This window comes from Lithobates pipiens, unplaced genomic scaffold (genome assembly GCF_037356315.1).
Source record: "Lithobates pipiens isolate NorthernLeopardFrog02 unplaced genomic scaffold, aLitPip1_a1.2 Scaffold_23, whole genome shotgun sequence".
In the NCBI taxonomy this organism is placed as follows: domain Eukaryota; kingdom Metazoa; phylum Chordata; class Amphibia; order Anura; family Ranidae; genus Lithobates; species Lithobates pipiens.
In genome coordinates, this window is record NW_027507785.1 from 283319530 (window position 1) to 283607887 (window position 288358).

At 40.8% G+C, this 288358-nt stretch overlaps 1 protein-coding gene across 7 annotated transcripts; it reads right to left on the minus strand.

Moving 5' to 3' along the window:
• Positions 1–54043: 54043 nt before the first annotated feature.
• ELAVL4 (ELAV like RNA binding protein 4) lies at positions 54044–205914 on the minus strand. Of its 7 annotated transcripts, none has more exons than XM_077450271.1 (8): positions 205624–205914; positions 130973–131213; positions 96164–96250; positions 74628–74731; positions 67210–67363; positions 65133–65358; positions 59391–59429; positions 54044–56619 (listed from the first exon to the last, which is right to left on the minus strand). In XM_077450271.1, the coding sequence occupies exons 1-8, from the start codon at positions 205669–205671 to the stop codon at positions 56292–56294; spliced, it is 1227 nt and encodes a 408-aa protein (XP_077306397.1). In that variant the 5' UTR covers positions 205672–205914; the 3' UTR covers positions 54044–56291. The 7 variants fall into 7 exon arrangements, with proteins under 7 accessions (XP_077306397.1, XP_077306395.1, XP_077306400.1 ...); XM_077450269.1 differs by lacking the exon at positions 205624–205914 and adding an exon at positions 205054–205442; XM_077450274.1 differs by lacking the exon at positions 205624–205914 and adding an exon at positions 197484–197894.
• Positions 205915–288358: the final 82444 nt, after the last annotated feature.

Sequence of the window (288358 nt, forward strand, 5' to 3'; positions counted from 1 at the left end):
CCGCCTCCACTAGGAAGCCGAGATAGTTCTTTTTTATTTTTTTATTTCAGGCTTCCCAGCCTAGAGGTGAGATGTGGGGTTTTATTGACCCCATATCTCACTGCAAAGAGGACCGATCATGCCATATTCCTATTACAAGGCATGTTTACATCCCTGTCCCCATGTGCTCGCACGCAGAAGCGAACGCATATGTAAGTCCCGCCCACATATGAAAATGGTGTTCAAACCACACATGTGAGGTATCGCCGCGAACGTTAGAGTGAGAGCTCTAGACCTTCTCTTTTACTCAAAAAATGTAACCAGTAAAAAATCTTAAACTGTCGCCTATGGGGATTTTTAGGTACCAAAGTTTGGCACCATTCCACGAGTGTGTGCAATATTGAAGCGTGGCATGTTAGGTATCTATTTACTTGGCGTAACTTCATCTTTCACATTATGTAAAAAAATTGGGATAACTTACTTTTTTTTTTAAAGCATAAACATTTTTTCCCCAAAAAAATGTTTTCAAAAAAATTGCTGCACAAATATCATGCAAGATAAAAAAGTTGCTACAATCGCCATTGTATTCTCTAGGGTCTTTGCTAAAAAAAAAGTATATAATGTTTGGGGGTTCTATGTAATGTTCTATCAAAAAAAATGATGAATTTTACATGTAGGAGAGAAATGACAGAATTGGCCTGGATGACAAATGGTTAAAAGAAAAGGCATCTAGATCTCAAAAGCTGCGGACATCCACAGCGGAGGGTTTTTCACCGAAAGCTGACCCGTAGGCTGGGCAGAGAGGAGCAGGGGCAAAACCCCCACTGTAGAACCCCTAAGAAAAAATAAGACCTTTGGTAAGATTCTAAGAAAAAGTGATAAATAGGAATAAGTTAACATGCAAGGTGGATTGTGGGGGAAGGGAGAAGCCATAAGTGTTCCAATATATTTATAGCCAGATGGTAGTATCAAGTGAGCAAGGGGGGGCTCTTGTTGTATGTCTAACAGATTTAGGACTTACGCCTACATGCTTTGAGTGGCATCTCTTTAAAGAATTTTTCACGGAAGCAGTGTTTAGTATTCAGGGATGGACATGCACTATGAGGAATATTTAAGTGATTCAAAGGTATATTCACCAGTCTGCTGTTCTGTTAACCATTTATGTATTAGGACTCAATAATCATTCACATTGAATTATTTTCACACACGCATGGGTATCTTTATTTAAAATCGATGGAGACGTCTATCATGGATCAGTAGCCTTTGAGAAAGTTTAGACAGTGCAATGTGTGAGGCTAATGGTGAGGTCGTCACCAGTAGGAATGGACCGAACGTGAAAAGTTTGGACCCAAATAACAAACCCCATTAAAGTCAATGGGACCCTAACATCAAAAATCAAAAGTGCCATTTTGAAGGCCTATATACGAGTAATTAGGCATACAATGATTATAGGGGTCCGGGCCAAGCCCTGGGGGACATGTATCAATAAAAAAAGTTTGTGAAAAACATCATTTTTAAATGAGCAGTGATTGTTTGATTTTTAAAGTTAAAGCCTAAAAATGAACAAATCCTTACAATATAGTGCCTGGGAAATCCCCTTAGTCTACCTGTAAAGTGGCAGATCTGTACTATGTCTAGAATCTGCTGCAGCAATAATTGGATTTATAAAGCCAAAAAAAGTGAAATTTTCCCTGCAAGCTGCCTTTATTTTGCTCAGCAACAGCTGGGGCGCCCGTGTGTATGATGAGGCCACAATTTAATGCACTGGGAACAAGATTAGAGATTTTTTTGGATACATTCTGGTGTCACTTTGACTTTGTATAGAAGTAACGGGTGCATAAAAATTGGTCTTTGGGTGTCGGTGATGCCTTCCCACTGTAACCCTATAAAGGTAATCTTGATGAAAGCAAGAATTGGCTTTGTTGTAAAAAATTTAAATGATATGCACCTGTCAAACAGGCACAGAAAAATGAATCTTTGGGTGTCGGGGGTGCCTTCCCACCGTAACCCTATAGAGGTGCTCTTGATTAAGGCAAAAAAATTGCAATGATATGCACCTGTCAAACAGGTGCAGAAAAATTACTCTTTGGGTGTCGGGGGTGCCTTCCCACCGTAACCCTATAGAGGTGTTCTTAATGAAGGCACAAAAAAATTGCAATGATATGCACCTGACAAACAGGTGCTGAAAAATTGGTCTTTGGGTGTTAACTGTGCCCATGGAAACCTATACCAAAAACATTCTTCTAGATGAAATGATTGAACACGCTCAAAGCTAGGTAGCCTCGAAGTCCTGCAGAAATTCCACATCCCAAAAAGACTTAATCAGTGACATTGGCAAAAGGGGCTTCATAGCTGGTAATCCAGGACAGGATTCATTTTTAAAAAAGTCAAACGGTCCACAGAGTCTGTGGACAGATGCGTTCTATGATCAGTAACGAAACCCCTTGCAGCAATGAATGCCCATTCTGAAAGCATGCTGGATGCAGGGCTGCCCAACAACTCTATATTCTCATGACCCAGTAAGTCAGTACCATTGCTTACAGATTAATGCATGTCTTCCTCTTCTTCGAAGCCTATGAAAGTGCCAGAATCCTCCTCTCCTCTCTCCTTCTGTGTGTTCTGTGACATAGAAATGATGGTGTCTGGATAAAGTGGGCCTTGAGAGGAAAGGAAGTCCTCCTCTTCCTCCTGCTGTTCTGTCTCCAGTGCCCTGTCCATAATGCCACGCAGAGTCTGCTCCAGCAGGAACACAACAGGGATTGTGTCACTGATGCATGCGCTGTCACTGCTCACCATCCTTGTGGCTTCCTCAAATGGTGACAATACAGTGCATGCATCCTTAATGATCAGCCATTGGCATGGGGAAAAAAGCTGAGGCGGCCTGAGCCTGTTGTTGTGCTGTAATTCGCACAGGTACGCGTTGACGGCCCTCTGCTCCATGTATAGCCACTGCAGCACAAAGTCAAGTTCCACCTGGTGGACAGGTCACAAATCAGGCAGTATGCGGGCAGTTGAATTTCCCGCTGAATTTCAGCCAAACAAGCACTGGCTGTGTAGCACATTTTGCAACCATGGGTATGTATTTAGGAAACACTGCACCACCAAATTGAAGACATGTGCCAGGCATGGCACATGTGTCAACTTTCCCTGTCTAAGGGCAGACAGGAGGTTTGAGCCATTATCGCACACCACCATTCCTGGCTCCAGCTGGCATGGTGTGAACCTCCTCTGGGCCTGTCTCTGCAGATCTGCAAGAATCTCTGCTCTGGTGTAGTTCCTGTCCCCTAACAACAGCTGAAGCACTGCATGGCACCTTTTAGGCTGACTCTGGGAATAGCCCTTTGAATGCTTAGGGGGTACCTGATGTTCATAGGACAATTCTGCAGAGGAGGGCATGGAGGTGGCGGAAGAGGAGGAGGGGGTAGAGCTCACAGGTCTGGCATCATCACCATCAGCTATATGGAGACGTGGGGGTACGGCAAGCTGAAAAACTGAGCCCTGTCCTGCACCCTTTCGAGTTGCAAGCAGCATTACCCAGTGTGCTGTGAACAAAATATATTGTTCCTGTCCATGCTTGCTGGACCACGTGTCAGCAGTAAGGTAGATTTTATGGATAACTGCCTTGCCCAACAATGCCATAACATTGCCTTCCATGTGATGGTAGAGAGATGGAACGGCCTTACATGAAAAGTAGTAGCTACTGGGAACCTGCCATTGTGGTACAGCACATTGTGCAAATTCACGGAAGGGGGCAGAATCCACCAGGCTGAAAGGCAGAAGATGGAGAGCCGACAGCTTTGACAAGATTGCATTTAGACTCTGGGCATGTGGGTGGCAGGGACTGTATTTTTTTTTCCTTTGCAGCAGATGGGACAGAGAAATATGCCGGCTTCAGTCTACAGCTGGTGGTGTGCTGCTGGCAGATGTGCTGCTAGGACCTGGGACACCCTGTGCTATACCATCATCCCTGTCAGTGAAGGCTTCTGAGAGGTAATGACTTGGTATAGCAGGGGCAGACTGAAGTGGGTAAGGAGGAGGAGGGACATATTTGTGCCCCTTTTGTGTGGCTTTTAGGTGATCTCACCAACGGGCTGAGTGGTTGGACATCAAATGCCTTGTTAAGCATGTGGTACCCAAATGGTTGGTGTTTTTGCCACGTTTGATGTGCCTGAGACACAGTTTGCAGATAGTAACAGTGCGATCTGCTGCAGATGTGCTGAAAAAGGCCCAGACAACTGAGCTTTGGGGAGTGGGCTGGGAGATAACAGCTGCAGAATGTGATGGAATAGGGTGGCTGCTCACTACTCTTTCTTGATGTCGGCCTCCTTGGGGTTGTGTCGCCGCACCTTCAGTTTCCTCCTTTGCTTTATCTGGCACCCAAGTCACATCAGTGATCTCATCATCATCATCTCCATCTCCTCCATCTTCATCATTACCACTGGAGACAACTTGGCAATACGCTGCGGCATGAGAAACATAAATGCTAATTTGTCTACCAGTGTTCCTCCCTCTCTTTAGGCTCATGTTCCTGTCATCCTCAATCTCAGAACCAACATCTGATTCCAGAAATGGCTGGGCATCATCAAGGGGCAAGTGGCTGATACTGTGGTCAAATAACTCAGCTGACTCCTCAATGGCTGATGTTGGGGCTATGGCAGGAATAGATGTGGACAAGGGAGCAGGTTTATCTACTCTGGCAACTGCAGGGGACTGCACACTAAGCCAGTCCACCACCTCCTCTGGATGCTGTGGCTGGATAGCTGTATTGAGGTTTGATTTACTCACTGATTTATCAGATCTTGCTGGACAGTGGAACAGCAGTTTTTTGTTTTTTTTTAACCCCCCCCGCAATGTGTTGTATCCAGGGGTCAAGTCCTGGGGAAAAAAGTGTGGGAACACCCAAGATCCACTCGCCCACCAAAAAAAAAAAAAGATGATACGCTCATATGCACGAACGCTTCAAAAGTGTTATTTTTCATCCAATTTTCATATTGTGTGTATGAAGCTTAACTGTTAGTACATAAAAAAAACAATCCTCAATAAACATAAATACGGTAATTCTCTGAATAATCAGCATTCATTCAATTGTGCTTCCATGCAAATGTGAAAATCATGTTCTGATCTTTATTGGGGAATTTTATTTTGTATATAGAGTGTTTATGTGGTGAGTTTAACCCTGTGGTGTCCAAACTCTGTTCAATGAAAAGTGTAAACGGAAAGGTCATATATTAACTGCACATTATCTGGACAGAATGCTTGGGGAGATAGTGCTTAAGAGATGTATGTTAGTTTGGGGGGCTGCAAACTCTGCAGGGCTCCAACACACACTCGCTGCTATTCCAACCCTTCACATATTTCCACATAAACTTCCCTCCTGGCATTAAACATTCCCAGGTATTGTGCTCAGCTTACCACCCCAAACTGATGTTTCTCCCTCAGCTCACCTCTCTCCCTGCATGTCCTGTGAGCAGAATAGCTGTGCTCCTCCTCTGGGTTCTCTCATCATATGGAACTGAAGATAGAGGAGGGGGTGATTCAGCGAGACACACAGAGCATGTATGCAGGAGACTGGGGGGGGGGGGTGAGGAGACAGAAAATCAGGAGGGGCCGGCGGGGAGGAGCGCATCACGAGAGGTCTGACTAAATACAATCTCTTAGCAGCAGGGACCTGATCTACCCATCAGCTAGCTGTGATTGACAGGTAGATCAAAGCGGAAGCTGTCATGGACCCCCTACTGGCAGTGCCTGAATGGTCAGTCCACCCCTGGTGTGCGGCACTTACTATTGCGAGCTGTGTACCTACCACACAGCTCGTATACTTCAAAGTCTTGCAGGACACGGCTGCTAATGGGAACTGAGTTCCTGTTGTGGAAAAAGTACAGGAACTCCGTTCCTGTGCGTTCCCGCAGGACTTGAGCCCTGGTTGTATCACAAATCCCTGTACTGTTGCCAATCATTTTAATTTAAAATTGCATTTGTTCTCCTTACTCTCTGACTGGAGGTGGTAATACAGTAATACACAGTCTCACCCGGCTCTGCACATGCTCAGTTGCTCTACATTTTTAGGCACTGCTGAGTTTGTAGAGGCTGATCTGTTGACAGCCTTAAAGTGGAATTAAACCCTCCTATCCTTTACAGCCAAGGAAGTTGCTTCTGTTTGATCTGCAACAGCCATGGTGCTGCAAATGTGATCAGTTATGACACCAGCCATTTGATGGTTTGACAGTTTGGTTGAGGACATAAGCAAATGTGACAGTTAGCATTTCCAGCATTCCAAGAATGTAACCGTTTTTTTTAAATCGATTGGTTTAGTTCCATTATATGATTTACTGCTGTTCAGGGGCTCTGGGCTTTAGCAAAATTCCAGCCTCCAGCAAGAGGAAACAGGAGCAATGCTGGAGGCAAATTACAGCACATACTAATTTTGGTAGCATAATTATTAATGTGGAATGTATGTTCCTTGCTAAAGAACATTAATTTTTATCAAGTTGTTATGGGTAAAGTTCCGCTTTAAGTTGATGCCATGACCACTGCCCCAGGTTTCCTATTTCAGGGTGGCTCCTGTCTATTGCTTTGTCCTATGGAACCACCCTTGCATGCAGAGACTAGAGTTGTGTCTCCCTACACCATGGGTGCACAACCTGTGGTCCTCCAGTTGCTGTGGATCTACAAGTCTCATGAGCATTGCAAGCTGCTGATAGTTACAAGCATGACTTCCAAAGGCAGAGGCATGATGGGACTTGTAGTAGTTCCGCAAAAGCTGGAGGTCCACAGGTTGAGCACCTATGCCCTACACTGTGTGCATCAGTAGAAAAACACAGCCTCATAGCCTAGGATATCAAGGCTCTTTCCTGTTCCTACCCACTCGCTTCTCAAAGTTAACAGACTGACCTGAGACTTCACTGTCCACTGTTAACTCTTTTCCTGGGAAGGCCAGAAGATGAGGGAAGCAGTGCCAAAAGAGCAAGGAGTTAACATCACTGAAATTTGTTAATTGTAACACATTTGTGCAATGGCAAAAAGGTGGGCTTTAAAGCCCACACACTGCTCACAGGCGTTGCTGGGCGGCCAATGTTTCTGTGCTGAGAGCACGCTCACTGAATGCTCTCAGCTCAGAGGCTGCCCCAGTATAACTTTGTTTTGGATGAAACGCATCAACCGAGGTACTCTATTCCCCATATTGCTTTTATCAAATGTGATTGTTTTTATACTTTTATCAAATGTGATATGTTTCTTTTTTTTTTTATCAAATAACTTTTTTATTGTTTCCAACAATGCATTACACATCATACTGTATTGCGTCACATTTAGCTCAACAAGAAAGAAAATGAGCAATCGTTAGGGGCCTCTCGCCCGTTGACCCACCACAGGGAGCCTTCCGGAACAGGTACAGACCAGTCCAAAAAGACTCCTCCGTGATCAACTGGGCCAGCACTGGATATAGATATAAAGTGCCACCCATCATAGTGTCCAGTGAGGTAGCCCAATAGCTAGGTACAGATATCTACAAATGTTACTAACTGCTCACTCTAGTCGTTGTTTTCAAAGCAATTTTCTGAAGGAACGATAAGGCACATGGAAACAAGAGCAAAGGAGATTAGAGAATCAAGAAGATAAAGAAAAGGAAAGAGATACTAAGCGATAAAGAAAAGAAAAGGGAGAACAAAGGCGAGAGAATAGGAGATATAAGGGATAAGAGAAGTGGGAGAGAACGTTAAGAAATAAAAGAGGGGTGAGGGGTGGGAGGGAGAGCGGGGGAAGGAAGGGGGAGGGAAGAGAGGGTAAGCACCGCGTGTGGTCCCCGCGCCAGATCACATCCGGTCTTCCCGAAGACTCCATGGGCTCCAGACCACATCATGAGCCTCAATCTGGTCCTGTATCCTGGCAGTCATCCTCTCCATCAATTCCACATCCCTAATTCTAGTATGGAGCGCACCGAGGGTGGGGGGCTGTACTTTTTTCCAATGTAGGGCAATTAGACACCTCGCCGCTGTCAGGATATGTCTTGACAGTTTCTTTTGGGGCTTCGTCAATTTAGGAAAGGGGATGCCCAACAGGAAGGTCTTGGGGCCACCCGCTGATCTAGGATAGTTGTCAAGAGGCGCTGGACCTCTTCCCAAAAGGGAACTATAAGGGGGCATTGCCAGAAAATGTGGAACAGTGTACCCCTGTGGGCCAGGCACCTCCAGCATCTGTCGGAGGAGGTGGGGTAGATTGCGTGTAGAACGTCCAGGGTCATGTACCAGAAAAATAAAATTTTATATGCATTCTCCCTGTAGAGCGTGCACAGGGAGCTTTTCGAGGCCTGGGACCACATCATCTGCCACTGCTCCTCCATGATCTCCCCACCCAATGCCTCCTCCCACTTGAGCATATAGGCATGCTTGCCTTTCAAAGGTTTAGGGGGAGCGTTGATTATTTTATAAATGACAGATATCAATCCCCTTTGGGCTATGCCCGCTAGGATTACAGTCTCAAAAGCGGAGGGCGGGGAGAAGCGCAGGTCAGAATGTGATATGTTTCATTTACCTCTATGTGGACTTTTCTCACTTATTTTTTGTTTGATTAATTGCACTCACAAGTTTGCACTTTTTATATGTTTGGTTTAGCGCTACATATTCACCACTACATCTCAGAGGCTGAGCTGGTAAAGAAACCTCTTGGTAACGATCGACCGACTAATGATGTATGACCACTGTAACAGCCAATCACAGTGATTAGGTTATTGGCTGATATTTCTTGCGCCCCCCCCTCCAGCGTTCAGAGCTTTTTAACCACTTTACGACCGATGCACGATGATGTATTTTTTGAAGAGGGATATCTCGGTAACAGCAGCAACTGCTGCCACAACTGAGATATCCATCTCTCCAGGTGCCGGTCGTGTGTACGATAATGGTGGTCTCTGCGGCAGTTTCGCCGTGAGATCACCGTTATCGGAGGTGGGAGAGGTGCCACCGCCGCTTACCGGAGCCGTTGGTAGCGGCGGAGGCGAATGGGACCTGCCTTCTCTGTGGTATGGAGACGAGGGAGGCTAAGATGGCCCCCATTCGTTTCTATACCATAGCAGGGCAGAAGCAACATCAAAACGTCACTTCCGCCCATACCTCTTAAAGGCACATTTTTTCAATGTAATTTTTTCAAATTACTTTTTTTTTTTATATGATATAAGATCTGAGGACTTTTTGACCCCAGATCTCATATTTAAGAGGACCTGTCATGCTTTTTTCTATTACATGGGATGTTTACATTCCTTGTAATAGGAATAAAAGTGATCAATTTTTTTAAAAAACTGTGTAAAAATAAATAAAATCAAGTAAAATAAATAAGAAAATATTTTTTTTAAAACCCCCCTGTCCCAACGAGCTCGCGTGCAGAAGCGAACACATATGTGAGTAGCGCCCGCATATGAAAACGGTAGTCAAACCACACATGTGAGGTATCTCCGCGGTCGGTAGAGCGAGAGCAATAATTCTAGCCCTAGAACACCTCTGTAACGCAAAACATACAACCTGTAGAATTTTTTAAATGACGCTTATGGAGATTTTCGAGGGTAAAAGTTTGATGCCATTCCACGAGCGGGCGCAATTTTGAAGCGTGACATGTTGGGTATCAATTTACTCAGCGTAATATTATCTTTCACAATATAAAAACAAAATTGGGTTAATTTCACTGTTGTCTTATTTTTTTATTCAATAAAGTGCATTTTTTTTTTTAAAAAGTGCCTTTGTAAGACCGCTGCGCAAATACGGTGTGAAAAAAGTATTGCAATGACCGCCGTTTTATTCTCTAGGGTGTTAGGAAAAAAACAATATATAATGTTTGGGGGTTCTAAGTAATTTTCTAGCAAAAAAAAAAAAACAGTTTTAAACATGTAAACACCGAATCTGAAAAAGAGGCTCGGTCCTTAAGTGGTTAAAGGAACACAGGGGCGGGTGGGAAGGGGTTAAAAAAGTATTTATTGGGGAATGTTTATTTTGTTAGGCTCACCATGTTAAGCTAAAAACCATGGAGAGTTTAATATTACTTTAAGCTTTTATGAATATTTGAGTATTCTGGAATTCTCCCAGATGCAGATTTAATCTTTACTTTTTACTACTTCTCCCCATTCTTTTGACGTTACCTCCCGCCAAGCTGTCCCCCATCTGTATCATTGTCGTGCGCGGCTTTTCTTTGTATTGTATTATCTACATTTCTGCTATTTACCTGATGTACCAAGCTTCTATCTTTGTCTATTCTTTTTATGAGTGTCCCATGAAGCAATGAATATACAATAAGTTCCACATTAGAATGAAATGGGAATAACTCTAATTTTAGCCCACCAATGCCAGCTTTTATTCGGTAAGGGGAGAAGATGTAATTTTCTCATATTTTCCTTGTGATCATTCGTTACAAGAACAAAACCACATAACTGAACATAAAATATTAATGTCCGAATGGTACAGAACCTATTAGAAAAAAAGGAAAAAGGGAAAAAAAGTATGAGTCAAGAAAATCTGTCTCTTGGTGATCACAAAAAGGAAAACTTTCCAGATTAGATTTAATGGCGATACAAATAAGTCCGGAAGAATCTCCTATGGGGACAATGGTGCAATCAATATTTATATGCTTTTACTTTTGCAATATGCTGAAGATCAACAGTAACCGGTCTGGTTGTTGGTGTGAGATTTCACTGTGTAATAAAATATAACTGAACTACAAATGTCATGCAGTATTCCAGTCTCGGAGGTAGCTCTATTATGCTGAACGTAGTGCATAATTGTCGGTGTAAATACAGTGCAAATAGCTAGCATTGTAATTCCTTTGTAGATCACACACTAAATGCAGTCCGAACCAACTTCAAGTATTATGGGGCTGGGTGGGGAATGGGAGCTTTGTCTACAGTCACAGTTTCTGCAAAAGAATAAAATAAGAATAACTCCGTTCAAGTTTTTATTATTTCCTATAGTTTATTACAGATGCTTTATTAAGAATTTTGTATTTTGGATCCAAGAAGGGGAGCTTGCAAGGATAATGAACTGAAATCAGCAGGTATTGCCCAACGTTTAAGATCTTGGGTGAATGCGCCCTGAAAATAATAGAAACAGTGAAGAGTGACATAAGAAATAGGTTTTATTGAAAAAAAAAAAAAAAAAGAGGATCCAGAGTTTTTACCCACTGCTGAGCAATAGCCACTGATGGTTTACAACCATTCGGATCCCAGGGATATCCAGATAAGAGGGATACCATCTCCAGGATAAGGAGTTTTTACGCCTGTTACCCCAGCAGGGGTAAGGCGCTCTGGTGAGTGCATACACAAGAGGGGGAAGTGGACGAAGGAGGGGAGCACTGAACAGTCACTTTTTTCCATTTTTGCATTTGCACAGCGTTTCACTTATGGACTGTGGCTGTTGTTGCTTATGGTTTTGAACCAACCTTTCTTGGCCAGTGTCACACTTTGGACATTTCTATTTTGGACATTTCATTTATATTTTAGACATTATATTTATTCATTTTCTATGTTTTATTTATTTCACTTTTTGCACTATATTATATATACAGGAGAAGATTATGTGGCCCCCAGACAATAGGAGATTATGGTGCCCCCAGGCAATAGATTACAGGGCCACACAGTATACACACACATACAGTATACACACATAGACACACAATATACACACACAGTATACACACACAGAATACACATACACACACTGAAAAGGTACTGGAAAAGCGGGGCAGCTATAATCTTTTTTTTTTTAAAACACAGATTACATTCTGTCCCTGGTTTTATTCAGGCTGGCAACCCTGATGGGGCCCCTTAGTGGCATGGGGCCCTCGGGCAGTGCCCGAGTGCCCCAATGGTTGCTGCTTATGGTTTTGAACCAACTTTCTTGGCCAGTGTCACACTTTGGACATTTCTATTTTGGACATTTCATTTATATTGTGGACATTATATTTATTCATTTTCTATGTTTTATTTATTTCACTTTTTGCACTATATTTATATATATATATATATATATATATATATATATATATATATATATATATATATATATACATCAGTTTTCAGATATACATTTTTTGGAGACTCTAATTTTGTGCTATTTATCACTTTACACGGGATTATTTTGCATTTTTTCACTTTATATTTCTGATTCACTTTATATGTTTGATGCACTTTATTATTCTTATGCACATTGCACTCAGGGGCGGACTGACAACTCATGGGGCCCCCGGGCAACAGGAGAAGATTATGGGACCCCCCGGGCAACAGGAGAAGATTATGGGGCCCCCCTGGCAACAGGAGAAGATTATGTGGCCCCCGGGCAATAGGAGATTATGGTGCCCCCAGGCAATAGATTATGAGACCACACAGTATATACACACATACAGTATACACACACAGACACACAATATACACACAGTATACACACACAGAATACACACACTGAAAAGGTACTGGAGAAGCGGGGCAGCTATAATCTTTTTTTTGAAAAACACAGATTTTTACATTCTGTCCCTGGTTTTACTGAGGCTGGCAAACCTGATGGGGCACCTTAGTGGCATGAAGCCCTCGGGCAGTGCCCGAGTGCCCCAATAGTCAGTCCGCCCCTGGTTGCACTTTACATTTAGTGCTGTTTACATACACACACTTTTTCTCAGAGGTGTGTATAGACATACACACTTCCTAGTGCTTATGTAGTGCACCTACTATTTTTTAAAACAGCGCCACCATCTCTTTGTAGATTTTTCTACATTTTTTGGCTTCACATAGGTGTAGTTTTATAGGGAGGCTGCAGTTCACCATCCTGAGAAATCAAGTATGTGTTTGAGCGGGTGTTCGATACCAACGACTTTGGAGTTTATACCCATTTTCTTGGGTCGAGGCATTCAATGTACCCTTGTGAATGTTGAGAAATATATTTTCCCAGTCTTCCCTGGACAATGAAATTTGCAAGTCTCTTTCCCAAGCTTTGCACGCTAAAGAATTTTCTGGACTATATTTGAGAAATAGGAGTGAGTGTGTCTGGGATATGAGATGAGTCTGGGGCGTCGTGGAGGAGCATAGTTTTTCAAAGGGAGTCAGTTGCCTAGAACAGTCAGTACGGTTATTAATGTATGTTAGGTAATGTCGTATCTGTTGATAGGTCCACATAGGTATGGGAGGTTTACGCAGTTCCACCGCTAATTGGTTTGCTGATTCAACCATTTTATGTGATTAAGGTAATTTACTCATCACAGTCCCTTTTGGGGTTATTGTTTAATGGGATTTTCTTACCTCTACTCTCTAAATTGATGCCCACTAGACATATATATATATATTTGCTTTCCCATAGGAATGTATGCTTTAGGTCATTTTTCTTCTGCCAACACTGGAGAACATTTCTAAAATGGGACATCTCGTGCACATATGGGATACTTATCTTTTTATCTAAAATTCAAAATTGTTTATTGATCTTCAGCAGTTTTGGTAAGGTTCACTCTTCTTCATATCCTAATACTTTAAATGTCCTTTAATGTTATTGTCTCTACTGTCTAAATTTTGAATATATGCATATTTACTATATGCCAACATAGTTGATGTTGATTGTTTTGTTTTGTTTTTCAAAACTAATTGACATGAGTACTTATTCCCATCTTTCTGTTGTCTTAGCATATAATACGCCACACCGGAATCTCCTGATGAAGCTTTGTAAAACGAAACATGATGAGCGGTAGTGTCAATTTGTATGCCCTTCTGTAGACCAGACAATTTTTGATGTGGATGATTTATTGTTCTCATGTTTTTTTTATCTTTGTAATAAATATAGAATTTTATCTATTTTGTATATTTTCTATTTCCCCTACCCAACATCTTAAAAGTCCCAAGGTTAGTTACCTCTTTTCTCCCCTTCTATTGATCAGCACAAGTGTGCCTAACAAAGAAAATAAGCAAGTGTTCCACTCCACACATTACTGCACTTGAGTATACATAAATAATACAATTACTGACCGGTGTTTAGAACCATAAGGGCCTCACAGCAATATACACCTTGAATGTGAGGAAAAACATGAAATGGATTATCCTGCAATAGCATAAGGGGATGTAATAAAACAAGTCAAGCGGAAAAAGGAACGTCATATGGAGTGACCTTCAATCAGGTTATAGGGACAGCTATATTTGCCCATTACATCTGAAGGCTCTGCTTCCTGCTTGATCCTTGTTTATCCTCTTATCACAAAGCAAGGCCATCAGAAGGGCCTGTGTGATTGAAAACATTAACTTTGTGCAGTTTCCAATGATGTGCAAAACACCCTCAGTGATCTGCCAAGACAGAGGTACTTTTCTTTCTCGTTATTATTTTGTTAATTCAGACTATTAATTATTCTGATCAAATTGTGTTATTGATCCATGGGAACCTTGAATGTTCTTGATAGGTCCACTCCAGCATGGTCTCATTTTATAATTCCCAGGCTCTGTTTGTGATGCTTAAAAAGTAGAAAATAACTACGCTCGTGTTGAAACATCATTATAGGTATGTAGCCTTCTCTATTATGCTGATGTTTCTAGCAAGCCAGGAGAGTGTATCTTCAACGTGAAACTTGAAGAGCAACATCAATTATTCCTATAGCAGTGAAGAAGGGGAGGGGGAGCCAGAGAGAAAGAGAGATTAAAAAATAAAATTCTGTCACCTACAACGTTTCCTCTACCTCTGCTGCACCCTGTATTGTTCCTTACCATACATACATCTACAGGTTACATACAACATCAAGCTTCAGAACTGTCGATAAGGTGGACATATCATATTAAGCAGCAGATGGCTATGTGTGGGAGTCAAACTGCTGATTTTCAAACAGATTTCTTAGCTTAAAAAGTTAATTATGTACCTCCTGCATTGATTTCAACATACGAATCATTCTACGGAGGCGAAATTTTATACCTTGTCTAGGAAGAAAAAAAAAAAGGTTTTTCAAGGAAATGTTTGGATATTTTTAATTGGTTTTGGAAAGTGCAGTGCATGCCTTCGAGTTGTGTCTGATTAACTCCATTTGTACTGAAAAGATACCTTAAAACATACACTATATTACCAAAAGTATTGGAACGCCTGCCTTTACACTCACGTGAACTTTAATTGCACCCCAGTCTGTAGAGTTCAATATTGAGTTGTCCACCCTTTGCAGCTATAACAGCTTCAACTCTTCTGGCAAGGCTGTCCACAAGGTTTAGGAGTGTGTCTATGAGTATGTTTTACCATTCTTCCAGGTTTAATTCATCCCAAAGGTGTTCTATTGGGTTGAGGTCAGAACTCATGTTCCTCCACCCCGAACTCACTCATCCATGTCTTTATGGAACTTGTTTTGTGCTGTGGCGCACAGTTATGTTGGAACAGGAAGGGGTCATGCCCAAACTGTTCCCACAAAGTTGGGACCATGAAATTGTCCAAAATGTCTTGATAGGCTGACGCTTTAAGAGTTCCCTTCACTGGAACTAGGGGGCCAAGCCCAACCCTTGAAAAACAACCCCACACCATATTCCCCCTCCGCTAAATGATTTAGACCAGTGCACAAAGCAAGGTCCAAAAAGACATGTATGAGCGAGTTTGGGATGGAGGAACTTGACTGGCCTGCGCAGAGTGTTTGACCATTCTTCCAGAAGCACATTTGTAAGATCAGGCACTGATGTGGACAAGAAGGCCTCAATTGCAGTCTCTGCTCTAATTCACCCCAAAGGTGTTCCATCGGGTTGAGGCCAGGACTCTGTGCGGAGCACATGGATGATTGTGTGTTGAGTGTAGTGTGGTAGAGAACTGAATTCTAAACTTAGTAATATTAGGCCTGTGAAAGAGGGGATGTGGACTTGTGATATTGTCAATAGAAGGGAGAATATATCACGCCAAAAAAGTATAAATTTGGGACAGTTCCAGAATATGTGGAATATGTACCCTCTTTGGTGGCAATTTCCCCAACAGTGATCTGAGGGTTTTCCTTTGAAGTGGGAGATCTTATCTGGCATTAAGTACCATCTTAAGAGGAGTTTTTGGGAAAGTTCCCATGATGTGGAACATCGTGTTGCTTTGTAAGTTGCCCTGCATGCCTTAACCGCTTGCCGACTGCTGCACACACATATACATCGGCAGAATAGCTCGTACAGGCAAATGGATATACCTGTATGTCCCTTTGCATTTGCCACCTTGCGTGCCCGTGGGTCCCACGAACTCAATATTCGCCAGTGGCCTGCGATTGTGAGATGGAGAGGCAGAACGGGGAGATGTAAACAAGAAATTTTCCTGTTCTGCCTAGTGGCATGACAGGCATCTACTGCTCCCTGTCATTGGGAGCAGTGATCACTGTCATGTCAGTGGTAGCCCATCCCCCCCACAGTTAGAATTACTCCCTAGGACACACTTAACCCCTTGGTCGCCCGCTAGTATTTAAGCCCTTCCCTGCCAGTGTCATTTATACAATAATCAGTGGCTATTTATAGCACTGATCACTGTATAAATGACAATGGTCTCAAAATAGTGTCAAAAGTGCCCGATGTGTCCGCCATAATGTCGGAATCACAATAAAAATCGCAGATCGCCACCATTACTAGTAAAAAAAAATGAATAATAAGAATGCAATAAATCTATCCCCTATTCTGTAGATGCTATAACTTTTGCGCAAACCAATCAATATACGAAGAATACATATCGGCCTAAATTGAGGTAAAAATTTGTTTTTTTATATATTTTTGAGGGATATTTATTAGAGCAAAAAGTAAAAAATATTCCTTTTTTCGAAATTGCCGCTCTTTTTTTGTTTATAGCGCAAAAAATAAAAACTGCAGAGGTGATCAAATACCACCAAAAGAAAGCTCTATTTGTGGGGAAAAAAATGACGTTGATTTTGTTTAAGTACAACGTCGCATGACCGCACAATTGTCAGCTAAGTGGGTAAATCCTTCTGGGGCTGAAGTGGTTAATCCATTGGGAGTTAGTAAATGTATAGCCTAGGTCCTTTTCCCAGCGGTTAATGTCATAGTTTTTCACAAAGTCAGTTTTATTTTGGAGTAAGTTGTAAAAAAGCGATATGCCTTTACGAGATGTCGGAGGGGAATGGTAGTATGCCCACGCTGGCCAGGGGAGCTTATGAGGCCACATGGGATGTTTAGGCAGTGAGTTGTGCAAAGGTACAAGTGTCAAGCTCAACTAGACTAATGTTTAATTGCCTTGTTGACCCATGTTTGTCAGATGAAGGTAAATTGTTAAAAAGTCTTCCTTATTTGTATGTTATCTTAAACATTACATTGACATTAAATCCCTAAATGGTTATTTGATTTCTTTACTGTGATTTGAGTAAGGCTGTAATCGCGTCTTCTGTATAGGGTTAATCTTGGCATTACACTGAAGGATTACATAGTGCTTCCCTCAACGTTCTGGCAAGGTTCCTCCGCTGAAAGCTTTGACGATGAAGAACTGCCATATGATGCTGGAAACAATTGTCTTATAAGATATTTATGGTTTACCGTACACTGCGCTCCACACAGCAAGCCTCATACAAGATTTTAAGAAGCCGCTGTGTTTCGGCCATATATTTTTTTCTGATAATAGGACACATTTTTAATAGTTGTCCTAGCAGGAGCCAAGTCTGGAACCCCACTGCTGCAGTGGAGAAGTCACATTTGTCCATAGACATGTTAGACCTTGGAAATATCTTGGTCTTCCACGTAATAAATTCCTTGTATTTCTTTATTTAAGATTTTTTATGACCACATTTATGTTCTATTGTATTTAAGTATATATATATATATATATATATATATATATATATATATATATATATATATTTTTTTATTGAATTCTATTGTGGACTCTCAGCTTGTAAAAAATGTAGTCCAACGTGTTCCCAGTACCACCCTCTGATGTTCTTAAAGTGGACTGTGCACTAAAATTTAGGGCACATTTACATGTTGCATTTTAATGCACGCTCTGCAATGAGCCAAAGCACACATGTCTGTTTGCATCTCAATGCTGCAGTGCTGTGACTTTTTTGACTTAAGTTGCTTTTTTTTAAGATTCAACTACAAGAAAAAGATTAAAAATGACTTAGTTATTTGAGCTTAACCTGTTCCCATCCCGCGTATAGTCAAATGACGGCCACAAGGTGTCTCTCTTATCCTGGGCGGCCGTCATATGACATCCTCAGCTTCCCAGCCGATAGGGGGGTGCTCCGTCACGTCATTTGGGAACCGAATCGCGTGCCTGGCAGCTGCGATGTCCACCAGGTACCCACGATTGCCGGTCACAGAGCAGGGATGTGGATCTGTGTGTGTAAACACACAGATCCTCATCCTGTCAGGGGAGAGGAGACTGATCATGTGTTCCCAGTACAAGGGAACACTGATCGGTCCCCTCCCCCCACAGTTAGAATCACTCCCTAGGTAACACATTTAAAGAGGAAGTAAAGGTACTTTAAAAAAATAAATAAAAAATGCAACCTGCAAGGCAATTGCATAATGAGCTAGTATGCATAGCATACTAGCTCATTATGAATAACTTACCTGAGAATGAAGCCCCTGAAGCGGTCCTTCTCCTTTATCTTCACCGCTGCCATGTATCCCAGAGTGACTTCCAGGTCTCGCTGTGATTCGCCGGAGCCGCGATGACGTCACTGCCACACATGCACATGGGAGCTGCCACAAGCAGCATATCCCTGTGATCTGCGGCGCGCTTAGTGCGCCTGCACGCCGCTGTCTACGGCGCATGGGCCGTAGACAGCAGTGCCTGTCTTTTTGTAAATATCTCCTAAACCGTGTAGGTTTAGGAGGTATTTCTTGGACCTACAGGTAAGCCTTAATCTAGGCTTACCTGTAGGTCAAAGTGGTTTGTAAGGGTTTACAACCACTTTAACTCCTTGATCGCCCCCTAGTGTTAACCCCTTCCCTGCCAGTAATATTTATACAGTAATCAGTGGATTTTTTATAGCACCGTTCGTGTATAAATGTGAATGGTCCCAAAATAGTGTCAAAACTGTCCGATCTGTCCGCCGCAATATCACAGTCCTGGCAAAAATCGCAGATCGCTGACATTACTAGTAAAAATAAAAATAAAAAAAGCCATAAATCTATCCCCTATTTTCTAGGTCCTATAACTTTTGCGCAAACCAATCAATATATGTTTATTGTAATTTTTTTTTTTACCAGAAATATGTAAAAGAATACATATCGGCCTAAACTGAGAAAAAAAAATGTTTTTTTTTTTTTTTTTATTATTATTGGGATATTTATTATAGCAAAAAGTAAAAAAATATTGTGTTTTTTTTCAAAATTGTCTGTCTTTTTTTTTTATAGCGCAAACAATAAAAATGATTAAGATGATTAAATGCCACCAAAAGAAAGCTCTATTTGTGGGAAAGAAATGATCAAAATGTCATATGGGTACCGTTATGTATTACCGCGCAATTGTCATTCAAAGTGTGACAGCGCTAAAAGCTGAAAATTGGCCTTGGCAGGAAGGGGTTGAAAATGCCCCATATTGAAGTGGTTAAAGCTTGAGCTCACACTTAAGTTTTAATCACCCTATCCCCATTAGCAGAGACTTCCTTTTCCTTTGTTTCACCACTGCCTTCAGAAAATACTCCATACTTCTGAGTATGGGGGAGCATTCCTATGGCATCACTGGGCCAAATACCAGCAACATCAAGTCCAATGATTACAACGGGGGAGATTTACTTAAACTGGAGCACTCAGAATCTGGTGCAGCTGTGCATGGTAGCCAATCAGCTTCTAACTTCAGATTATTCAAATAAGCTTTGACAATACAACCTGGAAGCTGATTGGTTCCTATACAGAATTGCACCAGATTTTCCACTCTCCAGTTTTAGTAAATTAACCTTAAAGGGATGCTTCTTCTGCTCCCAGCAGTGAATGGAGTGGTGGGAAGTTATAGGAAAAGTGATTGCATGTTGTTATGGAGGGCAGATTCAAAGCCAAACTGCAGGATTTAGAAAAAAATCCACTCTTGAAGTGAAGCATCCTTTATTCATATTGCAAGGATTCAAATCTTGCTTTGTCTAGGTGGTATAGTAACAGGCATTATTACTTACTCTTGTCCTAGCTCCTGCCAGCTCTAGTGCTCTGCTCTTCTTCAGACAGCCCCTGTGTGTGGGTAGTCCCTCAGCATCATCATATACAATGCAAGTCTACTAGTGTTGTATTGTACTGTGAGGAGGCAGGAGTGTGACTACGAGCGGTTAATGGAGGAGTCTGCGGGGGAACTCTTCCAGCACCGCTAGACATAATAAATATTTAACCCTTGTAGTGCAGAGGAGGAGAGTGGCGGTGTTTACTACAGGGGGAAATTGTTTTCTAAATCCAGGAACCGGCCTTTAGGCTGGGTTCACACTAGTGACAGGAGATTGTGACCGCCTCTCTATGGAGTCAGTACACACATTTCCGTGGTGGCTTTGGAATTGCACAGACGTCTTTGGCTCCGTTTCAGGCCCCAATTTAGGCAAAGATTCCCCAATGAAACAGAGAACAGGGACGCCCTGGACCCCTGCTGTGAGTTGCATTGGTATTAGGTGTGAAAGTATAACTAAAGGCAAAACTTTTTTTTTTAGTTTTGGGATAGCATGCAGAAGGATTAGAATGCCTCTCAGTTTTTATTGCTGTCTGTGCCCCCATAAAGGAGGTTCACCCTCTCGATTTGTTCAGTATACCATTTGTAAAAGTAAAAGAAAATCCCAAAATTTGAGTTGTCCTCAGAAAAGTAGTAGAGGGGAAAACTTTCAATGGGGACACTTGTTCTGATGAACTGGGGGTCCCTAAGTAATTCCCTTAATTTGCAGGGATTTCCTCTCACTTCCTGTTTGTCTAGGGGACAGGAAGTGAAGGGAAATCTCCACAATGGGACAGAGATGGAAAAAATTATTGGAATTATTGGAAAAAGTCCGATCTAATTTTTTTGTTGGAAAATTTGAGATCCTGCTCTCAAATTTTTTCTGTCGAAGGGCCCACACACACGATCGGATTTTCCGACAATATAATCCGATCGGACCTTTTCTGTCGGAATTTCCGACTGTGTGTACAGGGCATTAAGGTTTGACCTCATATTATATGGTTTTGCTAAATCTGAAGAAAAAAATCTGCAGAAAATGCAATAGTGTGTATGGGTTTACTCTATGCTTTACTTATCCAAAAAAAAAAAGTTTTGCCCATAGTTCTAATTTAAGTCAACCTGTTGGTTTGCCCTATGTTTTCACTCACCTTATCTGCAACACATGGACTTTACTGTTTTGTAAACGATACCACTGTCAACAGGTTCTTAATATCAATGACAAATAGTATAGCAGCCCCATTAACCACCTCAATTCAGTGCACTTACACCCCCTTCCTGACCAGACCAATTTTCAGCTTTCAGCGCTCTCACAGTTTGAATGACAAATACTCAGTCATGCAACACTGTACCCATATGAAACTTGCGTCCTTTTTTCCACACAAATAGAGCTTTATTTTAGTGGTATTTAATCACTAGTGGGTTTTTTATTTTTTGTACTACAAATAAAAAAAAACATAAATTTTATGAAAAAAATGCCTTTGCTTCTGTCATAAAATTTTGCTAATTAGTAATTTTTCTTCATAAATTTTTTGCCAAAATTTATACTGCTACATATCTTTGGTAAAAATAACCCAAATTAGTGTATATTATTTGGTCTTTGTGAAAGTTATAGAGTCTACAAACTATGGTGCCAATCACTGAAAATTGATCACATCTAATCAGGCCTTCAGTACATCAGGTGTACCTCATTTCTTGAGACACTAACAAGTCAGGAAAATATAATGACCCTTTTTTAGAAAGTAGACATTCCAAGGTATTAAGTAGCATGATGAGTTTTTTTTAAGTTGTAATTTTTCCCCACAATTCTTTGCAAAATGAATATTTTTTAATATTATATTTTTTATATTTTTTTACAAAATTGTCCTATTATCATGTTATTTCTCACACACAGCATATGCATACAACAAATTACACCCCAAAATACATGTGTGAGACTTATACACAGCCTGGCCACATACAGAGCACACCAACATTAAAGTAGCACCTTCAGGCGTTCTACAAGCAAAAATGACACATCTCATTTCGCAACCACCTATTACAATTTTGAAGGCCCTGGAGCACCAGGACAATGTAATTGCCCACAAAATGACCCCATTTTGGAAAGCAAACACCCCAACATATAATTTATGAGGCATAATGCGTCTTTTGAACGGTTCATTTTTTTCCAGAAGTTTTTGGGAAAATGTGGGAAAAAAATGAAAACGCATTTTGTTTTACACAAAGTTGTCAATTTATAAGATATTTCTAACACATAGAATGTATATAGCAAAAATTACATTCCAAAACACATTCTACTACTCCTCCCGAGTATGGCAATACCACATCTGTAACACTTTTACGCAGCCTGGTCACATAGACAGGCCGAACATTGAAGTAGTACCTTCAGACGTTCTAGGAACATAAATGACACATCTCATTTCATTCCTACCCATCACACTTTTGAAGGTCCTGGAGCACCAGGACAGTGGAATTACCCACAAAATGACCCTATTTTGGAAAGCAAACACCCCAACGTTTATTCTATGAGGCATGGGCTGCAAATAGGTACTCGGGTACTCTGATGGGCTGCAGTTAGGTACTCGGGAACTCTGATGGGCTGGTGACAGGTACTCGGGTACTCTGATGGGCTGGTGACAGGTACTTGAGTATGCTGATGGCCTGGTGACAGGTACTCGGGTACTCTGATGGCCTGGTGACAGGTACTCCAGTACTCTGATGGACTGGTGACAGGTACTCGGGTACTCTGATGGCCTGGTGACAGGTACTCGGGTACTCTGAAGGGTGGTGATAGGTACTCAGGTACTCATATGGACTGTGACAGGTACTCGGGTACTCAGATGAACTGTGACAGGTACTCAAGTACTCATATGGATTGTGACAGGTACTCAGGTACTCAGATGGACTGACAGGTACTCATGTACTCATATGGACTTTGGCAGGTACTCAGATGAACTGTGACAGGTACTCGGGTACTCAGATGGACTGGGACAGGTACTCGGGTACTCTGATGGGCTGTGACAGGTACTCAGGTACTCTGATGGGCTGTGACAGGTACTCGGGTACTCAGATGGGCTGTGACAGGTACTCGGGTACTCTGATGGACTGTGACAGGTACTCAGGTACTCAGATGAACTGTGAAACGTATCCAGGCACTCATATGGACTTTGACAAGTACTCAGATGAACTGTAACAGGTACTCGGGTACTCAGATGGACTGGGACAGGTACTCGGGTACTCTGATGGGCTGTGACAGGTACTCAGGTACTCTGATGGGCTGTGACAGGTACTCGGGTACTCAGATGGGCTGTGACAGGTACTCGGGTACTCTGATGGACTGGGACAGGTACTCGGGTACTCTGATGGACTGGGACAGGTACTCGAGCACTCTGATGGGCCGTGACAGGTACTGGGGTACTCAGATGGGCTGTGACAGGTACTTGGGTACTCTGATGGACTTGGAGAGGTACTCGGGTACTCTGATGGACTGTACCAGGTACTCGGGTACTCTGATGGGCTGTGACAGGTACTTGGGTACTCTGATGGGCTGTGATAGGTACTCGGGTACTCTGATGGGCTGTGACAGGTACTCGGGTACTCTGATGGGCTGTGACAGGTACTCGGGTACTCAGATGGACTGTGACAGGTACTCGGGTACTCGGATGGACTGTGACAGGTACTCAGGTACTCAAATGGACTGTGACAGGTACTCTGATGGACTGTGAGTGACAGATACTATGATGGGTGGTGACAGGTCCTCTCTATTGGGGGGGGGCAATCAGTGTGATTAGTGTACACTGTAAGCGGTAACGAGATGTTACCACAATCTCCTCCTCACACACGATCGGTGTGTGAGGAGGAGAACCCGGTAACATCTCGTTACCGTGGTTTGTTTACATTTAGTGATCGGCTGTGAAATGATCACAGTGGATCATGTGGGTAAACAGCCGGCCAATGGCTGTTTACCAGCGTCGGTGATGAGCAGTGTTCCCGGGAACACGTCGCCACTGACATGCACACGCAGCGAGCTTGTGATTGCGCGCACGCGCCGTGCACAGTGGGGGTGTAACCATCTGTGATTGGCCGTGACTTCATCACGGCTGATCACGTGGTAAACAGCAATACCCAATGGGTGTTCACCCCCCTCGGTGGTGAGTGGTGTCTCCGTGACACGTTGCCACCGAAGGAACAGGGATGTGCGCACACGATCGTCATTTGACAGTCGGCAGTCGGCAAGCAGTTAAAGGAGCAGTATAGCCAAACCTTGTTTAGCCAGTTAGTCCTGCACTCTTATGACCCATTTTAAGCAGACACTGTCAGGCTCTGAAAAGATCCCAACCATGTGGTCGGGATCCACTAAGAAGCCTGGACTGACAGTTGGCTCAGCCTCTCAAGGAGCCACAGAGAACCCGAGCCAGCTGCTCCCACCCCAGTGCTCCAGTGAGAGCTGGTGACTGGGAGCAGAGAGCTGGTGACTGGCAGTCAACGGCTCTCTGCTGGCTATGGACAGTGAGCTGAGTGTTCAGCAGTGTTTGATTGCTCAGCTCTTGATCTTAGAGCTAGCAGGGACAGCTGTAGCTGGGATTGATGGTGCAGCTATCTAGGTGAGTATGATTTTTTTGTTTTTCACATTCCTCAAACTTCTCTTTTAAATGTGGTGTAGGATTCACAACATAAATCCAGAAGGGTTTGGTGTAGGCATGGTCTATGCCCTACTAGCAATATCCCTATCAGAGAATAAACTCACAGCATACCTGTCCTATAAAGTTTATTTTAAATTCATGTGAAAGCTGGGTGCTGGCAGAAACTCTAATATATTTTGCACAAATAGATCATAGGATGGATCTCAAACTACTGAATGATAGTCAATTTATTGCGAAGTTCAGATATTTAGACCTTGTATCTTTGACCAAGCTGCTGAAATTCAAGTATTTACAAGAAGTAAATTACCTTTTAAACAAGCCCTTACTGATCAATGTAGCTGCAGGTACTGTGGAGTAATTTATGCTCAAAGTTCACAGCAGAAACACTATATCATTAGAAATAATTATCTCTCATTTCACTGTGCTCCCCTTTTATGGCAGGGAATCAGCAGCTCAGATCCTTGTTCCTGATATTCAACAGTGAATCAACAGCTCACCTCTCAAAAGTGACTAAGCTGCTCAGCTCTCCATCTACTGTTGGGAGTCTCTCACTCAGACAAATATATAGTGAGATCTCCATGTGAAAAAGCTAGCTTATCTTTTCTTTCTTTCTTGGGTATATATATATATATATATATATATATATATATATATATATATATATATATATATATATATATATTTAATATCTTTGAAGAAATTACAGTTTGCTACAATGTAAAGTAGTGCGTGTACAGCTTGTATAACAGTGTAAATTTGCTGTCCCCCTCAAAATAACTCAACACACAGCCATTAATGTCTAAACCACTGGCAACAAAAGTAAATACACCCCTAAGTGAAAATGTCTAAATTGGGCCCAAAGTGTCAATATTTTGTGTGGCCACCATTATTTTCCAGCACTGCCTTAACCCTCTTGGGCATGGAGTTCACCAGAGCTTCACAGGTTGCCACTGGAGCCCTCTTCCACTTCTCATTGATGACATCACGGAGCTGGGGGGTATTAGAGACCTTGCACTTCTCCACCTTCTGTTTGTCTATGCCCCACAAATGCTCAGTAGGGCTTAGGTCTGGAGACATGCTTGGCCAGTCCATCACCTTTACCCTCAGCTTGTTTAGCAAGGCAGTGGTTGCCTTGGAGGTGTGTTTGGGGTCGTTATCATGCTGGAATACTGCCCTGCGGCACAGTCTCCAATGGGAGGGGATCATGCTCTCCTTCAGTGTGTCACAGTACATGTTGGCAGTGTGGGCAAATGGCTCTGCCTTTGCTATCCTTTTGGGGTGTCGTAATTTTGACAGCCACAGTGGATCACAAACAGTGCAATTGCCATGCTGGGAAACTTGCATGGAAAACTGCATTTCCCACACCTGATACATGTAAACCTAGGCTTACAACTAAATACAACTAAGCAGAAAATGTTGCAATAAGTAACAGCTTGTCCACATTTTTTCCAGATCAGAGGATGCATGGATGAGCAGCAATATTGTAACCCCATCAGGTCTCCACTGTCACTCTCTACACCCCCTCCTCCCATATATTCTGTATAATTAAAGTAGTTAAATATACTACAGACTTTTAAAAAAATGTTAATAAGTATGGTTGTGAATGTATATGGGTCTTGGGTTATCGGGTTGCTGCAGTAATATATCGGCTGCTGTTGTCAGAGATAGATGGGTTAAAAAATATATAGCTCACAAGATAAAAATCAACCTACAAAATGGAAGTATTTATTTTCTCCCACTAAGGCTTCTGGGTGACGGATGTATCTGTTGTGTTCACTGGCTGTCACGAGGCAGTTTGAATTTCATTAATCATCCCTGCATAGGTCATACCGCCAGGGCTGGCACAATCTACTGCCTTAATGCGACCAATAAACTGGTCAAGAAGAATGATAAAATGTGTTTTATGTATTCCATCTTATGAAAAGGCAGAAAGATACATACTCATTAACACTTTCAATGTTACCAAGGACAGTTACTTTATACAACCACATGACTGGCCCAGAAGGTAAAGGAAGATAAAACCAAATATACCAATCTTGTGTTTTCTTCTGTATTCGTTGAATATTTTTAGTGTGGGTCAAGCCAAAACCCTTTTCTTTCATTTTGGATAAGTTAGGAAGGGGTTAGAACCACTGTTGCGTTATTATTGCAGTTTGTTTTTTTGATAAAGAGATTTACTGTCTCTGCTTATCCTGGTGACCATTGTTACTGGAACTGGAAGTAAAGAAAAATCCAAAATTTTGAGTTATCACTGGAACAATTATGTTTCAGTGAGAACGGTCTGAACAAGGGATGTTGCCTCACTTCTTGTTGTGTCCACAGCGAAGGTAAATATCTAAAATGGGACACATATGGAAAATATAAAAATACAGACAAGGGTTTTGGCCATTCCATACTTTCATCTATAATAAAAAAATAGTTTTCTCTCTGTAGCACCCTACCCTAGTTAGGCTAAATTTCTTTTTTGGCTCAGTTGTACTCGGTGAAGTAGTGATCTGTTTCCTAGATCTGATCATGTTTCTCTAAGATTGTTGGTTGGTTACTCCTGCCTGCCTCTGGAAGAAGCTTCTATGGAGAGGCCAGCCACCAAAGTCATGAATATTTATTTGCTCTTAGCCAAGAAGGTGGCTGAAGTGGAGGCTAAATGTTTGGGAGGCTTGCACACAGTGCCTTTTTCCTGGGGCTGCTGCCCCTGGGATGCAGCCTGTGTATTGAAGAGCTGATGTTAGACTTCAGTACGTGCTTTCATGAGGGCCTGAAGAAATCTAGGCTGAAAGATACTTGCCGGAGGGCATCACCCATGAAAGCTGACCTAAAGAGGGATTTTTTTCCCAATGACAGAAGAGTGTTACCTAGAAGTTGGTGGGTGACAGCTGTCCTTGGACATTATGACTAGGACCCTTGCTTAAGTCTCTAGGTGTGCATGTGCTATAGGGGCTGAATGCCAGAAGTTGCTGCAAGGACTGGGACTGACCATAAAGAGCCTAAGATTAACTGGCTATACCCTCTACCTCTAACAAAGCTGCTGCTAGAGGATTTGTGATTATGAGACTGCCCTCCTAAATCTGTTTTACACTTTGGAGTATTCTACACCCTCATCCCTCTTTGCTGTTTGAAGCACTTGAATAAATCTATAAAAAGACATCCCCTAAACTGAGCCTGTGCTGTCGGTGTGGGTGGAGCTGGTGTCTGGGCCTGGCAGCCTCTGAACTAGGGGAGACCTGGGTCATATCTAATGGTCCATTCGAGGGTGAGCGCTACATCTCTTTGTCTTGAACTGGAAAAGCTACTTAAACAAATCTTTCTCTGCTGAAACTGCAAAAATATTTTATCTTCATGCATAAAATATGCTTTCCTATTTTCAGGAACAAACTGGATCAGTCCCCTGTGGTACAGAACTCCAGTTGATCCATATCCTTCAACTCCAAGAACTTGTTGGAGATTTCTGAATGGAAAAGGTCCCTGCTTTCACATTTGGTGGGAATGCTGAGCAATAATTCTCTTTTAGTAGAATGTATTTAATGCATCCAAGAAAATGACCATTGCTCTCAGTGATTTCTGGGTCCACGTCTAAGATTAAAGCACCATACACACTATCAGATTTTCTGCTGATTTTTGTCTTCAGATTTACCAAAACCATGTAGTGCAAGGGCCTCAGTGATGGCATACAAATTAAAACTCATATGGTTTGACCTCATATAATATGGTTTTGGTAAATCTGAAGACAAAAATCAGCAGAAAATCTGATAGTGTGTATGGGGCTTAAGAAGGGCATATTGAAATACTGCCTTATTGTTGCCAAAAAAAGCAACCCCAACACATATTTTAGAATGGGCCCAGATTCTCAATGACGTTATGACAATGGAGACACTGGTGGGCGCAGATAGTAATGATCCTGAAGAAATACATACTGTGTGGACATGTTGGCGGGCTCATAGAGATTCTATGAGAGACAGCTTCTGCACTCTTTCATCATCATGAGCATATACTCTTCCTATATAGACTGACTCCTATGTGAAAGCAGGTGTTATTACTTTTTGCCTCTTACAGTATGTCATGTTATTGTAGTGTCTCTTTAATGATATAAAGCTGCTTACTGGAGGGGTTGGGTCATATGTGATTTCTTCCCCTGTAGTTGTATACTGTCTTTTCAGAGGTATAAATGCACCTGCAGAGGACCAGCCCAAGGTCCTTTGCTGTTAACCAATGGGAGTGTGTTGGTCAGGATAGCGTGACGCAGTGATTTCTTCTCTGCTGTTGTTACCACTCAAAAGGGCCCATCTTCAGGGACTATTAAAGAGGAAGTAAACTCTCCCACTCTGGTGCTTCTTTTCATTTAGTCCATTCTAATAAGTAATTATCAAACTATAGCCACTGTAATCCAGCCCAAATTACTTACTGTTTAAAGAAACTTTAAAAAAACTTGTTTCCAGGGGTCCACAGTGGAGTGTATTTCCACCCTTACATTGAACACTTCCTCTACTGTTAACCAAGCCTCCTTCTCAATCCAACATTTCTATGGCAACCCTGCTTCCCTGTTCATAGCTGACTTCTTTTATTTCATAGTATTTACTTGTGCTGATTATCTAGTGTTTGCCTGTGTGAGTCCTATCAGCTTCAGCTGATAAGATTGCATTAAAGCTGTTTCCATGCCCTGCTTTACACTCCATGTGATGTCACATCATAACATGGTGTGTAGAAGGAAGCTCTGAGTGATTATGCAGCCTCCTGGGAGTTCGGTGTTGTGTGCTGTAGGAAGTCTTGATAACAGATAGATAAGCACATAGAGAGTGTGCCGTAAATCAGGGGAGATCTGGGCATGCTCAGTGACATCATTCTAAAGAACAAAAAAGGATTACAACAATACTAAGCAACTAAGGAGATATTTACAAGCAGTGTTCATTAGGGTTTTTTGTGCTGATTTACATGGGACAAAGTTGTGGGGGAGTGTTTACAACCACTTTAACTTTGTTGCTATGGACATTATTCATCACAGCTTTGGGCTGCACTATGTTCCTTATGAACATTATCTTTTGGAAAAAGTGCTAGGGACAGATTTATGTTCAGCAGCATAGCTAATTCTACATCAGCCAAATTGTGTGAACTGATCGCATATGCATATGATGAATTGATGAGAGATGTAGCTGTATTTGCCTCAGTAAAATTAAGTTTATTCAAACAGGCAGTGGTCAGAATCATTTACTAATAGGTGTGTATATAGCGCTGGCATTTTCAATACAGACGCTTTAAAAAAATGTAGTTTGTCAGGAGCTGTAGTTTAGCTCAGACTGCCATTATTGTAAATTATGGTTCTGTTTCAGCTTGGCTGGTTGTTTGGTTTCCCCTTGGCCTAAGGATGGCGCCCTATTATTCGGCCAAGGTTGGAAATTGCAGCAAGCTCGGTGTATTGAGTGCCTCTTTCCCCGGAAACAGTCAGTGGGTGTGGTCTGCCTGCTGTGCATTCTGGGAGAGGGTACTTAAGGATCATGACCCAGTGACAAGGGGAGTTCTGACCTGATGGCCCTCCTGGCCTCAGGTGTGTTGCTGCCGCTAAATTGTCTCAGGGCCGGCTGGCTCGAGGCGTCATTGTTGAAAGTAGGCCCAAAAGAATTGGGGCCTACCGATCCAGGGATGGTCCTGTGCTGTCTTGCCTGCGGGAAGAAGCCGAGCGACTGGATGATTCAGGGGAGGACTTTTCAGGAAATGACCATGCAACAAGAGCAGTGCCTCTACAAAATCCTGGAGACTCAGTTGGAGGATGTATCCCGGGTCACCTACCACACAGTACCGTTGGTTCGGAAGAAGGGGACTGGAACTATGTGATCAAGCCTTGACATTGCAAAAAGTCGCTAATTACCCAATCCTGTGGCAGAGGATTGTGTAACCGTTATACCAAATCTTAAAGTCTGTGGCAGAGATTATGACTGAGCATCGCATTGGCTGCTAGGTCCGTGATAGAGGCCTATCCGGTGGTTGCTGAATCCAGTTGTGGAGCTGTTGCTCTCTGGATAAAAGAAAGTATTCCTGATCTGCAATTCAAAGGTACCTGAATTCCCTTAAACCCTTCATCCCTTTATTGCGTCTTTCTTTCTTATTTACGAAAGGCAAATCCACTTTGCACTGCAAGTGCAATTGGAAGTGCAGTCACTCTAAATCTAAAGGGTAGATCTGAAATGAGTGGAAGCTCTGCTGATGTTATCATCCAATCATGTGCAAGCTAAAATGCTGTTTTTTATTTTCCTTGCATGTCCCCATCGGATCTACAGCGAATTTACTTTCAAGTGCACATGCAGTGCAAAGTGGATTTTCCTTTAGTAAATAACCCCCTATGTGTCGGAGCTAAAATCTGTGGAAAGAAGTCTTTAATTGGTAAGCCCAATCAAATACCAGCAGCTCCTTCGGGGGTTAGTGCTACATGTATATTACCACATAACTATAACCTTGGTGTATCCACAATAATATTAAAATGGGAGTTAAAGCCATTCAGGCATCTGGGTTGAGCAGCCTTTGTTTTGCTGCAGAACATTTGTTCCAGGTAACCCCCATGGTTGAGTACATTTGAAGAGCATGCACTTTAATCTTAAAGGTTGGGCCACAATCTCGAAGGCGGCCAGTCTGAAGAGGAAATTGGTGACTGTGGTGGGAGACCGTGGCCCTGTTGGGTGGGAGGACAGGTGTGCTTTTTGACTTTCATCGAGGACACTCATATTGGGACCCATTGGGGCACAGGGTTAACCTAAGAACTTGCCCTGGGTAGTTGTCAGGAGGAACATTCCAGCAGACAGAATGTCTCTTCTAGATAGCTCCCTGTGCATAGGCACAGGCTAATTCATGTTCCTGTTCATGCTTATAGAAATTGTGCAAGTGGTCACGTAGACACAGACATGCGTATATTCGTGTTGTAGACAAGACAGCACTGAAGCATAGCACAAGCTCAGTTTAAATAGCCCACTTGGCATTGATATGAGCAACAGATGTTTGCGCATGCACACATATGTGCATGTCCCTCCTGACAGTAGTTACAAGAGCAAGGCCTTGTGTTAGTATAAAATGATGGCTTCCTGAGGTGTAAACCTTTATGGCAGAGAGAATCCATAAGATAGAGTTCCTGTATGCGTCAAGTGCTGTGTGCCCAAGGAGGAACCGGGTGCTGGCAGGTTTTTGGGTTTTTTCTGCACTTCCAAACTATAACAGTTTATAGCAGACTCACATAATATATATGACATTAAAGTGAACCTTTGCATTGCCCATGTGGGGCACAAAAGCAGGTTCATGTTGGGGGCGTGGCCTGGTGATGTGCTAGAGCAGACGTGTGCTCTGTGAGCTCTGAGGCCGACACCGAGAAAAGTACCTAAAATCATCCAAAAAACTATATTTTTGCTACCTGGACGATGGGCCGGCGGACGGGCAAGTCTCTGCCCAAGAAAGGTGCCTCGACGGGGTCAATTAAACGATTCCTCTCCGTGGAACCGGACGAGGTGGAAGAGCAGGATGACCTAGGCCGCAAGCCGCGGGGTGGAGTAGATCTCGCCTCCCGCGATGGGCCGGACCGGAGGTCGCGCTCGCCCGAGTCCTCGGCCGGCTCGGGCGATGAAGGGGAGCAACATCCTTCCGCCGGAGCGGCGCCGAGAGTGAGCGGTCTCCCTACCACCTCCGATCTCGCCTCCATGCTACTGAACCTCGAGCGGGTCATTAAGAAGGAGGTCTCCGCAGTTCGTTCGGATCTCTCGCAAGTATTGGTTCGTGTCGAAGAGTCGGAGCAACGTCTAGATCGCCATGCGAACGCTATCCGATCCTTACAGGCGACTACACGACAACTTGCCATTTCGCATCGTACGACCGTTTACAAGATCGAAGATCAAGAGAATCGTAACAGACGTAATAACGTTCGGATTAGGGGACTTCCCAAAGCGACTGGGGACGACGACCTGTTACCGTCCGTTCGGGGCATTTTCAACAGTCTTCTGGGCCGAGCAGCTGACGCCCCCTTGAGGACTGACCGGGTGCACAGGGCACTCCGACCACGCAATCTTGCTACAGACGTCCCACGGGACATCATTTGCCGGGTCCACCATTATCCTGAAAAGGAACTGATTATGCAGAAAGCTAGGGGAGCTACTCCGTTTGATTTTCATGGAGCGATGTTATCCTTTTTCCCGGACCTAGCTAAGGAAACCTTGGATCGACGCAGGGCCCTATGACCCCTCACGGAACTGCTTCGGGCGGCGTCCGTTAAATATAAGTGGGGCTTCCCTGCGGCCTTGATCGCCTCTAGAGATAGCAGAACCGCAAACCGCAATACTGTTAGGGCGGCACAGTGGTGTAGTGGTTAGCACTCTCACCTAGCAGTAAATAGGGTCACTGGTTCAAATCCCAACCACGACACTACCTGCCTGGAGTTTGCATGTTCTCCCTGTGCCTGCGTGGGTTTCCTCCGGGTACTCCGGTTTCCTCCCACACTCCAAAGACATGCAGGTAGGTTAATTGGCTTCTGACCAAAATTGGCCTTAGTATATGAATGGGGACCTTAGATTGTGGGCTCCTTGAGGGTAGGGACCAATGTGAGTGTGCAGTGTACAGGGATAGGGGTAGACACTCACTCGGGTTGAACTGGATGGACTGGTGTCTTTATTCAACCTTACTAACTATGAAACTATGAAACTTCGATTCCCAGAGGAGCTGCCCAAATTCTGCATGGATATGTCCATTCCTATCCCGGAGCTGCCTGGATGGCGGGACGGCATCCCAACCCTGCCCGCTGGGGCCAACCAGGGCTGGCAGAGAGTGAGCCGTGCCCGCCGCACTTCTGCACCTGATTACCGCCCTTGAAATGGCAACCTGCCCTTCAGCTTGTTTACCTGTTCAGGATGTCTACTTGCATTTGTGGGACATACCGCCTGAACGCAATTGGGGGGCTCCCTTACCAAGTTTGTGCGAGGAAGCTGACCGCCTCTGGCGGCAACGAGTTTTTGCAAGGCCTCGGCTGAGTCACCTTTGGCCGTGTGGCCCATACCCCGGTACTTCCTTGGGGGCCTCAGTTTGGAGGTGAACATTGCTGTTCTTTTGCCTTATTTAATGGCGTGTTATTTTTCCCTCTCCCTCTCTGTGCCTTTGGAGAGTGACTGACTCGCGGTACCCCCCCCCCCCCCCCCCCCATTATGTATCTTACCGCCTTAGCTTCATACCCATATTGTTCTTTACAGGCGTTTTACCGTTTTATGTTTTGGATGATGTTATCTCTAGATTTTTATGCCTTGGTGTCGGCACCGGACCGCGGGGCGCTACTTTGGACCTTTATGGTGTGGTTTGCGCCCGGCTGCCCGAGTCCCGTCCCCCCCTTTTTGAGTGGGGGCTGCCCGGCGTGGGGCCCTGGCGCCCGTTCCCCTGTTGGGGTGGCGGGCGTGGGGGCCCTGTGGCGGTCACGCAGCCCGCTCGCGCACGGCATGGAAATGCGTGCACTACTAGCTGTTCTCCGACAGCACCTTTTTTGGTTCATTTTGTTTTTCCCACTAAGGTGGGGTCTTTCATTTTCTTGTCTCCTTTCCTTCTCCTTTCCTTTTCTCTTTCACCTTTCTTGTCTATTGCCTCCACCTCCTCTGATCCCCTCCCCCCTATTTAGCGGCAGACCGCCTCTGTATTGCATCGATAATGTTGTGGTGATCGCGGTTCCTCCTCCTGAGACCCCATGGCTACTGTGAACCTTGTATCTTTTAATGTACGGGGCCTTCACGCCCCGGGGAAGAGACACAACTTATATAGGGAGCTGGACCGTTTGCGGGGGCACGTGGTCTTCCTCCAGGAGACCCACCTCACGCAGACGACTCGAGTTAGACTGCACTCACCGAAGTACCCCACGTGGTACTACAGCCTCTCCGACATTTCTAAAGCAAAAGGTGTGGCCATTGGGATTCGTAGGGGAACCGCGTTCACGTTTGAGGAAATGTTGTGTGATCCTGCGGGACGTTTTCTGTTTCTGCGGGGCACCCTGGGCAGCATGCAGTATACTTTGGCCACCTTATACTCCCCTAACAAAAACCAGGTGCGTTTCCTGGCTTCCACGCTCAACTCCCTACGGAATTTTGCACGTGGATGCATTCTACTAGCGGGCGACTTTAATGTTCCCCTGGAACCTACTTTGGACACCTCTAGAGGTGGTTCCTCGCTCTCCGGCAGGGGAGTGAGGTATATACGTTCTCGACTCCATGACCTACAGTTGATGGATGTCTGGAGAATTAATCACCCGCGGGAAAGGGACTTTACCTACTACTCTCCGGTGCACCAAACATACTCTAGAATTGATTTATGCTTCATTGATCACCAGCACCTCCCGCTCATAGTGAAGTCAAGCATTGACTCATCCCCCATTTCGGACCATGCTCCGATTTCCTTAACCATTAGAGTGGCGTCCGTACCCCTGAAATCCACTAACTGGAAGTTGAACGAGGAACTTATAGCCAAAGAGGCGGATAAAAAGGTGATGGGTGACAGTTTGGAATTTTATTTTAAGACTAATGTCAGTCCTGAAGTTTCGCCGGGAGTGCTATGGGAGGCCCACAAGGTGTATATTAGGGGAAAGTTCATGGAATTGGGTTCTAGGAAAAAGAGAGAGCGCTTACTACAACAGTCCGACTTGTTGCGTGACATTACAGACTTAGAACGCCGGCATAAGCTGACCCAGACTCCGGCCCTTTTCCACGCCTTAACGGAAAAACGGGAGACCCTGAAGTCCCTCCTTCACTTAGATCAAAAGCGACGCTCGCGGATAGTAGCTCACCGATTTTATGAGTGGGGGGATAAGCCCAGTAGGCTGTTGGCCAACTCGGTGCGACAGCGTAAAAATGCGGCGTTCATTGCCAAAGTTAAGACCCCCTCGGGAGACCTGGTGTTCGAGACCCCCCGTATAGCCAAGACATTCAGGGACTTTTATCAGCGTCTGTATCAGGTGCACCAGGGTGTCCATGATAGAAAGGCTCGGGGACGCCTTATTGGGGACTATCTGGCCCGTGCCGCCCTCCCGAAGCTCTCCGAGGAGGTTTTGGCTTCCTTGGAGGGGGAGTTTACGGCTGCGGAGCTTCTGGGCGCCATGAAAGCTATGGCGCGCGGTAAGGCACCGGGACCAGACGGCCTCACGGTATCTTATTATAGAGCGTACGCTGACATACTGTTGCCGTATTTGACCAGATACGCTAACGTGACCTCGGACGGCGGGGACCTTCGCCCGGAGACCACTCATGCCCACATCACGGTATTACCCAAGGAGGGCAAGGACCCTAGTGACTGCGCGAGCTACCGCCCTATTTCGCTCTTGAATATTGATGCGAAGATTTATGCTAAAGCCATAGCGAATAGGCTGCTCCCCTTGGTGCCACAGTGGCTTTCACGGGATCAGACAGGATTCATCCCCGGGAGGGAAGCGCGGGATAATTCTCTCCGCACACTTTCCTTGATGGCTTATGTGCGGCGGACTTCCCAGCCCACCCTGTTACTTTCCACGGATGCTGAGAAGGCGTTTGACAGGGTGGACTGGGACTTCCTTATGGCTACGCTGGCGCACTTGGGTATAGGACCCACTTTGCGCTCCAAAATAGCGGCGCTGTACCACTGCCCCACAGCTCAGATACGGATTAACGGTACCCTTAGTGACCCCTTCACCCTATACAACGGCACTCGCCAGGGTTGCCCGCTCTCGCCGATTTTATTTGCGATCTCCCTGGAACCATTTTTATCCCTTATTAGGCGAAACCCGAATATACATGGCGTGACAATAGGTACGACGGAACACAAATACGCGGCTTACGCGGACGATATTTTGTTTTATGTGCAACAGCCTCTGATCACCCTTCCAAATCTTACGTCCGAGTTTTCGGCCTACGGCGCGGTGTCAAATTTTAAAATCAATATGTCCAAATCGGAAATGTTAAACATCTCTGTCCCCGCCAAACAGGTATCTCACCTGAAAAAGAACTATCCCTTTACCTGGCAGTTGAGCTCCATGAAATATTTGGGCATTCAACTTACGCCCTCCCTATCGTCCCTGTTCCGTGCTAACTTTCTGCCTTTGCTCAACACACTTAGGTCAGATATCCAAAAGTGGTCCCAGCTGCGACATTCTTGGCTGGGCAGAATTGGTCTGGTTAAGATGAACTTGCTGCCCAGGGTGCTCTTCGTGCTTCAGATGGTCCCGTTTGGCATACCGGTGGGGTTTTTTACAATCTTGACATCTTTGGTATACCGGTACATATGGAATAGGAGAAGACCCAGGCTGAATAGATCTCTCCTCATCCGCTCTAAGTGTAGCGGGGGTTTAGCTGTACCAGACTTTAAGCTTTACTACAGGGCCGTTGTGCTGACTAGGCTCTCTGACTTGAAGTACTTCTACGGACCTCTGTGGCGCTGAACCTTCCACACTGATGTGGATCCCGAGGAAGTTCCGGACCCTTTTGCCTACCACGTCACCGCTTACACACTCCTCCTTGATGGTGTGGGACTCTATCTGTAAGATGTATGGCTGGTTGTATAACTCCCCCCTCATGCCCTTGGTGGGTCACAATTTTTTCCCCCCCGGGTAACATGGACCCTCAGATTCACCCGTGGCGGCTGGGCACTAACACATGTCTACATCAGTTCACCGGCCCATCCGGGGTGTTGCCTCTTTCTTCCATCATGGGTGACTCCCCCATATCCTACATGGATCGATGGAAACATCATCAACTATTGAACTTTGTTCGCATGCTCCCAAAGCCCTTGCGCACCTTGGCGGAGCTTACACCTGTGGAAACCGCATTTGCCGAACCTGGCCCGATTGAGCGGCCGGTTTCGTACTTTTATCAGGCATTGTTGTCCCTCACCTCTACGGGTACTCCCTCCTTCCTACGGTACTGGGAAAGGGAACTGCATACGGCTCTGTCTCCGTCCCAGCAGTCACAAATCCTAACCCTGGCTCATACCTCCTCTGGATCCTCTAAGACATCAGAAATGGCGTATAAACTTTTGACCAGATGGCACTACACACCGGTTGTTTTACATAGGTTTTCTCCTCAGTCCTCCCCACTTTGTTGGCGGGAGTGTGGGGAGGTAGCCACTCATGCTCATATTTGGTGGTACTGCCCGAGGATCCGCCCATTCTGGCTGGCGATTTTCTACACGATTAAAGAAATCCAGGGGTGGGAGGTACCTAATGACCCGTGGTATGTTCTGTTCCATTGCACGGGGAGGCCGACGGGCCCCTATAAGAGGTCGATTACACCACACCTCTTAAACACTGCCAAAACCCTCATTCCTCAGTTTTGGAAGCTGAAGACGATCCCCACGCTCCGGCGTTGGTTACTCAACGTGGATACCACATATTACATGGAGGACATGACTCTCTCCCTCCGGGGTAAATCTGAGTTGGCAACGAAGATCTGGGCCTGTTGGGTTGCCTTTAAATATTCATCTAGTTATGCAGCCATAATGTCTCAACCAGTGTGATGTGATCATAACTCTTGTGCTTACTATATCTACTGTAATTTTGCAATTGTTTATCTGAGGGTGGTCTGCCCTCCTTCCCCCCCCCCTCCCCCCCCCATTTCCCGTTTCCCACATCCCCCCCCCCCCTTTCTTTCTCTTTTTCTCTCTCTTTCTGTTTATTTTCCCTTTCCTTTACACTCCCTCTATTTCTGTCCACTATATTCCCTCTTTCATAATAGAAGAGGTGGGTGTATTTGACTGTTCCATTGTAACTAACGATATAATGTTGCTGCCCTTGATATTGGTTTATGTATTGATCGTTATGCTTTGTACACGCTTCTCTTCTTTAATAAACATTAATTATAAAAAAAAAAAAAAGCAGGTTCATGTTAAAGCAGACCACCACAGCATCTCATATTACATTTTCCTTTGTTCTTCCACTAATTGTACATGGCTAGGTGTAAGGAGAAGTAGCCCTTTGTCAACTCAAGTTGCATCCAAGATTTTGGAGTGCTTAACCACTTCTGGACTGCTGTATGCCAATATACGTCCTTAGTTTGAGGACGGATATCGTTGTTATGGCAGCAGCTAGCTGGCATAATCCTGGTATCCTCATGTTCGGCCGGCGGTCCACTACAAGATAAAAATGGTGTCTGCGGTGTTCGCGTGAGATCACTTTTATCGGCGGTGGGCGAGGGCCCCCATCCCGCCGCACTCCGGTGCCCTCCGCCGCTTACCGGAGCCATCAGCAATCCGGTCCTCTCTGTGGCTTGGCATAGAGACCAGTGAGGGGAAGATGGCCCCCACCTGTCTCCAAGACATTGCAGGGTCAAAATGTCACTTTGGCCCATAGCTCTTAAAGGAAAATTTTTTTGAATAATTTTTTTAAAAGACACATTTTTTTAATTTTTTTTTTATTGCATTTTAGTCTAAATATGAGATCTGAGGTCTTTTTGACCCCAGGTCTCATATTTAAGAGGGCCTGTCATGCTTTTTTCTATTACAAGGGATGTTTACATTCCTTGTAATAAGAATAAAAGTGACACAATTTAAAAAAAAAACTGTGTAAAAATAAAAAATAAAAGGTAAAATAAATAAGAAAAAAAAAATGAAATGTGCCCCGTCCCGCCGAGCTCGCGTGCAGAAGCGAACGCATACGTGTAGTGCCCGCATATGAAAACGGTGTTCAAAACACACATTTTTTAAACGTTGCCTATGGAGATTTTTAAGGGTAAAAGTTTGTCGCCATTAAAGCGTGACATGTTGAGTATCAATTTACTCTGTGTAACATTACCTTTCACAATATAAAAAAAAATGGGCAAACTTTACTGTTGTCTTATTTTGTAATTCAAAAAAGTGTATTTTTTTCAAAAAAAGTTTGCTTGTAAGTGCGTGAATATGGTGTGATAGAAAGTATTGCAATTACCGCCATTTTATTCTCTAGGGTGTTAGCAAAAAAAATGTACAATGTTTGGGGGTTCTAAGTAATTTTCTAGCAAAAAAAACAGTTTTTGACTTGTAAACAATACATCTAAAAAAGAAGCTTGGTCCTTAAGTGGTTAAGAATGTCTCCATACCCTCGTGTGACAGCTGTAGGCCAATCACCAAGCACCGTTGCTATGACATGGGAGGAAGGAAGTGTCCTGATACCTGGAAATAGCTGTAATTTATCTTGGCGAACAGAGTGGCATAAAAAAAATTATAAAGGTGAGTTGTATGCAGGTAGGGGAGGCTGGTAGGGTAGGGTGGCTGCATGCAGCACCCGCAGGGGGAAAGGTCGATGACTCTCTGCTAGGGATGAGCTCGGTGTTCGATTTGAATGCATGTTCGACTTGAACATTGGCCGCTCGTATGTTTGGCAAATTCATAACTTTGTGGACCATTCGCACCAAATTCGTGTGGCACCCACAATGCACTACGCCATCGCAGTGCATTGCTGGCTCATGATTGGCCAAGCATGCACTGTGACCCCGCATGCTTGGCCAATCACAGCGCCGGCAGCGAGGAGAGCCATAATTGGCCACAGGCAGGATGCCTGTGGCCAATTATAGCTCAGAGAGTTTAGTACACGCCCCACACTATATAAGGCCGCCAGCGCGGCGGCCTTGTGTAAGGTGTTGGCGTTCAGGGAACGAGCTAGATAGGCAGGGACAGTGTGTTCTTTTCTCAGCCATCTGCAGGAGTTAGTGGGCGTTGTGTGCCAGTGCAGTATACACCTGTATCTACCCTTTATTGCTGGTGTTCTCTAATACAGGCATCTGCAGGAGTTAGTGGGTGTTGTGTGCCTCCAGCACAGCACAATATACACCTGTATCTACCCTTTTTTGCTGGTGTTCTCTAATACAGGCATCTGCAGGAGTTAGTGGGTGTTGTGTGCCTCCAGCACAGTATACACCTGTATCTACCCTTTATTGCTGGTGTTCTCTAATACAGGCATCTGCAGGAGTTAAAGTGGGTGTTGTGTGCCTCCAGCACAGTATACACCTGAAGATACCCCTTATTGCTGGTGTTGTCTGTTGCATAGCTTGCATATTAGCCTTTAAAATTAGCACTTTTGATTTCGAACTTTCGAGTCCCATAGACTTTAATAGGGTTCTAACGTTCGTACGAATTTTCAGTCCGTTCGAATGTTCTGATGCGAACCGAACCGGGGGGTGTTCGGCTCATCCCTACTCTCTGCATTCACAAAATGTGGTTGAATCATTGGATGTTACTCAACCCTATGCTGGGGTTGGGGGTTGCTCAACAAATGCTGGGTCACAGAGTGGGTGAATAAGTGGAGAACAATGCTGGAGAACAGTTGACTATTGCAGCAAGCACTTTGCCAATGTTTTTTCAATGCAAAGTAATGTAAGGCTTTAGCTCCTACCACTTTTTTCAGATTTTACCGGTGGCCCTGGCTGATTTCATTTGAAGGGTCCCTTATGTGTACCGAATGAGCCACTACTGGAATCACAATAACTTGCCGTTTACAGTCAACCAAGCATAGCTAAGCTATGTCCCTGAAGAGAAGCAATGTAACCTAAAGCTTATGACCACGGCTCTCCTAGAAACTAGAAAACTATAGAAATCATAATTATGTAACATATATGTATAATTACACTTACAAAACCCTGGGGTCATTTTGAAATACAGCATATAATCTGGATAAAATTTAAACACAGATGCAAAGGGTCTCTGTTTTTAGTTTAGTCTTATTTTAAAGCTTACATTCGCAGGTTGAGTATTTTACTATATCAGTATTGACTTGAAATCACTGACTTGTAGATGGAACTGTTTCTTTCAAGGTCACCAGTCAACACTGTGCTGTATATCTCAGGCTTGCAGCCAGGCTGACGAGCTGAAAATCTTGGCACTTGTCTGCTATATTGTTGATAGATTAATAATAAGCTGGCAGTTTAGCGCTAACCCAGTTTGATACTGATCTCCAGTAATGTCAATGCTTACATGCTCAGGTACATGGTGTCCGGGTTTTGCTGAACTAAATCACAGATGGAGGTAATTAAGCTACAAATAACGGAGTCTTATGAAAGTGGATGATAAAATTAACTGGACTGACAGCAGATATCTATGTACACAAAGTTCTTAAAGGATAACTCACGGCAGAGAACCATTTATTTGAAACAGAACTATGGTCAAATAGGACCCCACTGCTACCCTGTAAATCCAAGACTAAAATCTCATATAAACTTCAATGGTGATGTCATTTCAGAAGCTATTTTTAATATAAACGATATTATCAAAAGTATTGGGACACCTGCCTTTACACACGCATGAACTTTATTGGTGTCCCAGTCTTAGTCCGTAGGGTTCAATATTGAGCTGGCCCACTCTTTGCTCTTCGGCTTCAACTCTTCTGGGAAGGCTGTCCACAAGGTTTAGGAGTGTGTCTATGGGAATGCTTGACCATTCTTCCAGAAGAGCATTTGTGAGGTCAGGCACTGATGTGGACAAGAAGGCCTGGCTCACAGTCTTCGCTTTAATTCATCCCAAAGGTGTTCTATCGAGTTGAGGTCAGGACTCTGCGCAGGCCAGTCAAGTTCCTCCATCCCAAACTCGCTCATACATGTCTTTTTGGACCTTGCTTTGTGCACTGGTCTAAATCATTTGGTGGAGGGGGGATTATGGTATGGGGTTGTTTTTTAGGGGTTGGGCTTGGCCCCCTAGTTCCAGTGAAGGGAACTCTTAGCCCCTGTACACACGGTCGGACATTCTGCCAATCAAATCTGTTGGATTTTGCCTGTTGGATCTTGTCCGAAACTGTTGCATACACACGGTCGGACTAAGTTGTCAAAAAATCCGATCATTCAGAACGTGATGACGTAATTTCGTTACGATGGGACTAGTAGCCAATAGCTTTGATGTAGGAATTTGATCTGAGCATGCGTGGCACTTGGTCCGATCAAAATTCTCTACACATGATCGGAGTATGTCCGATCGAACCAGTTGGTCGGAAAATATTTCCAACATGTTGGAAAATTGGGTCCGACGGATATTCAGACGGAATCAGACCGATGCATACCACACACAGTCGGATTATCCGACAACACGGTCCGATGGGACACATTCCGACGGATTCTCTGACCGTGTGTACAAGGGCTTAAGGCGTCAGCCTATCAAGACATTTTGGACAATTTCATGCTCCCAACTTTGTGGGAACAGTTTGGAGATGGCCCCTTCCTGTTCCAACATGACTGCGCACCAGAGCACAAAACAAGGTCCATAAAGACATGGATGAATGCGTTCGGGGTGGAGGAACATGAGTTCTGACCTCAACCCAATAGAACACCTTTGGGATGAATTAAAGTTGGAAGAATGGTCAAACATACCCATAGACACACTCCTAAACCTTGTGGACAGCCTTCCCAGAAGACTGGAAGCTGTTATAGCTGCAACGGGTGGGCAAACTCAATATTGAACCCTAGGGATTAAGACTGGGATGCCATTAAATCATGTAGGTCAAGGCAGGTGTCCCAATACTTTTGGTAATATAGTGTATTTTAAAACTTAAACTTTCTTTAAATAATACTTGGCAATCCTACCATGAAGGTCCATGTTAGGCAGTTCCTGTTGTAGGGAAATAATACTCTGTCTCCCAATTTTGCTCTTGCGTTGTCACCCAGACTTTCGATAGAGACATTAAAACCTTTGCAGCGAAGAGTAAAACAAATCAAAATGCCTAAGCACAATTTTGCGACTCTGGCAAGTGTTATTAAAACCATAATTATCAGAACAACTACTTTGTGCATCCAAATGAAAGTCAGATTTGTCCTGAAAAAAACAAGGTGTAATCCCCTTGTTTTTTTTCAGGACAAATCTGGCTTTCATTTGGTGGTAAATGGTAATGGATATCTCCTGATTTGTTTATGATCAAAGAAAAGCTGGCCCAAAATAGTAAAAAAAAATGTATCTTTTTTTTAAATTTAGCTGTATATTTCTTGGTACTAACATAACTACCAAACAACAACCCAAATTGAATTTCCATGCTCCCGACGATCGCAGCTATACCATATACAGGTATGTGTACCTGAGTTGTTGTATATACACATAGTAAAGCCCAAAAATAATAATAAATTCCTTTTTTTTTCCTAACTAAAACACACTGATACTAACTGACACTGATACTAATTAAAAAAAGGAATACAATTCTGCCAAAAAAAAAAATACTGACCTTTGACCCTGACTTTGACCCGAACACTAACCCTGGCACTGACCTAGATCAAACCTTGTTCTACGTATTTTTTTGTATTTTTCATTATTATTATTATTATTATTATTATTATTATTAAAGTTATTTTTTCACACACTTTTTTTTCTCTGCAAGGAGAGAGAGATATAATGTACAGGCATACCCCACTTTTGAGTACACAATGGGGTTTATTTAACAAAGCTGGAAAGTGCAAAATAAGGCTCACTTCTGAATAGAAACCAATCAGCTTCCATGTTTTATTACCAAAGCTTAAATGAACAAGCTGGGGTTAGAAGCTCATTGGTTTCTATGCAGAAGTGAGCCTGATTTTGCACTTTCCAGCTTTAGTAAATAAACTCCATTGTGTACTTAAAAGTGGGGTATGTCTGTATTTACTATGATAATCAGTTCCATCCAGTGGCCATAATAGGATATTTTCCTGATTCATTCTATTCTATATGAAGAATGACATTCGACCTAGAGAGAAAATAGCCTAATCTTCGTTTTATTTCCACAATAACCTTTTTACCCAATTCACACAGAACAAGCCTTATTTACTGTCATCGTCAGTTAAATACTTATACCTGTATCTCTCCCCTCTATTTACAGAGAAAGAAAACACGGAGAAGGGCTTTACAGTAACTGATCATTGTGATAGCCAATCAGAGGCTATCACAGTGATCAGGTGACCCATAATGGGGAGTTCCGGGTCCCAATCATTAGCATGGATACCCAAGTCTTTGTGCTGGGAGTGCGGCAAGCGGCACGCTTTACACCCCGAAGGGAGATACGCAAATATGAAGCCCCATGGAAAAATGGGGTTAAGTTGTTTCAGCACCAATTGTGCAAGCATGGCCCACTGTTGTCACCATTTTGAGAAAACCTATGCAGACATAGTTATAGTGCATGTAGATGGGAAGTGGCCACAAAGAGGCTGCACAGGAGACCAGCAGGAGACAAGGAGATGCAAAAAAAAAGGTAAAAAAATTACCATTGTATTGTAAGAAAAATATATCTGGAGTTTTTAAACTGCCCAGAAAAGACACTTGGGTGACAGTGTGCACTTAAATGGTTGTGATCTGAGCTCTCACTGGACAGCTCAGATCACAGGCATGATGGACAGACCCAATCAGAGAGGCTCCTGTATCTTGTGATTGCTGTGATCCAACCCCAGCCATTACAAGTGTGAACAGTATAGTTTTTTACAAGCATTCAGCCCATTCACAAAAGAAGAAGCACCCCTTTCTCCATTGTGAATAGGGTGAATGTTTGTAAGCACAACAGGAAGGTGGGATAGAGCAGGTTGACTTTAAAAGTTACGTGCCTTTTCACTACAAAATTTGCATTTGTTGTTGACTCTTCTGCTTCTCAAAAGACGGCAGAATGAAGTGGTGCTATGAAGACTAGCAGAAATTCTGCATTAAAATGTTAATAAACCCACAACAGTAAATCCAGTCTATATATACAGTAAAGCATGCTTGTTATACTCACTGTGAGCGCTAAAAGGTTAATCCTCTGCAATGTGTAAAAAGGCTGTTCGATCCTGTCTTCTCTGATCCTCCCCTTCTTCAACTTTCCCCGATATATTGCCTGATATTTACAGGGCCAGGGGACAGTCTACACATGCTCAGTTGGTGTGTATTACTAGAGAGTTTTTTTTTTTTTGGAAGAGTGCATGTGATCAGCATAGGGCCAATCAGCACTGTCCAGACAGAGGGTCAGGGGTCCTGCATTCTCAATGGACAATCGTGGGAGCATGAAAACTTTAACCAGACACTGATAGAAGTCACAAGACTGTTCTAACTGCTGATGAAAAAAAAAGGTATTTAACAGTTTATATTTACTAAAATGATCGCATTTCAATGTTCTGTGTACTGTGGGAGACCAGATATAGTGAATGCAGGGTTATAGGTTTAGTAACATTTTAACTCTTCCCTCCTCCACAAGCAGAATTGCGGGAATTTTTTTGTTTGTTTTTATTTTTCTATCTATTTTTTCTACTTTTTAGTACTGCCCCAACTGCCCTTCTGGACTAGGACAAAATGATATGTACCTGGTCATTAAAAGGTAACATAAACTCAAATGTTTTATCCTCCTAGACATTTAGTCTACTGAACTGGAGGATTTAGACTAGTTGATACATTTTCATGGTTTGTGTTACTGTTACTAAAATATATTCTAAAATGTTGATAAAGTAGAACATCCATATGATGCTGTAAACAGTTGTATTTGAAATGTCAATGTTAATAATTTTACTGTACACATACATAAAACAAGCCTTACTGATAATGGTAGTTTCCTTTATTTTTTATGTATTGGTTCAGCACTTTTGAATTGTGATGTTGTTCCCCTTTTGCAAATAAAATTGCAAACAGTCAGCTGGCTTTAGACACCGAGCGGAGGGATGCATTGTATGTTTAAAGCATATTTAAAGGCAGAAGGTTTTTTTATCTTAATATATTCTATGCATTAAAGTGGTTGTAAACCCTTACAGACCACTTTTACCTACAGGTAAGCCTAGATTAAGGCTTACCCGTAGGTGCAAGAAATATTTCTTAAACCTACACGGTTTAGGAGATATTTCCAAAAGACAGGCACCTCTGTCTACGGCGCATGCGCAGGCGCACTGAGCATGCGGCGATCATGCCGTTAGTGGTGGCTCCCACATGCATGCGTGGGAGTGACGTCATCGCGGCTCTGGCCAGTCACAGCGTCAGAGACGTGATACCCGGAAGTCACTCCAGGATAGATGGTGGCGTCGGAGGAGGACAATGTGGGTCGCTTCGGGGGCTTCCATCTCAGGTAAGTTATTCATAATGCCTATGCAGGGTCTATTTTTTTTTTTTTAGTTTGGCTTTACTTCCTCATTAAGAAAGAAACCTTCTGTGTGTAGCTACCTCCCCAACCCCCCCCCACCCTAATTACTTATCTGAGCCCCATTTCTCTTCAGAGATGTCCATGAGTGTCCTCGTCATCCGGGACTCTCCTCCTGATTGGCTGAAACACAGCAGCTGCGCCATTGGCTCCCACAGATGTCAAAGTCAGTTAGCCAATCACGAGAGATAGGGGGCAGGGCCACGTCTGAATGGACACACGGAGCTGTGACTCGGCTTGGGTGCCCCCATAGCAAACTGCCTGCTGTGGAGGCACTCAACAGGGAAGGAGCACCGAAGAGGAACCCAAGAAGACAAGGATTCGGGCTGCTCTGTGCAAAACCAACTGCACAGAGAAGGTAAATATAACATGTTTGTTATTTCACTTTTTTTTTTTTTATGAGATTTTACAATCACTTTAAACCTTAAATCTATTTTTCAATATGCTTGACATTATGCCTCACTATATTCAGTCTTATTAAGTAGGTTGTTTCTTACCTAGATCCTCTTCTAGTAATAGAACTTGATCAATGCATCAGCATTGTAAATCTGCCATGTGTGCCCCTTTGGTTGGCTACTGGACTGCCTATCTGATAGTAGATACTCTTTAATGAGTGCCCCCTTTACTATGAAACAAATAATATGAAATGCTACATCAAAGGGTCCAAAAACTAATTTTGAGGAGATGGCACCTCCTACTGCCATCCTATGATGTTCACCCTGCCACAATGAAGAACCCCCGCCTTGTCTTGGACTTCTATGTGCTTTTTCCATAAAAAATGAAAAAAATAAAATAAAATAAAAAAATCTTGTAGGCTGGGGACATATTTTCTCCATGTTCTATATCAGTCCGGAAGCTGTTTCAGCCGTTTGGTAACTATAGGGCCTTTCACCTCTTGTTCTGTCCCATTAACAGGGAGCTGAAGAGAAAATAAGTCATGTTAAATCCCTCCATTTGGAACAGAGACAGACACAAAAACAATATATTAGTAAAGTCTGGAAGGATTAAGACTTCTGCTTTTATTCCATATTTGTTCCTGATCACAGATTTAAGTAAATACAGCCAGGAAATTAACATTTTCAACAATGGCAACCTCCATGTTTCCTGTTTTCAATGCAAAAGTAGGTTTACATTTCATGTAACTGTGCAAAGATATGTTATTCTGCCTTTTGCTGTAGTATATACTGTATAGTGATTTGATTAGTACTAATATCATTTGAGCAAATAAGTTAAAAATAATGATATGTTTAATATTAAACTAATAAATGTATTATGGCAATTACTCAGTCTTAAAACGCAATCAAAAGCCTAACAGTAATATTTGTTATTATGATTTTTTTAATTACATACTAATTACAATATAATAGAATAAATGGCATCAATTATAATTTATCAGAAAATAATGCCTTGACATTCTTCTTTAAACTAGAACTCTATAATAAACTTTGTTTTAGGATGTAGTAGGGAAGGACTGGTGCCTCTGTTGGGTGACTTTGATGGGGAGAGTTCCCCTCATTTCCTGTTATGTCACCCAGACATGAACTTCAAAATCCCTCTAATGCTGCGTACACACGACCAGACTTTCCGGCAGAAAAGGCCCGACGGAATAATTTCATCGGATATTCTGATTGTGTGTGGGCTTCATCTTCATCTGACGGACCTAGAAATAGAACATGTTTTAAATCTTTCAGACGGAATCAATTCCTATCGGGAAAACCGTTCGTATGTATGCTATTTCGATGGACCAAAAACGACAGCTATTGGTTACTAGCTATTGAACTTCCTTTTCTAGTCCCGTGGTACATCATCGCGTTCTAAACGAACGGACTTTGGTGTGATTGTGTGTAGGCAAGTCCGTTTCAGCAGGACTCTGTCGGAACTCCGTCGAAAAAAGTGTCAGAGTTTATTCTGATGGAAAGTCCGGTCGTGTGTATGCGGCATAAGAGGTACAAAGACAGTCAAAATCTTTTAGAGAGATATTTTTAAAAAAACCAAACAACTTAGTATGTAACTATTTTGTGAATGTTTATTTTCTTACAATTAATTTTATAATCCCTATACAAAGCATGCTTTAGTTCACCAATGAAATTTAAAAGTTTGCACCTTTTCCAAATGTCCCAATTACTAACCATAATTTCTATACACTATATTGTCAAAAGTATTGGGGCGCCTGCCTTTACACACACATGAACTTTAATGGCATCCCAGTCTTAGTGTGTAGGGTTTAATATTGAGTTGGCCAACACTATAGCTATAACAGCTTCAACTGTTCTGGGAAGGCCGTCCACAAGGTTTAGGAGTGTGTCTATGGGAATGTTTGACCATTCTTCCAGAAGCGTATTTGTGAAGTCAGGCACTGATGTTGGGCAAGAAGGCCTGGCTTGCAGTCTCCGCTCTAATTCAACCCAAAGGTGTTCTACCGATAGAACACTTTTTGGATGAATTAGAACGGAGACTGCAAGCCAGACCTTCTCGTCCAACATCAGTGCCTGCCTTCACAAATGTTTCTGGAAGAATGGTCAAACATTCCCATAGACACACTCCTAAACCTTATGGACAGCATTCCCAGAAGAGTTGAAGCTGTTATAGCTGCAAAGGGTGGTCCAACTCAATAGTGAAACCTACTGACTTATGCCCCGTACACACAATAGGATTTTCCGATGGAAAATGTGCGATAGGACCTTGTTGTCAGAAATTCCGACCGTGTGTAGGCTCCATCACACATTTTCCATAGGAATTCCCGCCACACAAAATTTGAGATCTAGTTCTCAAATCTTCCAACAACAAAATCCATTGTCGGAAATTCAGATCGTGTGAACACAATTCCAACGCACAAAGTGCCATGCATCCTCAGAATCAAGCAGAAGAGCAGCACTGGCTATTGAACTTCATTTTTCTTGGCTCATCATACGTCTTGTAGGTCACCGTGTTCTTGACATTCTGAATTTCCGACCAACTTTGTGTGACCGTGTGTATGCAAGACAAGTTTGAGTCAACATCCATCGGAAAAAAAACCCATGGATTTTGTTGTTGAAAAATCCTATTGCGTGTACGGGGCATAAGAAGATGCCATTAAAGTTCATTTAAAGGTGTCCCAATACTTTTGACAATATTGTGTATTTGTAGCTCATTTATGCTGCCTTATTATTTAAAAAATGCCACATTTATAGAGTAGTGTAGAAGTACTCCGTGAACCAAAACTTTGGATGGGTAGCATAGCGCTATGACAAACATGGCAACCATTAATACTTAAAATATCACTTCTCCCTAGTGTACAAGAAAGTGTACAAATTTTAGTAGTCTCCTTTTTAAAAACAGCCCCCTTTTTAAGAGCCCATTCATACCTGTTCATTCACACAGTGTTTCATAAAATAACATACATGCATTATACTACGGCAGCTGATTCCTTTTAAATGGCTATTGCACCAGAGAGGACAAAAACAGTACCTGCACCAATGCAGCACACTACAATGGAGGATAATGCATTAATCCTGCAGAGCAGTGCACTGCAATACAGGGGCATTAGTATAGTGGCCCTACACAGGAATCTTAAAGCGCTGCTCTATGTGCCACGTCAAAGAAATGTCTGGTGACTTGCTTTTGGGTGCCGGAGTTCAAGGATTTCAGCTCATCTAAGCTCACTCGATCATGCAAACAACAAGTAGGCACACAGTAATGACTAAGCACGGTTGGCAGGGCAAAACCCAGCAGATAGGCATGATCTACAAGAATTTTTAAGGCTTAAAGGGTAACTCCACTTTTGTGGGAGAAAAAATAGCAAATGAAGAAAAAATGATATAGCATATACAATTGTGACACAAGTCATATTGTAATTGAATGTTATAAAAATAACCTTTCCTTTTTAATCTGCAGCCCCTGTAATTTTCTGTAAAATGCAATATGGCTACCCGGTGGTGTTTACAGAACGCCCCCCAGAAACATTATTTCCTGCTTGTGTAATTGGCTCACAAATTTTTCCAGAAGTCTACTCTAATGCCACGTACACATGACCGGACTTTTTGACTGACTTGGTCCGGCTGACAATCCCACGAATTTTGCAGCTGAGGTCCGCCGGACTTTCAAATGAACGGACTTGGCCACACACGTAGAATAAGGAAGTTCATAGCCAGTAGCCAATAGCTGCCCTAGCATCGGTTTCCGTCGAACTAGCACACAGACTTTCAGATTTTTCAATCGGACTCGAGTCCGTTGGAAAGATTTGGAGCAAGTTTTATCTCTAGGTCCGCCGGACTTTTGGGAAGAAAAAATCTGCTGGAGCCCACACACGATCGAATTGTTCGACGGATTCCAGTCCGCCAGACCAAGTCCGTCGAGAAGTCTGGTCATGTCTACACGGCATAAGATACAAGTCTGATTTCCAGCATCCCCGCAACAAAAATGTAATTTTTGGTGAGATACTTCCAATAGGAAATCACATCTAAGGCTGGCCATACATGGTCGAATTTCGAAAGAATTTTATTTTGAAAATCAGAAAATTTGTGCGTTTTGTGATCCAATGGTGCCACCATTAATTTCAAAATTCGGTCAACCAAGCCTTCAATTTCACCTCCTGTTGCTACAGAAAAGACTGGGAATCTTCTTTTCTTTCCGGGAATTTTATTTTCTTGCACATTCTTGCATTTCTTTTTCAATTAAATTTCTCGTATGATTCTCCCATCATTGATTAGAAAATCGTTTGTTTTACAAAAAAAAATCCAACATGTTCGATCACTCAAATTTAATTGCCGTATGGAAATCGGCTGTTGCTGCAGCACACTAATGGTGCGAAATACGAACGAAAATTCTTAGATAAGATTTTCAAAAGAACATTCTTTCAAAATTCGACCCGTATATGGCCAGCTTAAAGGGATGCAGGCCCTGCAGTTTCCCCCATTAGTGCCCTGCAGGTGCTGCAGCTGTTTGCTAATTAACCACTCCCATTAGATTTACACAGTACAGAGGAATAAACAGGGATTTCTTCAGAATGACAAACGGTAGAAATCTGCAACAAAGTTTGTTAAAATCCTTGTAACGTACAGAGATCACCCAGAGGGGAATTGTTTTTTCCTCAACAAAAGTGGAGTTACTTTTTAAGCCGATTTTTCAGTATCTCACAGCCGGACTGTTTCTTGGTGGGTAGTGTCCTACCTGTTGTCGTTTGCATTGAGACGGTAATCCAAATTGATGGCGCCAAAACACACCGACACACAAAAGTGTTTTTTATCACTTGTTGCGAAAATTGTGTAAATTCAGCTTTCAGCCCCCTTTAAAGCTGTGTGTTGTGGTAAAGCATGGTGTGTACTGCATTAAAGTGTCATTCATTTAAAATGCCACCCACTCTGCCTTGTGGTTTGCTGTAACACAACACAAAATACCAGATACCAGACTCACGCTTTTCTGAGTCCTGTTTTTGGTATTTTGTGTTGTGTTGGCAGTCCTTTCAGTGTCTTTTTGGAGTAGATAAAGGCATTTTTTTCTATTTTGTATAGAGTAAGGAAGGGTTATAACCCTTGGCAGGTGTTTTTTTCTATCTGTGTCCAACTGGGGAAATTGCCCTTCACTTCCTGTCTTATAGCAAACACAGGAAGTGAGTGGAAATCCCTCCATAGTGAGAGGATCCTTGGTTGTCACCAGGGTCACCAGAAATAATGCCCCCGCTGATTCTGGTGTCAACCCAAAATTAGGGATTTTCTTTTACTTTCTTTTTTTGATGAGAAAGGGTGACTCTCCCTAACAGAAGCACAGACAGTAATAAAAACCTGACAGGTTTTCTAATCAATCTCTCCTGTGTCCAAAACTTAAAAAAAAAGAAGAAAATATTGCATTTAGTTATACTTTAACCACTTGCTGACCTCCTAACATACTCTTACTGCATTAGGTCTGCTCTATTGTCCTAAATTATGTACCTGTACATCATTTTGTGCAATAGACAGTGGGGGGGGGGGGGCTTGCGCGCATATTGGACAGAGGGGGAGCCAATCAGCTGGTCCGGTGGACTTGGTGTCTGCCAGCCACCCACGATCGTTCCCGAGAGAGGCAGAACAGTGGTCTGCCTATGTAAACAAGGAAGATCGCCGTTCTGACAGGGAAGAAGCCAAGAACACTGATCTCTGTCTTCACCCAGTCAGAGCAACCCCCTCACAGTTAGCAAGCACCAGCTCGGCACACAGCTAACCCTTTGATTTCCCCTGATGTTAACCCCTTCCCTGCCAGTGTCATTAGTACAATAACAGTACATATTATTTAGCACTGTAATAATGTCACTGGTCCCCAAAAAAGTGTCAAAAGTGTCAGTTAGGTGTCCGGTTTGTGCAGCGCAATGTTGCAGTCCCGTTAAAAATGGCTGATTGCCGCCATTACTAGTAAAAAAATAAAGTCAATAAAAATGCCATATCGCATAGTTTGTAGACGCTATAACTTTTGTGCAAACCAATCTATATACACTTTTGGGGATTTGTTTTTACCAAAAATATGTAACAGAATACATATTGCCCTAAACTGGTAAAGAAATGTGATTTTGTAAAAAAAAAATGATTGGATATGTTTTATAGCAGAACGTAAAAAATATTGTTTTGTTTTTTTGAAAATTGACGCTCTTTTTTTCGTTTATAGGGCAAAAAAGAAAAACCACAAAACCACAAAGGTGAAATATCACCAAAAGAAAGCTCTATTTGTGGAAAAAAAAAAGTAAATCAATTTTATTTGAGTAAAGCGTTGCACGACCGTGCAATTGTCAGTTAAATTAACGCAGTGCAAAAAAATGGCCTGGTCATTAAGGGGGTGAAACCTTCCGGGGCTGAAGTGGTTAATGTAGCACCTAAATGTGTGTACAATCGGACTGCAAATGGGGCCTTGGTAAAGCTGGAAGGAGATCAGTCCTCTTTCATGATTTTTCCACTTATTTTCTTTTATCACCTGCTAAAAAAATGGCTTGCGCATCCAATGTTTACTAATTATAAAAAAAATAGCATGTTTCTACAATTTGTCAGTTTTCAGGTTGATATGACAAGGCAACAATCATTTTTTGTATTTGACAGCTATAGTACGCACTCTTGAGTAGTCAAAGCCGAGCCTCTGCAGCTACAGTGCAGATGATTTCACGGTCTGTAAAGGTGATGGACATTTAAATAAAAGGCGCTAAAAGTGCTGGTACTCCTTCCCTAATTGCTTAGCAATGGCAATGAGAATTTGAAAAATAAGAGTTATTTCTAAAGTATCTCAACCTCCCCTGCTCTATAATCTAATGTCAAAGATGATTATTTACTTTTCCTGTCTGTTATAATAGTTTGAACCAGGAAAGGAGAAGTTATTGAGTTAAAAAAAAATAAAAAATACACAAAGTAAGCACGTTATATATAACCATAACAACGTTTTATTACCATTAAGACTAAACTTGTATTGAAAAGATTTGATATAACAAGACAAGAAAAAGCAATAGCAAATTTTAACTATCAACTAGATTATGCATAGCGAGTAACTTTTCCTAGTACTCAGGGAAGAGCAGAACATTTTTTATTATGTTTTATTTTTTTAAAATATAGAACGGTACAGAGCACAAACATACTAAAATTATCAGTGCACTGGATGTGGGAGAGCCGATTCTTCCTTCCATTTTTAGCCCATAGCTCTGTTCTTGTATCCATCAGAAGAACATTAAAATAAAGACCCAGTTTTTTGTTGTGTTGTTGTTGTTTTTTTTTTGTTTTGTTTCTACTGTGCAGTAAGAAAAATTATTCACGACAAACATGACAACATATCAAACAATATTTCTACACAAGATACCTTGATACGCTTGTCAATCAAGTATTATAAGAAAAACATTTTAAGACATATACAAACAGAACTAGCAAAGGATTACAACTTAATAATAAATTAACAGAAAAAAAAAAAAATAACTTTATATATATATATTTATATTATATATACACGTACACACACAAGAAATGACACAATATGCTTCTTCCCATAGTTTAAGTAAACAAATAAATAGGAATAGCCAAACCTGCTATAATTGATATTGGCCAAAATGCATTACATCAGCAATTAAATAAATACGTGTTGCAAGCAACATAAAAACAGTGTTTTAAAATGTGCCAACGCAGCCCAGTTATATTGGATTGGGCCATAAAGTGAACTCGAAAAAACTCTTTAACAAATTTAAAGCAAATGTTTCCTTTTATTATTCTAAACACATTACATTTAACTATGATACTAAGATATGTAAATGATTTTGTAGCACCTACAGCTCAAACTAAGGAAGTTTTTGCCCCACCCAAAAAAAAACAAAAAAAAAAACACAAAAGTTCTCTTTTGTTCTGCTGATACCCTATACTGATGACTTAAAGAAAAAAAATTGTCTTGCAATGCACCTCTTGCTTGATTTGGGTTTTTGACTGTGTGGGTTTGGGGGGGGGGGGAAGGGGGGACCTGTGTACAACACTCTCCCTCGCTCAATAGAATTGTTTGCATTAGGCTATGAAAAGATACGAAGACCAACTGTTTGTAATCCTTCTTTCAAAAAACAATCTACTAATCCAATTTAAAACATATCTTGTTCTCTAAAAAGTTACCAGTGCAGTATGAATGACAAAGTTGTCAATTTTCCCCTAAATTAGCCAGTCAAAATATTATCTTATTTTTTCAAATCCAGATTCTCTTGTAAAAATTCTTTATATTTTATAAAAATAGATTTTTCTGGAAACCCATTTTCAGCAAAGAGACAAACTCTTTGGCAACATTGTTCGCTTATTTAAATTGTTTTGCGTCATCAGGTGATCTGACCTTAGCTGTCCCCTCACGAATCTCCTTCCAATACCAAGTTGAGAAACAATACAATTAAATGCAAAAGTATTTTTTTTTTTGTTCCCTTTTTGCACATACATACCATATTGTTTCTACATATATATATATATATATATATATATATATATATATATATATATATATATATATATATATATATATATATATATATATATACTGTATATATATATATATACATATATACACATGCATACACATACCCTTTGAGTGTCAGAACCTTTGCTACATTCCCACACTAAAAGGGCTTTTGGAAAGGAGGGGGGGAGCAGGTCACCAATCTGAAAAGGTCTCATCTTATGAACAGAAAAGAAAGCTGAGAAAGAAAAGAAAAACATTTTTTTCTTTTCTTTATTGTATTACATTTTGTAAAAATTGTTTTTATTTTTTCAAGTTTTTTTAATTATTTTTTTTTTAATTTTTTAAATTCTTCAAATGAACTCATGGTCATCTTAAAAACAGCCACCTTCAAAGAAGGCGTAAAACTAGCCGGCTGGGTTAAAAAAAGCCCTGCTCATTGTATTCTATGTATATTATATTCAACGACGACAGCTATGAAAGAACATTCAATGCATCAAAGTTTTTTTGTTATTTTTCTTTTTTCTAAGCATTATAAAATCCTTTCTGGTTTATCACAGGATATCCAATGGTAATACTTAGGCAACACTGGCTTATAAAGTCCATGGTTGGTTATAAGCCATTTATAGTCTGTTTTTTATTTTTTTCATTATATTGTTCATGAACAGAATTTTTTTTAGGTCGATGTAGGCTAGAAATTCAAGACTTGTGGGTTTTGTTGGTTTTAAAGGAAACTTGCAGAACTCTGTCTCCCAAGCGATATCCATTAAGGCTGGCGATAGCCATAGCTGCTTCATCATAATTGGTCATTGTGACAAAGCCAAATCCCTTGCACTTGTTGGTGTTAAAATCACGGATGACTTTGACGTTGTTGACTGCCCCAAATGGGCCAAAAAGCTGCCAAAGGACACTCTCATCTGAGTCGGGAGAGAGGTTGTAAACAAAGATACACCAACCGGTACCCGTGTGCCCAGGGATGTTCATTCCAACCAAGCTTGTCATTCCATCAATAGTGATTGGAGAAAACCTAAAAGAAAAGGGAGAAAACAGATATAAATAAAGTCATAACAAACATAGGTGGTAGAAATCGAGAAAGAAAAAAAATGGTTTAAATATACATGAAATGGTTCTACTAATGGAAAAATGTATAGTAAAAGCAACAATATACATAATCCATATTTGATATCAGCCCACCATATGATCAATTTACTTTTATACAATTTTGGATACTATAAGTTTTTTGATAGGTTTCTTATATAAATAAATTATGGCAAATACAATCAATGGATTCAGGCACATAAGCTAGTATTTGTAAGCTAGTATTGGTAACAAATGATTTCAGGTAGTTATCAACAAGACTCACAAAAGGAATATTTGATTGGCCAGCAGTGGGTTACATCTCTGCCCTGGGTATTGTTCTTCCAAACTTTAATTTTAATTAGTATTTTTTCACCCAGGTTCTTGAAATAGTGAAATAATGAAAATACTGGACATAATTATTCAAATGTATTCCTAGCTCAATAAGGTAGCAAAGGCATTTAATATTCAGGGGATAACGAGCCTGATATAAGTCAGGCTTTGACAAAATGTAACTTTCCAGCTGCAATTATTTAACTAATAAATTACCAACTTTCACACAATTAACTTTTCTTTTTTTTTTTAAATTTAGAACATTTCTTATATTTTAATCCATAACTTGTTGGTATGAAGGCTGGATTCCATATTGACCGACATGTATAATAACAGAAAATATCACTTAATTTGTCATTTAATAGAAACACTGGCCTTGTAATAAAGTGCTTGTGAAGGCATAAAAGAAACCAACCAATATATAAAAGGTGAAAGTCATTAAACCTGCAAATGAAAAAAAAGCTTTCAGGCAGTTAAGGCATCCACAGCTATACAGATCATTTGTTTTCATCAGAACCAGATACTGGGGCCATTTGTTATGTTGAGCTGCTGAGATGGACCTTTTATTTTTCAAAAATGCCAAGCATAACTTCAGGCGATAACTGATTTAGTAATGATTTACTGAATGTATTTTTACTCATCCAGGTTATGTGCAGAAGTCTTACTGTGCATGTATTCACTATCGTCATCCAAAACTACTAGGCACATGCCTAAAATTAGGTTAGTTTAATGAATTAATTAATTACAGGATGGCGACACTGACAATAAACTGGTGTCCCACTAAATCGGTTTTTCGAGCATTAGTTGATATCCAACTACTTCCCTTTCATCATTATTAAATGGTGGCACAGAAACCTTTCTATTGCCAGTGCTTCTGGAAAATTTGATAGCTGTGGAGTAGATTTACTAAAACTGGAGAGTACAAAATCTGGTGCTGCTCTGCATAAAAACCGATCAGCTTCCAGGTTTTTTTTTTTTTTTTTTTTTGGCAAAGCTTAATTGAACAAGCTGAAGTTAGAAGTTGATTGGCTACCATGCACAGCTGCACCAGATTTTGTACTCTCGAGTTTTAATAAATTAACCCCACTGCTCCTCTCCATATGCCCTGCTCCTGTAGACCTAAATTTGTTGCAGCATATGTCCCTCCTCATATGCATTGCTTCTGCTCATCTACTTCTTCTAACTGCTGTAAAACTGATGTTTGAGGCTGGGGTTACACCATCGCCACATGCGGCTCCCGACAGGGGTCCGGTGCATCCTGGTTCACCGTTTAAGGTCCGATTTCAGCACAAATTTTTTGCTGGATTCGGGCCTAAATTGGACCAAAATTTGCACAGGGCTCCTGTGCAAATTCTCACCGGAACCGCAGCGGAGAAAAGCGAACCGGCTCCAAAGAGAGCCAGTCAAAATCTTCTGCTATTGCGAATTGGATGCTGGGAACTGGCATCCAATTCCCAATGGTGTGAACCCAGCCTAAAGGTGGATAATATTGCCTATAAAATTCCATAAAACTCAAATAACTGTGTTTAGTTTTAACAGTTTTTAGAAAAATCTTACTTTGCAAGCCTGTTACTGGTTTATCGTGGTGTTGTCCTGCCTCTTAAGATAGTAAATGTCATTTTAGACATTTGCCTAAATTAAAGTGTAATGTGCAAGTGTATTTTGTTTTCTTTTTGGATAGAGTAGAGAAGGGTTTTAAATCACAGTCAGATTTTTTTTTATATGTCTGCGTATCCTTAAGAAATCCTGTGTCCCAGAGAAGCAACAGGAAGTTAAAGGAAATCTCCCACAGTAAATCTAATTCCCCTCTAAAAATAATGGTACCTGAAACAGGTGTCTCCATTGGAAGACTGCCTCTAACTTCTTGGTCTGGGAGCACAATATTCAGCAGTACAAATTGAGAGATGAATCTCCCCAATGGGGATACACACATCAATAAAAACTTTACAGAGGGTCCAACCCTTTCCCATTCTATCCAAAACAAAAGCTTAGTGATACACCTGCATGTATTATACAAAACAGAAAGACCCCCTATTCCATACAAATTAAATTTGGAATAGGTCATTGTTGACTCTTAGAATTATTTTTTAGTCAGTGTAGCTGGTATACCTTAACTGCTGCTGTAGCCCACCTGTGGATAAAAACAAAATGGTGAAAAAAATGGAACCACACAATACACTGACGTCCTTAGAAAAGTAAAAATCAACAGAAGTCCCAACTCAAAAGAACAGAATCTTGCATGCTGGTGGGAAAAAAAGGAGCAATTAAACAAACACAAATAAAGTTAGTGAATTAAAAAAAAAAAAAAAAAACAAACAGAAAAGAAATAAATTATAGCACCAATCTGTGCCAACATGGACATCTGGCATTCTGTAAAATTCTAATTACCTCTTAACGCCATAGGCCATATTAAGCAAATTGTCCAGCCTGAAAGAGAAGGAGTGTCTTTGGGTTAATGTCTTACAGATGGTAAGAGAGCTCAATGGAGCCTTTATTAATGACGTCCCTTTTCAATAGAAAGACAAATCTTCTAACACTTGATTAGCTGCTGGGCGGTTTAGCCTGTAGGAGTCAATCAAGCAGCATTTCATACATTGAAAAACCTCCAGAAATGTAACAGCCTGCCTTTTAACTTCTCTACTGAAATACTGTGGACAGGAACAGATGCTGTATGTAGGGCTTAAAGTGCACCTGTAGCTCTGGAGAGCAAAATACACTGCACACTAGGCAGGTATAATTTTTTTAAATACAATTTCAATCATACTTGGAAGGGCAAAATGTAGCCCTCATATATCAAGTCCTCATATACCATATCTTACCCCTCACACCATTATTAGAAAGCTAGGGTGATGCAATGACACCCGGTAATAGCAGGTGCCTGCTACACAATGCAAATACCACTCTACTTAGTATGTAATGCACACAGGTACACCTTAAACACTGTTAGGGTTGGAGGACACACTGAATACAAAGCCTGATGCCAAAAGTATTGCCAGGCAGCAAAGATCTATATATGATATAATGAAAGTTTAAATTTATTTAACAACATAGGAAAAAAAATAATCATGATATCTGAATGACTGAAATGCAGAAGTCCAATGTTGCTCTGAATTTAAAACATCTATAAATATATCTTCCATAAATAGCAAATATTGTATAATGACGAGGCAGGAGGGGTGCTATGTGTTTGCCCATAGCTGGAAGTATTTTCAAGGATCCAGCAGCATATTAAGATTGTGGTCTGCAAAAAAAGTGTAATTGGTCTATGGGCATTCATGATTTGCATATTCTTTAACAGTTAACAGTAAATTCAATTTAAACCACGCTCTATCTGACCTTTGTAGCTACAGGCACTGTGGAGAAGTTAATTCTCAAAGTCCACAACAAAAGCACTGAAGTCATCCAAACTGTTCTCTCAGCAGCTCAGCTCACCCTGCTCTCCCATCCCAGAGCACTTGCTTTGTGTTAACATTAGAGAATAGATGTCTGCTGAGTCACTGCTGGGTTGGGGAGCAAGGAGAACTTGCTGCTGAGAGAATGACACTGATGTCCTCGTTGGTTCTGATGTGAATTTTTGAGTGTTAATTGCTGCAGATAAAGATGTGACGGCCTCTGAGGAAGATTACGAAACGTGTTAGGGCATGTCCATGCAGCTCTCTTATCTACCAGCCTCAACGTGTGTCATCCCAGGTCTCACCAAGTCCAAACGACATCTTAGGAAATGGTGAGAATTGACTAAACACCTCCAATGCTGTTTGATCTGTTCTATCTTGTAAGCATATTTGTATGTTTTGTGGGGATGGTCCCAAATAAAAACAGTGTTATGCTATGAGAATCCCTTCTCTTTTGCATGGTTGTTATGGTGAGCAATCCTAAGCAATTACCGTGGTATATGCAAGAACAGGATTTCTGATCACATCTTAAAGGAGAGGCCAGGTTTACCCACGATAAGATTGCTGTCCTTGGAAGGATGCCAGTCCAGATTAGTGGCATATGCGGTATTCCCTGGAGATTTTAAGGCTCATTATTAGCCCATTTGGGGTAAGTGCATTACTAAAGGGGACCACTCTGAGCACAAGGTTTCTTCTTTGGGTGGTGGTGTATAGTCTTTGAAGCAGACCTACGTTTCTGTGGGGGTTATGGAGCACTACGTTTATCCTATGGACTTTTAATTGGGACTTTGTTATATATGAACGTTTCATGTGTGGTACATTTTGCACTCTAACATCTTTAGCTATATTTTTTTTTAAACGCTATTAATGCTAGAATATTTTATTTATATTTTATCTTTGCATCTTTTTTTATTGATTTATTCATATAACAGCAGCTACAGTGCACTGACATCTTCTATTCATTTTGAGCGCTTAGATAAGCAATACGTTGTGTTTCTGATATTTTTAGATAAAGATGTGAGGTTCATTTATTTGTTAAGGTTGTAAGGATGTAAATATTTAAATGTCCACTGCTTAACCACAGGTTTAATTTAACTTTTGTATCCTCAGGATGTCTTCTTTACAGGGTACTATTAAGAGCAAAGTACAGGCACTCTAAAAGAGTATTACCTTGGGCCTAGCAATATCTTAAAGAATCACTGTACATAACCTTGAATAATATAAGTTTTTAACAACATTCACAAATGAAAATGTAAAGACATTATCAGAACAAGTGATGTTTAAAATGAGTAAAATGAAAAAAAAAAAAAAAAGCTTTTGGTTTGACATACACTTTACCCATTTTTTTAACTTTAGAGTAGCAAAGACCTAAGTTTCCATCAAGTTTTAATTTCTGTGTGTGACCCAATTGAAAAGATTTTACCGAGAACACAAAAACAACCACAATACAGAAGATAACAAAACACTATGTCCCAAGCACCAGCCATGATTAAAACAATTTAGTTTACTATCCACATAGTAAAACCATGAGGCAAAAAGCCAACGATACCACTCAGATGTCCTGGGCATTGATGGGCTAATTAATCCAATCTCACAGTGCACAAAGGAGTGCCAATAACCATGCCTGGGAGAGATGGATAACTGTCGTCAGGGACGTCAAGCCGGGACGTGCCTGGATGTCATCACTATGGGACAGCAGTGGGAAGTGTGGAGTCAAGATGGATGCCTCCAGAAACCAGGCCAGAATGCAGGCTGATCTGTTGCCATGACGACATGTTTCACGTCCATGTGCTTTACCAAAGTCGCTGGCTTTTTTTTACCTTATGGTTTTACTATGTGGATAATAAACTACACTGTTTTAATCATGGCCTGACTTTCCTCTACATGGCTCATCCATCCCCAGTATGTCCAGTCTATCGAGCCCTGGTTAATTGTTTTGTTCAATACACAAGATATAACCCTTCCTCCCTCTTCTAAAAATGTAATTTTATCTGTGTTGCCATTGAAGAAATTTCTGATTACTTTTTTCCCTGAGGGATAATATCCCACTAGGGACAAAAATGGCAAAAAACACCTGAAGTTTTGAAGTTTCCCCATTCTATACATAAAAAATAATGTGATCCAGAGTTGGACTTTAAGACTGTGTGTAAAAAATACTCTGGTCCCATTTTGCAAAAGGGAGCATTCTTCAAGGCATCAGATACTGGACTATATATTGGCTACTCTTCGTTGAAAGTATAATAATGTTTTCATTGGTTATATTTAGTGGTTCCAGCAGCTCTTCATTTTATAACAATATCTTGATTTCCTATCAGACTGGACGTGTTTTTTAATGCAAACTCAGAGCTCATTTAAAATGTAAAGGGAGTGCAAAGACTGACACCCAGTTCTGCCATCAGCTTGTCTATCTCTTCATGTAAGCTCCAAAATGTTAATTCCATGTAATGCTTGGGATGTTCCCTGATCGACAGCAAACAATGCTTCATTCGCCTGGGACCTCACCTGTCAGATTCAAGATGGTTTAGGCAGTAGAATTCTGCTCCAATTTTTGGAACACTATCAGAGTACAGAATGTTACATTTTTGGAAGGTCTAAAGAGGGATTTGTGAGGTGGGGGGGAGTAGAGATGTCACCAAAAATAGTTATGCATTTAGAAGAAGGCAAGCAATAATTAATCTTTTTTTTCCTAGACACTGCACGCACCGATATTAAAAAATGATAGCTCGTAAAAGATTTCAGCTTCCAAGCACTGCCTAGCAGCCCTGTGAAGCACCATGGGAGCATATTGGAAGGAAGCTGATCAATACCTTCTGAAACTTGGCAAAAGATTAGTTCTCAGCCTTGAATAAAATAGGCCTTTGAGCAGTTTTGAGTGAATAATCAATCTATCTTACACAGAGACGAGGAGACATCCTCGCTTACACCATATTACCCCTTTACACTGGAAAAAATGAGCTACTGGCCTATCTGGCATGAGCAGACTTAACACTTGCCTTGCCACTGTGGACAGTCAGTCTAATAAGTCCAGAGAAGAAATTGGCTTTTCCATCATCCGACACCACATGAATATTACCTTTCTATTGTATATGCTGTGCGAATCCAGACATTGCCGTCTCCATTTACATATTTTCTAGCCAGCCGTACAGTAAGCAATTTCTTACCATAAAGATAAGCCAGCTAGCCAACAAATCAATGTCTGAGGATACAGATATCAGCATAAACAAAGCCTTGGTCTGCTTCTGCATGTCTTGCCAGCCCCTGATGTGCACAAACAGGACTTTTCTTATTGTACGCAACAAAATTAAAGGCAGACAAGGACAGAACAAATTCTCTTTGCAATACACAAATATTTGATAGCACCATATGACATTCTTAGCCCTTGTACACACGGTCGGAGAATCCGTCGGAGTGTGTCCTATCGGACTGTGTTGTCGGATAATCCAACTGTGTGTGGTATGCATCGGACTGATTCCGTCGGAATATCCATCGGGCCCAATTTTCCAACAAGTTGGAAATATTTTCCGACCAACTGGTCTGATCGGACATACTCCGATCATGTGTAGAGAATTCAGATCGGACCAAGTGCCACGCATGCTCAGATCAAATTCCTAGACCAAAGCTATTGGCTACTAGCCTGAATGTAGTCCCATCGTAACGAAATAACGTCATCACGTTCTGAATGATCGGATTTTCCAACAACTTGGTCCGACTGTGTGTATGCAACAGTTTCGGACACAATCCGTCGGACACAATCCGTCGGACAAAATCCTACGGATTTGGTTGGCAGAATGTCCGACCGTGTGTACAGGGGCTTAGGGTGTGTGTGTATGGCAATAATTTTACAATTGTAATGAACTTAATAAAAAAAAGGCGCTAACCTGACAAATTGATGTGATTTAAGAGCAAATCAGTGCACAACACAGAAGAATAGCCAAGCTTGAAAAAAAATAGTTTCGCTACAGCAGCAAAAGGTTGAAAAAGGTTGAAAGGATACACATTTAAATTGTGTTGTTGTTTAAGATCAAGAGTGGCAGTGATATCATACCATGCCAGGGCAAGAAAAACATTTTTATTGGTCAGGTGAGTAGTGATGTCTTTGTGGTGTGAACAAGTTATTTAGAAACCTTAGGACCTTCCATATTCCTTTCCGATGGCTAAATAGAGTTTCCAATACCAGGAGCTATAAGAAGTGTCACAAAGCAACTTAATAAAGTATGGAGGTCTTCAACCTCCCTATGGTGACATAGTGTTTATGGTAGCTCCAGCTCCATTCCTACTTATTGGCCTAGAAGCAGCAATTCCTTCCACACACACTGCTACAACACCAGTACCTCTATATTTAATTCCACAAAAAATCATGCAAAATTAACTGAAAGGTTAGCCAATTTTGCTACTAAACATTACAAACGTGTGCTTCTCTAGACTGGCTGTTATGATGAACTGAGTTTTTCCACAACAGTTCTGACCAGCATTCACTAGAGCCACTCATTGCAGTTTTCAAGGAATAGTAAGAATAGTCAGTCTTGGGTTATTTTTAGTTATGCGTTGGTCACATGTACATGTTGGTCACCCATGTAATAATAGTTTGTCTTAAACTGTCCATATGTTTTTATTTCTTAATTGTTAACCAAACGGGTTATTTAATTTAAGACACATTTTTGAGAAGAGGACTTCCATTGTAGTTATTTGACTTGGTTCTACACTTTGACATGATCCCTCAAAATAAATGTATAATTACCTGAACCTCTGTGCCTGGTGGTGAAGAGGACCTGGATAACGTCTGTTGGGGGACTGATAGAGCTGGGAGAGCAATGCTTGGCTAGTTTTCTGACTAGGATTGTTGGCAAATTTCACAGTTATTGGTTCACTTGCTCCACTTGGCTTTTGTCCGTTCAGGCCCTTTATGGCTTCCTCTGCCTCTATTCTCTTGTCAAAGCGGATAAATCCGACTCCCCGAGACACACCTGTAAGAAAGAAATGATGATTTTATTGGTAAAAGCCTAAACGTACAGTGGAAAAGCTGTGTGTGCTGTTATAAGGCAGGCTAGATGAACTGGGAGTAGAAACGTTGGTGCTCATGTTAAACTGCATAATCAATGTTTGTATAATTCATTGCTGTCTTTAGCTACTCTAGATTACTCATAAAAAGTAACTTTTCTAGCACTTGTCTAGAATTTTAATGGGGCTATAAGGTAACCTCCTCCAGAAGAAGTAGCACTCTGGTAGGGCTGGTTGGGAAACAAAAAGGAACCAGCTCAGATCACGCTTCAGAAGCTACTGACAGACGGTGAAGAAGTGATGAGATGCCTCCTCACCACCTGTTTTAACCCCATTTTTGGCAACAAATGCACTGCATCCAGTTGCAGGGCATTTGCCATGTTCCCCATTAGCCTGAGTGTTTCGCTTGCTGCCTGCTGATCACTACATGTTGGGTAAACTTTGCTGCTGGCATGAAGTGAAGCATCATGACCATGGCATGTAAAGACCCCTGTCTATTGCCTATTGCAGGATAAGTGGGGGAGGCTGGGAAGCGGCAAAAAAAACAAAACATTTTTACTGCCCCCCCCCAACCACATGTCTAAATTACATGCCTAAAATTGACATATTAAGGAGAGAGGAAACAGTTCCATAAAAAACTCAGTCCAGGGAGATATAGAACAAAGCTAATGTTATACCTAAATAAATAAAAAATCAGGCCTCGGGCAATTGCCCTTTCAACCTTGCCCTTAAGCTGGCTTGGTTGCCATATGAATACACTTATGCTTCATGAGGAAGATGGTGGTTTCTTGGTATCTACAGAGCAAGGCTTATACCGACAAGCTGGAGTTGAAAGTGAAGTTTATATTCATGGGATTATGTAAAAATATATTGAAAAGTATAGCAATCCTGGCACAAAATGACTTTCTGAACAAATTTTATATTTTTATTTAAATGTACAGTGTATCATAGGTAGAGAACATCACGCTCTTCTTTTTATTAAATTGAAAAAAATGCCTCTCTTTCTAAATAATTTCTACTAAATAGAAATAGTATTTGGATGGCTTGGGGCACCAGGCCCCTGTGAAAAGAACTAGGAGTGGCATATTTTAAAACATTTTAAACCCCATCCCCAGAAGCACATATTTAACTTTTCCTCCCATCCCTGCCAACCCCTTCTGGCACTGGTAAGAAAATACTAGACACTTCAGAATATGGAGAAGCATGTGACTTATTCTATGTGACAGTACCAAGCACCAGCATTTTCACACAGGAAGAGTCTATATCACCAGTGTAAGCCAAAACTTGAGAGACTTGTGGCCTACATAAAAAAAATTTTCCTGCCCCTTGGATTTGAATACAGCTGTATAGGAGTGAAGGGAAACAAAGTATGTGCTGCTGGGCACGGAACATTATAGTAAATTTGTTGCTTTGTTCTTCATGGGCAAAGCACAGCTTCACTTAAAAGAAGACTTGGCTTGGCACCATGACAATATTACGATAGATGTACATAAAGAGGGGAAATTCTGTTTTGAATGTCTTATATTAGTTCATCTCTTCTGATTGTATAACAAAACAACCCCAAACCTGGATTGTCTCATCTAAATGCCCTGAAGTAGGAACTGAAATAGAATTTCACTCCCTGCCACTGAAGCTCTCTTCCCACAGTGCTCCAAGCCAGTTTGAACTTTTTCCAGTTTACTAATGTGCAGACTGATGGAGCTTTGCATTTAAAGAAAAAAACAACTGGAAATCCCTTATTAGGACTGCCACCAATGGCCAAAGGCAAGTGTGCAAGTGTTTTGATATCTGTGGAACCATCTTATAACAGTGTGTACCTGTGACTTGATCAACTAAAATTCTTGAAGTGATAATGCGTCCATACTGTGAAAATAACTGTTCCAGTTCTTTCTGCGTCATCGTTTTTGGAAGGCCGCTAACATACAAGTTAGCATCACGGATTGATGCGGAACTGGGACGGGCATAGGAAACCTGGTCAAGAAGAAAGGAAATGTTTGTAATCAAATGTTTTCTCTAATACAATGTCTCCTATGGAACTAGAAACAAATAAAATAAAAAAAGATTTGGTTGTAAACAATGTTTTTTTAATAGCATAGCTTTTCTGATGTCTAAATATAATATAATGTCTAAATATAACCTACAAGTTTATCTCATTTTCTGAAGCTAGGAGGGGCAGTAATAAGCTAATAATATGAAAATAAGTGTATCTGAAAAACGATTTTTCTAGTAGAAGTGCCTTCGTGATTGGTCAATGGGTTTTAAAGGAACCCGTACTGAGAAAAACATGTGGGCTGCAATTAATGCCCTCCTGAGAATTCTGGTTGACTGAATTTCTCTGAAATCAGAACTTTCTGAGTAACTGACCCTGAAAACTGTGTATCCAGTGAAGGCAGAACTCTGAATGTGTATACTTTTGCCAAGTACCATCTCAGAAATTTTTTAAAGCACATAGTGAGTATGACAACCAAGCAGTTAGCATTTTAAAAATGAGTCCAGCATCTGCAGTCTTAATATTTCCCTTTATACAGGTTTCCTTCAAGGCAGCCATTTTGTGTCTGTGCCTGTCGGTGCCTGTCCCTCTATCATGATGACTACATCATCATAACTGACACATAGGGGTTGATTTACTAAAACCGGAGAGTGAAAAATCTGGTGCAGCTGTGCATGGCAGCCAATCAGCTTGTTTAGTTTAGCTTGTTTAATAATGCTTTGACAAAAGACCTGGAAGCTGATTGGTTGCTCTGCACCAGATTTTTGTACTCTTCAGTTTTAGTAAACTAACCCCATAAACTACAAGTAAAAAAAGAAAAATCTCATATTGGGTTATCACAACAGATTTTAGAAGAGGAGTTGCCACACACAAGGGTAATTTTTGTGAACATTTACGCATGTGCCTGATAGTTGGAGCCGTGGGGCCAAAGCAAAAGGCTTTTTTCCCAAAAACATTTCTGAAATTAAATAGGGGTTATTTTAATATTGCTACATATAGATACGCACAATGCTTAGACAAGCTCTTAATTCATCATTCAACTTGATATAAAAGCCAAAAGCCAAGACCAATGCCAAAGTCAAAATACCAATATATATGGCAGATCTTCAAAAAGTTTCTGCATTTTTTTAAATGAAGATATATATTTATATATATATATATATATATATATATATATATATATATATATATATATATATATATATAAAAGTGTGAAAACTTTTTGAAGACCCCTCGTACATGTACATATAATGAAAGTTAAAATTACAAGTGTCTTACAATTGTTATATGGTGGTCAATAAGCATCCATTCTTTCATATTTCTAACATGTTTTTTCACAGAATTGGGATCATGGAGTCCATTGTATTCTGATATGTTACTGTTAGCTTAAACATTTCTTGGACGTGTTATGTGGCACACCTAGTACAGATGTCCATATCACTTATAAAGTCTTTTGAAATGTTACAGCATCAGACACAACCAACTCACTTTGGGGAAAGGGCTTTGCCCTACTTCAGGGCTTGAACAATGAATGTTAATAAAATCAAGATAGAAAGCACTAGAGGACCTAATTTAAGGCTTATTTGGAACTAACATCTCATAAAAACAATATCAATGGCCATTTGGGTCTAGAAGATTCAGCTAGCCATCCATATTGATCAACACACAACATAATAGTGCAGAGAACAATCCTGACATCATAATATTAGTGTTGCTTTCTGTAGCCATGAGGACTGCCCACAAACACCAATGGAGGAGAAGAGGAAGGATCTGAGGATGTCTCATGGTTGGATAAATGTAAAAAGGTATGCATTGTGATAATTTTCTCAAGCTTTAGGGTAGGGGATTCTTTGGTGGGAAGATCCCCCATAGGTCCATTTTGCATTTCAGGAGGAAAAAGAAAATTGGAAAACATGCTATAAAGAGGTTTTATATATATATATATATATATATATATATATATATATATATATGTGTGTGTGTGTGTGTGTGTGTGTATACACACACACAAGCAAAATATCCACAAGCTTTATTTGTACATGGAGATCTGCAACACCACAACACCAAATGGATACTTATTGTACATGTTATACACTGGGCATGACTTTTTTTGGGTGTTTTTTATAAATAAAGCTTGTAGATATTTTACTTATGTACATATATATTGCATTTAACTATAGAAAGTAGTCAGCTAACTTAGGGGGGTACCTCTACCAACTACCAAAAAACCTTTCCTTGATTACAGACCTTACTGGTACCAGAGAGAGACAGATATTGTAAAATGAATGTATTTATTACAAAAATATATACAAATGCAATAAATACATTAATTGTACAATATCTGAATGACCATCTCTCTGGTACCAGTAAAGTCTGTAATAAAGGAAAGGTTTTTTGGTATATGCAAATATATATGACCTCTTGGTGGCATGTTGAAAGTCTATTAGCATGCTAGGGGGGCCTATTGGCTGTTCTTTACTTAGGGATGGTGACCAAGGAGGGATGCTGCTATTGACAAAAAAGATCCACCATTCATACTTTGTGATACATTTGATAACATACAAAATCCATAACTCATTAATTGATTTGGGACATTCAATGGGCTCTGTTTAATAAATATTTGTCTTATCACGATATAATGATAGGGCATTTCAGTGAGGGCCTATTTTTTATTTTTCATTGTTTTAAAGTTTATAGTTGAGTTCTAGTCTGCTCACTCAGTGGTGCAGTACACCATTTCATTTTTGAATAGTAGACCCTCCCATTGACCATACAATAATTATAGGTACAAATGTTAGAGACCTAAACATCTACTTTAATGGCTACAGATCCGCTGTGATTAGACTGTAGCTATGTCATCCATCAAAAGCTCTATATCATTGTTGTTATTAAATTCTCTTTCTGTGTATTACACTATTAGACATATCTAATAAAATATCAGATATTTTCAATAATCAAAAGCCTTTGTAGCATTCCTGATGTGCAAGAGTCCCCTAAAACACATCTAATCCACCCCCAACTGCAAAACGATCATTTTCCTTCTTTATCTAATCCACGTTTTAAAAATAGATGTTGACTCAACACAGTAAATGTGACTAATGTGAGATTCAGCAGAATGGATAAAGAAAGACAAACTTGCAGTTTTGCGTGATTGGCTGAATGTGGGTCTTCTAGTTCAATGCTCCTAGTAACTGTAAATATTGCTTGTAAGACTCAGTCCTAGAAACATGTATTTCAAATGTCATTTGTAGGTCAAAAAAATGCTTTGCAACCTCAGCTGCCAGTCCACAGGATTTACAGCAAACGTTGGATGGCAACCAAAGCCTCAAGCGTGGATGGGGTTAAATTTATGTGTATAAGCTATTTTGTTAGCCTAAATAATTCTTCCATGCAGTGGAAATGTTTAGCTAATGAGAAGTACATTTTTTGAATGCACTTTCAATCCCATTTCTTCTCCCCAAGAGGCGGATTTGCATTGTAAGTACAGAAGACCAAATTTGGTGCAATTTTTATGGAATTTTCTGAATAATTTCAACACAAATTGCAACCTTTTTATGACATTTTAGTTGCATATTAAAAATGAACTTCAGTCAAAAACAAAAAAAAAGAAATGTCTTTTCGGGAAATGATGCTTAGCATGTATATCTTTTCCTATCTACAAAGCTCTTCCTTTTTTGTGAAGTAGCTCACTGATTTTCACAAGCTATGCTGTTCTTTTTCTCTGACAGCAGTGACTGCATTCTTATTCATCCTACAGTTTTTTTCTCTGAGTGGTCATCCCAGACTTCTAAATTTATCCTGGACTCTTAAGCACCTACCCCAAACTTAAGACTATCAAGCATTGGTCTATTAGCCAAAATCAATAATATATAAAAAAAGAATAAAATATATATTCCACGTATAATAAATATATTTCAGACTGAAAATCCAAAGAAGTATCCTATTGCCTTTGTCACTACGTATGGTATTTGTTTTCTCTGTTAAAGCAAAACTCCACTTTTGTAAAAAAAAAAAAAAATCATAATAATATTAATATAGCATTGAAAAATTGCTACTCAATCCATGTTGCAATTTGATGTGTTAAAAATTATCTTTTCCATTTCAATCTGCAGACACTGCAGTTTCTAAAACTATCACAACATTCAATGCAATTTGGCAACCTGGAGTTATTCTGTATAACGGTGTGACCCAGAATTGTAATTTCCTGCTTCTGTGATTGGCTCATTGATTTCCTCAAAATTCTCCCCTGGAATTTCTTTTTTGGTGAGATATTTACTTTGTATATAGGTTTGTCTACTAAAGAGATGTAGAACACAGAGCTAGCCAGGTGATTAAAATAGAGTCTGACCCTCTCATTCGGGAATCAGTTTGAAAGGAACATGGTGAAACAAAGAGCTATTTCTTTGCAATAGAAAAAAGTAGGAATATGCAACAAAGTTTGTTAAAATCCTTGTCATAACAAAAATTATCCTCGGCAATTACTTTTTCCTCAACAAAAGTGTAATTACACCTAAAGCAATTTGGATCATGCTGTATAAGGTATTTTTTATTTCCTCTGGGTCAGCTAGAGGTTATGGGTTCTGAGGATATTTGTTATTAAAGGTCAACTGAAGGCCTCTATAGATAGCTTGAATTTCCCATTGGTTCCTGCTTATTTAGTTAAAATATATGAGCCGTGGGAGACCTTGGAAAATGATTGTCCAAACAGGGACTGTATCAGATGCAGTTAATGTTTGGATATTTAGGCAGCCACAGATGCCCTGGCTACTTGGCCACAATAGCTTGCAGAAGGATTCCTCCATCCATGCTATCAGCATGGATGGAGGAACCAACAGATTCAGATTCAGCCTTTGGGGGTCAGTTAGTCCTCGGAAAACATATTCTCTTGGAAGAGGCAGGTTTGCTAAGCCAAATAAAATTCAGCTATGTATTGATTTACAACAGCAAACTCTTTTCTCTCATTCCAGCAGCCAAAGACTCCCTCCCTGTGCAAGGCTTGAAATTTCAATTCATATCCTGTGGATGATGAGATAGATAAAAGCATTATGGGTGACTGCACATTTAGATATACTGTATGTTTCAGTAATATCTGTCTGGTATAATTCCATTAAAGACCCTTTTGCACGCAATGTTGGTTTCTGGAGCTGGGAGCTCCCAATGAAGGTCTTTATTAAAAAAGAAACACAAAAAAATACTGTAGGTGTTTCTACAAAAGACCTCTACCTATTCCTAAGCCTTACCATGAGCTTAACACTTAACTCTACCCTCATCTGTACCCTTACACTATACCTCGCCTCTAAACTTTACCCTTAATCTGTACACAAACACTAAGGCTCCATGCACACTGAAGCTGATAAACTGCAGTTTATTGGAGTTTGGGCGTTTTTTGTAAAAGCCCATAAACTCCACTCTATGTTAGCCTATGTGTCCATGCACACATGGACGTTTTTCAGCTTTAATGAGCAGTGGAGTTTATGGGCTTTTTTCTGAACGCCAGAAATTCGCGTTCAAAGTGCCGTTTTTCAGCGGCAAAAAACGACAAACGCTCATTAACGCTCATTAACGCTCATTAACGCTCGTTCATTAGTGTTCGGCATTCTATTTTTCAATGCATTGTGGGATTTTTGGAGTGTCCTCTGTGTATTTTTATAAAAAACGCCCATTAACGCTAACGCTGTAAAACGCTCATTAACGCTCATTAACGCTGGTATAAAACGCTGTTAAAAGCAGGTTTTTCAACCAGCGTTTTCTGCCAGCAATCTGGCGTCCAGAAATAGCTTTTTTGAGCTTCAGTGTGCATGGAGCCTTAGTCTGCCCCTATAAACTTAAAGTGTATCTTAAGCTAAGTTTTGTTTTTCAGTTTTGGATAGAGTAGGGCCTGCCTTTTTTTCTTTTTCACTTTCTCTGCACCTCCTGTTCTAGAGACACAACAGGAATTAAGATAAGTGCTGTCCAAAGCAGGATTGGGGAAGGGGGTTTATTCCCAGTTAGACAATAGTCACCTGAATCAATAGAAACAGTAAAGCTTCATACTGGAGACACAGACAACAATAAAACCAGACAAAGGTTCTACCTCTGTCACATTCTATTTGGCTTTATATACAGTACATTTTATCCCTAACATCTTACTCTAAACTTAACACCTAAATGTAAGTCTTAACACTTTAGCTTTAAAGGCTAAGTTCACCTTTGTTCACTTATTTTTCTCTAAATTCCAGCTTCTCTATGTACCAATATAACATTAATGTATTTCTTTTGCAAAAATAAAATAGCTTTCCATTTATTTTACACACGCTTACCTCACTCTCTTCATAGCTGTTTAAAAACACTGCTCAATTATTTCTGCCTTACTTCCTGGTCAGACTTTAGGTCATGACACAGGAAGGAGTTGACCAGCTGAGGGTAGATGATGCAGGGTGTATGCTAATGAGATCAGCTGGTCAACTCCTTCCTGTGTCATGACCTAAAGTCTGTCCAGGAAGTAAGGCAGAATTAATCAAGCAGTGCTTTTAAACAGCTATGAAGAGAGTATGGTAAGCATGTATAGAATATATGGAAAATTGTTTTATTTTTGCATAATAAGTACATTAATGCTATATTGCTACATAGAAGAGCTGAAATATAGGGGAAAAAAAGGTGAACTTAGCCTTTAAGCTCTCATAGGCCATATATATCAGCACCGTAAAGTCATGTGCTGAGATCTCACGGCACCAACATTTCAGTGCCAAAGCTACTTGTTTTTGTAGTATACATTTTGTAGATAGTAATATGCATAATTTATACACAACAGTATAAATACATTTACTTGTTTTGAATATATTTGAGTTCTAACAAAGATATTTGGTTTTAGGCTGTTGAACATGTTAAGTAAAAAAATAATTACTTTTATACAGAAGTTGATGCTTCTGTGTCCCTAGTTCAGCCCCTCCGAAGAGTTTCATTTCCATCGTTGCCATCAAATGTCACATCAATGTATACTTTAACCAATAAGACATGAGTAAGATTTTGAGTATGTCAACAAGCATATTTCTATACAACTAAGCAAAATGTTTTGGTATTGGTATGAAACATTCTAATTTATGAATGGGTTCCTTACAAAGCTTCTAGCTCACAACCTTGGCAATTCAAAGCAAGCCAAAATATGTCATATGCCAACTTGTTTTGTTTAAAATGCATCACACATGTTACCATCTATTATAACATTTGATGAAAGGCGATGAATGAGGAATAAAAAAACATGCTCACCTTGATGGTTTTGGTTTGTAGTCTGAGTCCATTTAAAGTGTTAATGGCTTTTTCTGCATCCTTTGGATCAATGTAATTAACAAATCCATATCCTAGGCTCTGCCCTAGATGGAAAGAGAAGTAGATAAATTGGGAACTGATCATGTTTTCAGTACATGCAAAATTTACATAAAACGATCTTTGCCAAGGTCACAACTGGTCTGAAGGTCAAGGAACTTTTTTCAATGATCTCAACAAGCACACTAAGACTGGTTTCAGATCTATGAGCTTTCCTTTTCACATGTTCTTCAGTGTATGTTTTTATGTGTCTTTCCAAGTGTAGCTAAGCAAAGTGCTCAGGGTCTATCGCCAGGGATTGATCTCTGTAAATATGCATTTGCAGCACATGAAAACATGTGTATTGAATTCTGTGTATCCGTCAATGGAGAAAAAAAATGTACCTTAACTATTTTCCATGGCACGCAGCAAAAAGACACATGTTTACCAGACCCATTGAAGTTTTGATGCATCGCAACGTATGTGTTATGGCACATAGGTGTGTACAGGGCCTAAAACCTTCGCCTGATTATGGCAGCCTTAATCAAGGAGTTTGTTTAATGATAAAAGGGCGATTTAGGCGAAACATACAATATCCTTCTTGTCCACCTTTCCCATTGGAAAACACATTATGATACTAAAAGCCCAAGTTCCTACAGCAGTTTTGTTTGAAATTCCTCTAGCACAGGGGTAGGGAAACTCGGCTCTCCAGCTGTTTTGAAACTACAAGTCCCATGAGACATTGCAAGACCCTAACAATCACAGGCATGACTCCTAGAGGCAGAGGCATGATGGGATTTGTAGTTTCAAAACAGCTGGAGAACCGAGGTTCCCTACCCCTGCTCTAGCATATTAGTGCTCACATGAATGTACCATGCCAGAGTTGTAGTAAGGAGAATGACGGCAGATGCATCTGTAGGTATTAATGCTGCAAAGCCTCAACCTAGTGCTTGACAGCACTAGGGTCGTTTGAATCCCAACCATGGCACTACCTGCATGCAGTCTGCAAGTTCTCCCTGTGCCTGCATGGATTTCCTCTGGGTACTCCAGTTTTCTCCCACACTCCAAAGATATGCTGGTAGATTAATTGGCTCCTGTCAAAACTGGCCCTAGTATGTGTATGTATGAATGTGAGTTAGGGACCTTAGTAAGCTCCTTAGGGGCAGGGACTGATGTGAATGTATAATATATATGTAAAGCACTGCATAAATAAAATAAAAAATAAAAAATACATTTGTGGGATCAGATATGCATTAAAGTAACCCTGTTGGATTCTTAGAACATAACAGCTAACAGTTTATTCTTACTTGTCCTGCTGTCCTTGCAGCTAACCTCCACTGCACTGAAGAGCAAAACTTGTTGAAGGATTTTCCACGTGTGTCAGATGCCTGTCTCCTCTGCACCCTGTGGTTCCTTCCACTGGTCCCTACATCACTACTACATCCTGTAGTGATGTAGGGGTCAGCAGATGGAACAACAAAGTACAGTGAGGCATGCCAGCATCCAACACTACCAGAAGTATTGAATCTCGAAGATTTTCTGTACAGCGTCGTCCAGTGGCAAGTGGGCAGCGAAATAAGGCTAAACTTTGCAGGGAGATGCTAATTTCAGGTTTTAGAAATCCAGGCTTTAATGCATTGCAGCAGGAATTGTAAACACTGCTTGTCGTAAGTATTGAGGAGAAAGTGGGCTGCAGCCCCAATGTCAATAGAAGTTGCAACTTGTGTTCAGTCTGGTGCAATTGCATTTCTTGTAGGGTGCTCCAGGTCCTGAAGCAGCAACTACTATCATGGCTGTGCTGCCTGTCAGCGCCATATTGCAGAGCTAAGGGAAGTTTAGCTAAACTGCTCTTGAATCTGCTCTGACACAGCTGCAGTTAATCCTGGGAGGACACACCCCTGCAATATGTGCTTTACATACTCCTGACCTCGGTACTCTGTACACTACATATTTGTGATCCCTTAATTCTGTACATTACATTCTCCTGACCCCTGCAAGCATCAGTAATGGAAGGGTTTCATTCAAAAAATGATTGTACTGATTTTTATTTGTGTCTATGTGACTCTCACTTGTGACATACTTAAAGCATAATAACAGACTATGGCAATATGTGTGATATGTATACAGTGAGAACCCTATGTTTTATTTATCCATAACACTTTACAACATTTTTGTGATGTGCAAATGCTAGGACCTAGTGACATGGCTGGTAGGCCCTGGCACTGTCACAACAGAGCGGCTCACATGAGCTACCCTGCCCAGATGTGCTGAGCATTCTTCCCTGCCGCAAAGAAAAAGGAAGCGGCAAGGAAGCGCAGATAAGAGAAACTGAGTGGGTTGGGGGAATATCCATTAAAGCAGTGGTCATCCACCCTGTTTTACGTATTACCTTGGGGAGATGCAGACTAGAATACTGCAATCACTGAGCAGCAAATTATATCACCTGTGATGTAGTTCAGTTATTTCGCAAACCTGGCCTGTTAGTGGGCCCTGAGGACAGGGTTGATGACCACTGCGTTAAAGAGACCCTTTATGGGTAACTTGACAGTATCTCTTTAAGGAGTTCCTTACATTTTGAAAAGCATTTGAGTGCACCTAGCTATAATGCAGATAGCAAAGCCAGAAGTACCATGTACAACATTTATAGAATAGTGGGTTGAGCTGTAAATACAAGATGTATTGTTGGTGAAAATCTAAGACCAATGTATGCATCAAATTTCAATTATGTTTTAAAATTAAACAAATCAACAATTTTGAGCTCGACAATATGCCTTGAAAGAGTTTCCCTTTTTATGGACACAGTTATTAGCTTCATTGCATTGTACAGCTGCTCTTTTCATCCACACCATTCATGCACAGAAACACAATATGACTATAAGGTGCAGAGTTCCTCTTCTCAACTAACACAGCATACAGATGTATTATTTATTGATTTACTTCACAACACTTACCGAGTACACAGAATCATTCATATCAGTGCCTGACTCCAGAAGAGCTTACGGTCTAACAGCCATACCAGCGCATACATGCACACAAGCCAAGCTGATTTTGGCCAGCGCCACTTAAATTACATGTGCGTTTTGGGTTGTCAAAAGAAACCTAAGCTTTGAATTGACCCTAATTTCCAGGGACAGTACTTCTTTAGGAACCAAATGCCTTTTACAACTGCCCCTCCATTTTGATTCATAGTTTTGTATAAATATGAGTATTATACTCCTATCAAAAATGTTTACATTGTTTCAGAATCCACCATGGAAAAGATTGCACAGTTTATTTTCAGTAGTATAACTGAAACAGTAATATACATTTTTATTGGGAAAATGTGGAAGAACAATGGACAATGTGGCAAGCATTTTACACTTAAAGTGTATTTAAAGCCAGCACTTTTTTTTAATTATTTTTGCATCGTGTAGCATACGTTTAGAACCCCTATCAGTTTTTCATTGATTTTTGTGCCCTTGCTGGTGAGATCCACCTTCCCTAAGTGTCTTGATAATGTCACCAGAACTGAAAGTCGCAGGAAAAATAACAATTCTGAGTTGTCCCTGGAACAGGAAATGAGATCAAGATCTTCCAACTAGGACACATGGGATGATTCCTTTACATGTCCTCTCCTTCTTATGACCGAAAATGTGTGCTATGGGAATCAGAAGAACATCTGAAGAGACAGAATTTACAAACTCTGTACTTGATAAGAGCCTAGACCCTGTGTGACACATCCTAAACTCCACAGGTGTGTGCACAGGGTGTGCTGGATGTGCTTGGACACACCCTAATCACCCTGTGTGCCACTGGCTCCAGGGGGCACGGGCAGCATAGGATTTGGATGCAAAAAAAAACACTGATTCACAGTGCAAAAGCCATGAAGCCTCAACACCTCATTCACACACAGAGCTGTGTTTATTAGTTCAATGCATGATTTAGCAGGAATGTTGTCTGTGTATGTATGAATTATGTATGAATTTATATATGTGTGTGTGTGCTTTGGGGTGCACATCTTAATGCAATAGGCTGCACACAACCACAACTATGCGAGACCTTTAGGGCCCATCCTGTGCATTGTGGCAACATACACATTTTAACACCCTGCTATATGTGCGGCATTAATTATGAATGGCACCCCAATGCATTGTACAACACAAAGCATCATAGCCCACTACCACACATATAATATATATTTAAAAAAAAGTCATGCCTGTTTTTTTCCCTTGTAGTGGATTGGTAATCCATTCCTAATGAATGGTCTGCCTTAACACAACATACATTAATGCATACTTTACGTTATTGCACCACACAGATCACTTTAGCATGATGGTCTCCTTAGCCACCATACAAAAGTGAGTTATTTTCAGCTGAGTTGAAAGATTTGAAAAGTACATTCACATGGCTAAAGTTAAGATCATTATCCTGGTGTTAAAAGAGAAGTATGGGCAAAGATTTTTTGGCCATAGGTAAAAGGTCTCATAATAGTTTTGTTTATAGAATTACGCCAGAGCCCATTTAGTTAAAACCTGTGAACATACCTAAAGGAGGGGCAGAGCAGAGTTATGGCCTTATCAGCATGCTGCTGTTCTTTTACTGTCCATTCACAGGCTCCGTGGGTTCTAGATGATGTGTTATCTAAAATGATCCTCTCAGGATATAAATATAGGAGTTGACATTGTTGACCTGTTTTTAAAAGTGCAAGCTCCAGGGCTGTAATCTTCACCTTTGCGTCACTATAAAGTAAGTCACTAAGGTATGCTTGTTATCCTAATGCTGATTTTAGTTCAGAGTAGTTAGGGTAGTGAGTAGATGGCAGCCTGGGAGTGTGTGTCTTAAAAAAACAGCTAGTAGTGGTAGCCTCCATATTTTTACCCTGATAGCCTGCGGAGAGGTCTATGGACTGGCCGTGCTTCCTGCAAGTCTGGATCACAAGACTGGCTGGATATAGTTTCCATCTATGTACAGTATGCCAGCTGTGTATATGTGAGCAAACTAAACCCCTGTTTTTAATGCATACTGTTAGACAGGTCAATTCAGTTGTTTAGCAGGCTGGTCTGTAAGCTGAGCCAGGAATTGCTTTGGTTTTGTTTTGCATGTGGTGCCCTTCCATGTGCTCCTTGCTGCAAAGGCCAGTTATAGGTGGACCATTTGTTTGTACTGTTGAATTATTGGTGAGGGGACATACTGGACACCTTTGCTGCCATGGTGCTATGAGCTGGGTGTCCAGTGAGCCCCTGTGCCTTTGAGAGGTGGGCTCCCTCCAGGCTCCCCTGCCCTCTGCCTATGCCTTATATTGCATGCGCTTCCACTGTTGAGGCTCTCAAAGTTTAGAGTTAGGACTACAGATACTGGGGTGCCATGAAGTGGCTCTGTAGCTTACGTATGTATTTGCAAAAGTGTACAAACTAAACCCCTGTTTTAACACATACTGTTAGGACAATTCAGTTGGTTAGCAGGCCGGTTGGTCTGGGAATTTTCTTTGGGTGTGTTTTGCATGTATTGCCCTTCCATGTGCTCCTTGCTGCAAAGGCCAGTTATGGATGAAGGCAGTGGTCATTTGTTTGTTTCAACGGTGTATTTAGTTGTTTGCCAGAAGTTCAGCTTTAAAGTAAAAGTAAAGTTTCCTGTATGTAAGTTTACAAAAGTACTGAATCCAGCTACTATGTGAAGCACAAGCCCCATAAAGTAAACAAAAATTACCTTTAACTCCACTAACTAAGCCAAATTCTCCTTCATTTGTGTCTCACATGCCCCCCTCCCAAACACCGCATCTCACATTGGAAGGGTTTCTTTAACAGATGCAGTGATGTAAATTTAGTAAACAGTAGGCAGGACTAGGTGTGACCAGGTATTGCTTGACAAGCTACAGGCTTGTGAATCTGCAGTGAAAATGTTGATAGCCACACCCTTGCAAATATTTTTTTTTTATTCAATGGAAGTTGAACCCTACACAACAGAGTCGACTATGCTTTGAATTCAGGATTAGTGCAGAATTGTTACTTTACAGGGAAAATACGTGAAAACTGTAAGATTTACTTATAATTAAAGCGGAACTGTAGTCTGCTCACATAATTTGTAATCATTCTTAAGCTTCCCTCCAACCACTTTTGCATATTATTTTATATATACTGTGATTCTGTATTTGCCAAATATGCTGCAGAAATCTCCTTCTACTAAGTCTGACATCCATTTTAACTGTGGGCAGCTGAAGCTGCTGCCTGTTCACTTCCTGGATCTACACAGAGGCACACCTCCAGCTCTGCAGCCCTGCAGCTTTCATTGGCCATCTTATGACTCATCCTTCCTCCCTTCCTGGCAAACTGAGCTGTACATGATGTCATAAGCCTAGGATTTTTACCAGACAAGAAAGAGGAAGTGGGCTGTATAAGGTATTTAGTGGCAGAAAAAAAAATGTTTTACTATCCAAAGCTAAAACAACAAGGGCGGAAATGTTAATAGATGCAAAGTTGAAAAAATGACTGAAGGTCTGCTTTTAGTTATACAGCAGTTTTTTTTTATGGGAGTCCATAGTTCTACTTTAAGTTAACTCCCAAAAATCTTGCATACTTAAAAAATTTAAAAATTACATTTCATAGAATGGTGCACAAAAATTCAAACTTGGAGAAAAGCTGCATGCAGTGCAAGCGACAAGCATGGGGAATGATGCTCGCTAAAAATACATGTCATTTCCATAAATAAGAGAATCTTGTGACAGTCAGATTGACATAAATCTGAATATTCTTATACATATGACTAATTTAAATTGCACTTATTGTTGTTGACTGCTATGTGCAGCTATAACATTGACTATTTATTAAAAGTAAAGTAAGTAAGAAAAAAAACAAAAAAACACAAAGTAATTTGAATATAATAGAAGTTGCAAGTGGGATTAGGACAGGAAGTAGAAGAAATTAGCAATTAAATGCAATTTCACACTATAAAGTACTATATAAGCCATATAATGGATAGTCTATCTGGAAAGCTGTTATTTGGGAGGGAGGTTTAGATACAAACATATAACTCCAACAAAAAGAGATATCCTATTTAATCTTTTGAAATGATTGTACACTACTATACTAATATCTGGGGTTCCTAAACAAATAATTATTTTAAACCCACTGAACTTCTAGCACACTTCATATAGGTCTGTTATTAAATGAACTATGTTAATGATGAGTGTGATAAAATCTAGTATTCTAGTATACTACACAATCTTGCATGGTTATACTTATCAACACAACACTGGAAATGGCCATAATACAACTGGACACCACTATTATACAATTGCAATAACAAGATAAATCACTATGACCCCTCACATGGGCCAACCATTGGCCATGATCATAAAACAATATCTAATATACAGTATAAAGAGATAAAGCGCTACACCTCTAACCATGACTTGATCACTGGCAATGGTCATATTACAATTGTAATACACAGTAAAAAGACATAGTGGTTATTTACTAAAACTGGAAAGTGCAAAACCTGGTCAAGCTCTGCACAGAAACCAATCAGCTTCCAGATTTATTTGTCGAAGCTTAATTGAACAAGGTGAAGTTAGAAGCTAATTGGTTTAGGTTTGGGTTTTAGGGCCACCTGGAAGATCTTCGCTGTGTCTTTTAATGAACAAAAAGAACATAGATCAACGTAAAGTCCTTTTCTCTGCATTCACCGAAGGCCACAGCAGAGCTCTTGGTGGTACTATAACCTCAGGCCCAGAGATTAAAGATCTCCAGTGTGTTTTTCAATGGACGGAAGAGAAAATACACTGAGCAAAATTATAAACGCAACACTTTTGTGTTTGCCCCCATTTATCATGAGCTGAACACAAAGAGCTAAAACTTTTTCTATGCACACAAAAGGCCTATTTCTCTCAAATATTTTTCACAAATCTGTCTAAATCTGTGTTAGTGAGCACTTCTCCTTTGCCAAGATAATCCATCCACCTGACAGGTGTGACATATCAAGATGCTGATTAGATGCTGATTGCACAGGTGTGCCTTAGGCTGGCCACAATAGAAGGGCACTATAAAATGTGCAGTTTTACTGTATGGGGGGGGTTAGGGGGTCTGAAAACCAGTCAGTATCTGGTGTGACCACCATTTGCCTCATGCAGTGCAGCGCATCTCCTTCACATAGAGTTTATCAGGTTGTTGATTGTGGCCTGTGGAATGTTGGTCTATTCCTCTTCAATGGCTGTGCGAAGTTGCGGGATATTGGCAGGAACTGGATCACACTGTCGGATACGCCAATCCAGAGCATCCCAAACAAGCTCAATGGGTTTTCAGCTTCCAGGAATTGTGTACAGATCCTTGCAACATGGGGCCGTGCAATATTATACTGCAACATGAGGTGATGGCACAACAATGGGCCTCGGGATCTCATCACGATATCTCAAAATATTCAAAATGCCATCAATAAAATGCACCTGTGTTCATTGTCCATAGCATATGCCTGCCCATACCATAACCCCACCACCACCATGGGCCACTCGATCCACAACGTTAACATCAGGAAACCGCTCACCCACACAAGGCCAACACCTCATGTTGCAGCATGATAATGCACGGCCCCATGTTGCAAGGATCTGTACACAATTACTGGAAGCTGAAAACATCCCAGTTCTTGCATGGCCAGCATACTCACCGGACATGTCACCCATTGAACATGTTTGGGATGCTCTGGATCTGCATATAAGACAGTGTGTTCCAGTTCCTGCCAATGTCCAGCAACTTCACACAGCCATTGAAGAGGAATGGACTAACATTCCACAGGCCACAATCAACAAACTGATCAACTTTATGCAAAGGAGATATGCTGCACTGCGTGAGGCAAATGATGGTGGTCACACCAGATAATGACTGTTTTTTGGAACCCCCGACCCCCTCCCCCCAATACAGTAAAACTGCACATTTTAGAGTGCCCTTTTATTGTGGCCAGCCTAAGGCACAGCTGTGCAATAATCATGCTGTCTAATCAGCATCTTGATATGCTACACCTGTGAGGTGGATGGATTATCTCAGCAAAGGAGAAGTGCTCACTAAGGTGTCCATTTCTGAAACTGTGATCAGCGGTGATCACAATGATCACCGCTGATCACAGTCAATTAACGGTTTATGAAACACAGATGATCGGGAGGAAAACATGTTCTTCACCGCTCATCTCCACACACAGAGAAGCTGTCTATGACTGACACAGAAACGGATAGTTTATGAAGCTGTGATCCCAGCACTTCACTGGCGATCTGTGTCAGAATTCACACTCCCTGATTCACCAGCTCAGAGGTGGAGAATTGGGGAGTGAAGAGAGAATCTGGGGGAAGGAGGAACATTTTTGACCTCCTTCCTCGGTCAGACCACCCCTAACCATGTCCCCCTGCCATGTCTATGTATATATTTATATATATAATATGTGTGTGTGTGTATATATATATATATATATATATATATATATATATATATATATAATGTATGTGTATGTATATATAGTGTAGGGGGAGACAAGTATTTTATTACTAGGTGGGCAGACTCCTCTGGGAATATCTGTGTACTTAGCAGTGATAATTTATCACTGATTAATAAACGGACATCTCAGTGTTTCAGTGAATTTCTGGTAGTGTAATCTCATAAAGTCTCATGAGATTCCAGTATCAGGGGCCGTTCTCCACTGTTCAAAGCGTTTGTAGATCGCTTCACTCCTCCAAAGGAGAAGAGATCTACGGTACAAAGCTTCATAAACTGGCATCCAGAGGAGAACGACCTCCTCTGTGAATGCAGGAGAATAAAGCAGTGACATTTTTTCACTGCTTCATAAACAGACACCTGACACAGATTTAGACAGATTTGTGAACAATATTTGAGAGAAATTGGCCTTTTGTTTACATAGAAAAAGTTGTAGATCTTTGCGTTCAGCTCATAATAAATAGAGGCAAACACAAAATTATTGCGTTTATAATTTTGCTCAGTGTATAATCCTGGCATACTCTAAGATATAAAATAACTCTAAGATCTAAAGATATAAAACACTACAGAAAGACTATGATGTCATCACAGAACCCAAACATGACCTCACAACATGACCTGACCACTGGATATGATTATGATTCAATTATAATTCTATTATGATATATAGCATAAAGAAAAGTACTGCACCTCCCAACATGACCTGGCCACTGGCTATGGTCCTAACAAATCCAGCATATTCTTTACAGACCAGAAACACTACGGCCTGATCAAGGGGTCATCAAAGGGTATGGGTATAGTACAATTCTCTTTAATACATTACAGGCATAGCTGTATTTACCTCCTACAAGACCTAGCCACTGGATATCTATTACACATACACAGAATGCTAGAACGTCCAATAATTTAACCATCAGACATGATCTCACAAGGTGTGCACATTTATTATGGCAAATAACCTTCTTCATACTTATCAGCGAATGAATAAATATATTAAAAATAACTCCAATCAGACAGATTCACTCTCGCCACCCTGCCAATAGCTAGGAAGCATTTTGCTGTGCCACAGAAGTGCTGTAGTATTGTGCATGCCCTGTACCTACTCAGCAAAGGCACTGGCTATACCAGTGATGGCGAACCTTGACACCCCAGATGTTTTGGAACTACATTTCCCTTGATGCTCCACTACACTGCAGAGTGCATGAGAATCATGGGAAATGTTGTTCCAAAACATCTGGGGTGCCAAGGTTCGCCATCACTGGGCTATACCATTATTATCTATATTATGCAGAGCCTGTGAGTTCATGACACTATTTAGTTCTGGGCAAGCCAGATAGCGTGGAAATGAAAATCCAAGGTCCAATATTAGCATTTTTAATTGGCTAGAAGCCATTTTACATGTTGCAAAAAAAATGCAGTTGTGCTATAAATGTTATTACTCTCCAAAGGGAGAAGGAACAAGATACCTCTGCATAAGATAGGATTATGTAGAGATCTACTACCCTTTAAAGGTATAAAAAAATCAACAAAACCCTTCTTGACCCCCTGGACAATGATTACAAAATCTATTGGCCTCTGTACTCGCATGAAGCACTATAAATTCCAACAAGACGGGACTTCTAGACATGGTCAACATATGGGATGTGTAATTTAAATTAGGCACTATCCAGTACCCTATTAAGCACCACTTAAGGTGCAACACAACAATATTAATTCAGCCTTAAAAAAACGACATGCACCAGCCTAACTTACGAAAGGTGTATCATCTGGCTTATACTGGCAGAGAATGCTGCAACTTTAGTTGCCTAAAGTAGATGTGAAAAAACCTAACTGGATGACATTTAGTTGTATAAACAACTACCTTTATTTTAAAGGAAATTATTTTTATTATTTATTTAGCACTCCAAAAATGGCTGAATGGCATTATGCAGGGCAGGTATCCTGATGCTGCAAGCAGTAGAACATGCCTGTTGTGGTTTAAAATGGTCACTTGTAGTCTCAAATGGAAGCAAAGAGTGACAACACAGGAGAACAGCCTGGAAACGGGGGGGAGAATATACTTCATGTCACCAGTTATTATTTTAATGAAAGCTGTGTGTATTAAAAACATTGAAAATGACTTTTGGAACTTACGTTAACGATGTAAAGCTTATATGAGATTTTAGTGATTGGGTTTTATATATGCATTAACTACATATTGGACCCATCGTTTGATCGAGTGTAGTGTCAGCTCTGTAGTGCTTGTCAGCTGTATGTACACAGTGCTGTAAGCATGCAGTGCATATTGCTCATTGGCCATTACTGGATTTGTGCTGCACAAATGGAAGCTGCTCTCATGAATAATTCAAGCTGTATGTGATGCAGGAGGAGGCAGCAGCAGATGTGTATAGAGAAGAGTCAGCAGTGTAATTCTAAGGTTAAAATAATGCAATCCACAGGGATCAAAAGGTAAAAATAACCACACTCTAGTGCAGAGACAGCAGACTCCGTGCCATTCTGCTGCTCCCATGTTTTCTGCTGATAACACACAGTCCTTGCACAATGTCACCAGCAGGCTGGCAGCTCCGAGAGCTCAGCTCATCACACCGATAAAAGCAAATACAAGCAAATGTGACGTGTGCACACTTCAATTATTTTCCTAATCTAGCTGTAAGACGCATTTGTCTCATCCCTGGGGACCACAGGACAAAGATGAAGATGAAGGCTGCTAAAACATGGGATTTATTTAATAACTCAGTGCAAGGGCTGTTTGGTACAATAACCAATGCAGAGGAACAAGATACTTCTAATCACTTTGGTACCCTAGGCTAGACAATTAAATTGCCCCCACCTTTCCCCATGCTGCTACCAAACATAATCAGATCGTCACCACCATTAATACCTTATAGTTTTGCATTTTTGATATAGTATCTGCTTATCTCTTCATGCAGATCTCCTTAGTCCTTTAGCTTCCTCTAACATTGTTTTATATATGTGTATTTTGAGGATCCATTGTCTACCCGCATCTGCTATATCATTATCCATCCTTGTATACTATACCTCCAGCTTCTGCCCACACACCCTACTGCAATTTCAGTCCTGTTCTAAATGCCTCCCACATGTATAAACTATATCTCAGACTCCAATTCTGTCTGTTTTACACTGAACTGCAAATCATTTTTTAAACTGGACAAAACTGTATAATTTGTGGTTACATAATAAAGTGCTTGATCACTTGAGCCACAGTGACTTAATGGTTAACACTTCTACTTGTAGCACTAGGGTCAACAATCTGAATCTCAGTCCTGGATGCTATCTGCATGGAATTTGCATCTTCTCCCTGTGCTTGCATAGATATTCTCCCACACGCCAAAAACATGTTGGTAAGGTGGTAGTAAATTGGTAGGTAAGGTGGTAGTGGCTGGTAGCTAAATTGCCCCTATTATGGGTATGCATGTGGGATAGGGACCTTAGATTATAAGCTCTTTGAGGGCAGGGACTGATATGAATCCACAGTATCTAAAATTGTTGTAGCTATATAAATATCTGTAATAAATAATAATAAAGCACACACATTTTTTTTTATTTGCATTCAAGTCCACTTTACTTTATAAAGTGTCTGCCTTTAATGCCTTCATACATAGACCCAACTTTCATATATATTGTGCTTGGCTGCTTTGTACTTGCCCATGTGAGACATCGCTAAATGTGGATGGATGCATTTCATGCCATGTAAGAGTGAAAGTCCTTAGTACAAAGCAGCTGTATGTCGGAAAGAAAAATCATTCTGTGGGTGGGAAATGAAAGGTGGACAAAGTGAAGGAGACGATTAAAGCACACGATACAAAAAGTTTACAAATGATTTAGTAGAATATTGGCCAGCACGCAAATGGGCTACCATCAATGTCCATCTCTCTTGCGCTACATTTAGTCAAGTTACCACTATAAGAAGGAGTGGCAGTTGGACATATTAGCAGTATTAATGGGCTCCCCAGCTGCAGGGGACCTTCAGTAACCAAGTGGGACTTAATGGGGATCTCAATATACATCTATCTCACACCCCAATTAGTCAAGCTTACCACTATAAGAAAGAGTGGTATGGACATGTTAGAGGAAATAATGAGTTCCCCAGCTCCAGATGCCCTTCAGTTAACCTGGTAGGGATCTCAGTGTCCATCTCTCTTGCACCCCACTTAGTCAAGTTACCACTATAAGAAAGAGTGGACATGTTAGCAGTAATAATGGGCTCCTCTGGTGAACTTCATTAACCCAGTGGAATTCAATGGGGATGTCAATATCTATCTCTCTTGCACCCCTTTTAGTCATGTTTACCACTATAAGAAAGAAGAAAATAGTCTGTGAGTGTGAAATGAAAGATGGATACTTTGTAAAGAACAACAGACTGCTTTAAAGTAAAATACAAGGTGCAAAAAACTTACACACAATTTAGTACATTATTGGCTGGCCCCTGAATGGGTCACCATCAATGTCCATCTCTCTTGCACTCCATTTAGTCAAGTTATCACTATAAGAAAGAGTGGCTGTTGGACATATTAGCAGTATTAATGTGCTCCCCGGCTGCAGGTGACCTTCAGTAACCCAGTGGGACTTAATGGGGATCTCAATATACAGGCATACCCCACTTTTAAGTACACAATGGGAATTATTTACTAAAGTTAGACAATGCAAAATCAGGCTCCCTTTTGCATAGAAACCAATGAGCTTCTAGATTATTACCAAAGCTTAATCGAACAAGCTGGGGTAGAAGCTCATTGGTTTCTATGGAGAAGTGAGCCTGATTTTGCACTTTCCAGCTTTAGTAAATAAACCCCATTGTGTACTTAAAAGTGGGGTATGTCTGTACATCTATCTCACACCCCAATTAATCAAGTTTACCACTATAAGAAAGAGTTTCAGTTGGACATGTTAGAGAAAATAATGGGCTCTCCAGCTCCTGGTGCCCTTCAGTTAACCTATTGGGTTTTAATGGGGATTTCAGTGTACATTTTTCTTGCACCCCACTTAGTCACATTACCACTATAAGCCCTTGTACACACGGTCGGAGAATTCGTCAGAATGTGTCCTATCGGACCGTGTTGTCGGATAATATCCGTCTGACCCAATTTTCCAACTTGTTGGAAATATTTTCCGACCAACTGGTTCGATCGGACATACTCCGATCATGTGTAGAGAATTTTGATCGGACCAAGTGCCACGCATGCTCAGATCAAATTCCTAAAGCAAAGCTATTGGCTACTAGCCTGAACGTAGTCCCATCGTAACGAAATTACGTCATCACGTTCTGAATGATTGGATTTTTCGACAACTTAGTCCGACCGTGTGTATGCAACAATTTCGGACAAGATCCGACGGGCAAAATCCGACGGACAAAATCTGATGGATTTGGTTGTCGAAATCTCCGACCGTGTGTACAGGGGCTAAGAAAGAGTGGCAGTTGGACATGTTATCAGTAATAATGGGCTCCCCTGGTGACCTTTAGTAACCTATTGGAATTCAATGGGGATCTCAACATCTATCTCTCTTGCACCCCTTTTAGTCACGTTTACCACTATAAAGAAAAAAAGCAGTCTGTGGGTGGGAAATGAAAGGGGCATATTTTGTAGAGTAAAGTAGACTGCATCAAGGTAAAATATAAGGTGCAAAAAGCTTACACATGATTTAGTACATTATTGGCTGGCCCCTGAATGGATTACCATCAATGTCCATGTCTCTTGTACTTCATTTAGTCAAGTTACCACAATAAGAAAGAGTGGCAGTTGGACATATTAGCAGTATTAAAGAATATGTAAACCCAACATTTCATATTCCTGATATGTACCATGTACTTGTTTGAAAATGTATCCTGTTCTCTTTGTATTGCTTCCTTTTTGTGAAAGCCCTGGTGTTTCTGCCAGTCCCTTTGCTTTCCTATTAGCCCTTGTACACGCGGTTGGACATTCTGACAACCAAATCCGTTGGATTTTGTCCGAAACTGTTGCATACACATGGTCGGACAAAGTTGTCGGAAAAATCGATTGTACATAACGTGATGACATTATTTCGTTACGACGGCACTACGATCAGGCTAGTAGCCAATAGCTTTGGTCTAGGAATTTTATTCTGAGCATGCATGGCACTTTGTCCATCGGAGTAGGCTACACATGATTGGAGTATGTCCAATCGGAGCATTTTGTCTGAAAATTTTACGGACAAGTTGGAAAACTTGGTCCGTCGGATACTCCGATTGAAACAGTCCGATGGAGACCACACACAGTCGGATTATCCGACAAAACGGCCCGATACGACACATTCCATCGGAATCTCCGACCGTGTGTACAAGGGCTTAAAAACTGACAAAACTAGGCAAGAGAACGCACAATGGTCGGTTAACTAGCTATGCTAGGAATGCAGCCTGCTCTCCTCCAACGATCAGACTTGTCCCCTAGCTGTTATGCAGCTGAAAACAGAGGGTATGTGATAATAAAAAAAAAGGGGAAGCAAAGGTATTTATAATGTTTTTTATATCTATGCACAAATGTTTGGTCTTTCATTTCTATTTTAAACTGAATGGGATTTTAACAAGGTGAGGGTTTACAATCACCTAAATGGGCTCCCCTGCTGCAGATGACCTTCAGTAATCCAGTAGGATTTATTGGGGATCTCAATAACCATCTTTTCCACACCCCAGTTAGTCAAGTTTACCACTATAAGAAAGAGTGGCAGTTATACATGTTAGAATTAATAATGAGCTCTCTGAGCCCAGGTGATCTTCAATGACCTGGTACCATTCAATGGAGATCTTGCTTTTGAGGCTGCTCACCTATGATGTCAGCAACCTAATTAGAGATCAGAATTCTTCTTTATAGGGTACTATCCTTCCTTATAAGGACAGTGATGTCAGTGGGCTAGCCTTATAATTTATTTATTGCAAACTTGAGAATACTACTAACATTACATAGACATTCCAGGCTATTATCAGTGTAATATACTTTGAAAGCATTTATTTGTATTATACTGTATCTTGAAATATCCTTTCTTCGCTGTGTCCATTCGGGGTCTCTCTCAAGTCAAAACAGTACCTACTATGCTGTAGGGAGAGCTAGCAACAACAGAGAAACAGTGATTAATTATTTGAAGGAACAGTGTTCCCATAAGAATGCAGATGTTCGCAGGTCGAATTAATACTGTTTCCTGGTTATTTATGGTTTTGAAAGGAAAATGTGCTCCAAATAAATATGTTATGGTCAATAAATGTCATGGTATATTATTGAAGAATGTATTGAGAATGTAAGAATATGTGTTATATGCACCATCTAATGAAAAGGTCATTAAATGAGATATCAGTTACAAGCCTAGCTAGGAGCTTTTCTTGTCTCAAAGCTTATCGCGTTCAGAGGATCTCAGAATCAAACTACCTAGAGACCTTGCTAGTTCTCATTCTATATCGTACAATTACTGGCTGCAGGCACAGCTTCCGTACCGGTGATTTGAAAAGCTTTAATCTAGAACCCCAGATAACACATTTTTTGTTTAGAGGGGAAGATATAGTGGGGAAAGTTATATCTACTGTTGGGGTTTTATTGTCTGATGTATACCCACTGAGGGGATTTAACCTCATCACTACCCATTCTAGTGACACTAAAGAAACTGTTGTAGGCTGATTCTTATATCTACAATGCATTTGTCCACATATTCTACTGGAGAATCGCCAATTGGCTGGTGACCCATGTCACTGGCTCCTTATTTATTAACTCAAAAGAATATATGGAAAATATATTGTATATGTAGAATCCACAAGACGTTCTGAAATGACCCACTCCATAGGTGTATGACTAAAAATCAGTCAGCCCCATGGCAAAACTCGAGCAACAGAAAATGGGGTTCTTGGCAACTTCTCTCTGCAGCAGTGGCATCTTGCATTGGCGGTCAGTGGTCTATATTGCAGACTTAGTAATTGCCCCATTATCACTGATGGTAATATCAGTGGCCTATGTTGCACCCATATAACAGCAACTATTACCCAAAAATTCCTACAGGTGACTAGTAGCATAAGAATGATGCCATAATACATTCAAGTATAGTACATACCAATAGGTCAACAGATGTAACAGATGAACAGATGTAAACCTCAATAGTACGAAACTCTGATGATTTCAAAGGATATGGGGGGTTATTTATGAAAGGCAAATCCACTTTGCACTGCAAGTGCATTTGAAAGTGCATTCGCTGTAAATCTGAAATGAAGGGAAGCTCTGCTTATTTTTATTATTGATTATTTATCATCCAATCATGTACAAGCAAAAATGCTGTTTTTTATTTTCCTTGCATGTCCCCCTCGGATCTACAGTGACTGCACTTGCAGTGCAAAGTGGATTTGCCTTTCGTAAATAACCCCCACTGTGTTGATTTGTAGACTTTATACATATCTGTGAAATTGTCATATACCAACTGTAAGCTAAACCCACATCATATACATTTGTAGTGTAACAAAAGCAGCAGCAATGATTGTGAATACAGACAGCATAGATTCTGTGCTTGTACAATTGGATATGCCCAACACATACATTGGGTGACCACTAGAAGAAAGTAGATGTCAATACAGAAAGAAAAAAAATTGAATGGTACATTGATAAAATCAATGAAATGTATTATTATATACAACATTATATGTGAGCATGCTTACATGAGGGGAGAGAACAAGGATGACATATACAGTATATAGTACAAAGGAAGTGTTGGTGGGTCCTGGACCAGGCTATTACTCTGAACTGCAGTCTAGTCTTAATTGGGGTTCAGGACTTGGTTGCGCCATCTAGCATGAGTGTCTGGATCACAAGACTGGCTAAGCATAATTGTAAATTCTTTGGCAGATAAAACAGTTTGTCTTAGTTTTTATATATACATACCAAAAGCATTGGGATGCCTGCCTTTACAGGCACATGCACTTTAGTCTTTAAACCGTAGGGTTAAATATTGAGTTGGCCCACATTTTGCAGCTACAATAGCTTCATCTCTTCTGAGAAGACTGTCCACAAGGTTTAGGAGTTTGTCTATGGGAATGTTTGACCATTCTTCCAGAAATGTAATTGTGAGGTCAGGCACTGATGTGGACAAAAAGGCCTGGCTTGCAGTCTTCCCAGAAGAACTGAAGCTGTTATAGCGACAAGGGGTGGGTCAATTCAATATTGAACCCTACGGACTATGACTGGGATGCCATTAAAGTTCATGTGTGTGTGTCCCAATACTTTTGGTAATATAGGGTGTAAATATATATTACATTTAGTCTACTTTAAATTAAGTATTTCTTTTTAGCAGTACTCCCCTCTCTGTCTAGTCAGAATCTGATCTTATGTATAAATTTGCTTGAGGCTAACACAGCTCAAACGAATTATGAGATGTGTGTTCGCATCTGAAGGTGTGCAGGGGATACCCTTTTGCAATCATTCAAACAGAGAAATTAATAGGCCCAGAAGAATCAAAGAGCATGATTTTAAAGCCTAGCTTCCAGCCTTCGTTTATTTCACCCAAACTAGTGAAGGGATCATGTCTATTACCATACATAGACATCTTAGGAAAAATCCTGAATATTTTTTTTGTTCCCACCTAATTAGTTGTTGAATTTGCAATGATGGAGGCTGTCTTAACCCCAATAGCTATTAGGTAGCCTTTTCTATAGATATGAAAATACAGCAATTTTCTGTAATATTATACCGGCTTGGAGTCTCATTCTGGAGTCCACTCAGTAGAAACTGTTATTAATTATTTCCTGTTGCAGTAAGTGTAATTGTGAAATGCAGTTATCTAGCACAGACAGGAAGAGGACCTAACAGGCAAGTGAACCGGTAGATAGTTAAACCAATCAAGGACATCTGCACAGGATATTTTCTAATCATCTGTTCTATCCTGTCTTGAACTATGCTCTTGTGTTGAAGCATCAGCGCCAGACAATTAAAGGAAAAACGCCTCTTTAAAAAAAAAATCTTGTCTTTTTTAAAGGCAGAAGGAGATTTAGCCTCCTGCATGTTGAAAATTGCAGTGTGCTTTCTCCATGCTGGGCTAATAAAGGCTACACCAACCAATGTGAATCATTCTCCCCATGTCGTGAGTGTGGGGTAGAGCAAACATTTTTAGGATGTACTACCAATGTTTTCAAAAAAATTGTTCTCTCCCCTACATAATGGTTACATTTTCATAAGCACATATACATATCATAAAACAACTGTCTTTATTATATAGTTTGCCTACAGTACTAGCACCATAATATTTTTAACGCCAGCATAAAATGTAACCTTTAAAAGTAAGCAGCATGTCTAAGAGCAGACATTACAAGATGCCTGTCTACCTTTATTAATCAGAAAACCCTTTTCTGTGCTCTTCTCTGATTTAGTTTTACTTTGTCAATGGGCCTGACTTTCCTTGACTAAGCTCCATCCATCTTGCCAGTGAGCGTGCCATTGCGGACCACTGAGGCACTGTAATAGTAGCCAGACCCCCGTAACAGCGTGGTGTTAAAACAGCAAAAAACAATTCTTGGGTAATAAATGTGTTATAATGTCTGCTGTTAGTCATGACTGTTACTTTAAACTTTAAAATGGAGCACAGGTTCTCTTTAAGTATTATGCCCAGGAAATCAGTGCTTCAACATATACAATAAGTATGTGGAAACTGCTTTGCTACCTTTGGACCTCCAATCACTGATCTTACTAAGCCATTGGCGGTAAGTGGTTCTCTGCAAAACCACTCCGGATTCATATGACTAATCGCTGCTTTTGAAAACACACCAGTTAGAGGAAAAGTTTAGCAGAGCGATGGCCGCGGCATGTAAACCTGCTATTAGGTATTAAGGCCATTGATTGGGGGTGCACAGGCAGAAGAACAATTTGTACATGGCTATATTTTCAGATGTGGGGGGGCTAAGCCCTTACTGGGTCTATTCTTGAGGGGCTCAAGCACTGGCCCTTAGGATCAAGTCCACTTTAAACTATTTAAAACACACTATAATTTATCAGTAAACTCAAAATTGTGAAAGAGGAAAATGTGGAAGATGAACATGGTCTTCCGCCATCTTAGGCCATCATTTGAACAGCTCAACTTAATTTTGTTATAGCACTTTAAAAGCAAAAGTGGTGATGCTTAACTATAAGAGGTTATAAGGCTTTACGCTATCCTTCAAAATACCCTAAAACAATTGAAATACGCTCACAAACATGGCATTGACCTATGTTGCCTACTCATATTCTGTCCAGGAAATCAATGCTTCAACATATACAATAAATATGTGGAAATTGCTTTGCTGCCTTCGGACCTCCAATCACTGACCTTATTAGCAGTAGGCAGTTCTCTGCAAAATCACTCTGTAGTCATGTGACTAATCAGTGCTTTCGAAAACGCACCAGTTAGAGTAGAAGTTTAGCAGAGCGATGGCCGCCACATGTAAATGTGTTATTAGCTATTAAGCTCAGTGATTGAGGGTGCACAGGCAGAAGAACAATTTGTACATGGCTATAACTTGAAGTGTGTGTTTGCTGGGCCCTAACTGGGTCTATTCTGGAGGGGCTCAAGCACTGGCCCTTAGGATCAAGTCCACTCTAAACTATTTAAAGCACACTATTATTTAGCAGTGAACTCAAAATTGTGAAGGCGTAAAATGTGGAAGATGAGCATGGTCTTCCACCGTTCTAGGCCATCACTGGAAGAACTCAACTTAAATATACAGCACCTTAAAAACAAAAGTGGTGATGCTCAAATATAAGAGGTAGACTTAATTAGTAGGGTAGGTGAAGCTTCATTTTATTCTTCAAAATACCGTATAACAATTGAAATACACACCTAGTATGTCAAGTGAGGCTTTATGTTATCATATGTTATCCTTCAAAATACCTAAAACAATTGAAATACACATACAAACATGGCATTGACCTATGTTCCCCACTCATATCCCTTACAACACATTCCATTCTTTATGGCTACAGGTGCTCTTTAAGTCCCAGGAACCTGCACCGCTTGATAATTTGCAGAAACTTCTAGCATTGACCTTTATTATACTTAAAAGCAGTAACAAACACTACTGACCTTTCCCAAAGATAGGGCCCTCTTCAGTAAGGGGTTTCCATTTTGTGCCAGTGGCAAAATTCTTGAAGTGTTCCTCCAATTGTGTGCCTATGGCAAAAATCCTTAGTGAATAGGGCCCAATAATAGTTATAGTTTCTGTATGTTAATCACATTTCACATATGAACATTCTGAAAAGCGGAGCACAAATATCGTACAGGCACAGGATGCAAAATCTGAGAATAAAAGCCATACAATATGTTGCACAGGTGTGTAATCCTAATGGCATATGTTTATAACCACCACAGCTATTTTAATATTTTAATACATGGGGGAAAAAAGGGGAAACTGCTAATGTACTAACAGAACATGGGAGGCACCAATGGGCATGCAAAATTCTGTGCAAGCATTGACTTTTTCTAAAACTTTCTATCACTCTTCTATCCCACCCACTCATGTGGCAGTTTTTAGTCCTGAAAATTGGCTGTTTGGGTACTGAGTCCTACATTACGGGAAGGTAGAGGAGCAAATACATTTACCAAACCTGGAAATATTGGCATTTTCAGCAGGGCACTAGCAGGCAGCAGGGTTCTACTGTACAGAGAAGTGGGAGAGGTTTATGGTTCATAGGCAGAGGTGGTCTTTTTTTGTACAGCTCATCTCCAGCTGTAAAGCTCGTCTCCAGGCACAGATCTTTTTTTAGTTTTGGATAAGGTGGTAACGAGTTTCAGCTACTGTTGGGTTTGCTGTTGTGTGTCCCCACTGGAGACACTAAAATATTGCTCCCTGTCCTGGTGTCCATCAGAACAACAGAGATGCTGGGAACTTTTAGAATTGCAAGTGTGGTTAGATGAAGGAAAACGTCAAACAAGCTCAATGTCTCTGATAAGGCAGCTCCCACACAGTAAAGCTTCTCTAAATGGCTCCCATTGGTATTTCAAACCACAGAAATACAGAAAAGAGCACCAGACCAAAACCAGACAAAAAAGAGTCCAAAATAATTTTAATTGTTGGTAAAAAAAAAAGTAATCTAAAAACAACCAATGCATTTCAGGGACAACACCAATTCCCCTTAATCAGGGCTCAACACAGGGCCCTGCTGTCAAGTTGTTACTCCATGTGGGAAGTTCAATACTCTGAAGTGGATCTGAAAAGTCACTGTACTCTCCAAGTCCATCCATGTTTTGTCCTGAATGGAACCCTGGTGAAGAGGGGAGGTGGTGTTGCCCCCAAAACACGTTGAATGTTTTAGGACTTTTGTACCAACAATTATAATTATCTTGGATTCTTGGATTATCATGGAATGACCACCAGGTAAGCAAATGACAGGAAAACTTTACAATGAGGTCACAAAATGGCAATAGAACTTGAAAGATGTTTTAATCCTTCCCCATTGTATTTTTTTTTTTTAAAAACATGTTTTGGCTGGAGTTGGGCTTTAATGAGAAAGGCTTTAATCCTTTCAGACAAGCAGCATTTTCTAAGATAGGATCCTCTCACCTGTCAGGAATGAAGGCATGAAATTACTGGCATTAAAGATCTCATTTCATCTTAGCCTTGCTAAAAATAAACTACCAATCAACAGAACACTTTTACCGTAGTTGCCAGGATTTTAATATCATTTTCAGCGATACTTTATTTCTGTACTGGCTTGTCTGACAGCATTGCATGATATTTTGTCTGAAAAGGCTGCATATTTGTTTATGATATAACTAAACTAGAACGGCAATGCTTTTTCCATTTAAATATTTCTCTAAATGTTAACTTAAAAAAAAAAACAAGTGAATATTAGTACAAGTAAGAATGTATATGTGTTGAATCAGTCTGATGATCAGATACTTATTAATATCTATGTGTGAAAATTCTTTCCAGTAAAACTTTATTTCTATGTATTATTATTATTAATATTATGCAACAATATATATATATATATATATATATATATATATATATATATATATATATATATATATATATATATATATATATATAATATATAAATATATTTATAAAATATATAAAATAAGGCGCTGAGCAAACTGTTGGCGCTATATAAAACCTGTATAATAATAATAAAAAATAATATATATATATATATATATATATATATATATATATATATATATATATATACAGTATATATTAGAACACTGTATATTATATATATGTTAGAATATATTACTTTGCTTCTATTTATTATCATTATTTTTGTTATTATTATTATGTATTATTATTATTAATATTATGCAACAATATATATATATATTAGAATACTGTATATTATATATATGTTAGAATATATTACTAATTATAAAAAATGAATGCAAATATAAATTGGGCAACTCATTACATACGAAGACATGATTTCCGGCTTTGCAGTGGTACACAGTAGTTGTGGTCTACTGCTCCTTGTCACAATGCAAATCTATGAATTGGCTGACTCATTGAAATTAATGCATGTCCTGTATGGCTGATATCCCCCCCCCCCCCCCGCCCCCACAGCAGAACATATGCACCTCTACATTACTCGACTTACTCTCTGCTCAGCCACTAGGCAATCCCCATGTTACAGTGCTGATGGTTGGCCAGCGTTGTCACATAGAGGGAGCCATATGTTCCTCTCTGTCAGAGAGAAAGGGAAAGTACTAATTTGTTTTTAAGAGACCATGTCAGTCTGTAAAAAAAATATAATGCAAGTCTCCTGCGATAGAAGAACATTTATACTCACCTCTCCCCGTTCCAGTACGACACCCTTCATCAGTCTCTTTGACATTGAATACTTCCTGTTGTGTTGGATACCTGTATCCCCAGCTCTGGACATTGCAGTGTCATAGGGGTCTGAGAAGGGATGGGCTATTATACAGAGGTGTGAACAAGAGCTCTTTTACTGCAAGATACTTGCGTTACATTTTTTTTTTTTAAAGGACTAACAGAGTCTCTAAGGCTAAGGCTAAAAAAATCTTCCTCTGCTGTAGTGGTCTCCAAACTGCAGCCCTATGCTTGCTTTTATCAGGCCCTTGGGCACTATTTCATCCACTGATACCAACAATGGGTCATGATTCCCCCTACGGACAATAAAGGGGCATAATTCCTGCCAATGACACCAACGATGGGGCACAATTCCTGCCACTGATATCAACAATGGGACATTGTTTTTTCCCACTGTTGTTGGAACCTTTTCTACTACCGATGGCCACAGTCCGGGCCCCCCCTGAAGAACAGTAAACTAGCCCTTTGTTTAGAAAGTTTGGAGAGCCCTGCTCCAGTGGTTAATCTACAATTTTAAAAATAATAAAATATATCAATTTAAGTCATTAAAAAAATTGAAAGTCAAATAAAAAAAATCACTTTAAAGCTGAACTCCAGGCAAATATAAAATACACAAGAGAATGCAGCTCTATATACATGCTTACATCCTTAAATATATTTTTAAAATGCAAACAGTGTAGGCAACTGGATTTGACTTATTATCAGCCTCTTGCAATCCCTGTACATCAGAGCTCAGACTGAGGTGCGGGTGGACGGGGAAGGAGGAGCAACACAAGAAGCCAATCAGTTTTGCTTCAGTGCAAGAAACCTACTGAGAGAGAGACGAGTTTATCAGTCTGTTGCACTGGTTGTTACTGTCCAGTCACAGTGTGGGGGTGGGGAGGGGACCTACCTGTAAGGGCTGGTTTGGATGTGCTTTGAAATTTTAGATACCATGAATGCTTATTGATGCATCTATCATGTTAGGATGAAATCTTGACGCATTTGCCAGACGCCTCCTCTGTGTTGGTTTTCTATTGTAAGGACTCTTGTACTATCACCTTGACTAGTAACGCTTTCTAAATGCATCTCAAACATGCTGTAAACATCAAAGTGGTGTTTGTGAAGGCATCTGCAGAGTGTGGACATTGACATAAATGGAGGCGTTTGGGGAGTAGTAAGTGAGTCAATCACTGCTACATGATGGATATACACTATATGGTCAAAAGTATTGGGATGCTGCCTTTACACGCACATGAATTTTAATAGTAGCCAAGTCTTAGTCCGTAAGGTTTAATATTGAATTGGCTCACCCTTTGCAGCGTTAACAGCTTCAACTCTTCTGGGAAGGCCATCCACAAGGTTTAGGAGTGTGTCTATGGGAATGTTTGACCATTCTTCCAGAAGTGCATTTGTGAGGTCAGGCACAGATGTTGGATGTTCTATCGGATCGAGGTCAGTCAAGTTCCTAAACCTCAAACTCGCTCATCCATGTCTTTATGAACCTTGTTGTGTGCACTGGTGCACAGTCATGTTGGAACAGAAAGGGTCCATCCCCAAACTGTTCCCACAAAGTTGGGAGAATGAAATTGTCTAAAACATCTTGGTATGCTGATGCCTTAAAAGCTACCTTCACTGGATCTAAGGGGCCAAGCCCAACCTCTGAAAAACAACCCCAAACCATAATCCCTCCTCCACCAAATCATTTGGACCAGTACACAAAGCAAGGCCCATAAAGACATGGATGAGTGAGTTTGGAGTGGAGGAACTTGGCTGGCCTGCACAGAATCCTGACCTCAACCCAATAGAACACCTTTGGAATGAATTAAAGTGTAGACTGCGAGCCAGGCTTTTTTGTCCAACATCAGAGCCTAACCTCACAAATGCGCTTCTGGAAGAATGGTCAAACATTCCCATAACCACACCTAAACCTTGTGGACAACCTTCCCAGAAGAGTTGAAGTTGTTATAGCTGTAAAGGGTGGGCCAACTCAATATTGAACCTTATGGACTTAGACTGGGATGCCATTAAAGTTCATGTAAAAGCAGGTGTCCCAATACTTTTGACATTATAGTGTATTTTGATGCAACGCAAATGTGACCACATGAACTGGATTATCAGCTGCAAAGGACATAATTGGTACAGAGCATTGACAGGCGTTCATGAGGCTTTAAAACAGATGAAATGTCTGTTCTTGGCATACATGTACACTTAGCCAAAGTGTTACTGAACAGAGAAAAGGCAGGTCTCCTCCCTTGCCAGGCAGGGCTGTGTTGTGTGGCAGAGCTGGGTAAATCTCAGAACTTGATGGACAGAGATAACAATCCTATGGCAGATAAAACAGCTTTCATCTATGTATTTCATTTGTGTATTTCGCTGTTTGCCTGGAGTTCAGCATTTGAAATAAAAGCTCTAAAAATAGGTACTCGCTAGAAATTTATCATACTTATCCTTATAACATAACACAAGAAAAAGCAAACTATGGTACCAATGCGATACCCCACGGACATTTCCAAGGACAAAGCTTCAAAACCGGGGACAGACTCAGTTGGCAACTGTGATTTACCGATATTTATTTAACCACCAGGATACCAACACATCATCCTAAATGATTTTCTTGTCATCCATCCAGTAGAGATACACTGTTATTTTGTTTGGAATAAAGAGGCCTTTCAGAGTAATTTTAGGAATAAAGGATGCATTTCACAGATCTAATGGGAGATTGTAAGGGAGCAGCTTCTAGACAGCTGCCACTTCCTTTACAAACCCCTTTGTGATTTGTCATGTGCCACACATAGGAACAAAACACATTTGATTGTGATTACAGAAAAAAAAAAAGGGCCAGAATTTTAAATGCAAAAAGAAGGAGGTGTGAGAGCAAGGACGGCAAAGAAAAACAGTCTGGCAATTACAGCTGCCAATGTGGGCTTGAACGGACTATCACAAACAATACACTGGGCCCCGATGGATTCTATTCTGAGCAAGAGATCACATCACTAAAGGGAAAAAATGATAGGGAAAGATGGAGGCTGCATTTTCTGACCTACCTTTTGAAGATTCCAGTTGCCTGGCTGTTATGCTCAGTCCCTAGGTTGAATTACTGACCCTAAACTAGTATGCAGATTATGGGGTTGATTTACTCAATGCAAATAGACTGTTTACTTTGCACAGGAATTTTCCCTTAGTTTAGCGAAAAAGATGAAGGTCTGCTGATCTCCATTATCCAAACGTACAAGAAAGAAAGACATTTTTTTTTCCTTGAATATAATTGGATATTTCTTGCAAAGTGAATGTTCATCCCATTCACTAAGCTAAGAAAAGAATTCCCTTCCAATGTAAACAACCTATTTGCCTTCAGTAAATCAACCCCAATGACTTCAGGCTTTCATAATCTGCATACCAGTTTGGTGTCAGTGACTTTCATTGTGGTAACCAGGGGGCTAGCATTTTCAGGTCAACAATGGTAACTTATATATTGCCCTATGACAGATGTGCTTAAAGCAGGGCTTCACCTAAAAGGGTAAGCTCCACTTGTCTGCCTCCTCCCTCCCTCCCTCCCTCGCTCTGTTGTCACATTTGACACCTTTTGGGAGGGAGCGGTTACCTGGTTTCGACAGGTATCCACTCCCACTTCCAACTCAGTTTGCTGCAGTCACAGAAGATTGCAGCCCTTTCACAAAGCACAAGGCTTCATTGTCGGTTTCCCTTAGTCAAGGTAATCAGCTCAGATGAGGATGCCGCTGGATGTCTAGACAGGTAAGTAGCTAAATATTAAAAGTACAGTATTTCTAGCTGCTAACCTTTAATTTTTTTTGAGGGGGGGGGGGGGCTCCTCTTTAAAGTGACTCTAAGTTATTTTAAAAAAATTTAAAGACCACTTCCTACACTAGAAGAGCTTTTATACCTACCTCTCTGGTGGTCTTTGTCTCCCATTTTCACCATGTTTAGCCTCTATTGGACTCATCTGAGGGTGTCTGGTGCCATTGTCCCCCGATGCACACTCTGATTCCTTCCTCCTAGCCCTCCAACCATGGAATTTTGAAAGTTTATTTACGCTTTAATGTTCCTATTCTTGGCACAGGTGCTCTTTAACTAGAGGAAGTACAAATCTGGCGGTGAATAGTGAGAATCCTTAAAGTAAACCTGTTGTAAGAGAATATAGAGGCTGCTTTTTCTGACCTATTCTTCTGAAAATGCTAGTTGCCTTGCTATTATATAGGTACAATGGCATTGTGCTTCATGAGGCACTGACCTGGAACACGTGTGCATGTCCAGGGCCAATTTATGACATTACAGGGTCAATATTTCAAGTTGAAAAGCCAGAGACAGCCTGACAATTAATAATAATAATAAGAAGGGGTCAGCAATGTTAGCCATTGTATTTCCTTCTCTACGAGTTTTTATTAAATTAAAATTCTTCATCTGGGTGAGTTACTAATGGAAACACTGATCAGCCAGGGGGTTTGCCCCCCCATGTGCCCTAATTATACTTTATTATAGAATAGCACCTGATGAGCATAAAATTCTCTATTAGGGCACACATATCACAGGGAACTGGGATACTCACCTTATAACTCCTTGAAGATCCCATTATAATCTTGCTAGGTGACCAGAAGCATAAGAAGACCATATTCTTCTCCAGGGGTGGAATGTGGGGCAGAGGGGCATTTGCCCCGTGGGCCAATACTGAGAAGAAATGTTGAGGTGGTCATCCTGAATGAAGGCATTTCACCATTCAGACACGGATCACCAAGACACATGCTGGGCATTCTATAGCTATCTGCTTCTAGTGCCAAATGTATTTGTGACCCTAAAACTGAGGGTTCCAAATGAAGTTGGAAGATGTGTACACAGCTGATCACAATAAACCATGTTCTTTAGGAACACCATGCCCACCAACCAAAGCAGCACCAGAGCATGCTTTGTGTGGCACACATTATTTAGAGCACAGACATATCTGCTTGCCATGAAAGGGCTAGTGGCTGTATTTGCCCCCTAGACCAAAGGTTCACAATTCTACCCTACTTACATCTTTGGAGAGAAAGGGGAGAGTCTTTTTCTCTATCCATAGTTCTTATGACCCTTTGACTAGTTAGCTGAGTGAACTGGTCAGGGTAGAATACAGATTGGCATAGTAGGAGAAAACCAGTCCAATCCATCATGAGTTCTGACCCAAACTAACTGGATAGCTCATCGCTAGACCAGGTAAGGTATGAATTACAATATTTACTAGCGTAATACCTTTTCTGATGCTGCTAATTTTCTTCTACATCTAAAAGATTTCCCCAATTGTCTCTTGTGTCCATGAAACTTCTTCTACTTCTGGAAGTCGTTACATTTTTTTTAAAAGAACTTTTCTTTCCCTGTAGCCTGCATCCCATCGTCCACACCGTCTCCCTCTCTTCCCCTCCAGAATGCCACAACCAAGGAATGTGAGACCATCCTAGAAATGCATTGCATGGTTTGATTGTCAAGAATGTCAAATTTGAACATTTGCAACTACTCAGAAGCAACCTAGGCCCTGATACACCTGAGAAAATATCACTTTACAAATGGTCGGACTATAAAAAGGATATTATGGAAATGAAAGTTTAAAGTGGAATTTTCCTTCAAGATTAATCTATGGAATTTCTAAAAAAAAAATATTAAAGAAAGAGCCTCATATATAAAAAAAAAAAATAGAAAGTATAAATAGAAATTGCTTTCGTTACTCACAACAACCAGTCCAATTTTCTTGTTTAAGATATAAAATCGAGAGGAATAAGATGATTAGCTGCTGTTGGTAACAAAAACAATTTCTAAGCCCAAAATATCTAATGGTTTTCTTTGGTTTTTGTACTTTAAGCCAAATCCCACAAGCATGTGAATTTATTAATATTCTAATGCTCTGTGCAGGACTTGCTTGCCTATTATGTAACAGATATGTAGGTTTGCTGGGAGTAATCCCAGGTGAACCTGCTAGTCTGCTCCCTTCCATTATTATAAATTGCCTGTTCACATGGCTTACATAAAGTGTGAGAAGCTGGAAAATTCATCTTACCCCATAAGAATTCTTTAGAAACTGCAGAATCAGACCAGAACAGGCAAACAGCTGCAATAAAGTTACTAGAAAGTGCAGTAAAGCACAGCAACCAATTTGAATTTACATTTCACAGAACTCTGGCTCCTGTGGATCACTGCATGTCTTTACTGAATATTACACCACCTTCCTTAATTCCTACCTCCCAACTTTCTGAAATGATAAGAAGGGACACCTTTAAAAAGTAGAGCTATAGGCAACACTTCTTTTTCTCATTCAGGATGGAGTAAGGGAGGGTTATAACCCCTGTCAGATTTTTTTTTCAGCCATCTGTGTACTTTAGCAGAGATTTCCCTTCACTTCCTGTCCCATAGCCAAAGAGGAAGTGAGAGGAAATCCCTGAAAATTAAAGGAATTCCTTGGGGACCTCCAGGTCACCAGAACTAGTGTCCCCATTGGCAGATTTCTCCTCTATTCCATTTCTGGGGACAGACCAACATTTAGGATTTTCTTTTACTTTCACTTTCCATGATAATGGTAAACAGGACAAATAGAGAGGGTGAATCTCCCTAACGGGGGACACAAACAGCAATAAAAACTGTCAGATGTTCTAATCCATCTACACTCTATCCAAAACTGAAAAAAAAATGTTTTGCCTTTAGATATACTTCAACACACAGTATGTAAGTAAAGAACATGGCCCTGCCATGGCCCCAGTTACAGGACAAGAGAACAAAAGGTTGAACCTCTCCAGGTGGCATACTTAAGAAAACGCCCTCCTCAAAGTAGAAGCCAGGTTCAGGGGCTGACGCGTTTCATAACATCATTGTTGCTTAGTCATAGCTATGATTAAGCAACAATGATGTTGTGAAACACATGTGTTTGCCCTGCTTCTGTTGTTACATGAATGTTGACAATTCATTACAGTAAAGGCTTTTATCAGAGTGCGGCTGTCCAGAATCCATTTCTTCAATATAACCCCAATTACACCAACCACAAAGATCTACTATGCAGAAAATGATTGGCTAAACCACGGTTGTGTTTTTTGACCTCAAGTTGTACATCAAACCAAAAAAGAGGGACAACTAAGGTTGTTGTTGGAGGGACAGAGGGATTTGGTCTCAAAACAGGGACAGTCCCTCTAAATGAGTGACAATTCGAAGCTATGCTAAATTAGCAAAAAACTGTACATCGGCCTTTGGCTGTCATGTAAATGTTTGTCATGCACAACTAAAAGCAGAGATACAACTAAAGCTCTATTCCAGAAAATGTTATTTGTTTTCGTTTTTGATTGTGTGAAGAAGAGTTGGGACTTCTGTTTGATTTGTATGGCTGTTTGTGCCCATTTAGAAGTTTCCCCTTACTTTCGTTTTCTGACCGATAACTGTCACCTGGACAAGAAGTGGAAGGGAAATTTACCCAGTAGGAAAAGCAATAGAAAATTTCCTTTTAAGCCCTTGCCTCAACCCTACCACTATACCATACACTGGTCATATAAATTACTGAATTTCATTTGACATAAACTACAACCCTTAATATAAAAAAAAAAAAAAAAAAAAAAAAAAAGGAAACAGTATACTATTTGAGAAGATCTGAATCAGGGACAAAAAAATGATATTCCCATTAGCCAAAAGAAGCCTTCCGCCCTAATTATTATGGGTCTGTCATGGTTAGTAAGGAAAACATTGATTTACAAATAAGGCAAATTGCTCATTTGTTTTTGTTTTTAATTTCCAGAAAATAGGCATAAAAGATTCATAAATCAGAATTTAGTATTCAGGCCAATCAAAGTTTTGTTAATCAGAAATTCTATTGAGTTCATCAATGCCAATCATAATGATGCAATGTTGAAGAAGACCAAAAACAGAGCATGGATCTCACAGACATTTTTTTGTTATGGTGTTTGCAAGATAATTTAACATATTATGACAACTAGTTTGCTAAAGCACTGTTCCTTAAAGCTGAGTTCCACCCAAAAGTGAAACTTCTGCTTATATGCTTCCTCCCCCCTCCGGTGTCACATTTGGCACCTTCTGGGCGGGGAATGGGTACCCGTTTATGACAGGTCCCCTTCCCCACTTTCGGGAGAGGGGCCGGGGCCCGATCTCCTGGGAAGTTTGGTCCCCCTCCTCCTTCCCCTGCCACCGGGCCAATTGGAAAGTGCAGCATGCTTCGCATATGTGCAGTAGGGAACCAGCACTGAAGCCAAAAGGCTTCACTCCCCGGTACCCTTAGCAGGAATGGTGGCGGCAGCACCCCAGAGTCAATCCGAAGATTCACCGGGGTGCCGACATTGGGTGCTCTCTGGACAGGTAAGTGCCTTAATATTAAAAGTCAGCAGTTGCAGTATTTGTAGCTGCTGAACTTTACTTTTTTTTCTTTGGAATGGGCCCTCCTCTTTAAAGTTTATCCTTTGTTGCATCTTGGTGCTACATCTTCTTTGCAGCTACTAACTGCCTAATCTATATACATGTACTTCATAAATGAGGCCATGACATTTCTCATAGCGGGTTTTCCTAATGGTGACAATTATAAAAGCTGCAGATTTTAAAATATGAAAATTACTTCTGAAATTACATTACAGGTTAAAGCTTCTATGAGATTCAATTTATTGGGTGCACTTAAATATTAAATATATAAAGATTAGATTAACAGAACTAAACAGCTATAATACTAGAAATTCCTAAAGACATATAGGGGTTGATTTACTAAAGGCAAATAGACTGTGCACTTTGCAAAGTTGCTTCAGAACTTAGTAAATTAGGTACAGCTTCACAATACCCAATCACATGCAAGTAAAATACAAAAAAAACACATTTTTACTTGCACGTGATTGGATGATGGAAGTCAGCAGAGCTTCTACTCATTTACTAAGCTCTGGAGCAACTGCATTTTGCAAAGTACTCAGTCTATTTGCCTTTAGTAAATCAAGTCCATTGGCTTGACCAGAATTCCTATTAAGCCTGGGTTCACACTATTGCAATGTGGGAACCAGCGCAATTTCAGTGCAGGTTCACGCTGCTTTCGTGTGAACAGCTGTGGGTGTCAATACAAAGTTAATGACACCCCCAGATCAGTTGGCAGATCGCATTGAAAAACTGTGAATTTGGCCCAAATCAGATCGCATTAGTGTGGAAATCCATGCGATCCGATTCCAGTGCGGGGAAAAAAAAGGTTCCTGCACCTTTTTCGTACAAATCCAATGAAAGTTCAGCCACACAAACTGTATGGCTGAATTCACATTGCACAGACATCGCATGTGATCTGCACAGACAATAGTGTGAACCCAGGCTAAAGGTAATGTTCAATGTTTTTTAATACATTTTTTTTTGATCAGAACTAAAATTAAACTATTTCAAACATTGTAGCGGAATATTTTTATTTACCATTTGCAGCCTGTAATGTGCTTCAAACGTAGGGTTGGTTTACTAAAACTGAAGGGTGCAAAATCTGGTGCAGCTGTGCATGGTAGCCAATCAGCTTCTAACTTAAGCTTGTGCAACTAAGCTGACAACAAAAAATTGCAGAGTAGCAGAGCTACACCAGATTTTGCATGCTCTGGTTTTAGTAAATCCACCCCATAGAGTTTTGAATTATGGGCCTGATTTGCTAAAACTGGTACAGCTCTGCATAGAAACCAATCAGCTTCCAGGTTTAATTGCCAAAGTTAGAAGCTGATTGGCTGTCATGCACAGCTGCACCAGATTCTGATTGCACCAGTTTTAGTACACCCCCCCCCCCCCCCCATTTGTTGTGTTTAAAATGCAAATATCCAGTACTGCAATGCATTTGTGTAAAGTCCATTAAAGGCTAAGTTCAACACTTCCAGAAAATAGCCTCTGAAGTCAAGGGGTCCTGCAGAAGCCTGGCTAATAAACTTCTAGTTAGCAACCCTCACATCCTGACTTGTTGCTAGGACATGAAAACAGTTGGATGCTCACTTCCAACATTGCAGAGCTGAAAACCAATGGATTTTGGTGCCCTAGCAACAAGACAGAACATGGAGGTTACTAACTAGGAGTTTATTTAACAGGCTTCCGATAGGACCAACATGGCCTACAAGTAAAACAATAAAACAAATGATCATTTTACAAAGTGCCATAGATTTTACTATGTACTGGGCCCCTTGACTGCATAGGCTATTTTCTGGAAAGGGTGAACTTAGCCTTTTTATGGAACTGTTTTTGGAACTCCAGGGAATGATTGAAGCTTCGGGCCAATTGGACTGTGCCTACATGTGATGCAAATACACTTGCTGATCACAGTATAACGCTTGAAAACAAATTTTATTGTTATTCCAAACAGTTATAAGCACCTTCAATGCATTTCATAGCTCTTGGACCGCTTCCTCAGGAAGGATTTATAGATACTGTTACCTGTTGCATGCTGGCAAGTTGCCAACCACTGTAAGTCTCTCAGGTTGATTCAGCAAGGCTGACAAACAAAGCAAAAACCATCTTCAGCATCCAATTAATTTCATTTTACTGAAGTAATTTCACTAAATGATCATTTCTCTGCTGTGTTTGTTGGTTTACACGTTCTGTTTCACGCTTGAATGGTAGGGTGTAGGTCCTCGGGCCTGGCCTGAAAGTCTTGAGGGGGTGGACATGGCCTTCTGGCTTGGTTCGCCCTCTCTCATGGGGGCCTACCTTTGGGGAGCACAACCTAGTACTTGGGGGGGTCTGTTTCGGCAGACCTCCCAGAGAACGGGGTCCATCTGGTTTCAGGCCAGATCGACCAGTAAAGTACCACAGTCCCTGTCTGGAGCCTAATGCCCGGGGGGATCAGGGCTAGGGTCCTTTCTCTTCAGAGGAGGACTATGTGTCCACCCTGTGCACGTTTTGTGTTTCACTTTTTTTGTGTTCCCTTTTTTTTGCACCATGTGGAGTTTGAGTGTGTTCACACACCACGGGCTTTAACAAAAGACCACTTCTGATTCTTTTTGCTATGGGTTCCCACCCTCTACACTTTTGCTACTTCATTCTCATCTTGTTTTGAATAAGTCTACTGGAGCATAAGCTATAGGCCAAGAAAACATAACACCAGCTTCAAATGGCCATGACTCACTTTAATAGTCGCTACATTATTAAAATGAAAACACTTTGAAAATTTAAAATCGTATGAGATTTGCACAGCAACCCATCAAAGGCACAATGGTTCTGTCTGGAAAACAGAATATATATTGTTTATATGGAGAGAAGGCAGTATTTATTAGCTGATTGTTAAACGAGTGCAGGATTTGACCTGTCAGTAATAAGGATTTTTTTTTATTATATTTTCTTTTTTTTTTCAGATAGAAAGGTTGACATTTGTTTAAACACATTCATTTTTGCTGCTGTCTGGAAGTGAATCTCGCATCAGGTACACGCAGACTGCTTATTAACATTGATCAGACGTGACTTGCTTTCACTGTCTGTCACTTGAGCTGTTCACAATTTAAAGACTTTTCATCCTCGTTGCAAACCCCGAGCCCTGAAGCAGCTCTCTGTCATGTGTGTTTGTGTGTGTCGAGCGCTTTTTTTTTTTCCTCTTTACAGCAGCTGCCTTCCCTGCCCCCTCCTATGCAAATGATGCCGCCTGGCGTAGCTTGCCTATTGCTTTATCTGCATTGAATCTCCTGTGAGCTCGTGCTGCATGTCTATAGATTTTAATTCCCTTTGGAAAGATGGTTTCATTACAAATACATCACATGACTCTGGGTCACCTGTGAGATAATGAGCCTGAGAGATGTTATTCTGAAAGGTTTAAGGGGGTCTTGTAAAATAGGTGTTTTGTCTGGGAATTCTTTAAAGAAGAGCTCCAGATAAGATCAAACACATCAGATACTACTTATCAGGTTATGTGCACTTGGCTTCCCTTTTTTCCCATTATAGGATACAGCAGGGGGCTGCAATCTTTTTGGAATGAGGGCTATATTATATATTTTACAAAGTATTTGCATGCTGAAAAATCAGTGCCTCCTTTCACTCAGAAGCCCCCCCCCATCACATCAGCGACCCCCCCCTTCATATCAGAAGTCCCCCCATCACATCAAAGTCCCCTTCCCTCACAGCCCTGCTTTCACATCAGATCTGCCTTTCAAATCAGAAGCCCCCCCCATTCCATAGTCTAAGCTTTCACTAAGAAGTCTTTAATTTACAGCAGGAAGCCCTCCGCTTCAAATCAGAGCCCCCCCCTTTTACACCAGAAGCCACGCCACATCATTGTTTATTAAAGCTGGCCATATACAAAGTGTGACAATTTAACTCTTAGAATGGATTGAAAAAAAAAAATGTATGTACAGGAGCATTGTCATAGTTACATAGTAAGTCTGCTTGAAAAAAAAAAAGGCTCCGTCTAGTTCCACCAATGAAAGGGAAAAAAAAAGTGCAATCCTATATACACAATCCTATACCCACAGTTGATCCAGAGGAAGCCAAAAAAGAAATACCAGCAAAGCTTTATCCAAATTGCTGCAGCAGGGGAAAAAAGTCCCCACTGATATTCCCTGAATGGTCCTGCCATCTGCTGGGACCTCTGTGTATCCCAGAAGACAGTGGAGGAGAAGGAGGAGGGGCCATAAATCTTGTAGATCGCCGTGCAGCGATCTTACCCAGAAGTGGGAGCGGGTATTTGTCAAAACCAGGTTCCCGCTCCCCTCTCCCCCCAAAAAGTGGCAAATCCGACAGTGGAGGGGGGAGGAAGGTACGAACACGTGGAACTTCCCCTTTTGGGTGGAGCTCCGCTTTAAGCTTACGATCTTCCAAGAACACTAAGATCCTTCTCCACCATTGATTCCCCCAGTTGTACTCCACCTAGTATGTATGATGCATGAATATTCGTAGCCTCAAAGTGCATAACTTTACATTTATCAACATTAAACCTCTTTTGCCACATAGTTGACCAATTAAACAGTGCATGGAGGTTGACTTGTAAGTTGGAGACATCCTACAAGGTCATGGTGGAGAAATGACTTGTCAGTGAGTTCTGGTCTTCTCCTCTGAACAGTTTCCCATAGCCTTTTCAAAATTTACAAGTAACAATGTTGGTTGACCATTGTACCATGGTCTATGAACTCGCAGTGAACTATTCCCTTGTGATCAAAAAAACACACCAGCACAAGCATATTAGTGTTTGCACTCTGTCCACATTGGCATCTGTCCTTTGCATTTTTTGCCTGTCTCCTTCTTGGGTCACCATGGACATCTTCTTGCCCCTCCTTAAACTGTCTATGCCATTCAAAAACACTTGATTTGGAATGTTCATCATATTTCTTCTACTACTTTGTAAAGACTGAGTCAACTGGTCTGTGACTCAGGCAAGTGTAAGTTAGAACATGTCAGAACACGCTTGAGTGTGAACGGCTGTGTGACTCATCACCATATTGCTACGCCACAGAAAATAATTTGTCAAACCTAATACAGTGCAACCTGAAAAAAGTGCAGTGGCTTAGTGATTGACATTTATATCTTGCATCTCTAAGGTACTCAGTTCAAATCCCAAGCAGAACATTATTTTTATGGGGCTTGCATTCTCCTGCATGGGTTTCTCCTGTGTACTCTGATTTTCTCCTACCCTCTAAAGCAGGTGTAGGCAACCTTGACACTCCAGCTATGGTTAAACTTCAAATCCCATAATGCCCCGGCCTTTTGGAGTCATGTCTGTTGCCGTCAGAGTTTTCAATACCTCATGGAACTTTTAATTCCACAACAGCTGGAGGGTTAAAGTTGCCTACCCATGTTCTAAAGACATGATGGTAGGATAATTGGCTGTAGTCTAAATTGGACCTAGTAAATGCACGCATGTGAGACAAGAACTTTAGATCGTAAGCCCCTTGAGGGTAGGGACTGATGTGAAAGTACAATATTATATTATATATTATACTATATAAATACTTCTAAAAATAAATATCTTATGAATCACCAATTATATATTGGGCCTGTTAACTAAAGCAACTTATGCAATCTGTTTCCAAAAAGTCGGGTCTTTGCACTACATGGTTGTTTGTAGACCTAAAAGAGATTGCATCAGATTGTACAATTTATGGTTGGGCATACACATTTAGTTTAAAATCTCTGGAAAATCACATTTCGGGCCTATTTCGACTGTTTTTTGTTCACTTTAAGTGGGTTTTGTATCCCCATACAGGTCTATAGGAATGCAAAACCCACCTGACAATGGTCAAAAGCAGGTTTGAGGGGTGGTCAACTGTAAGCCAAATGCATCTGTCAATCAGTTCTGAATTATCTCAGAAATGTCACAAACTGATGTCATTAACACAAGCCCAAAGCCTGTTACCCGGCCCTTAGACATGCTAACACTGTGAGCATAGCTAACAAATCCATTCCAATTTTACTGAAATCTGAAAGGCCCTTGTACTACATGATGGCACAATCCGACTGTTACATTTATGGTAGACTTAAAATATAACTAAAGGTAAAACATTTTTAGAGTGGAGAAGGATTATAACACCTGCCAGGTTTGTATTGCTGTTGGTGTCCCTGTTAGGGAGATTAACCCTCTCTATTTGGCCTGTTTACCAATATATTCGAAAGTGGAAGTGAAAGAAAATATAAAATTGTGGGTTAATAGAGGGGAAATCTTCCAATGGAGACACTAGTTCTGGTGACAACCAGGGGTTCTATCACTTTGGAGGGATTTCCTCTCACTTCCTGTTTTGTGATGCAAGAGTGCTGGAACGTATATAGATGCATTATAATGCAATGGGTGGTTTGCAGGCATAGAGGCTGCTCACCAGCAACGGTGGGGTCTTGCTGGACCCCAAGAGGTGTTTACTAAGGACTTGAAAAGGCGGGAGTGTCACACTAGCTTGTATAGTCCTTTAAAAGATTTTGCAATAGCTAACTTGTTTCAGGTGTGCAGTGCTCCCCCTTCATCAGGGCCAAAAAATAGAAAATAGAGAAAATACAGGTTTTTTTATTGTCAAAGCTTAATTGAACAAGCTGAAGTTAGAAGCTGATTGATTTCTATGCAGCACTGCACCAGAGTGTGCACTCTTCAGTTTTAGTAAATTAACCCCATTGCATGTTTTTGAAGTATCCTTTTCAACAAAGGATATGTAACTTACCTTCTCTGTGCAGTTGGTTTTTCACACATCCTCCTCTTCTGGGGTCCTACAGCGGCACTCCTGGCTCCTCCTTTTTTCGAGTGCCCCATAGGAGAGCCGCTTTCCCTGGGGGCACTCATGCGAACGTGCTCCCATGTCCTGCTGCTGCGTCCATTGACACAGACAGCAGGACTCAGCTCATTTGCTGCGCTGCTATCAATCTATCCAATCAGAACCTGAGACACTAATTTGAGCTGGTGTGCTCATCCGGTTGCTGGAAAGGCCAGGTTCAGGTAAGTAAAAGGGGGGGTCTGAGGGACTGCTGCATCACAGGAGCTTCTTACCCTTAATGTATAGAATGCATTAAGGTGAAAAAACTCAAGGGTTTACAACCCCTTTAAATGCAAACATGGGGTAACTCACCACAATGCAGGAATTTGTTCCTGTGAAATACACTCTGTTGGTGGGTCAATGGCTCCTAATGAAGCCAGTTGGCTGAATTTGCTCATGTTATTTGCCATATTTTTATTTTCAGCAATGTGATGGTTATTTTTAGCTTTCAATGGCTGTCATTGCTTAAAATTAGAATTGTTCCGGCAAATAAAAATTGTTCTAGTTTGGCAAATTGAGCCTAAAGTATTTTGTCATGTCCATACATTTTTTCAGTACTGCATAAAAACACTGCCAATGAAATCAAGTTCTATGGGAACTCTTTATACAGAAGGGGGCATCTTAATAAAGCAGGGAATGTGGCTTTCACCATTTATTGGTGGTGAATCATCCATCATTTAACCACTTCTGCCCAGGAAGAATTGGCTGCTCAATGACCAGGTCATTTTTTTCAAATATATTGTTTATTGAGAGAAAACATTTTTTTTCCTTAACAAGCCCCTAGCAGGTACAGTAACAACATAGAAAAAAGGAGGTCGCAGCCTCTGGCACTGCGTCGTTTTAACTGACAATTGTGCAGTCGTGCGACGCTGTACCCAAACAAAATGGACATCCTTTTTTTCCCACAAATAGAGCTTTCTTTTGGTGGTATTTGATCGCCTCTGCAGTTTTTATTTTTTGCGCTATAAACAAAACAATTTTGAACAAAAAAACCCAATATCTTTTACTTTTTGCTATAATAAAAATCCCAAATTTTTTATCAAAAAAACAACAATTTTTTTCCTCTGTTTAGGCCGATATGTATTCTTCTACATATTTTTGGAAAAAATAATAAGAGTATATTGATTGGTTTGGCAAAAGTTATAGTGGATACATTTATGGCATGTTTATTATTATTTTACTTTTACTAGTAATGGCGGCGATCTGCAAACTTTATCAAGACTGCGACATTATGGCGGAAACATCAAACACTTTTGACACATTTTTGAAACCATTGACAATTATACAGTGATTACTGTATAAATGTCACTGGCATTGAATGGGTTAACACGAGGGGGTGATCAAGGGGTTAACTGTGTTACCTATGTGTGTTTTTAACTGTGGGGGGATAGGACTGTTTAGGAGGAGAGAGAGAGATCAGTGTTCATACATAGTATAAACACATGATCTATCTCCTCTCCCCTGAAAGAACCGGGATCTGTGTGTTTACACACACAGATCCAGGTTCTCGTCCTGTCACGAGCGATCGCTGCAGCCCGGAAGTCATCATGCCTGCCGGGCACTTGCATTGGCTCCGTGTACATGCCGTGGGCGCGTGGGCCGCTAGTGGCCAAAAGGCGAAGCAATGTAATATAACGTTGTTTCGCCCAGCCGTGCCATTCTGCCACAGTAAAACTGCGGCGGCTGGTCGGCAAGAGATTAAAACACACGCACCAGTAGATTCCCCTGCAGCACATGTATGGTGAATGTCAGATGTCACTGCTTTATAAAAATATCCCGTTATGTCCAAGAAAATTGATTACTGTCCGTGATACTTTTTTTACTTGCACTAACACACAATTTTTCAGGACAAGCTTTCGGGGTATGTCCCCTTCTTCAAGGTCCAAGCAGTACTGATTTTTGTTTAAGAGTCTTTGGGGCTGATTTACTAAAGGCAAAAAGACTGTGCACTTTGCAAAGTTCAGTTGCTGCAGAGGTTAGGAAATCAGCAGAATCTCTGATGACTTCTATCATCCAATTAAGTGCAAGCAAAAAAGCATTTTTTTTTATTTTTCTTGCACGTGATTGGATATTGGATAACGTGACCCTTCCCTCATTTACTCAGCTCTGTAGCAACTGCACTTTGCACCATGCACAGCCTATTTGCCTTTAGTAAATCAACCCCTTTTTCATGTTGGCAAGCATGAAGATGTGAAAAACAGTCTGGTTGAAATAGCGGGAGTGGATTAGTGGAAGCAAAGAGGCAATTTAGTGCTACAGAAAAAAAAAAAAACTGTAAACAAAATGATAAAGCCGAACAAAATTGGTATAGCAGAACAAAACCAGAGGAAGAGGATTTTCAGCCAGTTTATATGGATGTACTAAGCAAGCAAATCTTTTCTTGTGAAATTCCATTTCTATCACTTCATAAAGGCAGCAAAATCAAAAGAATACATTAAAACAAAATAGTTGATTTTCAAAGTGGCAGATTCTGAAATTAAATTGGCCAACAAAATTCTAGAATAATCTTTAGAGGGAATGTGAAATGCTTTTGTGTCAATTCTTTTTAATAGATTTTTTATTTTATTTTTTACTTTCTCTCAATCAGAGCACTAAGAATATACTGTATCTACACTTTAGAAATAATTTTTGACCTTGTTAGGTAGGGATGAATATAATTTTATTTTTATTGAATTAACTTTTGATTGTTTTTTTTTTCCACAGGGTCACTTGCTCAAAATGGCTAGTTGTAAAAATGATATTTTTGTTTGCAAACTTATAATATGGGCTCATTCATGTTTATGGGGCTTGGTGGTTGGAGCTGCATTGTATGCAATGATTAGTTCCGGGGGGGGGGGGGGGTATTTATTTGGCACAAATGTTGAGGTTCACATATATAACATCTGTTCAGAATTCAAGGGTACACAGAAAACGGCCTGAGGACAAGAAAAGGTCCTTGCAGGTGCCACAGGGTGAAATATAGTTTGTACGCCTTTATTAACCAGTTGTCCTACCCCCCCCCCCCCCCCCCCCCTTCATGACCAGTCAATTTTTTGCGATACGACGCTACGTTACTTTAGCTGACAACTGCGCGGTCGTACGACGCTGTACCCAAATAAAAATGTATATCCTTTTATCCCCCCACAAATAGTACTTTCTTTGTTTCTTTCTTTTTCTTGATGGTATTTGATCACCTCTGTATTTTTTTGCGCTATAAACTATAAAATTAAAATTTTGAAAAAAAAACAATTGGATGCTAACTGACACCGTTGACACTTTTTGAGGACCAGTGACACCATTACAGTGTTCAGTGCTTAAAAATATGCACCATCACTGTACTAATGGCACTGGCAGGGAAGGGGTTAACATCAGAGGCGATCAAAGGGTTAATTGTGTGCCTAGCCTGTGATTCAGTGTAGTGGGGGAGGTGCTTTTACTAGTGGAGGGCATGGATCGGTGTTTCTGCTTTACAGGAACACAGGATCCATGCCTTCTGTACTGACAGAATGGCAATCTGCCTTGTTTACATAGGCAGACTGCTGTTCTGCCTGTGTACCGAAGCATCAGTGGGTGCCGGCGGACATCGAGTCTGCCGTAGCTGCCGATCCGCTCTTGCTGTGTATAATCACAGTGACAGTGGGCTGCCGGAGGCCTGTGCACAAGCTCCAGACCTGGAAGTGTCAGGTCACCTACTAGGTATGTGATCAGACACAGAGCTGCCGCCCTGCCGCAGTATGTATATGGTGGGCGGTCGGCAAGTGGTTAAAGTTGCACTCAAACCAAAACAAAAAACATTCTTGTGATGGGGTTCCCACTTTCCTGTAAGGGTAAATTACTTGCTAAGTCTAATGATAGAGGAAAACATTATAATACTCTGGCAGGCAGGCTTCTAGTGCTCGCCTCTTCTCATTGACAATCTGGGGTGTAGGCTAGCCTTGCTGTCCTCCTATACCAGGGGTCTCAAACTGGTGGCCCTCCAGCTGTTGAAAAACTACAAGTCCCATCATACCTCAGCCTGTAGGAGTCATGCTTGTATCTGTCAGCCTTGCAATGCCTCATGGGACTTGTAGTTTAGCAACAGCTGGATGGCCACCATTTTGAGACCCCTGTCTTATACAATGCTTGTTGGTCATGCATTGTATATGATAATGTGTGACCATTGTCCAGAGCACCTTAGAGAGGAAAACTTCAGGGGATTGGTTGCACAACATCGAGGAAGCCTGCCAAAGCAAGGTATAAGGCAATTATTGAACCTTATTTTTTGCCACCCCTAGACTTCATTAGCATTTAACCTTTGAAGTGCAGGAGACCCAACTGCAAGGGTATTTTTCAAAGGAACCTCCAAATAAAAAATATTAATAACTAGAAAGTCAGTGACATATATCTTGTTAAAAAGCATATTTACTTATGTCTGCTTTTTGGTTCTGAATCCCCATTCAACAGAATAAAACTGTTTTCCAGATCTAAGGATCCCTGACTGATAACAGCAGGAATCGTAGCTCAGGAAGCAATGCGGTACAGTACATCCCCTACCGAATATTTCACTTAAATCTACAATTTTCTTTTTTACCAAAAGTTTAAATATACTTCTCAAATAAACACTACATAAAATGCTGTGCTTTTCAAGTTGAAATTTTAAGGTTGAATATTCTTAATGTTAGTGATAGTACTTACCAAGAAGAAATATATTTGTGAATAAAAATAATAAAAATAACAGAGGATAATATATACAGACTGCTGACCGAGGGAAAGGCATATTTTACTGTTATTTCTGCTACAGTTAGACATAAAAGAAATCATAATCATTTTTTGTGACCAGTAAAGCCACTACTAACTATATTATTGCATAAGGTATTTGTTTTTGCTTCCATTGAAGTCAACTAAATACATTTCAGATGTCCGCAGCCTGAGTATTAAAGCCTGTCCCCTGCCACAACGCTGCAGAAACAAAAATGCTCTTGCTCTCTCTGTGGAAGCAGTGGTCTCTCTGCAGAGGGCTGGCATGCCTCCTGCTGAGCCAGAGCAAGAGCTCTCCAATCAGCAGAGAGCATACTTATTGTAAAGCTATAGATCTGACACAGCTGGGTCATGTTGAACCTTTGCAAAGAGGCAAGCTGGCGGGGGACAAATGTGTTTCTTCTCAGGCTGTGGCTGCTTTCTAACAAATCAGAACTGTAAGGCTCTGCAAATCTTTTGTTTCAATAAGCTAGGGATGTAATTAGCTGATTTAAAGTTGTGATAAAGTCTGCTTTTTTTATTTATACCTACAGGTAAGCCTATAATAAGGCTTACCTGTAGGTACAGTACATATCTCCTAGATGTGTACCGATTAGGAGATATTTACCTTAGTAGCAGCCGCTGATGTCACCAGTGCATGCGCACTACACTTCTGCACGGGAGTGATGTCATCACGGCTCAGCCATTCAAAGACCCGGAGCCCACAAACCTGGACTGGGTGAAGATGGACACCCTGTAAGTGGTGACAGGGTGCCACTGGAGGGTATATTTTAGGGTTGATCTTTCGTAATGTGCTAGTATGCAATGCATACTAACACATAATCTTGCAGAGGTTTACTACTGCTTTAAAATAAAAGTTCAATTGCGCTTTAATACCGCTATGATGGATAGGATAATCATGTATAGAATAGGTAGGTGCTTTGTAAAAAATTGTTTCCGTTAGGCTAAGCAGTCCACAGGAACAAAACCTAGCCTGCATGGACTCCCAGAGACACTGGCCCATATGTTCAATTCCCCAGTTGCCATTCTACTAACCTAGGACTATCCTCTCTCTTTCGACAAAATCAAAAGGCAATGTGCATATGTCTTGCAAAATTTAAATACTCACTAGTAAAGCGACAGAAGAAGTTCTATGTCTTACAAAAGAGACATTAAAAGCTTTAAGATTAACCCATTAGCAAACCCAGTAAGGGCTCATATAGACGGATGTCACAGCCTCAGAAGTCTTATTCACACACCATTGAAATAAATGGAAATCTGTTGACCTGCCTTTCAAATGGACATTAAATGAAGGGATGCAGCAACTGTCTACGTGAGCCTGAATGTTTATAAAGAGCTGTATAGCAGTCAAATGAGTGTATTTCCATTGTTCATGGTTTATAAGATCTTCGGTTCATTCTGGAGCCCCTGAATCTGGGTGCACATCAAATGCAAATTACAGGCCTCTTCCCCACATCTCTCAATGCAAATTATGCCTCTTTATATGCCTATGATGTTCTCTTTGTTGTCATATTTGCCAACATTTTTAAATCACTTCCAGGAACATTTTGTTGCTAAGCTGGTATCTCTAAGCACTTTGTTCACAATACTCTCTTGGAAGATCAAAAATCACTATAAACTCAGTTATAAGATGTTTATTAAAATGGAATATCAATATATTTTTGTATTTTAAATTCTTCTTCTCAGTAAATATTAACTTTCAAAAACCCAGGTAAAGACACCAAGATAATTAGACCTGACTCTAATATTTACAAGAGTGGGATCTTACCATACACCCATGTGGTACTTTGAATCAAGGATATCCCCTATGATAAATGTTTCTGTTGAGCGATCCTTAAATTTGACACTGTCTCTAAATAAATGAGGGACAGCTGACCACTGAAAACATATTCCACTTTAGGACCAATATAATGTACACACATACCCCACGTTTAAGTACACAATGGGGTTTATTTACTAAAACTGGAAAGTGCAAAATCAGGCTCACTTCTGCATAGAAACCAATGAGCTTCTAACCCCAGCTTGTTCAATTAAGCTTTGGTAATAAAACTTGGAAGCTCATTGGTTTCTATGCAGAAGTGAGCCAGCACTCTCCAGCTTTAGTAAATAAACCCCATTGCGTACTTAAAAGTGGGGTATGCCTGTAGTGCTGTCTTCAAGGAAAGTCAGTTTAGTACCCAAAGCCAGCAAGACTCCAATAAGTAAATTCTTTTGGTGTCACTGCTGTTTGTCTAGGGCTTGGAAGTGTTCACATTTTCTATTTTGATCCACAATGGGTTCTCTTTTTCTGTCGCCTTTTGTGGACACTAAAGTGGGTGTCTAGAGGAGCAATGGCTACATTAAATTCGATCAAGTGTCCAAGAATACAGTAATTTCTGAAAATCAATATTTTGCCCAAAATTTCATATTTGCTTTAGTTGTTGCATTCTGGGCATACTGTCCTTTTCCACTGACACAGCATGACCTGCCATAACTTATCATGCCATAAAATAAATGAATAAACTTACCACTGGTTGACCCAGATGGCAAAGGTCCAGGATATGTAGCTATTTTCTTGCTGCCAATCAGCAAGGTACTGCCCCTGTCTCCCTTTATCATAAGCTATCATTTTAAAATCATTTCCAGAAACATTTTTTTCTACTCCATTGATGTTTGTAAAGCATTGCACTCAATTTGGTCACAAAACTTTGCAAACCACCTAATGGAACTAGAGTAGGTCAGAACACTACAGGGAGGTTTCCAAACAAACAAGTTCACTGTTAGTGCTATAAAACAGCACAAGAGCCACAACAATTGCCTACATTTTTAAAGCGCTAGGGGTCCTCCCTACAATAATATTCCCAAAAAAGAAAATACTTAAAAGTCAGCACCTCGCCTCTTGTACAGTAGAAACAAATACCAATAGCAAAAATAATGGTCTGGATAAAATTGGGAGTAAAGAAAGCTGCCTATATTCACCTGCTCCATTCCAAATTTTCCTGTCACCTAATTATTCTGCATAGGTCTTAGTAACACTGCTAGAGTGTCTTCTCATCGGAAGGCACATGATATCACCCTTTCCTAGGCACCATGAGCAGAATCTGGGGTGTGTATGGTAGATACATTTGTATAATTTTCCTAAATTCTGATTATTTCAAATGTTTTATGCAACGTTTTGGGAGACCAAGCAATAAGAAGCCCTTTGAAGCAAGATCAACTTTAAGGGCTTGTGTTGATGTGCTGTTGCTCGCTTCAAGTAGGTTTTGCAATCCATTACAAGTTTCTAAGAATGCAAAATATGCTTGAAGCAGGTCAAATGCAGGTCAGAAGGAGGTCCTACCAGTCAAATGTACTCATCAAAGAATTCTAAAAGATATCAGAAGCATTTTAAACTGATGTCAAACTTGTCATCAACACAAGCCCAAAGCCCATAATTGCAGGTCCTAATAAAGAAATCAATTTTCAACCTCTAGGATAAAGCTTGAAAAAAAAAAAACATTTGCCTATTCTTACTCCAGAGTTAGGATGGAGTTTGACTGCTATGGGCAGTACAACTTTAAAAAACAAAAAGTTTGGTTTTTGCAATATTTTTTGTTTGCTAACAGTAAGACCCCTTTCACACTGGGGCACTTTTCAGGGGTTTTAGCTCTCAAAATAGTGCCTGTAAAGCTCCTAAAAAGTGCCTCTCAAGCCACCCCAGTTTAAAAGCCTGAGTCCTTTCACACTGGGGTGGTGCACTTGCAGGACAGGGAAATAAGTCCTGCAAGCAGCATCTTTGGGTAATTGTGGGAGCGATGCATACACTGCTCCCAAAATGCCCTGCCCATGGAAATGAATGGCGTAACACGTGCGCTATTAACCCTTTCTTCGGTCGCTATCGGGGGGTTAAAAGCTAGCGGCGATTTACCACTAATGTCCACACCGCCCCCGTGTGAAAGGGGCCTAATAGCTAAAGGTGTGTGTGAGTAAAAATAAATATAACGTATAATAGTGACGTTAACTCAAGTAAAGTGCTAAAGTGAACAAAATATATAATCAATATTCTATGAAGTCCATAATACAGTCCATAATAACAGTGAGTTATCAATCCAAAATACGTAGTTGTGCAAAATAAGTATATTTCTTTAAGTGCTTGTGTAATCCAAAATATATTAAATTGACAGTAGATGTGAAATAATCAAGTGCAAACAAACATCAATTCTTAAATTGTGTAGCCACACTTGCTTCCACCATCCGCAATTCACCAATAGTGTGCCCCAGCCTCTCACCTCAAATGAAGACCCCAGCGGGTCTAGTAGTGCTTCTGGTAATAATGATCCTTAGTTGCGATTTCAGTTCCATTCTTCTCTTTAATGCACCAGACCAGGTAAAGTCTCCACACAGAGCTAACTGTGGCAAGCAGATCTCTGTGATTTAAAGAACTGTACTGAGTGCACATTAGTAAAAGGTTGTGCCTTGGTAACCAGCGACAATGTTTTAAAGGGAGGAGAGTGGAGGAGATTAAAGAGGACGTATTGTGCACAGTCGGAGAACACTGTCCCTTTACTTATATCCCCAACCACTGTTTTACCTTTACCTGGTCTGGCGCGTTAAAGAGAAGAGTGGAGCTGAAATTGCCACTAAGGATCATTATTACCAGAAGCACTACTAGACCCATTCTTCATTTAAGAATTGATGTTTGTTTCTGCACTGGGTTATTTCACGTCTACCATCAACTTAATTATATCATTTGGATTACACAAGCACTTTTTGTGAATCTAGGATTTAAAAAATATACTTATTTTGCACATCTATGAATTTTGGATTGACAACTCACTGTTTGAACTTAATTGAATATTAATTATACCTTTTGTTCACTTTGGCAATTTACTTCAGTTAGTGCAACATTTACACTTTATATTTATATTTATTTTACTCTGGTTGTGGGGACACTCCTTTAATGTTGGCTGCCACTCCTTGAGGTTTGGGCTATTTTTGGTTTGCGCATTTGTTTTTCAAAATTACATTGTAAGTAAAAAGTAAATCTGTAGTGAAAAACATGGAAGTTGCCAATACAAAACTCTACCTCTGAAAATGCTACCTGATGGTCATGGTTCTATTGATATTATATATGCAGATAACAAAATCTGATGTCTAGGCACAGTTAACAATCATATATTCAGTTTTCCAATGTTGCAAGTCAGAAAAACACTGTTCATGTGGATCTGTCAGAAATCGAGTTTCTGACTTCCTGTGCACCCTGCCTCTGCTCAGTGTTAACTGGCCTCCCTATTCTACCCTTGAACTATGTTGTCAGCTCAAACAGGAGTCAGGAGCACACTTGATTTCTGTCAGATCAAATGCTATTTTACTGTAAATGCAGGGTTTTTAAAGAGGCAAAGCAAGAGGAAATGTGCATATAGTGTGACTATGTACTACCTGTGTTTGTCTTTATTTTGTTCTGACATGCAATGTAAGCCTAGGTACACACTAGTGCTACTGAATAATCATTAATTTTTCAATACATTTTTGTAGCACATTTTTTGCAAGTTTTTTGCATGCTTTATGAGTTTTATGTAGGAGAATGAGGCTGGATTTCATAAACAAAACTAGGCCTAAAATGCACTAAAAATACATGTACGTTAATTTTACATGCAGTTTACATGTGCTTTCCATGCGCCCCCATTGAAATCTATGGGGCAAAAGAAATGCCTGCACTCTGTCAGAGAACGCACTGCACTGGACTGCATTGATGTCAACAGGCGCCATAGAGTATAATGTGATTTCCATTGTTGTTCACGTCAGAGAGACAGCAAAGGCAGGATAAAACCCAGTAAAGTGAATTGGAGCTAAAAGCCTAAGTTTTGTTGAATTAAAAGGAAAAAAGGATGGAAAGGGCAGGAATAGTTGCTTGATGAGTGCCTATGACAGGTTGAGAGGCTCATATTGACCCACACAGCACTAGAAGATTACCACTGTGGAGGCATGGAGAATGCCAAAGACAGAATATTTAAATTAAGAGGGCAACCATACTGTGCCTTGTGCTGATTTAAAAAAAATCACCCGCTTTAAAGTTTGCGGGCCTGCAAAACAGCCATGCAACTATTTTCACACGATTGACATAATAGCCCTTATATATTCCCAAGGCAGGTTACTTTAAAATGTATTTGTTGTAAAAAAAAGTATTGATAGTCTGTCTGAAATGACCTCCCATGTCAGAAAATTGGCAGGCATGCTACTAGTTATGCATTCTTTAATGCCGCTGATGCCATCTGCATCACATCTATTGACATTGCCAGTGCCAGCTGTCATCATGCCAAGACTCTGGACTTTTAAGCATACCAGCTTGGCTATATTCCCACTACAGAGGGGACCTATCACACAGCACTATGTGCTGATGTGGCCCCATATGGGTTTCTTCATAGGTCCTTTAGCTCATTTGGCTTCCTGTACAGAAGACAATTCGCTCACCCTGAAAAGTCACAAAGCACTGTATTCACATTGCGGCATCCCATCTATTCTTATCACCATGGCCTCATTTAATCATCTAGTTTCTGCTGAACAGGTAAGAAAGTTTATCATTTTCCATCCTGGCCTCTGTACAACTGTGATGGATCAAGAGGGACCCATTTTACTGTTAATTTAAAAAGCCAGAATTAATTAAGTTGTGTAAATGAAAATGTTATAATAAGCTCAGTTTATGGCTACATTGTTCCGTTCGTGTTCCTTGTTTCCATTTCACTGCCTTAACAAAGCAATGTAAGATATGAATCACAGCCGTTGCCTTCAGACTTGTCTCAGTTTTGGATTCGTAGTCTCTTAAAAGACAGAGCGCTTATCACTGTATTGTTATTATAAACATAACTTATACGGCAAGGCTGCTGTTGATGGGCTCAGTTCGCAGCAGGTGAAATCCATTTGTGTGCCTTTTGACAGACATATTGCAAAATAAATAATTTATGGTTCATCCGTATACGAGGTTCACGCACACAGAGTTTCATTTGAAGTGTTACAGATAGCGTATACTGTAACTGTGCTATATTATTCAGAATGTGATTGCAGTTCAAGGACTGCAGACTTAAAGCAAGGTTTGTTTTTCATGGGCTTTGTTCAACCAAATATATACACCCCCCTCCCCCAATTACTACGTAAGTAAGATTTTAGTAAATGTACTCATATCAGTGTCTGTTCTGAACCAGGGCGGGTACCAATAGGCAGATTGTGTGACTGCTATGGGGCCCAGGGGTAGTTTGGCTAAGCTAGGGTTGCCACTTTTTCTTCAAGCTCAACGCAAACACTTTAGCGGCACACTGTAAATTTTGTTGTGTTTTAGTATACGCTAAACTGACCTGAGACACCTTTGGGCACTTCAAAGAGAATAGCAATGCGGCAAACAAAGTGCCCCTCACCTTCCTGTCAAGCCCTGTTCTGAGCCACATTCCTGAACAATGTGTACAGGTTTCAGGTGGGCTGAAACCTGGACACATGATTCAAAACCCGGATTTTCTGGGTGAATCCCAGACAGGTGGAAACTCAAGGCTGAGCAGTGGTTTATACAGCAAGCAATTTTGTGAATACGTACAGATATAAGAAATATATAATGTATGGCAACAACCCCTCTAAGATTTTCTAAATTGTAACTAGAGGGCTTGCTTTTGAGAAGAAGTTCAGAGAGAAAGGGTTCTGTAAAGTGCATGTCCAGCCTAATTTTTTTTTCTGGCTTTGGATATGGTAGGGATTGATTATAACTCCTGTTAGGATTTTACTGCTCTCTGGGGCTTTGTTACCCCCTAGGCGTTGACAGTACGCAAATATGCAACCTCTCGGTGGGTGAGCCTAGGCTCCTAGCAGCCGCATATGTGCATACCACTTAGCAGACTCAGTTGTGCCAAGAGCGCACACCCTGCACACTTCTAGCACAGTTGTCAGGGGCTAACGGAAAGCTCCCCATCGCTTCTTGTGATCTGAGATTTTCGATCATTGGATTGCCGTGACAGCCAATCACGCCGGTCACATGATCATAAACCATGTCCCCGTCTCCCGCCATCTAAAATCCCTAAAGGACCGTGAGATGTCGGAACCAAGGAGTTAAAGTGTTTGTATACCCTTTTTTGTAACTTTTACCTACAGGAAAGCCTATAATAAGGCTTACCTGTAGGTAAAAAAAATATCTCCTAAACCTGTACGGTTTAGGAGATATTCCCCTCGGTATGCGCCGCTGACTGCAGCGGCGCATGCGCACAAGGGGATTCTCGGCCCGAAAATCCGGCAGTGGCCGGAAAGAAATCTCCCGCGCGCATGCACGGGAGTGACGATATCGCGGCTCCGGCCACTCACAGCGCCGAAGCCGCGATACCCGGAAGAAACGCAGAGGGAGCATGTCAGCTCCCTCGGCATGGATCGTGCCAGATGTCGCGGCCTCGTTCTAAGGTAAGTATTTCATAATGAGCTAGTATGCGGTGCATACTAGCTCATTATGCCTTTTGCTTTGCAGGTGTTTAAAAAAAAATAAAAAAATAGCGGGTTTACTACCGCTTTAAGGGGATTGACCTCCCTTTCTGTCCTTCTGCTAACGGTTTCACCTGACAGGAAGTGGGGAGAACTCTGTAACAGATACACAAGCAGAAAGAAAAATCTGTCAGGGGCTTTAGACTTTCATACTCTACTAAAGAAAGGCACTTTTTATCTGTCTGTGCTGCTTTTGGAAAGTTCATCTCATCGCCTGTCTGCCTGTCTGGTATGATATTTGCGGGAGTCCGGATCACCAGCCAGCCGTGTCAGGAAAAGCAAACAGTCTTTTATCTTAAAAAAAGGCAAAACAAAGTGGCTTTCTTCCATAAGCAAAACAAAACAGTCCATCATCTTATGGCTCACCGCCAGCAAAGCTATGTCCCATAACAGGGTTAAAGTCCCCCACCTGCACAGAGCCCAAAGGAAGGTAATTGCATCAGTATTTCAATAGCCCAAATAGTACACAGCATCTCCCATAAGTATTGCTCCACACCAAACCTCTTGGACACCTGCTGACTGCTTCCTGCCCTTTTCAGCCCTCTCTCGCAGGCGGTTTAACCCCGTGAAGACCACAGTACCCGTAGTCAAGGTTGGAGGCTCTTTGCCACCCAAGATCTCTACAAGCCTTCAAATTTCAGGACCCATATCAGGACTTAACAATCCTGGCAAAGCTATGAATCAGTTTTCCCACTTCAGGGGGTGGACTGGGGAGTTATACTTACCAATTAACCTACCTGCAATGTACTGGCAGATCTTATTATCAGTTACAAACTATATTTAACCCTGCATTTAGAAGTTGGGTTCCTGCATTGTATGTTAATGAGAGGATCTCAGTGTCCCCAGTCTACCAGGTGACAGACTGACTTTAAATTAGATTAGAGTATTTTGTAGCCTGCCCAAAGGCCCAAAAAATGATTAAAGGAAGGATTTTAAAAAAAATTGATTTTAGGCATGCTATGTGAATGGGACCACGTAACAAACATATAGTGGGGTTTTTCTTAAATTTGACTGCAAAAGTGGAAATACAATTTAAATCATCCTGCAGCTTGATAAAGCAGGGCTTTTGTCTGTAAACATTACACATACTACCTCCATTTACACTGTTATCTAATAATATGCTTGGACACTCCAGCCTTCTCTAATCTAGAGCAGTGGAGAGCATGCTGACATTAACTCACATACAGGCTTGTTAGTCCATTCAGCCCTTGGGTTGCAAGTTATTAATCAAAATGCTCCTTATAAATCTAATGGGCTCGGCAACAGATCAACTCTGTGCATCTCTTATATTCACTTTGTAGCATATACAGTATATTATCCTAATATGCATTAAAAAAGATGGTTCCAGCCAGCACAGAGCATTCTTGATCATTATGAGTTATCAGAATAAAACTAGCTGCAATGCAAATTGTGTTTTTTACTTGAAGTGCAACAGTTTTTTCCTAAATTCTCCTAAAAGCTTTGCTGCCTTACCATTGTATAGCTTACCCTATTACCTTCTTACAACCAGATCAGTTTCTGGAATTTGGAAATGTCATTTAATTAAAAACTGCAGTTTTAATAGCCTGTTTTTTTGGAATGCCAAAATGTATTTTATTTTTATGATATCCAAACTTTTCTTAATATTGTATATAGAAAGATATCTCATTCCTTTAAGTCTACCATATATAGATAAACATCTCATTATTTTGGTGCTCTCAAAAAAATTGGTTAAACCATTAGAAAAAATCCTAATTTTGTAATCTTTGTTGACATGAAAGTAGGGGCATTCATTTTCTATCACTCTAATGAAAACGCAGGGAATATTTTATTTTTATAGGCTTGATTTCACAAAAAGAGGGGTGAGGCTAACTTAACTATAGGGACATATAGTTATTATGTCCTTGCAAAAAAAAAATGTTTTTACTGTGACCATTTTGATTGGCTGAAACAGTGATTATAAGATGTACATTGACTTGAATTGGCTGGCTTGTGACACCTTCATCACTAGCCACAGGGGCAAAATATGCCCAACAACAACCCCCAATACTCAATGGCTGTAAGCATATTTTTATGACTTACATACAATGTGAGCTGTAATGAGCTAAAGTAGACCTCAATGCTAAAACATTGTCTTGTGATTTTGAATACAGTGGAGAAGGGAAAGAATTTCTGCCATATTGCATTGGTGTCTGTGTCACCGTTGGAGAGATTGCCCTCCATTTTTACAGACAGCAATAGAAGAACTTTTATTAATAGAGTGGGAAAGGATTGGGATGTTTTGGTATTTGTTACTGTCTATGTCTCCATTTGTGAGCTTTACCCTCATTTCCATCTTTCACTGAGACAGAAAAATACAAGAAATCTCCCCAACAAGGACATACATGGGAGAAAATAATCTTTCCCATTCTATCCAAACAAAAATGCTGAAGTTCTACTATGTAAACTTTGGGAAAGTAGGAGATAACTTCTTCAGTAAAATTGCCATGTGAACCAGGTATCACTATGCTTATGGGGGTGTATGAGATGTAGACCTCACTGCATTAAAAGAAGGAACAAAGGAAAGCAGAGGTTTACTTTGTACTTGAGAGGCAAACCTTTTTTTTAATAAATTATTATTAGTTTGAATAGAGTATGGAAGGGTTAGTGCCATGGCACACAAGTGGTCCTGCTGCTGGTGACAACTTTCCATTTACAGAATAGATTTACAGGGCAGAAAAATACCCACCTGTTTTTATTTTTTGCATTGCATCCTTGCTGGTGTATGAGCGAGGTGTTACACCATTGCTGTTGAGTGACATTCTGCAGTGTTACTGTTCACGATGTTGCAATGCCTTGCTCATTCTTCCAGTAAGGGAGCAACACATGTAAACAGGTGATTATTTTCTCTATGTTTCCTAGAAATCTTGTTTTAGGTGACAATTTGCCCACCATAAGCTCCTAAGTTCCAATATGCCTTTAGAACTTTTGTCAATTTTTTATTACTGTCTATGTTCCCACTGCAAAGACTCAGCCTCTCTAGCTGCCCTGATGGCCATGGTCACTGAGACAAAAAAGTTAGGGGAAATTTGAAATGTTACGGTTTTTACCAACAGGAGATGAGAAAAAATCATCCAATAGGGACACCTGTCTAAGCCCTTGTACACACGGTCGGAGATTCCGACAACCAAATCCGTCGGATATTGTCAGTCGGACAAAGTTGTCAGAAAATCCGACGTGATGACGTTATTTCGTTACAAAGGGACTACGTTCACGCTAGTAGCCAATAGCTTTGGTGTAGGAATTTGATCTGAGCATGCGTGGCACTTTGTCCGATCAGAATTCTCTACACATGATCGGAGTATGTCCGATCGGAGCATTTTGTCGGAAAATTTTACCAACGAGTTGGAAAACTTGGTCCGTCGGATACTCCGATGGAAACAGTCTGATGTAGGCCACACACAGTCGGAATATCCGACAAAACTGTCTGATCGGACACATTCCGTCGGAATCCCCGACCCTGTGTACAAGGGCTAAGGAGGGATTTCATCTCACTATGGAGAGATTTTTTATCACTTTCTATTGTGTCTCTAAGACAGGGAGTGGAGAAAAATCTCCCTAATAGGACACAGGCAGCAAAAAATAAACTGCCAAAGGTTTAACCCTTCCCCTACACTAATATTAAAAAAAGGCTATCCATATGCTTAGATGGCATTTCAACTGTGCAGACATCCTTAAGACAGTTATTAGCAAATGGCATATATATACCTGTGATTTTGTCCCGCACCAATTTGCAGGATTCTATTTCCCCGATGCTCCCAAACAGACTTCTAAACTCTTCCTGTGTCATGTTTTGTGGCAAATAGTTGACTATGAGGTTAGTTTTGCTGTCATCTGTAGCTGCCCCGGTCTGCATAGGCGAAGGACAGTTCCTACTGTTACTGGATGGTCCATTGCTCGTATTGGAAGTTGGGCCATTCGACACCTGAGGTTCCATGGTGCTAATTATCTGCAATGCAAACACAGAATTACAGTTAGCTATTTATCTAGTCCAATGTGACAGAATAGGAAGCGCACAGGAAAAATAACAGAACAATATCTATGTCAATATTTGTGAAATAACTTGACATCTGCAAAAATTTAACAGCCCTGATAGGTCAACACAATTGATAAATTGCTTGCTTCAAGTCTAAAGTGGGCACACGGCATCAGTCACATGATGAGATCTGTAAATCTTATTATTTGTTCATATTGATGTTCTGTGTGAATAAAATGTACTGTAACTTGTATGTAGTGTAATCAGAAAATGTTAGGTTTAAAAATGCAAGAGAAGAGACTGTATCGGTCTTTTAAAAAAAAAATAGGAATACTTAAAGTAACTTTCAGGTCTCAAGGAACCCCATTATAACAATTACTATATCTCTAGCTCATGGTACATTAGCCTGAATAATAAATAGAGAAATAAAAATATATAAAGCAAGGATTTTTGCAGCTGTACATAATAACCAATCAGCATCTAACTTCAGCTTTGTCAGTTAAACCTTTACAGTAAAACCTAGAACCTGATTGATTACTATACACAGCTGCACCAGATTCTGTGTGCACCAGTTTTAGTAAACCTCTCTCTTATTGTATTTGACACCAGAGGCTGCTCTGTACTACAAAATTATACTTTAGTAACACCAGTTAAAAATAAACAGTGGAGATATGCCTACATAGAGTGGCCAGTGAAATGGTCCCCTTCATTAGTGGTCAATGGAGATATTTCGACATACATTGGTATAAGTGAAACAGTCCCTTACATTCATAGTCAGTGGAGGTATATCCGCAGGCATTGCTGGTCATGGAAGGGATCACTTACATTAGTGGCCAATGAAATACTCCTTTACATTAATGATCAGTAGAGAAGTGCTCCACATAACTGGTGATTGTGGGAGAGGTTCCCCCTTATATTGGTGGTCAGTGGAGATATACCTGCATACATTGATGTTCAGTGAAATACTCCCTTACATTGGTGGTCAGTGGAGAAGGGTTCCACATAATTGGGGGTCAAAGCAGATGGCTAATAGGATTATCGGTGTCAGTGGTTACTTGATGGAAAGTAAGATAGTGCTCATTGCTCACAGACCCCCCCCCCCCCCCCCCAGCAAACTTAGAAAGAACCCTAGGGTTCCACAAGACCCTGGTTGAAAAAGGCTTGTCTAGCTTACAAAATATTTAGTTTTGTTAAGTAGCCAATCAAATTCTACTGGCGTTCTTCTAGTTTAGAGAAGAAATAATGGTATTTTAAACATTAAAGATAATTAAAAAATTAAAGGAAATAAATTCAATGCTAATTGTAGTTCATCTCGTAACCCTCACTTCTGGTAATAATAAAATACAACAAAAAATAATTAGACGACTACTATAATCACTGGCATCTATTGAAAACAATGTTTCACATAGAAGGGAGACGTGAGTTGTTATTGGACCACATTACATATGCCATGCTTATTCTGAGTTTATCTTCTATATAGTGCATTTACTCCAAAATGCACTTTAACTTTTATTTAGGTTCATATTATATATTTATATAAGTCAGTTAAAAAGAATCCAGTGTCATATGTCCCTGCCAGGATTAGTGTATCTACTGTCTAGTATTATATTAAAGTCTGGTTGTATGTTTTTGTCTTCGTTTTTTTCAAAGGGGGGTCTGTCAGCACTTTACTTATTTCTATAAATACATTGACATAAATAAAACTTTGACAGGTACATTATACATGTAATTTATCTGTGGAGTTCAGTCTTAATTAGTTTTATTAATTACCCGAAATCTGTTTTTGCAGACCAATATGTTGCTATAGTATATTACATAAAACAAACAAAGCAAAGCAAAATGTATTAGATAAAGCTTCTCCTGAGTCATCTTTTGCCCTATTGTCTGAGTCATCATGCCTTCATTGTCTGCTTGTAATGCTGTAAGTAATAACAAGTAATAGAAAAACTAATTATATAAATGAAAAGCTATAAATACTATGATCACTGAAGGACAAATGAAAGATAACAAGATAAACTAGGCATTCTTCACAAAGAGCTTCCAGGCAACAAGTAAAATTGCTCACTGAACTACTAATACTAGCTACATGGTAACTTTACAATTTTTTTTTTTTTTTATATATAATCATTGTACGATTCCATGCAGCCAGACTAAACTGTGCTCCCATCAGATCCTTTTATTTAGTGATAGACAAATCTGCCCAGGTTAGATTTGTCAAGGGTTTGGCGAAAATTGCTCATAATTCAGTGAATCTGAACTTCAAGTTCAAGACAAACCCTATTCAAGCCTTTGGGTAGTGAATTCTGCAATGTCGGCAAGTTTTTAGGGCTATTAGGCAAGCTACTGTAAAACAAAAAGGCATATAAAGCTAAGCACTACCATTGGGGGCATGTATCAATGCAAAAAATAAATACATTTAAATTAAAGACTGTATAGCAGGCTTTGAGGACAACACAAAAAAATGCACAAATACGATGTAATATAATTAGGGGTGCCTTGAAATATTAAAAAATTGTATAATCTTCACGGCCCTGCTTGTGGAATTTATTTTTTTCTTTTACAATTAGCTTGGCTGACAGCAGCAACATCCTAATCTTTTTTATTCAAGTTTGAGAATAATATTTATTTCATGTAGTTTTAGCAGCAACACAAGCTTTTTTGTCAAACGTTAATATGCCTGCTTTGACCGGCTAAATGAAAGTGTCCAGTAGTTAGCTATGGCTGTCCCTGTTCTTGCTGATGGCCTACAAACTCTCATTAAGAATTAAGAGACTGCAGATGATATAGCAGTGTAAAATTGGTTTGTTACAGTTGGGGGAGAATTTGTTGGAATTTACTAGGAAAAAGAGAGTACAGATATAAGTTTTCAAGGAATTATGATACTGTAGATGACTCAACTGTGCACAATTGGCCAGCAACTGGAGAAAAGAGGCTGGGGCTTTACTGCAAGAATAAAGATACTGCAGATTATATAATAGTGTAAAACTGGCCAGCAGCAGGCTAGTTATAATCAGGGATAATAGGCCTAACTGGTGTATGTCTAACTTTTATTTTATCTATGGGGATAGGGGGTTGAATTGAATGTGAGTGATATAATATAAAGTGTTTTAGATGCACACTGTTGTTGAGTGATGCAAAGAAAATGCAGCCTAAATGACAGATGGCCAGTAACTAATGAACTAAAGTGGTAGTAAATGTTTTTTTTTTTTTACCTACAGGTAAGCTTATAATAAAGCTTACCTGCAGGTGCAATGAATATCGTCTAAACGTGCACTGTTTAGGAGATATTCTAGTGAGCAGCAGATATATTAGTCAGCAGCCAGTGATACACGCGCCGTTCCTTCAGAGCTCTATGCCATGGCCCTGACTCCCATGCATGCGCATGTTAGGTTTACTACCATTTTAAAGCTTGACTCCGGAAAGATTTTCATATAAATATATTTCTTAAGAGCCAGAAAGCATATCATTTCACTTTGTGTGCGTCAAATGCCTTTGCAAACCCAGGCTTTAAATTAACAGTAACATCCGAGGGAGCTGTGGGAGGGACCCAGCAGGCCCACCCATTACAGGCTGCCTGTGGAAAACTAAAGGGGGTGGAAAGGAGACCAGTTACCCTGCACAATGAGAGAGCTGCAATGACCAGTCTTGATTACAAGCTTCTACAAAAAGGTAAAACTTTGCACTGGATTACTGCACAGATCTGGAAGATCTGGAAGAAACACAAAAAGCACCCAGAGAGTCTCATAAGAATACAAAACTATTTAGACATTGTTTACTTATCCCAGAGTTCAGCTGTAAGGACCCCCCCAAGCTTAAAAATAAAAAAGCCCTATAAAAAACACACAAAAAATTCTCAAGTTACTATCCCTGAAACAAAACCTTGCTCTAATAAAAAATGCAGTTTAACCTAAAATAAAGGCCCTATCAGAATAAAATAAAAGCTGTTTATTTTAAAATGAACATTTCATCCCTGAAACAAAAAGGGAATTTGTGTAACATAACAAAAAATTGTTAGATATAGATGGCCTATAAAGAAGACTTGGGCTGCCTCTTTTATGTTGTAAGCACCAGTCTTCTCAGTACTACCCCAGTGCTGTTGTGCCATCACAGACCATATGAATAGTTACTGCCAATGCTAGAAAGCAGCAAAGGGAGGCAGAGACTACCTTGCTAGAGGGCAACAATGTACCCTGTATGGCCAAATAATTGTAGACATCCAAAACCAAGGGGATAATATGGAGTGCCCCCTCCCCCTTTGTGGCTATAACTGCTTCTACTTTTCTGGAAAGCTTTCCACATGATTTTGGAGTGTTTCTATGGAAAACTGTGCCCAATTAGCCAAAACAACATTTGTGAGGTCAGGTATTGAGGTTGCATGAGAAGATCAGTCTTTCAATCACCATTCCATTTAATTCCACACATGTTGATGTTGGGGCTCTGTGCAAACCAGTTCAGGGGCACAGTCATGTTGAAAAAGAAAAGGGCCTTCACCCAACGTTTGCCACAAGGTTGGAAGTGCACAATTTTCTAAAAAGTTTTTCGTATGTATGCTGTAGCAACAGCAGAATCCTTCACTGGAAACATCTGAACTCAACCATTTAGAGGGGTATACACTTGTTTGGACATATAGATGTCCACAAAATATGGCCATATAGCGTAAGTAAACATCTTTTTTGTTACAAGTTTAATGTTTGGATGCACAATGAACAAGCTGGGGTTAGAAGCTCGTTGGTTTCTATTCAGAAGTGAGCCTGATTTTCCACTTTCCAGCTTTAGTAAATAAACCCCATTGTGTACTTAAAATTGGGGTATGCCTGTATGTATGTTTACTATGCTTTCTAATTATGGCAGAGTATAACAGTTTTTCATCTAATTATTAAACCCCTTTCAAAGTGTACAAGTGTAGAGATGTTCTACACATTTATGTAAGATCTTTATTCAACCAATAAAAATGTAATAAATGGCGCATATATGACCTTTAGGCTAGGCTCACATTGCTGCAATCTGATTTTCAGTGCAAGTAGTCAGTCAGTGCATGTAGTGCAACCAACTTGGATGCGACGTGGATGTAGGCAGGCCCTTGTACTACATAGTTGAAGGTAAATCTAAAGGAAATTGAATAAAAAGATAACATAATGTAAGGCCAGTCTAAGTCTGAAAATCATGTTTGGCTTTCTAATAAGAAAGCCCAGCATTGCCTGCATATTTTTTTTTGGCTGCCTGGCTGACCTAATTAAGGCGTTGCCACTTCTGCCAGGAGAGGGGGGGGGGGGGTCTGTTAGACGGGTCCATTTTTATCACAGCAGATGAAAGATATACTGCACCTGCTAGCTGAGCATAGAAAAAAAATATTAATATCTAATATTTTAATAAATAAATAATATGTATTTAAATACAAAGCTTTCTTTTGAATGTCAAACATACGTGTACCTTTTCACAGTACATTCAATTGCTAAAGTACCTTCTGTGTTCTGCGCACATTACTCGTCAGCACAATAATCTGCCTGTAAGGTATAGATTGTAATATAAGCAATGGAACTGACTTGCTGGGACTGAAATGCAAATACAGCATTAATACTACATGTTTCCAGATCTATTTTTTTTTTTTCTGTTTTGCTGCCCTTGACAATTTGTGATAAAAATAAACAGCTATCATGGGAAAAAAAGCAGACCATGCAGTTGAAAAACCTTTTAAGCTGTTTAGTAGCTTTTTTGCAATTCAGTCAGATAAACAGTAATAAGGTAATATTATGTAAGTAGCAGTATGGGGTTGATTAAATGGTGGAAGATGGAGCGCAGATAATGACCTCTCTGTGCATCCTCATTGGGAGTTGTGCTTCAGCGACATTTCCTTAATTTATGTGATAATGTGTCATGTTTACTTTAGCTGAATGTAAATGTACAGACATGTATCCAGATAAAGGAAATGAATAAAGTGTAACATACACATACAGTAAGTCCAAAGTTGCACTGATATGTTCCAAGTCCATTTCAAGCAGAGGTCTTCAAACTTTCCAAACAAAGAGCCATTTGGGGGGCCAGATTGTGGTCAGTGAAAATAAAAAATACTTAAATTCCCTGACGTCAATGGAAGTTAACAATGTCCAGACTCAGGGATCTCAGAAAATAAAACACGCCCCAATTAAATAAATAGTGCCTTCATTATTGGCAATAATGGGAGTAATAGTGCCCTATTGATGGCATCAGAATGAGGAATAGTGCCAGCGGGAGTAATAGTGTCCCATCGTTGGTGTCAGTGGAAGGAATTGTGCCCTGTAAATGGTATCAATGGAAGGAATAGTACTCTATCATTGGTGCTATAAGGAAGAATAGTGCCCCATTGTTGATGTCAGTGGGAAGAATAGTGCTTCAACGGCCAGTTAAATGCAACTATAGAGCTGCAGTTTTGGAACCACCCATTTAAAGTTAGTGTAAACCCTAACTGAATGACATTCAGTTAGCTTAAGCACAATACATCGTAAACAATTTAATTTATTTTCAAATAAAATAGTTTTCACATTTTTTTCAAATTTTTTGCATATATGGGTAATAATACAGGTCAACATACTATGCACTTTAACATTGCCCTTTGGATTTCTTTGCTCGGTTTACTAAAATAATCCTTAAACTTGGGTGAAAGGACTGGAAAAATCCCAACTACTGAAAATAGTATGTTTACCAGAAAACAAATCAGAAACAAATTTTGTAAGCTCAATCAAATAAAAATGGTTGGCAAACTTCAGGAGCTTGTAGCAATCCCCATGAATTCACTTTACTGAAGTCAGACCAGTACAAAATTAATTTTGATTGGAAGCTAGCATGCACTGCTCTGTTAATGGAAATTACAGTCCTAGACTAGAATCGGATGTCCTATCTTTCAGTTAGCATCACTGCTACAATTTGGCCATGTAGAGGTTTCCTAGAGGACAATACTACCTTCACAGCAAAAGTGGTAATATTATACAAAGGGATTTTCAACTTTTTCCTCTTCCCTTTCACAAAAAGAGCATTAAAACTACGGTATGACTGTATGTTCACTGCATGCACAGTATATATCGGCAAGTCAATGTTCAAGAGAACCTTGTGGATGATTCTGGGTGCAAAACACTGTGATTGATGGTAGAAAGATTTTTTTTCACCTAAAATTAGCCTAGCTGTTGAACTAATGGCTAGCAGTATACCACCCCTCCCTCTTAATTTTGGTGGGTGCGTTAATCACTGCACACAGCAAGTGTAATTAAAAATCGTCTTTTGTAGAGGAATATTTTTCTACATGCACGGGTACTTCAATCTTGGCCTATTCCAACTCCACAAGCTCTGCATTGAAACCAAATTCCAGTTTTCTTTTTTGTAAAAGCTTAATTGAACAAGCTGAAGTTAGAAGCTGATTGGCCACCATGCACAGCTGCACCAGATTTAGCACTCTCAGGTTTTAGTAAATCAACCACACAAGGTCAGCCACTATGTCGGAGGACAATGGCAGGTTAAAAAAAAACGCCCGACATTTGGTCTGTGTGTATGTCGGCCTGGAAAACAAGCAGCCATCTGACTCCCGATTAGCGCTCAGCCAATGCTAGAGAGTGCTGATCGGAGTGTTCTGGCGGGGGGGCCATCCCCCCATCAGAATACAACAGCTCAGCGGAGGAGATGGCTGAACTAACCTTGCATGGTTAGTACAGGGGCTCTGAATGGAGCTGACGTTTTTTTTTTTCTGTGCAACCCGTGGGTTAAAACTGTTAGTGTGTACGGGGCTATAGTCAAAGGAGTAAGAAGAGCAATAGCATCTAAAGAATCCACGTAATGAGAAACCCTGATGAAGGGAGGCATTCTCAACCCTTGAAATGCTTTGGAAATTGATTTGCATTGAAATACTGAATGATTGAAGATCCTCCATTTGTTTATTTTGTTGCACTTCACATACTGCACATTGTTCATGCAAGCAGGAGGCAAAATATCACATGTGGAAAATTGTGATAAAAATGGCAATGAGGTCTAAATATGATATATTTGATCTAAATAAATATATATATATATATATATATATATATATATATATATATATATATATATACATATACATATACATATACATATATATATATATATATATATATATATATATATATATATATATATATATATATATATATATATATATATATATATATATACATATATACATATATATATATATATATTTATACATACATTTATATATATATATATATATATATATATTTTTTTTAAAGAGATTTGTATACAGAGAGAGAGGGAGTATATATATACATATATACATATACATATATACATATATATATAGTGTACTGCTATTGGGGGTAAAAATCCCATGCTCATTGCCTTAAAATTCCTAGTAAAATTCTAAATAAATAAAAATGTGTTCAAAAAAAGAATAATGCAACAGTAAACACTACTACAACATATTAAAATTGACCTCCGGATCTCTTTACCTTCAGTCTCACAAATGTTCCTTTTTCCTATGTAGTGTATTGTAAAGTTAATGTGGCACCCATTCTCTTTGCAACCAGCAATAAGATTTGTTTTTATTATTGCTATATATGCAGAATAAGAAATTCTTGGTGGTGGTGATGTTGCTGGCCCCAAGTTGTGTTGCCATTTTAAGGTTAAATAAATCAGAATTGTAAATATATTCATGAATAGGTGTCACTAAAGGATATGTATAATAACAGTGAGATGAATTTTTTAAACCATGTCATATTGCATAAGTAGAACGAGTTTGAGTTGAAGCTTAGGGCCGTATTCCATGAAAGAAAAGTTCCCTCAGTAACAGACTGCGCTGAGTTCCCAGAAATAGTAATTGTGCCTGCCTTTGCTGTCAGGCCTTGTGCACAGAAAGGCTCCCAGATGCATCTCAAGTGATAGAAGCTCCGTCACATCCCCATAGTCCCCTGGCAGGTCTATTCTAACCATTGCCATCATCAAACCTAATCCGTGCCCACCTGCATCTAGGCCAGTCACCTTCTGACCCTCTTTTCCCTGGATTTCCTGTCACCCTCCTCAACATTTACTGTCCCTGTTAATGGCACTTGTGAAAACCCCTCCATTAGCTGAAATGAGAAATCTCTCAAAGTGTGTGTGACACCCAGCACCACTTCGCACCTGCTCTGCGGATCTGCTAATTTCACGCTTGCCGCTTCATATCAGAAATCCTTGTAGACAGATTGAGGTCCCTTAACTTCCCCTGGTGTATAGTAGAGTGGGCCACATGACCTCCTGCTACCGTATGTCATCGCCTCAAAGATGGATTCTTGGTGCATGGGTTAACCCTTTCACTGCCTAAAAAAGCACAGTCTCCGTGATAAAAGCAGAATCTAATTGTGTTGTTAAAATGCTACACTAAGCGCTATTGGTATCTTTAATAGGCACAGGCTCCCAGTGCAATTGCTGTTAAGAACATTCTTTATTTTCAGTGGAAAAATAATTCTAGGAGTCCAGTAAAATATCAGAAGTACAAATCTCATAAATCACTGTAGAATCCCAGACTGTGTTAGCAAAAATATAATGTGTAAGCAGCTGGGATGTAGCCGGAGGAGTGAATCTTCCCTTATTGAAGCAGCAGATCTGAGAATCTTATATGCAGTACATAAGTGACTCAGCCTAGCAGAGATTGCATATAGCTAAAAACAACTCAACTCAAAGTCCCCCTCCTTCCCCTGCATTGGCAATGTTGTCGAAACCCTAAAAAAAAAATGATATCCTGTATATTACTGGTAGTAAATAGTCACATTCAGATAGACTTGTTCTGTAATGTTGAAGATGTGTTATAGCTTATCAAAGCTGCTTCTTCAGTTACAATAAGTGAGAACATAATCTAGCATTATATCCACACAGGTACCATAATACAATCACCATGGAATGTGTAGATGTTGACTTTCAAGAAAGGAATGGGAAATGTGACATTTGCGGAACCGACCTGTTCTAGTTCATAATCTCATCCTTGGTGTCAGGGAATTTGCAACTAGAATAGGGTGGTTGGGACACCGGTGTGTCTTCCTGATACTCATTACCTAGGTTCACACTGTGGCCATGCAGGAACCAGCGCAAATCCAGTGCCGGTTCCCGCATCAAATCTCTCCTGCAAGCAGTTCACACTGCCCTCTATGAACCACTGCAGATGTCAATACAATGCTAATGACACCCCCAGAACAATTCACAGATCGCAGTGCAGACTGTGGATTCGGACAGGAATTGCCTTGCAAGGGGGAGAACGCCCATGTGATCCGATTCCAGTGCGGGGGAAAAAATGTTCCTGCAGCTTTTTTGTGTGAATCCAATGTGAGTTCAGCCATACAACTTTATGGGTGAACTCGCATTGCACAGACATCGCATGCGATTGGCACCACAGCGCAGGTGCAAATTACATGTGATGTCTGTGTTCACTATAGCTTGAACACTTAATGGAGGTGTGGCTTGAAGAAGCTTGAAGAGGCTATCTTTCAAATTACAGAACAAGTCCAGTTGACTAACTACTACCAGATATACCATAACCTGGCTGAATGAGAACCTTCACAGGTATATTGTGAAGGTTATATTATTAATCTAAGACTATATATAGATGTGTTATGGCACTTCACTACGTCTCTTCAAACAGAAATAGATCAATAAAATCAATAAGCAAAATGTGTTTTTTGTTTTTTTTTTTCAGGAAAAATAGTTGCTTTAGGCTGGAGCACAAAAGGGTTGATTTAGTAAAACTGAAGAGTACAAAATCTGGTGCAGCTCTGCATAGGAACCAATCAACTTCCAGGGTTTTTGTTTTTGCTGAACCGAAGCTGATTGGCTACCACCATGCACAGCTGCATCAGAATCTAGTTTTAGTAAATCAACCCCAAAGTTTTACAATTATAACAGGAGACAAGAAGCAAGTTCACAATATATAAAATTAAGATCCTTGTACTGTCCTTAATGTTGTCCTTGTTCACTAATGATAATACGCATCCCCCAGGAATGGCCATTCCTGGAGCGCTTATTGTCATTAGTGAATAAGGAAAGCCTCCATAGCACCCCTTTTCTGACTATTTATGTGATTTAAGATGTTTGGCCACCTGAAATCCAGTTAGGACAAGATGTGACCATGGGGTGTGTGTGTGCTCCCTTTTATGGACCTACCCATGTTAAGTATCAGGAATCTTCATGAAGAGGGGGGGCAACAAACTGTGCATCATTGTTTGTTGCCCTCCCCTTCACGATGTAACATAACAACACCACTTGTTTCTTATACAGATGAGTTCACCTAAGAGGTCCCCTGAAGACGCATAATGAGCGAAACACGCTGTGATATAGAACCCTTGGACACCCCTTCCTTGGAATATTTTAGTTTTTTTTTGTGTTTGGTTGTGTTTTTACCTTTATTCTCTATACCTATAATAATGGAATGGGAGGGTTGTTAAAGGTGTCTGGTAATAGGTTTGTACTGATGTATACTCCTTTTAACCACTCTCTGGATTTTAATATACTTTGTGTAATTAAACATATATGTTTTTAATTAATGTTGTCTATTGTTTTTGTCTGAAGTTGAAGGCAAAGCACTTTAAAAGTCCCACAAGTTTTATTTTCTGTTTTTCTATATTCATTGTAATTAGGGATATGGTTCTGAGGATACCCATTCATGCCAGATCTTATTTAGACAGTGCAATTACATGTTGGAAGATTCATGGATGGCTTGTCAAGTTAGCTATATAAGGCAGGCGCCACAACCCGATAACTGGCTACTCCAGAGCAAAGAGTGTTATGAAAGTAACAGGCCGCTGATCTGCAGGTAGAAAGAATGGGAAATGTACTAAAAGATGGTAATTACTGCTGATAAAGTGGTCCTCATGTAAAATTAATGAGGACTGCATGCCAAGCCAGGACTTCACTCTACGTGCTTTATAGGAGCTCTTTGCTGCTAACTAAATGGTTGCGTTGTGTGCAGGAGGCATGGTGTTAGTGGACCTTGTTATACATTATACAGTAGGCACTGATATACTTCACAAGGCATTATTTTATGGTTTTCAATTAAGAGCTTTATCCAATACTGTATTAGTAAAAAAAAAAATATATATAGTTAATTTGAACATAGGTTAACAAATTACTGTACTTATATAATAACACAAATATGTAGTAAAATAAATCATTAAAATGTCTTTGTTTAGTACGAATTCAGCAAATATAGTACAGCATAAATACACCTAAAGCAACAAATCTTTCTATTCTGTAAATGTCTTTGGAAACAGAAGCATTAGCATGAATAATTTCCATCATGCACCACCAACCATCCATATATTTCTGACATGGGTTCCATTTACTAAAGGTGAACGGGCTTTTTTCTTTGCCAGGGAATTTTTCCCAGAGGTTAGTGAATGTGGACTTTTACTTTGCAAAGAATACCCAATCACGTGCAAGGAAAGTAAAAAAATAAAATGTTTTGCTTGCTTGTGATTGGGTGATAGAAGTCAGCAGAGCTTCACCTCATTCACTGAGCTCTAAGGAATATACCCTTGCAAAGTGAACAGCCTATTTGCCTTTAGTAAATCACCATCATAGTCTCAGTAAACACACCTGCATCTAAGATAAAGGAGTCGACTTACAAAGGACAAATAGGCTGCAAGTTCATGCTGCAAGGGAATGTTCCCTTGGCTTAGTGAATACACTGAAAAACCACATGGAAAATAATACCTACCTAATCACATGCAAATAAAATATAAAAATGTTTTATTTTTTTTCTTGTACAGTACATGATTGAATGATGGAAGTCAGCAGAGGTTCATCTTATTTACCAAGCTAAGGAAAAATTCCCTTGCAAAATGAACAGTCTGTTTGCCTTTATTAAATTAACCCCAAAAAAGTCTAACAAGGTTGGGTAAAGTTCTGTGGAAATACAACAGGACAAGCCAGTTGTTATTAAAGTGTAACTAACCCTAACAATTAATGTATTTTATTTGCTTTATTTTTGATCTGTTAAATAAACTAGTGAAAGTGGTGTGTTATATGTATTTTACAAGAAAAAAGTAGTTGACCCTGCCAGAAATTCAGACAGCTCATAATTTCCTTTGCTCTCTTCTGCACTGAAATCCCAAGTGGTGTTATCAGTCCTGTCCAGTTTTCCTCTGTGAACTACAGAAGGTCACCCTCCCATATAAAGGGGATGAAGAAAGAATGAGATGTTTTGTAGCCCTAACCCACATCCTTCCCTAGGGTGGCAACACTGCAGTGAGCATGGTTGCCCTAGACCAGCAAGTGTGTTGTTGGATGGATCACCAGGTGAAAATAAAGGAACAAAAAACAAATGCAGCCATCTTAGCTAAGAACTGGTAAGCGGCAATATATTACATATTTGTTCTTGGGTTTGGGCACACTTTAAAGGGGTTGTAAACCCTTGTGTTTTTTCACTCCGCCACCCCATTTTACTTACCTGAGCCCTGGAATTTCACACGCCAGAAACGCGATCTTCCTCTGCCCGGGGGATCTTAGCTCTTGATTGGATAGATTGATAGCAGTGCAGCCATTGGCTCCAATGATGCAGGCTCCAGGGGGATGGGGCTGAGTCTGGCATTGGTGTCTATGGATGCAAATGCTGGACACGAGAGCACGCCGCCAAGGTAATCCCCCCCCCAGGAGAGCGCTTCTCCTAGGGGGTCATCTGATATGGGAAGGAGCCGTGAGACTCCAGAAGATGATGTCCGGGGCCACTCTGTGCAAAACGAGCTGCACAGTGGAGGTAAGTATGATCTGTTTGTTATTTTAAAAAAATAAAACACGAGCCTTACAATCACTTTTAGTTACAAAGGATTAGGACAGATCTTAGAATGGTACTTATCGGTGGTCTTAAAATTTTGGGCATTATGAATTTTTAAGCCTCTAAGATATTGTAAAATGTTCATCTCAGGTTCAGTAGTATTCCTAATCTATTCCTAATATCACTTTTAGTATACATGGACAAGCCATGCATGCAACCAAACATTTCCTGCATGGCGTCCAGGAATTTTGGAGTATGTGAAGCATGTAATATAGTTATTAGGTAGTATGGTATAAGACAGTGTTTCTCAACTCTAGTTTTCAAGGAACCCCAACAGGTCATCTTTTCAGGCTTTCCATTTTTTTTTTTTCACAGGTGATTTGATCAGTTTCACTACCTTAGTAATTACCACAGCCGTTTCATCTGAAGGTAATCCTGAAAACATGACCTGTTGGTGGCGCCTTGAAGACTGGAGTTGAGAAACACTGGTATAAGATATAGTTACTGTTGGAGAGATTTACTAAAACTGGAGCACACATAATCTGGTGCATCTCAGCATAGAAACCTATCAGTATCCAGGTTTTATTGTCAAAGCTCAATTGAACAAGCTAAAGTCAGAAGCTGATTGGTTTCTATGCACAGCTGCACCAGATTCTGTGCACATCAGTTCTAGTAAATCTCCCCCCTTCATGTCTACTGATACACTTAGATATAAACAAACACCATATTGCATCATCTGTTTGGCACCTTTTACTGGGTATTCACCTAGCTCCACAGATAAATCAGCGACACCTCTGTACATTGAAATACAAATTATGTTCCATAACTCGAAATATCCAAAAATTACATTGCAGCACTTCTTTTATAACCCCAATTTTCTTTTATGACTCCAAATATCAATAATTAAACTGAAGCACTTCTCCTCAAACTCCATTCTTCCGAATGAATGATGCCAATCAGTTCAAATATTCTCCTCTCTAATTTTTAGGAGCTTGTATGCACCGTAAAATGCGCTTGTTGTGTCAAGGTGTGAATAGAGGGTTATAATTCTGAATTATGTATAGCGACACACTTAGCAAGCAGTGAAATAGGAAAAGTGGCAGCAGAGGTTGCAATTTTAAACTGGGCCCCTGCTGCTGCGGGACCCCTAGGGGCCAACATATCCAAACATCCCCAACATCGCAAGCAAGTATTATTTAATATCGTCATCTAGATGAGAGGTTATACACTGTGCAATGTAGGGGGGGGGGGGGTTATAGGAGCCTTGGGAGGGGGGTGCTAGGTGTGAAGGGGTTTATCATGGTTGGGGGTTTTAGACAAAGAAGATAATGGGGCAGGCAGTTTGCTGAAGTGGAATTTATTAGGGTTGGGAGCACTGAGTACAGAACTGAAAAAATTTGATCCTGGCTGAAATTTTGCCCTAGCTAATATTCATTTAGGTTTAAAAAATACTCAATTAAATTCAACTGCCTATAACCCCTGCAAATTTTGGTTCAGATGAAGGCAAAAAAAAAAAAACAGAAACCCTGTAGGGGCTGCAGAAACACGGAAGAAAAAAAAATCCTGACAACCTCCCACTCAAGTAAAATCAAATATATTTGATAGATTAAAATGTTTTTCCAATATTTTACTATCAGAAAATGTAAAGCATTGTGTGGATAGATTTCATCAAGATATAAAGGCTTTTTACTAATTTTGTCATCTTTAATTTTTATCTCTTTTCACCTCTCTAGATCTCCTATGATTATCCTTAAAATAGAGAATAGGCATCATTCTTTGTATATTGATGTCAACCTGTTTTTGCTGGTTGCCTCTGAAAACAGTAGCATGGAAAGCTTGCCTTTAGGGATAAGTTGACAATAAGGACTGAACTTTGCACATCCCAGAATTCAACATGGGACCTCAGAAACCTATTGAGAGGCATTTCATATTAATATACGGGAGGCGCTAAGGGCAGTCCTCAGCTCCAGGTCGGCCAAGCCAAGAAGCACCACAATGTAGAAACCTCCGTTGTTTGGAAGCCAGCTGGACACCAATGCAGCAAAAGAATGGTAACTAAGTTCTGAAAATGAGCACTAGCTGGTGCACATTTAAACATGGGGAGTGAAGGAAAGGTAAGTATGTGCAGCTGGTAAACATTTAAAGTATAACTAAATCCAAAAAACAAATATTTAATATAATACAGATTACATGTTCTTACATTTGGTGGCTTCATTAGTGTTCTTTTTTAGTCAAAGTACATTTTCTGCAAATACAGTAAAATAACTTTATCTCAGAATTCCAGTGAGCATGTAACTTCTTGTGCACAAAACTGAATTATCACTCTTATCAACCACCCCAGTTATTTTCTGTGAAGTACAAAAGGTTCTTCTTATGCTATGATATGACGGTGAGGCAAGGGAGGGGTGTTTGTCAGTGTGGAAGCCCATACACTGTACAATATACAGCACTGGGGTGAGTATTCTCCGGCTGCAACTTCTCCCATCACAGCTCCATGCCATTGCCTGGCATTGCTGCCCGCTCTCACAGGGACTCTGGCTTCACTTTCCCAGCGGCTTGTAGTCTCCAACCACCAGTGGCTTAAGCCATCCACCTGTCTGGGACAGAGAACTGCATTCCATCCTGATATGCCTGTAATCCTTTTCACCATGTGAGTGCATTACCTCAAATGTTTTATATATTTTTTTCTACATTATAACCAGGCATGTTACACTATTTTAGGCTCCTTGGCGCCTCTTTCCCCTATCACTAAGTATCCAAAATACTATTTGCAATGGCAAGCACTCATTGGTGAGCATGACCATGGGACGCACTTTTTTCTTGGGACACCTTACCAGGAGAAGAAACCTCAGATACTCTTCTCATTGGTCGCAAAGTCACTGACCAATGAGTGCTTGCCATTGGGAGCATTATGAGGGGCACTCACTTTGAATGTGTATTTTACGGAGCACTCTACCACCAGCATGAGCTACCAAAGCCACTATGTGCAGTGGGGTCTTATGGGGTGGCCACCATATTTGAAGTTAGTTCACTTTTTCATTTTTCATGAAAAATTTTACTTAGCCTTGAAGGGAAACTTTTGGTTTACCATGCATGGGCAAAAGATAACTTTACATTAAAGCACTGGACCTTATGGGATTGTTTTACTAAAGACAAATAGGCAGTTCACTTTGCAAAGGAAGTTGCACATTGCGAGGGAAAGCTTGCAGAGTGTGGTGAATGTGAATGAACTTAGTGAATTTCCAAAGGATACACATTCACATGCAAGGAAAACAGAAAAAAATGTAAATAACAGAATTTTTTTTTTGCACATGATTGGATGATAAAAGTCAGCAGAGTTTCACCTCATTCACTAAGCTCTGGTGAGAAGCGTCTCTTCCAAAGTGCACTTTCCCTTGCAAAGTTAACAGCCTATTTGTCTTTAGTAAATCAACCCCACATTACTAACTCTGCCTCCATACCAGCTTATACTCCCCCCCATGGCTCTGTCAGAACAAAAATAAAAATCGGTAAATTCCCATCTACAGTATATGTTAAATATTGCTCAATTACTGTATATAACTACCTTAGGTACAGAAATAACACCGGTGTTCTAGCGCTATAAATCATACATTCAGCAGATGCATCAGCTTGATTCTTGCGTATTACGCTAACCTGTCTCCACATGGATACATTGTCATCCACTTCCTGACAAAACACCCTCTGATGTGCCATCAGTTTATTCCTCGCTCTTGTTACCGTGATTCATTTAGCAAAAATCTTTATTTCAGTTACAAATGCTCAAGCACGTAAGGTGGCCTGCTGCCTACTGAAATCTCTATTCCCCTCTTTCCACTTTCCGGCAGATCTCTTGCTTTTCAGACTGCAAGACAAATTATTCTGTGTCTGAATGCTTTTAAAAAAGCAAATTAATTCTAGCAGCTAATGATTTAAATTGTGGCATGACCCCTATCTCTAATTTACACTTGAATTATTTATCCAGGAAACAGCACAGTCAGGAAATCTGAATCATACCTTTTTTTTTTTACTACTTAATATGCCAGACTGATTAATTAAGATAAATACATCAAAATGAAAAAAAAAAAAAATTGCATTTATGTGCAATTATAATTTAGCTGTTGGCAATTTGATTTTATACAACAATACATTTATATTTGTTTGAAAATGTATGCATCACAATTTCAGGGTAGGAAAACACAAATCAGCCTTGGAGAGTCAAGTTTTCCTGATATAAAAAAAAAGAAGGGATAATAACAATAATTCTGAAAGTATAACCTACTTTGCCCTCTTGCTTTGTGATTAGTAATTTGCATAAGAAAGGTGGCCTGCTTTGCGTTTTGGTTTAAAGTCTGGCTCCGCCCACTCTATGTTGTTGATTGCGACTCAGCGTTGAGACAATGACAAACTAATAAGGCAGCTCAAATGTCCTGATTATACAAAATGTGATACTTAGCTTTCATTAAATAGATCTCTTGGTATCAGAAGACATCCGATGGGAAAACAAAAAAATGTAACCAAGGAAAAAGCTCTGTCCAGGATACTCAGATACATTATACTAACATTGGGACTGACCCGGAGGAAACCCACGCAAGCACAGGGAGAACATGCAAACTGCCGGCAGGTAGTGTCGTGGTTGGGATTTGAACCAGCGACCCTTCTTACTGCTACATCACATTACATTACATCACTGTGCCACCTACCAACACCACTGCGCTGCCTACACACCACTGTGCCGCCTAAATGAGCACAAACCCTGCTGACCATCACCCAATCATGTGCAAGGAAAAATGCTGTTTTGTTATTATTTTCCTTGCACGTGATTGGGTACTTGGGTTGCAAAGTGAAGCCTTACCTCATTTACTAAGCTCTGGAGCAACTGCTCTTGCAGAGGGCAACTGCACTTTGCAAAGCACACAGTCTATTTGCCTTTAGTAAATCAACCTTATAGTGTTGGCCATTTACCCCCAATGCCCATTTAACAGGGACTTCATGCCAGGGAAGAGGAGGGCTGCTTCACCACGCAATCACTGTCGATTGGCTTTCATGTGGTCACATGATCGGGAGCTAAGTAAAATATCCATATTGCACACATTCCTGGAAATGTCTATATAATAAGTGAGGCTGTAGCAACCTCCAACAGGGGCGAACTGACCATTGGGTCACTGGGGCACTGCCCGAGGGCCCCATGCCACAAAGGGGCCCCATCAGGTTTGACAGCCTCAATAAAGCCAGGGAGAGTATGTAAAAATCTGTGTTTTTTTAAAAATCCCAAGATTATAGCTGACCCGCCTCTCCAGTACTTTTTCAGTGTGTGTATGTGTATTCTGTGTGTGTATACTGTGTGTGTATATTGTGTGTCTGTCTGTGTATACTGTATGTGTGTGTGTGTGTATACTGTGTGGCCCCATAATCTATTGCCTGGGGGGCCCATAATCTCTTATTGCCTGGGGGCCCCATAATCTTCTCCTATTGCCCGGGGGCCCCATAATCTCCTATTGCCCGGAAATCCCATGAGTTGTCAGTCCGCCCCTGGTATCAACACAAAGTTAAGGCATATATCACCAGCATATTGTGGGTGCAGTATTTAAAATAGTGTCCAAGGCTTTATTCAGTCACATGTCTGATGAAGGGGTCCCATGTGGCCCCGAAACAGTGCAATTCTATGTTGGCTCCCAACCATTACTAGAGACCGGGAGCTGTCTATGATAGCTCAGTCACTCTGTTGGGAGCATGCTCTCAGCACAGATACCTTAGTATGTAAACATATTAAAAGAGGTTTTAATAAATATAGAGCTGCAGCATTTGTGGTTTTGGATTTACAGCTGGAGTTCAGAATAAGAGCCTTTATTACCAATGAATGGACGCAATTTATTTTACTGTACTTCAACTTTCCTAACCTTCTAGTAAATAAGGCATTGTTAAATGCATGTCATTAGTTCTGCGACGCAAGGCCATACCGCTGAAGGATACTCACCTCCCCACATTATAAACATTGAACAGTGAATATGTACGACATATTATTATTGAAATGATTATGTTTTTTTTTCTGCAAAGCCAGCAAAATTCACCCAGTTTCATCTGCTGAGATTGGATTGTACTAAATCTGTTAAAAATGTGCAGAAATCTTTTCCTGATCTGTGCTGGCAGATCTAATTGATGGTTGTAAACTATGGGGTTGATTTACTAAAGCTGAAGCATGTAAAATCTGGTGCAGTTCTGCATAGAAACCAATCACCTTCCAGTTTTTATGTCAAAGCTTAATTGGACAAGCTTATGTTAGAAGCTGATTGGCTACCCTGCACAGCTGTGCCAGATTTTGCACACTCCAATTTTAGTAAATCAACCCTGTTGTGTTTTATATAGGCGGAAAAAAACGTCCGCATCTTGACTTATTTCAGTTTTATTGATATTAAACTTGCTACCTATTTTATTGGTTTAAGACTCTCCAGTTTAGTAAATCAACCCGTATATTTGCAGGGCTGTCTGTTGTTATGCTATGTTAATGGTCTTTCTCTCAGTCTTGTCCCTCCAGCCTGTTCCTTATCTCCACATCTTTTCAAAGCAACAGAAGGTTCCTATAGAGTCTTATATATAACCTTGCTCCAAAGAAACAACTAAAATATTCTAATTTCTATGCTGACGACACCCAAATCTATCTCTCTACCCCTCAGTTCACTCCAACAGTTACCTCTCGCATCACTCATTTACTAACAGACATATCAGCCTGGATGTCACAACACTTCCTCAAACTCAACTTGTCCAAAGCTGAGATCATAATATTTCCTCCCCCACATGCCCCTTCCCTGGCTTCTCTGTCCAGAGCAATGGCACAACCATCAACCCATCCCCGCATGCCAGGGGTGCTAGGTATTATTCTAAACTCTGAACTCTCCTTTGGGCCCCACATCCAATCACTTTCCCAAACTTGCCACCTCAACCTCTGCAACATCTCCAAAATATGCCCCTTTCTAACCAATGACACCACAAAGCTCTTAATTCACTCTCTGGCCATCTCTCACCTCAACTACTGCAAATCCCTACTCATTGGCTTACCTTTACATAGGTTATCCCCTATTCAGTCCACCATGAATGCTGCTGCCATCTTACCAGCCGTTCACTGTCTGCTACCCCTCTCTGCCAATCCCTCCATTGGCTGCCACTCACCCAACAAATAAAATTTAAAATGCCAAAATAACTTACAAAGCCATTCACAACTCGGCCCCCAGCTACATCTCTAACCTTGTCTCAAAATACCAACCATATCATTGGTATCGTATGGCTCCCTCATCATCTCCTCCCATGCTCACCTCCAGGACTTCTTGCAAGCCATCACCCATCCTTTGGAATTCCCTACCCCAATCGGTCTGACTATCTCCTACTTTATCCACTTTTAGGCGATCCCTGAAAACTTTTCTCTTCAGAGATGCCTATCCTGCCTCCACCTAACAACTGGACTTTTATTTTCTCCATCTCATCCCCCACAGATATCACCTTTTATATCACTTGACCCTCCCATTTTAGATAGTAAGCTCTAACGAGCAGGGCTCTCTGATTCCTCCTGTATTGAATTGTATTGTAATTGTATTGTCTGCCCTCATGCTGTAAAGCTCTGCACAAACTGTTGGCACTATATAGATCCTGTATAATACTAAATAATAATAATGAAAAGGTAAGACATTTAGTGGGGGTTCTCGAATGTCACTGCAAAGGTGGAAATAAACTTTAAAGAGTATCTATGGTCTTAATGTAAAATAATATTAATTTCCACATTACAATTTAATTGTTTCTACCCTACTCATAGTAATCTGAATGTTCTGAATTTTGTGTCACACATTTCACAGAGCCTGCCTTCTGAACTACAGAGATGCTGAGAAGAGGAGATTCAAGTGGTGGAGTCAGTACCGGAATCACTGTTTGCAGGCAGCAAGGTACCATGGGATATGTAGTCCTTATAAACAGAAAATAAAAAACAGAAGAGTAGCTGCAAAGCATGCAGGGAATCCAGGAAGTTGTAGAAAGAGATGGCCAGAAGACAGGCAGGACTCTTTTAATTAAGTCTTCATTGGATTGTCAAAAATAACTATTGTTTGTATTGTTATTACAATGCAGATGTGATCAAATTAAAGTGTATATTGCGTTTGTAGATCTTCTTTAAAGCGGAACTAAAATTCAGCAGGAACTCACTGTGAGCAGGCAGGCTTTTTATTGCAGAGGAGACATGCCATGTCTCTTCTACAATAAACTACACCTACCTGCCTGATCACAGCAATCCCCGGAATGTAAGCTGAGCTGCCTTGCTATGTGCTGGAATAAATAGCCCCTGTGCACAGTAGTGACATCTTCCAATGCTGGCCAATGAAAGGGTCTGAAAACTGGCACACAGGAGAGAATGCCAGTGCCATAGGAACCATTGGAAAGGTGAGTATCTCTGCCTTTAGGTCTACTTTAAGGACTGGATCTTATCAGATGCAGTTTCAGTCATTTTGTTGCATTCATGACAAACATCCATTATTTTGCAAGAAATCCACTGCATATTGGGTGCATTGACCTGCATTTTAGAATTCAAAACAATTACAAAGGAGCGCTTTTAAAATGTAATGCATCTAAAACATAGGCCAAGGCAATCTTTTTCTGGTGTTACAAGCTTTTAGGGTAAAATATAACATTCGTCTTGCTACATTATAATCTATATATTAAAAAAATGTAAAAAATACAAGATGAAACCACAGCTGAAAACTGACTCAGCGACAATATATTGATTGTAGCGTGTTGGAAATGGGGTGATTGGTGCCACGAGGATAATCTAATTCTACAAAAGGGCTCATTGGGGACAAAGAATACTAAAGCTAGCTATACGTGTTGCAATGTGATTGCACAAGCTGACCTTTACTAGAACATTGAAAATTGAGAACTTGCTTAAATAATACATTTAGCTGTGCCCAAATCAAGGAGCTTTCACACTACATATTTGTTGGTCGATCTAAAAAAAAAAATGGTATGATTCGATTAGAACTCATATGGTCAGCCTACTTCATTACATAGGCAAAGCACTTCATGCTTGATACTGAGCCATTGGGGTAATTTGACCACTGCCAACCTTTACAATATGCAAAATGTGTCTCAGATCCTGCACAAAAACTTCTAACACCACTTGTTTTTCAGTAGGACAATTATTAAACAGAACGTTATTTTCTTTCCTACAGAACCTTCCCTGTGTAAAAAAAATAAATATATATTCTCAAGTTCCACTTCCCTTCTTCATTCTCCATTGGTTTTCCCATCTTCATGCTTGGTCCAGCGCTGTAAGTTCTTTTCATGGAAGAAGGACACTTAGGTCTTTTATCTATTTCCTGTGAGCCTGGCCTATCCTATTATCATACAGGCTAGAATCACAGTACTCCAGGACACATCTAAGCCCTTGTACACACGATCGGAGTTTCCGACAACCAAATCCGTCGGAGTAATTCTGACTGATTAATTCAGGAAGAGGTCCAGAAGTGATGTTGCATACACACGGTCGGACTAAGTTTTCGGAAAATCTGAGTGTACATAACGTGATGACGTTATTTCGTTACGACAGAACTACGTTCTGGCTAGTAGCCAATAGCTTTGGTCTAGTAATTTGATCTGAGCATGCGTGGCACTTTGTCCGTCGGAGTAGGCTACACATGATCGGAGTATGTCCGATAGGAGCATTTTGTCAGAAAATTTTACCGGCAAGTTGGAAAACTTGGTCCGTCGGATATTCTGAGGGAAACAGTCTGATGCAGACCACACACAGTCGGAATATCCGACAAAACGGTCCGATAGGAAACATTCCGTTGGAATCTCCGACCGTGTGTACAAGGGCTTACATGACTGCCAATTAGTCCTAGAAGAATGCCTGCTCCCCTGTGGCTATCAGAAGAAGAAGAGGAAGCTGCAGTCATGTCACCAGACCGGCAAGAAGAGTTGAAGAAAAGAGTATAGGGGTTTAAAAGAATATGGGGAGGGGCTTTTGGGGGTAAGTAGAGGTGGGTGGCTTTAACAAAGTATCATCATTCAGGTCTGAAAGGGTTCTGAACCATTTTTGAAGGTTAGATTATTATAGTTAAAATGAATGGATCAGTCCGGTGAAAGCACTGGATGGAGGTAAATATGGGGAGGATGTGGTAGCAGCAGGGCAGGACTTAGGGTGGTGGGGGCCCCTGGGCTTTAGTCACTTTCGGGCCCTACCTTCTATACATTATTGTATTTATTGGCGTATAACACGCACCCCAAGTTTAGGAGGGAAGTTTAAGGAAAAAAACTTACATTTAAATGCCCATCAATGCAGCCTTATCAGTGCCCATCTGAAGCCTTGCCCATCCATCTGCAGCCTTGTCATTGCAGTCTTGAAGTTTAAAAATGGCACCGGGTCCTCTCGGATCCTCTCGGCAGCTCTCAGGTCCTCTCACAGTCGCGAGCAGAGCCGAGAGTAGCCAAGTGTACTCAGCTTGGTCCATGTCCAGTCCCTGTGTTATGTCCATCATAGTGCGGGACTGGGCATGACTGTGAGCAGAGCTGAGCCGAGTACACTCAGCTATGTATTTCGACGGGGCCCCCTATTGGGTGGGGCCCATGGGCTTGAGCCCAGTCAAGCCCAATGGTAAGTCCTGCCCTGGGTAGCAGTATAAGGGTGGTGGAGTAAGGGATATGAACACTTTTTTTGAAAGTGCATATGTCGTTTAAACAAAAGCAAGTCACTCACCACATCCCCAGGCATATGTCATCACATACAGCACAGAATTCCTATATTCCAATATATTAGTGGCATCGGATTGAAAATAAAAATATCTATTTTACTGGTTGTTATAGAGAACGTCACTATTTCTCCATAATACTACTATCGGAAAAGATACAACTATATTAAACTGTGGACTACAAAATAAAAATACAATACGGAAATAGTTGCTTGTTTGTTAGCATACATATATATAGATATATATCTATATATATAGATATATATTTATATATCTACATCTTTATCTATATACATCTATCTATCTATCTATCTATCTATCTATCTATCTATCTATCTATCTATCTATCTATCTATATATAGATAAATATATATATCTATATCTATATATATCTATATATATCTATATATATATATATATATATATATATATATCTATCTATATATATATATATATATATATATATATATATATATATATATATATATATATATATATATATATATATATATATATATACATATACATATATATATATATATATATATATATATATATATATATATATATATATATATATATATAAATGTATATATAATATACAATATAATATATATATATATATATATCTGTGTGTTTGTTTTTACTGTAAATCAGACCCTATTTTTTCCACCTCACAATATCACTAAGAGAAAGAATTGCCAACAAAGCAGATTATGCAACTAATATGTTCCCAGACCCAGATTTGGAATACGTAGAGTATTACCAACCAACTGAGGATTTTAAATGTAGAAGATAAGTCCTATAAAACTTCAGCAAAGTTCCTAGGATGGTTTTCCTACATTCAGGTCATCTCCCCCAACTGCTGTTCCCCCCACCGCTATTACTGGAATAATCCTGGCTGTCAAAATGACACCCGCCAATTGCTATGTATTGCATAGGAGTAGAGGCTATCGAAATACTGCAATTCCTATGAAAAATGACTCTTGCAGACAGTTTGCAAGTGTCATTGAGTAAATATTTTGTAACAATGCATTGCTTAAATTATATTTACTATTTTTCCTTCATCTGATGTGGCCTTTGATCACTAGTAACAAAATATATATTTTTTATTAAAATGTGTTCTTATTTAACCCCTTATTAGCACCACGGTAAACCTAATCAGTGCAAATGTATTCTTTCCTCCTGTTAACTATTATTTTTCTGCAATTTTTTTTATTAACTTTTCAATATATTTTTTCATTTTCATTCTTTTGTTTATTTTTTCAGTATAGCATTAAAAAATGTGCAGAATTGACAGGAAATAATATTTTGCCATGCATAGTACAGAAACATTATCTTAATCAGGGCAAATTATAAAATAATATATATATATATATTCTTCAATTTTCTTTAAAGTATTTTTAGCTATAGATTACATAAAATAAAATATCTTTTGTAAGACAATCTTGCTAAAAGGAAGTCTGGTTTGTCCCAGAAAAACAATGAATGTATTATTTCCTATTTTACGTAATAAGAATGTTTTTGGATAACACAGTTACTTATAAACAGGTCCATTGTGGAAATATTAAAATTGCTCTGGTCTACAGGTACAGTAGTAAAAAAATAGTTCCATGGGCTAAGTATAAAGTACAGTACACATAGCAACCAGTCAGAATCCATCTTGTATTGGCTCAATTTCGGTAAAGTGCATTCATATTGGCTGAACTATGCTGGATTTTGGATTTGTGTTTTAAACTTGCTCTGAAAAAAAATTTAGGCTGAGAATAGGCAGAGAGCGTTCCGACTGTGGTTTTTTTTTTTCAGTTGGATTACTTTGTATTGTGCATAGTAAAATTGTTCTGTCATTGAAAATTTACGTAGTAAATGTCTGAAAATTTAAATTTTTATTAATACACAACTTGTTTATTTTAAATTGTTGTAAACCCTGTACATATACCCAATGAAGGGACTAGCACCGGATGATATGCAGAGATTAAACAAATCCTCCTACATAAGTTGTACCTGTTTATCTGCAGCCATCTCTTCTCTACAGCAGAAGAGCACATAGCAGGGAGCCGAGTGTAACTTGAGACCTGAGGGGAGGGAATGGACACACCCCTCGCCATACAAACTCATAGGTAAACAATGCACAGCTGAGGCTGTCAGATAGAGGTTAGGTGCTGGAGTTACCCTTCTAAATCCCCCTCCATCCCTTGGTGGAAATCACTCATGCAAACAGCATAACTGGCAGGAACCGATTCGCGCATGCGCAGTAGGGAACCGGGAAATGAAGCCGAAAGGCTCCATTTCCTGATTCCCATACCCAAGATGGCGGCGGCAGCACCCGACAAGACGATCTAGAGATCGGCTTCACTATTTTAAAAGTCAGCAGCTGCATTATTTGTAGCTGCTGGCTTTTAAAAAAAAAAAAACGCGGAGTCCCGGCGGACTCCCGCTTTAACACTTTTACCACCTTATTATGCCATAAAAAGAATTAAGCTATTTAATATTTACTGCTCTCTGAGGCTGGGTTCATATATGTGCGGATGTGGGTTCGTGCCTGGGGTCCAGTCCGTGTCTGTTCACTGGTTCAGGTGCGATTGAGGTGAGAATTTTTGCCTGAATTCCCACGTGAACTGAACCCAAATGAACACCGGACCCTTTATCCATCCAGATTGCAGAAGCCCCAGACATGTGTAAAATGGCTCCATTGAGAGTCGGTCACAGTTGCCTGTCATATAAATTGAATGCAAATTAATCAAACAAATTTAACTAAGCAAAATATCTAGATTAACGAATCTAAATGAAACAAAACACATTTTTTCGTCATGGACATCTCTAGTTTGGGTGTCCATAAATCAATATAAGTTCAAAAGTTGACTTTCCAGGCTATTCCAGGCTATCAGTGTCTGTCAATGCTGCAAAGAGGTCTTATCCAGATTTAACATAGGCTAACTTGTGGGTCATGCATTTGAAATTTACAAACACCCACCCAAGGACTATATACATTCAGTCGTAATGTCTAAGGTATTATAAAATGAAATAAAATTAAAACTGAATGATAGGCAAACAGATGAATACACACTGTATAAGAAAAAAAAAATCTGCTTGCTATGGGGGCACTCATGCGTGCTCACTACTGAGCCTTGCTCTGTGTGTCCATTGGCCTCACACCCTGCTCCCTCCTCACTGGCTGTGATTGACAGCAACCAGAGCCAGTGGCTGCGTCTGAGCCAACGAGGAGGGAGAGAACCCTTCTGCTCTCAAGCACATCTCTGGATTGAGATCAGGCTTAGGTAAGTATTGGTGGGGGGGGGGGGTTGTGGTCGGGGGGGGGGGGCTAGACACAGAAAGTTTTTTACCTTTATGCATAGAATGCATGAAGGTAAAAAAACTTTCAGCCTCTAGAACCACTTTAATCTTGAGCCTGCAAATTTGAAAATTTACAACGTATTTGTGTCACCTAAAAATATACTTAGGCAATCCAGAAAACAATGGATTGAATATATGATAAATTAGTAAAAATCTGAGTTAAGTGGATCATGCAATAATATTCATGAGTAGCTCCTGCCTGCTCACATGAATATATACCCGCAGCTGCTTTTTGCCACTAAGGCTGCTTTCACACTGGGGCGTTATTCAGGCGTTACAGCGCTAAAAATAGCGCCTGTGTAACGCCTGAAAAAAACCGGCCCCTTTAACTCCAGTGTGAAAGCCGGAGGGCTTTCACACTGGAGCGATGCGCTGGCAGGACGGTGAAAAAAGTCCTGATAGCCGCATCTTTGCAGCGGTGAAGGAGCGGTGTATTCACCGCTCCTATACCGGTCCTACCCATTGAAATGAATGGGACACCGCGGCAATACCGCCGGCAAAGCGCCGCTGCAGCGGCGCTTTGCGGGCGGGTTTAACCCCTTTTCGGCCGCTAGCGGGGGTTAAAACCACCCCGCTAGCGCCTGCACACCGCCGCTAAAACGACGGTAAAGCGCCGCTAAAAATAGCGGCGCTTTACCGCTGAAGCTGCTCCCGCCCCAGTGTGAAAGCAGCCTTAGAAATGCTTATAATACATGCGCATTGGATTACAACGTAATGCTCATGTTAAAATCAGAGGTTGAGTCTGACCTCTCTCATTTCCTAAGCTTTCCTATTGGTAAATGAGGACACACATCACAATTAACAACCAATAGGAAGGTTTAGAAAGAAGGAAGAGGGGTTTCAAGCTCAATTTTCACTGGGAAATTTGAGATCTGATTTTAGATTCAGCTACTTGTATCTCTGCCTCCACTGACGGTAAAAAGATAGATCTATTTTAGATTTATTCACAGTAAAATTTTATTTTTATATTCTAAGTGTCTTATTAGAAATTTAACAACATACATTTGAAAACATTTGTTCTTTGAAAATTGCATTCTAGAATTTTTGGGGAATATATTTTTCCCTACCCAATTGTTTGTTACCTGATAGAAAGCTACATCCCATAGATCATCCACTATGCATCCACTAGTTGTGGTCATTTATTAGATTGCCCATGCTATGGAATACACATATAAGTGAACATCATTTTCCCAGGCGACTTCGTTTAAAAAGGCGCTCTTGTTTCTACATAGGTGATTGAGATCATTTTAACTTGATGGAGCAAGGGAGTACAGTTTTATCTTTTAGCATAGTCCCCAACTGTCTGTCCCTCGTGTGGAGAGGCTGCGTCTTCTTTGGAACCAAATCCTTCTGTCCCTCTCTCCTCTTCAGTTGTTCCTCATTTTTTTTTGTCTGATGTATGTATGAAACAGTTTGGGTGTATCCAACTAACATTGTCAGCCAGCTCACTGGGCACCATATCTGATATGCTTGAATGCCTTTTTTTCTTGGCAACTTTTTTACAATGTAGGCAATCAGTTGTTTCCTTAACTATCCCTAAGTGGGTATAACCAGGGCTTTTCTTCAGCGGGAACGCAGAGGAACGCAATTCCGGTACCTCTGGCACTGAATGTATGTAATGGCTAGGGGGTGCTGGAGGGTCTATTCCTGGCTGCTGGGGGTTCTGTTATCTCTGGAGGGGATCTATTGTTGCAGAAGGATCTATTGTTGCTGGGAAGGACCTACTATTGAGTGAGGAGTCTGCTGGCTGCTGGGAGCCCTTTTGTTGCTGGGGTGGATCTATTTTGCAGGGAGTAGGTAATGTTTTTGGCGGAAGGTCTATTGTTGCTGGGGGGATCTATTTTTTGTGGAGGGGTCTAGTGCTGCTGGCTGCAGGGAATCTATTTCACTGCTTTCCTTGTTATCATTAACAAAGTCCATACAAATTACGTAGCACCACAAAATGATACTTGGTTCTGTACTTTCCTAAAGGGGTGATACTGGGAGGTGGGTTGCTGGGTGGAACCAAGTGACAGTGCTCAGAGGTGGGTAGGGGGTGGAACCAAGGGACAGTGCTTGGAGGTGGGTAGGGGTGGAGAAAAGGGACAGTGTTCGGAGGTGGGTAGGGGTGGAGAAAAGGGACAGTGCTCGGAGGTGGGTAGGGGGTGGAGAAAAGCGGTGATGTAAATGGGGGAGTACCTGCACCTATTCTCTAAGAAAAAAAGCACTTGGTATAACCAATCATTGTGTATTCAATCTTTGTGGTTCAACCACTAGAGAATATATGAAAGATGTTCCACTACTCATCTCAGACATTTGAGAGGTTTGCTTTATGCTTATGGTTTCTAATAAAAATTGTTGTCATTTGGGAGCAAATGCATCATGAAATTATTGGATAAATATGGGAACATGCCATTTAGGTTGAGCTGACTAAGCTTCACATTATTAAGTCAAGCCTTAAAGTCGGTGTAAAGGCAGAAGGTTTGTTACCCTACTGCAGTGATGGTGAACCTTGGCACCCCAGATATTTTGGAACTACATTTCCCATGAGTGCTTGAGCATCATGGGAAATGTAGTTCCAAAAAATTTGGGGTGCCAAGGTTAGCCATCACTGCCCTACTGCATTCTATGCAATAAGGTAAAAAACCTTTTGCATGCAACTTCGCCAGCAGCCCCCTTCCCACCCTCCAAATACATACCTGAGCTCGATCTCGATTCAGCGATGTGCATGAGAGCCGAGGCTCTCTCTGCTCTATCTCTCCTCATTGGCTCAAATACAGCAGCAGGAATCATTGGCTCCCACAGCTGTCAATCAAAGTCAGTACCCAGAAACAAGAGGGCTTTGCCGAGCCGCGTTTGGTGTGTCTTATGGACACAGAGGGGATCTCAAGAATGTTCATGAACGAGGGCCCCCATAGCAAGTGGATTGCTATGGGAACACTAGGAGGGGAGGTGAAACCCAGAGCGTCGATCCAGAAGAGGAGGATTAGGGCTGCAGAGCAGTTAAGTATAACATGTTTGCTATTTTAATAAAAAAAAAAAGAAGCTAAGCTTTACAATCATTTTGATTATTTTTTTCACGGGAAGAATTGCTACATTCGGAAATTGCACCAGGGCTCTTCTGATCTAACCACAGGCATTTTTTCAGAAAATGCACCTCGTATATCAATACAGATCTTTGCCCTACTTTATTAAATATTCCTTCACATTAGAACAAAAATACGGGAAACAAAGCATGTCCACCTCAAACATGCTATGGAAATTAGCAAGTCAGAAGTTCATGCCTAGCCAAAGAAAACATAATTATTGACTAGCAGCATGCATATTTGAAATGCATGTTAAAAATGGAAAACACAATTGTAGCAATTTGCCTGTAATAATATATTCAAATCCCTGTGGCTAATGTAGGCAAATTTCAAAGGTCCATTTATTACCTGTTTGATACAGTGACAGCAATGAATTCACCGCATCCATTTATACTTCTGCATTTCCATCCCAAATGGACAAAAACTATTCTAATGCCAAGAAGCTAGTGACCCAAATATCTAGAGTCATGTGACCCTTCAAACAGCGATCAAATGACTCAGCCAAGTTTAAAAAAAAAAGACCCTGTAGTGATTTCTGGATAAAAAATAGCTGTAACCACCGCATATATATATTGTCTTTCCTTTACATCTTGGATGTCAGATATGTACAATAACTTGACATCATTTCAAAGGGTGAGCAAACCTCAGAGATACAATTTTTTGGTATTCAGTATAAAAACAGAATTACTATTAAAATTATGTATGATAAAACTGTTTATATGAAATGGAGACAATGAAGCGAGTTTACTGAAACCATACCTTAGGCAGACATAACCTTCAGCCTATCATTCCTTAAAGGGATTGTAAAGTGAATAAAAAAATAAAAATAAATAACAAACGTGTTATACTTACCTCCACTGTGCAGCTCGTTTTGCACAGAGTGGCCCCGAACCTGCTCTTCTGGGGTCCCTTGGCGGCTGTCTCGGCTTCCTCCCGCAGGTGCTTCTCACGTTTATGCGAGCTCCCTCGCATGGTGAGAAGCATCTGCGGGCGCGCTCCAGTGATACAGCCGGCGTCAGTGGATGTGATTGACGGCAGCGCGAGCCAATGGCTGCGCTGCTTTCCATCCATCCACTCCAGCCAATCAGCGGCCAGGCTGAACGGTGGAAAGGACGTCGGGGGACGAGCGCGGGACTTTCGAGGGGTGAGGTAAGTAAAATGGGGGGCTGGGGGCGCAGGCACTGTCAGATGTTTTTTCACCTTAATGCATAGCATGTATTAAGGTGAAAAAACATTTACCTTTACAACCCCTTTAAGACAGGTGTTCTAAGACAGGGCTCCTTAAAGCTAAAATCTAGGTATGGCAATTTTTACATTACATTACATGGTCCAGCTTGGACTAATGTAAGTATGTATGTGCCGTACTTGTGGGATCAATTTGGAAGCTGGAAATCATTGTAGTAGGCACCACTACTCCAATGATCTCAACCAGCTTCCAGGTCTGAACACTTCCGGGAACACATTTTCTCAATGAATGCAACGCGTTCTCCTACTGTAGAGAGGTGGAGCAGTGATGACTTAATCTCCACCTTGGTCCATCAGAGAATGCTTTACATGAATTGAGAAAATGCAAAGCGGTCTCTGAATGGCGCCCAACAAAAGCAGGCGATCCCATGTTCAGTTAGCAGCAGGCTAGCTGCGGTACCCACGGAACAGTATCTGTAGCTAGTGCAAATCACTGTAGTAGCAGTACCAACTACAGTGGTTTCCAGCTTCCACTGGGATCCCACGGGTATGGCACATACTGTACATACTAACATTGGTCCAAGCTGGATTATTGTAACTGTGTAAAAATTGCCATACCTAAATTTGAGCTTTAACCTTTTTATGATTACAGACTTCGAATGGATTGCCCAATATTTTTCCTATACCCGTTTCATCAGACTGTTGAAATCATCATCATCTCCTGCCCTGATAGGTACCAGTAGGACTTTAAAAGATGTCAATAGCTTGGATTTACTTAACATATGGATAGTTAGAAACAAAACAGCAGAAAAGTATAAGGAGATAAAGAGTATACCATAATTATATCATAATTATTTATATAAAAATGGTAAATCACAGCTACAACTAGTGAGATTTTTGCAGTTGTTTTTGTGCAATGAAAATATGGAATTGGGGTACAGTGGCTGGCAATGTACTGGCATGTCATCTGACACATTAAGTATATTTCTTCCCTTTGATTTCAGGTTCAATAATGCCAAAAATCCTATTTCATTTTTTTTGTTATTATTAGTCAGGGAGACCATGCAACTGCATCTGGTTCCTACAGTCCAAAGGGGTATGAATAGACCCCCAGTTAAACCATATGTAAACCCCAAAACCTTAGTTTAATATATTGCAGCTACTAGTCCTTACACTAATTAACTGCATTGGTTTACTTTTATTTCATGCTGTTTTCCCCTTATTTTCACCTGGTAATCCTGCATATAACTCACTACCTATCCCTTGGTGGCTATACTTTTGCTCATTGCTTTTGCTTTTTTCAGTAGGAAGTGACACATGGCATTTCTGGCAAAATCAACAAATGTTTTCTTCTTGCTGAAAATATTCTTAGCCTGGAAAAAGTAAATGAATCAGCCACCACATCTAGGGACTGATAAGCTGCTATATATATTGCATTTTTGTTCTTGGATTCCGTTATCCTTTAATAAATTCTGGCATAGCAGATCATGACATTATTGCTACATGTAGCACCTCCATACAATCAAAAAAGGCATTTTGCATGCAGAACAAATACGTGCTTTACCCTGCAATGAATTTTCTATTGAGGTCACTGGAAAGACATCAAAATACGTGTTAATGTTCATTGCTACAAATTTTTAATGTGCATAGCAAAGCACTTTGTATTCAATGTCAGCATGTCTCATAATGTATATTGAAAGGTGCTAATGCATGTTTTAACACAAGCATTCCATATTTACATAGTTGGTCAGGTTGAATAAAGACACCAGTCCATCTAGTTCAAACTGTGTGTGTGCATGTATTTATGTCAATAATAACTCCCAGATCACTGTATATTGCATTCACTAAGATGCCAATCTAATATTTTTTTTGAAAATGATTGATTTCAACGGAAAACACATCAAGCAAAAAACGCAAAGGTGAAAACCCAGCCTTAGACAATATGGTTGTCATTTCCTATGTAAACAAAATATTCAGCTTGTCAACTCATTGTGGTATGAGGCAATTTAGTAGCCATTTTAAATAAAGAGCTGGCATTCCGTTTTAGGAATCAGTGACCCCACTGCAGTGTGAACTACTACCTCACCACATTTTAGAAGCAACATTAAAGTGATTGTAAGGGTTCATTTTTATTTATGTTTTAAATAACAAACATATCATACTTACCTCCATGGTGCAGCTAATTTTGCACAGAGTGGCCCCGAACCTCGTCTTCTGGGGTCCCCCGGTGACTCTCGTGGCTCCTCCCCTGGGGGGATTACCTTGCGGGCACACTCCCAGGTCCAGCATTCGGCATCCATAGAGGCCAAATGCAGGACCCAGCCCCCCAGCGCCCTCATCATTGGATTTGATTGACAGCTGCGGGTGCCAATGGCTGCGCTTCTATCAATCTATCCAATCAAGAGCTGAGAACCCCAGGCAGAGAGACAGCGCATCCCTGTGGGTTAAGTTCTAGGGCTCAGGTAAGTAAAACGGGGGGGGGGGGGGGTCGGTCACTGACAGGTGTTTTTTCACCTTAATGCATACGATGCATTAAGGTGAAAAAACACGTAGGCTTACAACCCCTTTAAGCTTATGGGAATTGATTTACTAAAGGAATAGACTGTTCATTTAGCAAAGTAGCAAAGTGAATGTTTACTTATAACTTAGTGAATAAGGCAAAGGTGTGTTTAATGTGGTTGCTCAGCCTTCTGCAATGGAATTTGGGAAAACACACACTTTACTTGAGTTGATTGAGTTGAAGGCAACACAGCTTCACCTTAGTTACTAAGTTAATGGACACTCCATTTGTAAAGTGAACAAACTCCTTTAGTAAATCAAACCCAATGAGCTACCGGGGAATTAGTAACATCACAGCAGCATCAGGCACTGCTCCTCAATATGACGTGCATTGTATGTGCATCTCCAATATTCAGACTTTTAGGGGTTGATTTACTAAAGGCAAATAGACCTTGCACTTTGAAAAGTGCAGTTGCTCCAGAGCTTAGTAAATTAGGTAAAACTTCAGTTTGCAAAGAAATGAAAAAGAAAATCTTCATTTTTGCTTGCACATGATTGGATGATGGAAGTCAACAAAGCTTTTTCCTCATTTACGAATGCAACAGCACTTGTCACAAAGTGCACAGTCAATTTGCCTTTAGTAAATCAACCCCTTAGTATTTGTAATAATATCACAATAACATGAGAAACCTTCACATGATATGACAACCCAGCCTCTTCACTTACCTAGCCAGCTTTCAACCCATCAAATTACTACAGCAGGGGGGGCATAACCATAAAGTCAGCAGATATTTTGAAAGAAGGACTAGCATTCCACATCCCAACTAACTGGTAAAAAAATACTGAATATATTAATATGAAGCATATCCAAGCATTGGGGTTGATTTATTAAAGAAATAAAGACAGTGTGTTTGCAGGGAATTCTCAGGGATTCTATTAACTATATTGGAACTGTTCACAGTTCAATCAACCATTACATTTTTTTTTTTTTCGCTCACACATGATTTGGTTTTTAAAGTGACCACAGGCTCTTCTTATCTATTGTACACCATTCTGTAAAGTGAACTGATACTTTTTCAAATAGATTTTTTTCTTTCTATGTGAACAGCCCCCACTCCTTTAATAGATGAACCCCAACATACCACTAATTTTGTTATAGACAATCAAGATTCAGTCCAGCATGCTCAATTAATTATATTGGCACGTCATGAGGTTTTTGTGTGGCTGCCAATTTGCACATTGAACCAACATTCTGCCTATCAATGCCTGCAGTAAGATGTACCTTCACTCAGTACATTCACCAACACACTACTCGGCACTTCAGTGTAGCATGAGGAAGCTCCATGCAATGTGGCACCGATTTTGTTTAAGTAAATTGGAACTATAGGCAAAACCTTTTCTTTTCATTTTCATAGAGTAAGGGAGGGTCATAACCCCTATCAGTTTATTTTTTGCCATCTGTGTCCCAGTGGAGAGTTTTCCCTTCACTTCCTGTCCCATAGACATAACAGGAAGTGAGAGGAACTTCCTGAAAATTAAGAAAATCCTTTATGCCACACCTCCCGGGTCACCAGAACTAGTGTCCTCATTGGAAGATTTCCCCTCTAATACTTTTCTGGGGACTTTCAATGATAATAATAAACAGGACAAATAGAGAGGACAAGGACAGCAATAAAAAAATTAAAGGGTGTCTAATCTCACTGCACTATATCCAACACAAAAAAGTAGTTTTGCCTTTAGTTATACTTTAAAGAGGAAGTGAACTTCCAATGGCATCACTGGTGCATGTGCTCTGAAGGAACGGCCCACATGAGCTGTTCCTTCCGAGTCTATGCTGTGAATGGCGGCTTCCGGGTGCACACGTTGGAGTGACATCATTGCCGTTCCGGCCAATCACTGCGCCAGAGCCTGTAAACCATAGAAGAAGCTCCGGGAAAGATGTCAGCTGTGACATCGGTCTGCGGGGACCGCTGCAACAGCTTCATTTTAAGGTAAGTATTTCATAATGAGCTTTTTTTCCGTAAATTTTTTTCAGAGGTTTACAACCTCTGTAGCTGACACTGACATTTGGGTGTCTGTTCTCAGAGATCTAGTAATATCACTTTAGTAAAGCTAACATCAAACCAAACAGGAATTAGTGCTATTGTGGCATCACAGCAACACCACCATACAAAGCAACAAAGATTTCAAATAACAGAATATGCTTTTAGCATGGCAGCCTTATGTCATACAGTATGTGCAGACTTCACATAATTTAGTAAGCATTTTGCATGAAGAATTATCATTCAGCATGTTATGTTCCCCAGTGATAACTGTGAAGCACGAGGCCTTTCTGATGACAACTGTTCCTGTATTCCCAGCCTGCCTATTAGATTAGCACACAAAATGTCTACCTGCTTGGTGGGGGGAGTGACAAGTCCGCTTTAAATACTGAGTTTAATGGTCCCATGGGTTAGTGTAGGGTGGGTAAGTCACCAGTGAACAGTGTGATGGCACAGCAGTTCCGGCTGTCAGTCACTGCTTATATTTGCTTACAGACAGGTCTATGGAGAATGCTGTTAGGTTAAAATGTGAAACACAGCAGTGTTTTCTTAACATCATTAAAAGTTGCTTGTTACAAGTTTTACTAATTAAATGGTGCTTAATAGGAACAGAAAATAGACTCCAGAGTGTGCTCAGAGCAGTGTGTATACTGTGTAGGTTTACAGCCATGAGATAAAAGTTTATCTCTGTATTGATAAGATGGAGGAGACACATACATATGTGTGAATATATTTGTGCAAAAAAGGTTGCGGCGCTACCTCATGTATAAACTTTCATCTTAAACTATAAGTGATATATTCATACATACCATGCAACACCAAAATTGAAAAAATCTAACAAATAATAAAAAATGAATAATATTAGTACAGTCCAAAACAATTTCTCCAATGTATCTTCACAGAAAAAGTCCAATCACTGTGAGAAGGAAAACAAAAGAAAATTCTTCAAATAGTGCTCCACCGTAGAGTGAACAAAATGCAAACTCACCAGAGCTTTAAAGTAAAAAAAAAGCCTTGTGGCATTAGAAGGATTCTTCCAACCCACAGCATAAGTGAGAGAGGTCCTTCTATCCTTAGCACTAATCAGGAAATAATGCCCAAGAAAAACAGAAGGAAGGAGGTCCTGATTCATCTATACATTTCTTTAGTTATCATTAAAGGAATCACCAGAATGAAGAAGGGGTCCCGATTCCCAAAAAATAGATCTTTAGTTATCATTTGAGGGATCACCAACAGAAGGGAGGAGGTCCTGATTCCCCTATATAGGTCTATAGTCATCACTAGAGGAGTTACCAGCAGAAGGAAGGAGGTCCTGAGCCCTCTATGTAGAGCTTATATAACTTTGTAGTGGACCTATATGGTTAGACCTCTTTTAGAATACTGTGTCCAACTCTGGAGATGTCACTTGCAAAAACATATTGATAAGATAGAACAGGTTCAAGGACTGGCAGCAACAACATGGTCTAAGGAATAAAACATTTTAGGAAAGACTACAGAGTTTTAATATGAACAGCCTTCAGAAATAGCAAAAAGGGGAAAATGGTTGAAACTTTTTAAAGGAGTAGTACAGCCAAAGCTTGTTTGTGGATCACAAGAGTATAGTAGTTTGTTCTGCACTCTTGTGATCAGTTTTCAGCAGACAGCGGGTTGAAGCCTGCTGTCGGCTGACGTCACAGAGCCAGTCCAGGCTTGGCGCAAGATCGCAACAATGGAGTTGGGATCCGCCCACATGCATGGACCGGCAGCCGGCTTAGCCTCTCAGCAAGCCGCTAGGATCAACACCATGGAGAGATGACCTCAAACGAGTAAACTTAATGTAGATGATCTCATCATTGTTCTGCTGCTGCTCCTTCTGTGTCCATTCACAGTCTGGGGGGAAGAACAGTAAGCAATCTGTATTGCTAAACTGCAGTAGACGACTGACTTTCTAGGATTTTCCAGCATGAACAATGACATTTTCTGGGCTTAATCTCTAGATTTGTACTATTTTGTCCTCTGGACTGTTTTATCATATTAAATGGACAGTGTTACCAAATATATTGGCTGCATTTTTTCCCTAATCTTAACATACTTACACTGTAACCCTCAGGACTAACCAAGGATGCATTGGCTTTGCAATCATCGAGTTCTGTGTATTTTTTTAACAGTTAAAGGGATTGTAAAGGTATTTTTTTTTCTTAAAATAACAAACATGTTATACTTTCCTCCACTGTGCAGCTTGTTTTGCACAGAGTGGCCCCGAACCTGCTCTTCTGGGGTCCCTGGGCGGTTGTCTCTGCTTCTTCCCGCAGGTACTTCTCACATTCATGTGAGCTCCCTCGCATGGTGAGAAGCACCTGCGGGTGCGCTCCCGTGATACAGCCGGAGGCTATAGCTGCTTGCTGTATCACACGGCCCTGCCCCCCCGGCGCGCCGCCTCATTGGATGTGATTGACAGCAGCGCGAGCCAATGGCTGCGCTGCCTTCAATCCATCCACTCCAGCCAATCAGCGGCCAGGCCGAGTGGTGAAGAGGAAGTCGGGGGCGAGCGTGGGACTTTCAAGGGGGTGAGGTAAGTAAAACGGGGGGGCTGGCATTGTCAGATGTTTTTTCACCTTAAAGCGGAGGTCCACCCTAAAGTGGACCTTCCGCTCATTGGAATCCTCCCCCCCCTCCGGCGCCACAATTGGCACCTTTCAGGGGGGAGGGGGGTGCAGGTACCTGTACAGTACAGGTATCTGCACCCACTTCCGGGATAGCTCTCTGCGGAAAGGGGCGTAGATTACGCCCCTTTCCGAAAGTCCCCCGCTGCCTGCTGGGAAACACACGGATCCCAGAGGCAGCGGGTCCATCCTTATGGCGCAGCGTGACTCGCGCATGCGCAGTAGGGAACTGGGAAATGAAGCTGAAAGGCTCCACTTCCTGATTCCCATACCCAAGATGGCAGCGGCAGCACCCGAGAGACGATCGAGAGATCGGCTTCGGGTGCCGACATCGCGGGCGCACTGGGCGGGTAAGTGTCCTTATTTTAAAAGTCAGCAGCTGCAGTATTTGTAGCTGCTGGCTTTAAAAAAAAAATAGGTGGAACTCCCGGCGGACTCCCGCTTTAATGCATAGAATGCATTAAGGTGAAAAAACCTTTACCTTTACAACCCCTTTAATGCATTTTGTCCCTTTATGCATAAACTGCTGGTATTGATCACCTAAAGGAATAGAAATTGTTCATTTAGTTTATGGAACAAGGTACTATGCACTAAGCACTATGGGGTAGATTTACAAATAGACTGTGCACTTTTGCAAGTGCAGTTGCTCCAGAGCTTAGTAAATGAGGTGAAGCTTCACTTTGCAAACAATACTCAATCATATGCAACGAAAATAAAAAACAGCATTATTGCTTGCACACGATTGGATGATGGAAGTCATTAGTGCTCTCACTCTTTTACTAAGATCTGGAGCAACTGCAAGTTGCACAATAGAATTGCACTTGTAAAAATGAACAGTCTATTTATCTTTGGTAAATCAACCCTTATGTTCACTTTAATCATCCAATCACATTTTTTTAATTTCCCTTGGTGATTCAAAGAGAACGTGGCTTTTCCTTAGTTATTAAGCTAAATAAACATCCACTTGGTTAATTGCACAGTCTCTACGCCTTTAATAAATCAACCCCATTATTTCTGTATGTGGTTCATTTCCTCCATTGGCTCAATCTAGAATTATATTCCTAATACTCTTAAAGTATACTCTTAAAGTTAAAGGAATCTCTTATTTTGGAGGGATTTCCTCTCACTTCCTGTTTTAGCTGTGGGGCAGGAAGTGAATGAAAAGCTCCCAATGAGACACAGATGGCAATAAATAAATAAATTAATAAAATAAAAATAAATTAACAAAGGTCAAAAAAGATAAAAAAACATCAAATTTTACAAATGTTATTTTAATTTTGCCTTAAAGTGGTTGTAAACCCTTTACAACCATTTTTTGCTACATGTAAGCATATAATTAGGCTTACCTGTATTTACACTGGATATATATCATCTGTATTTGCATGTACCAATGTCATCGGCACATGCGCACTGAAGCAAACTGAAACAATGGACAGTGGCGTTACCGGCAGCTCCCAGGAGCGAAGTCTGACGTCGGAGCGGTGAACGAGGACCACTGCGGGGGCTTCAATCTCAGGTAAATAATTCATAATGAGCTAGTATGCTATGCATACCAGCTCATTATGCCTTTGTCTTGCAGGTATTTTTTTCTGATTTTTTTTACTTAGGGTTTACAACCACTTTAAGCTGCTATTATTTTATTTATTTATTATTTACTGCTAAGTATATCATTCATAAACTGGATAACTAATACATTTTGATAAAAAATAAAAATAAAATAATATAGGTCACAACCCTCTCTTACTCCAGTAGGAAAAGAAGCCTTTCATTTTGCCATAAGCTGCTATTATTTTTTTTATTTACCGCTCCTAGGTACATCATTCATAAACTGTATTCATGAATATTGGTCAAGCTGGCAAAACAGCTGCCAATGTGCAGAAAGAACAGGCACACTTTAATTTCGTAGAACAGTAGTAAGTAACCTGTATAATAAGTGATGAATGCTTGCTAACAGTGCCAGATTTGGTACAACTCATATTACAGAGACAGGGACGCAGTGGGTTGGTCTCCTTTTATAAGTGTTTAGGGCTATGGCACAGCCAGCTATATTTGAACAAGACTTGTTGAGAACCAAAATGACCACTTTAATTTACCTGGGAATTTTGCAAATATTGTCAAGAAGCTGCTGTGGAACTATGAGGGACAATTACTAAAACTGGTGCACACAGTTCTTGGTGCAGCTGTGCATAGTAACCAATCAGCTTCTGTCTTCAGCTTGTTCAATTATACTTTGACAATAAAACCTGGAAGCTGATTGGTTACTATGTACAGCTGCACCGGATTCTGTGTGCACCAGTTTTAGTAAATCTCCCCAGCATATTTTGATTATCTCTGGCTTACCTTTACCTTGCAAAGCATGACTTTAAGAACCACTACACACCGACTGTTCAAGATCTGTGGCATCACAGCTCCTTCATCTGCACCGCCATCAGAACGATGACAAGACGAAGTCTATTTAGAAGTGTCCAAGTGTCGTTTGTTTGTTAAATATCACCCGAAGAAGTAAAATATTAGGGGAAATATGGAAAACATGCTGTTAGCATCCGATTCTGAGAACAGATTGCTATTCCTAGCAGTCGGGAGAAGTCCAAAATATTATCTATGCATAAGAAACTGTTCCCTGCACCTTTGTGCCAGGAAAAGAGATTGTGGTAAATGGTGCTCATGAACTATTCATAAGCTCTGATTTCATATTATTTCTCCTCTTCGTTAATGAAAACACGTCTTGCGCGCTACCATAAGGAAAGGCGGTTAAATACTATACAATACTTGATGCGGGCAGGCAAACGCAGGGGAAACTCCTGGATCCTGAATCAGGTGTAGGGTTGCTACCTTATCCCTTTAAAACCCCAACACATATTATTACACAGGTTCTGAGGGTGGTAATTAAACTGACTCAGTGCCTTATGTGCATTAAATTAACCTCAGAACCTGTTTAATTAATATGTGTTCAGTTTTAAAGGGATGAGGTGGCAAATAAATATATATTTATATATATATATATATATATATATATATATATTTGCAGTCTACGGTGCAATCAGTGCAGCTGATCTCAGATAGGTATAGATATATACAGATATAAATAAATATATACATATATCTATAAATATTTATATCTGTATATATCTATACAGATATATATATATATATATATATATATATATATATATATATATATATATATATATATATATATATATATATATATATATATATATATATAGATGTCCTGAGAATTACTTTGGGCCTATAATAACAGCGGGACTGCACAGTAAGCTATGGAACACTGGGTGTCACCTAGTTGAAAGTGTGTGGGAGCCCACTGAAGTAATGAAATTAGTAAGGATGAGTATTGGAGGACACAAGATGCTTGAGTAGAAACAGAGCACCATCCTCTACTCCAGGTAAATTTAAAATACTGAACTAGAGTTCTCCTCCACCATTGTAGGAGTCCTCAGGGAATACTCTATAATTTTTACTAATATAACAGAATTTTTTATATATGTCCTTTTCTCTCTAATGTCACGTACACACGATTGGAATTTCTGATAGAAAGTGTTTCCGTTGGAAAAATTGAGAACACGCTCTCAAATTTTTGCTGGCGGGAATTTGGCCAGCTAAATTCTGATGGTCGCATTTTCCGATGAAAAGCTCTCACCGGTCTTTTGCTGAACGAAATTCCAATCGTGTGTTTACGCGACATTACATATTATTTCCAATTTCAATTTTTTTTTGTCAGTTAGGAGTCTGTCTTTGTTTTTGTTTTGTTTTTATTTTCTAAGTGCTACTAATAGGTTTTCAACCAACATTTTTTTTGGTCTGGACAATTAATTTAGTGACCACAATTCTCTGACAAATCTGTGCCCAAGCAGAAGTAGCATGAGCTTCTAACATACCATATAAAAGTGATGAAGGAACTTGCCAGACCACCAGTAGACAACCTGCCAAGATAGAACTAAATCAACGGAGACAAGCAAAGATTCTAAGATGACTTAGTCTGGCAATGGTTGCCCAGTCAACTTTCTGACCTCACAGACTGTCTCCCAGCTTCTGAGTTTGCAGTTTTTTTAGGTAACCTGATGACATATGGCAATTGTAGGCTTCAGGTGACCTCTGGCCCTGGCCTCCCTACAGTCTTAGGTTCAGACAAGGTAAGGAGGAAATAAAATTCCTTGATTGGCGGACCCGCACAGGCATATTAATAAAATAAAAAATGACGATTCAGTGAACAGCTTGTCTATTACACTGGCTATCCTGCTGTTTCTTTGAACCAGACAAAAATGCAAATACAAACAGACCGGTCTAGATCCTGATCTTCCTGGTCTACTTTAGCTCCACCCCCTCACAAACACTGAAATGCCTAAGTGGAGCTCTTTTTAATCATAAAGATAGAATTGTAATACCGAATTATCCATTTATCTAAATACAGACACCTAAAACATACATGACTTAGTATAATAGTAGAATAATTACTAGGAAGGACAAGGAATTACTTTATATACAAGGTTGTGTAATGAAGAGAGAACATTTTAAAATAAACCTGTGCTTTGCCTATTCAGGAAAAAGCAACAAGATTTTTATTTATTTTTTAAAGCTTTTATTAAATCCTTCCATAGAGTCACACAAATGTATTAAAAAAATCATTCTACAGAAATCCACGCCTCCCCCAAATACAAGCCAAAGGATCTGCAGTACAATTTCCAAATAAAACCACATACAGTACAAGGAGTGATTGCTTTAACGGCAGTCCCACCACATACTTATAGTTACCTTCCCCTTACTCTGTTCAGCCATCAGGAGAAAAAATATATGCCTAACGCCATGTACACACGGCCAGACTTTTCGACAGCAAAGGTCTGACGGAACTAATCCATTGGACAATTCGACCATGGGTGGGCTTCAGCGGACCTTTGCTGTCGAAAAATCAAATGGACTTTAGATTTAGAACGTTTCAAATCTTTCCGATGGACTCGAGTCCGGTCAAAAAATCAGTTTGTCTGTATGCTAGTCCGACGGTCAAAAACCAATGCTAGGGCAGCTATTGGCTACTGGCTATGAACTTCCTTATTCTAGTCCAGTCGTACATCATCATGGTCGAATCCGTTGGACTTTTTGGTGTGATTGTGTGTGGCTAAGTCCATTCGTTCGGAAAGTCAGTCGGAAGTCCGCCGAAAGTCTGTCGGGAAGACTGTCGAACCTAGTCTGCTGGAAAGTCCGGTCGTGTGTACGTGGCATTACTGTGTAAACATGGAGCTTACACAGTGCTGAGAACCCTCTGCCCATCCCCTGTGTGGCCAATCAATAAGCAACAGTGCTTCCACATGAGTGTAAGGGGAAAGAGTCATATGCTACCCATACTTGATAGTATTGGGTATCTCTTTTCATTCCTAGTGGCTGAGCTGAACAGTGTGGGGTAAGCAGGGATGCGGGGTGGAGAATGGAGGGAATGTTAGTATTTGCAGTTGGTAGGGCTACCTTCAACATAAATCTTTTTGACTGTCCTTCATGCACAAAGCACATCATGCTCATTTTGAAAAGTCCCTACATTCCAAATAGGCTCAATACATGTATAACTCTATGCCACGTTAGAAAGCAGACAATGTTATGTAATGAACTTAAAGAGAAGCTTATTCTAATTTTCTAATGGGAACCTTTTTGACAAATGCATAAATATTGTGTGAAAATTGTGTGACTCTTTGGTGAAACCATTGATAAATAGACCCCCAATGTATTTAGCTTTTCAAAGAATTATGTTCAAAGCTTAGCAGCTGATTAGCTTAGAAATATGCTTCAAAGTACCATTAAGAGCAAAGGTATGACTACAATTCTGATTGTAGAAACAATAGCAACATTTGTTGGAGCTCCCCCAGCAACTTCTCTCTGTGACACTTGAAAATGTAATTTGGGATAACAACGTAATGGATCCTAACATAAAGTAAAGTGTGTCTAAATAGTCAGTGCTAGGGACTGGCCCAGTTGATAGAAGTTGCCAGAGAAGGCCATCAGTGCAGGGAATTCATTTTTAACCTTCACCAGCTAGTTACTCGGTAGTTACTCGGTAGCTCATCAGCATTTTTCAGCATTCACTGATCTTTCATGGAGTATACAATCTTAAGGTGTAACTTCACTTTCTCAATCAACATTGATTATTTGTAATCCTTGTGCTGCTACCTATAATACCTAGATAGGCAAATATATAATATTTAATTGTTTTAAACTTTTTTTTTACATTTCTTAGTTACTTCCTGGAAACTATGCCTATGCAAATGATGTCATGCATCCCAGAAGTCTTCAGGAGGGGTTTACTCAGCTAAGCACATCCTTCTGCCTGCATGTCTTAGGAAATGGCAGATGGATTCCAGTAAGTAAATTGTACATGAATCATCTGCCCTTACTCAAGATGGCCACGGCCATAAATGCACAATTTTTCAAAGTGATTTCTCAACAAAATAAAGCATAGAGACGTGGATGGATGAGTGAGTCTGCTTTAAATATTAAAAATGAATTAAATTGTGTTTTTGGTTTGTGATGTAATTCTGCTTTAAGACTTTGACATAAATTCTAAACCCTCCTACCCCTTTACCAATACAGTCAGCAAATGATGGACATTGTGGTTTAGTAGTCTGTAAATAAAAAAGTTATTTTATTTTAATCTGTATGTCACATAATTGTTAGTGCTTTTATGCATAATAACTCTATAAACTCAATGCAATTGTATTAACCTCAGAAATACTGGGTTCATTTCAAAGTGCTGGCCATAATGGTCAGAAACTCTAATGCCAATACATCTACTCATATATAAGGGGAAAGTGAAGGAGATCTATGGCTAGCAACATTATGGTCCCAAAGCATGATCATGTGTATATGATGTTAGTTTTTCTGCAATGGAAACATCAGACGACCTCCCTAGTGGGGCACTCTTCTGACCCTTGGGCCCCAGAGTAGTATTGTGGGCTGCTAAATCTATAGGTACATCACAAATGAAACAAACCTTCCCATAATGCAGAATGTTTATCTATAAAACCCATGCAATTCCTATATTATCGTACTAACAAATGTGTTCATTTGGTCACAAGAGGCATCATGGGTAGGTTGGAGGGGTTTCCTGACACATAATTTGAGATCATTTTGGAGCTCATTTTCTTCACAGAGAACTTTTAAAAAGGAACATCACCATGGAACTTTAACTTACACATTACAAATGAAAAGGATTTTCATTACAACCCCATTCCACCACCATCAGCATCCCTCATGAGCCCAAATATACTGCATTAATGTTGAACTATTTTAGTCATTTTTGAGATGATTTCCAATTTCCAAAGATCCATAACGTCCAACTAAAATTTTAGGTGGCCATTTTAAACAAATTAGTGCTTAGCTAAGTTATTCATTATAAAATGTAAAAGTGTACAGTAGGCCTGATTCATTCAATGAAAAAGTGCAGCGAAAACTGCATATACTTGGATCATGATTATGAACCTAGTGACCTAGTCCAGTGGTCTCCAAATGGTGGCCCTTATCCAACCCTTGAGGCATTATTCACTGACACCAACAATGGTGCGCTATTCCTGACACTGACACCGTGTACCGTTCACTGCAACTTTTTACAAATAAGGATTTTTAGACTTAATTCACATGGCTGTAAAAAAAAAAAGCATATACAAGTGTTTTTTGATTACAGATCTGAACACAGCTGCATTGTTTTCAGTGGAGCCATTCATACAGGTGCGGAAACATGGGTTGCTTTCAGATCGGTAATGCAGAATTCAAAAATCTGCATCAAACAACATGTGATTTACGCGTATAACTGCATAAGCGTTGGTATGTGCATAAATTATTTCTAACCAAAGGGGGGAAACAAATGATTATACAAAAGTTATGTACGCATGCGCATCTTTATGCATCTTTATGCATTTCAACACATCTATATGCAAGTATTTTACTGATCATTACACAGGAACTTTTCTCCTTGAAAATACATGTGTGACAACATCAGTAAACATTTTATGGCCATGCGAATGAAACCTTAAAGTGTGCTTTAATGACAGCTGTGCACATCTGTAGCAGTTTTATTTGTATATTTTATTATCATTTAAAAACCCCAATAGGGAGTTAGATAGAAGCAAAAATCATGGAGATATTCACATTATTTTTTGGCATGCCGCAGTTGAGATAAAATACATTCAATCACTGAGTTTACGTTCTATAGTAAACCACCCTTGGTAGCACCCTGGAGCCTATGTGCACGTTCATGTACTTCAAAGGTACATAGTAAATTCTGCAAACATATGATTTGCTTGTTCATACATGATCAATGTGCAATCATATGTGCAAATCCTTTAGTAAATAGGCCAACTGTATGCAGTAAAAGTGAGAGGTAAAAATCACACTAGGCATTATTGGAAAAAAAACTAAAAAAAACTAAGAAAAGCCCCTTGTTAGCAGCCATTCTTTGCTCCTTCACTCTTTCAAAACTAAGCGCAGTCACATAAACTAATTTGAAAATGAATTTCAGTTTAGTCCTCTAATAAACAAATCTGCATTTTGTTTTGCTGTAGGGTGTTCTGAAACATAACAGGAAATTCCTAGACCATCCACAGACAGAACACCGCACATCTGACAACTGCTATCTGGATGTGATAATTATTTTCACCACTCTCAACTCATGTATGTCAGATCGGATCTTAAAACATCTTGAGATATTACCAAGAATATGCCCACTGAAGCCAAAAGCATCGCTGCAGACTTTTTTCCCCTGCACAATACACTTTCCACCCACTGCAAAAGTGCTAACTGATTCAGATGTATATCTCCTATAGACAATAACATTAAAAAATAAACATATTGGAAAATATAAAGCTGAGTTCCAGGCAGTTAGTTAAAAAACACTGACTGCAGCCATGTAGTTATTAAAAAATAATTACATTTAGTTTACATACAACCAGTAGAAATGCATGATGTTAGCTTGATTTCTACCCCTATTGGAAGATCTCCTCTCTGTTCTAGTTCTGGTCAACATTTGGATTTCCCCTCATTTTCAGTCCCAGTGACTGGTTGCCAGGACAAATAGAAAGAGTAAAGCTGGCCATACATGGATCGAAATTTATCATGGTTTATGGTTCAGCAGGGACTACCGATCAACTTCTATTAAACCATCCTGTCAAATTTTAGCCACTCAGTGCTACAACCTCTACCCTACTGACACCATGCACTGTTCTACTGACAACATCCACCTCCCTACTGATACCAAACCTTGCCCTACTGACATCATCCACTGTCTTACTGATCCTGTGCACATACCTTTCACCACTCTACTGACACTATCCACTGCCCTACTGACACTATCCACTGTCCTACTGATCCTGTCTACACACCATCCACTGACCTTTTGACACCATCCACTGCCCTACTGATCTTGTCCGTATTGCTTTACCGACTGAGACTATCCACTTTTAGGGTACTCTAAGTTCATATTTTTACAGTGGCATTTGTTTTATTATATTTTTCGATTTTTTTTCTTACAATTTAGTTAGGCCTTGCTAGTTAATTTCTTTTTTTTTTTTAAATGGACACCACACCCTGGTGATCTTTGATCTCTTTTATGTTGTTCAGGAAGATCTCCAACTCTCAATGGTTGCCTACCCTGATTAAGACAAACTCACTGGACATGATGTAGATTTCAGGCCCCACCAAGAAAGGGAAACTAAATCAGAAAGATGTCCATTAAAGGGTAATCTGGAGGCATCTTATGATGTCCATTCTTAGGTGTGACATTTTAAAAGTTTAAAATGGCTGACAGGTTCACTTTAAAACAACTGTGCCCATTGTCCACAATGGCTTGTTTATTATATTGTGACATTATCTTGGACACTGACAGACTAAGCAAACAATACAGCATTGATTTATGAACTACCGCATGTCTAGCTATTTTCTTAGTGACAGATTGCCTTTATCAAACTCAGACAAGATCCACTATAAACCACATTGCATTTTTTTTTTTGCCCTATCAAAATGGAAAGTATTTGCAGGCTTCTGAAAATTCTTCATCCAGTAAACTTTCCTGAGCAGTCAATTATGCACTAGCAGCTATTAAAGCTTGGTTTTATTTTTCAGGACTTCAGAACTGAATAAAGCTTTGCCTACCTCTCGAAACCATCATGCTAGTTTTCAAGGTCTACCACAAGTTGTTCAAAGCCCTACAAGTTTGTTTTATTAAGAAATTACCCACAGTCTGAATAGAAAAACATGTCCTCTACCAGCATGCTGTAGAGAATGATCCTTGTTCTTTGTTTGGAAGTGGTCTCTTTGAATAGGTCCAACATGGTCCTTGCTCAGTCAGAACTCTCCAAGGAGCAGAAGCAATAACTTGCTGATTAGAGAGCTATAGGTATCAGGTTTCTGTGGTAGTGAGCTCTTGAAGAATGCCAGAGTTCCCCAGGGGGCAGAGACAAAGCCTCAGCCTGCTTCTTCACAGTGGCCCCTGATGGTGGTGATGGACTTGAAGCAAGCTGGAACCAGGTTGTGGCCCCCAGGTACACCAAGCTGACAATATGGGGACCAGCCGTGTATGCAGAGTACAGGAGACAGAAGAGGATCTGCAAAACAAGTTGTGGTTAGGGCAGGCGACAGACGAGCACAAATGGAAGTCGAAGTTTGGGTCGGTACACGGGAAGTCAGATGCTGAATTCACAAAACACTTGGCAACGCTTGGCAAACAGGAGCTCAGAGAACTAAGAATTGACCTTCTAAACGTATTCAGTTTGGTCGCCGCTTAGATTCGAGTTGTCCTAGGTGTGGGAACCTAGAGGCAGACATGCTCCATATGTTTTGGAGATGTCCAAAACTGTTTCGTTACTGAACGGGGGTGACGAGGGCCATTGATCGAGCATTCGGTACCTCCACTGAGTTGGAAGTAAAACGCTGCTTGCTGGGATTAGTGGAAGGAGTGGGAAACTTAGGAGACAAGCAGATAGCAGTCACGAGATTTTTATTCCAAGCAAGGAACTTGATTGCCCGGAGATGGCAGTCGGCGTTGTCCCCGACCAGTGAGGAATGGCTAAACACTATGAATATAGTCATTCTTAAAGAAAAAGCGGTGTACATAAAGCAAAGTGTGTTATGGAAATATGAATCGATTTGGAAACACTGGTGGGCTGCAAGAGAGATTGATATGTAAGTCACACTTATTAGGTAAATACTGTGATCATGGGAAGTGAACCAAAAAAAAATGGACTCCACAAAGTGTGTGAGATGGATGAAGGAATGAGTGGATTGGGTGTGTCGGGAAGGTGTATTGGTTGGGTGAGAAACTAGTCCTTAATGATATCTCAGGCAGACCCCCTTTAGGCTGTTAGATACCCCCTGGTTAACATCTTTATTTTACTTATTATATAATGTCTCTGTTAGAGGGGAGGATCGAATAGGGGTATGAAACGGGATCTGGAAGACATGTCTGAATTCCTTTTTATTTTGTAACTTTGTATGTATTAAATAAGAAAATGGTGAATAAAGAAATAAAGTTTAAAAAAAAAAAGAATTGATCAGGCAATGCAAAGTAAAGTCAGAAAAATATAAGAAAGCAAACTAGGAGAAGGGACAGGAAGTGATAAAAGAGAAGGAAATAGAAACTCACAGTATAGCAGGTGACACCCATAGGTGAGCACAGAAGCCAAACAACACGTGAAAAAAATCAGAGGTCTAACAGAACCACTGCAGCAAGAATGCACAGGCAGGAAACTTAAGGCTAAACCATGACAATAGGCCTGACCCAGTCAGGAGAGTGTTTTCTCTCCGAAGAGAGACACTGGTTCCACACAGTGTGCAAGGGTCTTTCACTGGAGCATGCAATTCCTCCCTAGTGCCTGCAGCTACAGAGGTCAGAGATGCCTTGTTTTAAAGCTCATGTAATGCTTGTTAAAAATAGGCAAATATTGTTATGTCAACAGCCTGGCCATAATTTTACTTTATGCCCCCTAACCCCTGACTACAAAATTCCCCCAACCTAGTCCCTAAGATAACCCTTTCTCTGGTTGAATACTCATATTAAGAGCCATTCAGAAGATGCTAAACAGATAGGCAGTAACCCTCCTATCAGTTTAAATGTTCATATCTGGAGTAAACCTTTATGAAGACAACTTTCATATTCCAATCTCCTAAAAAAGAAAAGCACAGATGGAATCAGATTGGTTGCTACAGGCAATGCAGACACTTTTATTTGCACCAATTTCCATAAGTCAACCCCTCTCCCTTAAGGTTATCTATTCTCAGGTGCCAAAACTCTCATTACTATGTAATCAAAATCAACTCAACACAACAAAGTCTGTAAAATTTGCATATATAATCTTACATGCACTAATTAAATATAAAGTTAAAAAAAAAAACTCGATTTGTGATTTAAATTTTCATCATATCCAGTAATAATTGGTACAAAAATGGTAATTTTAAATGAATAAACTAACAGGAAACGAGTCTTTGAAAATTAAATAAAACATAGAAACATTAAGTGTTAATTAAACTCTTGGGGGTGATAATTCAACATAGTGCAAACACTTTATAATTATATACCTGGAGGATATCAAGTTGAGAAATATCTTTCAGTGCAAAAAAAAAGTGCATAGTAACCAATAAGGTTTTAACGTGGGTGCTCATAGATTTGAGATGACAGTCAAAAGGTCTTTCTGTAGAATAATCAGTATACAGACACATGCTTGAATAGGCCAAGAGTGCATGTTTATTCTCTGAGTAGCCATGCTGATTTCAGCTTTTTCTTGGAGAACCAATAGTGATCAATGGGGAAAGTCAAAGGAGGGACAATCAGTTCTTCTCCCAAGATTGCTTGGCCAACCATCGGTCACAGAATGCTGCTATACATTTGATCATACTCCGTTTTTAATTATCCAGATCAGAAGATAATAACAGGTATATGAACATCTTAACTATTTAGTATTATATGCCAAAAAATCAAACATCTGATTGGTAACCAGCTTTTATTCTATACGGCTAGTTTTAATTATCACCATGACAATGACACGCAATGGTAACACATAATATTTTATCCCTGTAATGTACTCTTACTTACTTACTTACTTACTTACTATGTTACAAACACATGCTATGGATTTAACATGGTTTCTGTAGGAATGAACACAATTTAAGGTATAATTTACCCAAAGTTGTTGTGAAAGTCAAGAGGTTTTGGTGAAATGTATTGTAGTCAATAGAGAATGCAAAATAGAGATTGTTTTTTAGGGTTTATTGGGCTATACGCAGCTCTTGAGGGTCACAGAAGCTCATTTCAAATATTCTTGACCTGTTCTTCCTCATTAGCCGCATTATTTATGTTTTTTTCACAGAAAAAAAAAAAAGTTGTCAAAAGAATATATAAAACAGCACATTTAAATGGCAGTACAAAAAAATAAAAAGAATCAAGGAAAAAACACAAATACAAAGAACAAGGAGTTATTTATAGATGTTTGCACATGCGATTTACAGAACTTTTACTCATGATTCACAACTTTTTTCCAATTAATTCCAATTAGAAGAATGAATTTTGGGTGAAAGTCCAATTAAATCCAATTAGAAAAGTGTGTGAATCTTGTTTGAAACTCATGTGAACCTGGTGTGAAAATATCTATAAATACACATCTTAATGGAATGAATAAAACTATCCTAAATCTATCCTAAATATGCCAGCTTCCCGCCCAAAATCATTCTCTAAATACAGAAAAATAAAAAGTATATCATTTTTTAAATAAATTTAATCTTAGCAGCCCAGTAAGCGGAAAGGAGTTTCCACCACTTCTCTAGTCCCTAGCTTATAAAAGTCAAAAACCACAAGCCACTGGTGATAAAATAATGATTCAAATCACCAATACACTTAAAAGGTGTCATATGTACAGACATTTTCTTGGTACATTTAACTTAGCTTAAATGAAAGAAAATGCAGAGCAAAATAAAACCATTACTGCTGGTGGTGCCGCACTTGCTGCTTTTTTACCCTGGGTGTTATATCCTGCTTTTGTATCTGGTTTCTTTTTCTTTTCTTTTATTTTCTTAAGCTCACTACTGGTGCAATTTGCTGTATTTTAGAGCTGCTAACACAAAATGATGGTGGAAAATGCAAGTAAACAAGTGAAAACGTAACATATATAAACATAAATAAATCACATGTGCTTTTGCAGACTTCCGAGAATAAATAAACTGCATGTTTAATAGAATCTCCATGCACAAAACCTTAATGCCTCCTTCAAACCTGTGTGTTGCAGCAAGGCATGGCAATATGTGCAGTGCATTTTGGTGAAATTTATTTTGAATGACACCCCAATGCACAACTACAGTAATGAACACGAGTGCACAACATACATATCATGTGTTGCAGTGTGCTGCATTAAAAAAGGGTTATGTCTATTATTTTATGTCTTAGGGTGCACAGTCAGCCAATCAAAATGAATTGGCTGCCCTAACACAGAACCCCTTAATGCATAATAACATGTCATATTAACCCAACTGTACTGTGAATGGGCATTAAAGGAAACCAATAATGAGCAATGCCTATTTTTTATGAAATAGGGTGCATAACCAGCCAATCAAAATAAACAAGCTGCCCTAATAGAGCACTCCTCAAAGCATGATAATGCGTTATATTAACCCAGCCACAGTGTGATCGGACTCAAAAGCAAACCTGTACTGTGGAAATTGGAGGCTGCATAACTGACTTCTCTTCCTGAAAATACTAATAGTCTTTGTGTAATGTTGGATGGAAGAATGGCTGGTTTCTGCACTTTCTAAGACACTGATTCACAATAAACATGTAGGAGATCAGGTCTTATGCCGGATTCACACTGCTCCGACATGAAAGTCCCACAACTTCCGATCCGACTTTTCCCTGCAACATCAGTCAGACATTAGTCAGACTGTATTGAACAGGATCCGACTTGAGATGAGTGCATCTTGGGTCTGGTAGGGATTAAATTTTTTTTTTATACATTTTGCAGTGCTAACATTGCCTCTGAGCACAAATCGCATTTCACAAGTTGGATCAGTTAGGATGCTGATCTAACTTGGATACGACTTCAATGATATTCAATGGGCTGAAATCGAACCAAAGTTGGACCAAAAGTAGTGCAGGAACCTTTTCCAAAGTCGGACCGAGACAAGTCAGACTTGTTAAGATGGCTCTCATAGGGAATCATTAATTTATACACATCATGCGACATGTGCTCTCAAAGTCAGAGCGTATGTTGCACACTGAACCTGGCCTGAAAGTGATTCCAAGTCAGTGATTCAAAATATTGAAGCCAGAGGATCGATCTAACAAACAGGCACGCAGCATTTTCAGAAGGATCTCAGCAATGGTAACCTATATATTTCGGTTATAGTACAGGTTTCCATTACATTAGGCTAAATACATTTAGAAGCAGAGAAATTAAAAGATGCAAGAACGTTATGTGGTGGTTTGGCATGACAATCTAGCAACTTAGGCAGTTACCAGAAAATCTCATGTTTTTAGAGGTGCTTATGGATTCCTAGGGATGACTGAGCCACATATATTCTGTGTTAATAAAATGACATGTTCAATGCAATTACGTCATCCTTACAATAAAATAGGGTTGTTTCATAACCATTAGTGCCCCACTGTGCTCAACAAAATGTGGGCACAAATACAGGCATGAGCCAGGAAGGTTTAAAGTTTTATAGTATATGTGTATGCAACTACTTAAACCAAGTACATTCCCATGGGCAATTGATCAATCCACTCATAAATGGTATTTAGGCACTGGGTGAATGTCAGTTGGTTAAACCACCGCTTGTTAAATCACATCTTTTGTGGACCCTATTGTGAGATCTCTGGAAGTCTTCTCCATATTGTTGGATTCTTTATCTATTTTACATAGCGGATGATGCAGCAAGAAGAATAAGACTCAGTGACAGCATAATGACTCAAAGCCTCAGCAAGGAGATCTCAATGTTGGAATTCCAAAAAGTTATAAAAAAAAAAAAAGTGGATGAAAGTGATGACCAACACCGATATCAGAAAAATCTGTATCAGCTGGAACACATAGTCGCAGTTCTTCTCAGCTTTTCTGCATACCACCTGTAAGTTAAAATATTCAATATAGAGAGTACCTAACAATCTACGCAGTGAGATCACACATCCCTTTCCTCCTTTTTTTCCTTCATACCTAACACCAATGAAATCCCCACTAGTACTAAATAGGTTATTCTATAAAGGCAGAATAGGAATTGCAGAATGTTGTTAGCTAGGTCTACACTTTACACTGTACTGCAGTCACATCTTTCCAAATGTGCGTGCACATCCATTTAACCAACCTTATTACCCCCACCCTATTAGTGCATACAGTCGCTCTAGCGCTATATCTATCCAATTTAATTAAAGATCCTGTGTGCTTCTAAACACTTTCCTAGCTTTTCAAGATCACTTGATCCTCTAGGGAAGCGGTATAATGAAGGATGTCATAGAGCAGTATATTTCCAAGCTGACTGTATGGTCTTTCATGCGGGGTCTGGGCGGAAATTATACTGGTCTCTGTAAATTAAAGATTGTTTAACTACCTCATTGCCCAATGTCTATAACATTTGAAGATGTGTACACCTTTGCAGGTCATATTCTAATACATCAAGCTCAATCCCCAAAATCAGTTGTAAGTTCATTTTTTAGACTGTTATCAGACATGGATGACCCTTTCTAGTGTAAGGATGGCGGTTTTGGCATCTGAACTAACAAGTGCCTGCTGCTTTGGGCCAAAAAAACATATGAATGTAGAACAACCCAAAATAATAGAGACCATGGGCTTGATTTATGCCATTTAATAAGCCGTTCACATTGTAACAGAGTTGTTACTGTGTATAGGAACTTTGCCTTAGCTTAGATAATGAGGACAAACTCTGCTGATCCATCTTTTAGACGATCCCTGAAATCCCTTCTCTTTAAAGATGCCTATCCTTCTTCAAATACACTGTGGGAGTTATTTATGAAAGGCAAATCCCCTTTGCACTACAAGTGCAAACTACAAGTGAAAAGTGCACTTGAAATTGCACTTAAAGTGCACTTGGAAGTGCAATCGCTGTAAATCTGAGGGGTAGATCTGAAATGAGGGGAAGCTCGGCTGATTTTATCATCCAATCATGTGTTTTTTATTTTCCTTGCATGTCCCTCTCAGATCTACTGCGACTTTACTTCCAAGTGCACTTTCAGTGCAATTTCAAGTGCACTTTGCACTTGTAGTTTGCACTTGTAGTGCAAAGTGGATTTGCCTTTTGTAAATAAACCCCTGTTTTTTTACTTTCTTCATCAGCTCATCCCCCACAGTTATTAGCTTTTGTATCACTTGACCCTTCCTCTTAGATTGTAAGCTTTATCGGGCAGGGCCCTCTGATTGGTTTTGTAATGAATTGTATTGTACCTGTAGAGACTGACTTAATTTTGTAAAGTTCTGCGCCTACCGCTGGTGCTATATAAATCCTCTATGATAAATAATAATTGAATCATGTGCAAACAAAAACAAAAACACAGTTTTTTTTTCTCCTTGCATATGATTGGGTATTGTTTGTAAAGTGATTTTTTTACAACACATGTCAAGGGAAAAGTCACCTTGCAAAGTGCAATTTCGCTTACAAAGTGAACAGCCTATTTGCCTTTAGTAAATCATTCCCATATCCACAAATTTTGTGACTCCATACATTAACAGAGTAACCAAAGTGCAGGTTTCTGCCACCAGTGATGTACGTTAGACTAGATAATGTTATTAAAATAAAAATGATGGTTACTCCCTTTTTATGTGCCCAAGTCCTGTAAGAAAACAAGGTCTGAGGGAAATATATGCCTTGAGTAAAATAGGGAGTGGTTGACAAAACTAAACTGCAAATGATAAAAAAAAAGAAACAAGCACCAAAAAGAAGATTTCTTAGATGGTTAGTTCCACATGACTGTCTTGTAATATCAGTTTCGAGCCAACACGAATTATTGGTAATAGAATTCCCCCTCTTCAGGGTTTGAACCTGCAGGGGATGAATTCTGAAAAAGAAGTCGTACATGTTTATATTAGTACAGTCCTGATCAAGTGCACAGATCCAGTCCTAGCTGCAATCAACTCTGCGTATCATGCATTCGATAGGAAGCCCTGGTGAATGACATCATGCAATAATATGAGAACTAGGATGGTGAAAACAGTCAGAGTGGGACCAACTGTACACCAATAAGTGGGAGAAGATGCCCTGCTATCTGTAAGAAGTAGCTGAGCTTGTCTCCTAAAAAAGTTTAGTCCTAATACGTGCACATATTACATAGATGTGTGAAGGCATTGGGGGTCATTTACTAAAACCGGTGCACGAAGAATCTGGTGCAGCTCTGCATAGTAACCAATCAGCTTCTAGGTTTTATTGTCAAATCTAAATTGAAAAAGCTAAAGTTAGAAGCTAATTGGTTACTATGCATAGATGGGCCAGATTCTGTGTGCACTAGTTTTAATATGAACATATAATTGTATATTTTTATTTATAAATCTCCCCCATTCTGTCCATTTAAACAAATGCCCAAGAAGTAATATAAAAAAAAAAGTTAAATCAAACTTTTCACATTTTGGTTTTGTTTATGCAAATTGACTCCATTATTCTGATTCTCTTCTATGTTTCAGGTCCTACAGGCTCACGTGGGCTCATGTTCCTATAGTATACTGTATAAAGCAGAAATTTATATTTTATCATATATACATTGATTTGCTTAAGTAGAATGTCTGAAAAATCTTTGGCAATATAACTTAGGAAAATCTAAGCCAATGTTAAAATGCAATATGAATATGTAGCCTTGCTTAAATTATTTTTAATTAAAAATAATATAGGCGTTTACATACATATATTGCAAACAGACAAACATACGGCTAGGTTTGGGTCATAAAGTGAAAAAATAAAAATCTGATTGAATTCTCTGAAATTTCTAGATGTTTTAATTAAGAAACAGGTTTTCATGCAGTTGGCAAAGGCCTAAATGTTTTTGGCAGAATGAATATCCAATCTAATGGGTTTATTTACTAAAGGAAAATAGTCTGTTTCTTTGCAGGGATTTTTTTTATTTGCAAGTATGTGTGCTTTCACATGATTGGATAATGGAAATCAGTAGAGCCTCATCTCATTCACTATGCTAAAGGAAAATTCCTTTGCAAAGTGAACGGCCCTTTTGCCTTTAATAAATCAACCCCACAACAAACAGCTCACTACTATAGATAACATACAGAAATCCATAAATACATTTCAAGAACATTTTATTTTAGTTATTTATTTTTATTGAATGGCAGTTAGACTTCCTAAACATGATCTTGTAGCTATTTAGTTCCATCGCCTTTTGGCGCTACAGCTTTTGCACAATCTTTTGCACAATACATTAGCATTTTTATTTTTCAACATATGTAGTGTTTTTTTTAGGTTACATCCATTGATATCAATGTTTGCCTGTGAAAGAGCATATAGCCTAATGTACCACCAAAATCTTTCACACACTGGAACTATCCCAGTCTGACACCAGATAACCTACAGATATGGTTTTGGGATGTCTATGGTAATCACTGTGGATGGAAAAAAGATACCACAAATATAGCTCACCCTGAAATATCTAATAAATAGTAAAGAGCACCTTTTTTACACATTACAAATTCAGACAGAAACAAATATTGGGATTGATTTACTGAAACTAGAGAGTGCAAAATCTGGTGCAGCTCTGAATAGAAACCAATAAGCTTCCGGGTTTTTCTGTCAAAGCTTATTTGAACAAGCTGACGTTAGACGCTGACTGGCTACCATGTACAACTGCACTAGATTTTGCACTGTCCAATTTTAGTAAATCAGCCCCATTGTGTTTTAATATACGCAGAAAAAAAATGGCCACATCTTGACTTATTTCAGTTTTGTTGATATTAAACTTAGAGTGTCACCTATTTTATTGGTTTATTGGCAGGGATGTCCCCTATTTTACCGAAAAATCATAATATTTTTTGCTGTAATGAAATGCATTAGTTGTGTACTGTTTGCAGGCATCCAATACAGGCTTTACTAATGTAAGTATCACATTTTTTAAATTATGTATTCAATTCATGACCCTCTCTTTTTTCTGTCCCCTTTTTTGAATGTACGCTGCTGCCAACTCTACGGCATATGGCCAGCAAATGGCCTTCAGTCTGCCAGGGCTTCAAAGACCTGAGGTCAAGCATGTTAATATAACCTATGATATGCCTTGAAGCTTTACTATGAAATGTATCGCACATCTCAGCGTTGAGCATTTATGAAATAATATCTGAGGTTGTCATTATAAATAAAGTTTTTTTTTGTATAGTAAAGCTCTTTTAAAACCGAGGCCTAGTCCCAAAGCACGGTTTATTAAAATTAATTCCTTTATTTTTCTTGACTAGGCCATGCCAAGTCATTCCCATTTCCGCTCAGGCCATAAAAAAGCCAGCGTAAGAAAATTATGACCAAATAAGAAAGTCCATTTCACCTGACAAGGAGCTTTGTGCTGCCTCTCTCTGTTATTAACAGTCATGAAGCTACGTGTATTTTCATTGTAACCATTTCTTTAATGCGTCACTTTCTTTCCCGTTTTCTGGATGGCTGCTTTCCAATGCTTATTTTTACGAGTCTGTCATTTACGGTGGAGCAAGAGTGACAGAGCGCCGGGTCAGAGGTCAACGCATAACCGCAACGTTTAAAGGTCCCTTGAAATCAATGTAATGAGAAACAATTGAGTATGCAATACATAAATTCCTTTCCCATTGGAAAACAACGCCTGCAGCCACTGCGAAAATCAGACCTGATTCAAACTGAAAATCATTGTAATAAGATGACTGCTAGAATGTCTAATATATTCATTAATGTGCTTATTTTAACGGGTTTGTTGTCAGAGGGGCTGTGGAGCATACATCTGTAATGCATCATTCATTTTATGATTTATCACTTGTCACATAGCTATATCTCAGAAATTGTCAATATAGTTACTGTAACACTGTGGGTGGGGGGTTGGGGAGAATAAATGGACCAAAAAAAAAACAGGCATGGGATAAGGCTGCGTCATCAAATCCTCTACGTAAATTGAAAAACTTTACATCTATCTAATCATGTGTTAAAGACACTAGTGTAAAAAAATGTTTTACTTTTAATGTACCCAAGCAAAATTGGAAGATACATAGATGTATGTAACATGTTTAATATTAAATATATCATATATGCAATATATGTGCACTATAGTGCAGAGCTAAAGGGAAGCGCAAGGACAGGTTTAGGGCCCAAAATTTCCAGGCACACATGTCCGGGACATGGGAAAATCAAATACAGCTGGGAAAAATATAATATGTATAGAAGCACTTGTGTGTATATATATATATGCATATAGACTAAATACACTAAAAGCAATAGAGGGAGAGATATACACATGCACAACACGCATGCACACACACACACCTATATAACTTCACAACTCTAAAAGGCTTCTTAATGCTTGGATGTAGACCTTACTTAGATACCATCTTTTTTTTTTCTCCTTAAGACTTTTTAGTTTGTTACTTATGGTAGACTTTTACAGTCATCTACAGCCTTGTTTTGTCTGTTGGCTTTAATTTTTTTCAAATAAAAGGTAATATTTTACAAAATATTGGACATACGTCCAAACACAGGTTCAAGTTATGACTTCTTTTTGAGAAATAATCTTTTCCACATGGCCGATCCCATAGTAAAAAACAAAACAAAACACATTTAGCTAATCGTTTAACCTTCACGTGCTGTCACCTTTGTGGATAATTAGTCAACCTTGAAGACATTTAGGAGACCAATGACAGAAGGGGGAGCTATTTGTGGATGGTTCCCCCCCCCAGCATGAAATCAGATGTGTGGGTTTTTTCGACCATACCCAGCCAAATTCAATCTCTGCCTAACCCTAAACACCCTAATGACATTGAAAAAAAATACTGCATTGCAGTGCTCGTTCTACACATCTATGCATTAAACTGTCCCATGAAGAAGACATGGTGTGTGAAAGAGAGGAAGAGCATGAGACTAAGTCTAGTAACCATATAACCTCTCAGGGGATTTATCTTTCTGTCTGTCTCTTTCTCTTTTTTTTTTTCTCTTCATACCATATGCACATTCACAGTCATTTTACCCAAGCTGGCTAAACAAACAGCAGGGATGGGACACCTACTTAGATGAACAGCCTACAAGGCAAATGGGATAGCTAGTTATGATGCTGAATGCAGGACCTATACAGCGTTCATGCTTCATCCTTTTGGCACACAAAGAGGTAAAGCAGAAAAAGGAGGGGGGGGGGGATCCATGCAAATCAGCGGCTGCTGTGAGACACTGATCTTTTCAGAACAAAGAGAATCACAGAAATTGGATTTTTAAAATTCACAATAGGCAGCAGATCCTGTTGCTGCAAACAGAAAGGCTACGGTCAAGCCTTGGGCTTGATAGGAAGGGCTTGGGTACATTTGGGCCTTAACGCATCCATCAAATTGTTGGGATTTATTTAATAAGGCAGTTCAGGTGATGATGTGCCAACTGCTACTACTCCTAACAACCAATCGGGCTTCACCTTCTATTAGATGAAAGTAATAAGGAGATTGAAGGATGACTACTGATTTAACGCTTTTGGGCTACTGTACTTTCAGCATGACTTTTTGTCTTATGAGTTAAACATAATCTCTATTAATATTTATGCAAACACCTTAAGGTGTAAAAAGACTGTATAGCGAGACCGTATAGAGAAAAAATGCCATTGGTGGATCAGGGCACACGACTTCATAGAAACTTCTACAGTGTTTGGCCAGGGGCAGGCAAAAAGAAAAGGCATGGTGCAATAATTCATGGCAACCAATCCAAATTTATTTTTATTACGTAGACTATATTAAATGTATTATGATAGGAAATAAAACATCAGCTTTGCTCTACACACTGTGATACTGAATAAACCTGGATACATATACAATACACAGGCAACTTGGTAGGATAGCAAAGTATATCAACTGCTGGGTTAATATTGCAATACCAAATCAGCAAAGGTAATTCGTTTTAAAAGGGCAGAATACTCCAAACACATCAGTATATTGTATGGTTGCTTCATGCAGGTCAAGTTTTTTTTTTTTTATTACATTGGGATATTTTAGTAAGAAAAACACTATTTCAGTAAGCCACTGCTTAATTAACAATAAATCGGACTATGCATAGTGTAGTAACCTATAGGAAAAAAAATCTGACTTTAGTTTATTGTGGTAGGATCAGCTCAGAGATGCTTTCAGATTGGTTGCTATAAGTTACTGTACTTTGCAAAGCATCACTGTCCTTATGCACTGTGTCCAAAGCTGTAGGTGTTGTATGCGTGGATACTAGTGTTTTTCTTAGTTGCTGTAATTCCAAGTTTTCCAACATCTTTCCAATCCTTCGATAGTAAATCCTTGATCATACCCCCTATAGAGCTTGTGATTTGAGTGTCCTTTGCTCAGACACTATAACACAATTACTTGCACACCGCCACAGAAACCAACGCTGCGATCAAGCGAGCTGCATCCACGCTATATATACCAACTCATTTCAAAGACGGCCAAGCAGCCAACAATATCCTCTAAGTTTAACTGTTGGAAAACTCAAGTTTCAACAATGCCTTCCATCAACATTTGAAATATGGAGAATCTACTTGTTATACTTAAAAAAAAAAAAAAAAGAACAGCAAAAACATCTGTCCTTTTATAAAACAATTTTGTGAATTTGAGTTGACTGTGATTTTTTTTAACCTCCCTTTTTCTTGGAAACCTTTGGTTGACTTAAAGGCAAGAGGCAAACAGGAAGTATCTGGCAATAAGTTAATCAAAGCGCCATCAAGTTTTCCACTTAAAAATGAGCAAGTAGTGGCATGAACATAAGGCGGTCCGCAATAAGTAGCCACAGGCACACCTGAGAGTAATTGAAAAGTGATAATATGCGTAGTTTAAATACTTGTACAAGTGGGATGAAGGAGCGAATGCATAGACAGGTAGGAAAAGAGGTTAAAAAAATGGACGTTATCAAAAATACACATGTATACACGCATATACATATATACACACCCAAGATCATACATTCAAACATACACGCATATTCTATATATAGGTGACATACTCACAAAAATTGTCCTACACACTGGCATGTTTAGCAATACTTATTGTATGATACTCTACTGTAACCAGAAAGGATGTCATTTGACAATGCATTTAATACATGTGTTGTAATACCAACACTTACACTATCTGTCTATAGCATTATTCATTTAGTAAACAAGACATAAATTGAAGTGTAGTGTGCACCGAAGTGTAACACATCGTTTGATTACAGGGTTTAAATGTCCCCTCTATACTGACGATGCAATGTATTTCTCCCCTATAACAAAAGCCTAGATATGGATGCATGGAAATGGATTCTTCTAACTTTCGTTTGATATTTCACAGTTGGCACACAACGAGCAGAGATTCCACAGGAGGGTACAAGCTTTTGTGATAGAACAAAAATAAGACCATAACTATGAGTACATGCTATAAAACAAGGTGATACAGAAAGCCATGGCTTGTGGAATATATACATTTCTATATTTGGTACGGTACTACTGTTCAAGTCTAACACTTTCATCAAAACTACAACGGAAAAATATTTCCTGTATATGGACAACCTCAAACCCGAATATACCACGTGTATTAAAAAAATAAAATAACACAAAAAGAAAAGAAAATATTTCCTTTATGGACAACCTCAGACTCGAATATACCAAATGTATTATTAAAAAAAAAAAAAACACAAAAAAAGCACAATGTGTTCTTTTAAAATAAATTGCATGAAAAAGGTTCATGGTAAATTACTTTAAGGCCAAATGTAAAAATAATTTGTATTTCAAATTAGCAACGACATTAAAATTCAACTTTGCATATTTGTTAAATATTTTAAAAAAATGAAATTTATTCCTGCATTCTGGGAGCCATCCATGTTTGTGACCCATAAACTTAAAATAAAAGTGGTCTTATTTTTATTTATTTTTTTCCTTCTTCAAATGATCTAAAATATACTCCCTGCTTAGTATGAAACAGATGCTTAAAAATAGTGTTTAGTGATTCACTGTAAATCTGTGCTTGAGCTGTAATTAGCACCTATATGTACAGAATAATTAAAGTTGTGACTGCTTTAAAGGAGAGCAGATAATAGAGGTAACCCCAGTCTTTTTTTTTTTTTTCACGCCGCTTGCTATATTCCCAAATGATTGCCACCTGCTCCCCTATCTCGCCTCTTTTCCTAGCCGTTTCCTCGGCAACCTTTCTCTGGCTTCCCCTTGGAGCGATAGCTTTCACTTACAATGCTCCATCTAATCTTGTTTGTTTTACACCCATCAAAACAAGCAGACAAAGACAATTCCTTGAGAATGAAGGCACTGGGTGGGGATAAGGAAGCTTCAATTTGCTAGAACTGGAAAGTATCTTTAATATTTTTTTTTTTTGTACGATTGCAGTCCAGGGCAGATTTGTAAGGGGGGGGTGCAAGGAATCGGAGGGACACAGAGCCCCGGGTCCCCGCAGCATTCAACGACATGCCATGCAGGTCACGACTGTGAGATTCAAGTGTGGCACTTTATACCCATTGTCAGAAAGGCACACAAAAGGAGCCAAAAGGAGCGTCAAGTAGCTACACGGTGTATGTTTTGGGCCAATAACAATAATAATAATAAAAAAAAGACAGCTGTACTTATTTAACATATGTGCAATCTGCAGCAATTTTTTTTTTGTGCTTTAAGGCACAAAGCTTTCAACGGCGGTACACGAAAAAAAAAAAAAAAAAAAGCCGCTGACACGTCCAAAGACTCATGTAATTCAAATGAAGACTACACAGCATCAAGTAATTCTGTGATAGACGTTCACTGACATTATAGTTGTCAAGGTACCCTTCCTAGATTGGCTGCAGCACACGCTGAAGGAAGCAGTGAGGCGTTCGACAAGCTAGTGCATGAATTTCTCATTAAAAAATAAAAGGCAAGGAGAAAAACAGTTGTAAATGGAAATAACTGCTTGCGGTCTGAAATGGAAAACGGAACAAAAATTAAAAAAAAAAAAAAAAAAATACAATTCTCCGCGATCCACTTACCATCTTTAAGCCATTCCACTCCATCTGTGATTATTGAGATGGAGCCTTCTAGTGTGTCACAGTGTCAAAACCAAAAAGAGCCTTATGTAAAAGCTGACATTCCTTCTTACAGTAGCGCTGGCAAGAGATGCTACGAAGGACACACGCGCACACACACACACTCTCACACACACATACACACACACACACACATACACACACACACACACACTCACACAGGGTGCGCGCTGTAACACACGCCAGCCTCCTCCTCTTTTATGAGGTCACGGCAGGGAACTCTGAAATACAATATGCAGCATATACCAAACCCCTATAAATCACTCTCATGAAAGATTACCATACCAACTACGCAGACCAACCGAAATTAGCAGCGAAGGGTGAGATGCTATTTTTTTTTTTTTTTTTAAAGGCTTGGTCTTTTCATTTTTTTTTCCCACTAGATTTTGAGAGTCTTTGTGCAGAAACACAATGGTAGAAATGAAAGCTCACACAGTATCAGAGGTTAGATGGAAATGGGCGAACGCGACGCTCCGCATACTTCATAGGGTGTTTTTTTTTTTCGTGACAATAGCTTTATGGTGTTAGCGTACAACACATAAAAATGACCTTGAAATATATATTTTTTTAAATTAAAAAAGCTTTCTATTTGCACGTGACAAATCACTCCAGAAACACACACACACAAATAGGAGCCCACCACTATGATTACTGAAGCGACGGAACACCAAGACCGCATTAACAAGAGATGCAGACAAGACAGACTTGCAAAACTGAATGGAACTTGAAGAAAAAAAAAAATGTAAAATAAAATAATGTGCCACCTACCATCACCATTCTTAAAGGTTATTAGTGTCTCGCTGTGTGCTCCGACTTTTCTCCTTGTAATTGTTATTTTCAAGAATGCTTTATTAGGTATTTGTATTTGTAAAAAAAAAAAAAAAATAAGAAAAGTTTTTTTTTTAATTTTTGATTTCTGATGTCTTTTTCCAAATCCACGAACCACCAGGAAGAAAAATAAATATCCCAACAACTCGTGTTAAAAAAAAATAAATAAAAAAAAAAAGGAATAAATAATATAAATAAATAAATGAGTTGCTAACACATAGAACAAGGCAAACAATGGAAAACAAATTAAAAATCTAAACAAAAAATAAGGAAAGAAAAAAAAAAGAAAGGAAAAAAAACAGAGAGAGAGGGACTGTGATGATGCCTCTCGAAAGTAGGGTGTAGATATGAAAATTGGATACAGCCTTGCCTTGAAAATTGGCTAGATGCTTGCATGCATTTATGGGACTATCTGTCAGATAAAGACAGTATCTGATTGGCTGAGTGGGCTGGAGAAGGTGGGGCTAGGCAAGGTGCTATTGAAATTGCCTTCTATCAGGCTAGGGAGCTTAACTGTTTGCCTGCCGCTATGGGTTTCTCCACAAGTTTCTGTGACATATGTTGCTGCCGGAGCCTGGGGGTTAATGGCTCAGTGACGGTCCCTGAAATGCTCTTTGTATTTGTCATAAATGACCAGCTGGGAACTTCTGGCTGAAGAATATCAGTTCACGGGTCATTCCTAGCATGCTAACTGTACTAATCCTAATTATTGATTTTAACATTATACTCTGAGTTGAATAAAACTGGGGGGGGGGGCAGAATCAGCACAATGATGATGGTAGGGAAGGAGCTCTTTCAATGCCATTTGCTGCTTTGTTTACAACCTGGGTATCATTAACAAAAAGGGTCCTGATACAACTAATCAACAAGAGCTGCACAAAGAAGTATATCCAGACTAATTGTCTTTCTTTTTTATTTTAAATATAATTTTTATTTTATTTTTTTAACACAATAAAACAGCAATGATGTCAGTTACTATGTTACAAGTGCTTTATCTATTTTATTTTTATTCATGTATTTTGTTGTGAGCACAACCAGCCTTTTTTTGGCATAATTATGGGATGGTGCTGTCAAACAGAGACATGATTGATGTCCCTGATGCAAGTGGTGGTAAGAGGTTCTGCATCAGCCTAAGAAGCACACAAAAAGACACTCAATCTGCTGCCCCAAGACTGTAAACTTGAAGAGGACAGAAGGACGTTATTCTCTTGACCTTGAGACCCATTTCTTGTTGGTCAGCAAAACTGTTAATTGAATATTCGGCTCTAAATTATACATAATTGTGAATCCCTCGGGGAATAACTTGTCTTTTTTTTCTGCTACTCTGAGCATGCTGATAATATAAAAAAATGTTTCAAAAGCAACTTGACGTTTTGGTGAGGAAATGCTGGTTATTAGAGAAAAACATGAAAAGTTGTATAAACTGTACGGCACGTTGTTGGCCTTCTTTTGACCACCTTGGTTTTTGTTTCCTCAATTACGGGGAATGGTGTATTTCTAAAACAATAACTTCATTCATAATATAATAATGTCAATGACCAGTTGGCCATTTTTCCTAAAAACATAAGCGAGGAACACATTTTTTTTTGTTCATGGACTCAACCATTTGTTGAAACTCTGTCTTCCAGGTAGTGCTATTGAAATTGTAGGGGTCTGGATTATTTGTTGACTTGGTATGGGCCAAAAAACACATAGATAAGTGTTATGCTGCCAAAGTGCTCATGTTGACCAAAGACTACATACCCTGTTTCCGCGAAAATAAGACCTAGCGTGATTGTCGGTGATGGCTGCAATATAAGCCCTACCCCCCAAATAAGCCCTACCCTGTTTCCCTGTAAATAAGCCTTACCCTGAAAATAAGACCTACAAGGACTTTAACTAGAGCTTATTTGTGGGTTAGGGCTTATAGCTTATATTGCAGCCATCACCGACAATCATGCTAGGTCTTATTTTTAAGAAAACATGGTAGGTGTTTGAGAAAGATTCCACCAGGAGTACTCACTAAGGATCAACATGGATCCTGCAGTAACCTACAGCAACCAATCAGAATTCATTCTTCCCTTATCTTCTCAGAATACATGATTGTTATAGGTTACTGCTCTTTGTAGTACACCAGTGTGGTTGATTTTCTAAAACTGGAGAGTGCAAAATGTTGGTGTAGCTGTGCATGGTAGCCAATCTAACTTCAGCTTGTTCAATTAAGCTTTGACAAAAAAAATTTAAAATGGAAGCTGATTGGTTTCTATGCAGATTTCGATCTTAATAAATCAACCCCAGTGTCTTTTTGAATGCTTCACCAAATGAACTCAAATATATACACAAAGCTGTTCATAACATAGCCATGCGTTACACATGACACATGTCTTACTGAGTAATGGAGTAGCCACGACAAAAAGATTCCTACAGCACCTACCAGGACTTATGCTTCCATGTCAAACATAATATGCAAGCCTATTTTATTAACCACAGACATCTTTGAACATATCTTTGCATAAATGATGGGCAAAAACAACAATTCACCATTTCTTATGTGCGTACTGTTTTGCTTAATATTTTCCGTGGCGGCGCTATGATATCAGACATTCCATAATACCCAACAAGCATTTTGTAGGATCTTTTGTTTCAGTGATTAATGTCAGAGCGGGAAGAGATGATTATCATATAGATTTTCCGAGAAGACAAATTTTGTAGATAGATTGGGAGGGCAATACGTGACTGGAAGATCAAATTTAGCTTATTCTGAAACTATGGCAGCCTATCAGTGCACCAGATTCCGAAGCAAAGGATCATGGGATTGAGATCTGAGAATATAATACATGGCACAGTTTGTTTGGAGATGTAAACTTGAATTCATAGCTTTACTTGCTGATAGGCAGACAACTCTGCTTACCATATTTTCAAGCACATTAAGCTAACACCATGCCTAGAAATGGTGAAATATTTTTTATAATACTTGTAAAGGTGTGACTAAAGAATTTTACACCCCAGGCACAGGATCCGCCCCCCCCCCCAAAAAAAAATAAAAAAAAATCTGGCCACTCCTAATGTCTGTCATACTGCGTTATCCTTCTATGAACCTGCTGAGAGCAGCAAGTCTTACAAAATTGGCAATTTTGGTAAAAGTGTAACATCTACAAGATTGTATTGACAATTTTCTTATCAGGGCTATCCCCAAAACTACGAGGCAAAGTATATGTTGCTCTATATTTTTATATTTCTTTACCTAGAGTCTGTTCCATGTTTATTCGTGTATATGGAATTATGAATTTCTTAATTAAAAGTTAGGGCAGCTTTATGACGGGCAAAAATTTTCTTACAACCTTTAGTTATTGAAGTATGCCAATGGTTTGGAGAGAAAAGTCTAGGCCAAAACCTTTTTTTCCCACCAGCAGAGCCTACTCATGGACTTTTAGGTGCATCTTAAGAAAGAAGACCCAGCACAGCTTGACTTTCTCTAGTAGGGTGGTCAGATATGAAAGATTTAAAGTGACATTCAATCCAAAAAACAAAACAAAAAAAAAACAATCAGTAGATGTGGTGGCTGCATTGGTTTTCTTTTATTTAGGCTTTTTCCCTTCTCTTTTCACATGTGATCTGGCCAGTAACACACCTCCTGTATAAGAGTGCCCCAGTCTGGAGGAAGGAGAACAGGGACACTTCTAGACAGCAGCATTGTCAGTCTGGTGGGAGGAGAGTGTTAGATGTACTAGCCAATTTAGATACACTAACAAATTGAAGCCAAACTGTCGCTAACACTTTATAAGCAATCACAGCAACAGTTTTTTTTTGTCCTTTTGGGATACAGGTTTTACAGAAATAAATAAGGGAAGATCATTGTAAGCAACTCTGTCAGTAGTACTGTAAATGGTTTGTCGCAACTCCCTAAATGGTACAGAAGCAACAGAGCTTGTTCTGTTGAAACACAACAGACTTACTGGCTGTATTACCAGATAAAAATAAGGGAAAGAAAGCCTAAAAAAGAAAACTAATGCAGCCATGTAAGCATTGGTAAGGTAAAATATGGGTTTAATATTGATTCAAAATAGCAAAGTAGCCTCAGCCTTTGGAAGAATGTACCCAATGAGGAAACCACAATAGCTCTTCAGTTCAGATGATACAAAGTTTGAGTATAATGACCTTCGCTAGATATTTTACTTCCTATGTGTTTCCTGAAATGCAAAACTACACAGATGGCCTTTCTTTTGGGTGCGGATCTTGGTTTATGTCTCCATTCTGTATTGATTTAGTAACAGAATGTTTAAATTGCAATGTATAATTAATGAGGCAGTACACGGTGCTATGGATGTATTCAAAGTGTTTTAACTCAGAGCAACCAATAAGATGTTGGTTTACTCTGGTCAGATATCTAAAATGTGAAATCTGTTTAGTTTGTAACAGATGTTGAACTTTGTATATCGTTACTACACTTAACACATAGGAACCTAAAACAAGAATATCCAAAAACAACAATAGAACATATGATACATTTATAACAGGCAACACAAATGGTGGAATGCAGTAACCCATGCTGCCCCATTACTTATTGGTATACAATAACATAATCATTACCATACATCCCCATAAATGAAACCCATGTACAGTCGTGAGAGCATTTTGTGAACAAATTTTCTTGATTTCTGCATTAATTGGCTTTTAAAATATGATGTGATTATTTTTTGAGTCCTATTGAAAAACACAGTTTTATTGGCAAACAGAGAGTGGTTTACATTTCCTTTATTGAACAAATGGTTTGATCAGCCAAGGTCATTTATGAAAATGGTATAGAAGCGCATAAAGTTAATAACTAGAGGAGCTGAATATGATGGAGCCTTAAATAAATACTTTTTACAGCTGTTAATTGGACCTGTACATTGCTTTGAAAGTATTTAACGTATTTTTGTACAAAAAAGTTTACTTTTATGCTTATTTTTGGAACGTCTTGCTTGAATGCCCTGCTTCTGATTATGACATCATTTTTAATTTTGGCTAGAGGTCAAGAGTCTATATTAACCATTTCAAGCTACATAGTATCTTTTGATGTTGTTTACATGCTCCCGTATTTTGAATCGTTGTCAGCTTGCTTGGTCCAGTGTTTTTTGAACTTTAAATCATGGACAGACATAAAGACTTTTTTTCAGAACCATTTGTTATATACAGTAAACTGGAAATGACTAATCCCTCAATGACTGAAGGAGCTCCAGGTCCTGAGACACCATTACATTCCCAAACCATTATGCTCCCCTCCACTATGATTCAGAGTTGGGATTAAGTTTTGGTAATGGTATCCAACGTTTTTTTTCTCCAAACTCAACGCTGCATACATTAACCAATATGTTTAGCTATTGTCTCCTTTGTCCTAAGAATAGGATTGCATTAGTGCTGAGGAACATCCAGGTGGTCTTTAGCTGACTTGAGAAGGGTAGCAATCTTTTTGTTTTCTGAAATACAGTGGTTTCCTCTCTGGCAACCTCCCATGAACCATACTTGATAACAGGTGTTATCAAGTGCAGCATAATGACTGCAGATCCTTAGCTGTCACTCCGGGGTTCTTTGACACCTGCTTGGAGATTGTGTGGCATGACCTTGCATCAATCTTTGTAGGATGTTCCCACCTAGGGAAAAGAGTAATGGTTCTGACAGGGCTGCCATGTAACCACCCTGGCTAATAAAGGGCCCAAGCCTTTGGAAGCTTCTTTTCAACGCTTTTGATTTGTACGAGCTTCAAAAACTTTTTTTTTTTGAATTTTTCTAAATCTCTTGCCATACTGCACATCAGCAGGACTCTTTTGCAAGAGGTACCCAACTTTATTTTGGCAGTCCAGTCAATCCATACCTACATTTATTGGAATGCCTGATGCCATTTTTAAGACAATCAATGACCTTGGTGGTGTAACCTTTTTTTTTTTTTTTTAACATGAAAGATATGGAATAGTAACAAGCGTATTGTTGTTAATTATTACTATCTATATTTATATTTAGATATGAATGCAGAAATACAAAAAATCAGTTTATGTGCTTCCCTATAATTGCATTTTACTGATCTAGCTGACAAGTTTTTCAGATACCGCTTTAATATATACATATGCCATTTTACTTTTTCTATATGTCAACATGTTGGTTTTAAAGGCATCCCTAAGTGGCACTATAGCTTAAGGCTACAAGATTTAAGTACCAGCATGCTGTCAGAGGGGGCGCTATCTACTAAAGCCTTAAAGTTATCAGTTAACCCTTAAGTGTTTGACAATCACCTTAAAACTAAAGCAAATATTGTACTTAAAAGAAAAACAAATAAACGACCGTACTTATAATGGATATTATAGCCTTCAGCAATAGTTCCAGCAACACCAACATCACAGTAATAATTAAGGTAACAAAATAAAGTGCAAAGTGCATCAGGAGTAATGTATGAAAGGTTTATTGTCGTTTAGAGCAGGCATTTTTTTCATTTTAGATTAATAATCTGCCAATATTCTAACTATGCATATTTCTAAATATAGCTAGTCTACCTGGCCTATGGTGCCATCAGTATATTAATATGCAGGCATGGTATATAAAATACATTTACAGCAATATATATAGATATATATATATATATATTATATATATATATATATATATATATATATATATATATATATATATATATATATATATATATATATATATATATATTATATATATATTAAATAATCAAACATATCTATATCTATATATCTATATATCTATATATATATATATATATATATATATCTATCTATCTATAGATATATATATATATTGCTTACGTTATACAACCACAAAGTATACCAATACAAAATATATCAATATTAGCGCACTGTAAGATCATACTTATCACAGTTTCTCTTTTCAAAAGAAAAAGTAGTAACAAATCTATTTCAAGAGTATAGAATATTATGGTAAAAGAAGTTGGTGCCCATGTAACATGCATTTTTAAATTAAGCATAAACCAATGTGTTATGGTAACGTAAATTTCCGTCTGCTATAGGCACTATACTTTTCCATTTCCAAGGTAAAAATTGCACAAATCTTGTTCAGATTGCAGTACTTGACTTGTCTATTATGCACTATGCAGTAAAACCAACTTAAATTCTTGACGATGCTGTCTATACCTCACCTTGCATTACAGAGGCATTATCGTTCTTGTAAATAATGCATGTTTCATGGCTTTTTTTTTGCATAACATATAAAACAAGATAATGTAAGTAGGGCAAAACATAGAGTGGCTTACTACAAAGTCAAACTGGGAAAACCATTTCCTTCATCAACATTGTACGGCTAGTTTTAGGGCTTCACTCAAACTATTAACTCTGATATGTGGTGAAGCACACAGCATTCTGCACTTGCTATGATAATCTAGGCTCAGGCAGACACTGCACAGCATAAAGAGAAGGAAGAAGAAGGAAAAAAAAAAAAAAAACAATACAGACACGGAACTCGTGCACAGCCAATTCCTCCAAAATCAAATCAAAAGGTGATTAGATTGCCTTACCCTAAATGAGCAGCCTTGTAAGTCATTAGTGGCAGCAGACGCATGTAAAAGAGATGGATTCATAGTGTATCTCTCAGCCTGTCTCCAGCAAACATCCTTTCCAAACGGTATGGACATCTTAACATCACAAGTAAATCTGCAGCGTCTCTTATGGTCCAGATGGGCTACACCACAAGCCAATTCAGCATTAATAAACACCTACTCTGGGCAGCTTGCAAGTCATACTTCGTACTATCATAGGCAACAGCAGTCGACTGACGCACTCATTAACCTCTATGCTGTCAAAAGGACCAGGAACGCAATACACTGGAAGCCCGCTTGGCTGCAAAGAGGTTTAAAGATCAGTGGAGGGAAGACAGCAAAAAAAAAAAAAAAGATTCTTGATTTTTTTTCGATAAAAAGAAAAAAAAAACAAACAACAAACCCTCTTTTTTTTTTAATTTGTCAAGATCAGGTTAATTTGTCTTCATTTAGGAGAAAAATTGGAAATAATTCTTCATTACAGTAGTTTAAAGTCAGCAGGCAAAAAAAAAATTGTTAGACTCGCATAAGAAAGTGTCAAATTGTTACCTCATTATTTAACAAAGCAGCATTAAGGGTCCTGGTGATTTCAAACATCTTGTCAGAGAGTAACAAAAAGGAGCCTTTGCTATGCTCCGTCTGCAAAGGGGTCTGTCCGAATTGTTCTTTTTTTTTTTTTTTCCAAGAGAGTCAATATGAAGATTCCCTAGAGTTCGCACATCAGAGCCTCTGTTCAGCTTGCTGGATTTTCCCCCTGATCAAGCACGTAGAGTACAGATGGATACAGCAGCATGGACTGCTCCCTTGCAAGGTTACACTGCTACAAACATGGCTGGTGTTAAAAGTATTCTTTCAAAGTAACAATTCAAAGCATCACCACCAGGTGGTTTGTGAGCACACATGCAAATAACCTTGAGAACGAAGAGAAACCTGGAGCTTTTTGGTTGGATGTGCTGAAACAGGTATATTAACAGCTAGCACCATGACTTCTGTCCCTCCAATCAACCCTTGCACAGCCTATTTCTTGTCACTGCCCACTAATATTCCATGTAAACCCCCCCCCCCCCCCCCACCACTCAAGAAATACTTCTACATTCCAAAACAATCCAAAGCTTCATCTTATGCATCACATCAATGCAAGCCTCACAATCGTCCTATCTGCATTCCGTCCTGATGTACAAATAAACCGATGTCCTGTTATATTACAAACTAACACCTAATTTATAGAATCCGAGATAGGTTGGGATGTAGTTATATCTTGCCTTGCAAAAGAAAATGTCGAATGCGTTATCGCAGCACTAGGCCAGCGTACAACATGGTAATGTGAATCTTTACATCCGAGGCAGTGCTATTTTCTATGCAGAACCAGTTGAGCGGTTGAAAGAAAAAAAAAATGAAGATTTCTTTACTGCTCGGTTGCTGCAATTGTATGTTGGAAGGGATGTCTTAGATATAGTCACAATCTAATTGGTATCAAGGAGTTGTAAAGACAGCACAGAGAATAGAGATTTTGCCATTTTTCTAATGGGATGCTTAAATCAAAAGTAGACTCTGTATCATGTCTTAATAAACCTTTTGATCCAAACAATCCGTTTGACTACCAATCATAAAGCTGGATGACAATTCTTTTACCTTCTTGACTAGGGTTTAAATATAAAGATTAGAGTGGGCAAAACTGCCAAATGCATGCAAGTTGATCCATAGGGTCCATATATGACTGCAGCTCTATGCATTTTATAGAGGAAGCACAATTTACATTTTCTGTCCAATTATCAGTTTGAGCTTCTAGTAGTCTTATATAACGAAGTGGAATGAGAAGATGCTCTTATTTAAGAAACTCTTTGGTGGACAGCGGTCTATAAGAAATATCTTATTGGGACCTTTGGTAAGATTAAGTGCAGTAAGTCTTTTATACTTTTCACATCATCTCCCCCAGCCTAGAATAATAGTTGTTGGGAATAACGTTTTGCTTTACTTTTTAGTACTTTTTCATCCACATGCAAATGATTCCAGATCTTTATATTAAAACCCCTGGGGGTGTCTGTAGTCAACTGGCCTTCCTATACACGTTATGGCTGGATGATGCTATGTCTGTTTATATGCTTTTATACTTTAGAGGTTATCTCCCCACAGCCTTGAATAATAGTTGTTGGGATTATCTTTTTCTTCTTTAGTTTCTAGTACTTTTTCATCCACATGCAAACGATTCCAGATCATTATATTAATACGCCTGGGAGTGTCTGTAGTCAACAGGCCTTCCTATATACTTTGAGGCTGGAGGATGCTATGCATGTTTGTATAACTTTATTCAGATATGTAGAAACAAGTTAATATAGAAACCCTTTTTTTCTCCCTTACCACTTCTACAAGGTCTCTTGGGACAGTACTTTGTATACTAGTCATACCTTGGATATAGGTGGCCCTTGCTTGTGAGTGACTTGCTGCCTGAGAGACGGGATGGGGTGGTGATATTAATTTGGAGAGCAACGGGGTGGTGTTCTTCTGTAGCTACTCTTATGTGAATGCATTGTAAACATTTATTTTGTAATACATTTTGTAAACTAAATATTATCTACATTTTTTTTTTTTTGCTTTACAGGGTGGCACAATATCCCTGAGGAAGAAGCTACTTCCAAAGTTACAAACATGTTGGATTTCCCATTTCATTTAAACAAGCTTCAATTAGAAATTCTGTTCTTGTGCGGCAAAGAATGGTTTTTCGGAGTACCATCCAGTAAACACCCAGTATTTTATGCAGGATAAGTCAGTGTGGGGTCATCAAGAAAGAAAGAAAGAAAGAAAGGAGACCCTGGATAACACAAAGTATTTTATATACAGTATACTTACTTGGAGTAACACTGATGTTTTTATAACTCTTTTGTTCAGATGGTGTTTTAATAAGTATTAAATAAAGAGGTATGGTTTTATATAACTTAGATCTTTGATCATTTGGTTGTCCTTAAAAGTACCAATACAGGATTTTCATATGATATGGCTTATTTGGTTTACCAAAGAAAGATAATCCCCTTTCTTTTTAAAGTAAGTAGGCCAACACAACATGAAAACTATAGGTTGTTGCAAAAGACGGCCCCTTGTTGAGATTCTTAACTATGGTCCCATAGTGTTTAGTTTTGTTTTACGATTCCTTTACACATGTTTGATTGCTTACTTTTTACTTAAAAGTATAGGCACTCCTCCTCGATTCACTTTCAGACATTGTTGGAAAGTATAGGTTAATAGAACACCTACAACAGAATATAGCTCAAATCCACAGCAAGGTCACCTTATAGCAAGCATCCTGACAATGTAGCTTTATGGTATCTCAAAATGTTAAATCAATAATACATCAGCATCCTGTTTATTGTACTAATGTGCTTCAGTGAGAACAGTTCAACAATAAGCTTATATACAAGACAGATTTTAGATCAAATGCACACAAATAACAGTAGGTACCCTTAAACGTTTTTATTTTTTTTTATTTTGCAATCCTTATAAATAGCCTTTTAATTGTTGCAAAAAAAATTGCAAAAACACAAACTCTGATCTCACTTCCAGCAGGCCATATACTTAGGTTGGGTTTCTGGGAAGACCACTTAAGCCAATGTCTAGACTGACAATATTTTTGACTTGGTCGTAAACCCCCTTTGCTTCATTACTTTATCACAAATAACAAGACTTGTGCATTTAATTTTAGGTCGAAATTCTTGTCTTTTATGATGTATTCCTTCAGTTATCTGGAGCACAAAAAAGTGGCCTAGAATGATGATAAAGATGTTATATGGAATTCATCCCCAAGCTCTGCGGGCCCTGCTTTCTCCAGTGCTGCTTACATCAGAAATTGCAAATGGTCGAAGTGTCATTGTAAAGCCTCATACACACGATCCGACTTTGTACATACTTTCCCGTGGATTTTTGTACAAAGGGCGTTGGCCGTAAATTTGTATTGCATACACACGATCTGACTTTTTTGGCCACAAACACGAAGGTAGTGACGTTTCAACGTACCAATGACACTTCAAAAGAGGACGTTCAATTACTCCGGCACCACTATTTGTTAGACTTCTGTATTGTTAACTGATCTTTTGCATTGGTTCTGAGCATGCGTGTTTGCACTTTGTACAAAAGTCCGATGGTTTTCTGTACACACGATCAAACTTTGCTCCATAGGACTTTTGTTGCCAGAAAGTTTGTCCGTTCGCACAGCCAACCTAAAGTCAGATGGAAACCACAAAAGTTTGTCCGATGGAGCGTACACCTGGACGGATGTTGCCTTAACCCCCCTGGCGGTAATCCCGAGTCAGACTCGGGATCGCATCGCTGGATGCAGGGGAGGACACAGGGAGAGTTACTTACCTTGTCCCCTGGATCCAGCGATGTCCTCCGCACTGTGTGATCGAGTTGTCCTCCTCTCGATTCGCAGTGCCGAATGCTGCCGAGCTCCGTTCCCTGCGGTGCTACGGTGCACGGGAACGGAGAACGGCGGCAAATTCAAAAAAGTAAAAGTACACAAAACACACACAGCACTGTAATCTTACAGATTACAGTGCTGTATTACAAAATTACACACCCCCTTGTCCCTAGTGGTCGGTGCAATGCCCTGCATGCACTTTTATATTATAAATACTGTTTTTTCTGCCTGGAATTTGGAGATTGTCCATAGCAACCAAAAACTGTCCCTTTTTCAGTGTTTTAGGATTTGATTACATTATTGAATATTTTTTATTATTCTTTATTATATTATAAACTTTATCATACCCGGGATGTCTGCTAGACTCCGGTTTGAACATATTTAAGAGAGTTATTCCTAAGAATTACAGGACTACAATATAAGACGCCAAATTTCCATGCAAAATAATTGTACCGCTTTCAGCACCTAAAACCAGACTGAATCATACCGCCAGGAAGGTTAAAACAGCTAATTTGCATGTTTGTTGTCAAAAAGTCCGATCATGTATATGGGCCTTTTGTCTCTTCTATCCCTTGATAAGTATCATACTATCTCATGGTAATAACACCATTTTCTCCTTTTTGGGTCCGATGGCAAAAGTGAAGACCATAAATTGACTGAGATAAAGAGGTTGATTTACTAAAACTAGAGAGTGCAAAATCTGCTAGTTAGAAGCTGCTTGGCTACCATGCACAGCTGCACCAGATTTTGCACTCTCCAGTTTAATAAATCAACCCCACGGTATTTCCTACTCCTAGAATGCATCATCATGCCATCAAAACAAGCTGTCATGTTCTCACTGATCTGCTCAGTGGGCGAATGTAGTGAATGGATTGTGATAAACATTGTTACCTCTTCAACTTAGAAAGAAGTGCAATTGGTTCCCACTCATGCAGATTTTTATGAAACTCTGATTACTGCAAACTAAGGAACACCTACACAAATTGGTCGGTGTGATGTTTGCTCTGCATCACTTGTAATGCTCAAGCTAATATACATATGCCTACTTTTATCCAAAAAAGCAAGGTGCAGTAAGCCTCAACCAATCAGAATTATAATGTCAATGATTTGACTTCCTTAAGGCTGGGTTCACACTATTGTGAATTAGTTGCGGGTTTCTCTACATCCAATTCGCATAGCAGGAGATTGTTTTCGGCTCTTTATGGAGCTGGTTCACACGCAGCAGCTCTGGTGCGAATTGCACAGGAGTCCTGTGCGTCTTTTGGGCCGTTTCAGGTCCAAATTTAGCCAAAAATTCGGACTGAAATCAGACCTAAAACGGTGAATAGAGACACACTGGACTCCTGCTGTGAGCCACTGCATTCTCCAGTGTGAACCCAGCCACAAGACATTTTTATATTACCTATGATACTGTAAGATAAAATATTTGCCCCGTTTGAGGTGTAAATAGAACCTAATTTATTGTTACAAGGGTTGTAAACCCTCCTTTTAAAAAAACGAAAAATAACAAACATGTCATACTTACCTCCACTGTGTAGTTCGTTTTGCACAGTGTGGCCCCGATCCTTGACTTCTGGGGTCCCCCAGCAATGTTGTTAGCTCCTCCCCGCATCAAGTGTCCACGTTGGAGAAGGCTCTTCTACGGAGGACACCCGTGCATGCACGCTCCCGAGTCCTCCATCTGTGTACATTCACACAGAATGCCGGACTCGGCCCCGCCTCCTTGCACCCACGTCATTGATTTGATTGACAGCAGCGGGAGCCAATGGCTGTGCTGCTATCAATCTATCCAATCAAGAGCCGAGACAACGGGCAGAGAGGAAGAGCCTGTCTCTGCTGAGCGAACAAACAGGTTCAGGTGAGTAAAACGGGGGGGCTGGGGGGCTGGTCAGTGTCAGAAGTTTTTTCAACTTAATGCATAGGATATATTAACCGGTTCCCTAAATGTGCAAAGATTTAAAACAAACTTCTTTCACGTTGTCATTATGGAGTATTGTTTGTAGAATTTTGAGGAAAATAATGAATTGAATCCATTTTGGAGTAGGGCTGTAACATAACAAAATGTGGAAAAAGTGAAGTGCTGTGAATACTTTTTCAGATGCACTGTAGATAAGTTCCCTAATACAAATGCAAAACATAAGTCTATTTAAAGGGGTTGTAAACCCTCATGTTTTTTTACCTTAATGCATTCTATGCATTAAGGTAAAAAAACTTCTGTCACTGACCGGCCCCCCAGCCCCCCGTTTTTCCCACACTGGAGACGCGCTCTTCCCCTTTGCCCCTTGACTTGGCTCTTGATTGGATAGAATGATATAAGCGCAGCCATTGGCTCCTGCTGATGTCAGCACTACAGAGTATAATTGCAAAGAGAGACGGTTCACACTGCCGTGACCTGGAAGTTGGCACAGCTCTACCAGGCAACTTCGAAGCAACTTCAGGGAATGCCTGGGTAAGCTTCCTGTAATGTCAGATCCAAATCACATCAATTAAGAGAAGGATCCGACTTGAAGGCATTCAGAACCATTAGCGGTAACCCCGAGCCTCGGGATTGCATCACAGGATCCAGGATGAGTATGCTTACCTTGTCCCCTGGATCCAGCGATGTCTCCCCGCAGTGTGAGCTGCTCGTCCCCAGCTTGATCTATCACAGAGCTGAGCTCTGTTCCCTGCGAGCGTTGCGACGCACGGGGATGGAGAACAGCACCAAATTCAAAAAGTGAAACACACACATTACATACAGTATAATGTAATCTTACAGATTACATTTCTGTATGTAATTATTTTACAACTCTTTTTTCCCTAGTGGTCTGCCCAGTGCTTTGCATGTAGTTTTATATTATAAAAACTGTTCTTTCTGCCTGGAAACTGGAGATTGTCCATAGCAACCAAAATTGTCCCTTTACATCAAAAGTGGGTTTAAAGCAGCTAGAAAACAGCGATAATGTGATGATGATAAGGGTGTCTACTAGACTCTGGTTTGGACAGATTTAAGTGAGTTATTCCTAAGAATTACAGGCCTACAATATAAAATGCCAAATTTCCATGCAAAACATTGTACCGCTTTCAGCACCTAAAATTCGACATAATCATATCACCAAGGAGGTTAAAGTCTATGGGCACAAGTCAGATAGAAGTCACCTTGAAGTAGTGCAGGAACCTTTTCTAAAGCCAGGGCGACTTCGGTAGTGCTAATTAAGACAGCTCTCATTGACTAAAAGGTGATTTTGCATGTCATGTGACTTGGAGTCTCACAAATCGGATCCCAAGTTGCAGCATTGTGAACCGAGCCTTATACTCAGTTGTGACGTGACACTAATCGTATTGCAAGACCTCGCTCGTTTATCAAGTTAAAATTGCAGACCAATTTACTCGCAATCCAAGCTTTTACTATACTTGCATTCTTGTCTATGGTACTTACTGTACTTGCATTTTTCTCTATGCATTACATATCTGAAAAATTTCAATAATATAAGATTAAAACAAAGTATACTCATTGCTCTTACTTCACCATCTGCTAGCGGATGTAAAGAATGAAATCTTATTGGAGTTCATCTCACACCGGAATGGATGAGATTTTTAATTCCCTAATTGGCTGCTTGGAATATGTTGGTTGTGGGGCCATGAATGGCACATATATTGTGACTTATTTCAGGAAATATGGCAGCTGATTCTTTCACCTGCAGGAATGTGAGGGGTGCTGTACTGAGGGGTGCTATGGAGACAGAGGGTGGGGTTAGGAAGAGGAGATGGATCTCTACAAAGGTAAGAGAAGCAACGGTTTAAATAGGACAGCCAGTAGACATGGCTGCTGCTGTGGAAATCTAATTTCCAGTATGTCCTCACTTAAAGTGGCACTAAACTGAAAAGCAAACATGTATGCTATTGCAGCTTACTAATTCTTAGATGTGATGGCTACATTCATTTTTATTTTTAGGTTTTCCTTTTCTTCTTATTTTCTGCTGCTGATCTGGCCAGTAGGTCTGTTGCTTTTCAACAGAACAGGTTCTCCTGCAAATGTATCAGTTAAAAGTGTTGAGACAAACCATTTAAAACTGACAGGGTTACTTACAGTAGGTGCCGCCGATATTGTGTCAATCTCACCGATGTTAGCAGTGAGACTGACACATGCGGGCCCCGTCTCAGGAGCACCGAGCTCTGTCGCTCCCCCCGCTTGTCACCCCCCAATGGATTCCTATAGATGCACGGCATCTCGTGGTCATGGTGAATGGGATAACCCCAGCCTCGCTTTGATTTCAACGCTGGAAACACAATATCAGTGGCAGGTACTGTATAATGATCAGATTTTATTTTTATGTGAAACCTTTATCCCAAAAGAAAAAAAACTGCTGTAACTGCTTGTGTACCTACAGTGTGAGATAGAATTTAGCTTCAATTTGTTAGTGTATCTAAATCTGCTAGTATATCTAACACAGCCATCCCCCTAGACATTAGAATGATTTCTCCATTTTTTATACAAGTACATATTTGCATTCACATACTTATTTCATATTTTCAATCATAGAAGTTTTGGAAGAACTTATTGGGCCTTGGTTTCTCTATTGTTAAATAGGAAGTAAACTCTCCCACTCTGATGCTTCTTTTCATTTAGTTCATTATCAGACTATAGCCACTGTAATCCAGCCCAAATCGCATATTACTTACTGTTTAAAGAAACTTTAAAAAACTTGTTTCCAGGGGTTAGGCAGTGCCATCTTAAGTATTGTTTTCTGAGTCCACAGTGGAGTGTATTTCCGCCCTTACATTAAGCACTTCCTGTACTGTTAACCAAGCCTCCTTCTCAATCCAACGTTTCTATGGCAACCCTGCTTCCCTGTTCATAGCTTACTTGTTTATTTCATAGTATTTACTTGTGCCGATGTCTAATGTTTCCCTTTGTCAGACTTATCAGCTGATAAGACTGCAGTAATGGCCAAGTTTAGACTGTATGTCATGTCACATGGTCACATGGTGTGTAGGATGAAGCTCTGAGTGATTAGCAGAGTTCAGTGTTGTGCCGTAGGAAGTCCTGATAACAGATAGATAAGACATAGAGAGTGTGCCTTAAATCAGGGGAGATCTGGGCATGCTCAGTGACTTCATTCTACAGAACAACAAGGATTACAACAATACTAAGCAAGTAAGGAGATATCTACAAGCAGTGTTCATTAGGGTTTTTTATGCTGATTTACATGGGACAAAGTTGTGGGGGGAGGGTTTACAACCACTTTAAGAACAAGGGTATCAGGATATATAACTATACCTGTAGTTATTACCTAGAGTGTTTAAATTTCAATATTAATTGAATTCACATTTTATTAAATCACAAAGAGCTCTTTAAATCCCTTTGCATTCTTCAAAAGCACCTTAAACCACTTTCCCTATTGGCTCTTATGCATTTTCCTCAATGACAATATTTCACTGGAATTTTCCCAATAATGCTAAAGTTTTAGCAAAGCAAAAGCTCCCGTATTTGTTTCTTCCTAGCATTGAGGATACAATGTTTTCATATTAAATTTTATAGGCATTATTTTTATTTTATTTTACAAAACGATGTAACTAACTATGAATCATTTTCTAATGCAAAAAGATGCATCAAACCTTCTCAGCAGACCACTTTAACGCTGATGGACTGTTTGTGGCTAAGTTATAATCTGATTCCTCTTTACAGTAATAATATAAGGTGAGATGAGCTGACCTCCAGATCTATACATGGCACTTACATAAACAGCCATGTGTAACATCATCCTTCATATACGGCAAGAATTCATACAATATGTAAACTATCAATGCTCTAATAGCAACATTTACAAAAGTCCATCTCATTAAAGAGGAACATTCTCACTGGGAGTCTGTTGGGACTGTAGCTTCGTTATGAAACATGCTCTTTAATACCAACCCTTTTTTCAGATGGAAGTAGGCTCAGCTTCCTGGAGACGAAGGTCTAACAGAAGAATGATCACATTGCTAAGTGGATCTCAAGGGCTGTGTGTTCAGTCTGCAAAGGCTTTTCACATGTATTATCCTGGTAGTATGTTCAGAAAATGGGTTTTCCCATCTCATGCCACATCTTTTAATCCATTATACACACAACACCCAATCCTACGCACACTACAGCCACTTAGAAGCATTGAGAAATGTTGTTTCTTCAGAAAAGAGAGGGGGCAGAGACTGCTACTGAAATGATGTTCGCTTTGAGTGCTGATTGTCAAGGCCGTGTTTCTTGGTTCAGAAAGCAATGTCTATGGGGAGGACATGGGCAGGGTTTTAATATACAATTTTTGTGGTGGAAGTGTGGGACTGTACATTGAGAAGACACTGGAAGGACAAAAGGAAATTGTGGGTGCTGGAGGATAGATGGAGGATAAAGACCAATGTGTGTGGGCTGGAGGTGGGATCTCACTAGGGTAAGACCAACCTATAAGCTGAAGGTAGGTTCTCATTGGGATAAGACCAGAAGGAGGCAGATTTCCCCAGTGACAACATGAAAGTACAAAGTGTGCATCATATTAGATAGATTATGATTTTCTTTACCCAACTGGTTTTTCTTCAGCATAAAATGGGTTGGCGGTAACAGATTGTCTCTCCAGAAACAAATAAAAATGGAAGCCTCGTCAATTCGGTTAACTAGATAAATTGTTAAAGTGTACCATCATCCAAAATTATAAGGAATATAGGCCGGGACGTCTGGCTCCCACACCAGGCTTACCGAAAACAAAAGCAAGCTAGCGGACTATTACGGTAGATTGTCTCTACAGAAGTGTGCCAGACCTGTGTAAAGAAAGAGCTAAGGATCAGGAAGTCAGGTGAGGTAGCTTGTTAGTGTCCAGAGTAACAATGAGAGAAGTTTTAGAGTTATCTGAAATTTCAGCAAAGCTTGGGAAATTTCCATGAAATTTTACCATTTCTGCAAAATGCATTGGAGTCAAAGTTAAAGGCAAAATGAGGTGGTTTGTAAGCACACAATGGGCTTTAAATGGCTCCTGCGAGTTACAGAAACACCTTTCAACTACTGTATGTTGGAAGCCCCTTAATTGATTTATTTTTACAAAAACACAGACAGCAAAAAAAAATAATAAGGCCCCTTCCACATGGGGCAGGCTCCGTTGGGAGTCCAGTTGCTCAGCGGGGAATCTGTCTTCTGATCCCTGCCGAGCAGGCGGATGACTGGTCCATGTCCGCTCCGCCTATGCAGAGCAGACACAGTCACACACAGTTCTCCCTCTATAGGTGGTTGAATGTAAATGTACCGCTTGACCATTTACACCCAACTGCCATCCGATCCACTAGACGGAAGGGGAATCCAACTGTTTTTAACAAATCAGATCGGATTGGATGTTAGCGAATATAAATGAACACAGGTCTGGTTACATCCGCCGCTCTACAGAGGAGTATGGAGGATCTGAACGGGTCTGCCTGAAAAACTGACAGGAGGACCAGATCATCCAGTCATGTGAAATAAAAGACTGAAACAGACAGTACAATATCAGTGTCAAATATAGAAAACAAGGAACATTAATATAAACTATCCTAAAAACATCCCCCCCAAAAATAACCGCATCATTTTAAAAAAAAGCTGATTTTTTTTTCTAATCAAATTATTCCTAAACAGCACAATAAGCAAAATCGAGGGTGAATGTTGTAATTGTGCGGTGTTATTAATTACTATTAAATCATTTAGCTCATCCCAAGTCCAGAGGAACTCAAAAGATACCCTGTGAAGGATAGTCTTCCTCCTTCGTTTTATAAAGTTTGCCCCAGAGTGTCACTGGCCTGTTACTCCCTGTTTTAAATTCCATAAAAAACAAAAAAACAAACAAACAAAAAAACAACTTTCATGTTGGTTCTTACAGCATTACTTTGTAAAGGGCCATGATTGGAAAAGTCCAGAGGAACTCAACAGATACCCTGTGAAGGATGGTCTTCCTCCTTCGTTTCATAAAGTTTGCCCCAGAGTGTCACTGGCCTGTTACTCCCGGTTTTAAATTTCGTAAAAATAAAAAAACAAAACAAAAAAACAACTTTCATGTTGGTTCTTACATCATTACTTTGTAAAGGACCATGATTGGAAAATAAACTAAAATGCACATATCACTAAGAAAATATCTTAACCACTTGTCTTTAAATAGTGGCGAGTAGAACACAATTTTAAATACACACCATGCTGTTATAGTGGACAATGGGATTTCTGGTAGAAGTGATAGAGATATCCAATCATTTCTACATCCCACAGATTGTATCATCCCCCCACAGGACTGTGCCTGTATCATGGGTTCTGCTGTCCCACCTGAGAACCAGGGATCAGAATGGAGGGAGTCAGCAGGTGGGACAGAGGGAGATCATTCAATCGCTGAGCCCTCTGCCAGTGAATGAACATATAAGTGATATGTATTATGCCCCATACACATGGTCGGACATTTCGACCACAAAATCCGTCTGATTTTTTCCCTCAGATTTTGTCCCAAACTTGTGTTGCATACACATGGTCGGACAAAGTTGACGGATAATGTGATAGTTTGGAACGAGATGACGTAAACATCGTACGATGGGACTAAGTAGAGGCCAGTAGCCAATAGCTTTCGTCTCCAAATTTTTTCTGAGCATGCCTGGCACTTTGTGTGTCGGAATTCTCTACACACAATCGGAAAAAGTCCAATTGGATTTTGTTGTCGGAAAATTTTAGATCCTGCTCTCAAACTTTTTCCATTGGAAAATTCAGACGGAAAAAGTCTGATAGAGGCAACACACGATTGGATTTTCAGACAACATAATCCGATTGGACTATTTCTGTCTTGAATTCTGACCATGTGTATGGGGCATAACTGTATGTCACTTTTGGGTTCAGCTGTCACCTTCCCTAGCTGCTGTGGGCGAGGCAGCTAGCTAGCAATCTGTGCTTTACTAGCTTTAGTGGAGGACAGGTGAAATGTTAGGGGTCTAATAGACCCCTAATGCCCCTGTAAAATAAACCTGCCACTACAGCATGCTGTCACATTGGGGCTCTTTGCCCCCCTATGTAATAGAGATACATTTAAAGCAGTATTCAGCACAAAAGCAAACATTTTTATATTGCAGCTTACCAATATTCATATGTGGTGGCTGCATTAGTTCTCTTTTTAGGATTTCTTTATCTTATTTTATCCTGGCGATCCAGCCAGTAAGTGTTGTTTTTCAGCAGAACAAGCTGTCCTGCAGATGGTAATATTTAGAGGACTGAGACAAACCATTTACTATTGACAGCAGTGTGTTAGTTGGAGTTTGGCTTTGTTAATGTTCTTGTGCATTTAACCCCTTCCCCCCATATGGACAATGCTGCTGTCCAAAGGTGTCACTGCTCTTTCAACCAGAGTGTGGGTACTCTAATACAGGAGGTGTAATATTGGCCAGATCATCAGGTGAAAACAGAGGGGAAATGAATTCAGCAACCATATCTAATGGTCAGTAAGCTGCAATATTTTTGTTTTTTTTGCTTAATACTGCTTTAACCACTAGGGATCCACGCTATAGCCGAATGACGGCTACAGCGCAGACCTGCTTTGCCGGTACTACGTCTATTGACGTTGTCCCATGCACGAGCGGCCTGCGTGCCCCCTGAGGGGCGCCCGCGGCGCGCTCTGTGATCAGCGAGTCTATGAGACTCCCCTGATCAGGGATCGAAGCAAGGGGTCGATCCCGACCCCTTACCACGTGATCAGCTGTCAGCCAATGACAGCTGATCATGTGATCACAACAGAGCCAGTAATCTGCTATTTTCCTCCTTGCGCTGACAGCGCGAGGAGAAAAAAAAAGCCGATCACCGGCGGCCGTGAGAGGGACTTCAGTCCCGATCACGGCCAAGTCATCAGTGCCCACCTGCCCCCTGCCAGTGCAACATACATATAGTAAAAGTGCCACCCATCAGTACCACCCCTTAGTGCCCATAGTGCCACCCATCAGTGCCCATAGTGCCACCTATCAGTGCCCACAGTGCCACCTATCAGTGCCTACACTCTGCCTCAACAACAGTGCTGCACCTCATATGCCACATATCCGTGCCCATCAGTGTCATCTACCAGTGCCCATCAGTGCCCAGCAGTGCCGCCTATCAGTGCCCAGCAGTGCCACCTATCAGAGCCACCCATCAGTGCCACCTATCAGTGCCCATCAGTCCCATCTATGAGTGGTACCTATCCGTGCCCATCCGTGCCACCCATCCGTGCCACCCATCTGTGCCACCCATCCGTGCCATCTTATCTGTGCCCATCTTTGTCCATCAGTGCCGCCTTATCTGTGCCCATCAGTGCTGCCTTATCTGTGCCTATCAGTACCGCCTTATCTGTGCCTATCGGTGCCACCTTAACTGTGCCTATCAGTGCCCACCAGTGCAGCCTATCAGTGCCCACCAGTGCAGCCTATCAGTGCCCACCAGTGCCGCCTCATCAGCGCATTTCAATGAAAGAGAAAAATTACCTGTTTGTTTGTGGGAAAAAAATGATAAAAATTTAATTTGGGTACGGTGTTGTATGACCACGCAATTGTCATTCAAAGTGCATCAGCGCTGAAAGCTGAAAATTGGTCTGGGCAGGAGGGGGGTTTAAGTGCCCAGTAAGCAAGTGGTTAAGTATACAAAAAAAAAGTAAAAAACATAAAATAATATACGTCATAAAAATTGGTAATATATTGGGTTTCTGTGCACCAAAATAAACTTTAACTTTTTTTTTTTTACTGATAATATAGACTTGATAAACATGTGCGCTAATATCATTGGACATAAACAATTGCAACTACTATTATTTTATTCTTCAGGGTATCTGCTTTCAGAAAAAAATGTTTACGCCTACAATTTGCATTTTAACATGCAAAAAAGAAAAAATGTGGTTAGAGAACTAAAAGCGGAACACTGGGTAAAATCCAAAGCCTAAACCCCAATGCAAGAGTTAAATCCTCATTTTTGTCAGGAGGTACATTAAAAAGCAGATTTATGTATGTGATCCTTCACACCTTTAGGCTTCCTCCTAGCTGCACAATCAATCGCCCAAAGCCATTTCTTTTTGCCACTCCGTCGGTTGTAAGCACTCTTGTTCCTCTTGACAAAAACAAATCATTTAACACTTGCAAGGTGGGGGAGCCCTGTTGTAAGGGTAACTTACGGATTTTACGGTTTACCCACATCATAAAAGTACTGCCTAAGAGGACATAATATAAGATATCAGCTGTTTTCTTTATTAGCCACAAAAGCTTCTTCCATGTACCTCTTTGATTTAGTATAAGTTTGTTGACTTTCCCTGACTTCATGGCTGTGCCCCTTCCATAAGCCACACCCACTGTCCAATGAGAATGCAGCAGTGTTCAGTAAGGACCCTCTCATTAAAGAGGGGGAGTTGTCAGGGCTTAGCCATGAAATCAAAGACAGGCCCTGGTATCAAAGTGCGACTAAATCAGAAAGGGACACAAAGATTTCAAAGTCACCTTTCACACAGGTGGACTGATCAGGTCCTCCTGTCAGTTTTTCATGCGGACCCGATCAAACCCTCCATTGCCCTCTTTTTTTTTGTATTGCCCTCTATGGAGCCGAAGATGTTATCTGACATGTGTCTGTTGACACCCGCCAACATCTGATCCAATCCTTTCCGCTAAAAATAGACGGATAAGGGATACGTTCCTCATCCGTCTGGCGGATCAGGTGACAGGCGGATGGAAAAGAACAGGCTGTCCATTTCCATCTGACCGCTCATAGAAGACAGCAGGCTGTGTCCATGTCTGCTCTGCATCAGTGGAGCAGACACAGACCTGTAATCCGCCTACTCAGTGGGGATCAGTGGACAGATTCCACGCTGAGTAGGTGGATCCGCTGGTGGGGTCCACCTGTATTAGTCAGACATTTTACCTTCAAAAAAGCCTAAAATGGAAATGGAGCACTGGTTCACTTTAAAACTGTGCCTCAGATATCACAGAGCCTACATAAAAAAAAAAATAAAAAATAAAAATATATATATTGAGTCCATTGACATTGAGTCCATGGGATCCGCGATCCGACTCACAGAGCTCGTGCCTGCTATGCAAGCCCCGCGAGATCACGTAGTATAACGTGATTTCGCACAGCGTAGCCAACCTGCCACAGTAAAACTGCGGCAGCTGGTCTGTAACTAAAGGCACAACTTTTTTTTTGTTTTGATTTTGTTTTGGTTAGAATGGAGATGGCTCCATTCTAACCAAAACAAAATCAAAACAAAAAAAAAAAGTTGTGCCTTTAGTTATACATTAAAGTGGTAGTAAAGCCCGCTTGGTGATTTTTACCTCCAGGAAAGCCTATAAGAAGGCTTACCTGTAGGTAAAATGAATATCTCCTAAATGGGCACTGTTTAGGAGATAGTCACCCTGCTGCAGGCAGTTACGTCACCGGCGAATGCGCAGACCTTGCCGGACTTTCAGAGCTTCGTGCCGGAACGGAGGGCTCCTTTGCGCTTGCGCGGGAGTGACGTCACCACGGCTCTGACCAATCACATAGATGAAGCAACCTAACCCGGAAAAAGACAGGGGAAAGATGTCAGCCCTTGGAATGAAGCTGGAAGGCTTCATTCCAAGGTGAGTATTGAGTATGATGCATACTAGCACATTATGCAACTGCCTTACAGGTGGTTTTTATTGTTTTGTTTTTTGAACAGCCACAGTTTACTACCACTTTAAACACTCTTACAAAACACCAGCGCTCAATTCAAGGTACTCCCAATGATGTTAAATCCATAATGCCTCCTCAAGTGCAGTCCTCCTCAGGTTGGGAAACCTCAATAAATTGCAAAAAACACACACACACACAGAAGGGCACAAACTCCTCGTGCATAACAACTAAAGAAATTTATTAAATCCAAAAGACAAATGGATACTCACAAACATAAAGGAATAGCAGGCATGTAACACAAAAAACTCCAGCCAAAGGTGGTGTTACCTGTCCATAGATAACACAGTTGTGAGGAGGGCAGATGTGTTTCGGGGGACTAGCCCCCTTCTTCAGAGCTCTGAAGAAGAATTACATGCCTCCTGTTCTTTTATGTTTGTGAGTTTACTTCCATGTACAGGTATCCATTTCTCTTTGGGGTATATTACATTTGTTTGGTGGTCATGCACGAGATGTTTGTGCCTTTCTGTGTGTTTCTTTTGCAGTTGATTGAAGATTCCCCAATCTGAAGAAGCATTAAAGATTTACGCATCATTGGGAGTACCTCGAATTGAGCGCTGGAGTGTTTGGAGGAGTGTTTAATGTTTAACTTTTTGCAGTTACATGTTAAAGCCTGCGCTATTTTTTCGACACAGGAGTTGCAGAATTAAAAATAATCATGTCTGCTCCTGCGCTTTCCTCCACATAAGTCCATTCCACCACTAGGGGTCTTCAGACTGAGGATACGCTGTAGGTGCAGGGCATCATGGAGCTACCTCCTCAGGGGGCTTCACCAGGGGTCAAGTCCCGGGGAAAAAAGTGTGGAACTCTCACTTAAGATCCACTCCCCCACCAAAAAAAAAAACGCTCATATTCATGAACGTTTCAAAAGTGGTATTTTTTATCCAATTTTCATATTGTGTGTATGAAGCTTAACTGTTAGTACATAAAAAAAAAAACAATCCTCAATAAACATAAATACGGTAATTCTCTGAATAATCAGCATTCATTCAATTGTGCTTCCATGCAAATGATCATCATGTTCTGATCTTTATTGGGTAATTTTATTTTGTATATAGAGTGTTTATGTGGTGAGTTTACACTTTTCATTGAACAGAGTTTGGATAACACAGGGTTAAACGGAAAGGTCATAAATGAACTGCACATTATCTGGACAGAATGCTTGGGGAGATAGTGATGTGTTCCTGCTTAGGAGATGGATGTTAGCTTGGGGGGCTGCAAACTCTGCAGGGCTCCAACACACACTCACTGCTATTCCAACCCTTCACATATTTTCACATAAACTTCACTCCTGGCATTAAACTTTGCCAGGTATTATTCTCCGCTTACCACCCCAAACTGATGTTCCTCCCTCAGCTCACCTCTTTCCCTGCATGTCCTGTGAGCAGAATAGCTGTGCTCCTCCTGTGGGTTCTCTCATCATATGGCACTGAAGATAGAGGAGGGGGGGATTCAGTGGGACACACAAAGCAAGTATGCAGGAGACTGGGGGGGGGGATGAGGAGACAGAAAATCACGAGGGGCCGGCGGGGAGGAGCGCATCACGAGAGGTCTGACTAAATACAATCTCTTAGCAGCAGGGACATGATCTACTGACAGGTAGATCGAAGGGGAAGCTGTCATGGGGCCCCCTACTGTCACTTACTATCAGGGAGCTGTGTCGGCAGCTGCTGGTGTAGCACCTGCCACACAGCTTGCATACTTCAAAGTCTTGCAGGACACGGCTGCTAACGGGAACTGAGTTCCTGTTGTGGAAAAAGTACAGGAACTCCGTTCCCATGTGTTTCCGCAGGACTTAAACCCTGGGCTTCACGAACTAGAACTTGGCAATTACATTTTTACACCAGTGTACAGGGCTGGACTTACCATGGGCCCCTTACTCAAGCCCATGGGCCCCCGCCGAGATACATAGCAAAGTGTACTTGGCTCGGCTCCGCTCTCAGTAACGCCCAGTACCGCCCTATGATGGACATAACACAGGGACTGGGCGTGACTGTGAGCCGAGCCGAGTACACTTGGCTACTTTCGGCTCCGCTCGGGACTGCGAGAGGACTCGAGAGCCGCTGTAACAACATATTCGGCGACCCATCGCAGTTTGCTATGGAAGGGACGTTCCATCACTGCCATTTTGCTACACCCCACACTCATCCACAGTAAGGATACACTAAGAAGGGGTAAAGCGGACATGTTGTTACATCCACTGGAGTTTTGCATTTTAGATGTATTTATCACATTAAAGTTAGTATATAGTGAAATACAGTACTTACAACTTCGCCTGACTACTTAGATGTTGAATTTTAAAAGCAGCAAACTTCTGTCAGATGAGCAAACCTGTGAGATGAGCAGGGTTGCGGTCGCTTTAAAATTCAAGATCTAAGTAGTCAGATGGAGTTGTAAGTCCTGTATTTCACTATATAAACTGACTTTACTGTTATAAAATACGTGTAAAATGCAAAACTTTAGTGGGTGCAACAACATGTCCACTTTACCCCTTCTTAATGTATCCTTACTCTGGACGAGTGTGGGGTGTACCAAGATGGCGGCGACGGAAGGTCATTTCCGTAGCAAACTGTGATGGGTCGCCGAATATGTCGTTACACTGCAGAGAGGACCCAAGAGCCACTGAGATACACAGGACTCTGTATCTCGCCGGTACCATTTTTAAACTTCAAGACTGCAATGACAAAGCTGCAAATTACACTGGACAAGGCTGCAGATGGATGGGAAAGGCTGCAGATGGACACTGATAAGACTGCATTGATGGGCATTTAAATGTACGTTTTTTCCTTAAAATTCCCTCCTAAATTTGGTGTGCGTGTTATACGCCGGCGTGTGTTATCCGCCGATAAATACGGTAATGTATAGAAGGTAGGGCCCGAAAGTGACTCAAGCCCAGGGGCCCCCACCACCCTAAGTTCTGCCCTGCCAGTGTAGCTTTCCACATTATTGAGGACTGTTCAGAGCCTAAGAAGTGGTGAAGAGTACTCTGTGCCTCATGTGACTGAGCCCAAAACATTTGGAAAATGTAAGTATTACAAAAATAATAATAATTATCAAATGATAACAATAAAGAATAATAATAACAAAAAATGAAATACATGCAAAGGAGCTCCAGGTGGGTGGAAAATTAGGGAAGGGGGTGCTTTAAAGCTTATGGATATATACTGTGCAAACACTTCAGCTTTTAGACAAAAGCAACTTTCGATACTATGCAGCTTTTTTCTTTAAAGAAAAATAAAAAATAAGTGCACTTTTTTGATAGCACTAATAAAACTACCGTTAAAGTGTTACTAAACCCAGGACTCTGTATTGACTGTACCTAGTCTCCCACAGTACACAGAACATGGAAATTCAATTATTTTAGTACATATAAACTGCTAAATACCTTTTTTCTTCAGCAGTTACAGCAGTCTTGTGACTTCTAGCAGTGTCCAGCCAAGCACTAGTTAACGCTTGTAGGAGGAGTTGTTATACTGCACTGATCTGCCCTATCAGGATCTAGGACCCTTGACCCTCTTTCTGGACAGTGCTGATTGGCCCTGTGCTGATCACATGCACTCTCCCAAGGAAAAAAAAAACTCTCTAGCAATACACACCAAACTGAGCATGTGAAGCCTGACTCCATAGGCTCTGTGTTATCAGGAAATTATAGGGGACAGTGGAAGAAGGGGAGGATCAGAAAAGACAGGATCAAACAGCCTATTTACACAATGCAGGTGATTAACCCCTTAGGTTCCACAGTGAATATAAAAAGCATGCCTTACTGCATATACAGACTGATTTTAGTGTTGTGGGTTTAGTAACACTTTAAGTTGTGACTTATACTGGGATGAACAATGACAATGCAAACAGGCCTGGTATGATATATATTTCTTTACAGCACATGCCTTTTTAAAGTGTCTAAAAGCATGTGCAAATGAAAATGAGCCTAAGGAAGGAGAAGAAGAGACACACAAGGAAATGTTTCTCAGTGCTGTATTTGAGGTGATTGTGGTACTGCTTGGACCTTGAAGAAGGGGACACACCCCGAAAAGGTCGTCCATTAAATATTATATGTTAGTGCAAATAAAAAAAGTATCACGGACAGTACTCAATTTTCTCAGTGCTGTATGAAAGAAGAAATCCCTAGTACCCTTTAAGTTTGCATGCACCTAGCATATCCATAGCAAAGGGACCACCTCTCATATAACTCATATAGAATTCTGTATCCGGAGACATTTTTAGAAAAAGAAGAAAAATGTAACTGCCCATTACCTTCATAATTTAAACCTGATATACAAGACAAAAATTAATGCAGCTTTATATTCATGCATAATTACATGTATTTTTAATGCAGGCAGTGTAAGCACCTGAATTTAAGTCCCTAATTGATAATGGAATTCGTACTGGGGGCCCAATTCACAAAGCTATATTGCAGGCAATATTTGCATCACATGACTCATTTGGTCCAAATATGGCATGCGATATGGTAAGGTAGCAATGCAGTCTTTCCATCTACCCCTAGATGTATTAAGCATTTAACCCTTGCAAGCCAGAGCAGGGGGTGGGGTGCACTGCAATAGTTGATTTGATCTAATTAATGGAGCTGGGCTTTATTGTACACCACAAGTCAGAAGTAAGTCAGTGGCAACTTAAATGTTTTCATTTAAAGTACACAAAAGCCTTCTATGTCTGAACGGCTTGTGAATCTGACCCTGATATACACTGACTTAAAAGTGCTTACTGACATGACAGCTACTAAAGTCTAGATTCATTTGTCTATCTCTGGCCTAGCAACTAATATTCTAAATCCTATTCCAATTATTTTATAGACCAGTGGAAGTGCTTCTCCCAGGGAGCAAAGGGTTAAATTCATCAGGAAGATGAAAGGCAAACAAGAAGAAACAGAAATGCCAACGAAAAAGAATCTCTTCCACTGTTGTTCACCCGTACACCCCCAGGATGCTTTATCTGATCAATAATAACCATTCCCCATTGACATTACACCATCTGCCTCGCTGTCGTGCTAAGTGCAACTCAACTGGTATAAAGAGACTTTTCTCAGCCTCTTAAAGTCACAGCCTCACTTAGCAAATTGCATGCAAGATGCATCAGACTGAAAGGATGCGTCCCTGTGACACCAGGGTCATGGCCTTTTGGTACAATAAAAAAAAAAAAAATACTGCCACCCTGTCCTTTGTGATTGCCTTCCAAGTTTAATGGAAAACTCACTTGACTTTTGGCTTGACTCGAGCTTGACTACTAACGTTCAGATACAATTGATACGAAATAAGCAGCAGAAGGAACAATAAGGCCTCACTGGCTGGACTGTAAACTTATAGCTGTCACCGAAAATTTCCCCTACCCATCTGCAGTGGTGGGAGTCATTGCAAGATGAGGTTAATTAATGGGAACTATCACTATGGGTGATGGAAAACCACAGCTATTCAAGACTGCTGAGGATCCCGGTAACCTATTTAGTAAATTACATTTAAATGTAACTCCTACTTTTGTATACATTTCACATGCTTTCAAATGGATTCATGAGTAATACTTAATATCTTAATCCAGTTATGTATTTACTACAAAAAAATAATGATTATATATCTATCTATCTATCTATATATATATATATATATATATATATATATATATATATATATATATATATATATATATATATATATATATATATATATATATACACACACACACACACACACACACACAGTATCTCACAACAGTGGGTACACCCCTCACATTTTTGTAAATATTTTATTACATCTTTTCGTGTGACAACACTGAAGAAATGACACTTTGCTACAATGTAAAGTAGTGAGTGTACAGCTTGTATAACAGTGTAAATTTGCTGTCCTCTCAAAATAACTCAACACACAGCCATTCATGTCTAAACCGCTGGCAACAAAAGTGAAAATGTCCAAATTGGGCCCAATTAGCAATTTTCCGTCCCCGGCGCCATGTGACTCGTTAGTGTTACAAGGTCTCAGGTGTAAATGGCAAGCAGGTGTGTTAAATTTGGTGTTATCGCTCTCACTCTCTCATACCGGTCATTGTAAGTTCAACATGGCACCTCATGGCAAAAAACTCTCTGCGGATCTGAAAAAAATAATTGTTGTTCTACATAAAGATGACCTAGGCTATAAGAAGATTGCCAAGACCCTGAAACTGAGCTGCAGCATGGTGGCCAAGATCATACAGAGGTTTAACAGGACAGGTTCCACTCAGAACAGGCCTCGCCATGGTCAAGCAAAGAAGTTGAGTGAATGTGCTCAGTGTCATATCCAGAGGTTGCCTTTGGGAAATAGACATATGAGTGCTGCCAGCATTGCTGCAGAGGTTGAAGGGGTGGGGGGTCAGCCTGTCAGTGTTCAGACCATACATTGCACACTGCATCAAATTGGTCTGCATGGCTGTCGTCCCAGAAGGAAGCCTCTTCTAAAGATGATGCACAAGAAATCCTACAGTTTGCTGAAGACAAGCAGACTAAGGAGATGGATTACTGGAATCATGTTCTGTGGTCTGATGAGACCAAGATAAACTTATTTGGTTCAAATCGTGTCGAGCGTGTGGGGTAACAACGAGGTGAGGAGTACAAAGACAAGTGTGTCTTGCCTAAAATCAAGCATGGTGGTGGGAGTGTCATGGTCTGGGGCTGCATGAGTGCTGCCGGCACTGGGGAGCTACAGCTCATTGAGGGAACCATAAATGCCAACATGTATTGTGACATACTGAAGCAGAGCTTGATCACCTCTCTTTGGAGACTGGGCGGCAAGCAGTATTCCAACAAAACGACCCCAAACATACCTCTATGACGACCACTGCCTTGCTAAAGTAGCTGAGGGTAAAGGTGACAGACTGGCCAAGCATGTCTCCAGACCTAAACCCTATTGAGCATCTGTGGGGCATCCTCAAATGGAAGGTGGAGGAGCGCAAGGTCTCCAACATTCACCAGCTCTGTGATGTCATCATGGAGGAGTGGAAGAGGACTTCAGTGGCAACCTGTGAAGCTCTGGTGAACTCCATGCCCAAGAGGGTTAAAGGGGTTGTAAAGGTAAATTTTTTATTTTCTACATAGGTTCCTTTAAGCTAGTGTATTGTTGGTTCACTTATCTTTTCCTTCGATTTCCCTTCTAAATGTTTTTTTTTCTTTGTTTTCTTTGTCTGAATTTCTCACTTCCTGTTCCTCCTCAGTAAGCTGTTCAGTAAGCTGTTCTGGCTGACTAACCACCAGCTCGGATGATGGTGAGAAGTTTACTGAGGAGAAACAGGAAGTGAGATATTCAGACAAAGAAAAAAAAACATTTAGAAGGGAAATCAAAGGAAAAGGTAAGTGAACCAACAATGCACTAGCTTAAAGGAAACCATGTAGAAAATAAAAAAATTACCTTTACAACCCCTTTAAGGCAGTCTGGAAAAAAATAGTGGCCACACAAAATATTGACACTTTGGTCCCAATTTGGACATTTTAATTTAGGGTGTACTCACTTTTGTTGCCAGAGGTTTAGACATTACTGGCTGTGTGTTGAGTTATTTTGAGGGGACAGCAAATTTACACTGTTATACAAGCTGTACACTCACTACTTTACATTGTAGCAAAGTGTCATTTCTTCAGTGTTTTCACATGAAAAGATATAATAAAATATTTACAAAAATGTGAGGGGTGTACTCATTTTTGTGAGATAATGTATATATAGCAAATAGTGTGTGCACTGAACCGGACTTACAGTAGAATATATTTTCCAATGTAGTTTAATCAATGTCAATGTTTCGGTGGGGCACAGCCTGTCTTTGTTGAGATGGTCTTGAGGAAGGTGGGCTGTGCCCCGCCGAAAGGTTGACATTGATTAAACTACATTGGAAAATCCTGCCTGCCGTTGAGTGCACCTACTATCTGCTGCATATTCAAATTACTTTTTTTGATAGATTGCACTCGGGCCAAAACACCGACAAGCGTGGCCAGTGACCCATATAGATACTATATATATATATATATATATATATATATATATATTTATATATATAGGCATACCCCACTATTAAGTACGCAATGGGGTTTATTTACTAAAGCTGGAAAGTGCAAAATCAGGATCACTTCTGCATAGAAACCAATCAGCTTCCAGGTTTTATTACCAAAGCTTAATTGAACAATCTGGGGTTAGAAGCTGATTGGTTTTTATACAGAAGTGAGGCTGATTTTGCACTTCCAAACTTTAGTAAATAAACCTCATTGTGTACTTAAAAGTGGGGTATGCCTGTATGTATGTATGTATATATATATATATATATATATATATAGTGCCTTGCGAAAGTATTCGGCCCCCTTGAACTTTTCAACCTTTTGCCACATTTCAGGCTTCAAACATAAATATATAAAATTTAAATTTTTTGTGAAGAATCACCAACAAGTGGGACACAATTGTGAAGTGGAACGAAATCTATTGGATATTTTAAACTTTTTTAGCAAATGAAAAACTGAAAAGTGGTGCGTGCAAAATTATTCGGCCCCTTTACTTTCAGTGCAGCAAATTCACTCCAGAAGTTCAGCGAGGATCTCTGAATGATCCAATGTTGTCCTAAATGACTGATGGTGATAAATAGAATCCACCTGTGTGTAATCAAGTCTCTGTATAAATGGACCTGCTCTGGGATAGTCTCAGGGTTCTGTTGAAAGCGCAGAGAGCATCATGAAGACCAAAGAACACACCAGGCAGGTGCGTAATACTGTCGTGGAGAAGTTTAAAGCCGGATTTGGATACAAAAAGATTTCCCAAGCTTTAAACATCCCAAGGAGCACTGTGCAAGTGATCATTTTGAAATGGAAGGAGTATCAGACCACTGCAAATCTACCAAGACCTGGCCGTCCCTCTAAACTTTCAGCTCAGACAAGGAGAAGACTGATCAGAGATGCAGCCAAGAGGCCCATGATCACTCTGGATGAACTGCAGAGAACTACAGCTGAGGTGGGAGAGTCTGTCCATAGGACAACAATCAGTCGTACACTGCACAAATCTGGCCTTTATGGAAGAGTGGCAAGAAGAAAGCCATTTCTCAAAGATATCCATAAAAAGTCTTGTCTAAAGTTTGCCACAAGCCACCTGGGAGACACACCTGTGGGAGAAACATGTGGAAGAAGGTGCTCTGGTCAGATGAAACCAAAATCAAACTTTTTGCCCACAATGCAAAACGATATGTTTGGTGTAAAAGCAACACAGCTCATCACCCTCAACACACCATCCCCACTGTCAAACATGGTGGTGGCAGCATCATGGTTTGGGCCTGCTTTTCTTCAGCAGGGACAGGGAAGATGGTTAAAATTGAGGGGAAGATGGATGCAGCCAAATACAGGACCATTCTGGATGAAAACCTGTTGGAGTCTGCAAAAGACCTGAAACTGGGATGGAGATTTATCTTCCAACAAGACAATGATCCAAAACATACAGCAAAATCTACAAAGGAATGATTCACAAATAAACGTATCCAGGTGTTAGAATGGCCAAGTCAAAGTCCAGACCTGAATCCAATCGAGAATCTGTGGAAAGAGCTGAAAACTGCTGTTCACAAACGCTCTCCATCCAACCTCACTGAGCTCCAGCTGTTTTGCAAGGAAGAATGGGCAAGAATTTCAGTCTCTCGATGTGCAAAACTGATAGAGACATACCCCAAGCGACTTGCAGCTGTAATCGCAGCAAAAGGTGGCTCTACAAAGTATTAACGCAAGGGGGCCGAATAATTTTGCACGCCCCACTTTTCATTTTTTTATAACTTAAAAAAGTTTCAAAAATCCAATAGATTTCTTTCCACTTCACAATTGTGTCCCACTTGTTGGTGATTCTTCACAAAAAATAAAATTTTTATATCTTTATGTTTGAAGCCTGAAATGTGGCAAAAGGTTGAAAAGTTCAAGGGGGCCGAATACTTTCGCAAGGCACTGTATATATATATATATATATATATAGATAGATAGATAGATAGATAGATAGATAGATAGATAGATAGATAGATAGATAGATAGATTTATTAAAAAAATAAATTAATTATATACACTCTGACTAAGAGGGCCAACAGTATAAACAAATTGGGGCTCTGCTGATATGGGCAATGCTGTCAACCTGACACTGTAAACATCCTTACAGGAGGTGAGAGCAGAGTTAATGAGAAGGGGAACTAAAGAATCAAATGTCTATTACCCATTTTTTTCCTATAGTTGTCCATTAGGGCAGCCTTTCTCAACCTTTTGAACATGAAGGAACCCTTAACACAATGTTCAGGTCTCAGGGAACCAATGCTAATATTTATTATATGTGACGCTTACAGTACATTAGCACGGATAGAGTTAAATGATAGAAACAAGAAAGAATAGGGAATGTGGTGTACTTATCAAAACTTGGAACCCAAGACAGTCCTATACAACATTATTTTTAGTAATAATAATGAAATATAACAGATAATAATGACAAGAAATGAAATGCAGACATTGAAAAAATGTGGTGTTCTCTCCCTCTGGTGATCAGTGGGGGGATACTTTTACATTGGGGGTCAGTGGGAGAAGGACCCTCTTACATTGGTTGTCAGTGGTTCACAGATCCTTTTACATTGGGGGTCAGTGGAGAAGGACCCTCTTACATTGGTTGTCAGTGGTTCACAGACCCTCTTACATTGGGGGTCAGTGGGAGAAGGACCCTCTTACATTGGTGGTTAGTGAAACACAGACCCACTTACATTGGTGGTCAGTGGGGGACACTTTTACAATGGTGGTCAATGGGAGAAGGACTCTTTTACATGGGTGGTCAGTGGGAGAAAGACAATCTTACATTGTTGGTCAGTGGGACAAAGAAACTTTTACCTTGTTGGATAGGGGCAAAAGGACCTTCTTACATTGACTGTCAATGGGAGACAGAACCTCTTACAACGGTGGTCAGTGGGGCACAGATCCTCTGAAATTGGTGGTTAGTGAGAGAAATACCTTCTTACATTGGTGGTCAGTGGGACATAGACCCTCCTTACATTGGTGGTCAGTGGGAGAAGCACACTCTTACATTGGTGCTGATTAGGAAATGGGCCCCTTCAAAATGGTGGACAGTAGAAAGAATGCTCCTTATATTAGTGGACAATGGGAAGAATGCCCCCTCCTTATAGATAGCTAAAAATTATTGTTGGTTATTTGAGAGGAAGAAATTGTTAATTGCTCAAGAAACCCCTAGCAACCTCTGGAGGAGAAAGGCTGCATCAGAGGGTTGAGTGTCATGGTTTGGGAGGGGGTCTTAAATTGGGTACATGAAGGATGATTGCAGGAATAACATGTTTAGGTAGGGCATATAACTGAGATGCTGGGCCTATACATTTTGCCTGGAGCTATGCTTTTATAAGTAACCTATGGTATAGACCACTGTTATCTCTTCTGTGTGCCTCTCTGGTCCTAGGTTTAAATGGTACTTTGGCTTATTCTGCGAGGGCTTCAGTGACCAGTAATGGTTCATGTATCAGACAGATGGATAGTCCATGGGTGGGGCTTAGTTCATAAGTCAGAGAAGTCAAGCTTATAGTAACAGATGTAACCAATTTCAGAGGGGGGCATAGAGGAAGGTTTTGGGCAATAACTGGTGTAACAATGGAAACTTTTTGGTTTTTAATTAGAAAAGTTTAAAATGGCAAATTAGTTTGCTTTAAATGCAACATTTTTATGTTTTACCGAAGAATCTCTTTAATTGTTAGCTGTGTGCTAGACTCCTGCTAATGGCCTATCTGTTAGGAGGCCAGTCAATAGACTCTCTCTGGCAAATTAGGATAAATAGAGGCACATTTCCTCTTTGCTTGCAAATACACATGGGGCATTTTTTTTTTTCTACTCAGAATGAATTTCAGCATCATGTGGAAACAAAGAAAGGAATGTGTCTTTCCTTATTTATTCTACATCCGAAGCCTGGGACTGTTTAAAAGACCATTATTGCCCAAAATATTATATTCATTTAACTGTATGTGATTAAAACCCTATTTAGTATTTAATATATGATTTCCTTTTTTTTTATGTGTATATTTACATTTTCTCTGTATTTATGTGTAGACCAAGCTGTCTGTTCTATATCAGATAAAATATTCATTTAATAATTCTGTTTTACTTCCAAAGAGGTCTATTGTGCCCTTGATAGCTTGAAGTGATTGTAAACGATCACCTTGTAAAACAACCAATTCAATTTAGAATTAAAGAATGCAATGCAAACATGTGTGTATAGATATAAAAAACTTTATACATACCATTTTTACTTTTTTTTATAAGTGATCTGTTGTCAGCTGCATAGGAGCTGGGGGGAGGAGAAGCAACAGCACACTAATCTTCCCAGTGAGAGTCTATGCAGCGGGGACGTGTCAGGACAAGTCAGATCATTGGAGGAGAGCAGGCTGAGTTCCCAGCACAGCTAGGTAACTGACCATGGTGAGCTCTTGTGCTTAGTGTGGTCAGCTTTTTAATAGGAAAGCAGAGGGACAGGCAGGAACACCAGGGATTTCACCAGGGAAGCAAAAAAAAGAGAACAGGATACTTTTTCATACAAGTACACGGTACAGCAGTCACATATAAGGAATTTGAAAGGCTGGGGTAACAAATACTTTAAGTGGATCCCCTGATTGTTTTTTTGTTGTTGCCTGGAATCGCTCTGTAACTGAAAACTTGAACATCCCATATACAAACAGACACAGAAGCACCAACATATACAGTATCAAAAACAGCACAGTGGCTTAGTGGTTAGCACTTCTGCCTTGCAGCACTGGGATCCTATGTTTGAATCCTGGCTAGGACACTCTCTGCATGCAGTTTACATGCCCTCCCTAGACTTGCTTGTGTTTCCATCAGGTACTCTGGTTTCCTCCCACACTCCAAAGACATGCTGGTAGGATAACGGGCTCCTGTCTTAAAGAATGAGTTCACCATTGGAACATGTTCCACCTATCCTTAGGGTGGAACATGTATCATCTTCCAGCATCTGAACTATTTCACCCCCCCCCCCCCCATTCCCACCTTCCCTCTGATAGCAAGCAGGGGACCTCCTCCCTGCACCCGCTATCACAATTTGAAAACAACAGGACCACATGGGACTCCACCCACACGGCTGCATTATTCATTCACAGTTTCCTATGAATTAATAGACTACAAGTGCCAAAGGCTTGTAGTTTTCAATGAATTACGAGAGATCCTTCAGCTCTCAAGTAACTGTCTGCCCATATCGGAGGTATGTGAGGTATGTAAGGTATGTGAGGTATGTAAGGTATGTGAGGTATGGGTAGACAGTTATCTTGAGAGTCTGCAGGAGCCAGACATTGCACCTGCAATCTGCTGATCGTGGGTGCAATGCTCTGCAGGCTCCTATAATAAATGCACACACACACACATATATATATATATATATATATATATATATATATATATATATATATATATATATATATATACTGTATATACGTATATACAGTACAATAAATATACATTTAAAGCTAAAATCCATGCAAATAGCTAAAGAGACTGTTGAAATACAGTGCATGTACAGGGCTGTTTTACCTGCCAAAGAATTCTAATGTTATCCAGACAGACCTAAGGGTACCTAGCTTTCCCAGACAGCAAAGTTGCCCTTATGACCTGACTATTCTCTTCTACTGGTAAAGTGTATGTAAACCTTAACAATGAGCTTCTCATATTTGCTCCTTTTTTGATCTGATACATTTAACATTGAAAGCGAGTTGTTATATCTGTTCTTTGAAAAAATGCAAAAAATACCTGCTAATCTTGCCAGAAATTCAGAGCATTCCTGTCTCTGAGTACACTTCTTGTATTAATTCAAATAACTTCTGGGTTCTTATCTTTTGACTACAAAATTATTAGCTTTTATGTTGTACAGATCTGAGGGTGGGAATGGTTGAGTAGTTCAGGAAAAAAATACAGAGTTGTGCAGGAGCGACCCCCCCCTCTCCTGCACAACTCTATGCACCATATGCATTGCATGAATCTATCTATTGCCGCGGCTGCCGCCCCCTATTCAGGTGTCCGGCCCCTCGTTGGGAGCTGCGCATCTAAATTACAGCGGTGGGGGTGTTTTTGGAAGTGCCTGATTAGAGCTGTTTTCTCTAATAGGCGTCCTGATTAGAGCTGTAGGCTCTAATAGGCTTCCAAATTGGTAAACAGCTGGCGCAATGCTGTGCGTTCGCTGTTTACGTAGTGTTGTGTTAAAGAAGTGAATACATCACTTCACTAACGCTGACCTGCCTCTCAGCCAATCGGGTGCTTGGGTCTGGTTACCCTGTCACCTGATTGGCTGAAGCGACATAGCAGAGATGACAGAAAGAGGACGGGAGAAGACATGGAGGACTCGGGGCAAAACAAAAGCTCCGTGATCGCTTTTTTTTTCTCCTCACGCTGACAGCGGAGGAGAAAAAAAAGCTGATCACCGGCTCACCTTAAATGGACATTGGTCCCAAAATGGAAGAGGCAATTATGCCTCATAACTGTCATCTGAAAGTGCCCACAAGTGCCACCTATCAATGCCCACAAGTTCCACCTATCAATGCCCACAAGCGCCACCTATTAATGCCCACCAGTGCCACCTATCAATGCCACCAGTGGTGCCAATCAGTGCTGCCTATCAGTGTAACCAATCAGTGCCCATCACTGCCACCCATCAGTGTCCATCACTGCCACCTATCGATGCCCATCACTGCCACCTCATCAGCGTACATCAATGACGGATGTATATATATATATATATATATATTTTTTTTTTTTTTTTTTAATTTGGTCTTTTTACATTTAAAAAAAAAAATCGCACAGGTGATCAAATACCACCAAAAGAAAGCTTTATTTGGGGGAAAAAATTATAAAAATGTAATTTGGGTACAGTATTATATGACCGCGCAATTGTCATTCAAAGTGCATCAGCGCTGAAAGCTGAAAGTTGGTCTGGATAGGAGGGGGGTTTAAGTGCCCAGTAAGCAAGTGGTTAAGGCCCATTTAGACAGGAGCCAGTTAACTGACCAGCATGTCTTTGGCGTGTGGGAGGAAACACCCGGACTACCCAAAGGAAACCCACGCAGACACAGGGAGATCATGCAAACTCCAGACAGTAGTAGTGTCATGGTTGGGATTTGAACTGATGACTAGGGATGAGCTTCGTGTTCGAGTCGAACGTACGTTCGACTCGAACATTGGCCGTTCGGCCGCTCGGCGAATTCCGAACGTTTTGGCCGTTCGCGTCAAAATTCGAGTGACGCGCGCGCGGACCACAATGCACTGCGTTGGCGCAGTGCATTGCTGCCCGATGATTGGCCAAGCATGCACTGTGACCCCGCATGCTTGGCCAATCGCAGCGCCGGCAGCGAGGAGAGCCATGATTGGCCACAGGCATCCTGCCTGTGGCCAATCATAGCTCAGGCTGTGTAGTGCACGCCCCACACTATATAAGGCCGCCTTTAAGGCGGCCTCCTGTAGTGTGTTACTTTGCATCTGAAGCAGTGGGTGTTCTGTGTACCTTCAACACAGTACACACCAATCGTTTTTGGCTGATTTCCTATCTTGCTGCTGTGTAGTGGTTGTTGTCTGTGCCCTGACTGCAGTATACACCACTATATTCACCTCACCTATATAGCTAGTGATCTAGCTTTAACCACTTAACAACTGCCCATTGCCGATTAACGGCTTCAGGGCGGTTGTTTAACTCAGAGAGGCCGTTAATTAACGGCCTCCCAGAATTCTGCTCTCGCGTGCCCCGAGGTGTGCGCACTCGAGAGCATCCGTGACCGCCGGGTCCATAGGACCCGGCGCATCACGGTAAACGGCCGCTCATAGCGGCCGTTTACCACGTGATTGCTCCGTCAAATGACGGAGTGATCACTTGGAAACAAACCGGCGTCATGTTATGACGCCTGTTCCTCCCTCCCCTTTCTGTACCGATCGGTACAGCGGAGGGGAAAGAGATCGGTGTCAGCAGCGATGTGGGCTGCATCTGCAGTGCCCACATCGCTGCTCACCGAATTTAACCCCTCAATTCCCTGCCAATACTCTGCAATACCAGTGCATACTCTGCAGTACCCTGCCATTACTCTGCAGTACCCCGCCATTACTCTGCAGTACCCCGCCATTACTCTGCAGTGCAGTACCCCGCCATTACTCTGCAGTGCAGTACCCTGCCATTACTCTGCAGTGCAGTACCCCGCCATTACTCTGCAGTACCCCGCCATTACTCTGCAGTGCAGTACCCTGCCATTACTCTGCAGTGCAGTACCCCGCCATTACTCTGCAGTGCAGTACCCTGCCATTACTCTGCAGTGCAGTACCCTGCTATTACTCTGTAGTACCCCGCCAATACCCCGCCAATACTCTGTAATACCCTGCCATAAATTGCCATACCCAGCCATACTCAGAGATACCCAGCCATACTCGGTGATACCCTGAAATACCCAGCCATAGACGCCCCCCACCCCTCACCGCCCTCCGGTGCTTCTACCAACTCGCCAGTACGATCAAAGCCAGAATCTTTTTTTTATTTTTTATTTCAGGCTTCCCAGCCAAGAGGTGAGATGTGGGGTCATATTGACCCCCCAGATTTCACTGTAAAGAGGACCTGTCACCCCATATTCCTATTACAAGGGATGTTTACATTTCTTGTAATAGGAATAAAAGTGATCAAAAATATATTTTTGGGAAAAAAAATGTCAAACTAAAATAAATAAAGTAAAATGAACAATAAAAAAATAAAATAAAAATTAAAGCGCCCATGTCCCCATGTCCTCGCATGTGCCACACATGTGAGGTATCGCCGAGAATGTTAGAGCGAGAGCAATAATTCTAGTCCTAGACCTCCTCTGCAACTCAAAACATGTAACCAGTAAAAAAATATTTAAAGCGACGTTTGGCGCCATTCAACGGGCATGTGCAATTTTGAAGAGTGACATGTTTGATATCTATTTACTCAGCATAACTTCATCTTTCACTTTATGCAAACATTGGGCTAACAAGTGGTTAATAATAGAGCTTGCAGTCAGTAGTGTTAGGAGATACCCAGTACTATAATATAGGGCAGGCCCCTACTTTCAAACATCCAACTTACAAACATCTCCTACTTGCAAACGCAAGGAGACAGCAGCAAGTGAGATGAAAAAAGATGGACGACAAAACAAATTATACAGGGGTGATAACCCTTCCCTATGTTTTCCAAAAAGCTTAAAGATAGTTTTTTTGACTGGAGCTACACTTTAAAAATGTACCGGTTGAAAATGACAAACAGATTCAACTTAACACAACAAACCTACACAGTCCCTGTCTTGTTTGCACCGCCTGTATACTGCTGTTCTGAGTATATAGGGCCTGGGGGCCACACGCATTTCCTTTTTTTAATATGGGTACGGGGTTCCCCTTAATATGCGTACAAGACCCAAATAGGCTGGTAATGGGCAGGGAGGGCTACCCATGCCATGTTTCTCAATGATTTTCAACCATATTGCAGGAACCAGATATAACATTAAAACCGCAAGCAGTTTTAAATGGTGTTATTTCCGTTTAATGTCATTTTGTGCAGGGACTGTTCTAAACACGGGAAACACGTGGCACTTCACAGGCATACTACAGACACCCCGCAGGCACCATATTTAAAGGAATATTTCACTTTTTTTTTTTCACTTTAATCGTCATTAAAATCAGTGCTCCCGCCAAAACGGTAGTTTTTAAAACTTTTTTTTGCAGTGACCCATGTCCCCTGAGGCAGGAGGCAGGTCGCCAAACCCTTTTTAGGACACTATCTTGCATATTAGCCGTTAAAATGAGCACTTTCTAATTCGAACGTTCGAGTCCCATAGACTTCAATGGGGTTCTAACGTTCGTACCGAACGCGGGGGTCGTTCGCAAGTTCTGGTGCGAACCGAACCGGGGGGTGTTCGGCTCATCCCTACTGATGACCCTAGATCACATAGAGGTGGATTTACTAAAGGCAAATAGACTGTGCGCCTTGCAAATACAGTTTCTGCTGAGTTTAGAAAATAAGAGGAAACTCTGCTGACTTCCATCATCCAATCATGTGCAGGCAAAAATGCTGTTTTTTTTTATTTATTTTCCAAGCATGCAATTGGGTCTTCTTTGCAAAGTGAAGCTTTACCTAATTTCCTAAGCTCTGGAGCTTGCAAAGTACTATTTGTCTTTAGTAAATCAACCCCATATTCTTCATTGTACTTGCTAGCGTAGACCTTCACATACATAGAAACCCTTGTTTTGAAAGCTTTTGGGATTATAATGAGCCAAAATCTGACATAGATCGTTTTTTGCTATGGATTCAATTTTACCTCTTAACTCATTGATTGTTCATTGTTGAGTTTTGTCTTTTGCCTGCAGTCCTCCAAAAGGACTTCCTCTATACGAATGGCTGTCAAACTTCTGGGCACATCGGCTGTTCCTAAAATACATTTCCCATGATGCTTTGGCAGCCATGTGTTGAAGGATGTGTTATCCTGATGTATATGTTTGAAGGCTACTGGGAGATATAGCGCAGCTCAAGAACAGTCGGAAAAATGAAGATTGCCCATCACAATATCTACTGATGCACGAAAAGGTCACTCTGTTGCCGAAGGCAAAGAATGAAATTGTTCCCCATCTTATTACTTATAATACAGTACAAAACCAATATCAGGGATATGTGATATGAAAAGCAGAAATCCAGGTCTGCCAAGCCATGATTGATCTGGAAAGCTGTTTAATTTATGCCTCATTACAAAAAGACACCAGAAAAAATAAATCACTAGTTTCAATGTTAGCAGAGAAATATGGAAAATAAAAAGGAAATATTATGTTAATGTTTTCACCCAGAATTAACACATTTCTCTAATTGGATTCAATCTGAAAAATGGGAGCTTCCTGGGTGAATGTCGTATTGTAACATAGCTTAACATTTATAAACCCCAAAGGTTTTGTTTACTAGCAGTTGGGGGGTTGGCAGTATAAACGTGCATTTAGAGCTGTGTTTTTACCACCCCCTTCAATTGTTCCTGCTATGCAGAGGCAGCTGTATGGGGTTAAACACAGTGGTGAATGTTGGTTTTGTGCTGCCATAGGCAAGATTAAAATCAAATGCACCCCCCCATCTAAATTTGTTCCATTCCAGCCACGGTATACTGTTCTTGTCTCAGGGTCTGATGAGGAAGCTGCAGGAATTCACAGTGAACAGCTGCGGCTTCCTCATCAGACCCTGAGACATAAAAGTGCCCTATATGTGGTCAATGGGGCAGAGGATGAGGTGGCACTGGTGGGTACTGATGAGGAGGCTGTACTGATATGCGCCACAGATGCACACTGATAGATGGCACTGAAGGGCACTGTCAAGCACTGATATATGACACTGATTGGCGGTACTGATGGGCACTGATTGGCACTGATAGGCAGCACTGATAGGTGGCAATGATGGGCACTGATCAGCAGGACAGATGAGCACTGATAGGCAGCACTGATGGGTACTGATAAACACTGATTGGTGGCGCTGATAGGCAGCTCTGATGGGCACTGTTTGGGCTGCACTGATCATCAGGACACTGATAATCAGTGGCCTGATTATCAGTGTACATGTACCATTTTACACTTGTCGGTTAGCGGCTCTCCTCTCCTCATGCTGTGGCAGCGTGATGAAAGGAATGCCGATGTCCAACAAGTGTGTTTACATCGTGATCAGCTGTGATTGGACACAGCTGATCACATGGTAAAGAACCACTGTGATTGTCTCTTTACCTCGATCTGTGATCAGCTGTGTCTGAAAAACACAGCAATCACAGATCGCACCAGGTGCCTGGTCAATAGACGCCCTCCCAGAACTAGACAACCGCACTGTAGCCGGAATTCGGCTATAGTGTGGTACTCTGGGGGGACGGCGCCACCCCTCCGAAAAAAGCCACCCAAGGCAAACGTCTTGTTTAAAAAAGGGTTAAAATCCTGTGCTTATCCTACTCTCCTAGTGAAGGGAAGTGTGACTATTGAAATGGAGAAATCAAGCAGGGGGTCTGAACCCCTACCATAAGCATAGATAATGAAAAGAAACAGGTGCGCTAATCTATAAGAATATTCACAGTGTAAATATACACATGACAAAAATGTAAGGGCATAAAGTCCCCTCCTACAAATACAAGTGTATAAAAATAAATAAAGACATTGGATGAAATTACTCATGAAGTGAAAAACATACGATTCAGTTCATAAAAGGTGCATAAAAAATGTACATGAAAAATGTCCAACTGACAAACCCTTATACAAAAGGGAAGTGAGGGAGCCAAATGCGTGAAAAATTCTGTGCTCTTCAAGGCAATTGGGTGCAAAAATATAAGGGAACTTCAGTGCTCTTCAAAACACAAAGACTTTAACCTCCCTAGCAGTAATCCCGAGTCTGGCTCGGGTTGAGATTTCAGTACCATAAGCGGTAACCCCCGAGCCAGACTCGGGATCGCATCGCTGGATACAGGGAGGACACAGGGAGAGTTACCTACCTTTTCCCCTGGATCCAGCGATGTCCTCCACTCTGTGTGATCGAGCCGTCCTCCGCTCGATTCACACAGTGCCCGAGTGCCGCCGAGCTTCGTTCCCTGCGACGTTACGGCGCACGGGAGCGGAGATCGGCGCCAAATTCAAAAAAGTGAAAACACACAAAACATACACAGTACTGTAATCTTACAGATTACAGTACTGTATAAAAAAATTACACACCCCCTTTGTCCCTAGTGGTCTGTGCAGTGCCCTGCATGCACTTTTATATTATAAATACTGTTTTTTCTGCCTGGAATTTGGAGATTGCCCATAGCAACCAGAAAGTGTCCCTTTATATCAAAAGTGATTTTAGACCAGCTAGAAAACAGCGATAATAATTTATAATCACTTGCAGAATTGAGCGATAGCGATTTGTGGGGAAATTCGTCATCAAATACTAAATCTAATGACAGCGACAATTCTGCAAATGTCAGTGTTTTTGGATTTTATTACATTATTAAATATTTTTTATTATTATTTATTATATTATAAACTTTATCATACCCGGGGTGTCTGCTAGACTCTGGTTTGAACAGATTTAAGAAGTTATTCCTAAGAATTACAGGACTACAATATAAAACGCCAAATTTCCATGCAAAATAATTGTACCGCTTTCAGCACCTAAAACCAGAACTAATCATACCGCCAGGGAGGTTAATCCCTTCAGAGCCCTTAAGCCCAAAATAGTTCAAGTCAGCTAGTTACATAGTAGGTGAGGTTGAAAAAAGATACAAGTCCATGAAATCCAACCTATGTGTGTGATTATATGTCAGTATTACGTTGTATATCCCTGTATGTTGAGGTCATTCAGGTGCTTATTTAATAGTTTATTGAAACTATCGTTGCTCCCTGCTGAGACCACCGCCTGTGGAAGGGAATTCCACATCCTTACCACCCTTACAGTAAAGAACCCTCTACGTAGTTTAAGGTTAAACCTCTTTTCTACTAATTTTAATGAGTGGCCACGTGTCTTGTAAAACTCTCTTCTGCAAAAAAGCGTTATCCGTATTGTGGGGTCACCACAGGGCCGGCTGTACCATGGGACCTGATGGGACCATTGGTCCCAGGGCAACAGGTTCTGAGGGGCGGCACATTGACTCCCAAGAAGAAAGTGGTCCCGCCCGATCGGGCTCCTTTCCTTATCGCTCTGTGGATGGCCCAGCGCCGCTGCTTTTAGAGGTAATGGCAGAGCACTCGCTGCCATACCCGCATAGCTGGCCGTTTGCCCATCCTCTCCGCAGCTCCCCCCCTTTGCTGCTGACAAGAGAAAGTCAGCTGACAGGCTGGGGGGCCAACAGCATAAAGGGGATGAGCTTTCTGTTGAGCAGAGAACCCATGATGAAATGAGGATTGCTATAGGCGTGGCTGACACGGAGAGAAAGTAAGTGCCAGTGCCACTAATCCCATCTCCACCACCCCTGCCTGTATCTAGCCCCCCACCACCCCTGCTTGTATCTAACTCCTCCTACCACCCCTGCCTGTGTCTAACCCTCCCTACCCCCCGTCTTTGTCTACCCCCTATCACACCTGCCTGTGTCTAACACCCCACCACCCCTGCTTCTGTCCAACCCCCTACCACCCCTGCATGTGTCTAACCCCCCACCTTTGCCTACCCCCCTATTACCCCTGCCTGTGTCTAGCCCCCCACCACCCCTGCTTGTATCTAACCCCTCCTACCACCCCTGCCTGTGTCTAACCCTCCCTACCCCCATCTTTGTCTACCCCCCTATCACACCTGCCTCTGTCTAACGCCCCACCACCCCTGCCTCTGTCTAATCCCCCTACCACCCCTGTGTGTGTCTAACCCCCCACCACCCCTGCCTGTGTCTAACCCTCCCTACCCCCTGCCTTTGTCTACCCCCCCTATTACCCCTGCCTGTGTCTAACCCCACTATCACCCCTGCATGTGTCTAACCCCCCTACCACCCCTATGTGTGTCTAACCCCCCACCACCCCTTCCTCTGTCTAACCCCCACCACCCCTGCCTGTGTCTAACCCTCCCTACCCCCCGTCTTTGTCTACCCCCCTATCACACCTGCCTGTGTCTAACGCCCGACCACCCCTGCCTCTGTCTAATCCCCCTACCACCCCTGCGTGTGTCTAACCCCCCCCACCACCCCTGCCTGTGTCTAACCCTCCCTACCCCCTGCCTTTGTTTACCCCCCCTATTACCCCTGCCTGTGTCTAACCCCACTATCACCCCTACGTGTGTCTAACCCCCCACCACCCCTGCCTGTGTCTAACCCCCCTACCACCCCTGAGTGTGTCTAACCCCCCACTACCCCTTCCTCTGTCTAACCCCCACCACCCCTGCCTGTGTCTAACCCCCCTACCTGTGTCTAACCTCCCTACCACCCCTGCCTGTGTCTAACTTCCATACCACCCTAGTTTCCAAACTGCCCCAAAGATGTTGCTTGCAGGACTTTTTTTCCCATACCGCAAGCACACTGCCGCTTTCACACTGGGAAGGCACGAGAGTAACTTTTCAGGTGTTTTACAGGTGCGAATTTTAGCACTAAAACGCCTGAAAAGCACCTCGGTGTGAAAGGGATCTAATAGACATCATGAAAAACCCAGTGCTCTCAGCCAGTCGCAGAGATCTGACCTGACGTGCCCCCTCTCTTCCTCTGCAATACAAGTCTGTGTGAAAACACTTTTGTAGAAGGGTGTGGCAGCTACTCAGCTCTGCCAGCACAGACCACTGCAGTGTGAGAGCTGGACGCAGCATTTTCACTGGGGAAAAGGGGTATTTAAAACATTGGCAAATAAAAATCAGAAACAAATCATACCATGCAGGGGTTGGGGACCACATGGAGATTAAAAAAGGTGCGAGACTTCAAATGGGCTTTAAATTCTCCTTTAATGCTGTGAGAGTTAAAGTGTTGTTCTTTTCACCTTTTATTTACTACTACTAAGTATCCTTTGTGCATATACAATACAGTCCCCCTGAGGGAAACAAAACCACATTTCTTTACAAGAGCACTAATTACAAACAAGATCTGCCTGTATTTAAGCTGATCACTGCAAACGTTTTCCAAGACGGTGAGGATTCCACCCACCAATGAGCATGAACTACTATTCAATTAAAAAATGCGGGAGGTGAACAGTTTACAAAACATGCATCGCAGACACAAATACATTTTAATTATACAATTATTGCTCAGAACTAAATTATGGGCCTTTTATGCCTGCAGACACATTATAAATCATAGGCGTATGACATCAATTTCTGATTTTAGGTCCCTTTATTAGCAAACTGTCAAAATGAGAAAGGTAGCTGTGAAATATTTTTTTTTCTTTTTTTTTTTTCTTTTTCTAATTGCCTTCATTATAATCATGGTTTATGCATTACTTGGGTTATCAGAAATAATAAAACCCGACACAAATGTACAACAACACAGAAAATACTTGCACATTTCTGTGTTTAATAAGATTTCAGCTTTGTTTTGTTTTTTGCCTAACACGTTAAAGGGCTTTTCTAGATGGAAAAATAGTTCCAAGTTTGATAAACAGTTGCAAAGCTTCATACTATCCCAGGCATGAAGGGCTCAAATATATAAACCAAACCACCAAGATCTAATAGATTTTTTAAAGTGTTTAACCGGGGGGAGAACGACCCCCAAAAAAAAACAAAAACCCCAGGCAAGGCAAAGGCATAATGTGCTAGTATGCATCGTATACATACGTCGCGGGAGCTCGCCCGCGGGTCCAGCTGACTCAATGTCAACCGGCCACCCATGATCGCGGGATAGAGAGCCAGAACGGGGATCTGTCAATATAATCAAACAGATCCCCGTTCTGACAAGGGAAGAAGAGAGAGATCTGCTGTCCATAGTGATCAGGAACAGCGATCTCCCTCTTCTCCCAGGCAGCCCACCCCCCATACAGTTAGAAACACCTCCCAGGGACAACAGTTAAACCCTTGATCGCCCCCTAGAGTTAACCCCTTCACTACCAGTGTCAATTATACAGTAATAAGTGCATTTTTATAGCACTGATCACTGTATTGGTGTCACTGGTCACTAATAAGTGTCACTAAAGCCTCGTACACACGATCAGATTTTCGGCAGGGAATTGTGTGTTGACAGACTGTTGGCCTAAAATCTAACTGTAAAGCCCCATACACACTATAAGATTTTCTGCTGATTTTTGTCTTCAGATTTACCAAAACCATATAATATGGGGTCAAACCTTAGGAGTTTCAATTTTTATGCAATCAGGCAGGCCCTTGCACTACATGGTTTTGGTAAATCTGAAGACAAATCAGCACAAAATCTGATAGTGTGTATGGGGCTTTAGAACGCTCCATCAGACAATTGTTGTCCAACTTTTCTCCAACAAATGTTGGATGGCAGGCTAGTAATTTTTTGGTGGACAACAGTCTGTTGTCAGATTTTCCTAACGTCTATACACAAGTCCATCACACAAAAGTCCAAAGTAAAAATAGGCATGAATGAAATGAATGAATGAATGAAATGCTTGTATAGCGCACAATGCGAACTGAATCGCCTCTAGGCGCTGTGGCGAGCTTTGATCATCTGCTAAAAGAGGAAGGTCTTGAGTTTTTTCCTAAAAGCCAGGTGATTTTCTTCCAGGCGGATGTTGATTGGTAGAGCATTCCATAGCCGAGGACCTTGGACATGCCTTGAGGCATGCTCAGAATCAATGCTCACCAAACACGACATTAGCAGAAGGTGCCCAAAGGGTGGCACTCAAGAGCTGAAATTCCACATAGTACGTCACTACGTTCGTGTTTGTTGGCCAAAAATTGTGAACCGTTTGTATACAAGACAAATTCCCGGCACACGCCCTTTGGCCAAAATCTGACGCTTTGTTGGCCAACAATCTGGTCATGTGTACGAGGCTTTAGGGTCATATTTGTAAGCCGAAATGTTGCAGTCCTGCTAAAAATCGCAGATAGCCACCATTACCAGTAAAAAACAGTAAAAACAATAAAAAAATTGAAATCCCTAAATCATTCTCCTATTTTGTAGACGCTATATCTTTTGGGCAAACCAGCCAGTATACACTTATTGCATTTTTTTTTTTTACCAAAACTATGTAGAAGAATAGATATTGGCCTAAACTGATGAAAAAAAATAATTTTTATATATATATATGTTTTTGGATGTGTATTATAGCAGAAAGTAAAAAATATTGTTTTTTTTTTTTCAAAATTCTCACTCTTTTTTTGTTTATAGAGCAAAAAATAAAAAGCACAGAGGTGATCAAATACCACCAAAAGAAAGCTCTATTTGTGTAAAAAAAAGGACATCAATTTTGTTTAGGTACAACGTCGCACGACCGCGCAATTGTCAGTTAAAGTGACGCAGTGCCATATCACAAAAAATGGCCTGGTCAGGAAGGGGGTAAATCCTTCCGGGGCTGAAGTGGTTAATGACCGGGCCATTTTTTGTGACCAGACACTGCGTTGCTTTAACTGACAATTGTACAGTCATGCGACACGGTACCCAAATAAAATTGATGTTGTTTTTTTCCCCCCACAAATAGAGCTTTCTTTTGGTGGTATTTGATCATCTCTGCCATTTTTATTTTTTTGTGATATGAACGAAAAAAGACTAACAAATTAGGAAAAAAAAACAATATGTTTTACTTTCTGCTAAATATATATATATATATATATATATATATATATATATATATATTTTTTTTTTTTTTTACTTTCTGCTATTAATTATATCCAATGAAAAAATAAAATAAAACGAATTTCTTCATAGATTTAGGCCAATATTATTCTGCATATTTTTGGTAAAGAAAACAACCAATAAGTGTACATTGATTGGTTTGCGCAAAAGGTATACTGTCTACAAACTATGGGATATTTTTATTAATTTCTATGTATTTATTTACTAGTAATGGTGGCAAACAGCAACTTATAGCGGGACTGCAATATTGCGGTGGACATTCAGGACTAACTGACACTTTTGACACTTTTTGTGGACCAGTGACACTAATACAGTGATTGGTGCTATAAAATGATGCACTGTCGCTGTACTAATGACACTGGCAGGGAAGGGGTTAACATCAGAGACGATCAAAGGGTTAACTGTGTGCCTAGCCAGTGTTTCACTACAGTGTGGGGAGTGCTTTTACTAGGGAAAGTCATGGATCATAGTCCCTGCTTTACATGGATCCATGCCTTCCCTCCTGTCAGAACAGCGATCTGCCTTGCTTACATAGGCAAACCACCATTCTGTTTCTCTCCAGGAGGAGTGGGAGGTGCCGGTGGACATCGAGTCCATGGTACCCACTGATCGGCACCCGCTGTGTATAATCACAGTGGGAGTGAGCCACCGGTGGCACGCATTCAGAGTCCAGAGTATATATGATCCTGCGCACAGTTTCCACCCTGTAGCAGTAAAACTGGTATAGAGCGGCAAGCAAGTGGTTAATTTCAAAAGTGGTTTTCAATATTTGTGAATCTGACATTTTTATTAAAATTCCTGTGACAACACTTTTCCCCTACCTCCCAGTGATGCTTCTGCAACGTCTTCCTGGCACACAGGCCTCTTATAGAGACTACAAAGGTCTATTTTAACACACATTATGTAGGCACAATTAGGAAATCTGACTTTAGAAATACTATGAAGCCATTACTGGAGTGCATGTAGACAGAAAAGGGTTTGCAAAAAGGTTAAAGAATGGGGAAAAAAAAGCAAAATCAATTATTTTATTAAAAAAAAAAAAAAATTATATTTGCGGAAAGTGGGTACATAGCCCCCTACAATGGTGGGCAGTGGACAGAGTGTTTCTCTTACAAACAAAAAAAAACATTTGTGTCACTGGTTGCTTGCCTGAGCAAAGAAATTAAAAGCTCAATTGATCTCACTTGGCTGAGTGACATTAGTCCCAGAGCTATGCAGGCACCATCAATTTGTTTTATGTATTCTGTTTCCCAGGGGTCAAAGTACATGTAATACTTTTTCCCATGTGTTGTCTTAAGCCTCATACACACAATCAGATTTTACGCAGACAAAACCTGGATCTTGTCTTACATACAAAATGGCAAGGAATTGTCGGCCAACAAACGCGAACGTAGTGACGTACTACGTGGTTTTTCTGCTCTTTAGCGCCACCCTTTGGGCTACTTCTGCTAATTTTTGTGTTAGTAGAAGTTTGGTGAGTGTTGATTCGTGCTTTTCATTTCGTGCTTTTCATTTAATGCTTTTCAGTTCTTTTCTGAGCGGCCGTTCATCAAATAGATGTTGTGGAATTGGAGGAGATAACGTGTTTATTATTGGCCTTGGAGTTATTGCTTTGATCCAAGTCCAGCCCAGGAACAGGAGGAGGAGGAGTTCTTGGACCAAAATGAGTTGCTTTATTAATCGTGAATAATTATGTCATATGCCTTTGCTGCGGGAGCTCCAGGAGAATAATCCAGATGTTTTTCGGAATTATCTCCGGATGACGGGCCCCTGCTTTCACCAACTCTTGGCATTGTTTACCCCCTATTTTAAGAAGCAGGACACATGCATGAGGCTTTTATTTTATTTTTTGGTTGAATAATAATGATTTGATTTGTTATATTTTCTATATTTTTGGATGCATAGAATGCAATTTGTGGTTAAGTTCCAGATCATCTTTGCTTCCGAGCATGCGTGTTTTCTACTTTGGACATTTTTCCGCGGAAAACTTTAAAACCTGCCATCCAACATTTGTCCGCGGAAAATCCTACAATTGTCCGATGGAGCATACAGGCAGATTTTCCGCCAACAGCCTGTCATCACACATTTCCCGTCGGAAAATCCGACCATGTGTATGTGGCTTAAGACTAGCTGTAAGGTTCGACTGGGTGGCCCTCCTCCCTCCATGACACCCAACAAAGCAGCTAGCATGGAGTTGGCAGCTTTTCTCCACGTCTAAGGAATTGCCTGCTTGCCTGGGACATTTTACTTGACAAACCCCCCTCCCCTTACATTCCTTGTGTAGCTCTCACCCCCAAATGGGACTGCTGAGCTGCCCCAGGTTCTTTTCCCACTAGTGTAGTGGCAGCAAGGCACCCAGCCACATTCACTCCTCTAGCTCAATGAAACAGTCTAAGTATTGCCTTTTTCTGTATTTATTGCTGAACAACTTGGATAGGCTACTGGGAGATGTGGGCTACTCTAAAATACTGAACAGTAATAATGGGACACTCTTCACTCTGCATCTACTGGAACACCATAGGCAATGTTCCAGAGCAGGTCTACCTCAGTATTAGTGCACTAGTTGTGTACAGCAGCAACAGTCACCCTGATCCTGCACTCAGGCCTGTACTCACAAGTCCTTGAGTACTGGGATCCTTTGTCAAGCAGACATTTCCTAGTGGACACTTCAGACCCGATCCCAGGGGAATTCAATCTTCTTTAGCTTCAGCAGTTCTTAGTAAATAGGACCCCCAGCTTTAGCATAGCTGGGACCTTGATGAGCACCTTGGCAAGTGTCAGCTGGACTGCCTGGGAGGGCAGCAGACTTCAAGGTTGGGAATTTCTCCTCCTGGACAAGCACAGGGCACCTCCAGGCAGGGCTGGTGCAAGGGTTTTTTAACACCCTGGGCAAAACCTTGTTTTGCTGCCCCGCTTAGCTCAATTAGCTCAGCCCCTGACTCCACCACCTTTGCCCTGCCCATGTATATGGTGGAGTTGGCTGGGGTCATGGAGGTGTACAGTATACAGGTGTGTGTGTGAGGGGGGTGTACAGTATACAGGTGGGGGAACAGGAGGTGTACAGTATATAGGTGGGGGCAAGAGTGCATAGTATACAGGTGTGGGGGGTTATACAGTATACAATTGGGGGGTATACAGTACTGTATACAGGTGGGGTATACAGTATACAGGTGGGGGGCGGTAAAATACACCACACTTGGCACAATCAGTATACAGACAGCTGAGGTTGGTGTCCCCCTGGCAGTAGGTCCTACTATCACACACGGGGCAGTCAGGCTGTGTGGAGAGGTGACTCACTGTCAGGCAGAGTATGATCAGCATGATGAGCACGGAGCCCCATCCTGGCTCCTCACATCACCGGACACCAACTCTGCTCTTCTCCACCTCCATTACCACCCATACACTCTTTTTGACCCCGGATTGTCCAACCCCGCCTCCTCCGTGACGTCATACAACTCTGCCCTTTAGAGTTCCTCATTCGTCTTCCCCACTAATCTGGATGGAACAAGACTCCGCCCCTGCAGATCACCTTCTGAGGAGTTACTGACTGAGTGATCTGAGGGAACCGCGAATGGGGGGGGGGGGGGGGTGACTATGACTGAAGGAGGAAGAAGGGAGGATGTCAGGAGAGGCAGGGAACACCATATCGATTCTGCTGGTCTCAGCCAGTTATTTTCAACACCGTTAGCAGCCATGGCTGTGCCCTAGGCGGCTGCCTAGTTTGCCTAGTGATAGTGCTGACCCTGCCTCCAGGATTCAGACTATTTATGCACACTTCCAGCCACCATCCCCCAGGGATTGGCTGAGACTACATAAATATTCAGCTGCTGATTTTCTTCATCAGTGCCACTACATTCTAGAATCCTCACAGGCAGGGGAAAGCAATCAAACCTGCAGCCAGTGAAATCCAGAACAGCTCAAAGCAATCAAACACTGTTCCACTGATTACAGAGGAGCGCAAACAAAATTAAATGTACCTGTCAGCCTAGCGCCTACCTAGGAGGGTGCTACACTTGTGAAACACTTGTCTCAGGAGAGGGCTTGAAGACGGGGAAACATGTCATATGGTAAATCTCTTTGTTTGCTGCAATGTTGGACAGCCATGGAGACAAGAGGAGTACTTTAGACAATACGCAGTAATTGAGGACAAAGCACTACATGTACTTTGTCCCCTGGACAAAACTCAGTAATAAAAATGTAGGTGATACTTCTTCTTTAAGAAACCCCTAGCAACCTCTGGAGGAACCCTGGTTCTCAAACCCTTGCATAGTGCAAGGGCAACTTCTTACATACTTTGTTTCCACCTTGTTTTCCAACTCTAGGCATGTTTGGCCATATTTAGGAACAAAATACAGGGGATGTCAGATGGCTCTTGTTCAGGAAACATAAAATAATCTCTAATTTCTCTTTGTGGTCAATGCAGTTGAAAAGCTGTTCAGCATTTAGTAGTAAGTAGTAGTTCTGCAAGTAGTTTGTATGCTGCCTCTATTGCAAATTCCAGCATTGGTGTATTCTAAAATGATCACATGACATAATGGGTGGGGATTTGGAAAAGAGTGATTGTCATTGTTCAGGTGTGCTCAGGACAGAAAGATATCTAAATTCAGTCCTGGGTGCAAGCAGAGGGGTAGCAAATACACCCATGGTGCAGTTTAATGGTCTCATAGTTTCTTTATGTTCTCCAGACCTTGCCACTGTTGCGAGTTATATGACTAGCTGTTCCTAAGTCAACTAGAACCTCAAATATGGACAGGCCATGAAAAGGATAATGCTGTGTTTTCCTGGTTTAATCTACATTTTCTGATGCGTTGAATTTCCCGTATTTACTAATAGATATTCTTATATCTTAATTACTATTTCTTTTGATGGAACCACCAATCTATGCATGACATTTCCTCAAGCCGTTTTCTATCTTTAGCTTAATAGATGTTTTGCAGCAGACAAAACCAACAATTGCTTTTATGGCTTTTGCCTTTTCAGACCCAAACATCAGATTTTATCAGTATGGAAAAAGCAAACAAACAAGAATTGCAGTTTTTTTTTTTTTCATCCCCTCTTTTAAAAGGAGGCTTTGTGAGACCACTTGTCTTCCAAACACGCACAGAATATAAAGATGTCACCCGTTCATTGTATTATTTGACATGACATCCAAGGCTACAAATAACAGCTGAGTAATAAAACCAGCACGCAAACCCGTTAACCAGTGCATCAGTTAAAAAGTACCAATTTCAAACAAAGAAAGCTTGTATTGAATTTCATTTGTTTTCCTTAATTCCATCTCTGCTAAAAGGCTAGAGATGTAGCGATTAGATTACTCGAGACAGCTAAATTGGGTTCCACCTACTAGAACATTGTTGTAGAAAACATGAAACACAAAGGCCCAAGTTAACTCAGGTTAATTCAACTAAAAACTTTTTTATCGCTCATGGTCTCAACAGCAGGTTCTCACAAGTTCCACCTTTATACAAAACCTCTATATAACAGCTTTTCTCAACCAGGGTTCCTTGGAACTCTGCAGATCCCCCAGAAGTTGCTAGGGGTTCCTTAACCACTTCCCACCCAAGGACATCATATGATGTCCTTGACTTTCAGTGGGAATATCTGAATGATGCCTGAAGCTATAGGCAACATTCAGATATCCTTGTTTTCAACCGGCGATTCTGTGCACTATAAGAATGATCATAGTGGCAGTTCCACCACTTGATCATTCTTACAGGTGACGGGAGAGGACATCCCCCCTCCCGTTGCCATCTGGTGCTTCTCAGGGCTCTCCCATGCCACTGGGAACCCGGTGAAAGAATCGGCTGCCACCAGATGACTACATCAAGATTTCCAGTGATGGTCATCAGTCATCTCTATGACCGTCAGAGGCCCCAGCGCAACGTTATGACATCACTTCCGGGCCTCGGATGTAAACAAAGCCATGATCGCGGCTGGTAAGCATGAGATTGTGGATTTTTTTTCCAATCTCATGCTTTCCAGCCTAGAGGAGAGATGTGGGGTCTTACGCATCTCTCCATAAAGAGGACCTGTCATGAATGATTCCTATTACAAGGCATGTTTACATCCGATTTTTTCTGACGGATTTTGGCCCAAACTTGTCGCAAAACGGTCACACAAAGTTAGTCAGAAATTACGAACATCAAGAACATGGTGAAGTACAACACGTATGATGGGACTATAAAGAGGCCAGTAGCCAATAGCTTTCATCTCGTAATTTATTCTGTGCATGTGTGGCACTTTGTGTGTCAGAATTGTCTACACGCAATTGAAATTTCAGAAAATTTTAGATCCAGATCTCAAACTTCGTATGTCGGAAATTCCGACGGAAAAAGTTCAATGGAGCCCACACACGATCGTAATTTCCAACAACACAGTCCGATCGCACATTTTCCGTTGGAACATCCGACCGTGTGTACAGGGAATTAGAAACACGGGACAATATACTACATGTACTTTAACCATAGATTACAGAACTATAATATCAACATTCTAATGATAGATCTTCTTTAAAGGGGCACACTGATCACCAGTGTTAGGGGTCCATGAGTGTTATGGAACACTCCCCATTGACCGCCAACATTAACTAGATGCTGACCACCAACTGTCAAATGACGGCCAGGCGGCGCACCTATTGTGGCGGGAGGCCGTCATATGACGGCCTCCCGTTTAAACAGGGAATGCGTGCGATCGTGTGCGCATCCCTGTTTCTTCGTGGCGGCGTGTCACGGAGACACCGCTCACCACCGAAGGGGGTGAACAGCCATCGGTTATGGCTGTTTACCACGTGATCGGTCGTGATGAAGTCACGGCCGATCACAGATGGTCACACCCAGACTGTGCACGGCGCATGCGCGCGATCGTGAGCACGCTGCGCGTGCACGTCGGTGGTGGCGTGTTCCCCGGGAACACTGCTCGTCACCGACGCTGGTAAACAGCCATTGGCCGGCTGTTTACCCACGTGATCGGCTGTGATCCTTTCACAGCCGATCACTAAAATGTAAATCAGAGTACCCGGGTACCTGTCACGGCACATCAGAGTACCCGAGTACCTGTCACGGCACATCAGAGTACCCGAGTACCTGTCACGGCACATCAGAGTACCCGAGTACCTGTCATGGCCCATCAGAGTACCCGAGTATCTGTCACGGTCCATCAGGGTACCTGAGTACCTGTCACGGTCCATCAGGGTACCCGAGTACCTGTCACGGTCCATTAGGGTACCCGAGTACCTGTCACAGTCCATCAGGGTACCCGATTACCTGTCACAGTCCATCAGGGTACCCGAGTATCTGTCACGGTCCATCAGAGTACCCGAGTATCTGTCATAGTCCATCAGAGTACCCGAGTACCTGTCACAGCCCATCAAAGTACCCGAGTACCTGTCACAGCCCATCAAAGTACCCGAGTACCTGTCACGGTTCATCCGAGTACCCGAGTAGCTGTCACAGCCCATCAAAGTACCCGAGTAGCTGTCACGGTTCATCCGAGTACCCGAGTACCTGTCACAGCCCATCTGAGTACCCGAGTACCTGTTCCAGTCCATCTGAGTACCCGAGTACCTGTCACAGTCCGAGTACCTGTCACAGTCCGAGTACCCGAGTACCTGTCACAGTCCGAGTACCCGAGTACCTGACACAGTTCATCTGAGTACCCGAGTACCTGTCACAGTTCATCTGAGTACCTGAGTACCTGTCACAGTTCATCTTAGTACCCGAGTACCCGTCACAGTCCATATGAGTACCTGTCACCGCCCTTCAGAGTACCAAAATACCAGTCACCAAGCCATCAGAGTACCCGAGTACCTGTCACCAGGCCATCAGAGTACCCGAGTACCTGTCACCAGGCCATCAGAGTACCCGAGTACCTGTCACCAGGCCATCAGAGTACCAGAGTACCTATCTCCAGCCCATCAGAGTACCCGAGTACCTATCTCCAGCCCATCAGAGTACTCGAGTACCTATTTGCAGCCCATGTCTCATAGAATATACGTTGGGGTGTTTGCTTTCCAAAATGGGGTCATTTTGTGGGTAATTTCACTGTCCTGGTGGTCCAGGACCTTCAAAAGTGTGATGGGTAGGAATCAAATGAGATGTGTCATTTATGCTCCTAGAACGCCTGAACGTACTACTTCAATGTTCGGCCTCTCTATGTGGCCAGGCTGTGTGAAAGTCCTACACATGTGATATCTCCATACTCGGAAGGAGTAGCAGAATGTGTTTTGGGGTCTCATTTTTGCTATATATATGCTATGTGTTAGAAATATCTTATAAATTGACAATTTTGTGTAAAAAACAAAATGCGGTTTAATTTTTTTCCACATATTCCAAAAACTTCTGGAAAAAAATTAACCATTCAAAAGACTCATTATGCCTAGCAGATTATACGTTGGGGTGTTCGCTTTCCAAAATGGGGTCATTTTATGGGAAATTCCATTGTCCTGGTACTCCAGGGCCTTCAAAAGTGTAATAGGTGGTTGAGAAATGAGATGCGTAATTTTTGCTCGTAGAACGTCTGAAGGTACTACATCAATGTTGGTGCTCTGTATGTGGCCAGGCTGTGTAAAAGTCTCACACATGTGGTATCGCCGTACTCGGGAAGAGTAGCAGAATGTATTTTGGGGTGTAATTTGTTGTATGCATATGCTGTGTGTGAGAAATAACCTGATAATATGACAATTTTGTAAAAAATAATAATAATTTAAAAAAAATCTTCATTTTGCAAAGAATTGTGGGAAAAAATTACAACTTAAAAAAACTCACCATGCTACTTACTTAATACCTTGGAATGTCTACTTTGTAAAAAGGGGTCATTTGGGGGGTATTTGTACTTTCCTGACTTGTTAGTGTCTCAAGAAATGAGGTGCACCTGATGTACTGAAGGCCTGATCAGAAGTGATCAATTTTCAGAGATTGGCACCATAGTTTGTAGACTCTATAACTTTCACAAAGACCAAATAATATACACTAATGTGGGTTATTTTTACGAAAGATATGTAACGGTATAAATTTTGGCCAAAATTTATGAAGAAAAATTAGTAATTAGCAAAAATTTATGACAGAAACAAAGAAAAAGGCATTTTTTTCACAAAATTTATGTTTTGTTTTATTTATAGCACAAAAAATAAAAAACCCACTAGTGATTAAATACCACTAAAAGAAAGCTCTATTTGTGTGGAAAAAAGGACGCATGTTTCATATGGATACAGTGTTGGATGACTGAGTAATTGTCATTCAAACTGTGAGAGCGCTGAAAGCTGAAAATTGGTCTGGTCAGGAAGGGGGTGTAACTGCACTGTATTTAGGTGGTTAAAGGAGGACACAAACCACTGACCATCAATATTTAAAGAGACACTCATCAACAAGCACACCATAAGAGGGGCGCTAACGTCTGACCACTGAAATCTGTAAGCTGCATTAGATAGTCAAACACCCTGGACTGTCTGCTGCACTGTATAGGTAATGTCCTAAACTAAATAATTTTGGGGGCATTTTTGGTCTTTAAGAAATTTGATACATTGGGCTTCTTTTTCCAAATATTTAGTATTTTTTTCCTTTCTGAAAAAAATAAGAAAATTGTGGTTATTAGATACCACCAAAAGAAAGCTCCATCTGCCTCAAATTTGTAACAAAAGACTAATTGTCAGTCAAACTATCACAGCTCTGAAGCTGAAAAATGGCCTAGGTCCTAGGTAATGGAGGTGACGTACTGCAGTGGTTAAACAACAATTTGATTTCACTGTAAATAGGTTTATTTTGCGCTTTCGTTTCACAGATTAACACTTAAGTGTTTCAGTTTAAATTTCACCTTTCAATTTTTTCCCACTGCTTCTATCCTAACCAGACGCGTCAGGTTGAGCCCAAAAGGCTTCCACACCACCTGCTATTCTTACTGAGCCGAAGCTTCCTCCGAAACCTGATGAGCTATTTGTGGATTACAATATAAAATTAACTGGAGGGGGAATAATCTCTGTAACTCCCTCTAATGCATACTTTAATCCACTTGAAAAGTGCATCCTCCGAAGCTTTAGATCCTCTCCTGGGATCATTAAACAAAACAAACAGATAATATGTCGTTCACAAAGAAACACGTAAATCACATAATATCATTTGTATATGCAGAATCAAACCTATTTAATGTATAATCCTATTCTCTCCTATCGCCACATTTTGCCATGGTTACTTTGTGACATTTTTACTCGTGTGGATATTTTTTTTCCTTTTCATTTTTTTTTTGATCAAGCTAAAAGGATGTTTCAGATTAGCGTACTGCTAAACCCAAAATGGATACTTTTTAGAAGGACTGTTTCACACTTTCATATTTCTGGTGAAGTTAAATGCACAAGAGACTGAGTACTAAAAGCATATAAAAATCTATGTGATTATATGTAGGAGCACTATCCTCACCTCTCCTTGTTATCCAGTGCTTTTTCAAAAGTCGTAAAGGCAGAATAGTTGCTACGCATTTTGACTAAAATAGGTCTCTCTACAATGTATGTAAGATTTATGCAATTTGCACCATTTATGCTATATATATATAGTGTATGTAAACCCTAACAATGAACTTCTGTTATTTTGTCCCTGTTGATCTGTTAAAGAGTTTTGTTATAACTGTTTGATAAATCCAAAAAATGACCTGTTGATTTTGCCAGGAATCTTTTAAACCAGGGATATGCAAGTAGAAGACCTCCAGCTGTTGCAGAACTACAAGTCCCATGAGGCATAGCAAGACTCTGACAGCCACAAGCATGACACCCAGAGGCAGAGGCATGATGGGACTTGCTGTTTTGCAACAGCTGGAGGTCCGCTAATTGCATATCCCTGTTTTAAACTGATAAGCCAGCCATAGATTGTTCAAATCTCGGCCAGTTCAGCAGGGAGGTTCTAATGGTTCTAAGGGCAGGCTGAATGTACCCAAATTGATTGATCATTCAACTTGGGTTGGATTTTACATGCAATCATTACTAGCGGATTTTATAGCCCCCCCCCCCCCCCAGGATAACACAATGGCTCCGCAGGATGGATGGGGGAATCAAGTGATTTTCTTTCCCACAACCAGTCTTTGAGTCTATGAACAATTCAAAGTGGAGCTCCACCCAAAAGGAGAAGCTCCAGTTGTCTGTCTCCTCTGCCCTTCTGCTGCCACATTTGGCACCTTTCAGGGCGAAGGGGTGGAGAGGGTGCCTGATTTTAACAGGTACCCACTCCATTTTCTGGCTCATTTCAACACAGAGAAGCCAGAAGTTCGCCCCCTCCTTCTCCAGCAGCTGGCACAATCACAGAGAGCAGCACGATTATTGTATGCGCAGTAGGAAACTGGCTGCAAGCTTTCACTGGCACTGCAAGTTTCCCTTTGCCAAGATGGCAGCGCCAGCACCTGAAAAACGATTCAAGAATCGGCTCGGTGAGAACACAGCTGGATGCCTGGACAGGTAAGTTCCCTAATAGTAAAAGTCAGCAGCCACTGTATTTTTAGCTGCTGACTTTTATTTATTTATTTATTTTTTGGAGGGGGGGGGGGGGGGGGGCAGAACTTCTCTTTAAGGAGAATAAGAGAAGGACGGGGTTCCATAGTTCTGCGTCAGATCCACTACCCTATATTGAGTTCCAGTAAATGTTGCATTTGGAAAATCATCCTATATCTACTGTCTGCTGCAAAAGTGACCAGACAGGGAAGCTCCATACTGGCCTGGCACATCCCTCCGGCATCTACTCATAAGCTTTTTTAAGAGGATGACCCCCCCCCCCCGCCACCATCAACAGCACACTCTCACCGAGAGGTATTAAAACGTATTGCCTCACCTTTCCCTGATCCAGTGGCCTCTAATCAACCGTTGCTGAAGTCCTTAAAGCAATTAAAGCTCATGATAAAGCCCTTGTAGGACAGATAGATGACGTTAAGCTAGATATTAACATTTTGAGGGTGTATGTTTAAAAGATCAAGGACTGCACTGCCAATGCAGAGGGGATTTGAAGGCTTTGTGTAAAGGTGAAATATAAAGGGCTAGAGCAAATACTCTTCTGAAATAAAGGCAGATGACTTGGAGAATCAGTTCCACCAAAACAATATTAGCCTGCCAAAAAACAATGGAGATTTCAGTCCCAGCTAGTTCCCCACAGCATTGGCTGCTCACTGAATTTAACAAAGTTCACTTCTTGTATTGCTATTGTGCTAAGCCACCAGTCTTCACCCGGTGCCATGCCACCCCCTCACACACCACTTCATGTATCCTTCATCTCTTAAACTATTGAGACTATGACTGCATATTAGAATATCCAGAGACAGGGTGCAGTTGTGAATTAACAATGCTCTCTTTCCAGACTACTCTGAATATCTACAAGCTCTGCTATCATTACTTAGCAGTCAAGCAAATGCTAAATTTCCACAGCCTTCAGTACGCCTGTGGTTTCCAGTTATAATGAGAGTTTAGTAATAAGGCAAGCTACAGATGCCAGGTACCAGCTTAGAGGGGCTTTTTATGTTTTTAAATATATCCCCTCCCCAGTTACTCCGGGAAAGACTGCAGCAGTGTACCATTTTTGGCATTCATAGTATGTGACTTAACTGAGTCCCATGTTGGATGCAGCATTCTATTGGACACGATTTATCCTTATAATTTATGTCAAGTGAAATTAATTGGAACAACAGAGAAGGGCAACAAAACGAATAAAGGGACACGGAGGACATTAGTTTTGAGGAAAGGTTACTAGTACTAAACTTATTCTCTCTGGAGAAGAGACGCTTGAGAGGGGATATGATTTCAATGAATTTACAAATACAGTACTGGTGACCCCACAATAGGGAATTTAAAAAGACACGTGGCCATTCACTAAAATTTGAATTGAAGTGGTTCAAACTTAAACGGCGTAGAGGGTTCTTTACTGTTAGCCCCTGTACACACGGTCGGACATTCTGCCAACCAAATCCGCTGGATTTTGTCCGACGGATTTTGTCCGACGGATTGTGTCCGAAACTGTTGCATACACACGGTCGGACCAAGTTGTCGGAAAATCCGATCATTCAGAATGTGATGACGTTATTTTGTTACGACGGGACTACGTTCAGGCTAGTAGCCAATAGCTTTGGTGTAGGAATTTGATCTGAGCATGCGTGGCACTTTGTCCGATCGGAATTCTCTACACATGATCGGAGTATGTCCGATCTGACCAGTTTGTCAGAAAATATTTCCAAGTTGGAAAATTGGGTCCGACGGATATTCCGACGGAATCAGTCAGATGCATACCACACACAGTCGGATTATCCGACAACATGGTCCGATAGGACACATTCCGACGGATTCTCCGACCGTGTGTACAAGGGCTAAGAGCGGTAAGGATGTGGAATTCTCTTCCACAGGCAGTGGTTTCTGCGAGGGGCATCAATAATTTCAAAAAACTATTAGATAACCACCTGAAATACCACAACATACAGGGATATACAATGTAATACTGACATAAAATCACACACATAGGTTGGACTTGAGGTCTTTTTTCAACCTCACCTACTATGTATCTATGCAACAGAGAGTAATATGATATAAACCCCAAGTTAGTCAATTGCATCTTCCTTCTTGATATCACAGAGGTCCTTTTTTTCCCTCCCTCTGTATGGGTGCACCATGAACCATGTAAGCAACTAAAGATGTGAACAAATGGCTAAAATATTGTTACATTGCACTATTGAGTTCTTCTCTCCTTGTTCTCCTGATGAAGATGGATTGCATGAAAAGCTTGAAAATGCTTGAAAATGTGTGAAAGCTTGTGAATAACCATGTCTTGGAGTAAGTTGCTGAGAAATGGAAGCCACCACCCAGTTCCTGTTGTTTAACCACTTCAGCCCTGGAAGCTTTGGCTGCTGAATGACCAGGACATTTTTTGTGATTCGGCACTGCATCGCTTTAACTGACAATTGCGCGGTCGTGCGATGCTGTACCCCAACAAAATTGATGTCCCTTTTTTTCCCACAAATAGAGCTTCCTTTTGGTGGTATGTGATCGTCTCTGCGTTTTTTATTTTTTGCGCTATAAAAAAAAAGCATCAATTTTGAAAAAAAACACAATGGGTGTTATTTGCTAAAGGCAAATCTACTTTGCACCACAAGTGCACTTGGAAGTGCATTTGGAAGTGCAGTCGTTGTAGATCTGAGGGGGACATGCAAGGAAAAAAAAAACAGCATTTTTGCTTGCACATGATTGGATGATGAAATCAGCAGAGCTTCCACTCATTTCAGATCTACCGCTTAGATTGAGAGCGACTGCACTTCCAAGTGCACTTTCAGTGCAAAGTGAATTTGCCTTTCGTAAATAACCCCCAATATTTTGTACTTTTTTCTATAATAAATATGCCCCAAAAAATATATAAAAAAAACACATTTTTCCTCAGTTTAGGCCGATATGTATTCTCCTACATATTTTTGGTAAAAAAATCGCAATAAACATATATTAATTGGTTTGCGCAAAAGTTATATTAGCTACAAAATAGGGGATAGATTTATAGCATTTTTATTATTATCTTTTTTTACTAGTAATGGCAGTGATCTGTGATTTTTATTGGGACAGCAGATACTTATGACACATTTTTGGGACCATTCACATTTATACAGCGATCAGTTCTAAAAAAATGCACTGATTGCTGTAAATATGTCACTGGCAGGGAAGGGGGTTAACACTAGGGGGCGATCAAGGGGTTAACTATGTTCCCATGTATGTGTTTCTAACTGTAGGGGGAGGGGACTGACCTAGACTAAATAACTGATCATGATTCCTAGGTATTAGGAACTCATGATCTGTCACTCCTCACAGAACAGAACAGGGATTTGTGTGTTTACAGTTATACACATCTCTGTTCTGCCTCTCGTACCCACAATCGCTCGTGGCTGACAGTCATCAAAACCATTGGCCACAAGCATCGGCATCCCCACAGTGCAGCGGGCACATGCAATCGCCTGCTATCCCAATCCCGCGAGCCGTCGTAGCTATACGCTCGTGCCGACCTGCCGCAGTATAATGACGCCAGCTGGTCGGCAAGCAGTTAAACACTTCCCCCTATATTTCTGAAGTTAAGGGTTAAGGCCCACTCTGTTTGGAGATGAGTTGGGGGGGGGGGGGGAGTTTTTTAACGGCTTGGCCTACTACCATTATATTAAACCATAATGACCTCATTAAATTTGTCCCACTTAATATATAACCCATTGCAGAAATGAAAAATAAACTTTGAGTATGCAATTTGCTATCCTCCGACCTAACCCTGGTCCACAAATTGCTTAACCCTACAGGCAAAAACACAGCAACAACATTGACTACAGCAACTGCTACCTGCTGCAAAGGCCTTTACAATTTTCAACATAGGTCTTCACAAAGGAGAAATGTTAATTGATTCCCCACTTTTAAACGTGGCACAGTGGTCAAAAATACTTGGTTGGGACCCCAAGCAAACTTTACAGCGTGCCCCTCTGTGGTTTAATCCTAATCTATTCTAAAGGAACCATACAATCCCCTTGATTTGCTATAGTGGGAATCCCATGGCCTCAAATCTGTCTGCTTTTTTTAATTGGTATATTTAAAAATTTGGATAAGACGCCTACATTATTGAAATTGGATAATAAAATTGGATAATAAAATTGAAAAGTATTTACTCTTACAACATGCATTTCAAGTGCAATTCGGTTCTCTTTCTATGAGTTTGAAGTCATCTGAATTGGAACAGCCACTTAGAGACGTGACCCAATCAAAACCTATTATGCACCTATATACTCTTCTATAATCCCATATTTCCCAACCTTTTCAAAAAGCTTTTGTAAAATGGTGCCAATTTATGCCAACACACACTGTGGACCAGTGAGATGAGGGGACAATGACCAGTTGGTGCAGCTTGGTATAACTTGTACAGTTAAGGATCCTGCACTGCATTGAGGTTAGCATTGTCCACTATTGGCTCCTGCTCTTTCTAGCTGACCATTAACTTATAGTTTAAAACTTATTTGCACCTAAACCATTACTGGTCCTAAATAAAATTTATCCTGGAAAACCAATTTCACTTAATTGTGGCCAAAACACCTAAAGCTTATCTTTTGGGAGTAATAGGTTAATTTGTTCCCTATGGCTATCATAGGTGCATGTTCTGAACAATACTCTTCTATACCTGCTAAGTAATACTGATACACTGGAAGGACTCAGATCCACCTACTGTAACCAATTTTTTCCAATGTTTAATGTTATTTTAACCACTTGACCACCCTATAGCACTTTTACAGCTACAGGGTGGCAGCTGTGGGCAGGTTCATGTATATATACGTGATTTCGCATCTCCGCCTGCAGGGGGCGCGTTCCGCTGGTGGATGGCTTCTTCTGTGATCATTTACAGCAGAAACTGAACTGCGGGTCTTAGGGACTTGATGCCCTCCGGCACCCGCTGATCGTTAGTAAAACACAGCGAACAGAGATATGCCTATGTAAACAGGGCATTTCTCAGTTCTGACAGGGGGAAGGGACCGATCCTGTGTCTCTGCAAAGCAGGGATTGGAATCTATATCTTCCCCTAGTGAAAGCAGTACACAGTGTACACAAAAACACTGGCTAAGCACACAGTTAACCCTTTGATCACCCTAGATGTTTAACCCCTTCCCAGACAGTATCATTAGTACAGTGATCACTGTATTAGTGTCACTGGTTTCCACAAAGTGTCAAAAGTGTAAGTTAGTGCTTGATAGACTGTCGTAATATCACAGTCCTGCTATAAGTCGCAATCGCCGACATTACTAGTATAAATAAAACATTTTTTTATAAAAATTCAAGTATATAGGCCATAGTTTGTAGTTGCTATAACTTTTGCAAACCAATCAAAATACGCTTATTGAGATTTTTTTTTTTACCACAAATATGTAGCAGAATACATATTGGCCTAAATTTATGAAGAAATTCGATTTTTTTATTGGATATGTTTTATAAAAGAAAGTAAAAAATATTGTTTTTTTTTTAAACTTGTTGGTCTTTTTTTGTTTATAGCGCAATAAATACAAAAAAGGTAGGAGGTGATCAAATACCAACAAAAGAAAGCTATATTTGTAGGGAAAAAATAACATGCATTTTATTTGGGTAGAGTTCTGCACAGCTGCGCAATTGTCAGTTAAAGTAATGCAGTGCTGTATCGCAAAAAATGGCCTGGTCATTAAAGAGGAAGTAAACCCATAATGGAGTAGTATGCATCGCATACTAGCCCTATATGTTGCACTTACCTGCAAATGAAGCCCGCAATGTCCCCGCTGACCTCGCTGGTGGCCGTATCCCTCTTCACCCCTCTTCCTTCTGGTGCTGTGGACTCCGGCTCTGTGACTGGCCAGTGTCGCGTGACGTCACTCATGTGCATGCACTCGGGAGCCACCGGTCATGGCAAGGGGCCCTTTCTTGAGTGTGCATGCGCCGATGATGCCGCGCAAGCGTATATGGTAAATATCTCCTAAACCGTGCAGTTATAGGAGATATTTCCAGTACCTACAAGTAAGCCTTATTTTAGGCTTACCTGTAGGTAAAAGTGGTGTAACTAGGTTTACAGCATGGTAAATCTTCTGGAGGTCAAGTGGCTAAACTGAAATTGCTGTATGCTGGGAGAGCAATACCCCAAAAAGTCTGGAAAATCTGGCATCCCTGGCTGGACTCAATTGTAATGATTAATGCAAATATGAATGCAACTGTTGATATTTGATGGGGTAAGTATGAATGTGTAAGTGAATGTAGTATGTGTTAATGTTATAACGGTTACCAGAAATCGAATGAATAGCAAGCACTCTGAGGCTTCCTGCTCATTCACAAATAGAAGCATACTAAACACAGTGTACTACGCTTCCATGATGAGTACACACAGGAATGATCGGTACTTATCAATCACTGTGTTAGTTCAGGAAATGAAGGGTCCAGTGAATGTCACCCCCGTATGCCCACAGCAGCTGTCAGCAGGAGAGGAGGGCAGCCGTTAGCGCTGCGGGGGGAAAGGGGCACACAAGGGGGCCCAGACAGCAGATGGAAGGTGCACATGTGCTAGGACCCATCCCCATGCAGTGAAGCCGGAGGGAGGAAGAGGAGGAGAAGCTGACAGCACTGCAGTGGGAGACATTAGAGGAATAGTGTCTACAATAAGACAGTACAGCAAGTCCTCCTGCTCAGCAGGTGCCTGGGCCCCCCCTTTTGAACTGATGGGGACCGGGCCCAGTACAGGGGGGCTGGCCGTACTACCTTATCAGTGTCTCTGGCTGCTAGCCTAATCCCTTTACAAAATTGTAGTTGTCTAATGGGCCCCTTAAGAAGTTCACTAACAGAGCTGATTATTCGCTGAAATCCCAGGTTTTAGGTGAATAGATACGTTCATTACTAGTAACAGGTCAGCTTTAAAGAAAGTCAGGTTAAAATAAGAAAACATGAAAGGATTGCCCGTTACTCTCATCTCCTGCAGCAATGTTAGACTGAATGATCAAGGCTTCCCTGCTTTCTGCTATCTTGTCGAATGGCCTCTAGATGAGCTGTTTGTGGATTACAGTACAAAATTAACTGGATGGGGAATAATCTCTGTAACTCTCTCTATTGTAAATCAGTCTGGTTGCTATGAGTAGAACGGATTATTTCACTTTAATGCTATAAACACCAACCACTGGCTTGGGAACCACATCTGGCTTTGAGCTCCCAGCAGCCTCTTATCTGGCTGACCACCTGCTGTACTTCTCAATTCTCACAAGCAAAGAGCCAACTAGGGACTGCCTAATTGGTATCATTTTATATTAATGATAATAATGATATTCCTATTTTTCTTAAGTGCTATTTTTGCAGTGTGGTTCACTGGTACTTATTATATCTGAATGTGGCTTACACTGAAAATTCAGGGACATCTGCTTTGAAGCAACTGTCGAAAAATGGATTGGGGCAAGAGTAAGAACTGCTTTTTATGTATGAAGAGTTTATATAAATACATTGAAAGTAGAATTTTCACAAAAGAATGCTTAGGAGCCTCTGGACATAGCAATGTTTTTTCTATACCTCACCTGCAATTTATGAGTCATTAAAATACAGGCTGTGATGTTGAACCTGCGGTATCCTATTGAGTTCTGTCTACATTATACTGCATAGATAAATTAGAAGAGAGGTCCCGTGACTGTAATTGTTTTTTTTCTAAGCAGGGAATCATTTTCTCATTGGAGCCCTTATGCCGCGTACACATGACCGGACTTTCCGGCAAAAACGGTCAGACGGTCTTCCAGACGGAGTTACGTTCGAGTCCATTTGTAAGTCTGTTAGTTTTGAACGTGATGACGTACAACAAGACTAGAAAAGGAAGTTTAATAGCCAGTATCCAATAGCTGCCCTTGCGTCGTATTTGGTCCTTCGGACCAGCATACAGACGAATGGTTTTCCCGATAGGAATTGAGTCCATCGGACAGATTTGAAACATGTTCTATTTCTAGGTCCGTCTGAATTTCTTAAAGAACCGGAATATCCGACGGAATGATTCCGTCTGACCTATTCTGCCGGAAAGTCCGGTCCTATGTACGCGGTATTCATTTTGTAGAGCCCTGTAGGTCAAACAGGATCACGTTATTTTCTGTTTAGAATACATTTTTCCTTTTTTTATTCATGTTTGTTTTCTCCTTGCTCTATGTACATCCTATAGACCAGGGATGGGCATTTTATTTCCCCAAGGGGCCACATGAGAAACCGGGACTGTTGTGGAGGGCTGAACATTAAATGTGGTGCTTGTAAAAGCTGAAGGTTTTGGACCTTCATGCTCTAGTAGGAGCATGAAGGAAAGGGAGACAACACTGCAGCTGAATTAAAGTGTAAGATAACTTTTAATAGAGATGAAAAGGTGAACTAACTCCAAATATCCTCGCCAACCCTCCAGAATGACCGCGTTGACCTGTGCTGCTGGTGTAGTGGTCCCTACACCATACACTGCAATACACAGCCCTGGATTGAGTATCCATCATAATGGATTGGTCACAATGGCAACCACTCACTGGTCTGTTTGACCACATGACTGTGCTGCCCAATGAGAAGTGATTCTTTCTTCTGGCACACCTTAACAGAAGAAGTCTTACATGCGCCATGTGATTGTAATGACCAATGAGAAGTGTTTTTAAGACTTCTCTTCCGGTAAGGGTGCCAGAAGAAAGTGCTCTCACTGGTCAGAGTGTTTACATGGCTGCACTGACCAATGAGAACTTACCATTGCAAGCATTATGATGGGTACTCACACAAGGTTACGGTGTACGGTGTACAGACCATTACACTGGCATGTGATTAATTGCACTGGCAGTATAGAGCATCATTGCCAATATGAGCAGCAGTGTCTGGAGGGGTGGCCAGGATGTTTTAAGATAGTTCACCTTTAATTTTTCATGAAAAGGTGAAGTTGCACTTTAAGTAAGCGTTTTCCCCCTAAGAAATAAGAAAGCACGCTCACATTGATCTAGTGCATTATCACAATGACCAGGTAAAAAGAGTAAAATATTGCACTCACATTTATTTGACATTATGTAAACAGAAAACAAAGCATCCTGTGAATGGATAATGAGGATAATGAGAGTTGAAAGTAAGGGTAAATGACAGGATCCCTTCACTGTATGAGAGCTGCAGTCCAGGAGGTACAAAGATAACTGTTCTTTCCACCATGAATTAATGTTAACCCCTTTGCGTCTAAAAGTAAAACAGATCTTAATGCCTAAGCACAGTTTTGCAACTTTGACCCGTGTTAGTAAACCTGTACATGTTGTCAAACTACTTTGTGCATCCAGGTGGATTATACCTTGTTTTTTTCAGGACACATTGGGCTTTTATTTGGTGGTTTATGGTAATGGATATTTCCTAAATAATTTTTTTTATTATCTAAGGAAAACTGGCCCAAAATCGTAAAAAAAAGATATATATATATATATATATATATATATATATATATATATATATATATATATATGTATATTTCTTGCTACTACCATAACCTACCACCAAACAACAACAAAATAAATTCTGCTCCTGATGATCGCAGTGATGTCACATATGTGTATGTTAGTTGTTGTTTGCACCCGTAGTACAGCCCAGTAAAAATGATGCACGTTTTGCTTTTTTTTTTATCCTATCTAAAATACACCGACACTAACTGATACTAATTGAAAAAAATATATAAAATCCTGTCCAAAAAAAAAAATACTGACCCTGACCTTTGACTCTGACCTTGACCTTTGACCTAAACACTAACCCTGGGGCTGACCTAGATCAAACCTTGATCCATGTATTGTATTTATTTATTTTTAATTATTATTATTATTATTATTATTATTATTATTAATAATAATAATAATATTTTTTTTCTGCACACACTTCTTTTTTTTCTATCTCTTCAAGGACAGAAAAAGATACAATGTATCTGTCTCATCCATTCACAGAAACAGAAAACACGAGGATGGGCTTCACATTGACTAATCACTGTGATAGCCAATCAGAGGCTATCACAATGACAAGGTGACCCAGAATTGGATATTCTGGGTCCTGATCATTAGAACGGGGCTCGGGGCTCTTAGTAAGACCGGTCTCTGTGCTGGGAGTGCACCGTGCAAATATGCAGTCCCACAGAAAAAAGTCCAGTCCAGTGGGGCCCCTTATTCGTATACGGTCGGGGTGAAGGGGTTAAAGTGGAACTAAAGGCTCTATACTTACCTCCTCTCTAATAGCTCAAAGGTCACGAGAGAACCCTTGGTGGCATCAGCATCTTTTCCCTGGGTGCCGGTCTTCTGGAAAAGTTATTGGCCAGTGCTGGATGAGGTATCTCAGTCAGCCCAGCACATATGGACTGTGCTGGCGATGTGAGCCTGGGTGTGCATGCACAGCTCAGTCTGCAGTGCCCAGAAGGCTGCAAGTGGGCAGGTAGGTGTATTATGATGCAGAAGAGACATTGAACGTTTCTTCTGAATAACCTGCCCGCTCATAATTTTTGGTAGAATTTCAGTTCCTCTTTAATACCACACAAGAGCGATCCAGATATAGGATATATATTATTAAAGATGACTTTTTTTTTTGTACAAACCAAATATCACAAAACCGTTCAGCTTGTGGCTCTGCTTTAATGAGTATAGAGCTGCATGAGATTGTGTCTTTAATATCTGCGTAGAGTTCAGCTTTAATTAAAAGCAGTAAATATGGGAAAAAAAATGACATTATAAGAGCATGTGCTACAACACATTTGATTAAGCGTATGGATTTAGATACACTTTAATAAAAATCAGGAGTGACGCATCCTATACTTGTGTGACATTTAAACTGGTGGGTATGTACGATAAAACTTCGAATGGTGATATTTAAATAATCAGTTTCAAACATCTTCAAGTCTGGTTTTACAGCACTTAACTTTCATTGGTAGACTAAGGAGTACAAATCCTCTTATGATCAAAATAGCTGATTTGCTGCCATTAATCTCAGCTGCAGAACAGGTTTAAATGAGAAATAATATAATTTTTTTTTTCTTCTGGTGTTTAATTCAAGGTGCCCCGATAAATACTTGGATAATAGGATTTAAACAGAGCGCAAGAAAATTGAGCATTTAGGAGCTCATTTAAAGTAGGCTATAGTGACCAATAGGATGTTGGCATTCTTATTGCCCATTTTCGAAAGGCCACTCAAGGTTAAACTCAGGTGGGCTCATTTCATCTTTTTTTTTTCTTCTTTTGGACTCTACTGGTGAGATTTTTCCACTACAGTTGTCAATTCCGCTTTCCAACCCTTTGAAGTCTCACTTCTGTTAATACCTGTAAGGAGCGAAGCAAATAAGCTTTGGCTGCCAACCCTTTTAGCACAAAATAAGTGTCATAGTTACATAGTCGGGTTGAAAAAAGACACCAGCAGAGAAGAGAAAAAATATATATATAGAAAACCTCCATATACTCAACCCTCTACCCACAGTTGATCCAGAGGAAGGCAACCCCCCCCCCCCACGATAAATCATAGTCCATATTGCGCCAGTGGGGAGGGGGGGATGCTTCCTGATCCCCAGGAGTATGGTTGCAACCTTATCCCTTTAAACCCAAACACATATTAATTACACAGGTTCTGTGGCTGATTAAAGTGGTTGTAAACCCTTACAAACCACTTTGACCTACAGGTAAGCCTAGATTAAGGCCGCGTACACACGGGCGGACTGTATGGCCTACTTAGTCCGTCAAAACACATTTCAGCGGACAGTCCGCTCGTGTGTGGGCTTCAGCGGACTTTTTCAGCGTGCAGTCTGGCGTACTAAGTATTTCGGATTTTTCGAAATTCTGTCCGTCATACTTTGGTTTCAGCGGACAATCCGCTCGTGAGTAGGCTAGTTCGACGGACTAAGAATGGCGCATGCTCAGAAATGATTTACACGGCGGAAGGGTGCATTGCTGTGTATTGGACTTCCTATTTCTAGTCCCGTCGTACGTGCTGTACACGTCATCACGCAAGCTTTCGACGGACTGTTTGTGCATCCGTGTGTGGTCAAGTCCGTTCATTCGAAAGTATGACGGACTGTCCGTCGGATTGTATGACGGACTAAGTAGGCCATACAGTCCGCCCGTGTGTACGCGGCTTTAGGCTTACCTAGAGGTCCAAGAAATATCTCCTGAACCTATATGGTTTAGGAGATATTTACTAAGAGACAGTCACAGCTGTCTACGGCGCATGCGCCATAGACAGCGGCGCACGCGCCGTAGACAGCGGCGCTCAGGAGCACTATCGCCGTTAGCAGCATGCCGTTTAGTGGCAGCTCCCATACACATGCGCGGGAGTGACGTCATCGCTGCTCCGGCGCTGTGAGTGGCCGGAGCAGCGATACCCGGAAGAAGATGTAGAAAATATGTAGCTGGATAGCCGCACTCCGAATTATTCAACTTTATTTCAAAAATGTAATTAAAATCATAGCATCTAGGCTGGTAAACAGACTAACTGCACAGCCGTTTCACACCGAACACGGTGCTTAATCATAGCTGGAAGAAGATGGACACTCCGTACTACAGGGGACAGCGGTGACATCGCTGGCTCCTGTGTCAGGTAAGTGACACATAATGGGCTACTATGCGATGCATAATAGCCCATTATGCTTTACCTTTGCAGGGAGACAAAGAGGAAGTAAACCCATCAGAGTTTACTTCCTCTTTAAACTCACTTGGTGCCTTATCTGCATTTAATTAGCCTCAGAACCTGTGTAATGCAAAGGTGTTCAGGTTTAAAGGGATGAGGTGGCAACTATACCCAGGAGGCAATCAGATAGTCCCTGGATCACCTATCCCTGGTGTTATTACCTATAATATCAGAACCAGAGTATTGTGGTGTATCGTACAGTGTAGACATGTGCGATTAGTTTTGCACGAATTGAAAATTTACAGAAATTCGTACATTCGTATAAAGAAAAAATAAGAATTTTTATGCATACGAATTCTGTACGAAAGACGAAATTTCATTTATGAATTTTGGATCCAAATTCATAATGAAAATTCGTAATTGTTCCGAAAAGTTAACGAACCTAATAATTAAAACCCCAGGAAGTCAGCACAGCACAGGGATGGTGGGAACCCCTCATTATGATAAATTCATCATAACGAGAATTCGTAATTGTTACGAAAAGTTGAGGAACCTAAAAGTTATAACCCCAGGAAGTCAGCACAGGGATGATGGGAACCCTATGGGAATTTCTGTGCTTATGAATTTTATACGAAATACAAAATTTCGTTAACGAATTTTGGATCCAGATTAACAGAAACGTGACTGGTGTTTTGTTCACCAATCAGAAGAAGTCAACACAGCACAGGGATGGTGGGAACCCCTCATAATGGGCACAGTGGGTGTACATTCAGACTCGGGAACTCAGCCCAGGGATGGTGGGAACCCTATGGGAATTTCTATGCTTACGAATGTTATACGAAATACGAAATTTCGTTAACGAATTTCAGAATTTCGAATCCAAATTCCGTAACAACAGAAGCGTGACTGGTGTTTTGTTCACCAATCACAGGAAGTCAGCACAGCACAGGGATGGTTTAAAAATCTAACGAAAGTTTGTATTTCGTATGAATCCAAATTGAATTTCGGACACGAATTACGAAACGAAACGGAATGAAACTAAACAAATTTATTGACGGTGCACATGTCTAGTACAGTGCACTTTCCTATTCAGTGTGTGATTGCAATGAATGGTGCCACATATATAACATGTGTATTGTAGTACATCTTGGCACCATGGGAAAGGATGAATAGGACTAAAGTGGTCACGTCTTTCTTCTTGTTTATCCCGCTGTGCACTGGATGATGAGAGGGGTCAGGTCAAGCCATCACACTGCAGAAATGCCCAAATAATCTGTGATTGATATTTTGCTGTCTATTTAACCACTTAGCAACTGCCCGTCCGCATTATACTGCAGGCGACCCGCCACTGTAAACAAAATTACATACTGGTAGGTCGCTGCCTACCTACGGGTTTAGGATGTGCATGCATGTGCGCCCCCCTTCCCAGCTCCTGTTGTGATTGTACACAGCAGGAGTCTGTCAACAAGTCCCGGCCAATAATTAAGGGCTGGGTCATGCTGATCAGCTGTGTACAATCACAGCCCAGAACTTAGAGTTGGCATTCAACACAGAGCACCCACCGCACAGAGGGAACGGTCCCTGTGTTCCTTATCCCTAAAGCAGGGAAGAGAAACTTAGAGATCGGTTAGTAAAAGCAGCACACTTTACAAACAATAGGCATATATTTAACCCCTTCATCGCCCCTGACATTAACCCTGTCCCAGCCAGTGTCATTAGTACAGCAGTGACATCGCAGTCCCATTATAATTTGTTGATCGGCGCCATTAGTAGTATAAAATAAATAGAAAAAAAAAGTCTATATATATATATACACACCATAGTTTGTAGACACTATAACTTTCACGCAAACCAATCAATATACACTTATAGTGAGGGAAAAAAGTATTTGATCCCCTGCTGATTTTGTACGTTTGCCCCCTAACAAAAATGATCAGTCTATAATTTTAATGGTAGGTTTATTTTAACAGTGAGAGACAGAATAACAACAAAAAAATTCTGAAAAACGCTTTTCAAAAACTTATAAACTGATTTGAATTTTAATATGTGAAATACGTATTTGACCCCTTCGCAAAACATGACTTAGTACTTAGTGGCAAAACCCTTATGGCAATCACAGTGGTCAGATGTTTCTTGTAGTTGGCCACCAGATTTGCACACATCTCAGGAGGGATTTTGTCCCACTCCTCCTTACAGATCCTCTCCAAGTCATTAAGGTTTTGAGGCTGACGTTTGGTAACCCAAACCTTCAGCTCCCTCCACATATTTTTCATGGGATTAAGGTCTGGAAACTAGCTAGGCCACTCCAGGACCTTAATGTGTTTCTTCTTGAGCCACTTCTTTGTTCCCTTGGCCGTGCGTTTTGGGTCACTGTCATGCTGGAATGCCCATTCACTACCCATTTTCAATGCCCTGGCTGAGGGAAGGAGGTTCTCAACCAAGATTTGATAGTACACGGTCTCGTCCATCGTCCCTTTGATTCGGTGAAGTTGTCCTGTCCTTTTAGCAGAAAAATACCCCCAAAGCATAATGTTTCCACCTCCATGTTTGACAGTGGGGATGATATTCTTGGGGTCATAGTCAGCATTCCTCCTCCTGCAAACACGTAGAGTTGAGTTGATGTCAAAGAGCTTGATTTTGTGTCTCTGACTACAACACTTTCACCCAGTTCTCTTCGGAATCTCTCAGACGTTCATTAGAAAACTTCAGACGGACCTGTACATGTGCTTAATTGAGTGGGGGGAACTTGCAGGCACTGCAGGATTTCTGTATTTCACGGAAACCGATTGTTTTTTTTGTTGACTATTGTCCCAGCTGCCTTGAGATCATTGACAAGATTCTCCTGTGTAGTTCTGGGTTGATTCCTCACCATTCCCATGGTCATGAAAGCTCCACGAGGTAAGATCTTGCATGGAGCCCCAGACCGAGGGAGATTGACAGTTATTTTGTGTTTCTTCCATTTGAGAATAATCACACCAACTGTTATCACCCTCTTACCAAGCTGGTTGGCGATTGTCTTGTTGCTTATACCAGCCTTGTGCAACTCTACAATATTGTTCCTGACATCCTTGGCAGCTCTTTGGTCTTGGCCATGGTGGAGAGATTGGAATCTGATTGACTGATTTCTTCTATGAACAGGTGTCTTTTATACAGGTAACAAGCTGAGATTAGGAGCACCCCTTTAGGAGAGAACTTTTTTGAAATGTGGTTTTCGGGATATTTTTGTTGTTATACTGTCTCTCAAGCCGCGTACACACGGGCGGACTGTATGGCCAACTTAGTCCGTCAGACAATCCGACAGACAGTCCGTCCTACTTTCGAATGAACGGACTTGACCACACACGGATGCACAAACAGTCCGTCGAAAGTTTGCGCGATGACGTGTACAGCACGTACGACGGGACTAGAAATAGGAAGTCCAATACACAGCAATGCAACCTTCCGCCGTGTAAATCCTTTCTGAGCATGCGCCATACTTAGTCCGTCGAACTAGCCTACTCACGAGCGGATTGTCCGCTGAAACCAAAGTATGACGGACAATATTACGGAAATTCCGAAATACTTAGTCCGCCAGACTGCACGCTGAAAAAGTCCGCTGAAGCCCACACACGAGCGGACTGTCCGCTGAAATGTGTTTCGACGGACTAAGTTGGCCAGACAGTCCGCCCGTGTGTACGCGGCTTTACTGTTAAAATGAACCTACCATTACAATTACTTAGTTAATTAGACTGGTCATTTCTTTGTCAGTGGGCAAACAAACAAATGTAGCGCTGGCTCCTGACGAGCAGGCGCTATGTTTTTTTTCAAAGTTAACTTTCCTGAAACCACAGTTGGGTTTTGGGGCTAATTTTCTAAATTTCTGGTTTCGGTGCCAGTCTAGCTGGGTTGCACTGGGTTCTCATTGACCGCAGGTGTCGCTGTCACCGGCGGCAAGGTTGAGAATGCAATCTAGCTGGGTGTATTGAATGCCACTGTTCTTTCGGAAACCAGCCCAGTGGGTGTGTTCTCCTGCTGTGCATTCTGGGAAGTGGTATTTAAGGTATTGACATAACGTGCTTTGGGGTTCTGTCCTGTTCTGTTGCAGAGAGTATTTTCTGTTTGTTTGGTTCTGGTCCTCCTGAGCAGCCCCCTTGGCCCTCCTGGCCTGCGGTGCGGAACCATGCAATTCGAGTATCGGGACTGGCTAGCCCGAGGCAACGCAACAGCAGGGACAGGCCTGAATGGATTTCAGGACCTATTGATCCAAAGATGGTCCGGTGCTGTCTCGTCCGAGTGGCCCCCAACAACTGGAGAAACCCCAGGGGAGGACTCTTCAGGAGAAGGCAGTGCGCAAGTCTGGCTTCTCTGAAGGAGCCTGGAGGCTTAGTTGAAGGACACTATATGGATCTACACTCATATGGTATCGCCGGATCGGCGGAGAGATACTGGTACCGTATTATAGCTCTTTAAATTTGTCTATGTCCCTCAGTTATGCCACGTACATACGACCGGACTTTTTGACAGCAAAGGTCAGACGGAAAGAGTCCATCGGACAATTCGATCTTGTGTGGGCTCCATCGGACCTTTGCTTGCCAAAAATCTGGCGGACTTTAGAAATAGAACATGTTTTAAATTTTTCCACGGGAACTCCACCGGACCCAGTTCCTACCGAGAAATCTGCTTGTGTGTATGCTAGTCCGATGGACAAAAACCGACGCAAGGGCAGCTATTGGCTACTGGCTACAAACTTCCTTATTCTAGTCCGGTCATACGTCATCACATTCGAATCCATCGGACTTTGGTGTGATTGTGTGTGGCCAAGTCTGTTCATTCGGAAAGTCCGTCAGAACTCCGTCAGTATTCCGCCGAAAGTCCGTCGGACCTAGTCCCTTGAAAAGTCCGGTCGTGTGTACGCGGCATTACACTCAAGTCTGTGGCAGAGACTTTTCTCAAATATCCTACACTCAAGTCTGTGGCAGAGACTTTTCTTAACACCCTACTGGCTGCTAGGCCTAGTGAGAGGAGGTCTATCCAGGGGTTGCGAAATCCAGCTGTGAAATGGTTGCTACTCTGGATTTTTCCTATAATAGACTTTCCATTTTTGCAGTCTAAAAGTACCTGAGCTTAATCCTAACCCTCTACCCTTATCTAAAGACTCTTTAGTGTCAGTTTCCACATTTCTTTGGGCCATCTACCACAGGAACCCCTAGACGGAGAAGAAGTCAAGAAGGTAACGGTAAGCCCAACAAAACCAGCAGCTCCTTCGGGGGGCAGAGATACACAAAGTTAGCAGGGGATTGAATACTTTTTTAGCTCACTGTACTGGAATTTTTTTTTATTAAAGACATGTAGCAGAATATGTTTTGGCCAACATTTATGAAGAAATTTGATTTTTTTTCTTTAATTGGATATGTTTTATAGCAGAAAGTAAAAAATATTGTTATTTTTCATAATTTTTTTCATTTTTTAATTTATATCAAAAAACATAAAAAACACAGTGATGATCAAATGGTCTGATCAACTTACCAAACTGCCACACAAAATTGAGCGTATACAGGCAGAGGATGGGCTCTGCAGTAACTTTTTCTCAAACATGAGAAACATGGAAATTGTATGCACCACATGGAAAACAGTAGCAATGGCAGACACCCTCTAGACCCAGGGGAGTCTATGATGGTGTCAGGGATACGGAATGCAGGCATCCAGCAGCAGAGATGACCAAATATATGTAGCCGCACTCAGGAAACTGAAACCAGACTTTGTATGCTTAAGTAAGATTTATTTACAGTAAAACAAATACCATCCAAATGGCAGCATACAGAATACACAGCAAAAATGAAGATATAAGTGAACCATAAACCAAAGTGACAGAAACTCTAACTAGAAAACTCATACAGTATATACAAACAAAAAGGGGAGCATGGGTAAACAGGGTAAAACTGGAGGCGCAAGAAACAGTAGGAAAAGGAACCCAGACTGGGGTCAGGAACAAGGGGAGCAAATAAGAGACAGCAAGCTAGTGGATACATGTACAGGTCAGCAGCAGGAGCAGGACCAGGCAGAAATAAGGCTAAGGATAAATCAGCAAGTGGTATCTGGCTAGCAGGAAAAACAATGAAGCAAAAGGAAAATATAGATGAGGGACTAAATACCCTACCAGCAGCCAGTATCAGGTGAAGACTAATTGCTGGATATGCTGGCTGCTGGGAGAGACCTGCCGGTGGACATTGGAACTACAACCTTCTGGTCCAGGAACCATAGTGTCACCAGCAGGTGGTTCCTGACAAATTGGTCAACAGGTCTTGTGGGAGGCTAAGGCCGCGTACACACGGGCGGACTGTTCGCCCAACCTTGTCCGCTGAACAGTGTTTGGGCGGACAGTCCGCTCGTGTGTGGGCTTTCAGCGGACAGTTTCAGCGGACAGTTGGACGGACAAAGTCTTTCGGAAATTCCGAAAAACTGTCCGCTGAAACTGTGTTTGAGCGAACAGTCCGCCCGTGTGTGGGCTTGTCCGCTGTACTTTCGAAATGAGCGGACTGTTCCCGCTCGGAAAGTCCGCCCATTTCGAGCGCGTGTACAGGTAGGCGGGGCCCGCGAAGGAGACGTCGCGGGCTCCGCCGCCTGGAATGGGCTTAAAGGGGAACCCCAACGCCGAAAAAAATCGGCGTGGGGGTTCCCCCCAAGTCCAGACCAGACCCTTGTCCGAGCACGCTACCCGGCCGGCCAGGAAAGGGGGGCGAGCGAGCGCGCCCCCCCTCCTGAGCCGTACCAGGCCGCGTGCCCTCAACATGGGGGGTGCCTTGGGGAAGGGGGGGCCGCGCGGCCCCCCCACCCCAAAGCACCTTGTCCCCATGTTGATGAGGACAAGGGCCTCTTCCCGACAACCCTGGCCGTTGGTTGTCGGGGTCTGCGGGCGGGGGGCTTATCGGAATCCGGGAGCCCCCTTTAAGAAGGGGGCCCCCGGATACCGGCCCCCCACCCTATGTGAATGAGTATGGGGTACAATGTACCCCTACCCATTCACCTGTGAAATAAAGTACAAAAAAAAACACAACACATGGAAAAAGTATTTTATTGCACAGCTCCGGGGGTCTTCCGTCTTCGGGGGTCTTCTCGCCGGACTCCTCCGCTATGTGTGTGTAGCTCTTTTACTAGCGGAGGAGTCCGGCTTTCTTCCTCCCCGCCGCCGGCCTCTTCTCCCGACTTCGGGGGTCTTGTCCCCCTCTTCGGTTCTTCTGCCGGGCCACCGCGCCTGGTCCGGTGGCCCGGTCTTCTGTCGCCGTCTTCCGTTCTTCTGTCACCGCCTTCGGTTCTTCTGCCGGGCCACCGCGCCTTCTTGTAGCTCTTTTACAGGCGGTGGCCCGGTCTTCTGTCGCCGCCGCTGTCGTCGTCGTCGCCGCCGCCGCCTTCCGTTCTTGTTCTTCTTCTTGTTCTTCTTCTTGTTCTTCTCCTGGAGATGTTGACTCGACGATCTCTCCGGCCGGAATGCCAGAGCCGCGCTGTGCGGTCACTTATATAGTGACAATGGGGCGGTGTCACATGGTATATGTCACATGGGTTGGTCACATGGTGACCCCGCCCCCTTACGATGTCATAGTCCCCATGTGACATCAACCCATGTGACCAACCCATGTGACATATACCATGTGACACCGCCCCATTGTCACTATATAAGTGGCAGCGGAGCGTGTCCCTGGCATTCCGGCCGGAGAGCTCGTCGAGTCAACATCTCCAGGAGAAGAACAAGAAGAAGAACAAGAAGAAGAACAAGAACGGAAGGCGGCGGCGGCGGCGGCGACGACGACGACAGCGGCGGCGACAGAAGACCGGGCCACCGCCTGTAAAAGAGCTACAAGAAGGCGCGGTGGCCCGGCAGAAGAACCGAAGGCGGCGACAGAAGAACGGAAGACGGCGACAGAAGACCGGGCCATCGGACCAGGCGCGGTGGCCCGGCAGAAGAACCCGAAGAGGGGGACAAGACCCCCGAAGTCGGGAGAAGAGGCCGGCGGCGGGGAGGAAGAAAGCCGGACTCCTCCGCTAGTAAAAGAGCTACACACACATAGCGGAGGAGTCCGGCGAGAAGACCCCCGAAGACGGAAGACCCCCGGAGCTGTGCAATAAAATACTTTTTCCATGTGTTGTGTTTTTTTTTGTACTTTATTTCACAGGTGAATGGGTAGGGGTACATTGTACCCCATACTCATTCACATAGGGTGGGGGGCCGGTATCCGGGGGCCCCCTTCTTAAAGGGGGCTCCCGGATTCCGATAAGCCCCCCGCCCGCAGACCCCGACAACCAACGGCCAGGGTTGTCGGGAAGAGGCCCTTGTCCTCATCAACATGGGGACAAGGTGCTTTGGGGTGGGGGGGCCGCGCGGCCCCCCCTTCCCCAAGGCACCCCCCATGTTGAGGGCACGCGGCCTGGTACGGCTCAGGAGGGGGGGCGCGCTCGCTCGCCCCCCTTTCCTGGCCGGCCGGGTAGCGTGCTCGGACAAGGGTCTGGTCTGGACTTGGGGGGAACCCCCACGCCGATTTTTTTCGGCGTTGGGGTTCCCCTTTAAGCCCATTCCAGGCGGCGGAGCCCGCGACGTCTCCTTCGCGGGCCCCGCCTACCTGTACACGCGCTCGAAATGGGCGGATTTGCCTCCTCCTTACGTGGGCGAGTCCGTTCATTTCAAAAGTTGAGCGAACTGTTTGCCCAACCTTGTTCGTCAAACAGTCCGCTCGTGTGTGGGCAAGTCCGCTCATGCAAATTTTGAGCGGACTGTTTGCCGAAACTGTTTGACGAACAAGGTTGGGCAAACAGTCCGCGCGTGTGTACGCGGCCTGAGTGTCATACAGACTGAAAATGTGACTTCTGGAATGCCTTTCAATAAATAATTATAGGCAAACAGTATGTATAAGAGTAAATTATGGCACTACCAAACATCAGGCAGAGAACAGGAAACGGTGAGACTGGTGTTCTGTTTTAAACCGAGATACTACTGTAAACAAACAGCAGGTGCTGTAAGCTGTTCAGAACCACACTGCAATTGGACTTCAATTGCAATTGGAGTCCCTGCTGCAATCTTTGAGGATGAATCACTCCATAGTGCTTGCAGCTACAGAGATCAGTGAAAGATTGTCTTAAATCTCACTTTTCCATATGAATGTGTAAATACTTGAATGTCTATAGCCCAACAGTGTTAGAAATAGGTTATTTGTTAAGGGTTTATTTTTAGTGTTAGGGCATTGATTTTCCACCCTTATTTTTCCACATGATAAAATTAGCATCTAACTTTATTAAATACTTACTGCCAGCCAAAATTGTTTATTTTAGTTCAAGATAGAGTGAGAAAAAGTTAGAACTTCTCTCAGCTTTTTATTCCTGTCTTTACCCTTACTAAGAAAACCTGCTCTCATTTTCACTGACAGTGACATCAGGAAAAGAAAAGAGGGGGATGGGTTCCACTAGGACAATAATACCCAGTCAAGAGTTCTATCTATTTTCTGCACTCTTTTAATAAAGGGTTCCTACCATCTCTAGACACGATAGAGTGTTCCCTCTTCTTCTTGTGCTTGTTACCCAGACAGGGAGTGAGGGAAAGTCTTGTCAACAGAAGCAATGTCAGCCATAAAAACCCAACAAAGGTTCTAACCCTTCCCTATCCTATCAAAAAAACCCTGTAAACTTTAATGACAAAACTCTGAAACATTAACGATAAGAGCCTTACCTATAAAATGTATAAAAATTTACATAACCCTCAATATTGTTTTCTGCTGGGCATAAATATAAAAAGTATCCTCACTTTTGAGGAAAAAGATACATTCTGGAGGATAATAAGCCGTACTGTATTTTTCGCTCCATAAGACGCACCTGATCATTAGACGCATCTAGGTTTTAGAGGTTGAAAACAAGAAAAAAAAATATTCTGAACCAAATGGTGTACTAAAATATTTTCCAGTGCCCACGAAATGCAGAGTGACCATTACCATAGAAATGCAGAGTTACCATTGCCTTACCTGATGTTATCCCAGAGGCCTGCCTATTCCTCCTGTCCTCGGTCCGTCCTCCTCCTCCTCCCTGGCCATTGTTCCTGGGAGCCGCCTCCTGCCTTTGTCTCTTCCTCCGGCCACTCCTGTCAGAGTCACCGGCCCTGCGTTTCTCTGCCTCTAAGGTGCCAGGCTCCCCAAGGGACAGCTGGCACTTCTCCCTCCTCCATCAGGCCACTATGCACTAGGGGTGCAATGGATCAAAAAACTCATGGATCGGATCGTTCCTCGGATCAGAGCCACGGATTGGATCATTTTTCGGATAAGCAAATAATATTTTGCAAAAACCTGTGAAAATTCCACCACCATATAGTCCCCACTGTAATATCCACAATCTCCCCACTGTAATATACATCTCCCCCACTGTAATATCCACGCCATCTCCCCCACTGTAATATTGGCTGAGCATGGCTGGGTATCGCCGAGTATGGCTGGGTATTACCGGGTATTGCAGGGTATGGCTGGGTATGGCAGAGTATTGGCAGGGTATTGCAGAGTATTGGCAGGGTATTGCAGAGTATTGCCAGGGTATTGCAGAGTATTGGCAGGGTATTGGCAGGGAATTGCAGAGTATTGGCAGGGTATGGCAGAGTATTGGCAGGGTATGGCAGAGTATTGGCAGGGTATTGCAGAGTATTGGCAGGGTATGGCAGAGTATTGACAGAGTATGCCAGAGTATTGGCAGAGTATGGCAGAGTATTGGCAGGGTATGGCAGAGTATTGGCAGGGTATGGCAGAGTATTGGCAGAGTATTGGCAGGGTATTGGCAGAGTATTGGCAGAGTATTTGGCAGAGTATGGAGAGATGTCTGGGACTGCAATTGTCACAGAGCCTCGTTGTGGGCACTACAGATGCAGCCCACAGTGCTACTGCCATCTGATCTCTCCCCTCCACTGTACAGATCTGTACTCAGAGGGGAGAGAGGAACCGGCGTCATCAAGTGATCACTCCGCCATTTGACGGAGCGATCACATTGTAAGCGGGTGCACCAACATGGCCACCCCTCTGGAGCTAGGCCGAAGCCGCGGCCTTTCCTAAGGCCTAGGCTGTGGAGCGCTCCTGATCTGTGACGATCCATTGCACCCCTACTATGCACTCTCTGGGTGCCCGGCGCCCACAGGGGGTTTTGAATTATGTCCCCGCTCTCCTGCCTCTCTTCCGGTGGTGGCTGTGGGAGGCGATGCGAGCGGTGGCAGGGGGCGGTGCCAGCATCAGCGGGGGGGGCGGTGTCAGTGGTGGCGGGGGCGGTGCTTATCGTATATTCGCACCATAAGATGCAGGAACATTTTCCCCCATATTTCTGGAGGAAAAGAGTGCGTCGTATAGTCCGAAATATACGGTACATTGCAGGGATTTTAACAAACTGTGGCAGTTTTCACCTTTTGTTGCTGTGAAGTATTAGCTCTTTGTTTCATCAGACTGATCTCATACTCATTCTAAATAGAAGGGTCTGGTTTACTATAATCATCTGATCCACTTTCTGTGTTCTAAAGCAGAAAGTTGCAACATCTGCATACATTTTGAAGTGATTCAATCTTGAGGCGTGTCTCACCTAAACTCACATATCTATTGCAGAGGATGTGTAAAATGTGTGTATTTCTTTCAGATCTGTGCAGTAATCCAGTGTGAAACTTTCCCTCTGTGCAGGAACAACGTCCTGTAATAAAGACCTGTCACTGCTGCTCTCTTTCCTTGTGCAGAGTGACTGGTCTCCACCCTCTCCTGTTTTCTGCAGGCAGTTTGTAGTGGGTGTGGCCTGCTGGTTTCCCCCTACAGCTCTGCTCTCTGCACAGGCAATGTACAGCAATGTGACGAGGCCACCACTACTTTTACAAGGTAATATCTGGGTTTGCAAAGACATTTAATTTCAAATGTATTTATATTCTTTAAAGCTATTGCAGGGTGTATATATATATATATATATATATATATATATATATATATATATATATATATATATATATGTGTGTGTGTGTGTGTGTGTGTGTGTGTGTGTGTGTGTATATATATATATATATATATATATATATATATATATATATATATATACATACACACATACATACATACATACATACATACATATATATATATATATATATATATATATATATACATATATATTATTTTTTGTGCCTGGAGTTCAGCTTTAATGTACTTTTCCTTACTAAAATTAAGCTTACAGACTGATAACAGCTATGACTGGAGATTGTGGTGATATCTGCAAACTGCTTCTATACCCCTAACCAGACTGAAAATGAATTCATTGGCACAGGTGTGTAGTAAACTTTTACAACAAATCAAAATTGAATACAAACATTTTGTTTTTCAGTTCATATAAAAATAATGACAACAGGGTGAAATAAAAATACAAATAAAAGTCACTTTCAACTGGCAGACAAAGTATGCTTCTCATAATTTTGGCATATTTTGTTTAATTTAATTAGAAGTCGATGCCAGCTCATTCCTATCGCAGTCCGTAGTTAATGTAGATCTAAACCCAATTGCTAAAATTTCATATAAGCTTAACCACTTGCCGACCTCTGTATGCCGATATACATCAGCACAATGGCAGCGATGGGCAAATGGGCATACCTGTACGTCTCCTTTAATTATTAGGGATAGCGGGTGCATACCCACCGCGTACAGGGTGACCGTGCCTGTGGGACCGGCGGACAGTCACCCTGTACACGGTGGGCACGCACCCGTCTCCCGAAATTCGTGTCACGGAGCCGCAGAACGGGAAGTGCCTATGTAAACAAGGCATTTCCCTGTTCTGCTCTGTGAGCCGGGAGCCGTGATTGCTGTCATGTGAGTGGAAGCCCACCCCCCCAAGTTAGAATCACTCCCTAGGACACACTTAACCCCTTAATTGCCCACTAGTGGTTAACCCCTTCCCTGCCAGTGTCATTTACACAGTAATCGGTGCATTTTTATAGCACTGATCGCTATATAAATGACAATGGTCCCAAAATAGTGTCAAAAGTGTCCGATGTGTTAAAAATCACAAATCACTGCCATTACTAGTAAAAAAAAAAAATTATAATAAAAATGCCATAAAACTATCCCCCATTTTGTAGACACTATAACTTTTGCGCAAACCAATCAATATACGATTATTGCAATTTTTTTTACCAAAGATATGTAGAAGAATACCTATCGGCCTAAACTGAGGAAAAAATGTGTATATTTATATATTTTTGGGGGATATTTATTATAGCAAAAAGTAAAAAAGATAGCTTTTTTTTTTTTTTATAAAATTGGCACTCTTTTTTTGTTTATAGCACAAAAAAAAAAAAGGTTCTAGTTACGCCTCTTCTCCAACAGCCACAACTTTAATTACAAATACCCATCAGATTACGCATTCACCAGAAATGTTAGGTCCACATTTCTAAAAGTCTATAAGTGCTTGAATTAAAGCCTCCTAGTTATCAGTTCTCCTGGTAATTGCCAGCAGCAGCAAGCTCCCTGTGCTGTTATTTCTCATCCTCACTTTTAGACTGGGGTTAATACTGTTTGGCCAATCTAAGGGTTAATTTTTAAGGACGAAGTTGTTTAGCAAGCCTCTGATGAAGCCATTTGATGAAACATGTCAGACATACTAGAGCTAGCATTTGTGGTTGTGACTCACCTTCTTCTTTTATTTTTATTTTTTTCCATAAAAGTTTTTCTTTTTCATAAAAGAAAAGGGAAAATACAAATTGCAATTCAGAGTATGCCAGAGTTACATTTAAATAGGTAACAAACAGACATCCCAAACATTGAAAAATAATGAAAAATTTAGTAGACATGTTACTAGGTATGTGATCCGTTAAACAATTAGAACACCTTAACTGGAAAAATCTCCTTACCCCAAGAACTCAGTTGAAGAAATGGGGGATATAAATTTCTAAGGGGGAGGGCGTAAGGAAGAAGTGCCCTATGTGTCTGCCTTCGCGTTATCACTGAGTCGTTCCATCAGTGGAAGGAGAAAACGCGGTGGCGCTTTGCCTGATTAGGGTCAAATTGGTCCATCCTGTGTCACAGGGCGGTCTCTCCACCTTCTTCTGGCTACCACCTGTTTCCTAACCAAGCCCGTTTCTGTCCTTACTCCCTAACTATAGATCATACTGTGACCCACCAGAATAAAAAAACTCAATCCATCTCTCGCTTGATCCCCACTTCACTGAACATTTGTAACAAAGCAGTCCATTATCAATATGGTTTCCTTTTTCATGGTTGGTAAAGTTCAATTTCTTTGCCCAGTGGCAAACTAATCTTGCAATAGAGTTCTCCAGTTTTCCTGGCAGGATCCACAAAGGAGGGTATTGGCAATTGCCCAAAGGAAAAGGCAGATTCACAGAAGACTCATGTTCTTGATTGAGGCCCAAGTTCTTCCATACATAAAGCCCACGTGACCTTCTCAGGCCATTGGCTACACTTTCTCCTTCCTGATTCCACCCCCCCCCCCCCCTTGCTATTTATACACCTAACTGCAGGGGAAGTGGGGACCCATAAAGGCAACTAAGTATATCACAGCCCAGACCCAGTTTGGGACTAAGAAAGGACTCTACACAATTGTTAATGCTACTGGCAGTCATCTGGAGAACTAGTTGTAGGCAGGTAATAGTTAAGGCTGCCTCAGCCAGGAAGTTGAGAGTTGTGTCCCTGGGTTTTTCGTTTGGTGGGCTTTACTTCAACCCACTAGTTTGTGTGATATAAAGAGAAAAGGGGGTTTGAGCCGGGGAGGGGATGGGGTGTGCTAGGGGGTTCTTGCTGCTGTTCTGCCAGAAGTCTGGAAATCCAGTGATTCAAAAGTCAGAGTTTCCACTACCAAGGAGGATTTCTGAGACTTCCAGTCCCTCCTAAATAGGGATGGGCCAAACGGACCCCTGTTCGGTTCACACCAGAACTTTCAAACACCACGAAAGTTCGGACCCAAATAACAAACCCCATTAAAGTCATTGGGACCCGAACATCAAAAATCAAAAGTGCCCATTTTGAAGGCTAATATGCAAGTAATTGGGCATACAATGGTTATAGGGTTTCGGATCCTGCCCTGGGGGACATGCATCAATAAAAAAAAAGTTTGTGAAAAAAGCAATTTTTAAATGAGCAGTGATTTTTTTATTTTTAAAGTGAAAGCATAAAAATGAAAAATTCCTTACAATATAGTGCCGGGGGGGGGGGGGGCACTGCAGGTATGCTGGGGCAGCCACACGCCTGAGTTAGGGATTAGGAACATTAGGGACTTTCTGTTGAACTATTACTGGTGAATGTCACCATGCTATATTATTTAAGTAAAGCTTTTGAAACTTTGCCTTTGCCTGGTCTGAAGTTACTAAAACGGTGTAATGCAAATAACCAGCACATATAGTCTACAGTGGGGTCACTAGTCACATTGTGGTATGAAGACAATGTTACAAGAGTTCCTAGGGTGTGAAGATACAAGTGATTACCAAGGGTAACAAGGTTTTTCTGGCAGCCTGTCATGAGTTTGTACACGTGACAGTTCAGATAGCCTCTTGCAGCAAGGGAGATGTTGTCAGCACTCCTTTAGCAGCAATCTATCTTCCATAGCGACAGGAGCAGATCTGTACCACTGGGGCCCTCAACCTGTACAAAGGTACAACAGAGGAATAGTTAAGTGAAGTGCAGGTATGGAGCCTGCGCTTTGTGCATACTGTTACTGGGAGTGAGGCAGCAGTGATACGCTGGACAGGTGGAAAAGGCAAGTGCTCCGCATTTCATTCCTAAATGCAGTGGTGATGTGTGTTATATCAAGAGAGTTTATTAGAATTCAGGCATCTGTTCAAACAAAGATACCCCATATATAGGGATGAGCCGAACACCCCCCCCCCCCCCCCCGGTTCGGTTCGCACCAGAACTTTCGAACGGACCAAAAATTTGTACGAACTTTAGAACCCTATTAAAGTCTATGGGACTCGAAGGTTGGAAATTAA

Bases quoted from the DNA above. Each gene is read 5' to 3' on its own strand.
- ELAVL4 (XM_077450269.1), bottom strand. From the start codon at position 205,170: ATGTCCATACCGTTTGGAAAGGATGTTTGCTGGAGACAGGCTGAGAGA. The intron at 74,732-96,163 runs GTCAGTAGTGTT...CTTTCCATCTAG, and splicing joins GGGCCCTATCTTTGGGAAAG to GGCAGAGCCTAGGATATGGA. The intron at 67,364-74,627 runs GTGAGCATGTTT...CTTCTTGACCAG, and splicing joins TACAAACCAAAACCATCAAG to GTTTCCTATGCCCGTCCCAG.